Below are 231817 nucleotides of genomic sequence, written 5' to 3'. Positions count from 1 at the left end.
TGGGCCAATTTGACCACTTTCTCTCCTAGGGAAGTCCAGGTTACAAGGTTGAAATCCCTCTCATTGCCACCACCACCTTTAGGCCATGTCGGCCTTCTCCCCTGAGGTCCATTTCCAGGTCTCATGTGGTACTTTCTGGAGAGATGTGTGGGTAAATGACCTGGGGAGAAAACAAATGGTTTCCATGAGCAGTGCTCTGCTTCCTCGTTTTGGTCATGGCTGGGGGGGGGGGGGCAAACCTTCAGACAGCAGATGATCAATGCCCTATCAGAAAGGGTATTGTACCCTTAAACAGGTGGCCTCAAACCTTCAGACAGCAGATGATCAATGCCCTATCAGAAAGGGCATTGTACCCTTAAACAGGTGGACTCAAACCTTCAGACAGCAGATGATCAATGCTCTATCAGAAAGGGTATTGTACCCTCAAGGGCCACTGGGTCAGCCAGGTGTGAATTGTCACTAGGTCCTTAACAAGGGCCCTACTCATCAAATGAGATCCTAGAACCATGTGGTCAGTTAGGGAAATTTGAGGCCCTGTGAAGAACAGGGAAGGTACTTCCTTTTTTTTTTAAGTGCTGAAACCTGGGACCAAAGTGAAGTACTCACTATGACCCAAGCAGCCCAAGCAGGGTAATTAGCACCTTCTCTGTCCAGTTACTGCACTGTGGCAGGGTTGCCCTGCCAGAGGTGCTCCAGACAGCCAAGAGGGCAGGGGTGGCTCAGCCTGCAGTGGCAGCATCGCCCCCCCCCACCAAACCTGTTGCAGATGGAAGTCTGTATTCCCACAGAGTCTGAAAGCAGAAACCAGCAGGCGTGTGGGCTCATCAGGAACTAGCTCAGTCCCTGACAAGAGAGCAGTTAGTTCCTTGGATCCCACCCACCTGGTGTCAGGAGGGACTTTCCTCAAATCACTGTGTGGACACTACTGCTGCTGTTCTAAGGCAGACCTTGAAGTTTCGCCCTCCCCTCTAGTGATAACTGTGTTTGTGTATCTGTCGAGACTAGGTAGGAAGATTCCAGGTTCTTTGCACCCTTTATTCAGGAGTTAACTTATGTTCCACCTGCCCCCTCTCCAAAGTGCTAACACTGTTATTTTGGCCGTGTAAATTTGGAGAACTGCAAGTTACCCAGCTACTAAATGTAAAAACTTTGGGCACAATCTGTATCAAACTCCTTTTTGGTTGAAAAACTAAAAATCCCCAGGTGACAGCCTACACCCCACCCCGAGTCTACTTCAAGTGAGTTGAAATTACTGCCTTGCTGTGGCTGTTCAGAAGCACGGGGAACTTCAAAATTCCGTTTCTCCTCAGCACGGAAGACATTTCCACGAATGTGCATTTTGTGTGCTCCTCATGGGATCCAGGCCGGGGATCCACTGCCTTATTTCCATCTATTCTCCATCTGCATTTTCGCTGTTGCTCTGACCATATAGAACAATGGCTGAAGAGGTCTCAGGATTAGCCTAGATAGAGCTACCTGGGTGCCACCCGTCCCACGGGGCAAGTACGCTGGCCTGGCGGGGAATGAAGGCACAGATGTGGTCAAAGCGGAGTGCGGCTCACCCACCATTGAGCTAAGGCTTTATTTTTCCTGGAGATAGGAGAGCATTTAATGCAGACACATCTGTTAGAAAGGGTCGTTTATTAAGTGCTTCCTCCTCTGAGGTCTGCCTGGCTCTCATCACCCTATAGTAACATTCTGAGGTCACCTTGCCAGCAGCCCCCCCCCCCCAGAAGCCAAGGCGGGCATGGTGGTGGTGGTGGTGGGGGTTCACAGTCCTCCTGGCTCCCTCCCTAAATACAGCATCACACGTGTCCTAGGCCCCACAATCACTGTAGCGTGCTACGGGCTGAATGCCGGCCTAGGTGTGCGTGTGAGAGCCGGGCGTGGGCGCCCGCCGTCTGGCTTTCCCGGGAGAGCGGAGGCGGGGAAAACCTGGGTGCGCCCTCCCTTCGGCCTGGCCCTGCTCCCCCCATACCCGCCTCCCCCACTTCCTCACACCCAGCTCCCTGCAGCCCTTTTCCGTCTCCTACTCCGCGTCCCTCTCCCCCAGCTCTGGGCTTCTCTCCCGGCCCTGCTTCCTCCGGCCCCCTCTTCTCCCGCCGGTCCCTCCCACCCGGGGCCTCGCCTTCCCCGCCCTCACCTGCGCCGCGCTCGGGGCGGGGCCGCCGAGGATGACAAAGCAGCGGCCGGAGGCGCGGGACCCGCCCCCCGCGCTCGGCGGGTGCGTCGGCCGCCCCGACGCGGCTGTTATGGAAACCGGCCGGGCGCGCAGAAGGCGATGATGGGGCGGCCATGGCCCGGGCCGGCAGCTCCAGCGGGGACACGGCGGCCCGCGAGCGGGCGGCGGGCGCCGAGCGGCCCGAGCCGTGGGAGCTGTCCCTGGAGGAGGTGCTGAAGGCGTACGAGCAACCCATCAACGAGGAGCAGGCGTGGGCCGTGTGCTTCCAGGGCTGCCGCGGGCTGCGAGGGGCGCCGGGCGGCCGGCGGCGCATCCGGGACACGGCGGACATCCTTCTGCGCAGAGACGGCTCGGTCACCGCGCGGCCGGAGCCCGGCGCTGCGGGTGAGGCCGGCGGGGGGTGTGGCCGGGCGGTCGGGCGGCGTAGAGGGTGGGGGACGCTGAGGGGCTGGGCCCGCGTCGGTCCTGGGGATGAGGCTGCGACCTTTCCTTCTTTTCTCCTCTTCCTCTGCTGGGTACGAGCTCCCCCTTTCTCCACTCTCTCTCTGCTGGACCCGGCGCCCCTTTCTGACCCCTGTCTGCTGGACAGGAGGGTCTACTCCGCCTTCTCTCTCCACAGGACCGGAAGGCCCTTCTCTGCCCTGTCTCTTTTGTGTCTCTTTTATGGCTTGGGAGCCACCACCACCCCAACTCTGCAGGCGCTGGGACCTCCGTCCCTAGCCCCTCCTCTCTCTCTCTCTCTCTCTCTCTCTCTTCCTCTCTCTCTTCCTCTCTCCCTTTCTCCCTCTGCTGGACCTGGAAGTCCCCTGCTCCTCCTCCGCATGCTTCCCCTTCTCTACCTGCAAGACCCTCACACACACACACACACACACACACACACACACAATCTGAGATACACCCCCCCCTTTCCTGGACCCCTTCCCCCAACCTAGAACCCATCTCCTAACATCAGGGCCAGGTGCTTTGGTGGGGCTGCAGGCGATTGGGCATGTTTGCTCAGAGGAGGGGAACTTGGGCCTGATGGCTGAGTACCTTCAGTGCAGAAACTGAATTCACCTGGCCAAGGTCCTCCTGATCCAGGTGTGAAGCATCAGGCTGTCTTTCCCTCCCACGGATTTGTAGTGTGGAATCCTTGTGGCACTCGTGCCTTGGACAGGAAAAGAACAAATGTCCTCTTTGGGGTCTTTTTCGTGGGTAAGAGGGTGAGAGGAGAAGGGGCGGTGCCTTCCTGGAATCCCTGCTGAATTGCCACCCATTGCCTGGATTCAATGAGGAAGGAAAATGTGTAAAACTTGGGAGGCAACTTATTTAGTTTTTCTGCTCTTAATCATCAACCAGAACCAACAATTAAGCCTTTGAAAGGTATTTGAAGTCTATTCAGAATGGTGAGTTTAGGTGACTTTTTGCCTCTTTAAGAAAAAAGTTGTTTTCTTCCCTGGGGAACCAGAGTACTGGTATGGAGTATATGATGATATTACCCCAAAGCTGATACCCTGTGGGGAAGCACAAAGGCCGCTGTGTGTGCTGAAGGAGGTTGGACCCTCTCCAGCCCTGAGAGCTGTGGGTCTGCAGAGATCCTTGTGGGCAGGCAGCATAGATGACCGGGAGGACCCAGGTAAAACTAGAGGAAAAAGACAGCTGCTTTGGTAACAGGGAGAGGTCTGCTGAACCCCGCCCAGGAACTGTGGCTGGATTTCTTCTTCTCATCCCTGTGCCCTGCTTGCCTCTCCCTCTGCTGTGGGACACTGGTGAGCTGCTTTATTGTGCACAGAGAGCACTGATATATGTGACAGGTGAAAAGTGTAAGAGCTGACACGGCAGTATCCCCATCTTACCCTCAGGGAGCTGAGGCTCAGGCTCACCCAAAGCCACACAGAAAGTGACAGGGCTTGAGTTCACACTCAGCACACTGTCCTCGCAGGCTGGGCTGGGAGCCCTGTGCACTACCGCCTCCTCTTGCCTGCGGGGCCCTAAAGGTACCCATTCACAAAGATCATTTCTCCTGAAGCTGTTATTTTCCTTACTAAATCACCATCCCTGTTTCCCTCCCTACCTTTGGAGATAATAGCACCTAGGGTCTGGCTTTTGGCACCAGAGAGCAGGACAGGACCATAGGGGCCTGCCTGGTCTGACCCTCTGATTTTATTTATTTATTTTCTGCTAAGAGAGAGGGACAGATAGGGACAGACAGACAGGAAGGGAGAGAGATGAGAAGCATCAATTTTTTTTTTTTTTTTTTTTTGGAGACAGAGAGAGGGATAGGCAGGGACAGACACAGGAACGGAGAGAGATGAGAAGCATCAATCATCAGTTTTTCGTTGCGAGACCTTAGTTGTTCATTGATTGCTTTCTCATATGTGCCTTGACCACGGGCTTTCAGCAGACCGAGTAACCCCTTGTTCGAGCCAGCAACCTTGGGTCCAAGCTGATGAGCTTTTTGCTCAAACCAGATGAGCCCGCGCTCAAGCTGGCGACCTCAGGGTCTCGAACCTGGGTCCTCTGCATCCCAGTCCAATGCTCTATCTACTGTGCCACCGCCTGGTCAGGCTGACCTTCTGATTTTAAAGATGAGGAAACTGAAGCACGGAGTAGTAAGTAGTTTTCCACCAATCATAGCAACTGGTTAAAACAGAGATGCACCTTGCATCTAATTGTGAGAAATTTGCATTGTATTTTTTTTTTTTTTGTATTTTTCTGAAGCTGGAAACGGGGAGAGACAGTCAGACAGACTCCCGCATGCGCCCGACCGGGATCCACCCAGCACGCCCACCAGGGGGCGATGCTCTGCCCACCAGGGGGTGATGCTCTGCCCCTCCGGGGTGTTGCTCTGTTGTGACCAGAGCCACTCTAGCGCCTGGGGCAGAGGCCAAGGAGCCATCCCCAGCGCCCGGGCCATCTTTGCTCCAATGGACCCTTGGCTGCGGGAGGGGAAGAGAGAGACAGAGAGGAAGGAGAGGGGGAGGGGTGGAGAAGCAGATGGGCGCTTCTCCTGTGTGCCCTGGCCAGGAATCGAACCCGGGGCTTCTGCACGCCAGGCCGATGCTCTACCACTGAGCCAACCGGCCAGGGCTGCATTGTATTTTTTTTTTTAATTTATTCATTTTAGAGAGGGGAGGGAGAGAGAGAGAGAGAGAGAGAAGAGACAGAGAGAGAGAAGGGGGGAGGAGCTGGAAGCATCAACTCCCATATGTGCCTTGACCAGGCAAGCCCAGGGTTTCGAACCGGCGACCTCAGCATTTCCAGGTCGACGCTTTATCCACTGCACCACCACAGGTCAGGCAGCATTGTATTTTTTAAAATTTATTTATTTATTGTTTTGAGAAAGAGAGAGAAAAAAATATATATATCGATTTCTTCAATTTATTTATGCATTCATTGAGTGATTCGTGGATATGCCCTGACCGGAGATCAAACCCACAATGCTAACCAACTGAACTACCCAGCCAGGGCCCACATTGTATTTCTTATTGGTACTCTTCAAAGGATACCAAGAGGGCTGTCCTCGAGGGCAGTAGTCAGGGACCGTCCATCTCTTTAGCCCTCAGGGACATATCAGCCCCTTCTTCCAGGTCATTGCAGACTCAATAGCATTTCCTGCTGTTTGACACTCACAACTTGACTGGAAATCCAGGCTGGGGTTCAAAGCTCATGTGTAGCCACCCTATGTTGACCTTTACAGGGAGGTACCAGCTCGTGACATCAAGGAGCTCAATTTTATTTTCCAGTCGATATGATCTTTGGTTTCTGTTCATAAACATGTCTCATAAAGGTGGATGAGGTTAATGGCTTGCTGTCTTTTCAAGATTAAGGAAAATGGATTATCTGAACTTTCTTTTCTGTCCCTGTTGACCTTTCATGAATCAGCTGAAACTTTAGACAACAGTCTAGCAGAGGTGGCTCCCCCAGTGTTCTGTGAGGACTGTGGGATGATGAACGAACACACTGGAAGCTGCGTGTTTATTTCTTGCTGTAAATAGCAATCAGGAGAACATTCTCCGGATAAGTAAATGCTTCCAATAACTTTCAAGAAATCAACCACAGAACTCAACTGTCCTTGGGGGAATGAATATTAGCAACGTAGCATGCAAGTGGAGACCCTTCTCCCCTCCAGCTGCATGGGAAATGCTGACAAGGATAGCTTCTTAATCTGTAGTCTGAAGACTTCATAACTGCTTGGAAGCCCCCCCTTTTTTTTTCTTTTTTTCTTTTTTTTTTTTACAGAGGCAGAGTCAGAGATAGGGACAGATAGGAACGGAGAGAGATGAGAAGCATCAATCATCAGTTTTTCGTTGCAACACCTTAGTTTTTCATTGATTGCTTTCTCATATGTGCCTTGACCGCGGGCCTTCAGCAGACCGAGTAACCCCTTGCTCAAGCCAGCGCGACCTTGGGTCCAAGCTGGTGAGACTTGCTCAAACCAGATGAGCCGGTGTTCAAGCTGGAGACCTCGGGGTCTTGAACCTGGGTCCTCCGCATCCCAGCTCGACGCTCTATCCACTGCGCCACTGCCTGGTCAGGCCCCTTTTTTGAAAGTACTAAAATGGGAAGCATGTTAACATGTGAGATTATTTTAAAGAACCCATTATTGAGCCTCCTGATAGGAAGGACTTTCTTTTTATGTAAGGGGGGCAGGAAACTCATCAGGCGTCCTATGCAGGGCTGTGCAGAGCCCTTGTCTGCAGCTGTCAGTGATCGGGTGACCCTGGGATGCTTTCAGTGACATTTGTCCACCCGAGGCCGGGCTTGGTTGCCACCGTGATGCGTCTGCTGGCCAGACATACTCTTCTCCCAACGAGGCTGGGAGCTGGTGTGGGCATGGGTGAGCCACCCCTCCCCCTTTCTTTTCCCTCCCCCTCCCACTTCTCCATTCTGCTTCTGCTAAATTACACCCTGCCCTACTTTTCTGATATTTTTTGTCAGTTTTGATGCTAAAACTTTTCCTGAGCCCCACTCTTCAGATGCTTGAGTGTCTCACATCACCTGTCTGCCAGGTCACTCCTGTCCCTCCAGGTCCTTCCTCTCGGCCTGTGGATCTCAGGTGCTGGCCCTCAAGCACCACACAGTCTACAGGTAAAGCTGCAGACAGCTCCTTGTGTAGCCTGTGCTGTGTGGGTACAAGGCTTTCCAAACACAGGAACTCAGCGTCCTGCACTGGACTTGGTGTTCCTGTGTCATGAGCACCACGGGGCCAGAATTCTCTTTCTGTCTCTTTCCCTCCCGTCCAATGGCTAGAAGCAGAGCAGTGCTGAAGAGCAGGCTCAGTGTCACAGCAGTACCACCAGTCCTCCTCCATGAGCTCGGTGATGGTGGCATGTCCTGGGGGGAGGACTGATGAGGGAACATCAGTAGGGAACCTGCATCCACCCTGGGCTCAGGAAGCACGTGCGTACATGCACACAGACACACATGTATGGACACATGCACCCACAGACACGTGCACACACACAGACGCACACATACAGATACGTGCACACACATACACACAGGCAGGCACATGCACACAGACACAGATGCACACACAAAGACATGCACATAGACACATACAGTCAGATGCACACACAGATATATACACACACAGACATGTGTACAGACATGTGTACACACAGACACATTCAGGCACACACAGAGATGTAGACACATGGTGGACACTCACACACACAAGCCCTGAGCAGGACGGGCTGCTGTCCCCCTTGATGAAACAAAACATCCTCCATCCAGAGGACACCCAGCGCACCCCTTCAGAGAACATGGCACGGGGGCTGAGGTTGCTGCATGGGGAAGCAGGTGTGGTGAGGGCCTAGCGGCCGTGTTTGTGGGAGGATGCAGGCTCTGGGAAGGGCACCGGGTCTGGGCGTGACTAAGCTAGGTGTGTTTGCAGATAGCATTCCCAGTTCAGTCTCACCTCTGAGCAATGATGATCTCACAGGAAGGCAGTCCCTGACAAGCCTCCTTCTCTATTGGAGACATCTGTGAAACTGCCGGTGCACTGATGACCCAGGAGAGGTGAGCCTGTGTGGCCGCCTCAGCTGGCCCACCAGCCGACCCGCGTGTGCAGATTCTGCCCTGTGCTTTTTGGAGAGGCTTCCACTCCAAATGAGAGGTCCTCGGGGGTCCCTGTGCACCGTTGAGATTTGACTCGTGGGGGATACAGCTCCAGCCTATGCCATAGTCAAGCCCTGGTCCTCCTACCCCTCTCCCACCCCAACTACAAGTAGCCCCACAAAGGCAGCACTGTGGCACTGGTTGGACTGGTCCAGGGATGTGGGCACTTAAGCAAATATGCTGGTGAGTATCGGCCACAGGAATACTCGAGGGTTTCACTATGATCCTGTTAGACTCCTCAGAGGGAGTTTGGTCTCCAGGAAGGCTGTCTGGAAATGGTGTCCTGGTAATCAGACAAATCAGCTTGAGGTGAGCCCAGGCCGTGTGGAGGAAGTGCCCTCACTGTCTTCAGCTCCATCTGGCATCCCTGTCTGTTCAGCGTCAGCACATCTGTCCCCACCAAGGGTGTTGGCTGTGTAGCCTCTCCCCAGGGACTGGACAGAGAGAGATGCTGGCACATTTCAAAAAGCAGATGTGAGAGTAACACATCCTCTGGCTGCAGTAACAGTTCACACAGATTCACTCCTTATAACAACACAGATTCATTCTCTTCCAGTAAAAAGTCAGAAATCCAGGATAATCTCTTTGCCTTAAGGTCAGATGGTTAGCAATCTCGCTTCATGTTACCCCAGGTCTTCTTGCAGTGTAACAGGACATGTTCACAGGTCTGGGGGTTGGGACACAGACAGGCTGGGGGCCCATATCCTGCTGACCATGGAGGGGAAAAGCTGCAGGGGTGGCATGGATGCTGCCTGCATCAACAGCATGGGTTTTGGAATTACAGTTCCAATGCTTTCCAGGGCTGGTTTTCACACTGGTGGGCGTGTTAAACAAAGATAACAGATTGCTGGGCCCCACCCCAAGTGTCTGGTTCCAGCCAGGTCTGGAGTGGGCCTGAGAATATTCATTTCTTTTTTTAAAATGTTTTAATTGATGGGGGGGGGTCAGAAGGGAGAGAGAGAGAGGAGCATCAAGTCATTGTTCCATTTAGTTGTGTCCTCATTGATTGCTTCTCGTAAGGGTTGAACCTGCAGCCTCAGTGTGCTAGGACGATGCTTTATCCACTGGGCCACCTGGCCAGGGTTGAAAATATGTATTTCTGACAAGTTCCTACTGATGCCAATGCTACGGGTCCTAGGACCTGCTCTGGGACTGCGGGTCTACTGTGCATGGGTCCCCTGGGCTGCATCTTAAGAAGGGGTCCTCCCCGCTGTTGCTGGAACACCTCCAGTACCGGTACCAGGGTGACTCAAATGGTCATTGAGGAGACAAGTCATAGTTTGTAGGGCCAGGCTAGCTGAGGGTTGAATCTCAGCCAGGTGACCTCGGGCAAGTCCTCATCCTCTCTGGGCTGCAGTGTGAGGCAACAGCGAGGACTAAGGGAAACAGTCCCTGAAAAGCACTCAGGAAACTCAAGTGCGCTGTCATTCGCCAAGCGGAAGAGCAGTCAGTTGGCATGTCATGCATCACTTCCTGGGCTGCTGCCTGTCAGTTTTGACCATCGTGGGGTCTCCCTGGGATTGTCCCCGAGACACTCACTGGAAGGGCTTGTGTAGGAGCAGAGGCGCCAGAACTTCGAGAAGATGCAGAGACTGAGTGTGTATTGCTTGTCGTGTGGGGCAGCTCTGGCCAACGCACTTGGTCTCCGCTGGAGTTGGCTCAGTTCCTGGTGGTCCTGGGCTCTTGCTTGCAGGGAAGAAGCCCTGTGGGTGATGAGTGAGTTCATGGCGAAGCAGGTTGAGCTCACCCGCCTGAAGCACTGGTGGAAGTGAAGTGGGGGATGGCGGCCACACCACAAACTCATGGACGCCTTTGACCCAAAGAGCTCTCTGTTTGCTAAACAAACACAAGTTCCGTGATGGTTTCGAGCAGGCGTCTGCCCTCCCTGACTTCACCAGCTCATTTCTAGGGACTGGTGCTTTGTCTAGGGCGTTACTGAATGTAAGCTGTAAAGTTTGTTTCCTGATTCTGGAACAAGCATTTATTGATAGCTTAGTAGACACCAAACTGTCCATGTGTTTTTTATTTTATTTTATTTATTTTTTATTTTAGAGAGAAAGGGAGAGAGGGAGAGAGGAAGAAAGAAAACATCAATCTGTTGTTCCACTTATTTATGCATTCATTGGTTGATTCTTGTGTGTGCCCTGACCTGGGGATTGAACCCACAACCTTGGCATATTGGGAGACACTAACCGACTGAGCCACCCAGCCAGGGCCTCAGTGTGTTTTGTTTAATTTTTACAATAACCTGTATGGCAGGTGAAGCCCTGTATTAGAAGAAGAGGCTCAGAGGAAGTCAGTAAGTTGCTCTACAGACACACAGGTTGTCTGACTCAAGTTCTGTTTTCCCAGTAGACCACGAGCTCCAAGGGGGAGTGAGGAGGTGACACTGTGCTTTCACTCACTCTCACACAAATTAGATTCTTGATCCCACAGCGTCTCACATGCTGCAAATTCAGAAAAGATGATGGGAACACAGAGCCTTCTCATAGCAGAAGGGTCTGTACACACACCCTCCACTACTTCCTTTAAAAGCGGGCTCAGCCTGACCAGGCGGTTGCACAGTGGATAGAGCATCGGACTGGGATGCAGAGGACCCAGGTTCGAGACCCTGAGGTCGCCAGCTTGAGCGCGGGCTCATCTGGTTTGAGCAAAAGCCCACCAGCTTGAACCCAATGTCGCTGGCTCCAGCAAGGGGTTACTTGGTCTGCTGAAGGCCCGTGGTCAAGGCACATATGAGAAAGCAATCAGTGAACAACTAAGGTGTTGCAACGCGCAATGAAAAACGAATGATTGATGCTTCTCATCTCTCTCCATTCCTGTCTATCCCTCTCTCTGACTCACTCTCTGTCTCTGTAAAAAATAAAAATAAATCAATTAATTAAAAAAAAAAAAAAAAGGCAGGCTCAGCTGCCCTTACCAGTTGGCTGGTAAGAGAACAGAGCGAGGCCCATGCAGGGTGTAGAGACGTGGCCCCAAGGACAGCAGCCTACCGCACTTCTCAAAATTATACCCACTGGCCTCCTGACTTAGCCAGTAGCTTAGAAGGCATGTCCATATGCACGACATCTACCACCACTCATGGCCACATCCTTCCTAACAGAGAAGCTCTGCAAACCCATAACTGAGTGGTAGAGTGTTGGCTGAGGCATGTGGAAGTCCCAGGTTTGATTCCCAGTCAGGGCACACAGGAGAAGCACCCATCTGCTTCTCTACCCCACCCCCTCTCACCTCTCTCTCTCTCTCTCTCTCTCTCTCTCTCTCCCCCCACTCTCTCTCTCTCCTCCTCTTCCCCTCCTGCTCCCCTCTTCCCCTCCTCCCCAACTATGGCCTGATTAGAGTGAGTTGGCCCGGGCGCTGAGGATGGCTCCATGGTCTCCGCCTCAGGTGCTAAAAAAAAAAAATTATGGCTCCAGTTGCAAGGGAGCAAGAGTCCCAGATGGGCAGAGCATCGCCCCCTAGAGGGCTTGCACAGTGGATCCCAGTCAGGGCGCATGCGGGAGTCTGTCTCTTGTCTCCCCTCCTCTCTCTCACTAAATTAAAAAATAAAATTAAATAAAGCAGGCTCAGCTCATCTCATTATAAAGGACACTTTCTTCTTTTTAGTGGCTGTCTAGGCTCCCTTGTGTGGACATCTCCGTTATGGGTTTGCAGGGCTTCTCTGTTAGGAAGGATGTGGCCATGAGTGGTGGTAGATGTCGTGCATATGGACATGCCTTCTAAGCTACTGGCTAAGTCAGGAGGCCAGTGGGTATAATTTTGAAAAGTGTGGTAGGCTGCTGTCCTTGGGGCCACATCTCCACACCCTGCATGGGCCTCGCTCTGTTCTCTTGCTGTGTGGCCACATGGCTGCTCCAAACCTGGGTGTGGAAGGCAGTAGCCTCCTGGGCTTACGAGGCTGTTCTGCTGTTGTAGTCTTTTTTTTTTTTTTTTTTTTTTTTTTTTACAGAGACAGAAAGAGAGTCAGAGAGAGGGATAGACAGGGTCAGACAGACAGGAACGGAGAGATGAGAAGCATCAATTATTAGTTTTTCGTCGTGCATTGCGACACCTTAGTTGTTCATTGATTGCTCTCTCATATGTGCCTTGACCATGGGCCTTCAGCAGACCGAGTAACCCCTTGCTGGAGCCAGCGACCTTGGGTCCAAGCTGGTGAATTTTTGCTCAAACCAGATGAGCCCACGCTCAAGCTGGCGACCTTGGGGTCTCGACCCTGGGTCTTCCGCATCCCAGTCCGACGCTCTATCCACTGCGCCACTGCCTGGTCAGGCGGTCACTTGTCAGTCTTTAAGATTCTTGTGGGTCCAGCCTGGGGGATCCTGCTGTAGCCAGCCTCCCCCAGATGGGTAGGGTCTCCCCCACAGCTGTCCCCTGCCCTGACCCCAAGCCTAAGCAGTCCTGAGCAGGAGGCCTTTGTGGTCCCATCACTGTCATCATCACGCTGGCCGTACTCTCCACAGGGGTCCCCATACTTTTTACACAGGGGCCAGTTCACTGTCCCTCAGACCGTTGGAGGGCCGCCACATACAGTGCTCCTCTCACTGACCGCCAGTGAAAGAGGTGCCCCTTCCAGAAGTGTGGCAGGGGGCCGGATAAATGGCCTCAGGGGGCCGCCTTCAGCCTGTAGGCCCATAGTTTGGGGACGCCTGCTCCACACCCTTGCAGGGCCCCGTGCCCCAGGGAGTGTCTGCACTCCTTACCTCTTGTTCTTGGAGTTGCTTGGGTAGGTGTCAAGGTGTCGTCTCATCTGCAGGTGAGGAGATGAGGTCAGGGAGGCAGGACCCCAGAGTCACAACCACAGGTGGCACAGTGGGTAGGATTCTGTCCTGAACAATGTCCCTTCCTGTACTTTCCCCCCACCGCCGCCGCCAGGTAGATGGGGTCTGAAGCTGCCAGATAACCCTCCCCACACCACCCACCTGCCAGCCAGGTGGGAGGACTTCCTCCTCTTGAAGTTGCTCCAGGGAACTCGATGCTGCAGAGTCCCCACGGACTTCTCCAAATGAAACCTTTCAGCTCTTACTACTATGACAGAGGATCACTTCAAAGAAAAATTCTGTAGCTTCTTGACTTCTCCTCATTTATTTCATACAAAAGAAACTCGAGGAGGCTTACTTTGCTAGTAAAGCAAAGTACCTCTTGGCAAGGACGTGCTTCCCTGCAGGGACAGAGAAGCAGCGACTGGAGGGACACTGGGTGTCCTGGTCCCTGGTGCCAGCACCACCTCCGTGTGGCATCAGCCCCTCCGTTCAGCTGCCTCTATCTGCCTCTGTCTGGGTCTTTCTGCTCTCTTCTGAGATAATCTTTAAAATTGATTTCAGAGGGGTGGAGAGAGAGAGAGAAGCATTACTTTTCCCTCTTAGTTGTGCATTCACTGGTTGATTCTTGTATGTTCCTTGACCAGGCAAGCCTGGGCCTTCAAATTGGCAACCTCAGCATTCCAGGTCAACCCTCTATCCACTTCGCCACGACAGGGCAGGCCAGGGAGAGATCACTTTTTAAATAACCAGTGGTACTTTGCACGATGCTATGTGACCATCCACTCACTTATACCTGGGCATTCCACGTGGTTAAGAGGGTATATTTTGGGGTCTGGCAGTTCATGGTATGGGGGCCCCAGGCAAGCCATTTTTTGGCTCTATGGTGTTGGGTACATTTCTCAATCAGTCTGAGCCTAAGTTTCCTCATCTGTAAAGAGGGAATTATGGCACCAACCTCCCTGAGGTGGAGGTGCAGGTTGGAACCATAATAAATCATTTGTTAGTTGTGTAGCGAAGGGCTCTGTGCAGAGAGCTGGACACAGCCTCCATTGCCCCAAACCTCACCGAAGGGCAGCTTGCTCATGAAAACCCAAAGACTCCCCAAGTTTTTGGCAACTTGATAGTACCGGGGTCCCCAAACTTTTTACACAGGGGGCCAGTTCACTGTCCTTCATACCGTTGGAGGGCCGCCACATACAGTGGTCCTCTCACTGACCACCAATGAAAGAGGTGCCCCTTCTGGAAGTGTGGCGAGGGGCCGGATAAATGGCCTCAGGGGGCCGCATGTGGCCCCATGGGCCGTAGTTTGGGGCTGCCTGTTAATAGACAGTTAGATTCATGAGCACTTACTTTTGTTAATATATGGACTATTTCGCCTGACCAGGCAGTGGCGCAGTGGATAGAGCGTCAGCCTGTGATGCTGAGGAACCAGGTTCAAAACCCCGTGGTCACCAGCTTGAGCACAGGCTTACCAGCTTGAGTGCAGGGTCGCTGGCTTGAGCAAGGGGTCACTCACTCTGCTGGAGCACCCCCACCCTAGTCAAGGCACATATGAGAAAGGAATCAATGAACAACTAAGGAATTGCAACAAATAATTGATGCTTCTCATCTCTCTCCCTTCCTATCTGTCTGTCCCTCTCTCTCTCTCTCACTGCAAAAAAGAAAGAAAGAAAGGAAAGAAAGAAAGAAAAGAAAGAAAGGAAAGAAAGAAAGAAAGAAAAAGGAAAGAAAGGAAGAAAGAAGAAAGAAAGGAAGAAAGAAGAAAGAAAGGGAGGGAGGAAGGGAGGGAGGGAGGAAGGGAGGGAGGGAGGGAGGGAAGGAGGGAGGAAGGGAGGGAGGGAGGGAGGGAGGGAGGGAGGGAGGAAGGGAGGAAGGGAGGAAGGGAGGAAGGGAGGAAGGGAGGAAGGAAGGAAGGAAGGAAGGAAGGAAGGAAGGAAGGAAGGAAGGAAGGAAGGAAGATATATGGACTATTTCAACCAGGGACAAAAGCACTAAATTACTCCAGCCATAAAGCTTTCAGTTGACCAGAGGATGGGGTCAATTTGTTAGGAGCCCTGAAAGCTGGCTGTGCCCACTTCTTGATCATTGAGACAACTCGGGACACTGGCCTCTTCTAGGAAGCACCTTGGCTTTGCATCTTATTTCTTCCATGGCCTTCACCCAATCACAGCTACAGACTTACTGAACGCCCAGCCCGAGCGGGAGTGTGCCCTGCCTGCTCACTTTTTACCCCCCTGATGCTAGGGCTAGATGTTTTCCATTGTTCTAATGGATCAGTCCAACACAGAGTCCTTTATCTTGGCAATCTTCCCAGAGCTTGATGGCATTTTGAAAATAGTTGCACAGTTAGTAGGTTCACTTAGCAGGCAGTTCCATGGTTTGTTTTTTTAAATCCCGCCTCATTCCAGAAGGAATTGAAGGCTGCTGAAGCTCACCTCTAATGCAGTTCTACCTACCTGGCTCAAGGGAGGTTGTGGGAGCGTCGGTCTAGTCTTGTCAAGCCCAGCACCTTGGGAGGCCCTGCAGGGAGGCCCAGGAGCAGCTGGAGCTGTCTGGGGTCCCCCTGCACCACCATTACTAACGGCGACACCTTGGGGCACCCTGCAGGGAGGCCCAGGAGCAGCTGGAGCTGTCTGGGGTCCCCCTGCACCACCATTACTAATGGCGACACCTTGGGGTACCCTGCAGGGAGGCCCAGGAGCAGCTGGAGCTGTCTGGGGTCCCCCTGCACCACCGTTACTAACTGTGATACCTTGGGGTACCCTGCAGGGAGGCCCAGGAGCAGCTGGAGCTGTCTGGGGTCCCCCTGCACCACCATTACTAACGGTGACACCTTGGGACACACAAGTCCAACCCCCTGGGCCTCCATTTTCTCACCTGTGAAGTGGGTACAAGAAGCAACTACCTCCCAGGGTATATGTGGGTTACATGAGTGGCCACATGTCACCGTGCCACCTCAGTGCCATGTTTAGTAAGAGACATAATAAAATGCACAGAGCCCGGTTTAGCACCTGGGGTTCAGCTGGAGGCTCGGCTCTGAGAGGTGCTGACAGTCTGGGAGGATTCCCCACATCTGGAGGTGCTGGCTGATGCCGACTTGCCCAGCTCAGCTGCTGGAGTTCTCTGTGATTGGGAGCACCCAGCTCCACATTGTGAGTGGGCAGGGGCTGCCTTGCTGTTCTGACTCCATACCTGGGCGACCAGCCCACATCTAGGTCTTGTAGGCATCTGTCTGAATGACCAGTGGCTCTGCCCACTCTGAGCTTCCTGGTGTGGTGACAGAGGGTTTTGGGGGTGTGCTGTCTGTCCCTCAGGGGAAGGTGGCTGGGTGGTCCCATTCTTTAGGTCTGGTGTGTGAGGCATGTCTTGACTGCCTGCCTGCTCTCTCTCGTAGAGCCCACGACGATGGTGGTGTCACCGGCCAGCTCAGAAGCCCAGGTACTTTTGTTTTCATTATTTTTATTTATTTTAAGATTGTATTTATTGGTTTAGAGAGAAGAGAGAAAAAGGAGGGGGAGTGGGAAGCATCATTTCATAGTAGTTGCTTCTCATATGGGCCTTGATCGGGCAAGCCCAGGGTTTCGAACTGGAGACCTCAGCATTCCAGGTCAGTGCTTTATCCACTGTATCACCACAGGTCAGGTACTTTTAAAACAGTACGTTTACCTGATACATATTAAAACTTACATGTATCGTGTAATGTAAATTAGAAAACTTATAATAGTGTTTCTATGGGGCAGGACACGGTGACAATTCTCCTAGAGTTTAATTGAAGGAACTTAATTAAGAGATCATTCCCAGAGGGTGGGTGGGAGAGAGCCCACATGGGTGATGTGGACTCTAGCAAGCCTCAATGGCCCTAAAAGGGAGAAGGAAGCAATAATACCTGACTCCCCTCTCTTTGTACCCCTGAGGGAGTGAAGGCGATGTGGAATGTGGGGTTGGCCCCCCGAACAGAGAGTGTTGGGTGGGGTGTGGGTTAGGGTCGCACAGAGGAAAACCAGCCCAGTGAGCAACACCCAGGAACTTCCACCCCACCCAGAACTGAGACCTCTGCAGTAGGACTTCTCCCTGTAGACACTCACCTACACCTGGTAATTTGTCCTGAAGTTGATGTTTATCATTCCACTGCCTTTTAAAAAACTATTATGTAAATACACATTTATATATTAACAGCATTATATCAAGGAGTGTATGTACAGGCCAAAAGAAGCTGTATCATCTATTGTGAAGAATTTAAAAAACAATTATAAAACCATCCCCACCTGACTGGTGGTAGCTCAGTAGGTAGAGCATTGACCTGGGACACTGAGGTCCCTGGCTTGAAACCTTGAGGTTGTTGGCTTAAGCGTGGGCTCATCCTGCTTGAGCACAGGCTCAACAGCTTAAGTGTGGGATCTCCAGCTTGAGCGTGAGGTTTTTCACATGATCCCATGGTCACAGGCTTGAGCAAGGGGTCACTGGCTCAGTTGAAGCCCCCTAGTCAAGGCATGTATGAGAAGCAATCAGTGAACACCTAAAGTGACACAACTAAGAGTTGATGCTTCTCATCTCTCTCCCTTCTTGTCTGTCTGTCTCTCACACACACACACAAATATTCCAAACCTGCTGGCACTTCTTAGCAATGTCAGTGATCAGCCTTGTAAACAACCCATTGCTGGGACTGCTGTGAGTTTTATATTGTGCTCTGTGTAGTGTGGGCAAAAGTAGGCTCACAGTTGTGAGTGCAGAGTCCATGCTTGTATTGTTGTTTACTAATGATTGTATTGTTTCAAAATGGACAACTGTAAACCTAACTTTTGCCCAACCCAGTACAGTTTTCTGGAACAGGGTTGGGGGCAGGAATGGCTTTTTAAGACTCATCTTCACTGTGCATGGCTGCAGGTCCCTTTCACTGCTGCATAATATTCTGGGTATTATTCACCTACAGCCCAAGAACGTTCCCCTGCCTCTCAGGCGATGACCAAAAAGTGTCCCTGCTGTCCACACTGGCCACTGCCAAGTAGACCTGTTGTTATCAAATTGGAAGCTATTTACCAGGAACTTTGTAGGCTGAGGGTCTTATCTAGAATGTTGTGCCTGGAGGCCCATAAATTAACCTGTTAGCCCCACCCCAGGCAAGGGGCAGGGGAAATGCTGTCACACTGGCCTCCATTCTCACTGTGGCTCCCGTTGGAGCCAGGCTGCTCCTTCAGCTCCTTCTCTCTGTGGCTCCTTCTGTTACTGAGGTGGCCCTGGGCTGGCCCGCTGCCCACAGGCAGGGCTGGAGGTCCTGGGACTCTGGCTCCCTGCCCAGATTTCTCCTTATGGAAAAGCAAGTGCCTGCCTTCCAGGTGTGTTCGGCACAGAGGAGCTTTTAGGAGCAGATATCAGATAAGAGGCTTGCATGGAGTTAACCCTTTCACAGGCACTGTGCTAGCTGAGGCCAGTGGCCTGGACAGAGAGAGAGAGAGGGAGGCACAAGGGTTGGGATGTTGTGCTGCATTGGGGGCTTTCTTGTTTCACCCTCTGTCTGTCCTGCTCCATGTGTAAGAGGGGTCCATTGGATAGACCTGGGCAGAGCCATGAGAAAGACTTGGTGGCACTCTGTGTGAATGGTGGCTCCTGCCTACCCAGTTCTGAGGGGCATGAGGGAGCTCTGTAGCCCACTGCCCTAGAGGCTCCCCACACCTGTGGTTACCTGTCAGGTGTCAGCAGCCTTTACTCTTTGGCTCTGCCCTTTGACTCATGATTCCAGGTGTGACTCAAGCTGGATCTGGGACCTTGCCTGCCTAAAGCAGAGAAGAGACAAGTCCCAGGGATGGCTGGGGCTCTGTTCCCTCACCTGGAGCCTTACTTCCCACTGTTCCCCCTGAGCCCAGCTGACCACAGGCCCCCTCCAGGTTCATGGTGTTTTCTTTTTTAAAAAAACTTTTCTTGGGGTTTGTTTTAATTGATGTCAGAGAGACAGAGAGAGAGAGCATTCATCTGTTCTACTCCTAGTTGTGCGTCCACTGGTTGCTTCCTGGGGTGAACCCTCAACGTGGTCGTTGCTCTAACCAACTGAGCTAACCAGCTGGGCCTCGAGGTGTTTTCCTAGGCACATCTGCTGGACAGAGAGCCCTCTTCTTGCAACCTGTCCCCGGCCCCTTGCTGGCACTCATCCCCGGTCCTCCTTCAGCTCTGCTCTGGCTGGGTCACCTGTGCTCCAGGTGGTGGGAACACAGAAAAGGAGAGGCAAGGAGAGGCCAGAGGGCCCTGTGAGGCCAGGTGGTCGGGGAGTGGAAGGTACCCTGTGAGGACATGGCTCCACCTGCCACCAAGCAGCCTTCCACACAGGTCACGACAGACTCGAGTCTCGGGTCCAGCTCAGCCAGTTGCCAGCTGCAGTCCAGGGACCTGGCATCCGTGCCTCTGGGCCCTGCCTATGACCCGAGAGGTTACCTGGTGCATTGTTGCCAGGTTGGGTGGCAACGAGCTCAGTGTAGTGCCTAACAGAAGCAGAGCTGTTGACCTTTGTGTGTATCTTTTGTACTGTTGTTCTAAAGGGAAAACATGAAAGCCATTTAAAACAAAAACATTGCTATGCAAACTGGAAGCAGTGTCCTTATGATTATTATTGGAACTCGGTGCTGAGCTGCGTCTCTGGCCATTGTCCCCTGCATCCCATGTGGTGCTTCCCCGTCGAGCAGGGATGCAAGGGTGCAGACCACATTGGACACACGAACGTGCCCCACAGAATACTGTTTCCACAGATGTTAATGGTGGTTCGTGAAAATGGTGTTCCCTGCTGAGAAAAATTGAGAAATTCTGAGTTAAGCCATCTCTCTACTGCAAGACTCACAGATTTTCAATGTGCTAGTGCACTTAAAAAAGCAACTTATGGAGAATTTCAAGTCTGTATGAAGCAAACAGAAAAGGATTGTGGGCCCCCACTTGGGGCTCTGATAGTTACAAGACTTGTGAGAAGCTCCACCTTCGCCCCTCCCACACTCCAGGAGCAATTATTTCTTAGATTTTTATTTATTTATTTATTTATTTTTATTTTTACTTTTTTTTTACAGAGGCAGAGATAGACAGGGACAGACAGACAGGAACGGAGAGAAATGAGAAGCATCAATCATCAGTTTCTCGTTGCGCGTTGTGACTTCTTAGTTGTTCATTGATTGCTTTCTCACATGTGCCTTGACCGCGGGCCTTCAGCGGACCGAGTAACCCCCTGCTGGAGCTAGCGACCTTGGGTCCAAGCTGGTGAGCTCTTTGCTCAAGCCGGATGAGCCCGCGCTCAAGCTGGCGACCTCGGGGTCTCGAACCTGGGTCCTTCCGCATCCCAGTCCGATGCTCTATCCACTGCGCCACCACCTGGTCAGGCAGATTTTTATTTTTTAAGGCTAAATTTACACACACTGAAACTTACATGCAGTTTAAAGTACTTAAATGAGGAGGTCATTTTTTATGAGTTCAAGTGTCTAACTTGATCATGCATAATTAAGCAATTTATTCCAGCAGCATGTATTGAATAAGCTGGTGTTTTCTCCTCAGATTTACAGTATACTGTTATATCACATTAAAAGATAGCATTTAATCAGGGTGTCTCTGTCTTTAGTAATCAGATTTATCAGGGTATACTTCACACTTGAGTTTGACAGGTTCTGACACCTGTAACTACCATTTCACCACGAGGACACAGGCCTCTTCCATCACTTCAAGTTCCTGTCCCCGCCAGTCCCCACCTGGCCTGGGCTCAGAAACACTGACCTGCTTTCTGTGGATGCAGATGGATCTCTTTTTGTTTGTTTGTTTTTTAAGATTTTATTTTCATTTTAGAGAGGACAGAGAGAGAAAGGGGGGAGGAGCAGGAAGCATCAACTCCCATATGTGCCTTGACCAGGCAAGCCCAGGGTTTCAAACCGGCAACCTCAGCATTTCCACTGCACCCCCACAGGTTAGGCCTGCAGATGAGTCTTACCTTGCCTCAGTTTTATATAAAGGGAACTATGTAATGGGGAGACTTTAGGCTGGCCCCCACCCGCTGCACTTAGGTGTGAGATGAGGCAGTGGTTCACATGTTTGAACAGCTGCCTTGGTTTCCACTGCAAGGATGGGCGACATTTGTGTCATCCACCAGTGGGAGACGTTTGGACTTTTAGGTTTGGGTACTGTGGGCATTCTAGGACAAGTCCTTGTGACTGCACATTTTCCTTTCTCTTGGTTAGTTATCTGGAGGACAAGTTACAGTCACGTGGAAAATGCACGTTTGGCTGTAAGAACTGGCCAGTGTTTTCCACAGTGGCTGTGCTGTTTGGAGAGCACAGCATCGCCCTGTGCCTTGTTCTGCTGGCCCCATGGTGGTATACCCTGCAGACAGCTTCCTGTTTCTGCTGCACTGTTAGAAGCCTGTAATTCAGGCCTAGACCGCTGTCCCTCTCCCTGTGACCCCCCCACCGCCTGTCTTGTGGAGACCTGACTGTCCAGACCCCTGTCCTGCAGATGGTGCAATCACTGGGCTTCGCCATCTACCGTGCGTTGGACTGGGGGCTGGACGAGAGCGAGGAGCGGGAGCTTAGCCCGCAGCTGGAGCGGCTCATCGACCTGATGGCCAACAATGACTGCGATGATGGTGGCTGCGGGGCCGCAGACGAGGGCTACGGGGGCCCCGAGGAGGAGGAGGAGGCGGCGGCGGAGGGCGGTCCCCGCACCGTGCGCACCTTTGCGCAGGCCATGCGGCTGTGCGCAGCACGCCTGACCGACCCCCGGGGCGCGCAAGCCCACTACCAGGCCGTGTGCCGCGCGCTCTTTGTGGAGACGTTGGAGCTTCGGGCCTTCCTCGCCAGGGTCCGTGAGGCCAAGGAGGTGAGCAGAAGGAGGTGTGCAAGGAGGGATGGGGAGGATGGGGCTAGAGAGGCCAAGGACTGGGTGGGGTGCAGAGGGGCGTGGGGTGGGGGCCCTGTGTGGAGGTGGTAAGCAAGTAGAAGGGGTCGCAGGAGGAGGCAGGAGGGGCCAAGGTGGTGTCTTGGCCACAGGGTGGGGTGCTGCTGGGGAGGGGAAGTCAGCAGGGCATGGCCGAGTATGCCCCCTCAGTGTGTGGGTCCCTCTGTCTTCCTGTCAGTCCAACGCAAGTGGAAGTCCACTCTGCGTGGCACTGTCCTAAACACCGTGTAGGTTTTGGGGTGTTTTGTTGTTGTTGTTTTTTTCATTTTTCCGAAGCTGTAAATGGGGAGGCAGTCAGACAGACTCCCGCATGTGCCAGACTGGGATCCACCTGGCACGCCCACCAGGGGGCGATGCTCTGCCCATCTGGGGCGTCGCTCTGTTGCATCCAGAGCCACTCTAGCACCTGAGGCAGAGGCCACAGAGCCATCCCCAGCACCCGGGCCATCTTTGCTTCAATGGAGCCTCGGCTGTGGGAGGGGAAGAGAGAGACAGAGAGGAAGGAGAGGGGGAGGGGTGGAGAAGCAGATGGGCACTTCTCCTGTGTGCCCTGGCCGGGAATCGAACCCAGGACTCCTGCATGGCAGGCCGACACTCTACCACTGAGCCAACCGGCCAGGGCCAAAACTGTGTAGGTTTTAATGTAACCCTCACACCTTCTTACGCACTTTTGCCCAGGAGGGGGGTGAGGCTCGGAGAGGCTGAGTAAAAGGCTGTCAGCCTCTTGGCTCCACGACGGCACACGTGCTGCCTCTAAGTTAGCTATTAACCTCTCCTATGCCCACCTCCTGCCTCCAGCTAACCTGGACAGGTTCTGGTTCCTCCTGGAGGCAGGGTGCGAAACGCCCAGGACCCACAGAGGTGCTCGGTGTGCCTGGAGCTTGGAGTGGTGTGCAGTTAAGTGAGAGACACTCGCCTGTGAAGGTCTGACGTTGCTCTTCACACCCTTCATGATTATCACCCATTTTACAGAAGAGCAGTTGGTGGCTCTAAGAGGCTGTGTCCCTCACCCTGAGTCACAGAGCTAGTGCAAGGCAGAGCCAGAGCCTAAGCTGGCTCTCAAGTTGGCATTCTCCCCCAGGACTGTTCTTCCCTTCAGTGGTCTCAGGATTAGGAGCTGACAGACTGCTCCTCAACTCTCCTGGCCTCCCCCTTGGAGGAAACTGAGTTGTTTCCTTGCCATGGGGGTCTCGGCACACAGGATACCTGCCTCCCATTAGCATCTCACTGATGAGAAAATAGACCCTTTGGAGAAGTCGGGAAATTTATACTCCCCTCTTTCACGTAAGTGGCAGGTGTTTTTGAAATTAGCTGATGCTGGTCCCTGGTCCCACCCTGACCCATTACGGGTGCTGTGTTTCTGTAGTTTCCTCTAACCAGAAGCATCTGGCAGGCTTCCCTGAGCCTCTGGGCCTAAGCAGGCTCTCAGGATTGTTCTCACCGATGGAACCTGGGACCCAGTGTAGGACAAGTCAGAGTCATGGCCTGAGCTCCCCTGCCCTTGTCTGCAGCCCAGTCAATAGCGCAGGGGAGGGAGGGTGGTTCCCTGGCCCCTGCCAGTCTCTCAGGTCCTGCTCCTCCCCACGCCTCCTAGGCATCTTGGAGATGGCTTTCTAGCGCTCTAAAGTCATCATTCTGTTGCTAAGGTGAATTCTTGACTCAGACTACAGAAGCTCTTTCTTTAGCAACAGCAAAAAGCTGTAGATGTCAAGCAGTTGACCCACGAGAAGTTCGTGGTCACCCAGGGAGGTGATGGCGGAGGGAGGGTGAGCAGGGTCTCTCTGGAACATGGCTGGGCAGGCATTTTAGACAGACACAGCCTGCTCAGGGACAGGTGTACATACTCCAGGGGCAGTGGGAGACGCACCTTCATGCCCTTTGTTCGCAGGGACCACCAGGTCACACACAGTTCTATTTTTAGAATCACACATCTAGTGCTTCTCAGAGACTTGGCAGCATTTTCTAGAGCATCCCAAAGCAGTTTGGCAAGTGGCTTGGGGCTAAAGCCAGGGAAACCGGTTCTGTCTTAGCCTGGGGGAGGGGGGCTGTATGCTGAAAGGCAGATGCTTCTCCAGCGTAGGGAGTCGATGAGAACAGAGGCCCCAGATGCTGCCAAGATCCAGGGCAATGGAAGCAGCGAATCTAGCAGCTTCTTCCAAAATTCTCAGCATAGTAGTTATCTAACCCCTGATATCCTTTTTGGACCCTGACCATGATGGTGGCATTTTCCCCAGTTCATAAGATACATACCTGTGACTATTTTCCAGGAGTTTCTGAGTAGCTTACTTCCTCACCCATCCATTCATTTACCTATCTACCATTCATCTATCCGTTTATCCATCCACCCACCATCCATCCATTCATTCATTCAAACAACATTTAAGACCTAGCATTTGCCACTCCGTGCTACAAGACAGAAATACCAACATGAGAAAAAAACAAAAACAGAAAGTGTAATTCTGGCCTCATGGAGGCAGTGGTACAGCCAACAATGAAAAAAGCAGATAAATGTGGACCTCCAGGTGGGTTCAAGTGCAGAGAGGTGGCCATGGGTGTCCTAAGAGGTGTGAGCGTATGTAGCCCGGGTGAAGAGGCTAAGAGGCATTCCTGCCTAAGGGCTGTGAGCTGAGATCTGAGGGAAAGTGCTTCACAGACGTGGGAGAGCAGGCTCTGTGCATCGTGGGGGGCCCACACCTCGCTGGGGTGTGTGGACCAGGTGAGAGCAGGCTCTGTGCATCGTGGGGGCCCACACCTCGCTGGGGTGTGTGGACCAGGTGAGAGCAGGCTCTGTGCATCGTGGGGGCCCACACCTCACTGGGGTGTGTGGACCAGGTGAGAGCAGGCTCTTTGACATCATGGGGGCCCACACCTTGCTGGGGTGTGTGGACCAGGTGAGAGCAGGCTCTGTGCATCGTGGGGGCCCACACCTCGCTGGGGTATGTGGACCAGGTGAGAGCAGGCTCTGTGCATCGTGGGGGCCCACACCTCACTGGGGTGTGTGGACCAGGTGAGAGCAGGCTCTTTGCCATCATGGGGGCCCTTACCTCACTGGGGTATGTGGACCAGGTGAGAGCAGGCTCTGTGCATCGTGGGGGCCCACACCTCGCTGGGGTGTGTGGACCAGGTGAGAGCAGGCTCTGTGCATTGTGGGGGCCCACACCTTGCTGGGGTGTGTGGACCAGGTGAGAGCAGGCTCTTTGCCATCATGGGGGCCCACACCTCGCTGGGGTATGTGGACCAGGTGAGAGCAGGCTCTGTGCATCGTGGGGGCCCACACCTCGCTGGGGTGTGTGGACCAGGTGAGAGCAGGCTCTGTGCATTGTGGGGGCCCACACCTCGCTGGGGTGTGTGGACCAGGTGAGAGCAGGCTCTTTGACATCGAGGGGGCCCACACCTCGCTGGGGTGTGTGGACCAGGTGAGAGCAGGCTCTTTGACATCGAGGGGGCCCACACCTCGCTGGGGTGTGTGGACCAGGTGAGAGCAGGCTCTTTGACATCGTGGGGGCCCACACCTCGCTGGGGTGTGTGGACCAGGTGAGAGCAGGCTCTGTGCATCGTGGGGGCCCACACCTCGCTGGGGTGTGTGGACCAGGTGAGAGCAGGCTCTTTGACATCGTGGGGGCCCACACCTCGCTGGGGTGTGTGGACCAGGTGAGAGCAGGCTCTGTGCATCGAGGGGGCCCACACCTCGCTGGGGTGTGTGGACCAGGTGAGAGCAGGCTCTCTGGCTGCTGTGCTCGCGCCCTGCCCCTGCCCAGGAGAAGCTGCCAGAGGTGGCGATGGGGCACCACTTGTCCTGTGTGGTTCCATGGCCAATGGCTTACTTTCCCCACATATCTTTCTGAGCCCTAAAGCCTTGGCCCTTGTCTTGCTGGTGGAATAGTAGCCCATGTGGTAAGGCAGTGTCCCAGGTGGGTGGCCTGGCAGGTGCCACACCCGAGCTGCCACTCTGCCCCTGCCCCTGGGCTGACAGATGCTGCAGAAGCTTCGGGAGGACGAGCCACAGGCGGAGCAGCCGCTGGCGGAGCTGGACAACCTGAGGCACACGGACTGGGTAAGACGCAGCTCCCCGACCTGGGACTGAGGGCCTGGGCCTGGAGGGCCTGAGGGTCACTCTCACCTTCTCGGGGCCCAGGCCCGACTCTGGGTCCAGCTCATGCGGGAGCTGCGCCACGGGGTGAAGCTCAAGAAGGTGCAGGAGCAGGAGTTCAACCCACTGCCCACCGAGTTCCAGCTCACCCCCTTCGAGATGCTGATGCAGGACATTCGCGCCAGGAACTACAAGCTGCGCAAGGTCATGGTGAGCAGGGCGCCTGCCGCGGCCACCAGCCTGCCTGTGTGCTGACCGCTGGGCTGGGGGCCCGTGGGAGTGGCAGACGTGGCCTCGAGTCCCATGGCCGTATCAGGGACACAGCGTGACAAGGGCAAGGAGAGGGGATGTGTCAGGTTCTGGAGGACCAGGGCAGGAGCTGAGGTCGTGGGACTCTCCACCCTAATGTTCCTGTGGCCCTTGCTGGGTGGCAGCATTGCTCCGAGAACTTACTCTAATTTTATTACTTATTTATTAAGTGAGAGGAGGGGAGCTAGTGAGACAGACACCCACGTGCACCCTGATGAGGATCCATCTGGCAAACCCCATCTGGGGTCGATGCTCAAATCACCAAGCTATCCTCAGCACCTGAGGCTGACACTCGAACCAGTTGAGCTACTGGCTGCGAGAGGGCAAGAGAGAGAGAAGAAGGAGGGGGGAGAGAAGCAGATGGTCACTTTTCCTGTGTGTCCTGACTGGGGCTCAAACCGGGACGTCTGTACGTCAGGCCGACACTCTGTCCTCTGAGCCAGCCAGCCAGGGCCACTCTAGGAATTTTACATATGCAAGTTCACTTCATTGCTCTGACGACCCTGTGAGGTGGGTGCCACCAACCCCATTTCCACATGAAGAATCCGAGACGCAGGGAAGCTCACGGTGCCAGGCCTTGAAGGCCACACTGCAGCCTCTGAGGGGAGGAGGGTGTGAGGACCAGGTCCTGCTCGGGGCTGAATGAACTCCGCCCATAGCCCCGGTCTCAGCTGACAGCCCTTGAGGGGTCTCAGACTCGTCGCCTCCTCACCTTCCCCGCAGGTCGATGGTGACATCCCTCCCAGGGTGAAGAAGGATGCCCACGAACTCATCCTGGACTTCATCCGCTCCCGGCCTCCACTGAAGCAGGTGCCAACTCCTCCCCTCCTGGAGGGCAGCCTGTCCCAACAGAGAGGGATGGTCCCCACCTGCTCACTAGACACCCCTCTGCTCCCTGCTGCGCGGGCCTCTGGTGGGCCTGGTGGCCTCCTCACTCCCTTGTGCCCCTCCTGTCCTGCACTGCCACCCCTGCAGGTCTCCGAGAGAAGGCTCCGCCCCCTGCCCCAGAAGCAGAGAACCCTGCACGAGAAGATCCTGGAGGAGATCAAGCAGGAGCGGAGGCTGCGCCCTGTGGGGGCCGAGCGCTGGGGTGGCCGGGGTGAGCCAGGGACGCCCTCCTCCTCCCGCCCCCCAGCCCCTCCCGGTTCCTTCCTCACATTCCGTCCTGCCCCGCTCGGCCTCCCCAGGGTTCGGCTCTCTGCCCTGCATCCTCGACGCCTGCTCAGGGGACGTCAAGTCCACTTCCTGCATCAACCTGTCCATTACGGATGCTGGGAGCTGCACCCAGCGCCCACGGCCCCGGGTCCTGCTCAAGGCACCCACCTTGGCAGAGATGGAGGAGATGAACACGTCTGAGGTCAGACCCCACAGGCTCCTGAGACAGTGCCAGGGAGGAGCAGGCGGGATGGGGAAGTGAGAACGGGCTGAGGAACCAGGTGCAGCACTAAGCCTGTGGGGGGAGCCCTGCTCGGGGCCTCTGGGACCCTCTGCTGGTGCTGGTGTCCTGCCCCGAGAGCAAGCTGGGGGGGCTCAGAGGGTGATAGGGACAGTGGCCTTGAGCACCCCCATTCCCACAGCACAGAAAGGTCTTTCACATGGGGACCAGGGGCTGAGCAGCCCCCTGGTGGATGTGAAAAGCCAGTATGTCCCTGCATGGCTCCCCGTCCTGTCCTCACTGCTCTGAGTCAGGAAGACCCGAGTAGAGGCCGTGTCAGCAGGCTCCACCTGATACCAAACCTGTTCTTGCTAGTACTTTCCAGAGGCTGCAGGGCATCGTTTGGGGCCATTTGCCTCCCACTGTCCAGAGGACAGTCAGGCTGGCCAGTGGGTGGACGATGGCTCCTTGGTCTCCATTGACCAGGAGTACTCCGTGTCCTGTGCCTGGGTCCAGGGACAAGCAGGACATGCGGGTGGGCAGAGCAGTGAGTATAGGGCTGGGTCTGGTGTGTCCACAGGAGGAAGAGTCTCCGTGTGGGGAGGTGACGCTGAAGCGGGACCGCTCTTTCTCAGAGCACGACCTTGTCCAGCTCCGGAGTGAAGTGGCCTCTGGCCTGCAGCCAGCCACTCAGCCCCCAGGAGGCTTGGAGGCATCTCGGGCCCGTGCAAGCAGCGTGCACACCTGGCGACCAAGCACCCAGGAGCAGGGCAAGTGCCACCTCTCACACTCCCTCAACCCTGCCCTGTGGGCGCTGTGTCCTTGGCCTAGGTTCCATGTCTTCCTGAGCAGGTGCCACCTGTGGGTGCAGGGAGCTCATCCTGCATGAAGGCCATTTAACATTTAAGCCCAGCCTGACCGGGCGGTGGTGCAGTGGATAGAGCATCGGACTGGGATGCGGAAGACCCAGGTTTGAGACCCTGAGGTCGCCAGCTTGAGCGCGGGCTCATCTGGTTTGAGCAAAGCTCACCAGCTTGGACCCAAGGTCACTGGCTCGAGCAAGGGGTTACTTGGTCTGCTGAAGGCCCGCGGTCAAGGCACATATGAGAAAGCAATCAATGAACAACCAAAGTGCCACAATGAAAAACTGATGATTGATGCTTTTCATCTCTCTCCATTTCTGTCTGTCCCTATCTATCCCTCTCTCTGACTCTCGCTCTCTGTAAAAAAATAATTGTCATTAGTTATTGATAGAGTAATATTACATTTAAAGAAAAAAAAACAAAAAATATTTAAGCCCAGATTGCCCTCATTGCCTCGGGCAGGGTCACCACTTTTTATTTTTCTTTTAATTTTTATTTATTGATTTAAGGTAGAGGGTGGGGAGAGAGAAACATCGGTCTGCTCTTCCACCCATCTATGCATTCATTGGTTGGTTCTTGTATGTGCCCTGACCAGGGATCAAACCCACAACCTTGGCCTAATTAGGAGGTGGTGCAGTGGATAGAGTGTTAAACTGGGACACAGAGGATCCAGGTTCAAAACATCAAGGTCACCAGCTTGAGCGTGGGCTCATCTGGTTTGAGCAAGGCTCACCAGCTTCAGCCCAAGGTCGCTGGCTTGAGCAAGGGGTCACTTGGTCTGCTGTAGCCCCCCCAGTCAAGACACATATGAAAAAGTAATCAATGAACAACTAAGGAGCCACAACAAAGAATTGATGCTTCTTATCTCACTCCCTTCTGGTCTGTCTCTATCTGTTCCTCTCTCTGTCTCTGTCAAAAAAACAACAACCCACAACCTTGGCTTGTCAGGACAATGCTATAACCAACTGATCCACTCAGCCAGGGCCCACCCCATTTTTTTAACTTAAAAGCTTAATAGTCAATCTTTATTGTAAAACATTAAAAAAAAAAACTATTTTAAAACTCCTGTGACCCACCTGACCTGTGGTGACGCAGTGGATAAAGCATCGACCTGGAATGCTGAGGTCACCAGCTCGAAACCCCGGGCTTGCCCAGTCATGTATGAGAAGCAACTACTACAAGTTAATGCTTCTTGCTCCCCACCACCCCCATTTCTCTCCCCCACCCTCTCTCCTCTCTTAAAAAAAAAAAGTTCGTCTGACCAGGAGGTGGCGCAGTGGATGGAGTGTTAAACTGGGATGCGGAGGACCCAGGTTCGAGACCCCGAGGTCGCCAGCTTGAGCACAGGCTCATCTGGCTTGAGCAAAAAGCTCACCAGCTTGGACCCAAGGTCGCTGGCTCAAGCAAGGGGTTACTCAGTCTGCTGTAGTCCCACGGTCAAGGCCCATATGAGAAAGCAATCAATGAACAACTAAGGTGTCACAACAAAAAACTGATGACTCGTTCCTGTCTGTCTGTCCCTATCTATCCCTCTCTCTGACTCTGTCTCTGTAAAAAAAAAAAAAAAAAAAGTTCTACGATCCAATTATCTAATTACTACTAGTATATTGGTATACAGAAAGAAAACTAGCCTGACCAGGCGGTGGCACAGCAGATAGAGCTTTGGACTAGGATGCTGAGGACCCAGGTTCGAGACCCCGGGGTCACCAGCTTGAGTGTGGACTCATCTGGTTTGAGCAAAAGCTCACCAGCTTGGACCCAAGGTTGCTGGCTCGAGCAAGGGGTCACTCGGTCTGCTGAAGGCCTGCGGTTAAGGCACATATGAGAAAGCAGTCAATAAACAACTAAGGTGTCACAATGTGCAACGAAAAACTGATTGATGCTTCTCATCTCTCTCCGTTCCTGTCTGTCTGTCCCTGTCTATCCCTCTCTCTGACTCTCTCTCTGTCTCTGTAAAAAAAAAAAAAAAGAAAACTAGACAAGATGACAGATGGATGATGGATGGGTAGATGGGTAGATGGAAGGAGACTGACAGCTCCTTCTAGTTTTGTTCCTGTCAATGGAAACGTGTCCATGTTGAACTAGATGGGTGGTGCAGCACATGCCACTCTGGAACCTGTTCAGTTTCCCAAGAGCCTCCTTCTCCTCACCAGTCATCACCGAGGATAGACCCTGTAGTGGCCATGCAATTACACCACCATTGTAAGGGCTGTGCTCCACTAAATGCCACAGGACATGGCCAGGCCCCCTTCTCTGTCCTCAAGGTCTCCATGGCACGTGGCCACTTTCAGGATGGTCCCACTTGGTAGTTGTGGCTCACTTTGCAGTGTGAGGAGGTCCAGGCCAGGCCATCCCATACCTCCCAGTCCCCACAAATGGTCCTCAAGCCTCAGAGACTTTCATGGTGGAGACTGGTCTGCCCTCTGCCGCCTGGGTCTCTAGTGTGAAATGCCATGAGTGGGGCCACACAGCAAGAAGGCCCTACTTGGCCAGCGCTGCGGCTGCCATGGCTCCATCCTAGGACCCCCAGTGTTGGCTCACTCATGGTGCTCGGACCCCTTCAGGGACCCTCAGGTCGGCTGCACTCCATGGGCCTGTGATGGGGTGACACGCTCTCTACTTGACCTTCTGCTTGATTACTCCCACCTCCCCCAGGAAACCACCCCACTGTCTCTCATCCCCTAGGCAGCCCTCCCCCACCAGGATTTCTGCCAGTTTGTTTCTGCCAGTTTGTCCTCTGAACTCTTCCTCCAGGTCCCTTCCCTGTGAGCGTCCAGTCTCGGGCTGAGCCCAGCTCTTCCCTACACAATGATCTGGGCTCAGCAGGGGACAGGCCAGAGGCCTCTGCGACCTCAGACACCAATCACCTGTGGCTGGTGAGTGAGGGGGGCATTGCTGTTCAGGGTGGCTGGGTGGGTGCCTACCCAGTGCTCCCCTTCAGCCCTGCCCAGGACAAGGCCCAGTCCAGAGCCTTCAGATGGGGTCTGCCTTCGGTGGGTGTGGCTGTTCTGTGCGGAACGTGTCTTGGGAAATTGGGCTCTGCTGCCACCTTCTGGGCATTCTGGGCACTGTGACCCCTGGAAGACAAGAATCTTGCTAAGGAGACAGTCTGTATTTTGAGTTCTTTGTCTGCTCTATGTGGTTAGGACACTGGAGAAACCCTGTGGCTTGAAGGCTCTGTGATGTGACAGGAGATTTTTTTTGGGGGGAGAGGTGGTCTCAACTCAGCCAGTGCATTGCTGAGCCTCCCTGCAGCTCGGTTTCATCAGCTGTGAAATTCTGAGTTGGCATTGTAAGCAGCTAACACGTGCTGGTATTTTGAGGCTCCCCTTTAGACCTGAGCCTTGCTGTGGTATTTTATCTAAAGGGCACCTGGCTGGCACGTGGAGAGATGTCAGCGGTGTGCTCTTATCATGTCCTTGACATTTTCTCAAGAAGCTCAAAGGAGACCAGATGTTAAACTGCAAGGTAGTGTTACTGTTAATATTCCCCAGCAAAGGCAAAGCTGTCCCTGAGATCTGTGTTTGTTATCTTCTGCTGTGTGGAAAATTACCCCCAAACTCAGCAGCTTAAAACACAGAATATAGCCTGACCTGTGCTGGAGCAGTGGATAAAGTGTCAACCTGGAAATGCTGAGGTCGCCGGTTCGAAACCCTGGGTTTGCCTGGTCAAGGCACATATGGGAGTTGATGCTTCCAGCTCCTCCCCCTGTCTCTCTCTCCTCTCTAAAAAATGAATGAATGAATGAATGAATGAATGAATGAATGAATGAAACAGACTATAACCCGCAGTGTCTGGCGGTTAGGAATCCAGAAATGGCTCAGCTGGGGGTCTGGCTCAGGGTCTCTCAGGAGGTGGCAGCTGGAGTGTCAGCAGGGACTTCTGTCTTTGTCTGAAGGATCAACAGGGGCTGGAGAAGTCCCTCCCACCCCTCCCACAGTGGCCCCTCACACAACTGTGTCAGGAGGGCCCCCACAGGTCCTCACAGTACAGTGACTGACCCCAGCAACATGGTCTGAGAAAGCCAGGCAGAAGCTGCAGTGTCTTTATGATGCAGTTTCATATGTGACACACTGTCATTTCCACCATAATCTGTTCATAGAAATGAATGACTAAGTCCATTCCCAGGACCACTTCTTGGAGGGAGGGATGTTAAGGAACTGGGGATATATTTTAAAATGACAAATTCCAAAATGTTTTTTCAATTCAGATCTTGAGAGTTTTCCATTTTTTTATTTTTAGTGTGAGAAAGAGAGGAACAGACAGAGACAGGCAGGGAAGGAGAAAGACGCATCAACTCATAGTTGTGGCACCTTAGTTGTTCATTGATTGCTTTCTCATATATGCCTTGACCGTGGGCTCCAGCTGAGCCAGTGGCCCCTTGCTCAAGCCAGTGACCTTGGGCTTCAAATCCATAACCTTTGGGCTCAAGCCAGTGACCATGAGGTCATGTCCGTGATTCCATGCTCAAGCTGGTGAGTCTGTGCTCAAACCATATGAGCCTGAGCTCAAGCCAGTGACCTCAGGGTTTCAAACCTGGGTCCTCAGCATCCCAGGCTGACACTCTATTCACTGCGCTACTGCCTGATCAGGTTTAAGAGTGCTTTCTGAGAGGTCTGGCTGTCCAAGATCAGAGATCTCAGTGACCTTGCCTCCACCCCGAGCCACATGCTCATGGCTCCGTTTGAGGAGCAGGCTGCTGGTCTTTGCAGCCAACATGAGATCTCTTGGCCAAATTTGCTGTTAGTTTAACATCTGTAAGGTGCGTAGGGGTTGTTCAAATATAAACAGCACCACCAAGCTAATAGAATGAGAAATCAGAAGCTTCAGGTGAGATGGAGAACTGTACCCAATGCCAGGTGGTAGCCTGTGCTCAGCAACTCCACATAGGACAAGCCACTGAAAACCTGAAACAGGGACACCATCCATCTCCCATCTTTGTGGTACCTCGGAAAAACAGGTTTTGCGAGGTCAAGTTCTATACTAAGCTTTTGGGGACAGAACTTATACTCACCATCATGGCCCCAAGGGTTGGGTAATTATGACAAAGACACATGCTACCTGCAGGCAGCAGATGCAACGTCCCTTGGACAGTGAACACTGCAAGTGAAGTAGGCGCCAGAAGCTCCTAGCAAGGACATTGTAGGATGGGGACCATGTTTGGTTTTGATTGGCTATGGTGTGTTTGTAGGTGAAGAATGAGGAGAAGCAGATAGTTCAGATCAGGGAAGCACTGTGAAAATAGGGATGAGCTGAAGGGCAGCACGACCAGTGTGGCCCTCGAGGGGCTGGGGCAGGCTGGACAGCTGGGCAGGGCTGTCCCTGGAACCTTGCCTGGACCCCATCAGAGAATTCAGGGGAGCTTGTGCAGCTCCCAGGCATGGATGAGCTGAAGAACATCTTGTGAGTTGCTAGGCTTGGGTAGACTGAGGCCAGGAAGACGTCAGGTTCCTCAGAGAAGAGAACTTGTGGAGTTCTCTTTCACCCTGAAAGGCCTGAGTGAGCACCAGCCCCTGTACCCTGCCCCCTCCAGGAGTTCAGCCACCCCGTGGAGAGCCTCGCTCTGACTGTGGAGGAGGTGATGGACGTGCGCCGTGTCCTGGTGAAGGCTGAGATGGAGAAGTTCCTGCAGAACAAGGAGCTCTTCAGCAGCCTGAAGAAGGGGAAGGTGAGGTGACCTGGACCCTAGACAGTCCTCTCACCACACTGGAGCCGTGGCTGGGGGCCTGGTGAGGATGGGACTGGACCCAGTGAGTTTTGGACAAAATTGGGCTTTGACAAGTCCTTTTCTTACAGATTTGCTGCTGTTGCCGAACTAAGTTCCCACTGTTCTCCTGGCCACCCACCTGTCTCTTCTGCAAGAGGTGAGCCTCTGTAAGCACCTTGATTGTGAATTAACATGGGGAGCAGGTGGTAGGAAGCCTCTAGGTCAGCACTGTCCAGTAGAACTTCTGTGATTGTGGGGGTGTCCTATCCTATATTGTGGCTAATGTAACTAAGGAACAGTATTCATTTTAATATTAATAGTTAAGGGGCTCCTACTTTCAGCCAAGGTGGGGTAATAGACACCAGAACAGGCACCGTCTACCTGAAACAACCAAAATAGAAAAAAAAATAAATAAATAAACTGGTTTTCAAGACATTGGATAGGAGAGAAGATGGGATGAGCCCTAGGATGACCTGTACTGCCTGGGGCTTCTAGGTCATGAGTCAGAGCCCACTCAGGCCCTGAGCCAAGGAGGTCAAGCTGAGACCCTAGGGAGGGTTTCCAGAGAGGAGAGGCTGTCCAGAGGGTGAGCCCAAGACATGTTGAAGGGCCCCCTTGAGTATTGATCAGCACGTGGAAATTACTAAAGGCTTTGAAAGAATCCTTCTGAAGCAGGGACTGGCAGACTCCAGCCCGTGGGCCAAACATGGCCACTGCCTCCACTGTAAACAGCTTTACTGGGACAGAGCCACACCCATTTGTTTATTCATTATTCACCTAGCCACACCTGCATGACCCATTACAGAATGCTGACCCTCCTCTAAAGGTTTAAAGGAACAGTACCATGAGTGGTGTCTGCTCCCACCATCCATGTTGGGAATGGAATTCATGGGCCACTGAGTGGACACAGAGGAAAGTCTAAGGCTCACTCATGGGGAGTAAGTACCTAGACTGAGCATTGCTCCAGACCTAACAATCACAAAAGCAAGACCTGAGAGGACCAAACTATTCTCAAGCATCTTAACTGAGCTACTCCATGAGGGCTGTTTCTTATTTTAAATGTATATTTCTGTTAATATTTTTTAATCATTATTACATTGGGAGAATGAAGACTGTGTGGCTAGCAGGGGTTACTTCTTAGGACTGAGCTTTAGAGGAGAGGACTCCTTGGACTAAATTACATTTCTGATGTTCAGATTTTTATAAGGAAGTATTTATTTTTGAAATCAGATGTGGGGACTAAAAACTGTTAATCACTCCTTAAAACTGAGTCTTTCAGTTGAGGCCCCTCTGGTTCAGATGTTTTCTGTACGCACAAATGCAGAGGGTGTAAGAAAACTCCAGAACAGGTATTCTGAAAAGGAGCCAAGAGGGGCACAAGTATTTTGGGTATGGAACTAAGTAAAAAGAAAAGCAAGATTTGGGAGTCCAATGCAAGTAAAACACGTTAGTGACCGAGGTCCAGCCAAAGGCAAGGGCAGGCTGGCCGGTGTGCTGGTGCTGCCCTGCCAGGGAGCAGCTGTTTCTTCCTCGGCCTCTTCAGGGTTGACGCTTTTCCTTTTCCCTTCCAGAGCTGTCTGCACTTCCTGCAGCGTAAAGGTGAGGCTCACTTGGGGTCTGAGCAAGGTCCCCAGGTGTCTCGGGTCGTCTGCTGCCTGATGCGGCTTGTCCTGGGGGGCTCTGCAGTCTGCTGTCAGAAGCACCACCTTCACCTCTTATCTCCTCCTCCAGGCAGACTCCACTCCCACACTTTATGAGACTGTGCAGTTTTTAAAAACCCTTGTCTTTTTTTTTTTAACATTTTGGTTAGTAGGATGGTGCCAAAAAACCCTTCACTTCCTCTCAAAAGTCCTAGCTTCTGATCCTACAACTTCCTTGAGAGTTTTGCGAGGCTCTTTGTTCAGGTGTCTGCATACACACGTGTGCACTGAGCTAAGGAATAATGACATGTAGAAGTGTGTCCCCCCATTAAACCTCAGTCCAGAAACAACAATCTGCTGAGAGATTTTCATCACCACTAGTTTCAGACCCTGACTTATATCCTGCCACCAAGCTGTGGAAAAACGTCTACCTTATCCACATTAAATGTTTGTTGCATGCAGGGCACGATGCTAGACCCTGCGTAGTATAAGACGCAGTGCCATGTATGAGCAGCTGTGGCTGTGTGTGTGTGGGAGGAGGGACCTACCTTCAGATGCCAGGCATGGGAGGGTGATCCAGATAGCCGCAGGGTCAGGTGTGCCTGGACTGTGTCTGAGGAAGTCTTTGTCCACTCACCCCCTCCGTCTGCAGATGAAGATGCCTTCTAAGAAGTTTGCACACATCCCTGTCTACACGCTGGGCTTTGAGAGTCCTCAGAGGGTGGCAACTGCCAAAGTCACGGCGACACAGAGGAGAGACGTCTTCCAGTGCGTGCCTTTGCTCTTTGCTGTGTGGTCATGCCCTGCCGGTAACGCGGGAGCTGGGGTGGGCATGGGGTGTCCTGTTTGCTGGGATGCCCCCAGGAAACAAGAGGCAGATATGTGGGTGGGCTCTGGGGGCCGAGGAGCATGAGGTGGAAGCCACACTGGGTGGTGAGGGCCCAGGACTCAGGCCCTATCAAGGAAGAGCTTTTGCCAGGGTGCTCTGTTTGGCATGTCCATTCCAAAACCCCTGGTGCCTCGTGCAAAGGGGTGGGGGACGTGGACTTGGAGAAGTGCGGGGGGACCTCCCTGACGGCCCTGTCCTGCCCCAGGTCCCTGCAGGGGCCCCAGTGGCGGAGTGTGGAGGAGGAGTTCCCCCACATGTACACCCACGGCTGTGTCCTGAAGGACGTGTGTAGCGACTGCACCAGCTTCGTGGCTGACGTGGTGCACTCTAGCCGCAAGAGCGTGGATGCCCTCAACACCACCCCTCGCCGTGCCCGCCAGACACAGTCCCTCTACATCCCTAACACCTGGACTCTTGACTTCAAGTGACAGCCCTTGTCGCCCCAGGCTACCTAGCAGGGACTTTTCAAGGTGGACTAAGGTGGCCAGGCCACTGGGGAGAAGGACATTCCCTAACCTCGGGCACAGCTGCCAGCTGCCTCCTGAGTGTGCATGTACATATATACATATAGAGATACATTTATATAACATACACACAGCCTATATATTTATATACTTTTCCAGGCCTCAGAGTCCATTTGGGGCCAGGCTTATTTCCCTGACCCTCCCTGGGGAGGCTGTTTCCTCTCGAGACCCCTGGGGTGGGTAAAAAGGAGGGCCAGCTGGACGTAGGGCAGGGATGGTGGAGCTCTAGGGAACACCCCCAACCATGTTTGTTCCACCCCTTCTTGGGCAGATGTCCAGGCGGGGAAGGGCACCTTGGTCCCCAGGTGTACTGGACCACCCTGCTCGCCTCTGTGCTCCCGTAGCAGCGACATGGGCTGTGGAGGCACCGGGGGACCCTGTGTTAGCTGAGACTCTCCCAGGCTGGTGTCCCAGGGCCATCCCCACGAAAGGTCTGACACAAAGCTCACTCCCTGCCTGACGTCACGTCCCTGCAATGCTTCCGGTCTTGGTACTGGGAGAAGTCCTATAAATGTGTATTCACAGCCACTCTTGGCCTAATAAAGGTGGTCTCACAGCCTCCCGTCTGGGACATGAACTAAGGACTATCCAGCCATAGCAGTGGGTATGTTCTCCAAGGGCAGAAGCTGGGTTCTGACCAGCTACCTGTCCCCTGAGGCAGTCAGATGCCCATCATGAGATGAGGGCACTCAGGCCCACTCCCGTTCTCTACACCTAACTTCATAACCTGGCGCCTTTATCCTATGACCAGGGGGTTGTCTGTGGGACAGCAGCTCAACCTGCTGCCTATTACCAGCCAGGCTGGGGGACCCTTTGTCCTCATTCCCCAGATCCCTTGGGGCTTGCGGGATGGGGACTCCTCCACCCTGCTCCTCTGGACAATGGCTGGAGGAGGACCTGAGGGCCCTGCCTGCCCTCAAATGCCTGGGAGGCTTCTGTTGTCATCCCACCCCGTGGATGAGGAAGCCAACTCAGCCTTGAAGGAATGTGTCTAAAGATACATGCAGCTTTTCCCAGAACCTGAGGCCAGGCCTCCTGGACACCAGGCTCTGATTCCTGCCCCATGGACATGAGCTGGATGGAGCCCAAGGCCCATGGCTTATAACAGATGGGCTTATGGGAAAAGATCTTTCATCATCTAGGGTCCACGACATTCAGTTGCACAAAATTAGAGCAATCAGTAAAAGTAGCCGGCTCCCAGCCTCGTTTTCTGAGTGCTTCACGGACAGGGAGCAGTATTAGTCCTATTTCAAAACAAAAACGAGACAGAGAGGATAGGAACTGCTCCCAGACATGCAGCCAGCAATGAGACAGTCAACATTTGTGCAGCTCTAAAAGCAGATGTTCCTGGGAGGTAAGTACCATTGTCATTATTCTAATTCCACAAGTGAGGAAACACTCACAAGGAGGACACCTAGGTTCTGATCCACACAGGGAGCCTAGGAAATGGAAAACCACACAAAATCAGGAAAGCCCAGCCCAGTAACTCAATTGTTTAGTGTCATCCTAACATGCCAAGGTTGTGGGTTTGATCCCCAATCAGGGTACATAAAAGAATCAACCAATGAATGTGTAAATAATAACAAATCAATATTTTTCTCTTTCCCTCTTTAAAAATACAAGAAAAAACTTACTTAAAAAAATAACCCACAGCCCTGGCCGGTTGGCTCAGTGGTAGAGCGTCGGCCTGGCGTGCAGGAGTCCCGGGTTCGATTCCCGGCCAGCGCACACAGGAGAGGCACCCATCTGCTTCTCCACCCCTCCCCCTCTCCTTCCTCTCTGTCTCTCTCTTCCCCTCCCGCAGCCAAGGCTCCATTGGAGCAAAGTTGGCCTGGGCGCTGAGGATGGCTCTGTGGCCTCTGCCTCAGGTGCTATAATGGCTCTGGATGCAACGAAGCAACACCCCCTGGTGGACGTGCCAGGTGGATCCCGGTCGGGCACATGCGGGAGTCTGTCTGACTGCCTCCCCGTTTTCAACTTCAGAAAAATACAAAAAACAAACAAGTAAAAATAACCCATCCAGGACAGCTGGGCTTGGCTTGGCTGAGCTAAGCTGAGAGGGGGTGTTACTGGTGCTCTAGTCGGCTTGCTAGGCCTCCCTCCGGAAGACCACAGGGACTGAGGCTGCACAGTGCCCACTGAGCCAAGCCCTGCCTCCCCTCCCCTCACGTGGATCCTGACAAACGAAGGTCATCCTCTAAAACTGTACAACCAAACTTCTGGTGGTGCAGGGAGAGGCTCATGTTCAAGTTGCCTATTTGGAGAAGGTACTACTCAAGTTGGGTCAGATGTTGTCTCCCTCAGTGTCACCTTGCTGTCTTTTTTTTTTTTTTTTTTTTTGATTTTTTAATTGATTTTTAGAGAGAGGGGAGAGAGAGAGAAGGGGGAGGAGCAGGAAGCATCAACTCCCATATGTGCCTTGACCAGGCAAGCCCAGGGTTTCGAACCGGCGACCTCAGCATTTCCAGGTCGACGCTTTATCCCACTGCGCCACCACAGGTCAGGTCACCTTGCTGTCTTTATGAAGGGCAAAGCAGAAAGCGGCTCCAGTCTGAGACCCCCCAAGTTTTCACCCACAGGTGAGGTGATAGATTGGTCACACCATTTGACCAGGAGTGACAATCTATTCACCAACTAGCCTGGCCATGAACAATCAGAATAGACATCAAGGTGGTGTCCTGAAGGTCCTACTTCTGCTGAGCAAGTAGGCTCCCTTTAGTAGCTGGATTGCAGGCAGGTGGGTTTCCAGGGTACTCTAGAGGAGTGGTTGGAACAGATGGGACTGTGGGGAGCTTGAGGCAGCAGCCATGTGCCAACCTGCGTGAAGTATTTCAAGGTCTGAGTGACTGGTGACAGATCAGCCAGGTGCATACACGTGCACGCAAACACACACACACACACTGTCCTGCCTCCCCTTCTCCATCCTTGCCAGTGGCCTTCCTCATAGGAAAACTCTGGAACCATAGAAACGAATGCAAATCCAGATTCTACCCGGGCCAGCTATTCCCTGAGCCTCACTCTCTTTACTTATGAAAGGGGGAGCCCTACTTCGCAGTATAGAATGAGAATTTAGTAGGGTGCCTGGCCTTGCTCCATCTGCAGGCTCGTATCGCCCTTGCGCTTAAATGGCAATGCAGGGGTTCTCAATCCTGCTTGCACATTTTAATCCTTTGAACAGCTTTTTAAAATATCAATTCCCGCCTGACCTGTGGTGGCGCAGTGGATAAAGCGTCAACCTGGAACATTGAGGTTGCCGGTTCAAAACCCTAGGCTTACCCGGTCAAGGCACATATGAGAGTTGATGCTTCCTGCTCCTCCCCCCTTCTCTCTCTCTCTCTCTCTCTCTCTCTGTTCTCTAAAATGAATAAATTTAAAAAAATCAATTCCCGGCCCTGGCCGGTTGGCTCAGTGGTAGAGCGTCGGCCTGGCATGCGGGGGACCTGGGTTCAATTCCCGGCCAGGGCACATAGGAGAAGCGCCCATTTGCTTCTCCACCCCCTCCCCTCCTTCCTCTCTGTCTCTCTCTTCCCCTCCCGCAGCCGAGGCTCCATTGGAGCAAAGATGGCTCGGGCGCTGGGGATGGCTCCTTGGCCTCTGCCCCAGGCGCTAGAGTGGCTCTGGTCGCGGCAGAGCGACGCCCCGGAGGGGCAGAGCATTGCCCCCTGGTGGGCAGAGCGTCGCCCCTGGTGGGCGTGCTGGGTGGATGCCGGTCGGGCGCATGCGGGAGTCTGTCTGACTGTCTCTCCCCGTTACCAGCTTCAGAAAAATACAAAAAAAAAAAAAAAATCAATTCCCCACCTCGGAATTTCTGGGGCTGGGTCCATCATCTTTTTTTTTTTTCCAGAGACGGAGGGATAGATAGGGACAGACAAGAACAGAGAGAGATGAGAAGCATCAATCATTCGTTTTTCGTCATGACACCTTAGTTCATTGATTGCTTTTTCATATGTGCCTTGACCGTGCAGCTACAGCAGACCAAGTAATCCCTTACTGGAGCCAGCGACCTTGGGTCCAAGCTGGTGAGCTTCGCTAAAACCAGATGAGTTCAAGCTGGCGACCTCGGAGTCTCGAACCTGAGTCCTCCGCATCCCAGTCCGATGCTCTATCCACTGCGCCACCGCCCCGCCTGCATCTTTATTGTAACAACCTCCCAGTAGGTTATGACACGGTTAGGGTGGCGAGCCTCCACCTAGGACCACGGTTTCCAAAACCTAGAGGTCCAGGAAATCGCCTGGGGCGCATCAACCGCAAAAACATAAACAACCAGGACGTATTTGGTTTTTGTCTATCCCAGCATTGGGGTTGTCCATGAAGGCTGCCCAGGAACCCGAGCTAATCGGTTTGGAGATGCTTACTGCTAATGAGGGGACACTCCGCCTGCAGCCTTGAAGCCGGGCTGAGAAGTCCGGGCAGGGCGGGGCGCGGAGCGCGGGCCCTCCAGATCCTCCCAGTTGTCACCTGCGCAGACTCTTCCCCTAGCCTCACCTGCGTGTCTAGGTCCCAGGTGCAGGAGTTTGGGAGCCTGCGCACCCCCCTCCCCAGTTCCAGCCCGACAGCTGTCACAGGCACGCCTCCTGAAGATTCGGACGCCCGCCTTGGGGGCACGCAACTCGCGCGAGAACACATCTGGGCACGCCCACTCCTCCGATGCTGCCGGGCACGAAGCGGAAGTTCCGGAAGGCCGTAACGCGCAGACGCAACACGCCAGCCCCGCGCCAGCGCTCTTTAAGTGCGCAGGCGCACCAGCCGCTGTCTTTTCTGCTCGTCTTCTTTCAGTTCGCAGACGTCAGCGGCCGTTGGGTCCTATGTCGCGCCGGGCCCTCCGGAGGCTGAGGGGGGAACAGCGCGGACAGGAGCCCCTCGGGCCCGGCGCCCTGCAGTTTGACTTCCATGATGACGATGATGCGGAAGAAGAAGGACCAAAGCGGGGGCCAGGTGGCCGGCAGACCCGGGGCGCAGGGAAGGAAGGCGTACGAGTCAACAACCGGTTCGAGCTGGTGAGCGGGGCTGCCTAGGATGGGGACGACGGGGGGCGCGGTGTGCCGGGCGGAGGGCATGACGTCACGGGGCGGGGCGACCTGGGGTCCGACCTAGGCTGCATTGGGGGCGGGGCTAATGTGGTGGGCAGGGTCTAAGGTCTTGGGGGCGGGGCTCTGCCGGGTTGAGGCCGCTGCTAGAGGTGGAGCCATAATACCCAGGGATGGGGTTAAGCGTGGTCTGGGCTGCTGCCGAGTAGGCGGGCATGGCCTTACGCTCGGGGGCGGGGCCGCACACGGTGGGCGGGACTTCCCCGATTGTTATTTGCAAGCCAGGCACTTGCAGGCTATATACAAACATTCCCCTCAACTCCTCACAACCCGGGATGTGTCTTGCTTATCGCTGCGTCCCCCACAGCCAGGTGTCTGGCATGGAAAAGTAACACAGTAGGTGTGAATTGAAGGGATAAACTCCCACCAGTGTCTCCTTAGCGCTGGCCCCAGCCTGTACTCTTGCATAAGTGTGCCTTATCTTGTATTCGCTTTCCTGACCTCCTTGTGTAACACGTGCTTTACTCATCTGTGTCTGCTACCCAGTGTGTGCATATAGAGTCAGCACTGGCCTTGACGTTGAGGTTTAGCTTGGCATAGACCTTGTTAGGAACTTACATTCTTTAAAACAATCAGATTCCCAAAAGGGACTAAAAAAGTATTTTTTTTTAAAGGGAGGAGGGAGCATGACTTCATACAGGAATCCAGCACCCAACTTCACCAAGAGACTTTGGTGGCACCATTAGTTGAATACTTGGGAAAGTGTGGTTACCAATTCCTCGATGATCCCCATAATTTAAAAGAAATTTCCATAGGAGTCTTCATTCCAGCTTCCTCCCTTTGCTGCAAGATTGTTGCCAGCCAGACCCCACTTGTGCCCTGTGTCCTGATGCAGCCGTACAACTCTGAGAATCACGCTGTTATTGCTGCTGCTGTGATAGACCCCATTTTGGTAGAATTGTAGCATCTTCAAATCAGATGATATTTTAAAAAAATATTTATTTTATTGATTTTAGAGGAAGGAAGAGAATGAGAGAGAATCAGGAGCATCAGTCTGTTCCTGCATGTTCACTGCCTGGGGATCAAACTGGCAGCCTCTGTGCTTCGGGACAGCGCTCTACCCAACAGAACTATCTATCTGTCCAGGGATCAGGTCTTATTTTTTTTAAAAGTTTTTTTTATTTTAAGGTTTTTGTTTTGTTTTGTTTTTATGGAGACAGAGTCAGTCAGAGAGAGGGATAGATAGGGACAGACAGACAGGAATGGAGAGAGATGAGATGCATCAATCATTAGTTTTTTGTTGCGCATTGAGGCACCTTAGTTGTTCATTGATTGGTTTCTCATATGTGCCTTGACCGTGGGCCTTCAGCAGACCGAGTAACCTCTTGCTTGAGGCAGTGGCCTTGGGTCCAAGCTGGTGAGCTTTTGCTCAAACCAGATGAGCCCGTGCTCAAGCTGGCGATCCCTGGGTCTCGAACCTGGGTCCTCAACATCCCAGTCCAACGCTCTATCCACTGCACCACCGCCTGGTCAGGCGGTGTTATTTTTATAAACAAAGATCTATGGATTTTCTAGACAAACATGTGCAACACACTCCTGAGTTTTATTCTTTTTTTTTTTTTTTTTTTTTTTTTTTTGTATTTTTCTGAAGCTGGAAACGTGGAAATGGGGAGAGACAGTCAGACAGACTCCCGCATGCGCCCGGCACGCCCACCAGGGGGCAACGCTCTGCCCACCAGGGGGCGATGCTCTGCCCCTCCGGGGCGTCGCTGTGCCGTGACCAGAGCCACTCTAGCGCCTGGAGCAGAGGCCAAGGAGCCATCCCCAGCGCCTGGGCCATCTTTGCTCCAATGGAGCCTCCGCTGCGGGAGGGGAAGAGAGAGACAGAGAGGAAGGAGGGGGTAGGGGGTGGAGAAGCAAATGGGCGCTTCTCCTATGTGCCCTGGCCGGGAATCAAACCCGGGTCCCCCGCGCGCCAGGCCGACGCTCTACCGCTGAGCCAACCAGCCAGGGCCTTGAGTTTTATTCTTCTATGGTGGAAATCTCCACTGCTGAAGAATGCAGAACCAGAGAACATGAAATTTGTTCCTGCTTTCTTTTCTTTGCTGCTTTCCAGCTGAGATGTCAGGTCCAGTGGGAACACTGGCAGTGCTTTGGCCTTTCCTTCTCACCAGTTAAAAGTTGCAAGCACGTGGTCCCAATTTTATTTCAAAGTTATCTCAGGGTTGCAGGGTTAGAGTAAATTTTACCCCCTGTTTTTTTTGAGCTTTATATTTCTGAGATGTTCTAAATTGAACATACAATTTTATTTATTTATCTTTGGACTTGAGTATACCAGATGGGGTCCATCAGATCTGCTTACTATACCATGATGGCCCCTCTTATTTATTAATTTATTAGCCGAGGAGTCATAGCTTTCCCAGGAATTTGCAACCACCTCTGCTCCTCCCTTGCCCCTGTCCCCACCATCTCTCCTTGAGAGTGTGTTTGTATGTGCCTTGAGTGCATGTGATCATGTGTGTTTAGTATATAGTGTGTGTTTAATGTGTGATTGTGAGTGTGTGTGTTTAGGGTGTGTGTGTCCTGGGACTTTTTCCTGTTCAATATTGTGATCCTAAGGTTCATTTGTGTGACATGTGCAATGTAGTTCTTTTCACTGCTATGTGAGGGTCCATTCTGCATGATCTTTGTCATAGGTGGTGCTCAGAGCAAGGGATAAATTGTGGTGTTTGTGGATTCTGCAGCATGCCAGCTCTGACATGGAGACAGTACTCCATGGGCCTTGTATGCCCTGGCACTCTAGTGGCTCATCCACTGAAGAAATCATGAACCGGGACTTGCTCAGATGGTTGGCACTGTGGTCTGCAAGGCATAACACATTCATTTTTCTTCCTCCACAACCTCAGCATGGCCTTGAAGGTGCCCACACAATAACTCCTCTTTGCTGTCATTGTGACACGCCTCTCGTAACGACGGCAGAGCTTGTGACCAGGATGTACATATGACACTGTTCTCTCCCCTCCATTTCTGCAGATTAACATTGAGGACCTTGAGGAGGGACTTGTGTTGAATGGCGAGAGGTCCGACGGTCTGTTCACAGATGCTGTGGTGTCAGGGAGCAAAAGGAGGTCCCAGAGTGGAACTGCCGAGCCCAAGAAGGACAGAGAGGTGGCTGACAGGACAGCATCCCTGGAGCAGGTATGGGGCCCTGTGGTAACAAGGGGTGCCCAGCCACACACGCTCTGCTGAGCATTTCCTGAATTTCATCTGGTTGGTTATGCATTTGCCCCCAAACTTCCTGGGGAGTTCTGATCAGATGTGGTTGTCAAGGATGCCGTATCCAGGGTCCCCTAGACAAGGTTCACCAGCATGAAATCCATTTCTCTCTCACTACTTAGTCCCCCTGCTCAGCAGGGTGTGTGCTCCTTGTGAGTGTGTATCTGGAGCTCAGGCCGGGTGGACTGGGGCTTTGGGTGGACATGCCTTGAAGGAACGTGTAGGCCAGTTTAATTTTGTGTTCTACACAGCACACAGGAGGATCCCTCCAGAGACCTTCTGCTCATCTGTTCAATAACTGGTTTGGGGAACCTCCTGGGCTCAAGGGATAATTCTTTGCCCTCCGGGGGCCTTTGGTCAAGAGGGCAACGTGGATGAACTGCCAGCTACAGTTGGGGAGACTTGATGAGCATGGGGGGTTGGAACGGATCAAGCTCAGGGTAGTGGTGGGGCCTCCCAAGGAGTCTTCACCAGTGATGGGAGGAGAGGGCCAGATGAAGGCATGATAGGTTTAGAGGCAGAGGGACTTTGGTTTGGGCCTGGTCTCCAGGTGCCTGAGCAAGGCAGGGAACGTGGTTGACAAAGTGAATGGTGAAAGCAGAGGGATGGTGGGTGGGTGTCAGAACCCTGTGAGCATCACGGGGTCACCAGGAACCCTGTTGTGTGTCAGGAAGAGGTGTGAGAGGAAGGAGAAGGCTGGACTAGAGCCGGAGAGACTGATGGGAGCTGTTGTCCAAGAGAAGTAGGTGAGACCAGAGGACATTCAGGAAGTGGAAGGGAGGGGACACCACGCCTCTATCCTGTGTCTCTCTGCAGCATCTGCTTTGGTTCTCGGGGTTTAAGATCTCATTGTCTCTTTCCATTGATGAAGATGTGCTTCTTTTATTAGTCTAATATGAGTGGCAAACTCCGAAAGAAGAAAAAGAAACAGAAAAGTAAGAAAAACACTACGGGAGAAACCTCGGTATGTTCAGCTGATAACCTGCCCATTGTTTTCTGGGTGGTGTTTTGTTTGCTTGCTTGTTTGTTTGTTTGTAGTACACATATCCTCAAAATTTTATTGTTACATAATAAAACAAAATATGAAGCTTAGAACTGGATCCCTTGGCCTTTTCTCTTATCTGCTCCCTGTTGAAAGTGCTTGCACACGTAATGGCCAGCATCTCTTAGATCTGCAGTTGGGCTCCATGCATTCAAGCCTCAACACAGTCTTTGTAGTTGTAGCCTTTTTGCAGAAAATCGGCTTAGTCTGCCCACCATAGCCACTGCATCTTGTCATCACACCACTTTCCCTGCATATATTTGCAACCGGTCCTTGCCCTTCTTGTCCTGTGTCACTTTGTGGGGTTGGTGCCTGCCACACTTCTTACAGAAAGTCAGGAAGGTTTTAGGGATGTCACCATGTTCACGAGAGTGCTGTTGGCATGTAAAGGAAAGCAGTTTGTTTTTATTTGATATTTTAACTTCTTCCCAGAAGGAGTATAACTAATTCAAAGGTCAGAGAAATGAAAAGGGGAAATGACAAGATTTTGCTTCTGTGTTTGTTCACTTCATTCAATGAGGGTTGGAGCCCCACTCAGCCTCTGAAATGATGCCCGTGGGCAGCAAAGCCTCTCTGCCTGCGGCCCTGGAGCGCAGGCCTGTGTCTGATGCTGAGGTGCAGATGCTCCCAGACGCAGTGTGTTGTCACAGAGAATTTCCATATTGCTCCTGGGCCTCATTTTCCCTCTGTCCCAAAAAGAGGTTGTAGTTTTGTGGCTGTTCAGTCAGAATCTTCAGTCCCAGCCCAGTTACCTGTGGCGGTGAGTACACCTGTGAGACCAGAAAGTGGGCTTGTGACTCAGCCACTGAAGGGCCCTTCTGGTTCTGAGATCCTGTCTATTCTGAGCTTCCAGTTTTGAAGAGTCCTTTCTCAGTTGCATGCTTATTGTCTTTCGGGAAGTAAGCTGTGTAATACTTGTCCTTTGTAGAAATAATCATGTAGTTATTGTTATAACATTGAAATACAGTGAGGGTGGTAAGTAATATTTTGTTTGGGGGCCTTCAGGTAAATGGGCTGGAAGACATTGATCGCATCTTGGAGAGGATTGAGGACAACAGTGGCCCTCACCGCCCTGGCCCACCTCCCCTGAGCTCGAAGAAGCACGTCCTGTATGTGGAGCACAGGTGTGTCCTCCCTCCTGGCTGTCACTGCAGACTCCGTGGTGAGGAAGAATGTTATTAGAGGAAGAAACTTTACTGTCTTTATTTGAAAGTGACAAGAGCTCATTCATTACCAGACATTTAAGAAATAGGAACAGGGAGGTCCATTCCCAAGGACCTTTCACGTGTATGGGAACACTGTTGACGTGAGATGTCGTCCTGTGGTCAGTGTCCATCTCCTGTCCTTGTGGACGTGAATGAACCTTGTCCCCACTGCAGAAGCTGTTCCTCAGCCGGTGTGGACTCCCAGCCTAGTCCAGGTCGTTGGCTGCCTTGATTCGGCTTGAGAGGAGTGGCCAGCCTCAGGTCACCACCTCGGGTGCTTGGTTTTAGAGAAAGTAGTCCTACAAGTTGCCTTTGTTTTACACCAAAATAGCTATTTCTTCACTGGGTTATTTTTTTTTAAGTGTTATTTATTGATTTTACAGAGAAGGCGGGGAGTGAGAAGTATCACCTCGTAGTTGCTTCACTTGAGTTGTTCATTGGTCACTTCTCATATGTACCTTGACCAGGCAAGCCCAGGGTTTGAACCCATGACCTCAGCATCCCAGGTTGATGCTTTATCTAGTGCGCCACCACAAGCCAGGACTCACTGGGTTTTTATGTGACTTTCTAAAATTCCCAGAATCATTGTAAAAGAACTCAATTTCATTTTTCTTTTAAAATTTTCAACTCTCTAGACACCTGAATCCAGACACAGAACTGAAAAGATATTTTGGTGCTCGAGCTGTCCTGGGGGAACAAAGGTAAGATCTGCAAGCTGTGTTCTCAATTAAAGGCGGGGTGTTCTCAGAGCTGAAGTGCAGAAATAGGGTGCTTGGTGCTGAGGGGTCTGAGGGCAGGTCCAGGAGTCACTGGAGCTTGACCGTGGCTGTGGCTGCCGAGCTCACTGCCTTCTGCAGCACACGTCTGAGAACCCTTACGCCCCAAGCTTCTGGCCCTGACGTCTCAGGCAGGCTCAGTCAGCAGCACAGCTGACATGAAGTCTTGGTTCTGGGACAAGTTTGATCTTGGTTAGTGTAACAGGTGTTAGCGGTTGGTGCCCCGTGGTGGATGCAGCAAGTGGGAGGGTCTGTATCTGGGACTTTGTGTGGGGGGTGCGGGCATTCTTCCCGCCACACTCCCTCAGCCCAGTGACTGGCAGCCTTCGCAGCAGCAGAAGCTTTGTCCTTCATGTACATCTTTTTTCTGGTCATAGAACTAAATACATTTTATTTAAAAATTCAAGCAGTTTGCCTGACCAGGCGGTGGCGCAGTGGATAGAGCGTCGGACTGGGATGCAGAGGGCCCAGGTTCAAGACCCCAGAGGGCCCAGGTCTCCAGCCTGAGCACGGGCCATCTGGTTTGAGCAAAAAAGCTCATCAGCTTGGACCCAAGGTCGCTGGCTCCAGCAAGGGGTCACTCGGTCTGCTGAAGGCCCGCGGTCAAGGTGCATATGAGAAAGCAATCAATGAACAACTAAGGTGTCGCAATGCGCAACGAAAAACTAATGATTGATGTTTCTCATCTCTCTTCGTTCCTGTCTGTCTGTCCCTGACTATCTCTCTCTCTGACTTTCTTTCTCTGTCTCTGTAAAATAAAATATAAATTCAAGCAATTCAGCATTGTCTACTTTGACAGCTGTTTTGGGCAGGTTGCTGCGCCTCCCAGGATCACAGAGTTTTGCTGGACCCCACATACCCTGGCTGCCCACATCCACACCCTGGTGCACGGGACTGCACTTGCCCTAGAGGACGGGTGTTTGGCTGTGTCCTGGCTGTGGTCACCCTGCGTCCCCAGCATTTCTAGTGAAATTGCCCAGGGTTGGGTATTCCCAGCTGAGTGTTGCTCAGAAGAGTTGTGCAGCTATGCCCACCTGCCCCTGAGTGTTTCTTCTGATTCGACCAGGCACAGGAGGTTGTAAAGTCAGTCACAGTGTGTACAGAGGAAATCGTCTTGATGTTTTTTTGTTTGTTTGTTTTGTGACAGAGTCAGAGAGAGGGACAGATAAGGACAGACATACAGGAAGGGAAAGAGTTGAGAAGCATCAATTCTTAGCAGCCCCTTAGTTGTTCATTGATTGCTTTCTCATATGTGCCTTGATGCAGGGGTGGGGGAGGTACAGCAGAGTGAGTGACCTCTTGCTTAAACCAGCGACTGTGGGGTCATGTCTATGATCCCATACTCAAGCCGATGACCTCAGGGTTTTGAGCCTGGGTCCTCTGTATCCCAGTCTGAGGCTCTCTCCACTGTGCCACCACCTGGTCAGGCTCATCTTGATGTTTTGACTTTTCTTTGATTATGAATAAGGACTTTTTCCTGTTATTTGCCCACACTTTACTTGCATTTCTGATGGATTTTACTTTACATTTTGCTTTTATTTTTGGTATTATTTTGGATGCAAGGGTTTTGGACTTTCTCTTTTTGGAATATGAATGAAATACACTTTTAATTTAAAACGTTCCTCTCTGAGCCCTAGCTGGTTGGCTCAGTGGATAGAGCATTTGCCCAGCTTGTGGAAGTCTTGAGTTTGATTCCCAGTCAGGGCACACGGAAGAAGCGACCATCTGCTTCTCTTCCCCTTCCTCTTCCCCTTCACCCCCCTCTTCTCCTCTTGTAGCTAGAGGCTTGATTGGTCTGAGGGTTGGCCCTGGGCACTGAGGCTAGGTCGGTTGGGCTGAGTGTTGGCCTCAGGTGCTGAGGATAGCTCTGTTGATTTGCATCGGCCCCAGGTGGGAGTGCCAGGTAGATCCCAGTCAGGGCACACGCAGGAATCTGTCTCACTATCTCCCCTTCTCTCACTTAAAAAACAAAACAAACAAAAAACGTTCCTCTCTGTCACCTGGATGGCCCTGGCCTAGCAGTGCCCCTGCCCCACCCTCACGTCACCCATTTGCCTCTGCTTGTCTCTCCTTGCCACTTCTTGACAGTGCTGTCTGAACTTATATCCGTGTGAGTTCAAGTTAGTAATTAGCTAAGTAATTCTGTGAATTGTTTCTTATTGTGTTGTACTTACTTATTCACTTAAGAGTTTAAGTCATGCTCAAGGGTGTCCTTGAGGAGCCACGGTCCCTCCTAACCCTCCTGCCCTTCGTTCCTCACCTGCTCCCCACGTTTCTCATTGTCGTCTCCAGTGGTCACTCAGAATCTCAGCCACTGGGCACTGCTCTTGGGTTCTCCTGACGTCCCGCTGTGACAGCCTGGCTGGCTGGCCCGCCCTCCCCTCTGTCCTGTCTCCGTGGCCCCCTGCCCCACCTCCCAGCTCAGTCAGAGCTGCCTCAGTGCAGTCTATTCTGTATCGACAGTCCTTGTCGCTTCGCCAGGTCATGTCACAGTTTATCGTAGTTTCTTCAGCTTCTGACTGGGCTTCTCTTGTGCAGCGTCTGCTCCCTGCAGTTTCTGAGCTCACTGGGAGCAGAAACATGCTTGTTAATTCTACTCCCAACACAGGTCAAGTTTTTACTCATTTTTCTTAAGCAATATAGTTCAGATTATCGAAAAAGTTCAGAGAAGAAACTAGATACACATGTGCACATGCCCATCACTCAGCTTAAGAAACAAAACATCCTGCCTGACCTGTGGTGGCGCAGTGGATGAAGCGTCAACCTGGAAATACTGAGGTTGCCGGTTCAGAACCTTGGGCTTGCCTGGTCAAGGCACATATGGGAGTTGATGCTTCCAGCTCCTCCCCTTTCTCTAATGAATAAATAAAATCTTAAAAAAAAAAAAAAAAAAAAGAAACAAAACATCCTGATAGAGCAGAGACCATCCATGCGACCAGGACCTGAGGTCTGGCATCTGCAGAGAGACCCCCAGGTGTGCGCTGGGCGTCCGGCTGTGGAGGGGAGGCCGTCTGAGCCAAGGACAGAGCTGTGTCCACTCACCCTGCTCACTTGTCCGGCTTGCTTTCTCCCAGAAACCGTTGTTGGTGTGGATGGGAGTGTTCTACCTGATTTCTTCCTTTCAAACCTGCTGTTGCGTCTGGGAGTCCCAGGAGAGGGGAGGAGGCAGAGCCCGCCCTCTGCGTGGCCTCGTCCCGCTGTGTCCAACAGACACAGCTCATGTGCGTCCACAGTTCTGCGGGCTCATTCTCGTCTTTAGTTCTGGTTTCAACTCTTTCGTTTTTCCTTCCCTGCCACTTTACTGGGCTGCAAACTTCTTGTTTCTTTTATTTCTGTGGTCCTCCGGTCGTGTAGCTCACAGTTCCGAGTTTTGTCTGGCAGTGGTCGCGGGCAGTTACCCCCGTATCCCCACATTCTGTCCTTGTGCCTGTGGAGGCACAGCTGCTCGCCTGCACCCCGCGTTGAGGCTCCGCTCCCCCAGCCCAGCGGAGGGTGGGCAGCACGGGTGAAGCTGTGCCGTGTCCCTGTGTCCGTCCTTCACAGACCACGGCAGAGACAGCGCGTGTACCCCAAGTGTACGTGGCTGACCACCCCTAAGAGCACCTGGCCCCGGTACAGCAAGCCAGGTAAGGGGCTGCAGAGGAGCGGGGCTTGTGTGGTGGTCAGTGCTGGGCACGGTGGCTGTCCGAGCCCCTTGGGCAGGCTCAGTCCTGTTTGTGCAGAGCCATGTACAGATAGGAGTGTGACCGGGCACCGGCCTGGTGCTGCAGGGGGGCACCCAGTGTGGGGACACAGACACCCCCATGCCAACTGCACCGTAACTCTCCTCTTTTCCTGTGGGTACTGTGTCACAGGTAGCAACCAAGTTCATTTTTAAAATGTGATGTTTTATAGTTTGTTGCAAACTAGTAAGTATACTAGTAATTTAAAGGAACACAGCAACAGTGCAGAAAGGTGTGGGGTGTGGGTAAGTGTCCTGTCAGGGCTGTGTGGATGCGCAGCTGCGCGGCCTGGGGGAGCACCTGGGAGCCCCTGGTCTGCGGCAAGGCATGGGGGAGGGGCTCCCTGAGTGTGGGCAGAGACAGGTGCGCGTCAGCCGTGTGTCCCACAGCATGTGGCCTTGGTGCAGCTGTTGGTAGAGGGCGGGACAGCAGTGACTGAGAACCACTGACCTGTCTCGTGAAGCTGCTGAAGGGAGAGGGAGTTTCCAGGTTGATCAGCAGAAACGACCCCGACCTGCGAAGCTGGGCATGAGGAGCAGGGAGAAGCGGAGTCTGGCTAGGGTCAGGGTCCTGTCGCCTCCGTGCCTGCCGGGGGTGGTGTTCTGTCCACACCCCTGCGGGGGAAGGGCAGAGAGGGTGCAGGCAGTCAGCTCTGGCACCTGCGACAGCGCTAGGCCGGTGGGACCAGCGCTCCGGGGCGGCAGCTTGAGCTGAGTGTGCACAGAGGTTCACCACCAAGAGCACCAGGAGGAGCTGACGTGGCGTTCTCCCCAGGCCTGTCGATGCGGCTGCTGGAGTCCAAGAAAGGCCTGTCCTGCTTTGCGTTCGAGCACAGCGAGGAGTACCAGCAGACGCAGCACAAGTTCCTGGCCGCTGTGGAGTCCATGGAGCCCAACAACATTGTGGTGCGCAAGTCCCTCAGGAAGTGCCCGGGTCCCAGGGACCCTGCTCAAGGGCACAGCGCTTCTGAGGGCCTGCGGCTGTCTTCCAGGGTGGGGCCTGGGCCTGGGCCTGGGCGCGGGCGCGGGAGGGTTGAGGTGGAGACACCTGGGCACACAGAGTCCCGGGCTGCTACTCGTCAGGTCAGGGATTTGACTTCACAATGGGGTAGGACACTGTTGGAGCTGGTGGCATTGTCACTCCCCCAGTGATGGTGTCCCTAAGGCTTAGGTGTCTGAAAGGAAGAAGTGCCCAGGGTTCTGGAACCTTCCTGGGTGTGGTCCCTGCAGGGCCTTGCTTGCTGCCCTGGTCAGCGTGCCTCTTGCCTTGTAGGTTCTGCTGCAGACAAGCCCCTATCACGTGGACTCTCTGCTGCAGCTGAGCGATGCCTGCCGGTTCCAGGAGGACCAGGAGATGGCGCGGGATCTCATAGGTGAGAGCCGCCCTCCCCCGTGCGTCCCCTCTCGGGAGGGTCTCAGAGGGGGCAGCACAGATACCCTTTGATAATATGACTGGGATGCAGATGGGTTTGCCAGGATCTTGTTAAAATAACAACTTTATTGAGATATAATTCATATGTAAAATTTACCATTTTAAAGTGTCCTGTTTGTTGGGTTTTTTTTTTTCTTAGATTTTGTTGATTTTTTTTTAGAGAGAGTAGCGAGAGAAAAAGGGGGGAGAAGCGGAAAGTATCAACTCAGAGTAGTTGCTTCTTGCATGTGCCTTGACCTGGCAAGCCCAGGGTTTTGATCTGGGACCTCAGCACTTCAAGTCAGCACTTGATCCACCGTGCCACCACAGGTCAGGCTCATTGGTTTTTTGTTTTTGTTTTTTTGTATTTTTGTATTTTTCTGAAGTGAGAAGTGGGGAGGCAGAGAGACTCCTGCATGTGCCCGACCGGGATCCACCTGGCATGCCCACCAGGAGGCGATGCTCTGCCCATCTGGGGTATTGCTCCGTTGCAACCTGAGCCAGGCCATGGAGCCGTCCTCAGTGCCTGGGCCAACTTTATTCCAATGGAGCCTTGGCTGCAGGAGGGGAAGAGAGAGATAGAAAGGAGAGGGGAAAGGGTGGAGAAGCAGATGGGTGCTTCTCCTGTGGGCCCTGGCTGGGAATCAAACCCAGGACATCCACATGCCGAGCTGATGATCTGCCACTGAGCCAGCTGGCCAGGGCCAGGCTCACTGGTTTTTAATAAGTATCAGAGTTGTACAGCCTCATGTATCCTAGATCGTTTTCATTACTTATAAAAGAAACCTCAGCTCGGTCACCTCCCAGCCCCAGCCTTAGTCCCTGCGACCTGCACTCTGCTTCCTGTCTCTGCACTTGCCTATTCTGTACATTTCTCATCCGTGGAGACATGGGAGCGTGCCTGTCTGGCTTCTTCACTGGCCAGTGTCTCTAGGCTGAGAGGTGTTCCATTGTGTTGTGGACCCCCCATCCCTCAGCAGACACAAGGGGGTGTCCCACGTGTTGGCCCTAGTTAACGAGCTGCTGTGAGGGGCCTGGGCATGTGGGTTTTGTGAGGACGTGTGGTTGCGTTTCCCTGTCTGGACTCTGGGTGTGGCCAGCTCAGACCCCTGTGGGTAAAGTAAACACAGGGTGGCCTCTGTGACCCCCAGGGTTACGTTCATGCTCTGTCACTTCCCCAAATCCTAGTTACCTAACCTCCTTCCTTCCAGAGCTTTCCTTGTTGCAAGCCACAGAGGACGGGGTTGCAGTTGCCGCACGGTGGCTGTGACGCCCTCCCCTGGTGTTTGTGTGGCCCGCAGAGAGAGCCCTGTACAGCATGGAGTGTGCCTTCCACCCCCTGTTCAGCCTCACCAGCGGGACCTGCCGGCTGGACTACCGCAGACCCGAGAACAGGTGAGTGGCTGTCCCAAGGGGTTTTGCTCTTTGTCTTGGATGTTGAAGCTATCACAGGTGATGTTAGAACCAGTGAGGGGAGTGGGAGCAGGGGGCATGGGCTGTCTACAAGGGGTCCACCAGGTGGCTTAGACCTGGTATCACATTGTGTTCAAAGCTTCAGTGCAGAGGGACTGGGCCCAAGAATGGGCGGCCTGGCTGGTTGGGGTTAGATTTGTCCATGTTAGAAGTGAGCCTAGGAAGCCACTTCACTGTGATAGGATGCATAGTCATGTTCCCTTAGATCCATGATGGTGAACCTTTTAATAAAAACTGCCCTCCGCCTGACCTGTGGTGGCGCAGTGGATAAAGTGTCAACCTGGAAATGCTGAGGTTGCTGGTTCGAAACCCTGGGCTTGCCTGGTCAAGGCACATATGGGAGTTGATGCTTTCTGCTCCTCCCCCCTTCTCTCTCTCCCCTCTCTATAATGAATAAATAAAATCTTAAAAAAAATAATAATAACACTTTAAAAAAAAAAAAAACCGCCCTCCTTGGGACCAGGTTGACCAGCACAGCAAAAGTGGGCGGTTTTTATTAAAAGGTTCACCATCACGGCCTTAGATCTTTCGACAAAAGGATCTGTGCTCCACGAGATTAGAGTGCTCTGCCATGCTTTGTATGTGAGTCTGTGTGTGATTCTTAACTGAGTGGTTCAAATTTAGCCTGATCTGTTCTGCAGTGAGCGCTGTGTGCAGGTAACCCTCGTGTCTTGCAGAAACTTCTGCCACTCTAAACACCCTGCTCAGGCCCTGAATAGCCTCAGCAGCCTCCTTGCTGACCTTGGCCTGGCCTTCAAGGCCCTGGTTGGGTGGGCATGTCCTCTGTTCTGGGGGAGTTCCCCTCCCTCTCCTGTTGTCTCTGGCCGTCCCTGGTCATCCACAGTGTGGGGCATTTTCCCACCTTGAAGTCACATCCGGGTCCCAGGCTGACATCACCCGCTGTGCCGGCTGCACATGGGCCACATCTGAACGTTCTCCACTGGTTGTTTGTTAGCCTTGTCTCTTCAATTAAATTCTTAGTTCTTTGGTTCTTTGAGAAATATTATAAGTTACTAACATTTCCAGCATTAACTGGGCAGTGGATATTGATAAAAATAAGATCCCCTGGGATCATTCCAGTCATAAACTTGATGCATCAACAACAGAGCTGCTATAATGGTTGAAATGTGAGGATAAAGTAAGGCTGTGATGACAGTAGATTTTAACTCTCCTTAGATGATAAATGGTTAAAAAAAACTCTGAAGACAAAGGTTTGAACTGAGATATAAGCTTGGTTTTCTGTATATGGGAACACACGCGACTCCAACAACAAGCAGAGCATCACCTTCTCTGCAGACACAGAACATTCTTGAACATTCGTGGTGATTAGGTCACACAGGAAATGCTAACGAAGCCAGCAAGAGAGGATGGGCAGTGCTTGATGAGGCGCCTGGGCGATGTGGCCTTGCCACCTGCTGTCACTAAATTCACGAGGAACTGTCTTGGGTGTAGGAGCTTCTACCTGGCCCTGTACAAGCAGATGAGCTTCCTGGAGAAGCGGGGCTGCCCACGCACGGCGCTGGAGTACTGCAAACTCATCCTGAGGTAGGCGTCCCGGCCGCGCGTGCTTGCTCAGCTGCAGGCCCGCGGCACCCGAGGGCCCACTCTGGGTTTTGTCTCCCTCTGCCCTCCCCTGCTTGCCTGCTGCCTCCGGAAGCCTGGAGCCAGACGAGGACCCCCTGTGCATGCTGCTGCTGATCGACCACCTGGCCTTACGGGCACGCAACTACGAGTACTTGATCCGCCTGTTCCAGGAGTGGGAGGTAGGTGCGAGGGGGCCGGCGTGGGCACTGCCGCCCCTGTGCGTCCAGAGACGGCCGCGGGACACCACGGCGAGTCCTCTGTCTTACAAGACAGGAGCTCCGAGTAGCCATCTCAGTGATGAGATCGACTGTTGAGTCACAGTCCTTGGGCTCAGGTCACCTGACTTGACGAACGTCCACAGCACAGAGGACTCATGCTAGCAATTTGGACCTTTCAGGGAAGCCGTAAAGTGCTTCATTTAAGTAAGAATGGGAAAGCTCTCACTTTAGTAAGGAAAGGAAAAAACGGTGTACTGATGTTGTTAAGATCTACGTGTGAAATGTGAAGAAAGAAATTTGTGCTGTTTGTGCTGTGGTACCTCAAACTATCATTTCACTTGATTGTTGTTAATCTCTTACTCTGCCTTATTTATCAATTGAACGTGGTCACAGGTGCCCGTGTGCAGGAAGGAGCACAGCGTGTGTCAGGTTTGGTACTAGCCATGGTGTCAGCCACCCACTGAGTGTCTTGGAGAGTCCCTCACGGATAAGGGGGACCACTGTGTTTGTCGTTCTGCAAGGAGAAAACCCCTCAGATGTGAGGTTGTCCTTCGCACCCTGAGCACTGCAGAGATGCTACCTTGTGCTTGCTGTCTGAGCGTGGCCTCGGGCTTTACCCTCACAGGCTCACCGGAACCTGTCCCAGCTCCCAAACTTTGCCTTCTCTGTGCCGTTGGCGTATTTCCTGCTGAGTCAGCAGGCAGACCTCCCCGACCAGGAGCTCAGCTCTGCCAGGGAAAAGGCCTCTCTCCTGGTGCGACAGGCACTCATCATGTTCCCAGGAGGTGAGTGCCTGGTCAGACCGCCCAGCCCCTGTCAAAGCTGGGAAGGAGGAGCCAGAGCTGACTTTGGTCTCAGCGGCCTGGGGTTTAGGATATCTTTTTTTTTTTTGGTATTTTTCTGAAGTTAGAAACGGGGAGGCAGTCAGACAAACTCCCGCATGCGCCTGACCGGGATCCACCCGGCACGCCCACCAGGGGGCGACGCTCTGCCCATCTGGGGCCTCGCTCTGTTGCATCCAGAGCCACTCTAGCGCCTGAGGCAGAGGCCATGGAGCCATCCTCAGCGCCCGGGCCAACTTTGCTCCAATGGAGCCTCGGCTGCGGAGGGGAAGAGAGACAGAGAGGAAGGAGAGGGGGAGGGGTGGAGAAGCAGATGGGCACTTCTCCTGTGTGCCCTGGACAGGAATCGAACCCCCCAGGACTCCTGCACGCCAGGCCAGCGCTCTACCACTGAGCCAACTGGCCAGGGCCTAGGATATCTTTGATGTTGGAAGTTTGTTTGACAAAAACTTACCGTCTGAAGAAGGTGGCGTTTTCTAGGGATCAGGAAGTAAGTCCCTGCACGGCGGGATGGGGTGAGGGGACCAGTCAGCCAGCAGGGCTTAGCGTCTTGTCTTACCATCCTGCTTCTTACCAGTCTGAGGGACTGAGACATCGGATTGTCCCGGCGCCTCGTGGGTGTCCTTCCCGTGGGGGTTGGTGTGCAGACAGAGGCCTGTGCTCTTGTCCACTGGGTAGCAGTCAGCAACTTCCTGCACATCCTCACAGGGGTCTGTGACCTGGGGAAGGAGCTCAGTGTTGTCCACCCCTTGAGGCACATGCAGCTTCACAAGGAAGCAGCAGCCAAGGTTCCCACCTCGGGCTCATGTCCAAGGGCAGGGAGACAGACATGGTGTGTGATAGGGTGTTAGAGAGAAAATAAGGGCCCAGATGGGGACTGTGAGGCCTGGGGCCTGGCTAAGGCGAGGAAGAGGCCGAGATGCCAGGCTCCCAGCACTCCACATCCTCAGCCCCAGCCCTGCTTGGATGCCTTGGCCTGGATCACTCTACACACACGGGGCTGACCAATAGGTCATAGGGAACTGACCCTTCCCCATCTGGCTGTTGGAGTTGTGGCTCTTCATATGGAGGAGGGTGGTCTGTACTAGGTCCCCTGCCGGGTGGTGATTGCACACCGCGAGTGGATTAGAGGTGTGGGTCTGGAACCCCTGCACTGCAGAGCTGCCCATCAGTGCAGGCTGCTCGCTGACTCAGGAGGTCCTCGTCCTTCATCTGTGAAGCTGCCTCTGGGCAGTGCATGGGGCAGGAGCGTCACGCTGCCCGGAGCAGTCTCGCTGCGCCTGGATGGAGCTCGGGAGTGGCCTCAGCCCATCCCCGGGGAGCCCTTGGGAGACTGGACTCTGTGGAGGGTCTGCCAAGGTTGTGGGGTGTGGTCTTTACTGTGAGAATGTCCAACACCTGAGCATGAGGGGTGGTGGGTGAGTACCTGCAGATTCAGACGGGGCCACTGGGCATGCGCAGTGACACGGGGACTCTGCCTCCTGCAGCTCTGATGCCCTTGCTCGAGTACTGCAGCGTACGGCCGGACGCCGCCGTCGCCAGTCACCGCTTCTTTGGACCCAGTGCTGAGATCAGGTAAAGACTGAAGGACGCCCTGCGGGGTCACTGCCCACGTGTGCGAGGTGGGGGCGTTTGTCTCCCTGCCAGGTGCTGTCTGCATGTTTGTGGGGGCCTGGGTCCCATGTGGTGTGGAGGCCTGCAGCCCAAAGCACAAGGCTTCCTGATGCGGGGGACAGGGCATGGGGACCCCGTGTCCTCTTTGTATTTTATGTTCTGTTACACTCATACTTAGTGAAGACCACGTACAGTATACAGAAGCAGCACCCGTGTGCCAGACCCCTGGGCAGTGCCATGTCCCAGGGTGGTAGCCCCCACTCAGCCACCTCTGTTCACTTCAGGCTTTGGGCACACTGTGGACATAACCCATGGTGCCAGAAGGCACTGGAGGTCTGGACCTGGCAGGGAGTGTGCTTACAGGCCCTGCCTTCCCACAGCCAGCCCCCTGCCCTGAGCCAGCTGGTGAGCCTTTACCTCGGGCGGTCGCACTTCCTCTGGAAGGAGCCCGCCACCATGAGCTGGCTGGAAGAGAACGTCCGTGAGGTCCTGCGGGCAGTGGATGCTGGGGACCCCGCCGTGGAGGAGTGTGAGAGCCGGTGAGCCTGGGGCTGGGACTGCCGGACAGCACTTGGCCTCATGGGTCCATGCGAGAAGAACAAGGCCTGACCGCATGGGGATCTCAGTCACGGATGTGGTGGTGGGGTGGGCACTGTTCCACGCATTGTCCATTTTTCTCCCCGGGCCCCAGGCGGAAGGTGCTGTACCAGTGTGCGCCCAGAAATATCCACCGTCACGTGGTCCTCTCTGAGATCAAGGAAGCGGTTGCCGCGCTGCCCCCGGTAAGGAGCAGGGCTGCCCACGGAGCAGGTGTGAGCTGGGCTCCTCAGGGCCCGCAGCTGTAGCCTGCTGCTCTGAAGGGACATCCTGGGTGAAGACATCGGCCTTGCAAGTCGCCCAGAGCCTTCTGGGCAGTGAACAGTCTGGCTGTGGGGCCAGCTCCCACAGAAGGCCCCATTCAGACCAGGACCAACTGATGGGCTGTGGGGAGGGCCAGAGGGGCAGTCTCCCCTGCATCTCTACTCCCTGGCCCTTTCTGCAGGACGTGACCACGCAGTCTGTGATGGGCTTTGACCCTCTGCCTCCTTTGGACACCATCCACTCCTACGTCAGGCCAGAGAGGTACCTGTCCACCTGCCGCTTGCTCCTTTGCGTTTTGGTTCTGAGGTCAGGGCTTCAGGCCCTGGACTTGCTGCCCCTCCAGACACAGGCCCTCAGAGCAGAGTGATTTGGGGCCATGGTCAACTTTCACAGGCGTGGCTACCTTTCATCTGTCTGACAGGGTCATTGCTCGGTCAGGCTCTGTAGCAGGTGCTGCACATGCAGTGAAGAACAAAAATGAGGTCGTCTCTGCTGTGATGGCAAGTAACCTGCAGTGGGGGAGACTTGTCAGGTGTTGTCTGGAAACTGCCACCAGAAACTTCCAGGAGAGAGTGGTTGGCACACGGGGGTGTGCAGGCCTGGGCGCTGGGCCAGGAGAGCAGGCCAAGTCCACAGCTGCAGGGCGTGTGTGCGGCTGCTCTTCCTCCTGGCCTTGAAAGCCGAGCGCTGGCCTTCCTCTGCCCCCCCCCCGCAGGGCCCCAGAGTCGGAGCGTCACAACGGATCGTGCATTAGGGGACCTGAGCTTTCAGACCTCAGTAGACACAGTTTGTACAATGAAGTCCTTTTTTCCCCCACCGAATTATAAAAGTTGGATTGCATGTTCATAGGTTAACATAACAGCTCCTTCCCAGTTAAATTTTCTGTATACGATGAAATTATTGTTGGTGTCATGGGTTCAGAGGAAAACTGACATGCTGGACATGGGCAGCACTGCAGACTGTAGGACCCCACCCTCAGCCAAGCAGACCAGGAGTGTTCACTGCGAAGGTCTCCCCATCTTCTTTTTTTTTTTTTTTTTTTTTTTTTTTTTCTGAAGCTGGAAACAGGGAGAGACAGTCAGACAGACTCCCGCATGCGCCCGACCGGGATCCACCCGGCACGCCCACCAGGGGCGACGCTCTGCCCATCCTGGGCGTCGCCATGTTGCGACCCTCCTGGGTGTCGCCATGTTGCGACCAGAGCCACTCTAGTGCCTGGGGCAGAGGCCACAGAGCCATCCCCAGCGCCCGGGCCATCTTTGCTCCAATGGAGCCTTGGCTGCGGGAGGGGAAGAGAGAGACAGAGAGGAAGGCGCAGCGGAGGGGTGGAGAAGCAAATGGGCGCTTCTCCTATGTGCCCTGGCCGGAATCGAACCTGGGTCCTCCGCACGCTAGGCCGACGCTCTACCGCTGAGCCAACCGGCCAGGGCTCTCCCCATCTTCTTGAGCTGGGCTGCTATGTCACGAGGAGGCTCTTCACTGAGTGCTTCACCTGAAGTCTCCTGAGGTGACCAGTTTATACTTTAACTCTACGTACTGAAGAAATCACGGCTTTTCTCATAAGCAAGGCACCTGTCCACTGGCAGATGTTCAGCCTGGCTGTGGTGGGCCTTGCTTTCACTATGTTCAACAAGACGGGTTTTGAAGGGCCCGCCCCCCACTCTGGAGCAGTCTCCCCCATTGCCTCTGCTGCCAGCAGCGCGCCCCAGGCTGACCCGGAGTGGTGACTGCCTGTCCCAGGGGCTGCCTTCCTGTCCCTGCCTTGTTTCCAGACTGTTCCTTCTTTCAGGTTGAGTCCTGTCAGCCACGGAAACACCATCGCCCTCTTCTTCCGGTCCCTCCTGCCCAATTACACCGCGGAGGTATGTGAGCATGCCCTGGCCTCTCCCCGCGAACTGGGTCCAGGTGGTGTGTTCAGGTGTGACTGCCGAGAGCCAGCACTGTCAGCAGCAGAGGTTTCCACTCAGCCTAGCAAGCTGGGCACACCCGCCTGAGCCTGTAGCTGCCAACTGGACAAGATGCCCCTTAGTCAGTAAGGCTGCCGGACCCCACTCTGGTGGCCTGGTCTTGTTAGTTGTGTGTTTGGCTCCTGGGACTCCTCGCTTCAGTGCGTCCCCAGTGAGCTCAGAGGGTGTGCTCGTCCCTTGGCCCAGACAGCCCTGCTCAGACAGGTCTCCTTGCCATAGGGAGAGAGGGCAGATGACGGAGGGGCCGAGGGACTGGACCACATCCAGGGCTTGAACAGGCTGATGCTGGCCGTGCGGGACATGATGGCGACTTTCCACTTCCACGACCTGGAGGTTCCACGCGAGGACCACGCCGAGGGGGATGGGGAGTGGGACTGAGCACACACATACAATCATGTTCCTGATTTGTCTGGTCAGAACTGACCAGTTCCCCGAAGTAAAAATGCCATGTCCGCCTGCCTCCCCTGTCTCCTGTGAAGGTGAACGGCTGTCCCTATGCTGTGACAGGTGTGCTGTAGCAGGCTGTCCCTGTTCTTTCCCAGGCTGGGCCAGTGCCCAGGGCGAGGCAGGTGCGGCCGGGTGTGCTTCTGTCGGAGTCTGGGATGGGCTGGCCCAGGGTGGGAGGGCTGGGCACCCCAGGTGCAGTCTCCATTCCGACAAAGTGCCTGGACTCTTGGGAAACCCCAAGTTGGAGTGCCTGAGAGGTGGCAGCTCTGGGGAAGGGATGGGGCATTTGATCCTTGGGACAAGCTCATCACCTGGGGCAGGTGCTGGTCCACTTGATTGGCGGCTGAGAACTACACAGGGCTGCCTGTGACTCAGGAGCCTGTTTGGTTCTGAAAGGATCCAGGGCCCTGAGGTTGTGAGCTGGAGGTATTCTGTCTACAGGGCACCCTGTGGGCCCTGCCCTCCCCAAGTTCAAAGGAAACTAGACTGCCCTTGGACCAAGGACACTGACCTAGCTCTGGGCACCCTTCATGTGGTTCCACTGTGATGAGAGTCAAGGGGCCGACTGCAGACCCTGCATGGCGGTGTGTTTCCTGGCCCTTGGGGGACCTCTGTGAAGAAAGCAGGGCCAGGGGCCCTCTGGTCAGCCACTGACCCCCTCCCTTGCTGGCCTGGCCATGGCTGGACATAGGCACCCGTCCCTCCGTCGAGAAGCTTTTCCCTGTGGATCTCCCTCGCACAGTGACTGCTGTGTGCCGTGCCCTGTTCTCAGTGCTGGGGGACAACAGAGAGCAAGACTGAGGCGCTTCCTGCTCTCAGCTGCTGGGTGTGGGTCAGGCACTGACTCGGGGAGACCTGCTCTTGGAACACTGTGTCCATTGCCAGTCCTCGTGCCATTTCCCGGGGCACTGGAGATCTAGTGATCCAGCTGGCCTTTGGATTACCTGAGATTTCTTTAGACATTTCCCCATAACCAATCACAGAGCTGACTTTCTCCAGCGCAGCGATACCTGCTGTTCCTTCCCATGGAGTCTCCAATGGTTGGTCCAGTGAGAACCAGCTGAGGAGTCCTGAGGCTGTACCAGGCAGGAAAAGGGATATGGTCGCCTGCAAAAGGATGCCCTGTTCTCATGACCTTTGAAGTCTCAGGCTTGAGGGGGAGGGGACATGGGCCACCTCAAAGGCCTCATTTATAAAGCCTGAAATATAACATCCCTGAGATGCAACGGCAGAGCTAGAGGCAGAGCAGGGCACACCCAGCAGACTTGGTGCCCCAGGGCTGGAAGGTTGTCTTTGGGGACAGAGCTGCCGTGGGAGCCCTAAGACACGGCAGACAGAGTCAGCTGCTGGAACCACCTTCCCTACTGCGGTGCTGCCTCCTGTTCACACCCTGGGACCCTTTGGGGTTCTCCTTCAGGAGGATGGGAGAAGTGTGCAGTGGGCCCTGTCCTGTGCCTGCTGCCTGCAGAGCTAGGGAGAGGCCTGTCTCCATCCGTACGTGGAGATTGGGGGGCTTATCCAGGAACAGGCAAACAGGTCCACCAGTTTGGGAAGTGGTTTGGCCGAATACCAAAGCTGATGTGCCTCTCACCATGAAATCCCCCTTGTCACCCAGCGGGAACATGTGACTCTGTCCACCAACATGGGCAAGAGCGCCCAGCAGCACTGGGATGGATTGGGAGCTGCCCTGGTGCCCAAGGTGGCTGATCATTAATGGGTCCTCTGTGGGCATTTGTTCTGGGGGAAGCACAAACCTAGTTCTGAGTGCTGCCTGCCTGGCCGTTCAGGGGGGTGTGTGTGTGCGTTACCTGTGGTGTATTTCTTTTATTTTTTTTGTGTGTGTGTATTTTTCTGTAGTGAGACGCGGAGGAAGGGAGGGGTGAGGCAGGCAGACAGACTCCCACATCCCGCCTGCACCCGACAGGGATCCACCCAGCATGCCCACCAGGGGGTGATGCTCTGCCCATTTGGAGTGTTGCTTCATTGCAACTGGAGCCATTCTAGTGCCTCAGGCAGAGGCTACAGAGCCATCCTCAGCACCTGGGCCAACTTTGCTTCAGTGGAGCCTCAGCTGCGGGAGGGGAAGAGAGAGACAGAGAGGAAGGAGAGGGGGAGGGGTGGAGAAGCAGATGGGCGCTTCTCCTGTGTGCCCTGGCCAGGAATAGAACCCGGGACTTCTGCACGCCAGGCCAGCAATCTACTGCTGAGCCACTGGCCAGGGCCTATGATGTATGTCAAAGCAAAAAGCGTGAGCTCTATAGTTGTGCAGCTGTAAGGAGTGGCCAATATTCACAAATGAATATTAATGTGCACTCATTTGTATGGGCCTGTCAGGCCCTTGGGCAGCGGGGTGGACGGGAGAGGATGGACTTGAGCAGGAATATCACAGATACGCTCAAAACACAGACCTCCCGACTCCCAGTCCTGCCTCCACCACCGGCCACCTGCCTTCCTGGTCGCCTTGTTTTCCCCATCTGCCAACAGGAGGGACAAGTCCCTCTCTACCTCGGCCTCCAGAGGAGGGTTGTGGTCGCAGATGCCATCTTCAGTGAGAAAGTGCTGGGTTGGAATGAGACCACTGCTGTGCCCGTGGGCACTTTGGACCTATGCTGTGCAGCAGACCGTGTGTTGGAGACAGCTCTGTCTTAAAGTGGTTCTTGGCCTGAGACCTGTGGTGTCCTTCCCACCCACGGCAGCTCTGTTCCAGCCCCTCCAGGATGACAAAGCATCTCCTCCAGCCATGTGACCAGGCTGCCCTCTGGCAGCATTCAGCAAAGGGACTGGGGGTCCTTGGGAACAGATGCCCTCAGTGGACATCTAACATAGAGCGGGGGTTGGTGCTCGGGGTTAATGGTAAGTAGCCAAGGAGGCAGAGCAGCATCAGGCCAGCATTCAGAACTGGAGGCTTCCAGGAGGAGGTGGTGTTTGCCACAGGGGTGGGGGGAGAGGGAGTGGGTGAAAAGTCTCGGACAGGTCCAGAGGAGATACCCCACAGACACTTGGAGCAGAGGCCTGACGGGCGCTGGGTGTCTGAGCACAAGCAGGTTGGCCAGGCTGCAGTGGCTTTGAGCACGAAGGGGAGATATCCAGCTGTGCCCAGGAGTCTGGGGGCCTGGGAAGCTCAACGGCCCTGGGTGCCATGCACGCCACCTGGTGGCAGGCAGGGGTTCTGTGGGCGCTAGCTGATGAACTCCTGGGCACACGCCCATCATGTGGCCGCCCTCAGGAGGAGAGGCTGAGTGGATGACTTGAAGGATGTAGAGAAAGGCTCCATTCTTCCTGGACCTCAGCCCTCCCCTGGCCTGGGGGACAGAAGGCATAGAAATATGAAGACCTGAGCGACTGCACCTCCAGGGAAGAGATGGGGAGGTGGGCTGTGGAACTTGGGGTCCCACCAGGGGAATAACTGACCAGTGGAGAGGTTGGGGCATGCCCAGCCGACATCTGTCTAGCCAAGGAGCAGGTGAGCATAAGAGCGGCCCTGAGGGTGTACAGGCCGACTGGTAGCACTCACTACGAGCTGAGCCAAACCCCTGCAGAAGGTGGCCCCTCCTGCTTCCTCATGGGACTATACCCACTTGCAGAGGGTCCCCAGAGAAGGCTGCTGGGCATCCTCAGCTCCACCCCCCAGTCACTCCCCACCTCGGGATGGCCACCAACCAGACAGGCCCCCAGTGCCCGGAGGTGTCCATTCCCGGTGGGCTCTTTCTCAGCCTGGGACTGGTGAGCTTGATGGACAATGTGCTGGTGATGGCTGCTATGGCCAAGAACCACACTGCCCTCACCCATGTACTTCTTCATCTGCTGCCTGACTGTGTCTGACCTGCTGGTGCGTGTGAGCAACGTATTGGGGATGGCCGTCATGCTGCTGCTGGGGGTGGGTGCCCTGTCTGCCCCGGCGGCAATGGTGCAGCAGCTGCAGGACATCCTGGATGTGCTCACCTGTGGCTCCATGGTGTCCAGCCTCTGATTCCTGGCTGTCATCGCTGTGAACCGCTACATTTCTCTCTTTTATGCACTGCAGTACCACAGCATCGTGACACTGACCCGGGCGTGGTGGGCCATCGTGGCCTTCTGGGTGGCCAGTGTCATCTCCAGCACCCTTTCCACAGCATACTATGACCACACAGCTGTCTTGCTCTGTCTTGTCAGCTTCTTTGTGGCCATGCGGGCGCTCATGGTGGTGCTGTACATCCACATGCTCTTCCAGGCGTGCAGCACACCCACAGTGCCATCCAGCTGCACACAAGAGAGCGCCTGGTCCCCCAGGGCTTTGGCCTCAAGGCACTGCCACCCTCACCACCCTGCTGGGTGTTTTCTTCCTCTGCTGGGGCCCCTTCTTCCTGCTCCTCTTGCTCATTGTCCTTTGTCCTCAACACCCCACCTGCTGCTGTGTCTTCAAAAACGTCGATCTCTTCCTGGCCTTTGTCATCTGCAATTCCATGGTGGACCCCCTCATCTGCACCTTCGATGCCAGGGGCCTCAGGGAACGCTCCAGGAGGTGCTTCTGTGCTCCTGGTGAGGAAGGGTGCCTGGGTGCTCAAGGCAGGTGCTCACAGAGGGAGGTGGAGATGCCACATGGCCCAACTTCTGTGTGACCGGGGCATTCAGTTGCCAAAGAGGACAGGATAGATGATCTCTGAAGGAGTGGAAGGATGGACCCTCTGGAACCAGAGAGAAGTCAGCATGAATTTCCAGGAGGAGATGTGGGGAGTGCAGGAGACGGGGTCACACAGGCAGACACTGCCCACTCCCAGAGAGCTTCACCTGCACCCAGAGTCCCATCAGGATGTGAAGTCCTGGGGCTGGTGGGGTGCTGCTCCTGGTAAGGGCCTCAGGCAAAGGGGCTCTGTGAGGAGCAGGACCTGGACTCACAGGACTGGTTCAGGGGAAAATGCGGTCCTGTTCCAGTCAGAGGGATGTGTCTGCAGGAGCTGCTGTGGGTGTTGGGCTGATTTCTTCTAGGGTTCATGGTGCCAGGAGAGCTGGGCGCTCAGCCCATTTGTCTGCACCGTGTATACCCAGCAGACAGCGCTGACCAACACCTGCTGAAGCAGAAGCAAAGGCCATTGGCCTGAATCAGTGACCAGTACCCAGGATCTCAGGCTAGGAAGTGTCTGGTAATAAATGCTGTGCTTGAAGCTTGAGGATGGAGGAGCTGAAGATGGGTGGGGTGGGAATGACGAAGGGAGAGAAGTCAGTCTCAGAAACCCCAAAGAACGCAGAGTGCCTGAGGCCCTGTCTTGGGGGAGCGTATAGACCCCTAGTTGCACCTACTCCGATGCTGCATCTTTGCCTTCTCTGTGTGCAAACCCAGCCCAGGGCAGCTCGAGCGAGAAGCAGGAGCAGCAACTGTTCCACCCCCAGCCACTTCCATGGTGACGAGGCTGACACTGTCCCAGCTGCTCTCAGCTGCAGCAGAAGCTGGACCCTGTGACCCATGGCCAGGGCATAAGCAGGCCCTCTTCCACACCTGCTCTAGCCCCCCCTCAGGGTGCACGATACAGGGTGGGTCCAGAGCTGGGGTTTTTGCTCCCCCAGCACTACCAGCCCTGGTAGGTATTTCAGGCAAGGCCTCCCAGAGATGAAGCCATTCAGTGGCTGCAGGCAGTCTCCCTAGGAGTGGCATTGGGGGGGGCGGGACCATGCTGCCTTGTGCTCAGGGCCCTTGGTTCCTCCCTCTGCTGCAACCCTAAGCCTCTTGCCAAGGAGCCACCTGGTTTTCTCCACAGACACTGAGCATGTGGTCGACACTGGTCCTGGTACGAGTTCAGTGGAATCAGAAATTATGGTGTCAGTCAATCCCAAGGCAGTCCCAGTAACGTCTGCAACTCCCTTGCCAGCCACCCCAGCTCTGCCAGGCTAGGCCCCACCCACCCAGGCTGGCAGCTGCAGCCCTGACTGTTGGCCTTGGGGCTGGGAGCTGTTTCCTGGCAGGGTCAGCCTATGCTGAGAGACAGGACAGTGAGTCAGCCTGAGTCCAGCACCAGAGCCCTCTGGGGATAGAGGGGGAGCCAGCCTGGCCCGATGCCATTCTGCAGAGAGACTGGGCTGGTTATGGGTCCTGGCAGACAGGATGCTGTCAAGCTGCTTTTGCTCAGACAGGGAGGTGCAGCCGACTCCAGGGAAGAGCCAAATGCTCACCAAGGACCCCTTGAAATGTGACAGGAAGGGACCCCAGGTGGCCAGAAAGCCAACCACAGAAAGCCACATCACGGACACATTGTGGGGGAGGGGCTTCTCCTGAGAACAAAAGACCCACTTCTAGACTTGCCCAGCTGGGGAGCTTCTGGAGGGAAGGAAAGAAGCCACGGGACTCCTGGCCACTGCTGAGCACACACTCGGGGCACAGGCGCACTGCAGGCTGGTGCAGCCATCTGTAGATGGCCTTCGTGGATGATTGCTACTAAAACATCATAAGGACTTATTAAAAGGTGGCTTCACCATAAAGTCTGAACTCAAGAGAATATGAAGCCAGTGTTTGTTGTCTGTACGTGTAGAACAGTATCTGTATTCATGTGAAGGCCCCTCCTTTTCTCTTCTGACCAGTGGACCCCCTTCCCTAGTTTTCCCTGCAAAAAAACCCCACCTTACACACACATCAGCTCCCTGCGTACTCACCACCACCACTACCACCACCAACGCCTCGCCCTCACTTGGACGGAGTCCAGACACACAGAGGACAGCGAGGGTAAGGCAGGAACGACTGGTACTCCACCCACCACCCTGTCTGCCCCTCACCTGGCCTGTCCTTATGACAGTTCCTGACACCAATATTCACTGAGCAGTGGCTATGTGCCAGTCACTGTGCCAGGGCGGGGGGAGGGGGTACAAAACAAGGGCCCTGTGGAATCTGATGGCAGCCGGCTGCGGTGGAGGGTCGGTAACACCCCAATGCAGAGGAGGACGGTGGAGCTCAGAGCTGCCACAGTCGCCCCGCTGACCTCCTGCACCCACAGCCACGCTAAGGACTCCTCAGCCCTGTGCTTCCTTTCGGTGCCTGTTGAGCCTTTTTCCTGCCCACTGGATCCCCACGGGGTCCAGCAAAGCTCAGGGTGCCGTGTTGGCCCCTTCACGCCACAGACAGAGACGGGGTAGGTGTCCGTCTTCCCCTTTCTGGGTGGGAAGATGGGATCGGTCCCTAAACGGGGACGGGGAAGAAAGACTCCCTTTGCAAAGCCGACGGGTGGACCGGAGAGGGAGCCGGGGCGGGGTCCGAGGGCCAAAGGGGGCTCTATTGTCCTCCCTGAACACCGGCAGCCCCTCCCTTCGGGCGAGCCAGCCCCGGACCCCGGCGGCGGAGCGGCGACGCCCCGCGCTGATGCTGCTGCGGCAGCGGCCGTGCCGCATCGGGCGGCGGCGCCCTCATTGGCCGCGCGGTGACGCCAGGAGGGCGCGGCGCGCGGGGCCCGGCCTATAAGAGCCGGGGGCGGGGGCGGCAGGTGCAGCCAGCCCGGCCAGTCCGCGCGTCCCGCAGCCGCCCGCCGCCGCTCCGAGCATGAGGGAGATCGTGCACATCCAGGCCGGCCAGTGCGGCAACCAGATCGGGGCCAAGGTGAGGCCGCGCTGTCCACGCGCCAACCCCGCGCCCCGCGCCCCGCGCGCCTGCCCCGAGGGAGGTTCGCCCGGGCCGCGGTCTCCCCCGCAAACCGAGAACAAAGCGACGGGCCCGCCCTGCCGCCCCCGCCGCCTCTCCGCTGCTCCCACCGGCACCTGCGCCTCGCAGAGCGCAGCGCCTGCCGCGGACACGGCCCCTCCAAGCCCCGGCCGCCGCGGGTGCAGCGGGCTGGCTGGGCGTGGTCCTTGCCGGGGTCGCCACGCAACTGAGCGGGATGGGGGGGGGGGGTCGGTGTGGGTGAGGCTCGCTCCTCCAAGCCGCGAGGACTCCCTCTGCTCCCCCGAACCCCACAACGGGGGGGGGCCTCCAGGCGGCCAGGGCCGCCCGGTGCCCCCTACCGCGCTGCGCTCACCCTGGCTGCCTGGCTCCACCCGTCCCTTTGTTCGGGGAGGGTTGGACCCGGACTCGAGGTGACCTTGGTCCCGGACTGACCTCTCCCCCAGCGCAGCCGCACGTGGGCGAGCGCCCCGCGGGGTGGCACCGTTGAGCCTGGGGGCTGGACGCAGGAACAAAGCCCGGCTCCGGGCGTGGGAAACGCCTCGCCGCGCCCATTGTCCGCCCACCTCCCCGTTGCTGGTACTGAGGCGCGTCCCCGGAGGCGAGTGTCAGGTCCCCAAGTCCGGGAGGCTGTCCCTTGCCCAAGGTCACACAGCAAGTGCGAGACCGAGCCGCGCCGCCTCCGGCTCCGTCTTGCGGGCTCCCAGGGCGCGTGGCTGCGGCCCGCTGCCCGCCGGGCTCCTCCGGACCACGCGCGGGAGGAGGGTGGCTTTGTCAGGACCACGGCCAGGGACTCGGGGCGGGCTTGCTGTGGCGCCGGTCCCCGCAGGAGGCGGGGTTGGAAGATCGGTCTTCTGGGGAAAAGGGGCCGAGGAAAGGCTTCCTCTGGAGGCTGTTGCCATGGAAACGGCGGGAACAAAAAAAGCTAATTACAAAGGGGCTGCGCCGGCCACGTGGCTAACATGTAAATTGCAACTTGGGCTCAGGATGGAGGCCCTCGAATGGGGTCTCCGGAGAGGATAGCCCGAGAGTCCCCAATCACGGAGGAGACAGCTGAGCCTGCCCGAGGGGGGGAACTGGGGGAGGGGCGGCTCGGGGGACGGCGGCTTCAAATCAGTCCGGGCTCCGGGGACAGTCGTTGACAGCTGCCCTGACCGGGTGGGAGGGGCCGAGGTCTCATTAGTGTGGTCACAGGGGCCAGGCCTGCCCTGAACATCTGCTCCTCAGAGGGTCGGGGGTCGGGGGAGGGGCGAGGAGGGAGGGAAAGAGGACCTTGAGCCCCGCCTGGGCCTGGGGGGGGTCCACTATGTCCCCCCTTCACAGCCGGACAGCCTGTTTCCGGCGAGGGCAGGGCCGCGCCTGGCTGCTGCTGGCCACAGTGTCCTCCGCAGTTCCCTCCTGCTTCTGGGCGCTCTGACCCTTGCGTTTGCTCAGTACTTTCCAGTTGATTTTCTTAATTTATATGAGTTTTAAAAATTAATATCTGTTTCTTGTAAACACTTCAGACAAGAGAGAGGTGGACTTGGAGGGAAGGAACTGTTTTTTCCTTTTCCGACCGCTGCCCTTTGCGGTGAGCCTGGGTGCAGCCGAGCAGTTTCCTTCCCGCCGCCCTGCCTGCAAAGTGAGCGGAGACAAAAGCCGGAGAAAGTGCTCGGAGTCCCCGCGTGACGGGTTCTCCTGCCACCACCGGCGGCCGCTGACTGGGGTGGACGCGGGGGCTGCTTTCCTGCCTGCGAGTCCTGAGTGGGGAGAGGGGATGCGGGGCACTCGGGAGGGGACGCCTCTCCGGAGCGGCAGTTTGACAGCACTGATGGCTCGTGACAGTGGCCACCACCTTGTCGGGCTCTGTGTTGGGTGCTTCACTCGAATCGCCTCACCGGGCTGCGGTGAGACGGGGTGTTGCCCTTCCCCCAGTATCAGGAAACAGCGCTCTGGGAACAAGGCAGGAGTTTGGAGCTATGTTTGCGTGGACACATCAGGATGCCTGCAGAACCCGATCCCGCACAACGGGGCGAGGAGTCCAGACTCTCCTCCTTCCCCGTGGAGGCAGGGTGGTTCTGCAGCCTTTGTCAAGGCCTCTCCTCGCGGCTGCAGGGCGGGGTTGCGCAGGGGTGGGGCCTTGACGCCCAACCCGGGGGGGAGGTTTCCTGTTTCCTGGTACCCGCCCCTCCTCCAGCGCCTCCTTGATACAACCCGGTGGCGTTTGCGGGGGCGCGGGGGAGGCAGAGGGTCTTGGAGGGGCTTAAGGCCCCTAAATCGGCCAATCCTCCCTCCGGGAGCCGCTACACACCACTTGCCTTGGGCTCCTGTATCCGCCCTGCCGCCTCCAGGCCTCTGAGCGTCGCGCACAGGATCAGCACCACGGACAGCTTCACAGGCCCAGGGCAAAACGCCAGGCAAAACCGTGGGGTCCGAAATAGGAGACCTGTCCTGGACCCTGGGATCCGCGGCCATCTGGCAGTAAACTCCTCTGTAGTGATGATCATAGTTATTTCTTGTTTAATTTACAAAATTGTATTTTACTATTTATTATGTTACATAATCCATTTTACTAACAAGATCTATTTAATATTTTATGTTGCAAAAGCAGTTATTAATATACACCCCCCCTTCAAAAAAATAAAAACATTGCAGGTAAAGCTATGCCCATTTAACCACTTCACCCCCTCCAGGTCCCCCTCCAGGTCCCCCTCCAGTGGCACTATTTGTCATTGTTCTGTGTGTGGGCACCTAGATCTTTGTGAGAAAATATAGCATCTGTCGTGGGTTTTCCTTCTTGACTATCACTACTGAATGGGCGTTTCCCCTCAAGGATATGTTTGGAGATCCTCTATCAGCGATGATATTTTACTGTGCCACAGTATTCCAAAGCATGTGGATATTTTAAAACTATGTTTTATTTTGATTTAAGTTATCTGTGCATATGGCTTTACCCATTTGAATAGCACCTAAGACCTTTTAGCTCAACAAAAGCAGCATTTGCTGAATGCTATTTTTTTCTTTTCCTTTCCTTTCCTTACTTTCTTCCTTTCTTTCTTCTTCCTTTTTGCTGCTGAATGTATTTATGTGTGAGGCCTTGTGCTAACCACTTGATGTGGGTACCATTATTACATCTATATCACAGATGAGAAAGCTGAGGGCCCCCCCTTCTAATTACAAAATTAACATACACTTACTGCAGGAATGATAGAACTCATCAGTGTAGAAAATGCACAAAAGGAGCAAGAAGTCCAGCCCCCATGTCCTTGAGAAGTGAGCTACACTCTGATAAATAACAGTCCCTCTGATGAATTGCCAAGTTGCTTGTATACATTTTATAATAATGACACTGTTCCTACTTTTCAAGTTTTTAAGCAGCTTTACCTTTATTCTTTGTGTGTGTGTGAAGTTAATGTGTACACATGACAAAGAATTACAAAAGCACCAAAGAGCGTGCTATGAAAAGAGGTCTCTCCCCCAACCCAGGGCCACGTGCCAGGTACCGCTGTGTGTCTGTGCCTGTCAGAGGCTTCTGCATAGAGAGAAGCACATACAAACTGTTTTGTAGCTGATTTTTTTAACTTGGCAGTCTTTTCACCAGCACATGACTCCTATGCAGGGGCTCATTGTTTCTCAAGGACTTCATATGCATTCATCTTATGGAAGCCACCCCAACCCTAAGGAGCAAAGAAGGCACTGGGAAGTCACACAGCATGTGACCAATGACCTTTTGCCTACATGGGCCAACTGGAAGTGCCCCTGCATGGAGGACAGAGCTCTGTGCAGCCAGGGTTTATGTCCTTGTGCAGATACAGGGGCTAATAATTTCACATCATACTCAGGCTCCACCACACATGCATGTTCTCACACGTAACTCATTGTCCTCACAGCGACCTGTTTTCATCACCAGGCCCATTGAACAGATGAGGACACTGAAGCACAGAACCTCTTTGGGACCTTCTGAAGGTCACACTGCTGGGAAGGGCAGTCCAGCCCCTGAGTCGAGGTCCTGGGCTGCTCCTGTGCCTGCTGCAGTCAAGGAAGCACAGTGTGAGAAGCACTGTGGGTTCCTGCCCAAGGGGGGACATGACCTCTGGGAGTCAGGGCTGTGCAGCCATGCGTGGACAGGCTAGGCAACCCCAGGCAAGCCACTCCCCACTAGGGGCCCTATAGTTCTTGTGGCTGAAGCTGACGATGTTCCAGACACTGCTAGACCCCATCACTGGACATTCTCTGCCTTGGCACTGAGGGACACGAGTATTGACTGTGTCCTCTTTTCTGTGCCTCAGTTTCCTGAGCAGAAAAGGTAATAATAAGAACCACCCAGCTTAACCAGGCGGTGGCGCAGTGGATAGAGCATCGGACTGGGATGTGGAAGACTCAGGTTCGAAACCCCGAGGTCACCAGCTTGAGCATGGGATCACAGACTTGAAACCATGGTCGTTGGCTTAAACCCAAAGGTGACAGGCTTGAAGCCCAAGGTTGCTGGCTTGAGCAAGGGGTCACTCACTCTGCAGTGTCCCCCTGGTCAAGGCACACATGAGAAAGCAATCACTGAACAACTAAGGAGATGCAATGAAGAATTGATGCTTTTCACATGACCAGACGGTGGCACAGTGGATAGAGCATCGGACCGGAATGCGGAGGACCCAGGTTCGAGACCCTGAGGTCACCAGCTTGAGCGTGGGCTCATCTGGTTTGAGCAAAGCTCACCAGCTTGGACCCAAGGTCGCTGGCTTGAGCAAGGGGTTACTCGGTCTGCTGAAGGCCCGTGGTCAAGGCACATATGAGAAAGCAATCAATGAACAACTAAGGTGTCGCAACAAAAAACTGATGATTGATGCTTCTCATCTCTCTCCATTCCTGTCTGTCTGTCCCTATCTATCCCTCCCTCTGACTCTCCCTCTGTCTCTGTAAAAAAAATTTTTTTGATGCTTTTCATCTCTCTCCCTTCCTGTCTGTCCCTATCTGACTCTCTCCCTCTGTCAACCCCCCCCCCAAAAAAAAAACACCCAAAGAGGGTGTTGTTACTAATTAAGGTCAGCAAGTATGGAGTTGGGTCTGTGTCAGCTTAGCCTTGAACTGCCCCAAGGACTTTGGTAACCATGGACATATAGACAGTGGACAAGATATTTATTTCAATTTTCTGACAGATGACAGCTTGGGGCTCTTTGCAAAGTCTCTCCAAGAGGCTAATGTAGGCTTTGGGTCCAAGGCCCTAATTTTACACCTAGGGCTTCAGGGCTACGCCAGTGCCTGGGAAGGGTCATGGCCACCTGCTAACTCCTCTGTTTTGCCTGCAGTTCTGGGAGGTCATCAGCGATGAGCATGGTATAGACCCTAGTGGCAACTATGTGGGGGACTCGGACCTGCAGCTGGAGCGCATCAGCGTCTACTACAATGAAGCCTCCTGTGAGCCCCTCCCCTTCCCCCGGGGGCTGGGAGGGCACCTGGGCTGGGCCCTGGGACCTGCCCTCCTCTTGGCAGGCCAGCGGGTATAACCTGAGCCTCTCACCACAGTAAGATTCAAACATGTTCTTGTCCACAGACATGTTTGCAGTACAAGGGAACAGACAGGGCTGGGCGGGGTCCTGAAGGTCCCCTCAGAGTCCAGTGGGAGGGTACAGAGCAGGGTCCACCTGGGGGGCTCAGGCAGGAGCTATTTCGCATTTGGTGTAGAATGATGTCCCTGTTGAACTGGAGAAATACTAACCTGCCCACATGGATGTAGAATTTGGTCCTGGTTGTCCAGGGTGTCAGTGCCCATATCACACATGGTCCCGGCCTCTGTGACCAAATCTGAGCTCTTGGGGCCAGAGCACAGGGGTGAGAGGCTGAGGAAGAGTGTAGAGGGCAGGAAGATGCCCTGAGCCTCTGTGACATACGTGACCCCCCCCTCTTCCCTCAGCTCACAAGTATGTGCCTCGGGCCATCCTGGTGGACCTGGAGCCTGGAACCATGGACAGTGTCCGGTCTGGGGCCTTTGGGCACCTCTTCAGACCTGACAACTTCATCTTTGGTAAGTTCTCCCGGGCCCACACCAATGGCTGACCCCGTCACAGGCCAAACCAGGCCAACAGGAACAAAGGACACAGCAACTCCTCACCAGGACCCCCCGGGCAGAGCTGACTCCCATTCTGCAACTGGCAGTGGAGGCCCAGGGACAGAAACCACTGTGTATTTCAAGCAGAACTATGTGTAAATCAGAGAATTCAGCTTACAGGGTCAGTAGAGAGCTGGTGGGCCTCCAGAGCACATAAGTACAGTGTCAGTGTGATCCAGAGGTCAGGTGGTCCTTGTGCCCATGACTCTGGTGGCAGGGCTTCCCTCACTTCTTCCCTCCAGAGCTCAGCACCCCAACTGATGGGCATCAGTCCACACCCAGACTCCAAGCTGCAAGGGACTCTGGGATTGTAGTTGACACTTCCTACACAGCTGGCCAAGGGTGGGCAGGCGGGAAGGTGGACTGGTCAACTCCCTCAGGAGCCCCGAGCGAGGCAGAGCAGGGCCTACAACTCCAGGTTCTCAACTTCTGACCAGAACCCTTCACATGGTACTGAGCAGCAGGGACCCCAACATACAGCATGGCTGTATGCAGAGCCATAGGGAAAGCTGTGGACCCCCCATTTTATAGAGGGGAGGCAGGCACAGAGCTTTCACAGTTGCCCTCTGGGTTGGGATGTTTATGTGCTGGAGGTCTGACCTTGTCTGTGCCACCTTCTGACCCCTGCACAGGTCAGAGTGGGGCTGGCAACAACTGGGCCAAGGGTCACTACACGGAGGGCGCTGAGCTGGTGGACTCTGTCCTGGACGTGGTGCGGAAGGAGTGTGAGAACTGCGACTGCCTGCAGGGCTTCCAGCTGACCCACTCGCTGGGCGGGGGCACAGGGTCTGGAATGGGCACGCTGCTCATCAGCAAGGTGCGTGAGGAGTACCCCGACCGCATCATGAACACCTTCAGCGTGGTGCCCTCACCCAAGGTGTCCGACACGGTGGTGGAGCCCTACAACGCCACCCTGTCCATCCACCAGCTGGTGGAGAACACCGACGAGACCTACTGCATCGACAACGAGGCGCTGTACGACATCTGCTTCCGCACCCTCAAGCTGGCCACGCCCACCTACGGGGACCTCAACCACCTGGTCTCGGCCACCATGAGCGGGGTCACCACCTCCCTTCGCTTCCCGGGCCAGCTGAACGCAGACCTGCGCAAGCTGGCGGTGAACATGGTGCCCTTCCCGCGCCTGCACTTCTTCATGCCTGGCTTTGCTCCACTCACTGCCCGGGGCAGCCAGCAGTACCGGGCCCTGACGGTGCCCGAGCTCACCCAGCAGATGTTTGATGCCAAGAACATGATGGCCGCCTGCGACCCCCGCCACGGCCGCTACCTCACTGTGGCCACTGTCTTCCGTGGCCGCATGTCCATGAAGGAGGTGGATGAGCAGATGCTGGCCATTCAGAGCAAGAACAGCAGCTACTTCGTGGAGTGGATCCCCAACAACGTGAAGGTGGCCGTGTGCGACATTCCGCCCCGGGGCCTCAAGATGTCCTCCACCTTCATCGGCAACAGCACGGCCATCCAGGAGCTGTTCAAGCGCATCTCGGAACAGTTCACGGCCATGTTCCGGCGCAAGGCCTTCCTGCACTGGTACACGGGCGAGGGCATGGACGAGATGGAGTTCACTGAGGCCGAGAGCAACATGAACGACCTGGTCTCCGAGTACCAGCAGTACCAGGATGCCACGGCCGAGGAGGAGGGCGAGATGTATGAAGACGATGAGGAGGAGTCCGAGGCCCAGGGCCCCAAGTGAGGCAGCGGGGGGAGCAGGCTGCGGCCAGGGTCCTGAGGCAGCCATGACGCCGCCCCTTCCTCTCCCCACTGGCTCCCGCCACGTCGCCCCAGGGCTCCCAGGCGTCTGTCCCTCAGTATGTAGGGCACTCAGCTCTGTCACCCCGCCGTAGGTCGTCTCCAGTTTAGCATCTCTCATTTGTCTCTGCTTTGTCAGCTCTGGTCCCCTGAAGTTTTATGGCTTTTTTTTTTTTTTTTTTACTGGTTTGTGATCATATTTGGGAAGGGGGGATACTTAATAAATTTACTGCTGTCAGATACCCCTGCCTGGTGCCAGAGATTTCTTTTTATTCTGAAAAGCTGGGCCCAGAGGAGTAAGGAGGGGCGGATGGAGCCTGGATGGGGGCAGGGCAGGAGGCCATGGTCTCCCAGGCTGGTGGTTGAGACAGGCCTGTGCTTGGAGCCTGCAGGTGTCTGTAGGCACAGCCCTCAAGGGGCTCCTGGGAGTGGTGATGGAGAAAACAATGGGCCTTCTCCGGGTGCAGCATCACCTCAGGACCCCAGGCAAGTTCTCCTGTGACTCGGCAATAATCCCTAGTCTCCTGCCGGGTGACTCACCTTCCAGAGCTTTTCTCGGGCTTACCTGTGTGCCAGATGAGATAGAGGCAGGCAGCCCAAGACCCAGACAAGAGGTAGGAAGGGAGGACCTCAAGGACTCCTTGGAAAAATGTGTGTTGGAAGGTTGGGGCTTGGCGCTGGGAAGGGGCTGGCAGGGTCAGGAAGTTGTGCCCACAGCAAGCACCCAGGCACGGGCTGGCAAGGAGTGGTGGCTCCTCTGCCCCGTGGTGGTCCTTTCCTGTGTCTGCAGGGCGCCTGGGCTCTCCTCCACGGGCACCTGTAAGGTGTGGACTTGGCTGCCCACTACCTTCTACAGGGAAAGGAGTGAAAGCCCTCAAGGCGCTGAGGGTCCAGGGTCCACAAAGAGTGTGCACAGAGCTGGTGTGGGCCCAGGTCCCTCTTCACTCAGTCAGGGGTGTCATCAAACCTTGCTCCCCCTGGCAGAAAAGCAGCTCCTCTATGTCGGTATCTGTGCAGAAGAAGGGAGGCCAAGGGGGCTGCAGCCCGAGAGGGCCGAGTCTCAGGCTGGGGCCCTGAGCCACTGCTGTGTGCCAGGCGGCTCTCAGCATTTTGAACTGCTCAGCACCTCACACACGAGGCAGTCGAGTTATGAAGTGTGCGACTGAGGCCGCACGCGGGTGGGGATCTGAGCCCTGTGCCGGGTTCTCACCACCGTACGGAAAAGGGAGCTGGACAGCAGCCGGACTCCTACACCACCCCAGGGGGGCTTTGCAGGGCTGCTGGCCTCCACAAAGTTGAGGTGTCCACAGCTCAGATTCTCAAAGGCTCTGTGACCTGACGAGTCGAGACACCTGTCCAATGTTGGCAAAGGTCCTCCCAGTTCCTGACACCCACGGGAGCTCATTCTGGGCGCAGGTCTATGTCTTACTGAGCCCTCTTCTCATTTAAACTTTGTGTTAACATTTCACAGCCAAGAAATGGAGGCTCAGAGAGGTGCGGGCACTTGCCAGAGGCCCAGTGGCAGAGCCAGGTGTTTGCCCCAAAGCAATCTGTGTCCTTCTCCACTTGCTTAAAGTGGCCCAACCACCTGTGCCCACAAGAACTTCATCCTTTTTGTTGTCACTCCGATGACCCCAGCTTCCCCCAGCCACCACCCTGCCTTTGTGGAGCTGGCTCTGAGGCTAATAATCTCTCTACTTCTTCTCCCCCGAGACCCACTACCTGATTCCAGCAAGAATGCCCAGGGCGGACTGTGCTGTGGGGCCATGGGAAGCGAAGGACTTGGGAACCTGGCGCTTCTAGCCCCCAGGACACCTCTGCTGCTGCCCAGAGCCCCTCTCCACTGGGAGGGGCCTCTAATTCTTTCTTACAAGGAGTCATTTGCCCATCACCCTCGCCCCTGTGTTACAGACACTGGAGCAAAGACAAGCCAGCACTGCGCTCTGCATGTATTGTATATTCCTGACCCACGACCACCCAGAGCACTTTGCTGCTTCCCACTGCTGAGTTTCGAGTTTCTGAGAGGTTCATATGCAGCCACAGGAAACAAGAACACACATGAAAGTGGCTGCAGTGGCATGTGGCCCATGATAATAAGGGTCATCAATGTCAGCTCTTCTGTGGTTGTTGACCATTAGCGAGGGGCATTTGTTTGCAGGGACACCTGGACAACAGGGCAGGAGGAGCCAGATCAGTGCCTGTTCTGTCTCATAGAAACTCCTAGAAGGCCCCACACCATCCGGTGTGGATGATCCTACTGCTTGTGTTTCGGGTCAACCACCTCATGGGCTGTGTTGCCCAGCTCCACCTCTCCATTGCAGTCTGTGTGAAGGGCCAAGACGTTCATAACTGGGCACACTCATCTCCACGGTCTCTGCGCCTTCTGCTGGCCACGTGCAGAGGGTGCCTGTGGGCTAGGAGGTGACCTCGGGTCCACAGTTGGGAGGACCAGCGAAAACACCAGATGCCCAGGGGAACTGGGATTTCAGATAAACAATGAACAAGACTCCTCTCGGGGACATGTTAACACAGAGCAACTATTCCTGAGATGCTAACTACAATAATCCTAGCCTGGGGCCCCCAGCAACATCACAGCTGGACCTATCCTGGGGATCAGGAAGTCCAACTCTTTACTCCATCACAACCTTGACAGGCAGAAGCTAACAGATAAAGAAGCAGAGGCATCATAAAGCCCACGGGCACCCAGCTGCAAGTGGCAGGGTCACGCTCTGTGGCCCAGTCACTACCCCTCTCTCAGGAGCTTTCCCCAGCTGCAAGGAACAAGTCCCTGCTAGTATTTCAGGAGCTGGGGTTCCATGTAGATTCATTTGAAGGCAAAGACTATTGTTCTCACTGTTCTTTGAAAACCACTGGATGAGATTGTAACAAATTAGAGCACACATAACAGTTGCTGACACAGCTCAGCCCACAGAGACCACCAGGTACCGCTGTCACTGCAGAATAGAGTGGAGTGGAGGTTGTCCTCCCAAACAGAAGGCTAGACAGGTTAGAGAAATGTTGGAACGAGGCAAAATTGTAGTGAAGAACAATCACCATGGCTGGGTGCAAAAAATTTCAGCACAGACCAGGACTTTGAAGCTGCCCAGGATCCTGTTTCCTGGGGATCTAAGGAGTTAAAGTGGATGTGGGGGTTGGTGTGGAAATCCCCTACCTGAAGCTCATACCTTCTTAGGGTCAAGTGACCACGTGACTCAGATACTCCAGGCAGGAGCCAGACACCCTCTGCCACTGCTATGGCTGCAAACAATGTACCTCATGGGTGACGCGGTTGGTTGGAATGCCGTCCTGGTGCACAAGGGTTGCAGGTTTGGCTCCCAATCAGGACACATACAGGAACAGATTGATGTTTCTCTCTCTTTTCCCGCTCTCCCTTCCTCTCGCTTTCCCTTCCTGTCTCTCTAAAATCAATCAATAAAAATTTAACAGCAGGGTTTCTCAGCACTGTACCTGCTGTGTTGCTGTGGACTGGACGTTTGTGTTTCCCACCATTCATAAGTTGAAATTCTAGCCCCTAAAGTGCTGGCATTAGAAAGTGGGGTCTGTGGGTGGTGATTAGGTCATGAGAGTGAAGCCTCCATAAATGGGGTCAGTGCCTCATAAAAGAGACCTCAACTCTGGCTGAATGGCTCCGTTGGTTAGAGCATTGTCCAGAAGTGAAGAGGATGCCAGTTCGATCTCTGACCAGGGCACATATAGAAGCAGATCAATGTTCCTGTCTCTCTCTCACTCTCTTTCTTCCTCTCTCTCTCAAATCAACAAAATAAACATTAAAAGAGAGAGAGAGAGAGACCCCAGAGAGCTCCCTGCCCTTTCATCACATGAGGACACAGAGAAAAGATGGCCACCTGTAACGCAGAAGAGGGCCTCACCAGTCCCCAACCCTGTGGGCACCCTGATCTCATATTTCTAGCCTCCAAACTGTGAGCGATGCATTTCTGTTGTTTATAAGGCACCCAGTCTGCGGCACTTCGTGATAGCAGGACCAGAGTGGACTCAGAGAGCATCCTTCGTGCTAATTTACAAAACCCATTTTACAGGTTCACCACACACGGTCTGTGATTAAGTGCTCAGGTGAGATGCAGCCATTCACTGCTCCCGGCAGCATATTCAGAGTGCCATGATTTGAACTCACTCTCCAACCGAGCAAACTGAGGCACACACTGACAACAGCCCAGATGTTCATCGATGGTCAAGTGGACAAACCAACTGTGGTTCCTCCACACCAAGGAATAAACTTCTGACACCTGCTACAGCATGGATGAGTCTCAGAATAATTATGTTTTTTTGTTTGTTTGTTTGTTTTTTTCTGAAGCTGGAAACAGGGAGAGACAGTCAGACAGACTCCCGCATGCGCCCGACCGGGATCCACCCGGCACGCCCACCAGGGGCTACGCTCTGCCCACCAGGAGGCAATGCTCTGCCTCTCCGGGGTGTGGCTCTGCCGAGAACAGAGCCACTCTAGCGCATGGGGCAGAGGCGAAGGAGCCATCCCCAGCGCCCGGGCCATCTTTGCTCCAATGGAGCCTTGGCTGTGGGAGGGAAAGAGAGAGACAGAGAGGAAGGAGGGGGGGGGTGGAGAAGCAAATGGGCGCTTCTCCTATGTGCCCTGGCCGGGAATCGAACCAGGTCCCCTGCACGCCAGGCCAACGCTCTACCGCTGAGCCAACCGGCCAGGGCCAGAATAATTATGTTGACTGAAAGAAGCCAGTCAACATAAGAGGACATATGAAATAAGGGGACACACACCTCTACAAATTTCTAGAAAATGCAACATAGCACAGAAAGCAGACTAGTGGTTGCCTGGGGCTAGAGGTGGGACAGGGGTAGGGGATTTCAGAAGGTCAGGAGGAAAAGTTTGAGGATGCTGGCTAGGTCTACTATCTTGGCTATGGTTATGGTTTCTCAGGTGTATGCACACGTGGAAGCTTTCAGCTTGTACACTTAAACATGGGCAGTTTATTGTATGTTCACAACACCTCAATAAAGCTGTTAAGAAACAAAAGTAACTTTCAGTGGCTCTTATTTCACCACAAATCAACGCCATGTGTTCACAAATGACCGTAACCTCATCCCTCTCTGGTCCTCTCCTCTCACTTCCCTTTCTACTGAACTGCGGCCACGCCGGCCTGCTTTCTGTTCCGTGGGCACAGGGGGCTCTTTCGGTTCCCCAGGGCCCTTACACTTGCAGTTTCCCTTCTGGATCCTTTTCCAAGCTCTTCTGTGGTTCTTCCCTTTCTACCCTTGGGTCTTGGCTCCGGCATGGGCCCCTGACTTTGGTCACTACATTTTCACCCTGTTTATTCCCTTCTGAGTGCTCATCACATCTCTTACCACGTTGCACCTTTGCTCACTGAGGCCTTGTCTGTCCTCTCAGCACTGCATCATGGTGCCTTTGCCCTGAGTCAGCTCAACAATTGGTGCAGACATACATTTGTGCAGAGGGCCACCTGCCAGGTGGGACCTTCTTCCTTTCAGGGAACTCTTCCCTTCCCCAGTCCGTGTACCCAAGCACCTATTGTCCCCCCCCCCCCCTTTCTAGGCGGCCAGGCAGTGAAGAAAGCAAATAAAACTCAGCAGCCTTAGTTTGTGGTAGTGCTGCTGCTGCTGGGAGTGGGGGTGAGGGTGGAGAAAGACAAGTAGAGTAAAAATGTTTAAACCAGTGGGGAGGGTTACAGAGAAAAATGAAGCAGGAATGGGGAACAGTGGAAGACGCATTCAAACACTGACTTCTCCAACACCCACCACACACACACACACACACACACACACGCACCATCTTCCACTGAGCAGCCCCCTAACCTCACTGAGCCTCAGGTTCCTCCTCTGTAAAAGGGGGTAGATTGACTGTCTCCGCTCTGCCTGGCCATACCATCTTGAACAGGTGAGATTAAGTGTCACCCATTCCCGGAGCAGGACGTGGCAAGGCCCGGCGCGCAGACTCGGAGGCCCGGTGCCATGAGCCTCCGCGCCGCAGGCGGCAGCAGCGGGCGGCTGGCGAGATACAATGTAGCGAGCGCGGCGGGCGGGTTACAATGTAGCGAGGGCGGCGGCGGTCAGGTGAGCGGCGGAGGGGAAACCCAGGCTGTCGGTGGGGGTGGGGGTGCCAGGGGTGGAGGGAACCGAGGCTCCCGGCCCTCGGGTGCCCACTCGGCATGTCGCGCCCCGGAGCTCAGGCAGCCCCCTCTCCAGACGCGGTCACGGAGGACGCAGGGGTGAGGGAGCTGCCCCAGGCTCCCGCCTGCGCGGAGGAGGGCTCAGACCCGAAGGGTTGGGACGCCCACCTTCTGGTCCTCACGGAACCCGGGTGCAGGGGTGTTGGTGGCCTCAGCTGTTCCCTACGCTGCTTAGGCAGGGTTTAGCACTCCAGATGGGGAATGCCACCCCCCACCCAGTGACATTGTCACCGTTTCCGGCCGTCAACACTCGCTGTCTGTGGGATTCGTGAGGCCCTTGAGGACCCGCACGGCTGTGCCCCTCTCCGCGGATGCCGGGCCACTCTGAGCCTCAGTTTCGGCACCTATGAAATGGGTAGGGTGATGGAACAGACCAGCCCCTATGCGAGCTGGTTAGTGACGGTCCCCAAGTGTATGCCTGTTGCTGTTGGGGTGAAGGTGGGAGAGGTTTGGTTTGGGGGTGGCTGGGTCCCTGAGGCAAGCAGTTGTCACCCTGCCAGGCTTCATGCAAACAGTCCTTAAAGGGACACAAACCTGGCCCCAGCTCTCTGCAGTCCTGGCAGGCTTCCTTCCTGTCATGAGATAGGGGATAGGGTGTATGGTCTCCTTTGCCCTTTCCAGGAAGGATTCTAGGGACCTCCGGTGGCGGCTCGAGTGATTAACAGAGCCTCTTGGTAAAGCGGCAGAATGCGTTCCGTCAGGGTGAGGGCATCTGAGCTTCAGCCCAGTGTCTTAGCCCCAGGGAGCCCCTGGGCTTTATTCCTCTAGGTTCTCTTTCTTTTTTTTTCTTTTTTTTAACTCTTTAAGATTTTTATTGATTTTAGAGAGAGGAAGGTAGAGTGAGAAAGAGAGAGACAGAGACAGGAACACAGATCTGTTCCTGCATGTGCCCTGGCAAGCACACGGGCAACCTCTGCACTTTGGGGGGGGGGGGGCTCCTGCCAACCGGACCATCCCGCCAGGCCCCTCCAGGTTTCCTTTAATGGCTGAGTCGAGGAGTTCTCTACCCCCATGAGAGGGGCCGTCTCTGGAGGAGGGTAGAGGGTGGGGTAGCTGGTTTCTTTAGCCTGCCTGAATTCTGGGTGCCAGGCTCTCCGAGGAGTGAACCTGGTCAGGCGGCGGGGGTGACAGACATCCCCTGGGCCCTGTGTGAGAATGTCATCTGTCTTTCATCGGCAACTCTGAGGGAAATAAGATTCTCCAACTTGGCAGGAGGGAAACTGAGGCTGAGGAAGGTTAAGAAGCTCCATTCATTTGTCTGCCAGGCCTGGGGCTGGCACTGCCCATGAGGAGGTGAATGAAAGAGGCTTTTTCCAGGGGAGCTTGCAGCCAGAAGAGGGCTATTGGAAAGAGCTGAGGTGTTCCACCTGACTACACATTAAAATGCCGCAAGGTTTCCAGGGAGAGACCCCTGGCAGTTTGTCCAGAGGCAACTTTGGGCTATCCCCCATCCCAGGAGGTCGGCATTCTCCCTTATTCATGGATAATAAAATGGGGTCACATAGCACATCCCTGGGAGAGGCAGAGTTTAAATCAAGTCTGTTTGATTCTTAACACTGGTAGTAACAATTACTTACCTGTTTAATATTTATATAATAATAATATTCCACCCAGTATTTGTTGGATGCTTACTATGTGGGGCGCTGACCAAGGTGCTTAGAACTCTGTATTAACTAAATTAATCTTTTGTGTGTGTGTGTGTGTGTGTGTGTGTGTGTGTATGTGACAGAGACAGAGAGAGAGACAAACAGGGAAAGACAGACAGGAAGGGAGAGAGAGAGAGATGAGAAGCATCAGTTCTTCGTTGAGGCATCTTAGTCATTCACTGAGTACTTTCTCATATGTTCCTTGGTGGAGTGGGGAGGGGGGGCTACAGCAGACCGAGTGATCCCTTGATCAAGCCAGCAATCTTGGGCTTAAGCTGGTGAGCTGTACTCAAACCAGATGAGCCCACACTCAAGACTGTGTCTTTGGGGTTTCAAACCTGGGTCCTCTGCGTCCTAGTCTGACACTCTATCCACTGTGCCACCACCTGGTCAGGCTAACTAATTTAATCTTAACAATAATACTACACAGTGGATACTATTATTATCCCCATTTAAAATATAAGAAGTAGGAAGCAGAGAAAGGTTTAGACATTTGTCCAAGGTCACACAGTGAAGTGCTTGTAGAGCTGGGATTTGAATAGGGCCAATTTGTCTTATAACCACAAGGCTGCTGGGACGATCAGTTAGGATCTGTTTTGACTGCAAGACACAGAAATCTCTTTCCCAGTAACAGTAGTTTAAACAGAAGTTTATTTCTTTCTCATTTGAATGAAGCCTTGCCTGGGGGTGGGGGTATGGGTGAAGGGTGGTAGCAACACAGGGCTTCTATGTCACAACCCAAAGTGGCTGCTTCAGCTCCACCCATTAGATCTGCATCCCAGCCAGCAAGAGGCAGGAAGGGACAAAGGGCAGTCCCTCCTGTTAAGAGCAATTCCCAGGAATCTCAGGAGATCTTTCTGTTTACATCCCATTGGTCAGAATGTAGTCACATGACCACATCTAGCTGCAGGGAATCTTGGAAATCTTGTGATCAGTTGCAAACTAGGATTTGCAACTGATCACAAATCCTGCCAACTGTCAAAATCAAGCCAGACCTGGACAGTTGTTAAAACAGTAAAAACAGATTTTATTCACAACTATTGCAACAGGAGAAAGAAGCCTGTGTATGGAACTGAGCTCGACTCCAAATATGGTTTGGGCCAACTGGAATGTGGCCAAGGGGCAGGGTAGGGTCAGTGGGTGAGAAATTGCTGAGAGGAAACACCGAGGGTGTGGGGGATTCTGGCTGAACCGACCCTCAGGACCTTTGCTGAGGGCAGGGCAGGATGGTCAGATGTTGGGATAGGGGGGTGAGGAGTGAGGAACTCAGTCAGATGTGAGAATGACCAGATATCAGGGGGGGGACTATTGCTAAAGTGACTTAGCAGGATTTCTGCTAAAACTGGATTTTACGAGGAAGGGCACAGATGGGCCTAGGAGAAGGTTCAGGACCCTGGAGAAAGTCTGGTTGAACAAAGAATCTGTCGCCCCTCGGGAAGAAGGGTTAGGTAATACCAGCACAGCTGAGTCTCTCTGGCATTCTGGGTGCTCTCTAGGACTCCGTCCGTGGCCCCTGCCATCTGGGGGTCGCTGGGCATTAGGGCCCAAACGCCCTGTGTGAGCTGCCCAAAGCCGTCAGGTAACAAGAGAAGGGGCTAGCCCATGGCATCTATTCCTCCCCTGTTTTGACCTGGGGGGCAGATGGTCAATAGGTACTAGATTCTGCCAGACTGGAACTCCCAGCCCACGTCCCCACTGTCCCACTGTGGATGTGAAACAGGAAGAACAGGTCCTACAGGTGTTGTGGGAGTTCCTGACAGGTGCAGGACAGGAGTGGGGTGATCCTGGTAGGGCCATCCCCTCTGGGCTCAGTTCTCTTTCTTGTGTGGGGGGCACAAATAAGAGCCATGGGATTGTCTTATAATTGCACATTATTTCTGACTGGAAAGGGAGATAGAGAAAGCATAGCCCACACCCAGGCACTTACTACAAAGCCTTAAAAAATATCTCTCCAATTCCTATAGACTCATTTCACTTGGAGGCTAAGGAATGTGGCCCAGCTAGTTGGGTGTGGGGACATGGGATGTAAACTGTCCCCAACCAAAGCCCTTCCTCTCTTTTGGGAGCTGGGAGCCATCAGCCATCAGCCAGCGCTGTGTGTTCCAGCTCGCTGAGCTCCAGGGAGAGAAGCAGGGCCAGGCAGAGATCTAGGCACTTGCTGCTTATTTCCTGGGATCTCACGGTGTGAGGCCACACATGACTCAGGCCACACGGAATGTCAGTGGGAACTCAGGCCAGGGAGCTGCCCGCAGGATGTGGAGCTCTGTGGTGTGCTGGAAAGGGCCCTGTGCAAGGCCACACTGCAGATGGCAGAGAAGGCCTGGGTCCTGGCATCGACTCCAGAGGGTCCAGCACTGTGCTCTCTGGTGGTCATCACTGTTATTCTCATGGGCTTTAGTTTTGGGGTGCTCTGATGGGAAAGGGTACCTTGGTTTAAGGGCCAGGAACGAGGAACTGAGTCCTGGTAGGTGTATGTCATGGGAGCAGCGAGGGCTTCTGGGACCAAAGGACCCTGTGCTGGGAGATAGGAGCCCAAGTTCCAGATGGTCCATTGGTGTCACCTTCGGATAGGTCAAGTTGCCGGGGTCCAGCCCCGGGGGGGGGGGATCCAGGGGTCCCACAGGAGGAGACGGCATCGGCGAAATCGAGTGAGAGAGCCGAATTCTTTTCTCTCTCTTTATTCTCTGGTTAGCATTTACTGCCGGCATCTCTGCCAAATGCTAGTATAGCTCCCTTTTTATACACACACACAGAGTTACAATTACATGGTGTTAATCATTGCTTCTGTTTCACTAGGTTTACATGTTTCTGGATAACAGTTAATTTATATCTATAAATCACAAACCAGGTAGCAAATCATTCAAAATACAAAATAACTTGAATAGCGATAACAACATCGGTAAAAGCTTTTAAAGTATTAGTACTAATAGTTAACTAACTTTACTGCTGTTGTGAGTTAAGGGGCTGAGAGAGATTAGCAGATGAAATCATTAAGGACTAACAATGGACCACCACTTGCTTAGGTAAATGGCTTTGAGTTTATGCAGTGTCCTACTTTTTCTCACAAGATTCTAAAAGGCTTGCCTATAAAGAAATTGACATAACATTAAGAGTAGCTTTCTGGCCTGACCTGTGGTGGCGCAGTGGATAAAGCGTCGACCTGGAAATGCTGAGGTCGCTGGTTTGAAACCCTGGGCTTGCCTGGTCAAGGCACATATGGGAGTTGATGCTTCCAGCTCCTCCCCCTTTCTCTCTCTCTGTCTCTCCTCTCTGTCTCTCCCTCTCCTCTCTAAAAATGAATAAAATAAAAAAAATTAAGCCCTGGCCGGTTGGCTCAGCGGTAGAGCGTCGGCCTAGCGTGCGGAGGACCCGGGTTCGATTCCCGGCCAGGGCACATAGGAGAAGCGCCCATTTGCTTCTCCACCCCTCCGCCGCGCTTTCCTCTCTGTCTCTCTCTTCCCCTCCCGCAGCCAAGGCTCCATTGGAGCAAAGATGGCCCGGGCCCTGGGCATGGCTCTGTGGCCTCTGCCTCAGGCGCTAGAGTGGCTCTGGTCGCAATGTGGCAACGCCCAGGATGGGCAGAGCATCGCCCCCTGGGGGGCAGAGCACCGCCCCTGGTGGGCGTGCCGGGTGGATCCCGGTCGGGCGCATGCGGGAGTCTGTCTGACTGTCTCTCCCTGTTTCCAGCTTCAGAAAAATGAAAAAAAAAAAAAAATGAAAAAAAAAAAAAAATTAAAAAAAAAAAAGAGTAGCTTTCAAAAAAAAAAAGAGTAGCTTTCACCCAAAGATATACAGAGTGTACTTGCAAGATAGCCTAGTAGCAACATAAGACATTAACTGTTATTATTTCTATGGATTCCCCTACATTTTTCTCATTATCAAAGAATCTTGGAAAGCATATAAATCTCATGAGAACATCTCATTGAGAAAGCCTAGCAATTGCCTTCAGTCAAAAGACAATTCTCTTGGTAAAACATTCTTTTCTTGCTGACTGCGCTCTCATCCTAGGCCACACAGTGGGCCATTCTACTATACCTTACCTAAGATACTATTGTCTAGTCAAATATTACTTATTTATTATATTTAAACACTAGTTAAGTTCTGACTCTATTCTTCTCAGAGTGTACCACTATCTGCAGATCAAATAAGCAAGAAGAAAGGAATGTTTCTCTACTCTATCACATGAAAAGGCTAGGGAGGAAAAATGTTGAATTAAGTGAAGGCCGAAAGGTGCTCTGTGCACAGCCACTGCCTCCTACCCATTCACAAGTCACAATCTATTCTTTCTAACATGATTAAGAAGGAATTCTCCTACAGACTTAACCCTTTACAAGGGATATCATAGCCAGCCTCTTATGTCTATGAGCCCAGTTCAAGGGGCTTACAGGCTTTTCTGTGGAACTCACACCCTCTGTCTCATTTCCAAAGAAATCACTACGAATCTACAGGGAAAGCACGGTACTATTATCCCTGTGCCATAAATAATAGCACACACCCAGAAAAGGGGGGATATAAGGCCAGATTAATTCAAAAAGTCAAAGGGGGAAGTATCGTTGTGTCTCTCCTTTGGGTGACTTCATCAACCCGCAGCCATTGGTCTTCTCTGCTGTGACTTTGTCAATCAGCATTTTTTTTTTTTTTTCATTTTTCTGAAGCTGGAAACAGGGAGAGACAGTCAGACAGACTCCCGCATGCGCCCGACCGGGATCCACCCGGCACGCCCACCAGAGGCGACGCTCTGCCCACCAGGGGGCGATGCTCTGTCCATCCTGGGCGTCACCATGTTGTGACCAGAGCCACTCTAGCGCCTGAGGCAGAGGCCACAGACCCATCCCCAGCACCCGGGCCATCTTTGCTCCAATGGAGCCTTGGCTGCAGGAGGGGAAGAGAGAGACAGAGAGGAAAGCGCGGCGGAGGGGTGGAGAAGCAAATGGGCGCTTCTCCTGTGTGCCCTGGCCGGGAATCGAACCCGGGTCCTCCGCACGCTAGGCCGACGCTCTACCGCTGAGCCAACTGGCCAGGGCTATCAGCAGTTTTTGATCTTCTTCTGCTGTGACCTGGTCAGCCAGCAGTTGTGGGTCTTCTCCTGCTGTGACCTGGTCAGCCAGCAGTTGTGGGTCTTCTCCTGCTGTGACCTGGTCAGCCAGCAGTTGTGGGTCTTCTCCTGCTGTGACCTTGTCAGCCAGCAGTTGTGGGTCTTCTCCTGCTGTGACCTGGTCAGCCAGCAGTTGTTGATTGGCTCCCGACATCAAGTCCTCCTTCGATCGTGCCTGTCACGTCCACATGAATGGTGGGGTGTGTTGGACATCATCGCTCTTACTGAAGGGACAGCACTGGAGGGCCTGGGGGGGTGGGCTGAGCTGGTTTGGGGAAGGACTGAGGATGGAAGAGGGGATGGGCTGCGGTGAGCGGGGAGCTGGCTGCTCATCTCTGCCCCTGCCTTGTCCTGCCTCGCAGGTGGGATGCTATGGAATATGATGAGAAGTTGGCCCGGTTCCGGCAGGCCCATCTCAACCCCTTCAACAAGCAGCTTGGGCCAAGGCAGCATGAGCAGCGGGCTGGTGAGGAGGCCCCAGACATCGCTTCTGAAGGTGGGTGCCAGAGGGAGGTCTGTGTAAGCACTGGGACCCATCACACCTGCACCCTCCCCCTTTCTGGCTTCTGTGGTGGAGGGTGCTGGCTTTTCCCCTGAGCTGAGCACCATGCTGGCTGCCTCCTTTCCACATGTTCCTCTGCAAACAAGGCAGATGCCAGGGCAGAACGAGACTCCCCTCAGCAGCACCTGTGGGCTCCCGCATCCCCAGGGACCCTTCTGACTGCCCCCTTCCCCAGCCACCGAGCCTCCCCCCTGCAACAAGGCAGACTGACTTTTTTCTCTCTGTTGCCTCCACACCTGCACCCACCTGCTCCAGAGACCCTGCCAGAGCTGCTCCCAGGAGAACCCGAGTTCCACTGTGCGGAGTGTGTGATGGACCTGGGTTTGTCTGAGGACCACTTCTCCCGCCCTGTGGTAAGGTTCAGGGTCACGAGCTGACACTGGCAAGCCCCCAAGCCGTGAGGAATTAGCCAATTCCTCATGACCCCACCCTTAGGCAGAGGGGCCCTGTTCTCTCAGAGCTAGGGTTCCTCAACTCTGAGGCCCACGTGACACCTGACACGCATCACCAGAACCTGTTTGAGGGCTGGTGAGGATGGGCTGGACCCGGGGCTGCTCTTCTGTTGCAGGGTTGTGCCCCCTCCCTACGCTCCAGGTTCTTGTGAAGCAAATGTGACACTGGCTTCATCTGGGGCCGTAGGGAGCCCTGTAGACACTGCAGGGCGAGAGGGAGGCAGAGAGGGAAGCCCCTGCTCACCCCCTTCACCTACTCAGCTCTGCAGAGCCACTCTTTGTCGTGTATTTTGTTGCATGAAACGCTTGTTTAAAATAAAAAATAAAAGGGCTCTAACCATTTTTAAACAAAATGTTTAAAAATCTTTTGTTTAAACTGTCTCCAAGTTTTATTTAAGAGAAGCATAACATTCAAATATAACTTCAATAAAAAAAGATTCACCTCAAAGCCCCAAGTTCTAGTTTACTTTTTATTTAGTATGTGGCTTTAAGCTTTACCGGTACAGAGACACATTTCATTTATGTGTTTTGTGTCTTTCCGATAATGTTTTTGAGGCCCTCCTATCAGCCACACACTGAGCTCCAGGAGGAGGGTTTTAGCCTCCTCTTCTGGAGCCCAGCGCCCCGCAGGAGGGCAGCTCTGAGGGCAGTGACAGCCCCTCTCCTAGCTCTTCCAGCCGAGCTGCCTCCCTTCCCCCGGGGGCAGGCAGCATAGTCCTGAGTCCGAGGCTTTGCTGGGTCACTGTGAGTTGCTGGGGCCCAGTGTGAGTGGGTGCCCGGGCACTTCTTCTCCTTGGTGATGGGCCAGTGTCATTTCCCTAGCTTTCATCTCAGAGGAAGCGCTATGAAACTAGTATGGCCAGAAAAGTGATGGGATTTCTAAAAGAAGGAAGTTGTGTTTTGAAAAACGTCCTGAATTAGGTCTTCAGAGGCTTGTGGGTAGATGGGTCAGCTGGTGGGCAGGAAGTGTGGGCTGCTAACTTCCCTGGGCCTTGTACAAGCTCTTGACGCCTTCTGGGCAAACAGAACTGCGGAGGTCTGCTTTGGGCCTAACCGTCCACGAGGATGAGCCTGGCCCAAACAGGAGAGCCCCGGGGCAGGCGTCTCACTTGCGTGTCCCCTACTTCCAGGGCCTGTTCCTGGCCTCCGACATCCAGCAGCTGCGGCAGGCCATCGAGGAGTGCAAGCAGGTCATTCTGGAGCTGCCAGAGCACTCCGAGAGGCAGAAGGATGCTGTCGTGAGGCTCATCCACCTCCGGCTGAAGCTGCAGGAGCTCAAGGTGGGTGCTGGCCCAGCCCACCATGGAGATACCAAAACTGAGCTAGAGTGTGGGAGCCTAGAGGCCTGCGGTCACCTCGGTTCCCTCCCAGGGGCTGAGGCCGAGGCTACCCAGAGAGGCAGGGAGAGAGATGGGCTCTCACTCCATGTGCAGACTACTTCTATATCAGTCTGGTCTTAACCAGCCAGCCCTGGGTCATGTGCACACCCTGACCCAATAGGATGACTGGCCAGTCCTAGGTCACATGGTCACCGACTGTCACAAGTGGGTAAGATAAAGTCCCATCTTGAACCACATGACTCAGATGGGGGTGGGGGGTAGGGGTTCCCAAAGGTGACACAGTAGGGTAATGGATCCTGGTGGCCAAAACCCACATGTATCCACAATGTAGTCCTGAAGTCTGTGCACCTGGCGTGGCTGCCACCCTGTCCCTGCACTGGCCCATGAGTCCCTGGGAGTTCGGAAAGTGGAGTATTCATTAGGAAGTAAGTAAGGCTGTGGTAATAAAGACTTCAAAATACAGTGGCCTGAGGAATCAGATGTGTAGAAGTATGATAGGTGGTCCAGGGCCCATGTGGCAGCCAGTGGTGATGGGGACCCCAGGTCCTCCTTTTCTGTTGCTCTGACAGCCCCTGGGGGGAGTGTCCCTGCTCTCCATATGGGTCTGCACTCAGCCAGCAGGAAACAAGGGAGGAAGGGCTGAGGTCATGGTACTCCTACTCACATGCCCTTGGCCCTAGCAGGACAGCACCTAGGTGAGGGGCTGCTGGAAAGGGGGTGCAAGCCTGACTGGAGTGTTCCATTGCTAAAGAGAAAAGGGGTGACCTTGGGAGAAACTCAAAGCCTGTTACAAATGGTGCCTGGAAGAAGGGAGTCGAGGGGCTTGTGTGAAGGGAAAGGAGCTGCAGCTGGCTCACCTGTGCCCCCTCCCCGGCCTCTTTCCAGGACCCCAATGAAGATGAGCCCAACATTCGAGTCCTCCTGGAGCATCGCTTCTACAAGGAGAAGAGCAAGAGCGTCAAGCAGACTTGTGACAAATGCAACACCATCATCTGGGGGCTCATTCAGACCTGGTACACCTGTACAGGTGGGTCGAGACCTAGACTGGCTCCTCTGGGTGGGCAGGAAGTTGAGTCCCCAGGCCAGGCCAGAGACCCCACAGGTCTGCTGCTGCTGTATTTGGGTTGAGTTCAGGTGAATTCTTGACTGTGTGCTTGATGTTCACTGCACATGCACAAGGGATGAAAGCCCCACCCCCACCTTCACCGGATTCACACCCACGTCTGCGTTTTCAGTGTGGTGGCCACCAGCCACACATGGCTATTCAAAGTTAAATTTAAATGAATTAAAACAAATATTTAGTTTCTCAGTTTTACTATCCATATTACCAGTGCTCAGTGCTCAGTAGCCACGGGGGGCAGTGCAGAGAACATGTTTCCATCATTGCAGAAAACTCTTTTAGATAAGGAGTAAGTAGATGACACACTGAACAGTAGAGCACAGCAAGGAAAGAGAATAACATGTGTTCGGGAATGGGATGGGTGTGACTGTAGAGTAGAATAAAAAAGCAACCTGTGACATTCATGCAAAAACTTGGAGCTCAGAGAGCAAGCGAGGTATACCTGGGGAAGAGGGTTGCTGCAGGGAGGGATCTGTGCAAAGGCCCTGTGGTCAGGTGTGCAGCGTCTTCAGTGAGGAGCAGGGAGCAGCATGGTTGGAGCATTGTGCCTGAGAGGTGTGGTTGATGTGGGCTCAGAGGTTGCCAGGACCTCTCTGTGAGTGAGTTGGTGGCTTCGGGCAGGTGCTGTACGCACTTAGGTTGTAACAGGGTCACTCTGCTGGGCTGAGCATGGACTGAAGGAGTGATGCAAAGGCAGAGGGAATGGTGATGACAATTGACTGGGGGTGGGGTGCTTGAGGGTGAGAAGTGGCCACTAGCTGAAGAACCAGCTGAAGGACTGGAAACAGGTTGCAAGAGAGAAATTGGGATGATTTCGTGATTTTCAGTCTCAGCAGGTGGAATGATGGCATTGCCGAAGTCTGAAGTGGGAACATTGGGGTGGGTTTGATGAGGAAAAGCCAGAGTTCCTCCCAGACAGTGTGGGTTTACGGCCCCTTCAGCGGTCCAGGTGGGAATGGCAGGCGGGCCCCTCGGCTTTCGAATCTGGAGTTCAAGGGCAAAGCCTGCATGATCCTTCAGGGCAGGGATCCGGAGGGGTGACCAAGGGATCTGCAGGGAGGAACTCTTGGACTGGTCCGGAGATTGGAGTAGAACCCCTAGGGATCCTGGCAGCTGCAGGTCAGCCTAGGCTGCAGGATCCCCTGTACCACCAAGAAGCATATATCTGGTGCCCCCCACCCCCAGGGTGTTATTACCGCTGTCACAGCAAGTGCTTGAACCTCATCTCCAAGCCCTGTGTGCGCTCCAAAGTCAGCCACCAAGCCGAGTACGAGCTCAACATCTGCCCGGAGGCGGGACTCGACAGCCAGGATTACCGCTGTGCCGAGTGCCGGGCGCCCATCTCTCTGCGTGAGTGCCCAGGAAGGAGCAGGGAGGAGGGCGTCTGTCTGGGCAGGGTACCAGGCCAGCAGCTGTGTGAGAACACTGGGTAAATCAGGCCAGCATGGTTCCTGCAGACAGCTTCTGTCTCTCTTGGGGAAGTGACAAGGGATGGGTGTGGCACTTTCTCACTTCCCACAAGCAGACTGGGGTTCTAGCCCAGGTCACCTAGGAGTTCCATAGGGCTGGGCCTGCCCTCAGCCTTCCGCGTGCAGCCCTGTTGTCACCGAAAGCCCACCTAGAATGGGGACTAGGAAAGCCTCACAGTAATCAGCAGACACGTGCGGTGTGGCAGGCCTGAGAGATTTAGAAATATTAATTCATGGGGTCCTCACAGCAGTCTTGGTGGGCAGCCTTTTATCGTCCCATTTTACTGGTGAGAAAACTAAGGACGGTGAGACGCCGTGACCTGTGGAAACCTCGTGTAGAGGACAGGATGGGTGAGATCTGCAGGATGGAAGCCCGGGCCCAGCTGGCTCTTCCACCCGCGTGTGCCGCGACGGGACCAACACCATGTGGCGAAGGATTCTAAAAGTAGCCCGGCTTTGTAACAACCCGCCCCTCCGCAGGGGGCGTGCCCAGTGAGGCCCGGCAGTGCGACTACACGGGCCAGTACTACTGCAGCCATTGCCACTGGAACGACCTGGCCATCATCCCAGCGCGCGTGGTGCACAACTGGGACTTCGAACCCCGCAAGGTGAGGGCGGGATGACTGGGTAAGGGGGCGTGGCCATAGGAGGGAGGCTGGGTGGGCGTGGCCAGTGTACATCTGGGGGTGGGGGCAGGTGTTGTGCTAGAGGGGCCACTCCTTCTCGCTCCCTCAGGTGTCCCGGTGCAGCATGCGCTACCTGGCGCTGATGGTGTCGCGGCCAGTGCTCAGGCTCCGGGAGATCAACCCTCTGCTGTTCAACTACGTGGAGGAGCTGGTGGAGATCCGGGTGAGGCGGGGCTGGGGTGCGTGGACCTTGCTCTCCCCAGAGCGGGGTACATGCGTTGTGGGAGCAGAGGAGAGACCCAGCTGCTTAGTTTACTGGCCCCTCAGCTGTCCTCTGGATTAAAGACGCTAGAGCGACATCCAGTTTCAATATGATGGTAGACCCAGAAGCAATTTGAAAATTTTTAGTAGCCACATTAAAAAAGTAAAAAGACACAGGTAAAGTTATTTTGAATAATACATTTATTTAACCCAATATACCCAAAAGATTCTTTCAACATAAGCAATATACCTTATTGAAACATGACATTCCTTTTCTTTTTTTGTCCTCTTTGCATTCCCATGTGTATTCCACACTGACCACCTCAGTCAGCCCAGCCAGTCCTAGTGCTCAGGAGTTCGAGTGGCTGGTGGGCAGCAGTGAGTGTCTCCCATGAGGTGTCGGAAGGGACTGGGTTCCAGGTGAAGGGCAGGCAGCTGAGGCAGAGCCTGTTCTGTTGTTGCCAAGGACGCACAGGGCTCTGCATCCTTCTCAGACGCGGGGGTAGAAGGACAGGGTGACTGAGCCTGAGGGTTCTGCCTGGCCTGGAAGCTGTGCTTTGAACTTGAGCTTGGCTGGAGCACTCAAATCTGGGCCCTGCCTGGGGGGTATGAAGGTTCTGACTCCCTACTGGGCCAGTGCAGGGCCAGCCCCCATGGCCACACAGAAGTGCCATGGGGCAGCCCCTGCTTGGCCTAGGAGGCCAGCCTGCCTCTCTTGTCCACAGAAGCTGCGCCAGGACATCCTGCTCATGAAGCCATACTTCATCACTTGCAAGGAGGCCATGGAGGCGCGTCTACTGCTGCAGGTAAGGCCAGCTGCCCAGGGTCGGGGAGGGCAGATAGGAAACAGCCACAGATGAGGACATGCCATGCTCAGGTCCTTTCCAGATGGCTTGATAACTTTGTGTCATGCTTTTATCAGTGGGTTTTCCACCCTCTGTCCCAGGTGACAGTAGGTCTGTAATAAGCAAACAGGCATTGTACCCAAAAAGTGTTCTCTGATGACATCAGTGTGGGGGACATGCGAGAAGCAGGCACGGTCCCTGCAGTCTGTACACACACCTTTAGGGCGTGGACCAGGCGCAGGCCTGCCCAGGCTGGGCTGACCACAAAACACACTTTTCAAGGCTTTTGCCTATGTTTTTGTTCAACCAACACCCACTGAGCGCCTGCTATGAGCGTGCACTATGGTAGATTCTGGGGAGCAGTGAACAGAACAGGATCCCTGCCCTTCAGGTGGGGAGACAAGAAAAACAAGCTGTTCACAGGGTTGGTGAGGTTTGTGGACAAAATGATGCAGAGAAGGGGTGCAGTGTTGGGGTCAGGACTGAGAGGAAGTGCCCTGTGCCAGGCAGAGGAAGGTGGACCTGGCGCATTGGCAGCAGCAAGGTGGTCAGTGTGGCTGACGGGGCTGAAGCTTGTTTCTTCCACGAGCACCCAGGACCCGGATGGTGGGTGGGCAGGGCTGGGGCAGTGGGTGGGACCCTCCCTGGGGCTAGGAGTCATAGCTGCTGGACCTGTAGCTCCAGGACCGGCAGCATTTTGTGGAGAACGATGAGATGTACTCAGTCCAGGACCTGATGGATGCGCACACGGGCCGCCTGGGTTGCTCACTCACCGAGACCCACACACTCTTCGCCAAGCATATCAAGCTGGACTGTGAGGTGGGTGCCCTACTGGGAGCCAGGCATCTCTCCTTCCCCAGTGCCCATGGCAGGAGGGTGGTGTGTCCCGGCATTGGGGACCCTCTGGAGCAGCACTGACTTGCCCCAACCCCCAACCCCTAGCGGTGCCAGGCCAAGGGTTTCGTGTGTGAGCTCTGCAGAGAGGGTGACGTGCTGTTCCCCTTCGACAGCCACACGTCTGTGTGCAGCGACTGCTCCGCCGTCTTCCACAGGTTGGTGTGCCCGACCCCACCCTCAGGCCACAGGGAGATGGACAGGGAGGGAGACATTTGGGGCTTGATTCTTGCTGCCTGATGTTCAAAGCCCTTTGCCTTGATCCTGCAATATGGAGTTAGGCCCTGATATGTATGACTGAATTGCAACTTTCACTGGCACCAGCACCTGTGGGACTAGGGAGGGCACTAGGCATGAGCCCCACATCTGACTTGCTTCCCTGATCCCCAGGACTGAGGTTGGCCTCCCAGGGTTAACATAGGCCAGAGGTTTCTAAACCTAGTTTCTGGTACTTCTAGTGTGCAAGAGATTTTTTTCAAATTTCTCTAGGCTGAAATAAATACCTAACATTTTGTTTATGAAGTACTTAGGTTAGACAACTTAAGCATTTATGAACTAAAGACTTACTGAATGCGCCTGACCAGGTGGTGGCGCAGTGGATAGAGTGTTGGACTGGGATGCGGAAGGACCCAGGTTCGAAACCCCGAGGTCGCCAGCTTGAGCGCGGGCTCATCCGGCTTGAGCAAAGAGCTCACCAGCTTAGACCTAAGGTCGCTGGCTCCAGCAGGGGGTTACTCGGTCTGCTGAAGGCCCGCGGTCAAGGCACATGTGAGAAAGCAATCAATGAACAACTAAAAAGTCGCAACGCGCTATGAGAAACTGATGATTAATGCTTCTCACCTCTCTCCGTTCCTGTCTGTCTGTCCCTGTCTATCTCTGCCTCTGTAGAAATTAAAAAAAAAGACTTACTGAATGTTTGGAAAAATAATATTCACAAATTGGAAGAAAAATATTTTAATTCTTTAGTATGCACAGTTATTAATAATATGTGTTCACTGGCTGGGCCCTGTACAGACTTCTCACAGGGGCCTCAGATGGACCCCCATTTCTGCCCACACTGACTTTTCCTGCCATTCGCTGTTTGTCATAGCTGATGTCACAGCTTTGCAGAGCTGGGGTTGCTGTCACAGAGAGGATTAATGTTGAAACTGAACTCCTGTGAGCTAGTAGTTTGCATGGTGTGTGACAGGTGTCAAACACACTGCTATACCCCCTTCAGAAACTTAGCCCATGGGCCCTGTGTCTCCACAATGCCCTGGGGGAAGATTGCCCTACGGTGATAGGGCAGGTAGAGTCATCAAATCAGTAAGAGATCCAAGCAGAACTGTCTGATGGTAATGAGGTAACAGGTGCCCAAACACAGGCCTGGCAGGTACACCTGGGTATAGACCCTGCTTATGCCCTTTGGGAGAAACTGTGCCTCAGTTTCCCCTACTTTAGAGGTGGTGTTGGGACCTGAGTTAGGAAGCTTGCAAAGGCTCAGTGGGCCTGACCAGGCAGTGGTGCAGTGGATAGAGCATTGGACTGGGACGCAGAGGACCCAGGTTCGAAACCCTGAGGTCGCAGGCTTAACCGTGGGATTATAGGCATGACCCCATGGTCACTGGCTTGAGCAGGGGGTCACAGGCTCTGCTTTAGCCCCCCAGTCAAAGCACATATGAGAAAGTAGTCAATGAACAACTAAGGAGCTGCAACAAAGAACTGATGCTTCTCATCTCTCTCCCTTCCTGTCTGTCTGTTCCTATCTGTCCCTCCCTCTGTCTCTATTTCTGTCTCTGTCACCAAAAAACCCCACAACTCACTGGTAGCATTTTATATGCAGAGGCCCTGTCCCATCCCTGGGGTCTGACCTGCCTCTCTGTCCCCATCCCCAGGGATTGCTACTATGACAACTCCACCACTTGCCCCAAGTGTGCCCGGCTTACCTTGCGGAAGCAGTCTCTCTTCCAGGAGCCTGGTCCAGACATGGATGCCTAGAGCCACAGGCACTTCTACCAGGCCTGTCTGGAGCCCACCCTACTGGTCATTGCCAAAGTCAAGGTGTTTCCTGAGCTCTGCTGACCCCTCAGGTGCAGCCTCTGGACCTCAACCCTGTGCTGGGCCAGGGAGGTGGATGCCCTAGGACCATCATCCCCAGGAGCTTGCTGGGACTTGGGGCTGCACCTGGCTGTTTCCTGGGTGTGCTGCTCTGAGGGCCAGAATGTACCCTGCACCACTGCAGGGCTCCATGGGCAGGGGAGTGGAGGAGGGCTTCTCATCTTCCCCATGGCAAATAGCCCTCCACACCCTTGGGGCCAAGGCAGCTGGGTCTTGGCTACCCTGGAAACCCTGGAGGGCTTGAGGGGAGTGGCTGACAAGACCCGAGGATGCTGGCCGCACACCCTCAGCCTTAGCCTGAGATTTATCTGCAGCGGATGGTTTGGGATCCTACTTGGAGGTTCTCGTCACCCTAGCCCCTTGTATCTTTGGGGTTCTGGTTGTTCCTGGCTGGGGCTACTTACAGCTGTCTCCTGAGGGCCCTGGTTTTACCTCCATGGTTCTCTCTAGTAGATCAGAGGTTTCCTGGAGAGAACAGGGATTGATTGACAGGGCCAGACCAGGGGTTACTGGTTCTTTCTATACAACATGGAGGGAAGGGGGCCAGGGAGCTCTTCCCCCTGGTGGACCACCACAGCTTCTGACTTGGCCTAGCGTGGCCCACCCTGGTGCTCTGAGCTGGGTGGCTGGGGGCCTGCCTCCAGGTATGCCCTGGGAGAGGTTCTAGGTTAGGCAAGAGGGTTGGTTATAGTATGCTTGAGTGGCATTTCTGGAGACCAAATTTGCCCCAAAGGAGGCCTGTCCCACTAGAGTGCCTGCAAAGGACCCTGGACAGCTTAGGCACTACCAGGGAGGGCCTTTTTTGGGGGGGCCTGAGGTCAGGTGCTGGGAATATTTTCTTCAGGGAGCTCCAGGCAGGAAGCCTAGAGCTCATGAAGACCGGCCTGAGGTGTGTGAAGCCCCAGCTGACACAGGACCCTGGACAGAGGATGAGACCCACAGCTCTTCTGACCTCAACATTTGGAGGGCTGCCTCATGTGTCAGAGACCCTGCCATTGAATGGAGACCTGTGGGGATGGATGTCTTTTCTATTTGGACTGTGCTTGGCTGTCACATGCAGGTGGTGGGTGGGGGAAACGCAGCCGCCACGGCACCCATCACTGTGGACTGGGAAGCCCAGGAGGAGAGGCTGCAGCCAGCAGAAGGGGCTACTCAGCTTGCTGGCCAGTGTGAGGGGTGCTGAAGTGTCACATGGTGGCTTTAGGTGATCCTCTTGCTGCCTTCTCTGATCTGCCTCAGTGGGACAGTGAGAAGGACAGTGTTGAGGTGGGGTCAACAGAGGGTGCTTAGCTTGCTCCCTTTCTCTATGGTTGCAGAGAGGTTAAGGACAGGTGCCTTAGGTCTGCACCTTTCTCACAGTCGCGCGTTTCTGTTATGGGAACATGTGCTATTCCTGAGTTTACTGAGTTACAATCAGTGTCCAGAGAAAATGTTAGCATTGCTGGCATTTGTTGGACAGAGTTGGCTTTTTTTCCTTAGCTCCCTCAATTACCTCCTTCCCTTGCACTTCTTCCTCATCTACCCCTTCTGGATGACAAAGTCTCCAAACAGAATCCTGCGTGGTCTTTATGAGTCCATAGCATCGTTACAGGAGTTCAATGAGGAACTGTATGCATGGCCAGCACCTCACAGAGCAGCCGTGAGGGGCCCCAGCTGGAATGGCACTGTGGCCGTCTCATTAAATCTGTGTTCTCTACTCTGCTGTGTGGTGAATCGGGAACAAGGCAGTTTGTTGACAGGCAAGCCAATTGCAGGCTTCAGGACAAGCTCACAGCTTGCTCCATCCAATGGGGCTGAATTAATCTGGTTTGGGAAGAAGTGCTCTTGATGGCTGTGGAGTTCAGGCATGGAAGTCAGGCACAGGTCTGATGTTCTGATTCCTCAGCCTCCCTTTTTCTAGGAGATGGAGGAAAACACAGACTGTATCTCACGTGTTGTTTTGGTTCTGGGAGGTAGTGAGCACTGAGTCAGGCATGGAGAGAACGCTCAGTAAATAGAAGCCATGTCTTATTTCCAGAGTCCTCATGGTAGAACGATGGTCTCACTGACCAGCATAACAATGAGAAAGGCACAGGTCTGGCCCCTGTTACATCTTGCTAAACCACTACAAGGGGCCTCACTGAAAATCTAGGCCATTCCCATTACCCTTGGAATTCAGAAAACCGTAAATCCCCACTGCAAATTACACCGAAACCTCTGTACATGTACATTTTTCTAGAGATAGGATCTATAGACTTGATCACTATCTCAAAGGGGCTACGAACCAGAGAACCTCAGGAGTCTCTGCTAGATAATTATGCCTCATCTACATCCATCTGCACTCAAACAGGCTGCCAGCAACTCTGTTCCTGAAGGTTTGAGCTGTGCCTCAGCTACAAATAAGTAAAGCTGCAGTTTGGGTATTAGAAGAATGCAATCTTTCCCCCTTTCAGGTTATGAAGTAGTATTTTAACATTTTTATTTTGACAAACTTAGACTTACAGAAACATTGTAAAAACATTCCCATGAACCTGTCTCCTGGATGCCCTGAATGTTAATGATCTGCCGCATTTGTTTTATTCTTTTTCTACACACACACTTTTTTCTCTGAACCATTTGACAGTAGGTCGTAGAGATGATGCCGCTTTGCCTATCAATACTCATGTGTATTCCTCCCAAACAAGGACGTGATCCTACAATTACCTAAAGACATCGGGAAATTAGCATCGATACACCAACTACAAGCATTATTTGGATTTTGCTCTGCTGTCATGTCTGTAGCCTTCTCAAATCTTAAGGGTGCATGACGTCTATATTTTACAAAAGCACAGGCTCATTTTGAAGAATGTCCTTCAGTGTGGGTTTTCCGATTGGATTTGGGGTTTGCATGTTTGGTGGGAATTCTGAAGTCAATGCTGTGTCTTTAGGGCAGGATAATGTCCTGTTCCTGGAGGTGCTGACCTCCATCTGTCTGCTCCTGTGCCCTTTGACCTGTTCCTGGCAGTTTAATTTTTTTTGTGAGAGAGGGTTTTTGGTCTTTTCCCCTTCTTAGTCTTTTAAGCGTTCTTCACACATCAGGTATATTATTAGCCTATTATCTATGAGGTATGTTGGAAATATTTTATTCCATTTTGTGAATTGTCTCATTCTTTGTAGTACTTCCCCACCCATGGAAAATTGTTTTGTTTACATTTTTGTATAGCCAAATTGATTAATCTTTCTTTTTTTATTTCATCTGGATTTTGAGTCATAGAAAACTTTTCCTCACCCAGGTCAGAGAGACATCATTCATGTATTTGTAGTACTTGTATGGTTTCAATTTTTGCAGTTAGACCCTTGATCTGTTTATTTTTGTGTATGCTGTGAGGTCAGATCTAATTTTATCTGTTTTCAAAATGGTTATGTCCTGTACTATTTTCAAAAAAGTCTATCTGTATCTATTTCTGGACTTTTTAGTTTATTCCACAGTTCTAACTACTAAACCGCTTTAATTACCACCACTTTATACAGTGTGTTTTAATGTCTAGGAAGACTGGTTCCCTCTCTCTCTCTTTCTCTTTTTATTGATTGTAGAGAGGCAGAGAGAGAAAGGAAGGGAGAGAGAGGAAGAGAGAAAAGCATTCACTTACTGTCCCACTTAGTTGTGCATTCATTGGTTGCTTCCTGTATGTGCCCTGACTGGGGATCAAACCGGCAACCTTGGTGTTTCTGGACAACACTAACCAACTGAGCTAATTGGCTAGGGCCTTTTTTTAAAACTTAAGTTGGCCTGGCTGGTTGGCCCTGGTAGAGCGTTGGCCCAATGTGTGGATGTCCTGGGTTCAATTCCTGGTCAGGGCACACAGGAGAAGTGCCTATCTGCTTCTCCACCCCTCTCCCTCTCGCTTCTCTATGTCTGTCTGTCTGTCTGTCTGTCTCTTCCTGTCCTGCAGCCCTGGCTCAATTGGAGCGAGCTGACCCCAGGCACTGAGGATGGCTCCAGGGCCTCCACCTCAGGTGCTAAGAGCTCCGTTGTTGGTAATGGAGCAATGCCCCAGATGGGCAGAGCATCGCCCCCTGGTGGGCTTGCCAAGTGGATCCTAGTCAGGATGCCTGCAGGAGTCTGTCTCTCTGCCTCCCCTCCTCTCACTGAACTAAAAAATAAAAAACAATGTTTTCCTGAGTATTCTAGCATGCAATATTTTAAAAGCACATATTTAAATAAAGTTTTAATGACAAAAACTGGTAGTCTCAAGTGTCAAACTTAAAATATCAGAAATAGGGTTTCCAGAAATGTTAAAGGTCTGGAAGTTGAGAGGCTTGGCCTCATCCATTGAGGTCATCTTGTTGCTTCTGGCTTTACTTTGATTACCTTTTGGTCACAGACACTGGAAAACAACTTAAGATAGTTGATTTGAGTGCTGCTTTTTCTCATACAATTCCTTGTAGCAGTTTACTGCATCATTGATTGCTCTTGAAACTTTCAGTTTCCACTCATCATTGGGGCTGCTACTGGTAAGGACCTGTAAGCCAGCCTCAAAATGTGAGAAGGCTGCTGAGAGCTCTCCTGTGGTTAGCTGACGCAGAGCAGGCTGAGCGTCTTCACTCTCCTCTTCTGCTGGCTCCTGTTCCAGCTGCATCAGCTCCTCATTCGAGAGAGAATCCTCATGGGACCGTAGCAACTGGTCTACATCAGCTTCCACAAGCTCTTCAAAAGCCGCAGTCTTGGCAAGGGTCACGATGTCTTGTTGAAGGTATGCAATGTTATCTGTTTGGGAAATGTTCTGGAACTGAACACACTGGGGCCAAGTTTTCTTCCACACCCTGTTCAGAGTTGCTGGTCTGAGGGCTTCCCAAGCTACTGCGATGTTGTCTACAGCATCCATGATGTTCTAGTTTCTCCAAACTCCCTAACCATAGCTGTATCCTCCCCAGCTGCTGCTTCTAGAATGTGTTCAAATGTCCTTCTTAGGTAATGAGCTTTGAAGATAGAGGCTATACCTTGACCCATGGGCTGGATTGAGTCAGTTGTACTGTCTTGAAGATATTCCACTCTTACATTATTTGACAGGTCACTCAAATTTATGGGGTGGCATGGTGCAGTGTCTAGGATGAGCAATGCTTTGTTGGTTAGATTATTTTGGGCACAATATTTTTCAACGGCAGGGCAAAAAAAATATGTGAACCATTCATGAAAAATGCTCTTGGTTGCCCAGGCCTTTTTGAGCGCCAAATCACAGGCAAATTGGGCTTTGAGTACCCCTTCAGTGCTTTGGGATTTTCTGAGTGGTACACCGATAAAGGCTTTAACTTAAAGTCCCCAGCTGCGTTGCCACCAAGAAGCAGCATTAATCGATCTTTGGATGATTTAAACCCTGGCTCATCTTTTTCTTCCACAGAAATAAACGTTCCTTCAGGCATTCTTTTCCAATAAAGCCCTGTCTCATCTACATTAAATACTTGCTGGGAGGTGTACTCACCTTCTCTGAGGATGCTTTTTAGCACTTCACAGTTTACACCCTTGATGCCAGGAGCCGTAGTGTTCATCTTGAAGTGGAGCAAACTATGGCGCTCCTTGAATCGCACAAACCATCCTTTACTTGCACGAAACTTTTCTTTTTGAGAGCTTTCACCTTGTTCACACTGTAAGTCAACAAACAGACTCTTAGCCTTCTCCTGAATCACGGTGACACTAAGGGGCATGTTTCGTTGGCTCTGGTCTTCCAGCCACACACGCAGCAGTCGCTCCATGGTCTCCATGATTGCACTTCTATGGCGAGTCACCGAGAGGCTCTCAAGGGAGTCGCTATTTGTGAGCTTGCTTTGATTTTTTCTTTATTATCTCGGATTGTTGCCACTGTAGAGATGGCCAGGTGTAAGGCCTTTGTGATCTGGCTCAGCTTTTCACCCACTTCAAACCGTCTTAACACTTCCAGTTTTATGTCGAGGGTAATTGCTTTCCGTCCCCTTTTCGCACTCGGGATGACCGCTGCATTCAGGGCCCTTTTCCCAGGCATCTTTGCCTCCAAAATGTAATAAAGGCACAGACGTCTCTGGGGCAAGGAGGCCTGTGGTTGCTCTGCTCGCCTGCAGGGCTTGGGGAATAGGAAGCGCCGGTGGGTTTCCCCGAAGACGTGGAAGGGTCACCACAGTGTTGCCCAGCCCCGTGGCCCACCAACAGGCTGGTTCATCCTCGACTCTACTGCGGGCAGCGTGGGCCTTTGAGGTCCATTTCCTGCAGGCCCATCAAAACTGGCGTGGGTGTGTGTGATCCAGAGAAGAAAGGGAAACTCGTGAAGGGGAATAACGCTGCAAAGCACACACCGAATCAATTATTTTTTCCCCTGAAGGTTACCCGGGCAGCAGTTCGCCTGCTTAATAACTCCAAGAGCCCGCCGCAGCGACCAACCGGCGGGGAGGTGTAGTGTTTGTTTTTGTCAGCCGCTGCCCATGGAGGACCCCGGAAATGTGTGCCCTTATACGTGCCCGATTAAAAATAAGCCTAAACGAGCTCCTCTTAACGTTTAGCCCAACTCGTTCGCTGGTTTCTGTGCTCAGCCGTCTGAGTAGGGCAGGGCGTCACTCATGTTCCAATCCTCATAGTAAGGCGATGCAGTAGACATCTAAAGGGAGGCCCCGAGCCGGCGTCGGGACCTTGCTGCGCATGCGTACGGCTCCCCCAAGCCCGCGGTGGTGGCTGGGGGTGTGTGGTGCCAATGTGATCTGACTGCCCCAGCGGCGCGAGCTTGGCGGCCGGTAATATCTCACCGGCTGTTGGCGGCAGCCCGCAGGAAGGTGGCGGAGGCCGTGCTGTGGAGATTCTACGGTGGTCCAGGACGCAGCAGGACTGGCAGGCCTGGCAGGCCTGGCGTCAGAGGCCTTAGCACCGGTCCGCAGGTGAGCGGGGAGGTACGGCCCGCAGACTCCGGTAGGCGGGGCGGACGCCGCCGAGATGACGTCATCTTAGAGCGCAGGTCCGCGCAGGAGAGCGGGAGGTGGGGTGGGGGCGGGCGCACGGAGAGGCCGCAGGAGCAGCTTCAGGCCGGTCCCTGCGGCCGAGGCGGCAGCCCTTGGCCCGAACCCGTTGCCTCTGACCTTTCAGCCGTTGCTCTTCTTCGCGCGCCCCCCTCCACGCTTTTCCTTAGCGGTTCCCTCTGCGGGCTCCCTCGGGAACCTGAACCGGTGCCCCGTCCCCCGACACCTGCTCCGCTCCGACTGGGAGCCTGTTTATTCTTGGGCTTACCGGCTATTCCTTTTGCTTTATCTGCCTCGCAGAGGTGTTCTCCGCACCGATGTGATCATGGACGTGAAAGTTTCGTGAAGTGTTGCAAGTTTGTGTGTGTGTGTGTTTTGTTTGTTGGTTTGTTTTAGTGAGAGGAGGGGAGACAGACAGACTCCTGCATGCACCTGACCAGGATCCACCTGGCGAGCCCACCAGGGGACGATGCTTGGCCCATCTGGGGCGTTGCTCTATTGCAACTGGAGCCATTCTAGCGCCTGAGACGGAGGCCACGGAGCCATCCTCAGCGCTGGAGGCCAACTCGCTGGAACCACTACAGCCATGGCTGCAGGAGAAGAGAGAGAGACAAGTTGGGGGTGGAGAAGTAGATAGGCGCTTCTCCTGTGTGCCCTGATGGGGAATCGAACCACACGCCGGGCTGACGCTCTACCACTAAGCCAACCAGCCAGGGCCCCAATTTTTTAATTACGCCATTTGTTGAGTCCAACTAATAACAGCTCGTGCTGCTTTGGGCTTCGGTGCTGATCTTTACATGAGTCTTTAAGGCTCACACCTGTCCTGCAGGTCATAACCCTATCATACCAAAGAGGAAACAGAAGACCAAGGGTGGTCAGTGTAAGGACCAAGAGAAGATCAGAATTTCTAAAATAATAGGATATAGGCAGAGCACTGATAGAACAGGGAACTTAAGGGTTACAGGCAGGTCCTGCTCCTGTTCTGTTAGGAAGACCATGCCCAAGGTCATTCAAGAAGCAGAGACAGATAGGGACCCTGTGAGGCTGAGAACAAAGAAAGACAAATGTTTGCATTCCATTGGTTAAAGACCCTTATCAGAAGTTTATGTTTAGAATTCGCCAATGAGCTAGACCCAGCCCCTGTTGCTATGCTATGTGCAGCCCCCTTAGCAAATAGGTAACTGCCACATCTGCTTCTGTATTATGCTTGCTTACTTAGGGTATATAAGGAACTAGCTATAAGCGCCAGGCGTGATTCCCGTTTGTAGCTCCTTGTGAGCAAGGTGTCTCCGGACACCTGGGAATTCGCCCCTGCGCAGGTTAAACTGGCCAATAAAGAAACATCTATATTCCTGAAAGTCTCTGACGTCTGTTATTGTACCCAGTGCATGCTACAGTCAGCAACTGCTGTCACATTGCAGTTCAGGTCCGTCCTGCTCCAACATCTTTGCTTTTAAATACTTACGTGTTGTACACCTTCCCTGGATTCGACTCTATGAAATATTTACTTTTTTAATTTTTGTATTGATACATCCCAGTGGGCAGTGATCCATTGGTTTTTTCTCCCCTAATACACTAATGTGGAGTTTTGGGATTTTGATCCAAGAAAGGTATCTTTTTTTTTGAGAGAGAGGAAGGCAGAGAAAGAAGCAGCAACTTCTTGTTCCATTGAGTTGTACCATTGATTGCTTATATGCACCGTAAATGGGGTTGGAGCAGGTGTCCTTGTGATCCAGCTGGAGCCCTTGGGGTGGAGCAGGTGCTCTCAGGGTTGAGCCCTGACCCAGGCTCAAACTGGGGCCCTGGGGGTTGAGCTGGTGACCCTGGGTATGAATGCACAGTCTTGGCACTCTGAGGTGATACTATCCATTGTGCCACTGGCCAGGGCCAAGACAGGAATCTTGATTTCAGATGATTGTGAAAGAGAAAGTGGATTTTGTGGGCTTACTTTATTTCTGTCTTCAGGAGTGAACTTTTCCCTCTTCATTTTGGGGGTGGTGCATGTCAGTTTTAAGTTGTTTCTAGCAAGATCAGTGAAAGCAGAGCCTTCACTGTGGCCATGTGGTATCTCAGAGTTGCAGAGGGCTGTTGTGGTTGTGGCCAGCAGTGGAAGTCAGTACGGCATACAGCACAGGTGTGTTATAAGTCACTGAACTCTGTGGACCCCAGTGGTTTTAATTAGGAAGGGTGGAAGTTGGATATCTATGAGTATCTGTCATTCATCTGTTGAGAACCAGCTAGCCGGGGAATATCACGGTGAACATAGGCGGGGTGAGTGAAGATAGGGGCTCTGCCCTGTGGGTGCTCTCCTTGGAGGACTTGATGTGTAGGCTGAAGGGGCATGCGAAGGCTGGAGAGGCAGTAACAGTCTGCTCTGCAGTTAAAGAGGTACACTGGTAGTCAGCACTCATCAAGGGAAGCTCATGCCCTCCAGGCTCCTATTAAGTCATTTTTTTCATCCAGCAAGCTTCCTGTGCTGTTCCTCTCGGACAGCGAACAAGTGCATGGCGGGTTAGGTGGTTATATGAGGTGTGAAAGAAAGGGAATCAGGAGAAGAGAGGTAGAAAGTAAAGAAAGTGAAATTGTGGAGGATAAGGGCCATGTTATTTGAAGTGGGGTAAGTTGACTCCTGAAGGAAGGAGGGCTGGAGTGGGTGAGCAGGTTGAATAGCAGGTGCCTGGTGGGCTGCCCTGCACCTATGAGAATTGAGGCCCAGACCAGAAACACCTTATTCATCATTTCCCTGGACATGACCAGAAAGAAAAGGCGATGACACTCTGCCTGTTGTAACATGAACTCAGTGCACCCAACCTTGTGTAGCTTTGCATACACAAAGACCAGTCAGAAAAGTTCATTCAAATCAAAGTGAAGAGCACCGCGCCTCCAAGAGCTGCATCTGACCGAACGTGGTTCCCTAAGCAAATGAGAGAAGGGCTACATCTGAACTAAAATAAAGGAATTGGATGTTTTAACAAGTGTTGGAGGGAAGGGTAGTGCTTTGTATATCTAGGGCTGCAGGCCACCTGATGACCTCTTTGGAGCCACCAGCACTGCTATCGGTGGTGGTGCTGGAGAGGCACTGAGAGGTTTGGCCACCAGAATTGTTGTCATGCATCCAACTTGCTTTTTTCTTTAAAATTTTTTTAAAATTTATTTTAGTGCAAGAAGAAGGGAGAGAGAGAGACAGACAGGAGCATCAATCTGTTCCTGTATGTGCCCTGACTGGGGATTGAACTTGCAACCTCTGTGCTTTGGGATGATGCTCTTAACCAACTGAGCTATCTGGCCAGGGCTTATATTTGTTTTTTTAAAAAGCCTGGCCAGGCGGTGGCGCAGTGGATAGAGCATTGGACTGGGATGTGGAGGACCCAGGTTCAAGACCCAGAGGTTGCCAGCTTGAGCGCGGGCTCATCTGGTTTGAGCAAAAGGCTCACCAGCTTGGACCCAAGGCCGCTGGCTCGAGCAAGGGTTTACTTGGTCTGCTGAAGGCCCGCAGTCAAGGCACATATGAGAAAACAATCAATGAACAACTAAGGTGTCATAACGAAAAGCTGATGATTGATATATATGCTTCTCATCTCTCTTTGTTCCTGTCTGTCTATCCCTCTGACTGTCTCTGTTAAAAAAAAAATTAAATCAATAAAAAATTTTAAAAAGCATATATATTGATTGATTTTAGAGAGAGAGGAAAGCTAAAGAAACATCAATTTGTTCTACTTATTCATTAACTCACTGGTTGATTCTTATATGTACCCTGACCAGGAATTGAACCTGCAGCCTTGGCATATCAAAACAACACTAACCAACTGAGCTACCCAACCAAGGCTTTAATTTTTTTTTTTTTTTTTAGAGAGAGAGAGGGGGACAGACAGACAGGAAGGGAGAGAGATGAGAAGCATCAATTCTTTGTTGTATCACCTTAGTTGTTTATTGATTGCTTTCTCATATGTGCCTTGACTGGGGGGCTCCAGCTGAGCCAGTGACCTTTGGGCTCAAGCCAGCAACCATGGGGTAATTCATGTCTATGATCCCATGCTCAAGCCACCAACCCTGTGCCCAAGTAGGTGAGCCCACGCTCAAGCCAGATGAGCGTGTGCTCATACCGGCAACCTTGGAGTTTCGAACCTCGGGTCCTCTGCATCCTAGGCCGATGCTCTATCCATTGTGCCACTGCCTGGTCAAGCATTTTTCTTTTTCAATCAGAGTTTACTTTTAATATTATTTTGTATTGGTTGCAGGTGTACAGCGTAGCAGTTAGATAATCATATATCATATTTCCCTATGTATGAAACGCTCCCATGTATAAGGTGCACCTTAATTTTGGGGCCCGAAGTTTAAAAAAAAACGTATTACATAGAGTTATTGAACTCAAGTTTTATTCATCATAAAATTCATACAACTCGCCTGACCAGGCGGTGGCACAGTGGATATAGTGTCAGACTGGGATGTGGAGGACCCAGGTTCGACACCCCGAAGTTGCCAGCTTGAGCGCGGGCTCATCTGGTTTGAGCAAGGCTCACCAGCTTGAGGCTAACCCCAGTCAAGGCACATATGAGAATTTAATCAGTGAACAACAAAGAATTGATGTTTCTCATCTTTCTCCCTTCCTGTCTGTCTGTCCCTCTCTCTGACTCTGTCTCTGTCAAAAAAAAAAAAATTTATACAACTCTCATCACTATCAAAACTCCCATCCATTAGCTTGTCCTCTTCTATGTCTGATGACAAATCACTGTCTTCATATATTGCCTCATCCTCAGTTCCGTCTATGGCATTTGAAATGCCACAACCACTGTATAAGACACACCCAGTTTTTAGATCCCAAATTTTTCAAAAACGGGTGCATCTTATACATGGGGAAATATAGTACTCTAAGTAGTAGTCCTGAGATGTTTCCAGTACCACCTGACACCATGCATAGTTATGACAATATCATTCACTGTATTTTTTATGTTGTACTTTACATCCCGTGACTATTCTGTAACTACCAATTTGTAGTTATTCCCTTCACCATTTTTACCCAATCCCCTAACCCCCTCCGCTCTGACAACCATCAGTCTGTCTGTATCTATGAGTCTGTTTTTATTTTGTTTATATTGTTCTTTAGATTCCACATAAAAGAAATCAAATATAGAATTATGTATCTGGTAAAAACTGTCTTTCAGGAATGGAGCAGAAGTTAAAGTGTTCCCAGATTTTTAGAAAGAAGAGGGAGTCAGCAGATAGAGCACCGACTTGGAATGCTGAGAACCAGGTTCGAAACCCTGAGGTTGCTGTCTGGAGCCCTTGAGCCCAAGGTTGCTGGCTTGGCTGGATCCCCCCGCCCCCAGTCAAGGCACATATGAGAAGCTATCAATGAATAACTAAAGTGCTGCAACAAGTTGATGCTTCTCATCTCTCTTCTTGTCTGTTTGTCTCTCTTGCTAAAAAAACAGAAAGTAGAAGGAGTCTTCTTGTTTAGACCTGCCCTACAAGAAACAAAGGGCATTAGCCATGCGGAGGAGTAATGAACTGGTAAAGGGAACTGTAGGTGAATACAAAGACCAGGTTGTACTCTTGGTGTGTAATACCTTTTTTTCTTTTTTTTCATTTTTCCGAAGCTGGAAACGGGGATCCACCCAGCATGCCCACCAGGGGGCGATGCTCTGCCACCTCCGGGGCATTGCTCTGTTGCATCCAGAGCCATTCTAGTGCCTGAGGCAGAGGCCACAGAGCCATCCTCAGCGCCCTGGCAAACTTTGCTCCAATGGAGCCTTGGCTGCAGGAGAGGAAGAGAGAGACAGGGAGGAAGGAGAGGGGGAGGGGTGGAGAAGCAGATGAGCACTTCTCCTGTGTGCCCTGGACGGGAATCGAACCCGGGACTCCTGCACGCCAGGCTGACGCTCTACCGCTGAGCCAACTGGCCAGGGCCAACACCTTTTTTTCTATATGATATAAAAGAGAAGTGTGTTAAACAATTACAGGTGTGTGAATGGGTAGACGTGTAAAAGATGTCATCTAACAGTGATGTGCAGATGGGGGCGGGGACATGGAGCTGAGCAGGTGTGTGCACAGGACTGGAGGCACAGTGGAGAAGCTGGTTCAGAGTCACGTGGAGCTGCAGGGGCCCCTGAACACCCCGGACCGTCTTGTAGAAGGACAGAATGGAGGGCGCACACATCTGTTCCAGAACTTATTACGAGCTCTAGCAAACAGAATGGGCTCCTGTACACCTCAGTGGTAGACCAGCAGACAGAAGTCTGTGTGTCTTGCCAGTCGATTCTGTCCAGGCTGTGAAGACCCTGCAGTGGGAAAAGAACAGCCTCTTCAACAAATGGGTCCATGACAATTGGATGTCCACACTCAAAAGAATGAAATTTGACCCTTACAGTGTACATAAAAATTTACTCAAAATGGAGAGAAGACCGCCTGACCAGGAGGTGGCGCAGTGGATAGAGCGTCGGACTGGGATGTGGAAGGACCCAGGTTCGAGACCCCGAGGTCGCCAGCTTGAGTGCAGACTCATCTGGTTTGAGCAAAGCTCACCAGCTTGGACCCAAGGTCGCTGGCTCAAGCAAGGGGTTACTCGGTCTGCTGAAGGCCCGCGGTCAAGGCACATATGAGAAAGCAATCAATGAACAACTAAGGTGTTGCAACACGCAATGAAAAACTAATGATTGATGCTTCTCATCTCTCTCCGTTCCTGTCTGTCTGTTCCTGTCTATCCCTCTCTCTGATTCACTCACTGTCTCTGTAAAAAATAAATAAATAAATAAATAAAAATTAAAAAAAAAAAAAATGGAGAGAAGACCTAAATAAGAGTTAAAACTATAAAGTTCTTACAAGAAAACACAGGAGAAAATCTTTATGACCTTGGAATTGGTAATAGTTTCCTAAATATGATGCTAAAAGCACAAGCAACAAATGAAAAAATAAATTGGACTCCTTCAAAATAAAATTTTATACAGTATATCAAAGAGTAGTACTGTATAGCAAGTAGGACAGCTTACATTCTGGAAGAGAATGTTTGGAAACTGCATCTGATAAGGGTCTAAAATTCAGAATACATAACGAGCTTTCACAAGTGAACAACAGAAAGAACTGAATTTAAGAAGGGGCAAAGAATTTGAATTGACATTTTCCCAAAGATATACAAATGGCCAAAACACACCTGGGAAGATGCCAGAGTGCTGTTGGTCATTGGACAGTGTAAATCAACACCACAGCGAGAGTCCACTTCACACCCACCAGGATGGCTATGACAGACAGACAAAAGGAAGATTTGGAACCTGACTGGTTGTGCAGTGGATAGTGTCGACCCCAAATGCTGAGGTTGCTGGTTTGAAACCCCGAGGTTGCTGGCTCTGATTGTGGGCTTGCCAGCATGGGGTCATTGGCTTGAGCAGAGGAATTGTCCACATGATCCCAGAGCTTGCTAGCTTGAGCCCAAAGGGTGCTGGCATGAAAAACCCAAGGTCACTGGCTTGAGCAAGGGGGCATTGGTACAGCCCCAGTCAAGGCACGTATGAGAAGTTCAGTGAAAGCAGCTACAAGTTGATACTTCTCACCCTCTCTCTTTCTCTAAAAAAAAAAAAGAATGGCAAGGGTTTGAAGACACGGAACTTTGCACACTGCTGGTGGGATGTGAAGTAGTACAGGTGTGGAAATCAGTGTATCAGTTTTCCAGAAAGTAAAATGCAGTCATTGTATGGCACAGCAAGTTCACCCTTAGGTCTCTATGCAAGTGTTCACTGCAGCATTATTTATAACAGAACAGGTGGAGCAGCCCAGATGTCCACCAATATGTGAGTGGATAAACAGGCCTTATGCACATGATAGGATGTGGACTTGATGTTCAGTTTACCTTAATGAACAATGGTTGTGATGAAGCAGTTCCCTCTGCAGAGAAGAGCTCTCATCTCTGCTGTGCAGTGACAAACTGCGCTGGGGCACCAGTGACAGCTTTCTCTCCTATCCAGGTCAGGTGCTGCTGTTTCTGATGTTTGCAGTGAAGTAACCCTGATCATGGTTTGCCACCTGAGCCCTTTGTGCACAGAAGCACTTTGAGTGGTCCATTGAGAGGGTGAGTGGGCGTCCCTAGGGAGGGAGGCACTCACCCGGGCCCAGCTCTCTTTAGCACATGTGAGCCGTGGACAGTTTTCCAAACTAGACTTTGGGACTTGGGATCTGCCAACAATTCTGGTGCTTCTTCTAGAGCTACATATAGAATCTCAGAGATTTGCCCCTGCCCCACAGCACTAAGTTAGAGCCAGGTGTGGCCGAGGGGAGGAGGGTTTCCTGATACTTCCTGCTGGGACTGCACTGTGAGGCTGTTGTCCTGTCTTTGGCTCCGTCGGTCGGGGAACTAGTTGGCTAAGGGTCTCCCAAGTGCCTTCCCACAGATGGAGATCAGTGTCCACGTGGCCAGCAGCTGCCCATGGTCCAGCCCCAGTACGCTGACAGCTGCCAAGGTGGCAGGTTGGTGACACTGATCTGTCCTTGTTAAACGTTTACAGACGTGTGACACGTTTAGAGAAGAAGAGTATCAAGTAGCCCACGGCTGCACTGCAGCTTTGGAGGTGCCCTGTGGCTCTGGAGAACTAGCCAGTCTCAAGCTGGGCTCACCATGCGTTTTCTGTCCCTTTGGTCCTGTCACTTACCTGACAGCTGGTTGTAGGAGGGCAGTGGGGATCTTTCCTTGTCCTCCCTGATTCAGGCATCACTTTGAGTCAGGCCACAGAAACAGTAGCAAATCTGGTTTGAAAATGCATCCTGGCACAGTCGCTGTGCAGTGCATGGGGCCTTCCTGGCTGAAGAGCTGAGAGCTGGGTTCCCGCTGGGCAGAAGGTGGCACAGTGCCTGGTGGAGGGGGCAGCACGAGGCTGGCTGAGCACTGTGGAGCAGGCAGGCCGTGGGTCTGCCCTACAGAGGCTCTGACCCCCGACACGACCTGAGTGCAGAGGGCACTTGGCCCATGCCCAGCTGTCTGCTTTTCTGCCTCTTACTTCCCTGGAATTTGATTTTAGGACTTGAGAAGAAGACACGGGTTCTGCAGCCAAGTAAGCAGCCAGGGGTGGCCTGCCCCGAGGCTGGCCGTGCGGTAGTAGGCTGGTTCCTGGAGCATGCGGACCCCTGCTGAAAGCCAGGCTCTCTCCCCCATGCTGTGTCTGTGGTGGTGCTCAGGGCACTCTCTCTGCTCCACCTTTGGCCTCCAGACCTGAGTGCTCACCTGCAGGTGTTTGTGCAGCTGGGGGCCACATGGGGTCTGGGGACCGGCCACCTGACACCGTAGAGGTTTTATATCAAACGTGCCGCTTTCCAGAGCTTTGGACCTGGCCTTATGGCTCCTCTAGAACTTCCTCAAAATGGGTGGGACATAGGGGTTTCCATGTTGACTCTCCGGGTGATCCCCCTCTACCATGGCCAGTGGTGGGGCCCACTCTTGTAGAAAGAGCAGTGAACGGTCAGAACAGCAAGGCTGGTCTTCGATGCTTTGTGCTCCATGGGCAGCACATTGAGGGTGCGGGGCTCTTATGGGGCATGACAAGGGCCCATCTCTCTCCCTTGCAGGTATCTATTACACCCTGGGGCAGCGGGCTTGGCGATGCCCAGTGCTTACCCAGAGAGCAGCACCTGTCCATGTGTGAGCAGCTGTTTGATATCCTGTGCGCCATGCTGGTGGACAGGGTGGCTGAGCAGCTGATCACTACAGGAGCCCGGGATTTGAGGAAAGTCACCCAGAGCGCCTACGCCCAGGTAAAGGGCAGCAACCCCAGCCGGGGACCCTGCGTGGCTGAGGCCTGCCAGCCTTACCCACGGCCCCTTGCCTGCTTCCAGGTCGTGTGGTTTGGGATGGGTGAGAAGCTGGGCCAGGTGTCCTTCAACTTCCTTCACTGAGGTGAGGAGCTGGTGAAGCCATACGGCGAGGCCACTGCCTGGCTCATCGACAAGGAAGTAGGACACCTCGTCGACTGCCCATGTGCAGACACTGGACCTGCTCAGATGGTGCTGGGAGCAGGTAGCCAAGGTGCGTGTGGCTGGGTCCTAGGTGGGGCACACGTATCTTCCTGGGAGGTGTCCATTGTCCTCGGAGGGCTGAATGGACCTCTGCAGAGTGGCCTGATGGGCAGCTGTGGTTTGCAGGTGAGCAGGCAGCTGCTGGAGAAGGCCAACATGCAGAACCACTGGGCCTGTCCCTCTGTGGAGAAGTCCACCTACAAGGAGTATGTGGAAGGTACCAGCAGTGAAGAGAAGGACATGCTCCTCCCTGAGGGGTTGAAGGGCTGGAACCAGGCGTGGGAGGAGGGGGCAAAGAACTCGGTGTGTGTGGGAGCCCAGCGTGTTGACTGCTTTGAAAGCAGCTTCCAAAATCACCAGAAAACAAAATAAAATTCTGGTAACTGCATGCAAGCGTTTCAGCTAAGGGTACCCTGAACCTGCCTTGCGCCTTGTTTCCAGAGGATGGGGCCAGGTGACATGTCCTCCTGGGGGAACCCTGAGTGCAGCACCCTCACGGGCCCCAGTGAGGTGGGCAGTGGGTGTATCTGGTGGGGAAAAGGACTCGAGCACAAGTGTGGTGCCGGCTGCCCTCAGTGGCCCAAAGAGGAAGCTTTGGCTCAGTTGAGAAATGCTCAGTTTGGTAAGTGGACAGAATTAAGGGAACTATAAGCCAGTTATCGAGGGAAAATGTTGGGTTTTGAAGCAGTGTTTGGGTTGGTGGAAGTCCTGTCAGTGGTTATGGAGGAAACGCAACACCTCCCACAGATGAGCAGCTAGGAGCGGGCGGCAGGGCCTTGCCCCCCCCCCCAGGACCCATTCTCAGGGTGAGGGCCCTACCCCCAGTGTGAGTCTGGGTTTAATTTTCTTCTCCAGGAAGCCATGCTCTCTGCAGAGAAGAGGGGTCTGCACGGAGCCACAGTCAGCTCTGGGCTGTGTGCTGCTGCGGGGCAGCTGCCAGATGAGAGGCAGGCCCGTGGGTCTGAGCTCCATGGCTCTGGTGCCTCGTCTGGTTGTCCTGGAGTGTGAGGAGGGCCCAGTGCCCGTGGAGCCTGGGGTTCAGTGGTGATGACCCTGTGTGACCCCTGCCTGGAGTCAGAACCATGTTGGTAACGCCGGTGGTGGTGAACCATGGGGCGTCAGCTGCTGTCTGCAGGTGGATGGACAGACATCTCTGGGTGACCTGGGATGGCTCTTCCTCCACTGCTGCTCCGGCTTCCACTGCCTGCCTCACGCGCTTGCGGCTCAGCCTGGCCAAGATCAGGCTGGGACTCGGTCTTAAGTTTTCTAGATTGTGTGATATGTTTGCCTTAAAAGTAGAATTTCCAACTTGGGACAAGCACTTTTAGCTTTTGTTGTTATTTTGTTTGTTTGTTTGTTGTTGTTTTTTACAGGGACACAGTCAGAGAGAGGGATAGATAGGGACAGACAGACAGGAACGGAGAGAAAGAGAGAGATGGGAAGCATCAATTATCAGTTTTTTGTTGCGACACTTTAGTTGTTCATTGATTGCTTTCTCATATGTGCCTTGACTGTGAGCCTTCAGCAGACCGAGTAACTTCTTTTTTTTTTTTTTCCCAAAGCCAGAAACGGGGAGGCAGTCAGACAGACTCCCACATGCGCCTGACCGGGGTTCACCTGTCATGCCCACCAGGGGGCGATGCTCTACCCATCTAGGGCGTCACTCTGTTGCAACCAAAGCCATTCCAGTGCCTAAGGCAGAGGCCACAGAGCCATCCCCAGCGCCCGGGCCACCTTTGCTCCAATGGAGCCTTGGCTATGGGAGGGGAAGAGAGAGACAGAGAGGAAGGAGAGGGGGAGGGGTGGAGAAGCAGATGGGCACTTCTCCTGTGTGCCCTGGCCGGTAATCGAACCCGGGACTCCTGCACGCCAGGCCGTCGCTCTACCACTGAGCCAACCGGCCAGGGCCAGACCGAGTAACTTCTTTTTTTTTTTTTTTTTTTTTTAAATTTTATTTATTCATTTTTAGAGAGGAGAGAGAGAGGGAGAGAGAGAAACAGAGAGAGAGAAGGGAGGAGGAGCTGGAAGCATCAACTCCCATATGTGCCTTGACCAGGCAAGCCCAGGGTTTCGAACCGGCAACCTCAGCATTTCCAGGTTGACGCTTTATCCACTGCGCCACCACAGGTCAGGCCCGAGTAACTTCTTGCTCGAGCCAGCGACCTTGGGTCCAAGCTGGTGAGCTTTTTGCTCAAGCCAGATGAGCCTGCGCTCAAGCTGGCGACCTCGGGGTCTCGAACCTGGGTCCTCCGCATCCCAGTCCGATGCTCTATCTACTGCGCCACTGCCTGGTCAGGCAGCTTTTGTTGTTTGTAAAATATGCATTGTTGCATTTTTTTTTTTTTTACTTTATTCAATTTTTTAGAGAGGAGAGAAAGAGAGAGAGAGAGGAGAGACAGAGAGAGAGAATGGGGAGGAGCTGGAAGCATCAACTCCCATATGTGCCTTGACCAGGCAAGCCCAGGGTTTCGAACCGGCGCCCTCAGCATTTCCAGGTCGACGCTTTATCCACTGCGCCACCACAGGTCAGGCTTTTTTTTTTTTTTTTTTTTTTTTTAGAGAGGAGAGGGAGAGACAGAGAGAGAGAGAGAGAGGAGAGACAGAGAGAGAGAAGGGGGGGGGAGGAGCTGGAAGCATCAACTCCCATATGTGCCTTGACCAGGCAAGCCCAGGGTTTTGAACCGGGGACCTCAGCATTTCCAGGTCGACGCTTTATCCCACTGCGCCACCACAGGTCAGGCACATTGTTGCATTTTTTAAAGTTTCTACGGCTCATCCTGTACCCAGGCTCCATCAGCTGGCTGCTTGGGGTCCTGCAGTGTCCTGTCTCGGGGCTCTTTCTCTTGGAGGTGGAAGTGCTCCTTTCGACTGTAGGAAGGCCCCATGTGTGACACCCAGAGCCTGGGAGCACAGCCTCTTCCCAGGGTTCAGGGCAGAGCCATACCTGGTCACTCCCCATTCCATGACGTCGCTGCTGCACTCACATGAGCGCTGTCTCCTCAGCTCCTCCGTCCACCCTCCCTCAACCTGTCAGGGCTTCCCGGCTGCATCCACCCCACATGAGTTCTGGGTCAGTTCCTGGGCCCGTGGGTGGAGGACACCTGGCCGAGAACGTTGCATCAGGGAGGCTCAGTCTCAGAGGAACTCAGGGCTCGTCCCCGGGACCTGTTCTCTGGACCCTTGTTTCACGGGAGATTAAAATGGTTGGGATTTTGGCCTTATCCTTGGCCTTCTGCTCACAGACAGGGGTATGCCTACTGGCTGCTTCCCTGTGACTTGCCTGCTGGTCTCCTAGGAGCCTGTCCTGGGCTGGGAGGAGGCTCACAGGGGAGCACGTGTGCCTTGTGGGCTTCCGTGGGGGCAGGACCTCTCTGAGTGACTAGAGATCCAGGGCAGTGTTCTGACGCGTGGCCCAAATAAGCTGCCCAGAGAACAGCGCAGCAGAGCCCCAGTGGCTTTGGCCGGAGAAAACAGGAGCGCCCCGGTGTGCACCTCGAGCCCTGGGAATTGCTACAAAGGAAGAGACAATGGTCTAGGGTTAAGATGGCGATGCTTTAATCCCACTTCCTGTAACTAGCTCTGCAGCAGCAGGAAGGGTGGACATCGGGAGAAAGACCAGGTGGGTGGGCCGGTTGCCCTCAGAGAATCAATTTTAAGTGGCATTCTTGATGGTACCTGGTAGACGGTGCTCGTGTTGCTGTGGACAGCATGTGGAGGGAGCAGGTAGTGTGTCCGTGCCCCATGTGGGGCAGATGCCGCGTTTCTCGGGCCCACTTTTCTCGAGGACTTGCCTCTAGTTGTGCACGTGGGCCTGTGCACCCAGAGCTCCTGTGGAGAGCACACCCCTCCCCAGAGATGGCCCAGTGGGGGGCAGGGCAGGGCAGGTTTGCATGGAGAAAAAAAGCAAGCTCATACTTTTATTTTAAAACTGGTCTTGGACTTGCAGTCAGACCAGAAGCCTATTCCGTTCTTCAGCACATTAAGAGCAGCACTGGGAGCAGCTGAGCCTGGTCCCCTGAATGGGGGGGCACAGCCCCCACCCCCTCGGCCAGGACTCAGTCTGTAATGTTCACTGACAGGCTGAGGGGATGTCATGGATGAGGGTTGGGCAGAAGATACCGCCCCCTGCAGTCTGAAGCAGTCATGACATGTTTGCTGTTCCGAACTAAGGAGGGTGAGTCTGGCTGTCTTATAGGGACCAGGACCAGCAGGGTCAGGGCCTGGGTGCAGGCAGGGGACAGGCTTTAAATCAAGGTGTTGATTTTCAGGACTTACCCCCTCCCCATACTTGGCTGGAGCCCAGGGCGTTTGCAGAACGCCTGTCATCTGCTCAGGCCCTCCCTCACCTGGCACACACTTGGGAATCTTGTGACAGATGAGCACCAGTCCTGCAGACAAAAGGCCTGGCCACTCCTGTCTTATCCCTGGACATTGTCAGCCCTGATCCAGGGGCCAGGAAGGAACTGGACATAAGGCCACTGGGCTGTGCTTGTGCTGAGTGCCCTGAGACCCCGACCCGGATCCATGTTGGGTGGGCAGAGTGTCCACGGAGCCCCGCTTCGCACTGCCCCACCCCGGCCTGGGGTCTGGCTCCTAGTCCTCTTGGGGCCTCTCCACAGTGAGAAACGTGTCCACAATCACTGGCTGCCGCTCAGGGTCGCCAAGGGGCTGCTTCTCGCGGTTCTGCTCAGCCCTGGTCCTCGTCCAGGATGGGGATCGCAGACAGCTGGCCCGAGGCAGTGGGTGCAGGCCTGGTGGGAACACAGGATCAGCATCGTCTGGGGTCCTGGGTCCCTCCTGCAGCTCCTTGGCTGGGTCCAAGTGTGCCTCTCAACATGAGGTCCAGTTACACATTAGGGTCCCCTGGGCACTTAGGAAAAGTGAGTGCCAGACCACCAGCAGTGAGGACAGGTGGGTCAGGGTGTGGCCCAGTAGGTGAGCCCCACCCAGAGCAGGTGACCCATTATCTTGCTCCTCATGGTGCAGGCTCACAGGGCTGGAGTCTGAATCCTCCACCCTGGACCCCGCCTGCATGGGGTTTAAGCAGTGAGGTCCCTGGGCCCACACACCCCGCCCCCTACTGGCTGCCTTGCTGTTTTGAGGCCTTTGGGGTCTTAGTCCAAGGACAACGCTTTCTCAGGAACCAAAGCAGAAGCCAAGTCAAGCTGAGCTGAGGAACCAGGAGGGGAAATGGTACCCTCTGTGCTCAGCTTAACTTGTGGTTAAGTTCACATTTCACCTGACCAGACAGTGGCGCAGTGGGTGGAGTGTCGGCCTGGGATGCTGAGGACCCAGGTTCAAGCCCCAAGGTCTCTGGCTTTGGCAAGGGGTTCCTGGCTCGGGTGGAGCCCCCGGTCAAGGCACATGTGAGAAAGCAATCAATGAACAACTAAGGTGCTGCAGCTATGGGTTGACGCTCTCATCTCGTCTGTCTCTCGCTAAAAAAAAATTGTAAAATAAAAATTCACATTTCATAAATTGTACTTTCAAAGGGTCTGTGGCTTTAGCTTTTTGTTGGTGTTTGAAAACAGAGTGGAGACGGAGTAGATGTACAGAATGCAGAAATGTTAAATAAAATGGTGCCATGCTGGCAAATTCTTATTTAAACACACAATCGAGAAAAAAGGGGTTTTTTAGGTGAGAGGAGGGTAGGTAGTGTGGCAGACTCCCGCATGCCCCACTGACCGGGATCCATTGGCAACCCCATCTGGAGCCGATGCTTGAATACTGAGCTATTTTTAGTGCCTGAGGCTGATGCGCTACAACGAGCTATGCTTAGTGCCAGGGGCTGATGCTCAAACCAATCAGGCCACAGGCTGTGGGAGGGGGAGAGGTAGAGAAGGTGGGGAGGAAGTGGGGGAGAAGGAGATGACCACTTCTGTGTGCCTTGACCAGGGATCAAACCTGGGACATCCATACACTAGGCCAATGCTCTACCTACCAAGCCACTGGTCAGGGCCAAATTATTTTTTAAAATAGGGGTTTTGGGCCTTGGCTGGTTTGCTCAGTGGTAGAGCGTGTCCCAGCGTGTGGAAGTCCTGGGTTCAATTCCCAGCCAGGGCAATAGGGGAAGCGACTATCTGCTTCTCCACCCTTCCCCCTCTCCTTTCTCTCTGTCTCTCTCTTCCCCTCCCACAGCCAAGGCTCCACTGGAGCAAAGTTGGCCTGGGCAATGAGGACGGCTCCATGGCCTCTGCCTCAGGCACTAGAATGGCTCCAGTTGCAACAGAACAACGCCCCAGATGGGCAGAGCATCGCCCCCTGGTGGGCATGCCGGGTGGTTTGCAGCGGTGGGGTATCTCAGGCCCTAGGATGTCCCACTACTGCCCACCACATCCCAATTATCAGTCCCACCTGCTGGCGGTTCACTGGTCAGATTCTCATCATCGGAGTCAGCAAAGACCTCGGCCAGCTCCTGGTCGGACATGTCAGTCAGCTCGGTGAGGTCCAGAAGGTCAAAGTGCACCTCCAGGGAGGACACACTGCTGAGGGGCTCTGGGGGCAGGGGGCTTGTCATTGGCAGAGTCTCTCCATGAGCCCCTTCCCCCACCCCCAAGCCCAGTGTGGCCCCCATAAGGTGGGCCCCCAATTCAGCTTCCCACACGCAGGACCAAACACCTCCAGGGGTTCCCCATTTACAGGTGTTACAGCTGAGGCCCAGAGAGCCACAGTTTAAGAGTTCAGCACTTTCCACACCTGGGAGACTATTTGGACAGAGTGTGGCAGATGTGGCACCTGCTCCCCACTTCCTGGTGGCTCACAGGTCCCTATGGAGCATGCCAGGCAGGGACCTTACTTACGCCTCCTTTCTGTGACCTGCAGGAGCCCTGGTGCCGGTATTGGGATTCCCACCTCCTCGTCCTCCTCCTCAGCCACAGGTGAATGGCAGTTCTCCCCTGTCCCGGGGGCCAGGACATCCAGGGCAGCCTGTGGCACCTCAGCCTTCTTTATTTCTGCAAAAAACAGAACATGTGACCTGACAGGTCACACGAGGGCTTTTACCCCCCTCAGGACACAGGCGGGGAGGACTTGAGCTGTTGGCTCCTGGGCCCTCCTTTGAGGTGCTGGGCAGTGACCAGGGTGCACAGGGTGGCCCTGGACCAGGATCTCAAGCTAGGGTCATGGGGTTTCTCTGATGAGGCTCCTCCTCCCCCATGGGTGGTAGCCTCCAGGCCGTGGCCCTGAGGACTTGAATTTGAACGCAGGTCCCATGGGGACTGTCCTGCTGGTCCCATCACCTGTCTGTCTTCTGTGTACTGGTTCCTTTGAAAGAACCTACATTGTGTCTGAAGTCATCACACAACGTTCTCACAGTTACAGAACGGGGGGTGAGGGAGGGGGGTGGGGCAGGGCTGTGGGTAGCAGACCTCCCACCACCCACCATTCCTTGTAATTGGGAGAATGTTCCTCCAGGATTTTCAATGCAAATTTTGGAAAATGTAAGTTCTTGTTTTTTACATTTAATAATTCATTCGTTGAGACGAGAGCAGGAGACCCCTTGGGAATGCACTTGGTGGAGACGGGACCCTGGGAACACCATCTCCCACACAGCCAGCTCCTGCTGCGGAACGCCCCAGAGCCCCCTGGGATCTGCAGTCTGAACAGGTAACACCACCACTGAACTGGCCCCGGTGCCCCTCAGCACTGATCTGCAACACCTCTCCTCGGGTGAATGCGAAAGCCAGGTGTGGATGAGGCCCAGGAGCAGCTGCCCGCCAAGGGGGCCCAGCTGGGGCTCCAGTGCCAACAGCTGCCTGTGAGGTGTGGGCCTGCCCTCCCCAACAGTGTGGTCAGCAGCCTGTATGGATGAGTGGCAAGAGCTCATCCATCAGTTAAGCTGAGCAGGCTGATGGATAGTGACATCCAGCAGCCTAGATGCCACCATCGGGGATATGAGACATAAATTTATAGCCACAGAGCTGGCTGGTCTGCCCTAGCCCCCCTTACGTCGACACCACTCTCTCTGGAGTGTGGCTGAGGGAAGGTAGACCTGACTGGCGGCCTGTCAAGCTTTGCACCCTGCTGTCATCACGTGGGGCCTGGCTGGCCAGGCTGGACAGGGGCTGGGGGATCCGGTTTCCACCTCCACTGCATTTGGAGTGTGGCTCCTGAGCACCCTTGGAGGGTAGAGTTACACCTGACCCGTCCTGGCTTTCCCAGCCTGGCAAGGACACGTTCTGGCCAGAGGGCAAGAGAGATGTGATTCAGACCCTGCTCTGAGCTCGGGCAGCAGGCAAGGAAGCCCTTGAGGGACCTTGCTCTGTAGGACACTTTGTCTTCTCAAGGGGCGGGGGTGTCACAGGGGTGCAAGTGTGACAAGAGTGGACTTGTGTCCTACTGGCCTGTGACATAGCTCTGAGATACTTGCACACACATGGCCCCTGGTGGTGGTGAGTCTGTCTGGGCTGCAAGAGGTTGCAGATGGCTCTAAAGTAACGATGACAGTGAGTGGTCACGATGTTCTCATGTCTGCGCCAGGCACTGTCCCAGCACTCGGACGTTTTCTTTTCCATGGGTTTGAGAGCGAGGGAGGACCGGAGAGAGAGAAGCATTGACTTGTTCCACTTAGTTGTGCACATATGTGCCCTGACTGGGGATCGAACCCGTGACCTCAGCATGCGGGGATGACACTATCTTCCAAGGCACCCAGCCAGGGCCCAGCATTCAGTTTTTTAAACAATTATCACAACCAGCATGAGGGCGGACGTTCAGTGCTGTGCTTCAAAGGGTCTCAGCTCCCCCAGGCACAGAGCATGGGGACAGTGGAGTCAGTTCTCAGCCATCAGTCACTGAGCTCTGTTCCCAAGTCATGGCACAGGGCTGGGAACGGGCCAGAGGAAGGAGGAGAGCTGCCCTGGTCTGTGCCCACAGGGAAGCTGGTATATGTTCAGAAGTGGATTTCTGAAAGTGCAACAGAGGAGGGGTCTCTGCTCACAGCTGCCCGGTCGTTCTGTTGCTGGTTGGGGCCCCTCTTCTAGAGGAGAAAGTGTTCATTCATTCATTCATTCATTCATTCATTCATTCATTCTTCAACCCAACAAAGAGTTCTTGATTTGGGGCCATGCACGACATGAACAAAGTAGATGATTCCATTCTTTGAGGGTGGGCAGTGCTGGGGAGTAGGGGTACTGTTCTCCTGTTGGGGGAGGGGTGTGCAGGTGGGGGGAAGCTGTGCTATACCCGAGGGAAACAGGAAGAAGGCCAGGGGACATGGGCAGGGGTGCATCACACAGATGTCTGCTACTGTGAGTGAGCTGGGGGAGCCACTGGAGGGTGCAAGCTGAAACTTGCACTTTTATGGGATGCAGTCCAGGTGGGAAGGATAAAGTCCACAGGTACTGCCCACCGCCCTCCATAGTCTCTGAGATACAGCAAAGGAGCCAGCAGTACCTCCGCCAAGCAGAACATTCCTGTCCCATTTTGTGGAAAATGGGGCTAGGAACATTGATATGCCTTTTTATATGCCCTGGGAGCCAGGGGCCTCAGATGGTCCCTGGGACAGACCCACAGGCACCCAGCAGGCACAGTAGCCTGTTACGCTAACCATAAGAAACACATTTTACCAAATTCCAACATCCCTGGAACAGCAAACCATCTAGATTCTAGAGGTTGTTGAATCAACAGAATACAGTGCATGTCTGGTGCCCTGACCTGTGTCAAAGCTGTGAGGAAAGAAAAGTGAAGGTGTGGCTTCTGCCATCAAGGGCACTGATCTTCTGGCTACAACAATGTGGTGGAAAAGAAGACTAAGAGTCACAATGCCAGTGCCGATGCTAGGAACGGAGGAGCTCCCAGGCAGGGGTGAGATTGGCTTGGCATGTCTTTGGTGCAGCCATCGTGGAAGACAGTAAAACTATTAAACACAGAGTGATCACACCATCCAGCAATTCCACTCCTATGCTTAAACTCAGAAGAACTGAAAGCACATCCACACAAATACCTGCACACTCATATTCACAGCAGCATTTTTCACAACAGGCAAAAGTGGAATCAAACCCCAATGTCCATCAGTGGGTGATGGATAAACAGAACAGGGTCCATCCATCAGTGGAACACTACTACTCACCCATGAAAAGGAACGGAGTTCTCACACCTACTACAACTGGACGAACCTTGAAAACATTATGGTGAGTGCAAGAGACCAGACCAAAAGGCCTCATATTATGACACTATTTATGCAGATGTCCAGAATAGGTCAAGCCTTAGAGAGTAGAAAAGTAAATTAGAGAAACAGTAGGTTGGTGGTTGGGGTGTGTGGAATGTGGAATAGCTGCTAGTGAGTACAGAATTTCTTTGGGAGTCATGAAAATACAGTATTCTAAAATGAGATGCTATTGATAGTTGCACCACTTTGTGAATACAAGATGCCCCTCCACTTATGATGTGGTTATATCCTGATAAACTCATTGTGAGTTGAAAATATTGTAAGTCAAAGATGCATTTAGGTGTGCTCTCCCTCCCAGGAGCATGCCTGCGCCTTCCCTGCACCCCTCTCTTCCCCCAGGCATGTTCTCCTTGCCTCTCTTTCTCCTAAACTCTAAGGGGACCCCATGAGACGTGCAACTAGGGGAGCAGTGGGCAGCGGCAGCTCGTCCTGGGTTCACCCCCTGAACCTGCCTCTGAGGCCCCCTTTTCTCTAACTTCCCAGTGAGCCACATCAGCCCTGCCTGGGCTCTCCTGTTGCTTCTGTCCTTGGTCCTTCCTTGTTTCACTGTCCCAGTTTTAAGAAATGTCCTCTCAAAATCACCTGGAAAAAAATGCAGTGAATACACCATAGCTTAATCCAGCCCACTTCAAACATGCTCAGAAGAACACATTAGCTTACAGCTAGGAGACAGTATCGTATAGGTAGTCTAGGAAAAGACAAAAATTCAACATTCCTAAGTACAGTTTCTGCTGAATGCGTATCACTCTAATGCCATCGTAAAGTAAAAAAATTAAGTGGAATCATCCAAAGTTGGGGCTATCTGTATACTAACATTAAACTGTATACTTTAAAAGGGTGAGTTTTAGGACATGTGACATATCTCAAGTTTTAAAATTCTCAAAAGGAAGAAAAAATCTTCAATGGATTTTTGCAACAAAGGTTGGTTTTGGCTGGAGTTAAAGGGCAAAGCCAGGAGGACTTAGGATGTGCAACATTGCTGTGCTCCTACCATTCGCCAGGCACCAGGCTTAGAGGCTGGAATTGGGTGTGAGAAGTGTGAGCTCCAGGATTTGGGCTTGGTCCCAGCGCACAGTAGGTGCACCATAAATGTTTGTTTAATGAATGAACCCCAGACTCCATTGCCGTAGTTAGTCAGGGGCTGTCTAATCAATCAGTCTGATGCCAGGAGGACAGAGGAACAACTCTCCACAGGTCAGACCCATGGCTCTTCCTGGGGCACCAACAGAGTAGCCATCTCACCAGCAGGCACGTGATGGGGTAACTGGCAGCCTGACTCAGCCACAAGCTGGGTTGCCCATACCAGAGCAGAGGCCAGCTGGTGTTTCCAGTGCCCCAGGAGAACAATACCCTGGTTCTCAGTCCAGCACAGCTCCCTGTGGGGAGACTGAAGTTGGGGTGCCACAATCTGCCCCTCTCTCGGGGTTGATTGCAGATGTGATTAGATCTGATAGGGTTACCTTGTGCTATGCTGCTGACCTATTTTCCAGCACATTTGTGCTGAGAACTTGGCCCAAATTTCAAGTTCTCTGCTATGTGTTCAGGGCCTTGCTCCAGCATCGAGGAGACATGCTGCACACACATGAGCAAACAATGAATTAATGCAGTGAATGAATGAATGAATGTCATAAAAATAGCTGCAGAGAGGCAGAGATGGTCACAGAGGTGGGGCACCGGCACCCCACTGCCTCAGCCCCTTGTCCCCAGACTTAGTACCCCTCCTCCTGCCCTGGTCCAGGCTCAGCCGCTCTTTCCCCATGGTGCGGGGGTGGGGTGGGGCGTTGGCAGCACCTAGAACCCTAGTTTTCTAAAAGCAACAGTTTGGACCCTTCAATAAGTATATTTTCCACCATACCCCAACACTTCTCACCTCCATGTCTGTATCCTTTGATAATTAAGAAATTATTGTTAATTCGTTTAGGTCCATGATGGGCTTTTAATTATGCTCTATAAAAACCTTATCTTTTAGAGATACTTTCTGAAATAGTTGTGGATAAAAAGTCTAGATTTGCTACAAATTACTGCTGAAGGGAGGAGACTGGTAGGGGTCTGGTTCAGCAGGCAGGAGGTGGCAGTCGGAGTTCCCATTCTGTTTCCTCTTCTTTTGTGTATGCTCCACACTCTCAAAAATCAAGTTTACAAAATTCAGTGAACTGACAGAATGACAGAGCCAGCCATGTGACCTCCTGAGACCCATGGAGTGGACATCAGCAGCCCTGTGCAGGCAGGAAACAGCCATGGGGAAGCACAGTGTGGTCCTGGGTGTCACTTGGTCCCCATGGCTGCACAGAACAGGCACCTGGTGCACACACATCTGTGCACTGAATGACTTAGTCTGAGGCTTCCAGTTGGTGAATTCAGAAATTGAAAGGTCTCTAAGCTCTTCTGACATAGTCCTGCTGGGGGAGGAGGGCTGTCTTCCTAGCCTGGCTGCTCTCCTGTCTCACAGCCTAGCCCTTGCTCTCTAACCCTTCCCTTCACATCCCTACAACGCTGCCACTGGGAAGTGTGTATGTGTGTGTGTGTGTGTGTGTGGGGGGTTGTCCTGGGACTGTCAGCTGTGAGTAAAGGCTGGATCCCTCCCACAAATGACAAAACAAAGGAAACTGACACCCACTAGCCCCTGGATGTGTGTGGTGCTTGTAAGGAGGGTAACAGGGACCCCTGGGCAGCCCTCTGTAACGAACCTGCCCCACAAGGGACTGCAGACAGAAGCATGGACCCACTGCTCCCGCGGCTAGCAATTTGGTTCCAGATGAGGCTGCTGATGCCGCTGAGGACCTCCAGTGGGTCCCTGTGTGGTCAGGGAGTGGCTGCCTGGAATGGGACCTCCAGGAAACCAAGGATGCACTAGGGCCTGGTCAGGCGAGTTGAAGAGTCCCACGTTTACATTCTACTTCCTAGGCGGATGGATGGTACCCACAAACCCTTTCTAAAAGGGCTTGAGAAGGGGGTTTCTACAGTTTTCCTCCCCCCACCGTAGGACAGCGGGCCGGCTGCGAGGAGGGGTCACTACGCGCACACCTGCCCTTCCAGACGCGTGCTCCCCTGAGCCTCGCCCAGGCCGGCAAGCCGGGCAGGCATATCCCCCCCCCCGCCCCCGCAAGCTATGCCCCTACGAGACCCTTGTCAGCCCCGTGCCCAGCAGGGTTCCGGCTGCGCCCCGACCCCGCCCTAGCACCCGGGAGCCGCTGAAGGGGCGAACAAAGCAGACGCGCGGCCAAGAGGGCTGCGTCGCCCACCACACCTCGCCCACTCGGACCCCGAACTCTGCGCGGCCCATCCTCTCACCCCCAGATCCACGGCTCGGGGAGGGGGGCACGAAACTCTGGGCCGCCCATCCAGGAGCACACCAGGAAAGGCTGCCGAGAGCGCTGAGGACGAGGGGGCGGGTACTCGGTCCGTGCGCCCCCCGCCCGGCACGGCGGCCGTTCCCGGGAAGTGCCCTCAGCCCGTAGCGGCGGGACCAGGAGCGGCCGATGATCTTTGCGGCCCCGGCCGCTGCGTGGGCCCCGGTCAAGCAGTTGCGGCTCGCCGTGGGGAACGGGAAGCTGGGTGGCTGCTGGGGCTGGGGCCGCACTCACCTCCCGGGCCGGCGCTCTCCGGGGGCTCCATGCAGCCGGCGGCGTCACCCGGCGCAGGCGGCCCTGCAGCGGCGGCTGCGACTCGGCCCCGGCTCTCGGCTCCCTGCTCCCGGCGCAGCGCATCGGGCAGCAGCCTGGGGGCCGCGGCGGCGGGGAGGAGCCCGCGGGGCGGGGCGCGCAGCTGCTCCGGGGCCCCTGCCACCCCATCCTCTGTCAGCCCCGCAGCACAGGTGCGGCCCCGCCCGACCCGCGCGCGCCCCCTGTCGGACCCCGGCCTGCGGACCCTGTCCCCAGCGGACCTAGCCCCGACTGCGGACCCCCGGGACCTGGCCGCCGCCTCCATGCCCTGCGCGCACACTCATCCCGCAGCCGCGCTGAATTCCGTCCATTTTCTCACCCCCAGATATTTTTGGGGCGCTCGCTCTTCGCACAAGGAAAGGCAAAGGCGAAGCCAACCCCCTAAGGCCATTAAATGTAGAATTGCGGGTTGTAATAAACGTTACGAAGAAACAACGGGGGTGAAGGTGGGAGCAAGGCTGAAGGGTGGGGGAATGAGAGGTTGGAGCCGCCTGGGCGGGGGGTGGGTGGGTGTGGGGGCTGACGCTCCTGGGAGGGAAGGCAGGGTCTCGGTCCCGTCAGAGCGCCCAACGCGGTCTGCTGCAGTAGGACCACACACAGGCCCTTTGAGCACAATCTCATTAAGTCTCCTGGCGATCCTAAGAAGATAGTGCCCTCTCAGAGGCAGATAACCTGATGAAGACTGAACAACCAGGCGTTGAAAACCAGAAGGCTCAATTCCAAGCTCAAGGTCTGCACTTTTACAAAAACAAAACAAACCAAAGAAAAAGAAAAAGCATCAGAGAGAAAGTGCTTATTCCCAGCTGGGAGTGGAGAAGGTCGGTGGAAGAGGAGGTGGGTATGGACTTGTTTGCATGCAAGGCACCCACCCACTCAATGGCAGGTCGGCTCATCAGGGTCAGCTCACCAAAGCCTTCACTGCACAGCACAGCTGTCACACTGGGCCTGGGGCTTTAAGAGACTGACAGTTATTGAGCCAGGCTAATATTTCATATTTTTCTTTAGTTTACAAAACAAATGAAAACAAAAACTGCTGTTTAAAACTGTAAAATAATTTCATAACCCACTACCCTGGTAGGCAAACTGCGGCTCGCAAGCCACATGTGGCTCTTTGGCCCCTTAAGTGTGACTCTTCCACACGTGTGGGCGCTACCTCGATAAGGAATGTACCTACCTATATGGTTTAAGTTTAAAAAATTTGGCTCTCGCCTGACCTGTGGTGGCGCAGTGGATAAAGCATCGACCTGGAATGCTGAGGTTGCTGGTTCGAAACCCTAGGCTTGCCTGGTCAAGGCACATATGGGAGTTGATGCTTCCTGCTCCTCCCTTTCTCTCTCTCTCTCTCTCTCTCTCTCGCTCTCGCTCTTTCTCTATAAAATGAATAAATAAAAAAAAAATTGGCTCTCAAAAGAAATTTCAATCTTTGTGTACTGTTGATATTTGGCTCTGTTGACTAATGAGTTTGCCGACCACTGCACTAGGACAAACCTGTAAAGTTTGTAAGCCACTGGTCTCTGTGCCAGTGAATTTGGGCAAGCTACAGGGTGGATGGTGTGGGCAGCGGGTTGGGCACTGGTTCCTTAAAGTCAACTGGGATGGCAGATTGCATTTTCTCAAAATGGTCCAATCAATATTTCTCATTCCACATGTCTTACAGAACCTCCCATTCTGATCAAGACACTTGCCATCTTTTTTTTTTAATTATTTATTTGATTTTAGATTTTATTTATTCATTTTAGAGAGAGGGGGGAGAGAGAGAGAGAGAGAGAGAGAGAGAGAAGGGGGGAGCAGAAAGCATCAACTTCCATATGTGCCTTGACCAGGCAAGCCTGGGGTTTCAAACTGGCAACCTCAGTGTTCCAGGTCGATGCTTTACCCATTGTGCCACAGCAGGTCAGGCAAGACACTTCCCATCTTAAGGTGTGTGGCTGCTTTGGCCAACAGTGTGTTGCTGAAGGCATGCTCTTTGACTTCTGAGGCTGGGTCATAAGGAAGATTCAGCTCTCTCAGAAGGCTCCCCTGGAACCCGTCCACTGCTGTGTGAGGAAGCCCAAGCCACTCAAGAGGCAACCTACTGTTTCCATTGAGCCCCCAGCACCTGTTGGGTGGTTTGTGGAGCCCAGATGACCTGTTTCAATCTAGTCCTGGCCAAGTTGCAGATTCACTAGCAAAGCAGGTATGTTACTATATTAAGGTACAACATTTTTGGTGTAACTTGTTATTTAGTCACCATAACTGTTAACAGTAATTTTCTCATAATTATCCCTGTTTGAGAGATGAATAAATATACAGAGAGGGACTCTTGTCAAAGGCATCCAGTGTCCAGTGTTTATTTATTTTTTACCTTTTAAAAAATTATTGATTTTGGCCCTGGCTGGTTGGCTCAGTGGTAGAGCATTGGCCTGGTGTGCAGGAGTCCCGGGTTTGATTCCCAGCCAGGGCACACAGGAGAGGCGCCCATCTGCTTCTCCACCCCTCCCCCTCTCCTTCCTCTCTGTCTCTCTCTTCCCCTCCCGCAGCCAAGGCTCCATTGGAGCAAGGTTGGCCCGGGCGCTGAGGATGGCTCCATGGCCTCTGCCTCAGGCACTAGAATGGCCCTGGTTGCAGCAGAGCAGCGCCCCAGATGGGCAGAACATCACCCCCTGGTGGGCATGCCGGGTGGATCTTGGTCGGGCACATGAGGGAGTCTGTCTGACTGCCTCCCTGTTTCCAACTTCAGAAAAATACAAAAAAAAAAAAAATTATTGACTTTAGAGAGAGAGAGGAAAGAAAAGAAAAGAGAAATATCAATCTGTTTCTGCATGTGCCCTGCCTGGGGACTGAACCGGCAACCTCTGTACATCACGTTGATGTTTTAACAAACCAAGCTATCTGGGCAGGGCAATATTTAACTTTTTATTAAGAACATTTTCAAATCAAAGTAGAGAGAATAACATCACCCGGATTCAATAACTACCAGCTCACAGCTGATCTTTGTTTCTTTACTCTCAAATGCCTCCTTCCAATGCTGGATTATCTTGAAGCAAATCTTATACACATTATATCCTCTCAAAGGTAAATACTCCACTGCTTATTTCTAAGGGAGAATGCAGTCTTCTGAAGCACTCTGTTATCCAAACATCTAGGACTTCTCTCAGCTGATGCAGTGGCCTGAAGCAGTTTTCCTGTCCAACCAAGTAAGTGTGTGTTAGGAAGAGCGAACATTAGATGAGACAAGTAAGTGGTTTGTATTATTAACATCTGCACTGGTTTTTAGTAAATAAATAAATAAATAGAACACCTCAGATGCCCTTTATCTGGGTTTCTGAGTTGCACAGCATGATGCTGAATTAAAGTGTCTTAAGCCTCACATGTGAAGAAAAGGCTCTTTTCTACCAACCTGAAATCAAATTCAATATGAAAAGCATAGGTCGCTGTGGGCCTTGTTGGGAGCCCGGGGCTCCATAAACTATATTCATCTCTGTGATCCATGCTGAGGAACAAAGTAAAACTTTTGGTTTGGACAAATGAACACGCTGTCTGGTTATCCTCCTATTCTTGCCCTTTTTTGCTGAAAAGAATTATTGTTAATGCATTTATTTATTTATTTTTTCTTTTTTTTTTTTTTTCATTTTTCTGAAGCTTGGAAACAGGGAGAGACAGTCAGACAGACTCCCGCATGCGCCCGACCGGGATCCACCCGGCACGCCCACCAGGGGCGATGCTCTGCCCACCAGGGGGCGATGCTCTGCCCCTCCGGGGCGTCGCCATGTTGCGACCAGAGCCACTCTAGCGCCTGAGGCAGAGGCCACAGAGCCATCCCCAGCGCCCGGGCCATCTTTGCTCCAATGGAGCCCTGGCTGCGGGAGGGGAAGAGAGAGACAGAGAGGAAAGCGCGGCGGAGGGGTGGAGAAGCAAATGGGTGCTTCTCCTGTGTGCCCTGGCCGGGAATCGAACCCGGGTCCTCCGCACGCTAGGCCGACGCTCTACCGCTGAGCCAACCGGCCAGGGCCGTTAATGCATTTATTTAATTCAGGACTTTGAGCCAGACTTCTAGAAGAAGAACCAATCAGCATGAGGCAACTTGCATATTGGGTCTGCAAAGTAAGTGTTAAATAATAATTACCCCGTTGTGTTACCCAGCTGCACTGTCTTGCCTGCCAAACTCCCTCTAGGGGGCCTTGCCTTGTGGGAGGAGGCTCCTATCAGGCCAGCGGTGTCTGGCACAGAGGCCTTGACTGCCCAGGCACAATGGCAGGACCAGACCTCACAAAGGCTTCAGGGCCTGCTATAAATAAATCACAGCTCTGTGCAAGCTAGGTCAATACAGCCCTTTCTACTGGCTGCTCCAGCCCAAGAACAATCAGGGGTTGGCAGGGCAAACAGGAAGCCCTTCAGGCTCATCACTGTGGGTCTCAGAGCCCTGCCACTGGGTGTTTGTGTGAAGCCAGCTAGTGAGTACAGCACACTCCTCCCTGGGTGGGACAGAAACATCCAAGCCTTTCTGCATGACTCACACTCTGTCCCTAGTGCACCTCTCCAGGGGGAGAAGATTATGGACTCTTCATCCCCAAACAGATGTAAAAACTACTAGTTAGGAGGACGTTAAAGTTTAGGGTGTAGAAAAAAAGACCATAAATGGTGTGTAAAGATGGGCATGTACTGATAACCAATACTCAGCCTTCTAGGTGACACAGAAATACAAGCAAGTAATAGTGTAATAGTAGGGATCAGAAATTCACTTTGGAAATTTTAAGATGGTTAGGAAAAGAATCTGATAACTCTTTTTTTTTTTCTGCCTGCCTGGAATCCTAGGGCAGAGGTTCCTAGTTTTTCCTCACCATGAGAATGAGGCTACAGAGGAGTCCTCTTCAGGCAGAACAGTTTACTTTTGGGAAGGGGTCACTTGCTGATTTAAAAACTTTTTGTTTGCTTCTGATGGTTTGTGGAAACCTGGCTATCTTCCAGCCTTACCAGACCAGCATGGGAGGAATCTTCAAAGGTGGGCCGGGTGGGGTCAGGCTCGGAGCCAGAGTCTCAGCCCAAATTTGAATCTAAATTAGATCATTTCTCCCTTCCCCCTCCCTCCTTCATTGAAGGCATCTTGACTGAGCACTTGCTATATATTCAGTTCTAAGCACTGTAGGTAAGAAGTAGACGGAACAGTGGGGGAGGCCGGCAATATACATGCACATCCCGCAACAAAACGCGTTTCGGGAGTGTCGGGGAGATCAAAAGTGCGTTTGATGCTGCAGGCAAGACCTAGCTAACCTGCTCTACGCCGGACTGGGCGCAGTGCGCGTCGCTTGGAACGCGCTTCCGCCGTTGCCAGGGTCTGGTGCGGTGGCTGAGTCTCCAGTCTCGCGAGTATTCTCGATACTTTGCGCGGGACCGCCCAGCGGTTGCTAGGAAACGGCGCAGCCTCGGCCGGGCGGGCGCTTTCGTCCGTGGGTCGCGGCGGGGTCCGGACGGCTGCAGCCATGGTGAGGACATTGCGGGTGTGGCCGCCGCGCCGGCCCTGCGCGCAGAGACCCCCGGACGGGTGACTTGGAGCTCTGGGTTCCTAGAACGGAGAACATGGTGCTCCCGTGGGGATAGACTCGTGGGTAGGGAGAGCCCAGGGCTCCACGGGTCCTGGATCCGCAGGCACTTGTAGCCGAGAGATCTGGGCTCTCCAGGGTCCTGTGCTCACAGGGGTGGTCTTAGCACCTCCCCACTGGCCGCTCCCCGTCCCAGGGCCCAGGTCCGATGTGCCCAGAAGACAGCTTGAATGAACTGGGTGCCCTACCTGGAGTGGAAGGCTCAGTCCATCAGAGCCTTGGGGTCTCTGAGGGGCCTGGGGCACACCGGGTCCCCATGCAGGAGAGAGGGGTGCAGGGGACACCCTTGAACCTACAGCCTCCGGTGGAGAACCTAGTCCTAGGGCATGCCACGGTGGCTGGGGGTCCCTCTACACTAAAGGGTCCCGGGCAGAAGGTCCTGTGCCCATGGGTGCCCAGGGTAGACTGCGGTACAGGACTGCTCGTTCTGAGCAGTCAGTCCCCCCCCTCATCCCTTTACCGCTGTCTCTCTCCTGTAATAGGGCCCTCAGCTGTCCTCCCCGCACCCCTAATATGGGAGTTGTCAGTACTCAGCTTCCAGGCAGGTGCAACAGGGCCTTTTATCAGCTGGTGGGGAGGATCCTCTGGTCAGCCCCTGCAGTTGGCTGTGACTGTCTGGTCAGTCCCTGCAGTTGGCTGTGACTGTCTCAGAGGCTCTGTGGCAGGGACCTCTGAAAATGGGCCATTTTGGACTAGAGGGATTAGTACATTAGGAGTGAAGATTTCAGTGGATGGGTCTTTGAATATCAACTGGAAAAAGGCCACCAAAATATTTTTACCTATTACTAGCTTGTGGGGTTAGGGTGATTAATTCTATTTTTCTTTTTGCTTCTATTTTCTAAGATTTCCACATGATTTTTTTTTATAAATAAATTTTTATGAATTTTAATAGGGTGACTGATTTTTTTTTGTAATCATAAAAATGTTAGAGACATACCAACACGCAATGTTACAGAGAGCCCTGGCCAGATAGCTTGTTAGTTTGGTGAGTGCGTAGTCCCCATGCACAAAAGTTTCGGGTTCGATCCTCAGTGCACATACAGGAACAGATCTATGTTTCTCTCTCTCCCATCCTCCCTCCATAATCAATAAACAAAACATTTAAAAATGTTCCAGAAACATGCAGACACACACAAGTGTGGGCCACAGACAGTTGAGAGAAGTGAGGGCAGAGCATAAGGATTTGGAAATTTAGTGTGTGCTTCAGTGCTGCTGGGGAAGGGAGTGGGGAGGAAGTTTCATTTGTCAAAGTTGGGGAAAAGGGGCATGGCACAAGAGCAGCTCCCTGTGGTGAGCCACCTGCAGAGCACCACATGGCACTCTGCTGTAACTGCCTCTGACCAGGCTGTGAAGGAGTTTTGTATCTGGAGGAAGAGAGCCTTATATCACCCTCTGGTCATTGCTATGGAGGCATTTTCCGTAACACCCACTGAACGGCCAACATGGTAACACTTGACCAGGCGGTCTCTGCCATGTATCAAGGAGTAGATTTGGTTGAGTTCCTCTCCCTTTCTGAGTGAGAAAATGTTCTCTTCTGAAAAGGAAGATTTCTCCTTGCTCCTCTAAAGGTGTGAGCAGAGTGTGTGAGTATGGTTAAGGGTGCCATAGGGTCGAGGAATGTGCTGCTAATGGGGGCCATGAGGGGGCCATGAGTGTGACCAGGAGACGGAGGTTCTGGAACGGGCACTTCTCATCCAGTGACCCCAGAGGGAACCAGCCCAAAAGCAAAGCTATTACACAGTCTCCCTTCCTGATCCAAGCGTCTCTTCTTTAACCACAGGCACCCAAAAAGAAAGGCAAAGGCAAAGGCAAAGGTAAAGGCACTCCAGTTGTGGACGGGCTTGCTCCGGAGGACATGAGCAAGGAGCAGGTGAGCGGGGCTGGCCCTGTGCCTCGGCCTAGTTCTGGTGGGGAAGGTGGGTGGGGGCTGTCCTACCTTATTTCTGGCCGTTTGTCCACAGGGTCCAGTCCCACCAGTGCACCTTGTCCTGCCCTCTAGTCTGTGCTCATTGCTCTCAGCCTGGCCCCTGTGGTTCCGTCCGAATCATCGTCTCCCTCTCCCTCTCCATAATCCCCATCAGCTCAGAAGCTGTCAAGGACAGTGCATGTTGTCTTTCTTATTTTGTAAAGGTAGATATTGAAGAACTGTTTTATAGGGTGGTAGGAATTTGGAAGGAAATGTTTTATTTCGATATAAAATCTATTTTTAATTTTCCGCATTTCCTTTCAGTCTCACCCTGTTCTGCTCCTGGTGCGGTGGAGCTGTTGCCATAGTGCATGCTCATGGAGCATGCTTGTCTGTTTCACTTACCATTAAACACGAGGAGTTATTTTAGGCCACTTGTCGCTGCTGTGTTGAGGAAGGTAAGGGCTAGAGAGCAGGGCCTCTTGAAAACTGCAGCACATGGCGCATGATGGGAGCGAGCTGGTGCCTGCTCCTGCTCTGTGTCTCTGAGACTGCCCGTGGGCGTTTGCCATGGACCTGAGGGCTTTGCATCCACTGGTGTTACTGTCAGTAACACTTACTTTTTGGGCGATGGTTTTAAGATAAAAGACTAAATACTGAGTGGAGTAACCAGTCACTGAGTCAGGTGAGCTGAAATTGATTGGATGGTGCAGGAGGACCCTTGAAAGATGGTGATGAGCAGCTTTATTTTACAGCAGGTCTTTGAATGACATTTTGTTACAAGGCTGATGAGACAGGGAGGAACTTAACTCTCCTTTGTGTCAGTTACCCAGCAGTAGTAACATGTGGAATCTCTTAAAGGGGCAGAACCTACGGAGGATGTTAAGTGAGGACTTACCTGTATATGCAGGGAAACCATTAGCAGTTTAAGTAGAGGGTGGGGGTCCAGTTTGTGTTTTGGAGAGATCACTGGGCTGCACACTGCATTGTCTCAGCAGTTGAGCTGTTTCTTACCTCTGTTCCCTATGGAGACAGTGCTGACATGCAGTGGTCAGTCTGCAGAGGCATGGAGCCTCGGAAGCGCCAGGGTCTAGGTGGGCATGCGTTACAGGACAGCTGCAGTCAATTCTCTGGATGGTTACCCTGTGAGCTTCAGGCTCCAGGGCTGTTTTCTGCGTTGTTTTTGTTTGTTTGTTTGTTTTAGCATGCAAGAGAGACAGGCAAGGACAGACAGACAAGAAAGGAGAGAGATGAGAAGCATCAGTTCTTTGTTGTGACACCTTAGTTGTTCATTGATTGCTTTCTCATATGTGCCTTGACCGGGGGCTTCAGCAGAACGAGTGACCCCTTGCTCAAGCCAGTGACTTTGAACTCAAGCCAGTGACCTTGGGCGTCAAGCCCTCAACCTTTGTGTTCAAGCCATTGACCATGGAGTCATGTCTATGATCCCATGCTCAAGCTGGTGAGTCCTCCCTCAAGCCAGCGATCTTGGGTTTTGAATCTGGGTCTTCAGCATCTCAGGCTAACACTCTACACCGCCTGGTCAGGCTGTTTTCTGTTTTTTAAAAGAGAATCTAGAAATCTGCATGTTTATAAGAAATGTATATATTGGGTGATGGCAAAATCTACTCACTTGAGATAGTTATAGTAGATAGGAGCCTGGTTTAGACTATTGGAGTGACACAAAAGTTTAGTGACATGAAGATGTCATCTGCAGAGACCATAGTTAGATGCTGAGGTGTGCGTCTCCCTCACAGGGGGCCATCGAGCCCAGGTTCACACTGTGGCTCTCTGGGGAGTAGTGGTCAGCAGAGGAAAGTGGCACAGTCAGTGGCCTGAGGTGTGCTCAGAAGATCCTGGGAACCTGTTCTCTCTCTCTCTCTTTTTTTTTTTTTTTTAGCACGCGCGCGAGAGAGACAGGGAAGACAGACAAGAAGGGAGAGAGATGAAAAGCATCAACTCATAGTTGAGGCATTTTAGTTGTTCATTGATTGCTTTCTCATATGTGCCTTGACGGGGGGGGGGGGGGTCCAGCTGAGCCACTGACCTCTTGCTTAAGCCAGCGACCCTGTGCTTCAAGCCAGTGACCTTTGGGCTCAAGCCAGTAACCATGGGATTATGTCTATGTTTGCATGCTCAAGCCAGTGACCCCATGCTCAGGCTGGTGAGCCTGCGCTCAAGCTGGAGACCTTGGGGTTTCAAAACTGGGTCCTCTGTGTCCCAGGCCAGTGCTCTATCCACTGCGCCACTGCTTGGTCTGGCTGGGCCATATTATCTCATTTTCAGCCATATCGGTATTTAAAATCACCTTAGATCATTTTCTTTTTAATTTTTTTTGTTTTAATAATGGTGTGTTTAATATTTTTGAGGAGAAAGCTCTTGTCTTCTTTTGAGACATTTCCTCAGTATAAATTCTGAGAAATGGATGAAAATATAAAGTTGTTTTATGATTACTGGCCAAAATCAGTGATTTGTGCTGTGACTGAACATACCCTTGCCCTGAGGCCTCCTGCCCTGTGCTTTGACTCCTTATTTTCAGCTCGAGTGCATTTTTAGATGCACGTTCTCTCTCCTCTCTCTGCCCTTCTCCTCCCACATTCCCCTCAGGGTGCGGGCCCAACCGAGCTCCTCGCAAGCCCAGGCTGGCTCTGCTCTGCCTGCAGGTGGAGGAGCACATCGCCCGCATCCGGGAGGAGCTGGACCGCGAGCGAGAGGAGCGCAACTACTTCCAGCTGGAGCGCGACAAGATCCACACCTTCTGGGAGATCTCGCGGCGGCAGCTGGAGGAGAAGAAGGCCGAGCTGCGGAACAAGGACCGGGAGATGGAGGAGGCTGAGGAGAGGCACCAGGTGGAGATCAAGGTGAGCAAAGCCGGCCTGCCTGTCCCACTGGGGTCACTGCTGAGATGTTGGGCAAGGTGGGGCATTTATTCTTCTGGCTTAGGGGTCATAGCCCTTTGTTTGTGTCCTTTACACTGGGAACCTGAAGGTATGGTTTTATTTTATTTATTTATTTTGTATTTTTCTGAAGTTGGAAACGGGGAGGCAGTCAGACTCCTGCATGCGCCTGACCGGGATCCACCCGGCATGCCCACCAGGGGGCGATGCTCTGCCCCTCTGGGGCGTTGCTCTGTTGCAACCAGAGCCATTCTAGCACCTGAAGCAGAGGCTACAGAGCCATCCTCAGCGCCCGGGCCAACTTTGCTCCATTGGAGCCTTGGCTGCGGGAGGGGAAGAGAGAGACAGAGAGGAAGGAGAGGGGGAGGGGTGGAGAAGCAGATGGGCGCTTCTCCTGTGTGCCCTGGCCGGGAATCGAACCCGGGACTCCTGCATGCCAGGCTGACGCTCTACCACTGAGCCAACCGGCCAGGGCCAAGGTATGGTTTTAATAAACCATTATATGCGTGCATGTGAACATGTGTGTTTAGGAGTGTGTGTCATGCAGGTGAGCATGCATGTGCAGGTGAGCAGGTGGTATCTCTCCTGCCTGCAGGTCTACAAGCAGAAGGTGAAGCACCTGCTGTATGAGCACCAGAACCACCTGACGGAGATGAAGGCCGAGGGCACTGTGGCCATGAAGCTGGCGCAGAAGGAGCACCGCACCCAGGAGGGCTCGCTGCGCAAGGACGTGCGGGCGCTGAAGGTGGAGCTCAAGGAGCAGGAGCTGGCCAGCGAGGTGGTGGTGAAGAACCTGCGGCTGGTGCGTGCAGCAGCTGGGAGCCGGGATCGCCCGCCCTCCCGAGCAGTCAGCAGCAGCTGGGGGTTCACACTGTTGTTGAAAAACTGCACTTTGGCAATTATTAATAATTTAAAAATGTTTTTTAAAAAGCATGCAGCTAAGCAGACCCACTTTGGGGGCCAAGTGCAGAATTCTGTCTTTGACTTGAGCAACAAAATGACAGGAGGAAACTCCAGCTCAGGCTTCCCCCACCCATGCTGCCAACGCCAGACACCCAGCTGCTCTCCCAGGCTGTTTGTCAGGTGCATTTGGAAACACACCATTCAAGTGTCTAGTGCACGGCACACAGGCGGCCATGGCAGTTTGGTGAGCTGGGCTCATGCACACCTGGCTGACTTGGGAGACTTTTTGGTTCATTCTGAGGGAACTGCTGGGGCATTCCAGGTGGAGGTGGAAATTTGTTTGCTGAGTACCCATAAGGTGTCAGGCTCATATCTCTGGGGAGGACAAAACGCCTTTCCACGTGTGGCTGCTGGTCTACAAAGGAGACACTGCACGTAACAAAGAAAACAAAATAACATGTCAGATCCATCACTGGTCTGTAAGGAAGGGCAGAGTGGGGAAGGGGGCTTCTGGGAATGAGAGTGGGCTGCACTTTTCTACAGGGAGTTCTGGGAATGCCCACTGAGAAGGTGACATTTGGGCAAAGGTGGTAAGGGCTGAGCCAGGCTGGGGGGACCAGGGCAGGAGGAGAGAGAGGATGAGCCAGTTGAAGGCTGGAGGAGTAAGTTGGTCAGAGCTCATTGGTTTGGAAGTCCTGGGGAGGCATGGGGTTTGACCCTGGGTGAATCCAGTGGCCTGTGGAGGATTTGGGCAGAGGGAGGGTGTGTCTGGATGGTTTTCAAAGGTTCTTCCAGGGTGCAGGTTGAGATTTTGTCAACACATTGTCTCAAGTGCAGGCTCTCCCGCCTTGACTGGATCTGGAAGAAAATGCTGTAAAATTGTAGAGTTTGCAGTGGAGTCTGAGGGTGCTAAAGCTTTGGACTTTCCAGGATGGTCTGACAGGCGTACCACAGGCTGGTTTCCAATGAATTAGTGACGTGAGGCTGTCTGCTTTCCCATGGCCAGCATGGGGTTAGTTATGTGATCATAGTTCCTTTTTGTGTAAAAATACTGCTATAAAAAATAATTAACCCTGGCTGGATAGCTCGGTTGGTTAAGGTATTGTCCCGAAGCACTGAGGTTTCTTGTTCATCCCCCAGTCAGGGCACGCAAGAACAGACAAATGCTCCTGTCTCTCTCTCTCTTTCCCTTCCTCTCTCTCTCAAATCAATCAATTTTTTTAAATTGAGATTTCTATTCATGATTTTTATGTAATAAGCATCTATGGAATATTTCTTATTTTTTATTTTAAATTTTTTTAGTGAGAGAGACAGAGGGACGGATAGGAATGGACAGACAGGAAGGGAAAGAGGTGAGAAGCATCAATTCTTTGTTGTGGCACTTTAGTTGTTCATTGATTGCTTTCTTATATGTGCCTTGATGGGGGGGGGGGGGCTACAGTCAAGCCAGTGACCCCTTCCCCAAGATAGCGACCTTGAACTCAAGCCACTGACTATGGGGTCATGTCTATAATCCCATGCTCAAGCGAGTGAGCCCGTGCTCAAACCAGATGAGCCTGAGCTCAAGCCAGTGACCTCGGGGTTTCAAACCTGGATCTTCTGTGTCCCAGGCCAATGCTCTATCTACTGCGCCACCACCTGTTCAGAAAATGTTTTCCTGGAATATTTTTTAATTAAAAATATTTTTTTAATCGTTGATTTTAGAGAGAGAAGGGTAGGGGGAGAGAGAAACATTGGTTTGTTGTTCCATTTATTTATTCATTCATTGTCTGATCTTAACATGTGCCCTGATTGGGGATTAAACCCTCAACCTTGCTGTGTTGGGATAACACTCTGACTGGAAAAGCTTCCCAGCCAGGGCTGCAGTATGTTTGTTTGTTTTTTCCTGTATTTTTCTGAAGTGAGAGAAGTGGGGAGATAGAGAGACAGACTCCTGCATGTGCCTGACTGGGATCCACCTGGCATGCCCACCAGGGGGCGATGCTCTGCCCATCTGGGGCGTCGCTCTGTTGCAACTGGAGCCATTCTAGTGCCTGAGATGGAGGCCATGGAGCCATCTTCAAAGCCCAGGGCCAACTTTGCTCCAGTGGAGCCTTGGCTGTGGGAGGGGAAGAGAGAGCTAGAGAGAAAGCAGAGGGGGAGGGGTGGAGAAGCAGATGGGTGCTTCTCCTGTGTGCCTTGGCTGGGAATTGAACCCAGGACCTCCACACTCCAGGATGACGCTCTACCACTGAGCCAACCAGCCAGGGCAGGGCTGCAATAATTTTTAATGTTGCTCTAAGTGACAGAGTAAGTGAGCAGGCACCTGGAGCCCACAGATGGGTCTATAGATGTGGCATGGCTCTCCTGCAGGTTGGCCAGGCAGGGGGCCAGTTGTGGTCAGTGCTTGGAATGTCTGTTGACATCTTCTCAAGCTCAGAGCTGACTTTCGCTGAGTGAAGGGAGTTATGAAATGTGAAAGCTATTCGGAACATGGTCTGTGAGGGGCAGGCCCAGGAGCTGCTCTCTGTCACCCGGTAACGCCTGCTTCCACCTTTGCAGAAACACACTGAGGAGATCACCAGGATGCGGACCGACCTTGAGAGGCAAGTGCGAGGTCAGTGTCTCCCTGCCTGCCAGAGTCTTCCCATCAGAAAGTAACTTATCTCAGAGCTTATCACAGGGATGATTGACAGGTCCAAGCAGCCCAGGTATGCCAAGAGAGAATTAGGTTGTTTTCAAGGCTGATGGACCACTCAGAATCCCAGAATAAGTTCTTCCCATGTCAGTTGGGGTGGCTGTGGTTACCACCTGCTCACCTACTTGGCACAAGTTGGTGACTAGGTTAGGGGGGACTTGTTTCGTCTCGTGGGCAGCATTCTTTTTTTTTTTTTTTTTTTACAAGGACAGAGAGAAAGAGTCAGAAAGAGTCAGAGAGAGGGACAGACAGGAACAAAGAGAGATGAGAAGCATCAATCATCAGATTTTCATTTTGACACCTTAGTTGCTCATTGATTGCTTTCTCATATGTGCCTTGACCATGGGGCTATAGCAGACTGAGTAACCCCTTGCTGGAGCCAGGGACCTTGGGTTCAAGCTGGTGAGCTTTGCTCAGACCAGATGAGCTCATGGGCAGCATTCTTAGAACAGTCCTCCCCATGGCTCCTGGCCTGTGAGGTCTGTCCAGTTTAGAAACAAGCTCCATGCCGTAACTGGATGGTCACTTGGATCATGGCTAGTGACCATTGGGATCTGCTGACGCTCAGCTGTTGGGAGCTTCCTGCAGGGGTTGAGTGGCAGTGGCTGCCACAGGCAGAGGACAGCAGAGGCGGCATCAGGCCATGTGTCCTCTGAGCATCAGCAGGAGGCCCTCCACCACCCTGTCACCCAGAGGCAGGCGGCCTTGGTCCCGCCAGCTGTCCTGTGCGCAGCTGCTGTGTGTGCTGCTGCCTTTCAGAAATCGAGGCCAAGTATGAGAAGAAGATGAAGATGCTCAGGGACGAGCTCGACCTGCGGAGGAAGACGGAGATCCACGAGGTGGAGGAGAGGAAGAACGGGCAGATCAGCACGCTGATGGGGCAGCACGAGGAGGCCTTCACGGACATGAAGAACTACTACAACGACATCACCCTCAACAACCTGGCCCTCATCAACTCCCTCAAGGTGCGCACCCCCAGTACAAAGATGTTCCTGATGACGCCCCTCATTGTCCTGGACTGAAATCCACAGGTGACGTGACCTCTCTGTACCTGAAAACAGGCTGATGCCCTGAAGTAGGACCGGGGATTGATAGGTCAGTTGTGTGTTCTGCAGGGTATAGGCTCAGGCTGGACCCTGTTAGGAGCCTAGCATGGCAGCACAGGCAGGTGTCATTGTCACCCAGGAGCTGGTGGGGGTGGAATTACCACAATGGAGACTGCCCTTTGGGGCATCTGAACAAAGCATAATCTCATGGAAACTGTATTCCAAGAAAATTCAGAGTAAGGTAAAATTTTGCAAAATAGTGTGTGTCTGTACCTAAAACAGGTTGAGGCGGGCACGTGCCTATCCTGCTGCAGCAGGACCTGGCTCTGGGCAGGTGAGCTTGCGGCCTGGTCTGGTGCTGCCCGCCAAGTGCCGTGCACCGACCGCCTTGTGCCCACAGGAGCAGATGGAGGACATGCGGAAGAAGGAGGAGCACCTTGAGAAGGAGATGCTGGAGCTGTCCGCACAGAACCGGCGCCTGGCGGACCCGCTGCAGAAGGCCCGGGAGGAGATGAGCGAGATGCAGAAGAAGCTGGCTGACCACGAGAAGGACAAGCATATCCTGGTGGTGAGCATCCGCCTGCAGCTCCTCCACGGTTCCTCCAGGCTCGGCAGGGAAGGGACTGGTGCAGGGCTTGGCCCTCAGGCAGGAGGGTCTGATCTCTCCTCTGTGACTGGAGACCTGGGGGAAGGTAGGGTTGCTGCTTGTCCTGGGAGACAAGTGTGCCCACCAGCCTGCCCTGGGGCTGAGCCTCTTGTGTCTTTGAGCCAATTCTTTCTGGCAGCTGTTTTTGGACTTGCCCCCTTCCCAGGAGCCTGCATGGTGTGGATGCCCGAATCCTGAGTGCCTTCTGTCCCCCACCCCTCATTTCTCTCCAGTGCACAAAGGCACGTTTGAAAGTCACTGAGAAAGAGCTTGAGAGCCTGAGGTGGGAACACGAGGTGCTGGAGCAGCGGTTCCTCCAGGTGAGCATCCTGCAGCCGAGGGGGCCTGGAGGCCCTGCTGCCCGCTGCCCGTTCTGTGCAGCTCCTGCAGAAACCTGGGCTTCACACAGACAGAGCGGGTCCCTGGTAAAGAGCAGATTGTTCACCTGTCCCCTCGGGCTCTGTTCTGAAACACGTAGAGAGCCTAGCCCTTCAGTGAGCATCTTTTCCTCTACATACGTGTGTCTAGTACTAAACTGTTATGCAACATTGTAAAGAAGTTACAGAATCCTGAGTCTGTAAGTAAAAAGGAGAGGGTCCCCCTGCTGCTCAGTGTGGTCCTCACAAGTCCTAATGGCTTCCGAGTCTCCTTGCAGACTTGTCCTGGTGTCTAGTATGGGTGTGACTTCTGCCTTAAACGTGGCGCTTTCTACCTTGTGTGTCGAGCAGCCCCCAGATTGCCCCTACACTGCAGCATCTGATGGTGCCCCACGTGCCCTGGCGAGTGCTGGTATTCATGCAGCCAGTTCCTGGGTCTGGTCAGTTCCTGGCAGTGGAATTCCTGGGCTGGAAGGTTCGCCTCCAGATTTCCCGTAGTCTGCCCACGGGCTGTTCTTAGTGATAATCTCACCCAAAGTGCCCACGGGTCCACTTCCCTCCAGCAGCAGCTCTCAGGATTTCCAGACGTGGCTGATGTGATTGGTAGAGACGTCTCCTTTTCTGAGCTTTCCAGCCAGTTTGAAAGGCTCTCCTTGCAGTGTTCAGGGTCTGTCTGGGGCAGAGTATTTCCACCTTTGTGAGCTGTGATTAGTGTAGGGACACTGTGGGCGGGTTTCATCCCACCAACTGCAGGAATACCCAGGAGCCTGTCAGGTCTGCAGTGTCTTGTAGAAACCTCAGAGGGGCCTGCAGGCTAAGGACAGCCCAAGGGAAGGAGTCACCAGATGTTGGCATGGTGGCCCCTGGAGGCAGGGTTAAGGGGTGTTCACTTTTTACATTTCCACAGTCTTAGTTTCTTATAGTGCACAGTTAAAAGTAGCAGGCTTAGCCTGACCTGTGGTGGCGCAGTGGATAAAGCGTCAACCTGGAATGCTGAGGTCGCTGGTTCAAAACCCTGGGATTACCTGGTCAAGGCACATATGGGAGTTGATGCTTCCTGCTCCTCCCCTCTTCTCTCTCTCTCTCTCTCTCTCTCCTCCTTTTCTCCTCTCTAAAATGAATAAATAAAGTCTTTAAAAAAATAAAAATATATAAAATAAAAGTAGCAGGCTTAGATGGAAACACACTTTTGTTGATTGACAGGCAGTTGGCTCCAGGGCTGTGCTCCAGATCGGCTGTTTGTGGGGCACATGATAGCATGTGGGGTGCTAGGATCTGGGGCTGACAGAACGGGTACCCAACAAGCCCCCCACCTCCAAACACTGCTTGCTAGAGTTGGGTGCCCTGGATTTCATGTGGGACAATCTGGGACATGTGTCCCGAGCTCACTGCCCAAACCTAGGGCAAGGCTGCCCACCCTCTGTGTGGCCTGTCCAGTTAGGACCAGGTGGCCTCTTGCTTCTTGAGACACCTTCCTAGAGATGTTTCCTCCTGCCTTCTCTGGTGTGGACAACTGCGCACCTTTAATTCTGTTGCAGAGTGGGGTGCAGGCAGTGTAGACGACACAGGCTCCCCTGGCCGAGGGGGCCCTGTGTAGACGGCACAGCGAGAGTGTGCTTTGGCCATGGGCAGAAGCGGGAGGGCTCCTTGCCAGCGAGATGGTCTAGGCAACGTCCATTCAGGTGCAGCGTGAGCGGGACGAGCTCTACGGGAAGTTCACGGCGGCCATCCTGGAAGTGCAGCAGAAGACAGGCTTCAAGAACCTGGTCCTGGAGCGCAAGCTGCAGGCACTCAGCGCTGCCGTGGAGAAAAAAGAGCTGCAGCTCAACGAGGTGCTGGGCGCCTCCAACCTGGACCCCGCAGCCCTGACCCTGGTGTCCCGCAAGCTGGAGGTAGGCCCCAGACGAGCTCTGGGGGTAGGCCGTGGTGCCGTGCTCCTGCCCCCACAGGTGGCCTGGGCTCTGGTGGGGGTCCCTTGTTGCATGGGGAGACCCCAAGCATGTCCAGCCTCTGTCATCCCAGTGGAGACTCTCGGCCAGCCCTGGGGAGGGACTCCCCACACCCTCACAGGTCGTGCTCTCATCTCAGTCTCCCCTCCCTCTCCTTCCTCTCTGCACCTGCGAGTCCTGTGCCCACTGCCGGGATGGGTTGAGCTTGGCCGGTCTGGCCCTGGGTCCCAACCATCCTTCAACTTCTGGGCTGAGCTCCTTGGGCCTCTGGTGGCTGACCCAGACACAGGCCTGGGTGACAGCCGAGATTCCTGCGAAGCCGCTAAGTTAAGTCCCACCCGGGAAACCAAGATGTGCTGCTTTGGCCGTGGGTAGTTAGGCCAGGGGTGGGCCTCTGCAGTGGGCACTGTGGGGGCCGCTTCCCAGAGGGAATTCTATCTGGGCAGAGGCTGGAGCATTTGTTCACTCGAGTCCTGTTATTCATGGTGCTCCCCTGCTGGGACTGTCCTGGGTATGGGGACAGGAGCAGACCAGGCAGATGAGGCCTTGGTGCCCATAGGCCAGCAGGGTTAGCTTAGGCCTCAGGACAGTGATTGCTGCTGTCTTTGACCCAGCAGGTCCTCTCTCACCTGGAGGTGGGCCTTGTCCCTCTCCTCCCTGGACCTGATCTTGGGGTGGGTTTCAAAGACAGAACAGGTGATATAGGACGGGGAGTCTTGGTGTTGCCAGGGGAGTGTGGCTGGGGCTCAGACCCCACTGTCAGGCCCGAGGTGGCCATGGGGACCTGGGAGACAGACATGGGTGTACAGTTGTCCTCCGTGTCCCCATCCAGAGGCCTGTCCCAGAGATAGACCCCTTCAAGCTGGACGGGATCCTCACAGAGAAACAGACCCAGGTCAGCGTCTGTGTGCAGGTGTTTTATTCTGAGAAGTGACACAGGCAGCATTTTTTTTTTGTATTTTTCTGAAGCTGGAAATGGGGAGAGACAGTCAGACAGACTCCCGCATGCGCCCGACCGGGATCCACTCGGCACGCCCACCTGGGGGTGTTGCTCTGCCCATCCGGGGCGTCGCTCTGCCGTGACCAGAGCCACTCTAGCGCCTGGGGCAGAGGCTGTGGAGCCATCCCCAGCGCCCAGGCCATCTTTGCTCCAGTGGAGCCTTGGCTGTGGGAGGGGAAGAGAGAGACAGAGAGGAAGGGGGGGGGGTGGAGAAGCAAATGGGCACCTCTCCTGTGTGCCCTGGCTGGGAATCGGACCCAGGTCCCCCCAGGCAGCATTTTTAAGGTGACTCTCGACATGCAGTGCAGCTGAATGTGAGCTGTCTGGTCACACTGCCGCCAGCCTCAGAGGATGAACCTGTCGGTCACCACATCCGTATTTTAAAGTGCTGCAGGCTGTGTGCCCCTCACCCAGTCTGCACCTGAGGCCTGCAGCTGGGTGGGGTGGGGGAGATTCTGAAGCTGTCAGTGGCTCCCCCAGTTTGGCACCGACAGGAGACCTTGGAAGGTTCTGGGCAGGGTTGACTGGACTGTAAGCCCACAGGGACCTGGAGGAAAGGCCGAGTGAGGCAAGATGGACTTGACGCTGATGGAGGAGGGGTTGGGGAGGCAGAGGTGAGCCTGTGCCCACGTCCTGGCTCGGTGGGCCGCAGTGCCCTGGGACCTGAGTCATCTGGGACAGGCTGGTTGTCAAGGGCTGGGGCAGTGCAGGCACACAGGAGGGGCCTTGTCTGGGCCAGCAGTGCCGAAACTGAGCTGCCTATGAAGGTCTCTCACTGCAGCTGTGCCTGTGGGCCAGGGTGGGTGTGAGTCAGCTGTTGCCTTTCCTGGTTAGTTCCTCAGAACTCGCCAGGCGTGCCCCTCTAACTTCTCAGCACCTCCCTCCCCCTTTCTCTCTGGGGGAGCTTCCCACACAGCCTGCTCCCCGTGTGGCATACATGTTGATGGGGCCAGGCCACTGTTTCCTGGACATCTCTGGTCCCTGCGAGAGCCCCTGGACACCAGACCTCCAGCTGCCCCATCTGCCTCCATCCAAAGACACGTCTCATACTCACGTCTTCTTTCTCAGGACGTCCTGGAATCAAAGAACAGTGCCATCAAGGACCTACAGTACGAGCTGGCGCGGGTCTGCAAGGTATGAGGAGTCCCATCTTCTTCAGAGCTGCACCCCACCCAGGACACGAGATCCCTACCTGGGACCGAGAGCCCGAGGCTGGCTGCGTGTGGCCTGGGGCATGTCCCGCCCTGGTGTTCCTCACAGGGCCTGCCTATTGCCCCTTGGTAAAGGACAGTGGCTTGTCTTGTCCAGCAACTCTTCCTGTCTTCCTGTCTGACCCTCACTCTCCTATCATGATGTTGGCCTGGCCTCTTGGGCAATAGGAGGGGCCTCCTGTGCCCCCCCACACACACAAGGCCCACTGTCCTCCAGGCAGGGGACAGTTATAGGTCTAACCTGTTCTGATTCCTTGGTAAGTCTGATGAAGGCTACAGGCCCTTCTTATGCCAAAAACACACATTGGCACCACAGCCTCCTGTAGTTGTGAGGGGCAGAGACCCTTTAGCCTGGTGGTGTGTTTCTCACAAGACTGAGAGGCCTGGGACCTGTACCCAGTGGCCCTTGTGTTTCTCACAAGACTGAGAGGCCTGGGACCTGTACCCAGTGGCCCTGGCTCTGTGGTACTGCCCACAGCGCTCTCTGGGCTTTGCCTGGGGGCTGCAGACACATGTACCAAGAGCAGCTGCCCCACGAGAGACTCAGACATGCATATTTCTATAGGGTGGATGCCACCTGCTGGTTCTTGGCCTTCCCTTGGCCCTCCCGTTGCCCTGATCAGTTTCGCCTGCCCATCTGGACCCTTCCCTCAGTTCCCTGGCACCCTGATACTTGTACTCAGAGTTGGGGCCAGCTACTGGTCTGTGCAGCTCTTGGGAGGATTTCCATAAGTTGTATCTGACAGTCAGGAGGCCCGAACCCTGGTGAAGGGTAAGAGCCAGGCCAGTCTCTAATTCTCTCTGGAGCTCGGCCTCAGTTCACCCCCACTCAGCTCCAAGCCCTGACACCCTTCTTTTGATGGTGAGGATAATGTGCCCTGTGGAGCTTTTGTTCTGAGTCAAAAGAGGCTCGAAGCATCTCTCATGCATCACCTCCTCAAACCCTTACAGCCATCCAATGAAATTCAGCCTTTTAAAAACTTCCATTTTCTAGAGGAGGGAGCACAAACCATGACTGTGGGCCCTGGCAGCACCTTGCCCAGACCCGAGCTCTTCTGGGATGGGTGGGGGGTCACCGGCACTCTCCACACCCTCCTGCCCCCCAGGGAGCTGGGTGGCCTGAGGGTCAGCCTTGGTGTTGCCTTGGCCTAGGGGCAACCCCTGCCCCCTCCTGACACTACTTTGTCCCCGCAGGCCCACAACGACTTGCTGCACACCTACGAGGCAAAGCTCCTAGCCTTTGGGATCCCCCTGGACAACGTGGGCTTCAAGCCCCTGGAAACAGCTGTGGTGGGGCAGACCCTGGGCCAGGGCCCTGCGGGACTCGTGAGCACGCCAACGTAGTCCCTGCCTGGGACTCCTCCCCGCGTGACACCCCCTTTTATACACCATGGACAGCAGGTGTGTGTTTTTTGGATGTGTTGGGTCAGCAAATGAAGGCTTTTCACATTTGCTGTGAGTCCTATTGCACGACTGTGGCAGAACCAGCTCCACACGGTGCGTCTGCTCCCTCCCTGCTCCCTCCCTCCCCAGGGCCTGCTCCCCACCAGCTCAGGCTGATGAGTCTGCTCCCTCCCTCCCCAGTGCCTGCTCCCCACCGGCTCAGGCTGATGAGTCTGCTCCCTCCCTGCTCCCTCCCTCCCCAGGGCCTGCTCCCCACCAGCTCAGGCTGATGAGTCTGCTCCCTCCCTGCCTGCTGCCCCCCCACCCCGGCCCAGGCAGCACCAGCAGGCTCTGCCCAGTGATCACAGCAGCCTGTAGATGCCACACTGACTTTATTGATGCCCAAGTCACAGCAGCCACTGTGAAACGAGGCCAGAACCACCCACAGGAAGTGGGACCTGAGATCCCATGAGGAGCCTGGAGACCGCTTTGGAGGCTTGGGGTGGCTCCGGCCACGGTGATGGCAGAGGTGCTTTCAGAAAAGCTGGTGGTCAGCTCCCTCGGTATGTAGTGTAGGACCATGGGCTCAGCAGCAGGGGGACGTGGAACTTGTGGGTCTCGTTTGTGATGTTGAAAACAACCTGAGAACAGAAGGCACCAGGAGACAGCGCCCAGTGCTCCCGGGGAGACTGAAGCCCAGACTGGGCTAGGGGATGACTGCAGGGAGGGCAGGAGCCCCCGGCCAGCCAGAGCCTGGTGGTGAACTGGAAACCTGGTGAGAGCTGTGGATAGGCTGTGTCCTCCCGGGGGAAGTGCTCGATGTGAGGAACTCCAGGGCCTGTTGGGCTTCCCAAGAGGTCCACCCTGAACAGGGCCCAGTGAAGGGGAAGGCAGTAGAGTTAGGCCCAGCGAGCTGGACAGGGCTCTGTGCACCCGTGTCCTCAGGGATGAGTCAGTCACCTTTGACCCTGCCCTCCACAGCCTGACCCAGGGGCAGGGCAGGGACCTTTCTCCTGGAACCTAAGAGCAGGAACTCACTGCCCACCACCACCTGGGAGAGCGGGGAGGGGCACTGCCCACTGCAGGGCTTGTGGTCATGGTGAATCACAGGCCACCCTCCTGGCCAACCTGTGGCCCTCACCTCCACATATGGATAGAAGCTGTCCTGGCCCCTTTTCTTCCAGTAGCCCTCTGTGTCGAAGGTCAGCTTGTAGGTGCCCGCCTTCATCTGGCCTGGCAGCAGGAGCCCAGGGCAGCGGCCATCAGGGTTGGTGTAGCTGGGGTTGGGGGGAGGGATGAGGTGCACCCCTGCCTGGCTCTCTGGGTCTCCTCAACCCGCTGCTTTAGACGCCCTACAGCTTAATTCAGGACCGATTCTAGGGCCTGGGGTTCTGGAGTGGCGCAGTTCAGAGAAGCAGGAAGGGGGAAACCTCCCACAATCTACCAGGAGCAATAATCACTATATTTGGCTTATTTTTTTCAGATTTTATATATTCATAAGTATGCTTTTTTATAAATTTATAAAAACGGAAAATGGATTATGCTATTCATATTTTTTTATAACCTGGATTTTTCATTTAAAGTTCTGCACATGGCTTTCTGGGTCAGCTCCTGTTCCAGAAGCACTGAGCACCCCAGTGGGGTTTTGTTCAGACCTCCCGGGCCCCCAGCTGGGCTCGCACACGCGTCTGCACTGTGAACACAGTGTCACCCACTGGCAGGTTTGGGGGATTGGGAATGGGTCCATGTAACCCCCCTAGGGGACTCCATGTGTTCTTCCAAGATCACAGCTGACCCTCGGATAGGACCTGGACCCCCAGCCTTTGTGAGGGGCTGAACAGTGAGGGGACAAGCTCCACACCCTCAGGCCCTAAACCTTTGGGGCCCAGCTCCCCACGTCCACCTCCAGAGGAGTCTGCCTCTTTCCAAATGGAGCGTCTGTTCCTACTGACAGGGCCAACCAAGCAGCACACAGCAGCCTGGGCTGGGCCTCCCCCCACAGCTGAGCATGGGGTCTGAGCAGGGCTGTGAGGAGCAGGCACTGCAGGCATAGTGTGCACTGTCCCTTCTCTCTGAAAATGGGTCATGAGGGTGTAGTGAGAATAAAAGGACAAAATTAAAGTGCTCAGCATGCTGCCTGGTGACAGTGAAGTCTGTCAGATTCCTCCTCAGGCCTTAACCAGCTCAGTGCTTGGAGTGTAAGGCTGTCCAGCTGGGCAGTGGGTCTGATGGAAGGCTCCAGGAGCCAGCGGGGGCTGGGGAACAGGGTCTGCTCTGAGGGCTGCACTCCGTGGCTGTCTGTCTGGCATCCCTCACTTTGCTCCTGTCACAGGCTGGAACCCTGTGCAGAGGGGAAGTAGACTTGACTCAAGTCCTGCCCAGACCTCCTACCTTTTCCTCAGTTCAGTCCACTGTTGGCCGTGGTCCTCAAGCCTGGACAGACAGAGGCAGAGGCCTTGGGCGGGGAGCCCCGAGGCTGTGTCCAGCACGTGTGTGGTCAGTGGACTGCTGACTGGCTCCATGCCTCTTCCCTGAGCCATGAGAAATGGACAGGATGAGCCTGTGTCGACACCAGCTGCAAAGAGGCAGCACCCAGAGTAAACAGCCCCCGGGGGACAGAAAGTCCCAAACTGCCCTGGAGGAGTGGGAGGAGGGGAATTCCTGACCAGACCTCTGGGTTTGTGGTGAAGACACAGAGATACAGCTCATAAACCTCGCTGGCCTGTCCCCCATTCGCTCCCACTAGGGCACTGTCCCCTCCACCCAGCCACTGAGGGGCACTTCTGGCACACAGCTGGGCAGTGCGGGATGGATGGCCAGACCCAGCGTCCTTGTCCTCCCAGGACTGGGCTCTGTCCCCTGGCTCACAGGGTCTTAGTTCTAGGCAGAGGGGACAGGAGCCCAGTCCCTACCTGCAGGGGGCCCAGATGTCGCTGGAGCGTGCGCAGCCGCGGGGTGCCCCCCGAGTTTTTAGCCAAGCTCATGCCCAGCCGCTTCGGAACAGAGCAGGCTCCAGCTGCAGTAGGTTACCCCACCTCCTGCACGCCACCACCAGAGGGGTACCTCCCCGGGCCGGCCCCCGTCGGCCTCTGTCACCTCCCGGCACCTGAAAGTCACGCGTCTGACCAAACTTGGGGGAGGTGTACCTCCGTGCTACCAGTAGGGCCCCAGGCGCGATCCAGGCTCGCAAACCTGCGGAAGAACCAAGGCTCCTCCCTGGCCGGAAGTGGAGTCGAGGGGACCTGCGGGCATGGGCGGGGCTGGAGGCGGGGCAAGGGGTGGCGAGTGTCACTAGGAGATTTCCTGGGGCTGTGGGCCGGAGGTGGGGCGCACAAGCCGGACTTCCCACTGGGAGTCCCAGAACTAAGATTTTCTTTTTCCCTGGGACAGTCAGGATTTTGTTGGAAGCCTCTCAAAGGCCAGGTATGATGTCAGATTCTGACTGCTCTGCCAGGCCACGTGATGGTGCCTCAATTTCCCCATTTGTGAAAACGGGGCAGTGACAACTCCCAAGGTTGAGCTGGTTCCACGGAAGGAGAGGAAACTGAGCTGTCGCCCTTGTCACGCTACCCGCCCCCTCTGGTCCATCGCCCACTCTGTGATGCCCCTCTGGCCCCCTGGCTACCCCCTGCTCGCTGTGCCTGCCCCTGGCCCCTCTGACTCTCACATCCGCATACTGACAGGTGGGTGCTACAGAAATGAGGAAAGGTGCACAGCAGACCTATCGGTGTGAGGATCACTGTGTGAGGATCATATGCCATGCACATTGGACATTCTTACCTAATAAGTAAGTAAAAATAAAGGCGTTTTATATTTAAAATCTGGAAAGGTCGACACCACGATGTTGGTTGACTGGATGTGTTGCTCTGAATATGGGAACTTTTTTCTTGCCAAGGTGCATTTTCTAATTATTTGATAGTGAGCATGTCTTATTTGTAGGTTTAGAATCAGGCCTTTCCAAGGCAGGGATGGTGACCCAAGTAGCAAAGGTTGGGATGGATTGTTTATAATCTTTGGAGGTGCCTGACCAGGTGGTGGCGCAGTGGATAGAGCATCGGACTGGGATGCGGAGGACCCAGGTTCAAGACCCCAAGGTCTGGGCTCATCTGGTTTGAGCAAAGCTCACCAACTTGGACCCAAGGTCACTGGCTTGAGCAAGGGGTCACTCGGTCTGCTGAAGGCCCACGGTCAAGGCATATATGAGAAAGCAATCAATGAACAACTAAGGTGTTGCATCGAAAAACCGATGATTGATGCTTCTCATCTCTCTCCATTCCTGTCTGTCTGTCCCTATCTATCCCTCTCTCTGACTCTCTGTCTCTGTAAAAAAAAATAAATAAATAAAAAATCAACATATAATCTTTGGAGGTGATTAGGAAATATCTATTTGAGATGTAAACATGCACGACATTTGGCAGAGCTTATGTTTATAGAAAATCACCCCAAAGGGATGCTTACACCATTTGGCAGATGCCTGTGGGTACAAGAGTTCAGTAACAACCAGACTGGCCCCACTCACTGGGCACCAATACATGAGCTCTGTCACCACCAGTATGCTCTACTGCCCATTAAAAGGAATGAGGCCCATTTGTGTGTAAGATGAAGTCTCAACAAAGCACCAAACTGTAAAAAGGGAGGGAGACATCTATAGCTTCTGCACCTTATACTACGTGACAAAGACCCGCTCACTCAATGCACTCACATTTTTGCCTCTTAAGATCGAGGTGGGCATTGGGAAACATCAGTATGTGCATCTGGTGTCCAGAAAGAGCTTCCTAAAAGGACAGGAGGTAAGGGACCAGAGCAAAAGCCTAAATGTCCAGTAAGTCCAGTGGCTCTGTCACTACCACACTGACCTGCATGAAAGCCTTGGTGTGCTGCCCTCCTGACCTTCCATCATTAACCCCAGCTTCTGAGGAGTCTTGGGAGCTCTCATAAGAAGGCATCTCGTGGGCAAACAGCTGTAAAACCCAATGAGTAGTGTCTAGGACACAGAGGACAGGCTCTGGGACGGCATCTGTGGTCCAGCCCAGGTGCCCACCATTTAGTGTCCTGTTTCTCTTCCGCTCCCCATAAAACAAAGCTGCCCCCCCCCATGGCCTCAAGGATTTCAAAACACCTTCAGGAGAAGAAGGCTCAGAGGAGGACACTGACATCCTGTAAGGGCTTTTTTTGGAGTGTGTGCTTTCTCCCTAAACCCAGAAAACAGGAGATCTTTCTTTCACCCTGAATGCATTGCACAAACTGCACATTTAAATCTCTGTACTAGAACTGGGCCAAGATGTGCTGTACGAACTGTTTTTAGAAACATCTTTCATGTCCAACCAGAGGGGTTGGTGAACTTCAGCCCAACCCAGGATGTAGGAGACAATATAACTGACAGTGAAAGGAAGGTGTTTCAGATACTTTGTAAGGAAGGGGCAGCTGCAGTGGAGAAAGTCAGGCTGCATACCATTTGTAAACCAAAACGCTGTGTTCCTGTGTGAGATGAATACAAAGGTCTGACTTGCTGTATTGGTATTCCCTCTCAATTATGGAATTATGGGTGTATTTATTTTCTGTATTTCCAAAACTTATTTCTTTCACAACTTCATATTAGCAAAAAACAATACAGTTGTTACCATTAAGTATAAGAACCTGAAAAACAAGATCTTAAAGTGAAAATTTCAAAATGGTACAGGATTTTTCTCTGGGTCTAATGAAATTAACAATCTTACCTTTGTTTTTTCTCTTTAAGTGTGTGTATGGGGAGGAGACAGAGAGACAGACTCCCACATGTGCCCAACCAGGATCCACCCTGCAACCCCTGTCTGGGGCTGACGCTGGGACCAACCAAGCTCTCAGTGCCTGGGGCTGATGCTTGAACCAATCCAGCTACTGGCTGTAAGAGGGGAAGAGAGAAAGAAGGGGGAAAAGATGGGGAAGAGAAGCAGATGGCTGCTGACTGGGGATCAAACTCAGGATGTCTGCATGCTGGGCTAACACTCTATCCACGGAGCAAACTGGCCAGGGCCTACCTATTACTTTTAAACAAAGTATTTAAAAAAAATTTTTTTTAGAGAGAAACAGGAACAGACAGGAAGGGAGAGAGATGAGAAGCATCAACTCATAGTTATGGTACTGTAGTTCATTGATTGCTTTCTCATATGTGCCTTGACAGGGGTTGGGGGGGCTCTAGCTAAGCCAGTGACCCCTTGCTCAATCCAGAAATCTTTGGGCTCAAACCAGCGACCATGGGCTTCATGTCAGTGACCATGCTGTCATGTCTGTGATCCCAAACTCAAGCCGGTGACCCTGTGCTCAAGCCAGAGACTTCAATGTTTAGAACCTGGTTCCTCAGTGTCCCAGGTTGACACTCTATCCACTGTGCCACTGCTTGGTCAGGTAAACAAAAAAATTTTTAAAGCATTCTTCAGTGAGTTTTAATAAGTCTGATCTTTGAAGTCAGCATCTGTGGGTGACCTATCTCCACAAGAGCTCTTGGAGGCTGGGTTAGACACTGTCCAGGACAATGAGGAACAGGGCTGGACCAGGCAGGGCCTGTTAGTCAAGATAAATTTGCCAAGTTTCAGACAAGTTTATCTTTATGTCTGCTCAGCCCCCAGTGAGGCTTATCTGACCTCAGCTGTGGAGGGCAGTCAACTGTTTGCGTTCTTAGCTGACCATTCTGGTGAATGTCCCACTCACCTGCCCAGCTATGGTGCCTGAAGAAGCTAGCAGTGCCTTTACCAGGACGGCAGATCATCAGAGCAGAAACCAGGTGGGTCTGGCCGCAGCTGCATTGGCCACTGTGGTCACAGAGTAGAGTGTGTGATGGAGGCAGCCAGCCATGTTGTCCTGTTGCCTCACCTGCTGACGTCCTTTCTTCCAAGGACTATCGACCTGCCCCATTCAGAGTAATCACAGCATCAGGTGGAGGGGCTGGGAAGCCAAAAGGTGTAGCCGGAGTCACCATGGAGGCCCATCAGCTGTCATGGGGACAGGACAGTGACCTCAGCTGCATGATTTTTCAGGTGCCTGTCAGGGGACAAGAAAGTCAGAATCGAGATGTGGGGCTGCACTCTCTCCTTGGAGCCTCCTCTTCAAAATGAGGATTATGGCTGACAGCAGTTGACCCCTGGGTGGGAGGGGTGTGCAAACACCCAGCTCCCTACACAAGGTGATTTGAGACCGTGTGAGCTATGTGAGCAAGGCTGAAGCAGAAGTGCCTTTCGATGACTTAGCTTTGGGAGCTGCACAGCAGTTTCACAACACAGGTTGGCCCTGTGTGTGAAGCAGGGATTGTATAAGGTGACAGGAGGTGGAGTTTGGGGGACATCTTGGAGGCTGGTGGCCAAGCTAGGAATGTAGTTTGTTGCTGAAGGAGAGGAAGAGGGAACAGACCTGTCTCTCTACTCATCTTGAATTTCTCAGTCTTCTAGGAGAGTTCCTGGGTGAGTCCTGATGAGGGGTGGAGGTTACCATCACCTGGCAGTCTGTGGGTTCCCCTTCCTACTGTATTTCAGTCCCAGCTTCCCTGACAACATTATGCCAGGACTTTGCCCCAATCCCATGGCTCATGCTGGAAGCCACGGAATGTTGAAAGTTTATGGTGTTCTCTCAGGGGCAGGGGAGCACAGGGAAGAGAAACAACCAAAAGCACACACTTTCCTATAAAAAAAATAATGAAAAAGAGAAATATTAACATTTATTATTGAAATCCACATAGTTTATGTAAACACCCTTCACAAATCTGGCACAGGGAGAGTGACAGAAAGGGCATTATACAAGGTCCTGGGGTGTGGGTGTCCCCCTAGCAGGAACAGGGTGGGTTATGCTTATTCTCCCTCATGCAGGACAGTGGGGACGGGCCCTCATAACTGTGTTTGCCTTCTCTCTGTATTGATGTTCTAAGAAAAGCATGACTTCTGTGATCTTTCAGCACCCCCGCTTACCCAGAGACAGATGTTGACCCTATTCTAACCTTGAGTCTCGCTGGACTAGCACCCAGTGGGCCCATGGGAATTCTGTGCTCCTGGGTCATTGTGGACATTATCTGTGTGTGGAGCCAGGAATGACCAACATTGTGCACATCTGCTCTACTCATAGCATATCCACTGTCTTGTCAGACTTCACTTAAGGGCCCTGGCTGGGTTGCTCAGTGGTAGAACATTGGCCTGGTATGAGGTATTCCCAGTCAGGGCACATAGGAGAAGCGCCCATTTGCTTCTCCTCCCCTCCTCCAGTATCTCTTCTGCTCCTGCAGCCTAGGCTTGAATGGTTCGAACAAGTTGGCCCTGAATGCTAAAGATAGCTCCACGGCCTCATCTCAGGTGCTGAAATAGTTTGGCTGCTTAAGTAACAGAGCAGTGGCCCCAGATGGGCAGAGCATATCCCATAGGGTAGTGGTCCCCAACCTTTTTTGGGCCACAGACTGGTTTAATGTCAGAAAATATTTTCAGGGACCAGCCTTTAGGGTGGGATGGTTAAATGTATCACATGACTGAGACAAGCATCAAGAGTGAGTCTTAGATGGATGTAACAGAGGGAATCTGGTCATTTTTTAAAAATAAAACATAAAAAAAATATCATTCAGACTTAAATATAAATAAAATGGAAATAATGTAAGTTATTTATTTTTTCTCTGTGGACCGGTACCAAATAGCCCACGGACTGGTACCAGTCCACTGCCCAGGGGTTGGGGACCACTGCCGTAGGGGACTTGCTCAGGGGATCACAGTCAGAGCACATGTGGGAGTCTGTCTGCCTCCCTGTTTCTCAATAATAATAATACAGTAATTAAGAATTTTGAGATGTGCAGTGTTGTATTTTTTTAAAGATTTTATTTTATTGATTTTACAGAGGGGTAAGGAGCAAGAAGTATCAACTCATAGCTGCTTCACTTTAGTTGTTGAGTGCTTCTTTGTTGTAGGTGCTTTGACTGGGCAAGCCCAGGGTTTTAAACTGGCGACCTCAGTCTCCCAGGCCAACCTTCTACCCATTGTGACACCACAGGCTAGGCTGTCAGCAGTGTATTAAACCACACAGGGCCCAGGTACACTTCTGAAGCTCTGTCATGAGCTTCACAAACGTTGTATGCAGACGAGGCCCATCCTATTCAGGCAGATGCTCTCTGCAGAGTCAGTTCTCAGTAAGGGGTGGGTGAGGGTCTTGCTTCACAGGCTATTCTTAGGCCTGTGTTGAAGGAGGTTCTGAGGCTACTCAGGCTCAATGGGGAGATGGTGACCTGGACGGAGCTGTATCCCTGACCTCATGCCTTTTTCTCAGAGCAGCTGATTGTATGCAGAGAAAGCAGTGGTGTCTACTCAATCTCTGATTTTGGCTCCCAGGCCCCTACCCTCTGTCTAGCTTCCCTGTTCAGCACTAAAGACCTGGAAGAGCCTGACCAGGTGGTGGCGCAGTGGATAGAGCGTCGGACTGGGATGCGGAAGGACCCAGGTTCGAGACCCCGAGGTCGCCAGCTTGAGCGCGGGTTCATCTGGCTTGAGCAAAGAGCCCACCAGTTTGGACCCAAGGTCGCTAGCTCCAGCAGGGGGTTACTCGGTCTGCTGAATGCCCACGGTCAAGGCACATGTGAGAAAGCAATCAATGAACAACTAAGAAGTCGCAATGCGCAACGAGAAACTGATGATTGATGCTTCTCATCTCTCTCCTTTCCTGTCTGTCTGTCCCTGTCTATCTCTGCCTCTGTTAAAAATAAATAAATAAATAAAGTTAAAAAAAAAAAAAAAAAAAAGACCTGGAAGATGTGGGCACTCAGAGCTATTCATCAAGAGACTAGTGTTCTCAGCCAGCTCTGTGCAAGATTCTGCCTGTGCTGACTGAATTCTGAATGTCATCCAAAAAGACTGAGGTTACCATTCCCATTTTATAGATTAAAAAGCAGTCACAGAGAAGTTGAGAATCATTCCTTAGGCCACACAGCTGGTGAGGGCCGAGCTGAGACTCAAATCCACTATGGAATGATCTGGAGTCCATGTGGTGTGCACCATGAGATGCTCGCCCTGAAGGGACAGCGAGGAGAGAGCGAGGGAGAACAGGTTCCCAGCCAGAGCCAGGCACACAGACATGCACATGTACCTCCCTGGGTCTCACCAGGAGAAGCCAAGGGAGAAGGTGGTTAGCCTACTAGGAGAGAAGGCGCCACTTCCCGGGAGTCAAGGGAATCCCTTCCCTGGTGAGTCTCTCAAATCCCTCTCCCTGGGCAGTAAGCTAAGTATTGATAGATTGACTCCAGACTTCCACATTTCCAGGGGTTGAGTTTCTGTGCCTGACAGTGTGAGTTTCTGTGGCCCTCCTGGAACTCTCTGCTTTCAGTGCCAGGGGGAATGAGGTATGTGGGCTTCATAGTTTTATGGAGACAAGATTTATTAGAATAGGAACCCAAGAGATCAAGGAGGAGATTGGTGTTGACATCCCAAAAGCACTTAAGGAACTGTTTATCTAGCTCATCTCTTGTCATGAAAGTGAAGAATTTGTTTAACCAGTTACTTCTGTACTAATTACACTCTTGGGAGGGAAGAGATCAGTAGACTCATTCTGAAGTCCCCTGAGAGCTAGGGCATAACCTGTGTGGTGGCTATGGCTGTGGAGATGCAATTTAATGCTAATGATTCACTCACCCTCATTGCAAACATAGGGCTTCTCCCCTGAGTGTGAACTCCGGTGTGTGAGGAGATCTGACTTCTGTGTAAAGCCTCGTTCACACTCTTTGCAAACATAGGGCTTCTCCCCTGAGGAGTGTGTCCTGTGGTGTCTGAGGAGATGTGACCCATCATCAAAGCTTTTCTCACAGTCTCTATACTTGATAGCTACAATTCTTTTTTTTTTTTTACAGAGACAGTCAGAGAGAGGGATAGACAGGGACAGACAGACAGGAACAGAGAGATGAGAAGCATCAATCATTAGTTTTTTGTTGCACATTGTAACACCTTAGTTGTGCATTGATTGCTTTTTCATATGTGCCTTGACCGTGGGCCTTCAGCAGACTGAGTAACCCCTTGCTTGAGCCAGCAACCTTGGCTCCAAGCTGGTGAGCTTTTGCTCAAACCAGATGAGCCCACGCTCAAGCTGGCGACTTCGGGGTCTCTCGAACATGGGTCCTCTGCATCCCAGTATGACACTCTATCCACTGCGCCACCGCCTGGTCAGGTGATAGCTATAATTCTTTTTTATTTTTAATTTTTTTTTTTTTATTTTAGAGAGGAGAGGGGAAGAGAGAGAGAGAGAGAAAGAAGGGGAGGAGCAGGAAGCATCAACTCCCATATGTGCCTTGACCAGGCAAGCCAGGGTTTTGAACCGGCAACCTCAGTGTTTCCAGGTTGACGCTTTATCCACTGTGCCACCACAGGTTAGGCAATAGCTATAATTCTTGACATTTCTACTCCCATAGATAGTTTGCTTGTGTCCACTGAATTCACTTTCTGGCTTCTGCTGGGCAATTCCTGCATCATTCTCTCTTGCTCACTAGAATTCCCCATTTGTCTTTTGAGAGGTTTGAAAAACGCCCTTGAAATCCTCCTCTGCCTGGTCCTTTTAAGCAAATGTTTGGACTTTTTTTTTACCTCTTGACCTTCAGCTTTGTCATCCCAGTTGTGTGTATCAGTATGTTGTTGCTGCTGATTTGGATCCTCTGATTGGAGGTGTTTTCTTGTAGATGTTTTTGGGAGAATCTGAAAGGGGTGATTGCATCCCATGTGTTTGCTGAGGAATTTCTGACTGGAGAAGGCCAAAGAGCAGGAGGGACATGGGTGTATCTCTGGCTGTGGTTCTGCTGAAAGAGAAAATTTTGGTCAGGGCAGAGGTTGACAAGGCTGCCAGGGCTATATGTTTTGTCTGCTGTTAAGACCTGTACCATGAGTCATTCTTATGGGGTTGACAGTGTGAGCTCTGTCTCCCATAAAGTGTATCTTATTTTGTGTGTGTGTGTCAGAGACAGAGAGGGAGTCAGAGAGAGGGACAAATAGACAGGAAGGGAGAGGGATGAGAAGCATCAACTTATACCTGCAGTATTTTAGTTGTTCATTGATTGCTTTCTCATATATGCCTTGACCAGGGGAGTCTAGCTGAGCCAGTGACCCCTTAATCAAACCAGCAACCTTGGGCTTCAAGCCAGTGACCATGGGGTCACATCTATGATTCCATGCTCAAGCTAGTGACTCTGTCCTAAAGCTGGTGAACCCATCCTCAAGCCCACAGCCTTGCTGTTTGGGACCTGGGTCCTCATTGTCCCAGGTTGATGCTCTATCCATTGTGCTACCACCTGGTCAGGCTTCAATGGTTGATTCTTGTATGGGCCCTGACCAGACATCAAACCCACAACCATGGTGTATGGTGATGACTCTCTAATGAATTGAGCAACTTGGCCAGGGCTCCTTTCTGTCTATTTGTTTCAGAGTAGCCTTGTCCAGTCTAATGGTACAATGACCACCTTGCCTCCTTTCCTTCTATCCTTTCACCTTTACACATTTAACCATCCTTGCCCTTCCTTAATCATCAGAGTCTGGTCAGCACCAAACAGTCTTGGGAACAGAGCTTCAGGTCTGTGGACCACAGAAACCATTTGGGTCAAGTTAGAGATCACATCTGGACTTCAGCTGGGTTTCAGTGCTAGACCCATGAAAGCAGAAGGACCTTACTGACCACACCCTCATGAAACCAGACACACTGAAGAGATGGCTGACACAGGGCCTGATACAATGGTCCCTACCCTGGCCCACAACCCCAGCTGCCTTAATCACCATACTGACCGGCCTATACTAAGGAGAGCAAATATCCCGAGGAGGACTCAGCAGATGGTTGTCACTTTTGAAAGGCAACTCTGAGAAAACCGTTCTAAAGTCCACAAATAAAAAAAAAAGTAAAATAGCAAAGCAAAATTCATAGAAATGTTCTATTGCTTAGAGCTAAAACTAACTAAAGACCTAAAGGAGTGCTGGAGGAGGTATAGAGTAGAAACTACAAACTTTGTCTAGAAGCCTTCTGTGCTTTAGTACTCTAGGAATTGACCCAAAGGGGGACATTTTAGAGAGTTGGCACAAACCTCAGCTCTTGATCCCTTTCATAATCTTGGGAATGTCATTTGTGCTAATCTCGTTTGTAACAATAGGAAATAGGCAAAGTAGGAACCAAACCCCACTAAAGTGTATGCTTAAGAACTTCAAAATTAGATTTTCCAATAATTATACAGTGGTACCTTGAGATACAAATTTAATTCATTCTGTTACCAAGCTCGTAAGTCAGTCAACTCGTATATCAAACTGCCGATACTGGACCCGTGAGCCAATACGCCAACTAGCAGCAGCTTCCCGAATCATGACTTGTATCTCGGAATTACACTCGGATCTTGAACAAAAATACAGACTGAGTCGCAGCTTGTATCTTAAAAAATTCGTATGTTGGTCTGTTCGTATCTCAAGGTACCACTGTAATGTAAAAATTGTCTGAAGATACAGTGAAAACTCTCTGTGAATTAAAGTGGTCAACTTTTAGAGCAGACTGGCCAAATCAAGAATTGCTAAACCAGAAAAATGCAGGAGTGGGAGGCCTGCAATGTCTGGGGTTTTACACTTTAGGCTGTGACATTTATGTTCTTGACTGAGGGAACAAAGCCAGAGAGAAATGTTTGGAAAATAACAAACCACAGTTGTGGACCTTGCTGGTCAACAGTTCCTTGAAATGAACTGCAGCTCCAGCAAGAAGAATAAGCAATAGGATCATGACTGATAGGATTATGAGTGATAGGATCGTAAATGATGGGATTATGGGTGATGGGATTATGGGTGATGGGATTATCAGGGACAGACCATCTGGCTGCCTCTCTTCCCTAAGACATGAAAGTCACATAGGCCCTCCATAGGTTAGCAGTAGTGACTTGTGGCCCTCCACTGATGTGTGGGAAGTTGTGTGAAAGAGAATGAGTGCGGAATGAATGAGGCTGACATTGGGAGAGGGTTCTCTCTCCCACAGGGCCAAAGTGAGTGTTAGGTCCCTTCTAAACTTCCCCTACCCTTCCCCAATTCCTTTGTGTGGCATAATTGTCTAATGTGGGAGGCATAGGTTCACAGGGGAAAATCACTGCTTTAACCATGATGGTCAAGAATTTTAAGAAAGGGTTTCAGGAGATTATGGGGTTACTATGTTCTCGGGGAAATTAAGGGCCTTGTTTGAACTAGAATAGCTCGCTGTTGGGCAAATGAGTTTGTAAAATGTGTGTTTTTTGAGTTTGCTATTTTTATTGTTAAAAATAATGCTAGGCAGCCACGTGCTTACCCTCAGAGTAGGGCAGTTGATTGCAAATTGCAGTTTGGATTTTATTTCTGCTTGGGAGAGACCATTGTTTTGCTAATGTTTGCTGGAGAAGAGGCAGAGAAAGGAGCCATGTTTGCAAAAAGAGAGAAAAAAGAAAGGAAAAAGTGGCAGCAGGAACAGTGCCACCTCCATAGTGTTCAGACCGCCACTGTGCTCACTTATGCTCCCCCTTAAGCACCGGGAATCCCAGGTACCCCGACCAATTCCCTTATATTGACTTGATGGTGTAAAGCACTGTGGGTCAAAAAGAGGGTTAGCATCTCTTATGCCAGCTGGGTAGCTACGAAATAGTGAGTGCATTTTGACCATTCCTTATTTTCTCAGCAAATCAGTGGTTCATTGGGGGGTAGTGGTTTACAATCCTCTTATTGTAAATTATACTAAATTTTTACTAATGATGAGGCATATAAAATTGTATGGTCTACCAAATACGAAGACTTCCTTTTGTACCAAGGATCTCTTGTGGGAAAATAATTTTCTATGTTAGAAATGCATATGTTATTTCAAGAGTCTTTTGTTAATTCTCTTTTTTTTATTTGCAATTTCATAGCCCTGTGATGTTGAAATCTTGGTTTAAATATTAGGGGATATGTAATGATTATTAATGATATCTTTTTATATGGTGTATAAATGTTCAGCTTATTATCATTTCTGAAGTTAACGGGGTAAGGTCCAATCTGCTCATGAGCTATGGACTGTGGAAGCAGTGTGAGAAGGTGCCAAAGAACTGTAAAACATAGTATTGGCAAAGCCTTTTAAGAGGAAAAGTCAGGCTTCTTGCCCCATCTTTTCTTTAGAGAATGGATGGAGAAGAATGCAGAAGTTTTCTGGCTTACAAGGATGACTGAGTCATTTGGTTTAACTATAGTTCTCTGAAAGGATAAAGGTTATCTGAAGAACTTCCTTTCCCATTCAATAAGAGACAATATTTACATACCCCACACCAGGGGTAGTCAACCTTTTTTTACCTACCTTCCACTTTTGTATCTCTGTTAGTAGTAAAATTTTCTAACCACCCACCGGTTCCACAGTAATGGTGATTTATAAAGTAGCAAAGTAACTTTACTTTATAAAATTTATAAAGCAGAGTTATAGCAAGTTAAAGCATATAATAATAATTACTTACCAAGTACTTTATGTTGGATTTTCACTAAGTTTTGCAGAATAAATCTTTATAAAAGAACTTAACTATAGTTAAATCTATCTTTTTATTTATACTTTGGTTGCTCCGCTACTACCCACCATGAAAGCTGGAGCGCCCCCTAGTGGGCAGTAGGGACCAGGTTGACTACCACTGCCCTACACTAATTTTAACTCTCCATACCTTCCTGGAATGCTGAGAGTAACATATATCTCTAGACAAAGGGATGGGAGATAGACACTAAAAGATTTGTGAATTTCTTTGATATGTAAAGCAGCATCACTATTGTGTTACTTTGAAAGTTTTAATGTTTTTATAGATCCTCCAGACAAATGTTATAAGCTTGTTAATGATTGTGTCATGCTTCCCCCCAACCTGTATGTAATCAAGAGTCTATAACCAGCCTCAGAGTTATATTCAACACTGCACAATTTGGGTCACCTATACCCAGTGTTAGTCATATGCAACTGGCTTAATCAATAAAAGTCCTCAAAAATTCACTTGGACTTGGTGTCTCTACGTAAGCCCGCGGAAGTAAGACATGGTACTTTACATCAGCAGTGTTGTTCAGTGTTAAGTCACCAAAGCCAGAGTGACAGATACTACTACTGATTAGCTTAATGGTAGAATTCTCAACATAGTAGGTGGAAAGGAGAAAATAGATGACTAATTGTGGTATTAGGAAACATTTAAGTGTTGTGCCAGGTTTAAAAGGCTAAAGGATGTGAACAGAAATCTGTTTCTCTTGAGCTTTTTAGACATTATCTGTTAGGGTGCATAAAGTTACAGCATAAATAAGGTATGTTTTTTAGACTATAAAAAGGGTTTATGATTAGAGTATAAGATTTCTTTTATGAAATGTTGGTCATTTCAGTTGGTGCTTTTAATTTTTTTTTAATTTTTTAATTTTTTTTTTTTTTTGTATTTTTCTGAAGCTGGAAACAGGGAGAGACAGTCAGACAGACTCCCGCATGCGCCCGACCGGGATCCACCCAGCATGACCACCAGGGGGCGATGCTCTGCCCCTCCGGGGCGTCGCTCTGCCACGACCAGAGCCACTCTAGCGCCTGGGGCAGAGGCCAAGGAGCCATCCCCAGCGCCCGGGCTATCTTTGCTCCAATGGAGCCTTTGCTGCGGGAGGGAAAGAGAGAGACAGAGAGGAAGGAGGGGGGGTGGAGAAGCAAATGGGCGCTTCTCCTATGTGCCCTGGCTGGGAATCGAACCCGGGTCCCCCGCATGCCAGGCCAACACTCTACCGCTGAGCCAACCGGCCAGGGCCTCAGTTGGTGCTTTTAACTAGATCTTTAGAATTTGAGGCACAGATGTAATAGGACATAGTTTAAATCTCTTTTTTTTTCAAATGACCTATAGAATTAGAAAGCTCAGAATCCCCTTTTTCAGGGAAGCTTCAAGCCCTCACAGGACAGTTAGAATCTGTATTGCACATACACCGCCCCACTCAAAACAACTGAGACCACCTCAAGTGAATGTTTCTGGTTGCCTGGCCTAAGCAAGACCCTAACACCCAAGCAGGAGAGGAAATTTTGGACACTTTTCACCAGTTTCTGTTAGCCAGGATCAGGGAAGATACTAAGAAAAAGAACCATAAATTTGTCTAAGGTGTCAGAAGTTATTCGGGATCATCAGAAGACCCCTGCAGCTTTCTTAGACTACAGAAAGATTATAGAGCCTATGCACCTCCAGACCTAGAGGTGCAAGAAAATACTAAGGCATTCAACTTAGCATTTATATAGCATTTATATAGCATTCAGCTCCAGAAATTAGAAAGGAAATGTACTACAAAAATTAGAAACCTTCCTCAAGATAAGTTTTTTAAAAAGGTAGAAACAGCCTGGCCAGGCGGTGGCGCAGTGGATGGAGCATTGGACTGGGATGCAGAGGACCCAGGTTTGAGACCCCGAGGTTGCTGGCTTGAGCAAAAAGTTCACCAGCTTGGACCCAAGGTCACTGGCTGAAGCAAGGAGTCGCTCAGTCTACTGTAGCCCCACGGTCAAGGCACATATGAGAAAGCAATCAATGAACAACTAAGGGGTCGCAATGAAAAACTGATGATTGATGCTTCTCATCTCTCTCTATTCATGTCTGTCTGTCCCTATCTATCCCTCTCTCTGACTCTCTCTCTGTCTCTGTTTCTTTTTTCTTTTTTTTTTCATTTTTCTGAAGCTGGAAACAGGGAGAGACAGTCAGACAGACTCCCGCATGCACCCGACCGGGATCCACCCGGCACGCCCACCAGGGGCGATGCTCTGCCCACCAGGGGGCGATGCTCTGCCCATCCTGGGCGTCGCCATGTTGCGACCAGAGCCACTCTAGCGCCTGAGGCAGAGGCCAAGGAGCCATCCCCAGCGCCCGGGCCATCTTTGCTCCAATGGAGCCCTGGCTGCAGGAGGGGAAGAGAGAGACAGAGAGGAAGGCGCGGCGGAGGGGTGGAGAAGCAAATGGGCGCTTCTCCTGTGTGCCCTGGCCGGGAATCGAAACCGGGTCCTCCGCACGCTAGGCCGACGCTCTACCGCTGAGCCAACCGGCCAGGGCTCTGTTTCTTAAATAAATAAATAAATAAAAAGGTAGAAACATCAGCTGCTAAAAAAACTAAACATTGCCTGACCTGTGGTGGCGCAGTGGGATAAGGCATCGACCTGGAACACTGAGGTCGCCGGTTCGAAACCCTGGGCTTGCCTGGTCAAGGCACATATGGGAGTTGATGCTTCCTGCTCCTCCCCCTTCTCTCTCTCTCTCTCTCTTTCTCTCTAAAAATTAATAAAAAAGAAAAAACTAAGCATTTCAGAAGGGACATCGCTCCTCCCTTACTCACATAACTCTGTTTGGCCTCTAAGATGGCTGGTTATTCAAAGACGGGTAAGATTCCTAAAGGCAGAAACAACCTAAGACAGGCACAGTCGAAGAGGGGCCATCAGGAGAAATCTTAAGAACTAACAAAGGTGAGGCTCAAACCCTTACCCCAACAATGCAGGAGCCTGCTCCCCTGAAATAGTGGCCTTCATCCACTGTTCAGGGCACCAGAAGAGGGGGAACTCCCTGGAAACTGAAGAAAAACCAAGCAGCTGATGATACTACCAATAAGGTAGCCCTAAAACCAGTGGGGCCTTCAGAAATTTTAATAACTTTACTAGAACCCTTGTTGCCAAAGGTTCTTTTTTACAACCAATTAGAAAAAATTTTGCCAGCAGGAAAGGGACAACTAAGAATAAGAAGAAATAATTGGAAAAGCCAGACTTAGAATCTACTGCAGAAGGCATAATGTTCGAGTGTTTAGTCTGTGCCCAAATAAAGACTAAGCAAAGTAAAAATAATTATAAAGAGAAGCAGGGAGAGAGGAACTTTCCCAGGTGAACATTTAGAAATATATTTTACAAAAGTAACTGACACCTTTCTAGGAAAAGTAGAAGCTTTCTCTACTAGATATGAGACTGCAGGACTCCCAGATTTAGCTTGCCCATTAATATTCAATCTAAAATAGGCCTATGTCTATATATAAGGTCTCAATAGCTAGTAGGAAAGGCACTCAATATTAATTAGAAATTACATTGTACTTATAGGCCTCAGAGTTTGGGAAAAATAAACCAAACTCTGACAAAGTCCTGACCAAATTCATTCTAAAAACAGGTAAAAACTGGACTTACTCCCCCAGTTTTGCTAAAAGCTAAATATACCCCCTACTGGGAAAAATCCACCCCATATAGAATTGTATCAGGCAGGGTGACACCCGTTCTCGCTGAGCTCCCTTGGAGACCCCCTCAGAGATGGTGCAGATGGATCCCTCCCACCCCTGTAAGTTGACCTTGAGAAGGACAACATGCCCTGGTCCAGCCACAAACCGGAAGCTGGCTGGTCTACATATGACAAGCTGGAGAAACCTCACCGTGGGACTCCTTATAATTGCACTTTGGGAAGGGAGGGAAACTAAAATCTGGGAAAGGCCAGAGCAAGTCATCTTAAGGTTTGATGAGCGTGCCACGGTAGGTCATACAGAAGGAAGATGTAAGTCCCATTGCTGCAAGGGAAACTACAAGGTAAATGAAAAGTATATGTGTGCTTATAGCTACTCCTATAAAGTAACCTATATTAGCTAGTTAGAGGGAGGACACCTCCAAAAAGAAGTATATTTTTTAAAAAATTGTTTGTTGCCAGCTTGGTTGTTACTGAAGGTAAAGATTTTTAAAATTCAGAATTTTGATTAAAAAGGAATTGTATAGTTTCAATAATAAAGGGTGTAAAAGAGAGATACTTTTAAAAGAAGGGTAAAATTATTATAAAAGCTAGTTAAAGTTCATAAAAGCTAAGGGTTTATATGAGTTGCAGAAGGTTTGTACAGGTTGTAGGAAGTTAATCAGTTGCATTCATTTCTTCAGTAGACTATATTTCTGTTAATGATAACATTAAGTCTGTCTGTTGAATATGCACAAAAGGCATCACCTTTCTGTTACATGTTATAGGTCAGGGGTCCCCAAACTACGGCCTGCGGGCCACATGTGGCCCCCTGAGGCCATTTATCCAGCCCCCGCTGCACTTCCAGAAGGGGCACCTCTTTCATTGGTGGTCAGTGAGAGGAGCATAGTTCCCATTGAAATACTGGTCAGTTTGTTGATTTAAATTTACTTGTTCTTTATTTTAAATATTGTATTTGTTCCCGTTTTGTTTTTTTACTTTATTTTTATTTTTTTTTTTATTTTAATTTTATTTTTTACAGAGACAGAGAGAGAGTCAGAGTGAGGGATAGACAGGGACAGACAGACAGGAACGGAGAGATGAGAAGCATCAATCATTAGTTTTTTATTGCACATTGCAACACCTTAGTTGTTCATTGATTGCTCTCTCATATGTGCCTTGACCATGGGCCTTCAGCAGACTGAGTAACCCCTTGCTTGAGCCAGCGACCTTGGGTCCAAGCTGGTGAATTTTTGCTCAAACCAGATGAGCCTGCGCTCAAGCCAGCGACCTCGGGGTCTCGAACCTGGGTCCTTCCTCATCCCAGTCTGACGCTCTATCCACTGCGCCACTGCCTGGTCAGGCTTGTTTTTTTACTTTAAAATAAGATATGTGCAGGGTGCATAGGGATTTTTTCATAGTTTTTTTTTATAGTCTGGCCCTCCAACGGTCTGAAGGACAGTGAACTGGCCCCCTGTGTAAAAAGTTTGGGGACCCCTGTTATAGGTTAATGTTCCTACTAACAGGGTCTGCAGATCACTATTCCTAACCTTAACTTTAGGGCTTTGTCTACTCAACAGCCTCATGCACCTCATTAAAATGAGTCAACGATTTCACTCACAATGTACAACCAGTGGGGAATGTGATAGATAAGGTGCCAAGAAACTGTAAAACTTGGCATTAGCAACCCCATTTTAAAGAGGAAGTCGGGCCTCTTACCCTTTCTGTGAAGGGAGGAAAGAGAAGAGTGCAGGAGGAAGGGCTTGCACGGGCAGCTGGGTCAGCCAAGTCATAATTATCTACAGAGCAAGGAAGATGGAACTTATCCGAGAATCCCTTTGCTTCTCTTAAAAGCCTTTGTGAAAAAAAAAAAAAAAAAAAAAAAAAAAAAAAGCCTTTGTGGTGTAGCAATGTTTTTTTGATAGATCCTAAATGTAACAAGGGAGTAACATTCAGGGAGCTTGCTAATGAGATTAGTGACCTTTGTGCCATGCTCCCCTCCCCCAAGCCCAGCCTGTGTGTAATTTGGTTTAAAAAGGGGCTCAGAGCTGTGAGCGCTGCAGGACTTGGGTTTGTCCTGGCCCCCTGTAGTCGCCGGCCAGCGAACTCCTCAAAAAGTCACCTGGACTTGGTGTCTGTGGAACTCGCGGGTCACTTAACAATTCTTCATGCGCGCCCTCAGTGTCCTCCGCCTGAGGGGGGCTGGTGGCCTCCCGGCCGTGAACCAGGGAAGCGGGCGGACGGGCTCTGAGGCCTGGGGCGAAACAAGTCGTGACCCCGAAAGCGAAGTGCTTGAAGGAGCAGCCCCGACACTCCGCCACCTGCCGTCCCCGCACCCCGACTCCGCGCTCACCTGCAGCGCCCCGGCGCTCTCCCCGCAGCCCGCTCAGCACTGCCCGGGGGCTCCTGTCCACGTCCGTGTCCATGCTGCAGCCCACGTGCCTGGGCGTCTGGGGAGGGGACACGTGGGGCCGGCAGCGGGGACTCAGGCCGGGCCTGGGCGAGGGGCCACGGGGCCACGGAGAACCGGGGTTCTCAGGCTGTCGGCGGTCTAAGCACTGACGGGGTTCGGTGTTCCTCTGGGCTTTGAGGGCCTCTGGGTCCGCGGACTGGGGGTGCGTGGAGGTGGCTGGGTCAGGAGCCTCTCAGCGTGAGGGCATCTGGGGCCTCCTAGGCTTGAATCGGGAGGTCTGGGGCTGAGGGTTCCACACAGGCAAGGCCCCCGTTTTCCTGTCAGTCTCCCCCGCGCTGCCCACCCTGCCTGAGCGCCTCCTCGGAGCCGGTGTGCGCTTCCCGCCCTCAGGAGGTGTGAAGCCTCAGAGTGCGCGGTTCCTGCTTGTACAGCCCAGTCAGGCGCAGGCCGCCAATCAGTGCTGTGATCACAGGGCCCTGCCAGCCAATGGGCGGTCAGAAGCAGCTGAAAGGGCGGGGCATGGGATGTGCCTGCCTCTCAGTCATGGGCAGAATGCAGTCCTGGGCTAGGGGTGGCCGCCTGGGTCACCCTGTGGGAGGCCCCGCCCACCCCATGGGGATTGGCTGATCTAGGTCCTTCGAGTGCCTGTCAAGAAGCCTTCAGTGAGGACTTCCAATTGGCGGGTTTCCATAGCTTGTTTTCCAGCTGCATTGGTGAGGGACCCACCCCTAAAGTGTCCAATTTGCACCCAAAGCTCCATTCCAGCAGGAAAATTCACTTAGTTAAAATATACTGTATCACAGCCTTAGCTGGTTGGCTCCTGGCTGGTTGGCTCTGGGGTAGAGTGTTGGCCTGGTGTGTGGAAGTCCCAGGTTCGATTCCCAGCCAGGGCACATAGGAGAAGCATCCATCTGCTTCTCCACCCTTCCCCCCTCTCCTTTCTCTCTCTCTCTCTCTCTCTCTCTCTCTCTCCCCCTTCCACAGCCAAGGCTCCATTGGAGCAAAAAAGTTGTCCCAGGTGCTGAGGACGGCTCCATGGCCTGGCTCAGGTTGCAATGGAGCAATGCCCCGGATGGGATGAGCATCGCCCCCTGGTGGGCATGCCGGGTGGATCCCAGTCAGGTGCATGTGGGAGTCTGTCTCTGCCTCCCCGCTTCTCACTTCAGAGTATACAAAAGAAAAATAGTGTTATGAGGAAATACATCTCTAGGTAAGATTAAATTTGTTTATAAATACCTATCTTGAGAAGACAGGTATAATGGACAATTCACAATTCCTTACTCATGCCAATTCCTCAGAAATGGAGACCCAATACATGAAACTACTACAAACATTATTAAAAGGGTCTGGTATAACTATTAAGAGAAAAAATATTGTTATTAATTAAAAATATAAGAAAGCATTGTTACTGGTTTCAGCCACAAGGAAAGGCTGCTTTAAGTTTAAAAACCTGGAACCAAGTAATGAGAGCTTTATGGCATGATCATCAACAAGGAGACACTACAGTGTGTCCGCCAAGTCATGGTGCACTTTTGACCCGTCACAGGAAAGCAACAAACGACAATAGAAATGTGAAATCTGCACCAAATAAAATTCCTCTTTCTGTTTGGTCTCTTTGTAATTTCATTTCTTTGGTTTTGCACCTTTGCAGTCTGGTTCTAAATCCTCATGGCCTCCAGCTTGTCATGTGTCTAATATTGATATAGGTTGAGCAGAAACTGCTAAAGGGATAGAAGCTTGAAGAATTACATCAATTGATACAAACTCAATTAAAATTAGGACATATAATGAAATCACAAAGTCCTTAGAATTCTCCAGTCTTTGTAATAAAGAAAAAATACTAATTTTCTTTGATGTTTTGGCTATGATCCTCTGAGCTATCATTTTGTTTCTTTCTTATTCTTTGCCTGGAAATTTGGATGGGGGACTCCTAATGAATCCAAATACAAAATCTCTTAGTGGCCACCAAGTTTTATTTTCTTCTCAGGAGATTTTGATTAGTCTCATCCATCCTTAGTCTCCGTCAGAAAAATCCCTGACTAAAATCAGGCGGGCATCTTTTCTAGTCTATACTCTGAATCCCGGGTTTCTCTCTGATTTGTCTTGTCTGGTTTGTCTGAATCTAGTTTCTGTTTAGTTTTTGTTTGATGTTGTCTAAACTGTGATTTTTAAGACCTGAATTAAGTTCTTGCATGCAAAAATTGGAAATTCTGGCATATATATATATATATTTTTTAATTTTATTTTTTTACAGGGACAGAGAGAGAGTCAGAGAGAGGGATAGACAGGGACAGACAGGAACGGAGAGAGATGAGAAGCATCAATCATCAATTTTTTGTTGAAACACCTTAGTTCATTGATTGCTTTCTTATATGTGCCTTGACTGGGGGCCTTCAACAGACCGAGTAACCCCTTGCTCGAGCCAGCGACCTTGGGTCCAAGCTGGTGAGCTTTTTGCTCAAGCCAGATGAGCCTGCACTCAAGCTGGCGACCTTGGGGTCTCGAACCTGGGTCCTCGGCATCCCAGTCCGATGCTCTATCCACTGCGCTACCGCCTGGTCAGGCTGGCTCTTATATTGAAAAAATAGTTTTATCCATATATTTTTCATATTAGATATATTTTTAAATTAGAAATTGTAAGGAGCGCTAATTTAAATTTAAATTGAATAGAATATGGATTTTTAAAACTTGCTAATTTGGTTAATGCATTGTAAGGTGTATTCAAAGTTTGAAGTCAAATAGTAATTCAAGTATTAGAATTAATCAAAGTTATATATTATACTTATGTTTTTGTGCTAAAAATTGTCTTGTTTGTGTGTAAAAATATGTTCAAATCTGTAAAACAAAGGAATTAAGCAAAATTAAGCAGGGCCCTGATAAGTCATTTTAAGAATTTATCTCAAGATACTTCAGGCAGTTGGCTACTTGTCCAGCCATTTTCTGCAAGAGAGGCCCCAAGGAAAGCAGAAATTTGGCTCCTCTAATGCCCTAAAACAGGCCTAACAATACAAAAGACTTTTTTTTTTTTTTGTATTTTTCTGAAGCTGGAAATGGGGAGAGACAGTCAGACAGACTCCCGCATGTGCCTGACCGGGATCCACCTGGCACGCCCACCAGGGGCGACACTCTGCCGCGACCAGAGCCACTCTAGCGCCTGGGGCAGAGGCCAAGGAGCCATCCCCAGCACCCAGGCCATCTTTGCTCCAATGGAGCCTCGCTGCGAGAGGGGAAGAGAGACACAGAGAGGAAGGAGAGGGGGAGGGGTGGAGAAGCAAATGGGCGCTTCTCCTATGTGCCCTGGCCGGGAATCAAACCCGGGTCCCCCACACGCCAGGCCGACTCTCTACCGCTGAGCCAACCGACCAGGGCCTAAATCATTGAAACTTAATTATGAAAATTTTAGATTTATAAAAGCATATTGATGATACTTTTAAGAATCAGTTGAGCCTGACCTGTGGTGGCACAGTGGATAAAGCATCGACCTGGAATGCTGAGGTTGCTGGTTCAAAACCCCGGGCTTGCCTGGTCAAGGCACATATGGGAGTTGATGCTTCCTGCTCCTTCCCCCTTCTCTCTCTCCTCTCTCTCTAAAAATGAATTTAAAAAAATTTTTTTTAAAGAATCAGTTAAAATTGATTGATGAAAAAAATTTACTAACTGCTATTTCTGATGGGATTAGTAACTTGTATCCTCTAAAACAATTTAAGATTTTTGAAGAAACTGTAGGAGGCATTGTAGTAATCATTTATTTTATTATATATAGTTAGAAGAAGAGACAATTGACGTCAAAGCAAAATAGCCTTTATATAACATTCAGCTCTAGAAATTAGAAAGGAAATGTATTATAAGTTTTTAAATAGGTAGCAACATCAGCTGCTAAAACTAAGCATTTTGGAAGGGACGTTGCTCCTCCCTCACTCACGTAACTATAACTAACTAACTCTTTTTGGCCCCTAAGATGGCTGGTTAGCCAAAGACGGGTAAGATTCCTGAAGGCAGGAACAACCTAAGACAGGCACAGTTGAAGAGGGGCCATCAGGAGAAAGCTTAAGAACTAACAAAGGTGAGGCTCAAACCCTCACCCCGGAGAATACAAGGGACTACTCCTCTGAAGTAGTGGCCATCATCCACTGTCCAGGGCACCTAAAGAGAAGGACTCTGTAGAAATTCTAGAAAAACCAAGCAGTTGATGATACTACCAATAAAGTAGCCCTAAAACCAGTGGGGTTTTTAGGAAATGTTAGTAACTGTATTTGAACCCTTGTTGCCAAAGGTTGTTTTGAAACCGATTAGAAAAAGCTTTTGTCAGCAAGAAAGGGACAACTAAAAATAAAAAGAAATAATTAGAAAAGACAGGGCAAGCTATATAAAAAAAGAAAAAAGGGATATGTAGGAGACGACCCTGCATCAATTTAAACGGCAGTTAACTGCAGAGCAGGGGTTACTTGGAGACAAGAGATCTTGGAGTATATTAGCCATGAGGAGACATTGGCCAGGGTTATTTGAATGCGTATATGCAGTATTCTTGGAGGAATTCCTCCAAGAACCAGATGTCCTTTATGATTGATAAGCTCTGGGACTCTGACTCTTCTTGTGTCCTTGTTCATGAAAGAAACAATAGACATGCAGGGTTGAGGATGAAATGGATGGCAAAAAAGTCTTGTGTAACTTTCTAATTTTATCTGCTGAGCTATGGATTTTGGAACTCAGTAAATATGCAGTGGTGCAGTTTCTCGGGGCTGAATCTGCTTAAGAGTTTCAGCCCTCTGCCCAGTTATTTGAATCTGGTGTGTCTTTTGCCTCGCGAGCTTGAACCGTAAAGAAATTTGTAACAAAGTTGGACCTGAGGGGAGTGGAAGTGTGGATATAGGAGAGGAATGTGCCTACCTAGAGATTGCACCAGTGTCCTAGATATGAGGCAAGTGTCCAGCAGGTGTGAAGTGAGTGGCTACCTGTCTAGTCCTGTCCTGTCCTGAGTTGTGAGGGGAGCAGTGGAAATGATTTGAGGTGACAGGTAAGGGGAGAGTAGGTTGTGAGTAAGGTGACCAATCATCCTCCCTTAGGGAGGACAGTCCTTCTTTTGTAAGTTCCATTCTCAAAAAGTGTCCTCCTACATGTCTTCATTTTTGATATTGGAAGAATAATCTGTAAATGTCTGTATTTGATAGATGCAGAGTCAATCCATTGCGTGTGATGTGATGTATTTGTATCTAAATGAATACTTTTTTCTTATAATTATTACTAAAAATTAATAGGCATGTAAGCATAATTGAAATATAAAATATTATAAATGTTTTTATTATGCATTTATCATAGGATAATGTATTGTTGCAATGAATAAAATGTTTCTTTTATTTACAATATTGTTTAATTTATTTTTGTCCCCCTTTTCATTGTAAAAAAGTTGGTCAACTTTGTTATTTCTTTTTTTTTAATCTTTTATTTTATTTTTATTTATTCATTTTTAGAGAGGAGAGAGAGGGGGAGAGAGAGAGAGACAGAGAGGGAGAGAGAGGAGAGAGAGACAGAGAGAGAGAAGGGGGGAGGAGCTGGAAGCATCAACCCCCACACGTGCCTTGACTAGGCAAGCCCAGGGTTTCGAACCGGCGACCTCAGCATTTCCCGGTCGACGCTTTATCCACTGCGCCACCACAGGTCAGGCAAAGTTGGTCAACTTTGTTGTGAGGAATGGGTCAGGGGCCTGGATGAGTGGCTGGGGCTACAAGTCCGGCTGTGGGCAGTGAGGCCATGAGGTGAACACTTCCTGTGGGACCACTTATTCTGAGCACGTCCTCCAGACTGGACACTGGATTTGGTAGTGCAATGCCTTTGGTCCCTGTTTTTCTGAATATGGTGAGGTCTGCAGTCACATCCTTACGAGAGGGAGAGCCAGGCCTAAGCCTAGGTCCTTCAGCAACGTGTGTTCTCAGCTATAAAACTGAGAAAATGCACAGGTGACAAAACAAAGACCCTGAGAGGTGTTCTGTGTCCAAAAGAACCTAGCTTGTAAGTGATGACTGAGGCTCAGGTAAATTCTGGATGCCCAGAGCTTAGGGGGTCTCTCAGTCTGGACTGCGGCCATGGCACAAGGACAAGTGCACATTATTGGAAAGGGGCCACTTTGTGCTACACAATTAGAAATAGTGTTTATGCCCCTGACTGACAAGAGCAAAGAAAAGGCTTTTGGTGTTGTCACCACAGCAGACTAGATTATTATTTTATTTTTTAATTACCTCAAGTTTCCTCTAGTACTTTTTCCCCCCAAAAAAAGACAATGGCTTGCTATCACCAGAGAGCTCAGTAGGTTAGAGCTTCACATCCATACACTAATGTCATAGGTTTGACCCTGGGTCAGGGGACATACAGAAACAGATTGATGTTTCTGACTATCTGTCTGCCTGTCTCCCCATCCTTCCTCTCTCTAAAATTAATAATTAAAATTTACAGAAGAAAAAAATCTAAAAGGTAACAATGGCTTTTTTTTTTTCTGTTGTTGCATCTTAAATTGGAGGAATGAATTATTTTTTTCAAAGTCTCACCCAAAGAGGAAAAAACTGGTAAGGTTGTAAAGTATCATAGTTCCCCATGTATAAGATGCCTCCATGTATAAGACACACTTTAATTTTGGGCCCCAAAAATTGAGAAAAAGACAACAAACGCGAATAAGTGGAAAATGCAAGTAAAAAAACTACAACCATGGTATAAGATGCATCCAGTTTTTAGACCCCCAAAATTTCAAAATAGGATGAGTCTTATACATGGGGAAATATGGTATACATCCTCTGTAAACATTTCTTTCTTTTACTTTCTCTGGATTTAATTTACTATCCTGGTTCTTAGTATGGGCAGAAAGGCATTTTCAGGTTATTTTCCCCTTAAATGGATTCATTGCTACATTTTGAAATAGGTTTTCTTATATAGTTTTTATTTCCATTAATTTAAAAGTATTTTGTAACTTGAATTGTGATTTTTGAGGGGGTTTAGTTAGGGGAGTGAATTTCAACGTAAAAATGTAAGGGTTTTCTAGGTAGTTTCTATTACTGATTTCTAGATTAAGTGTAATGACAACAAGAAACATGCTTTATATCATTTTAAAGGTTTGAAGGTCGTTGAAATTTCCTTCAAAGAACATATAGGATGGTCTCTGGGAAATGTGTTGCAAGCGCGCTTCTCTGCTGCTACTGCATGTACACCTTGGGAATAACACCTCAGTGCAGTTCACCTGGAAAAATACAGTAGTTGGGTGTTGTACAGTATCTATCAATGTGGAATCCAATGCTATATAGAAATTACTTTTATAACTTGTAAATATAAGGAATATCTAGTTACTGTTTGTTACTGGTTTCAACGTTAACTGTAGTGAAAGCAAGAGACATACTTTATATCATTTCAGTTCTCTGAAGTTTGTTGAAACTTGCTTCATAGCACATACAATATGGTCTGTTACATGTGCTTCTCTGCTGCCACCTCGTGTGCATCTTGTGAATTACACCTCAGCTCAGGTTCACAGGAAAAATTTGGTAGAGAGCATCGTCTACAAAAGTTGATTCCAATTAGCCTTTTACATCTAGTTTCTGTGTATCCTTAGTGATTTGCTTTGTGGGAATCTATTGGTTCCTTTTTGTGTGTGTGTGACAGAGAGAGGGACAGATAGGGATAGAAATGAGAAGCCTCAATTCTTCATTGCGGCTCCTTAGTCTCCTCAGTTGTTCGTTAATTGCTTTCGCATATGTGCCTTGATGGGGGGTGGGGGGGAGCTCCAGCAGAGAGAGTGACCCTTTGCTTAAGCCAGCGACCATGGGAGCCATGCTTATGATCCCATGTTCAAGCCAATGACCCCTCATGCTCAAACTTGTGAGCCCGTGCTCACACTGGTGACCTTGGGATTTAGGACCTAAGTCCTCTGCTTCTCAGTGTGACACTATATCCACTGCGCCACTGTCTGGTCAGGAGGAACCCATTGGTTCTTTTTTGTTTGTTTGTTTTTGTTTTGTTTTTGGTATTTTTCTGAAGCTGGAAACGGGGAGAGACAGTCAGACAGACTCCCGCATGCGCCCGACCGGGATCCACCCGGCATGCCCACCAGGGGCGACACTCTGCCCACCAGGGGGCGATGCTCTGCCCCTTCGGGGCATCACTCTGCCGCTACCAGAGCCACTGTAGCGCCTGGGGCAGAGGCCAAGGAGCCATCCCCAGCGCCCGGGCCATCTTTGCTCCAATGGAGCCTTGGCTGCGGGAGGGGAAGAGAGAGACAGAGAGGAAGGAGGGGGGGGTGGAGAAGCAAATGGGCGCTTCTCCTATGTGCCCTGGCCGGGAATTGAACCCGGGTCTCCCGCATGCCAGGCCGATGCTCTACTGCTGAGCCAACAGGCCAGGGGCGGAACCCATTGGTTCTGAAAGAGATATGCTCAGTCTATGGAGAGAGGTGTTGCATTAAATCTGTTATGATTATACAATTGCTCGTTTTTCCTTGTAGCTCTGTTCTGTATAATTAGAATTTATGTTATTGAGCACAGACCAATTTGGAAGTCCGTAGTAAATCAAAGTCTCTGATATGAAGTGCTGTTCATTTCTATTAATGCATGTTGGCCTCAATTGTACTGTATGCTATTATATAATTTTGCACATAATACAGATAAGTGCAAAAGGCTTACGTCTGTTCATATGGAAACAACACAATAGTTCATAAATACTAATCCCACAAATAACTGTTTGACATACTAAAAAACGTAAACCTTTTTTGCACCACCTGTGTGCCCTTTCCCATTCTTTCATTTTCAATCTCTTTGTACCTTTATCAGAGGCGGATTTAATGGCAGGCACACCGGGCATGCACCCTGGGCCCTGACTTCTGAAGGGCCCTGCAAAGCCCCAACTTGACACTTTTTTTTAATGACAAAGGGCCCAATATTTTCTTCCGTACCCGGGACCTCAACTGACCTTAATCCATCTCTGACCTTTATGTTTTAGGTGACTCTGTGTCCTATATTAGTAATGAGTAGTTATTAAAATCTATAAAAAATGGAGTTTGGTCGACGGTATGATATAAGGCTCCAATGTTTTTTTCTATTTACTTTTCTCACAGTATTATATAATGCATATTGTTTTTTTTTTTTTTTTGTTTTTTTTTTTGAGAAAGAAGCTTTTTTTTTTTTTTTTAAATTTTTATTTATTTATTTATTCATTTTTTAGAGAGGAGAGAGAGGGAGAGAGAGAGAGAGAGAGAGAGAGAGAGAGAGAGAGAAGGGGGAGGAGCTGGAAGTATCAACTCCCATATGTGCCTTGACCAGGCAAGCCCAGGGTTTCGAACCGGCGACCTCAGCATTTCCAGGTCGACACTTTATCCACTGCGCCACCACAGGTCAGGCGCATATTGTTTTCATGCAACTAAAAACATATCTCAGACAAAATTTTCATATGGATGTGCAGGTATTACTGGGTATTTTTTTCTGTTTTGTCATTTGGTCTATTCATGTGTCATTACCTACACTGTTTTAATTATTGTACCTTCATAATGGAATGCATGTCTGTGTCTAAAAGTGCAAGCTTCTGTGTTTTATTTTGCTTTTTAGAACTGTCCTGTGCGTTGAGGGTGCTTATCATCCTCCGTTCTGTGCACTCACTGCCTGCCGTTATGACCTGCCCTCAGTCCAGGTTCATGACAATCCAAAGTGTCTGCATACATTGTGGTTGTCCCTGGGGCCACCATCCGACCTGGGTGAGAAATACATGTTCAAAGATCATTCTGGAACCTGAATGATCAGCCTGGGAATGTAGAAACCACACCCCATTAATGCAGTGAGTTAACCTTTGAGGATTGAGGAGTAATGTCATCCATCAATGAATACGTTGGGTCACAGTGCTTTCTATGTTGTTTTAATGTCTCAGTGTACTGTTATGGGGGAAATATTTGTTCACATTCTGGGGTCTACAGTCAGGACACGTTGACTGAGTCAGCTCTGGAATGACCATCTCTTCTGCTTGGTTGAATGTGGAACCTCCCCATCAACTTCCTCAATGGCCAGGTGAGATAGGGAGCAAGGAAAAGGTGTAGGGGCTCTGAGGAAGCTCAGTTTTTCCATGTAGCCTGCTATGAGCAGGTAGTTATTGTCCTCCAGTCCCCTCCATGTGGACCTGGTGAGTGCATGGGGTGAAACAAGAGAGAAAGACAAGGAAATCCAGTCTGTAGCAGAATAGGTGTTCTCCCAGCTGTTTTGTACACTTTGGGTGCGGTCCTTCTTAGTAGATAAGGGCTCTATTTCTGTTCACATGTCAGAATCTAAATGTGAAATGAGCAATGTGGTCCAGGGGATATTAGGTAAGTAGAGGGGATCGAGGCGAACGAGCGTGGGGAACAGCTACAGGCAGCTTGTGAGGACCCAAAAAGGGTACCCAGACTACTTCTGTGGTACACGCCTCATGTCCCAAATTAGATGAGCTATTCTCATGGGCCCACTTTTTGTGAGTCCCTTCTATAGATGCAAAGCACAGTATTGTGGTCCCAGTTTATTGAGCATGGCGAGGTCCAACCTCACAGGCTCCAGGCAGCCTAACCAAGTCCAAAGCCTAAGTGCATGTTCCAAGCTCCAGAAAGGAGAACTTTTCTAAGTGATAGAAGAGAGACCCTGAGGTTTGTTCCCTGGACCCACGTGTCTGATGTCGTGTCCTGGGGTAAGGGGTGAGGTTACACCTGGAGGCCGACTTTCTATCCTGATTTCCAGCAAGCATCAAGGAGAAGAGGGTACGTCTGGAGAAAGATACAAGTTTTTCATGGAGGCTTGAGGTCAGTGTGTGAGGGCAGAGCAGATGTTTTAGCTAAAGGAAGAGGAGAGAACAGGAAGTGAATATTTATTTCCTCTGCATACATCTCTTGGAGGGGGTCATGGGGAAATGGGCAAGGAGAGACTGGCCATTGAATTCTCCCTCCTTGCTCGGGCCAGGGTGTGAAGACACAGTGAGTCTTCAGTTCACTGGCCAGGAAAGACCGTGAGCAGAATTCCGCATCCCAGCTGCAGTAGCTTGTGTGGTGACAGGGGCCATCTGGGGCTGAATTTCCACCCCTGCTTTAGCCAGAATGATGGGCAGGAGAGGTTTCTGTAGGAAAGGGCCAGGAGAGGCCTGGAGGAGAATTGTTTCTCCAGACTCCAGCCCAGCATCTCATGGGCAGCTGGAGCCTCTGGAAACAGGTGAGGAGAGACCTGGATCCACTTCTTTCTTCCTGGCTCCAGCAGGTCTGTGCCAGGCAGAGGGCATCCTGAGGTCAAGGGTAAGGAGAGACCTGGATGTGGCTTATCAGCAGTCTGTGAGAGGTAGTGGGGTTTCTGGGGTGAGGGGTGCACTTTAGCCAGCATGAGTCTGCCCATGCCGCTGCTAGGCAGCCCTGCCCCAGCTGCTCAGCTCAGGTCAGGGCTCACTGGTCCTGAAGGCGTCCCCAGCTGGCCAGGTTCCAGAAGACTTCTCAGATCACAGCCTCTCCCAGCCTTTGCACTTCTCTCCCTCACTCTTCCCTCCCAGTGGTGTCAGGACCCACGATGCCCAGTGTGAACGTATCTCACATGGGCTGATGTGGTGGCAGAAGTCGTTCGGGGTGTCAGGACAGACAGGGCACAGGCTACCAAGGTTCTAGGGGAGGGACGTTGATGGGAGAGGGTGGTGATGTCCAGACAAGTAACCTCCAGAGAAACAAGTGACTAGGACGCTGCCAGGTGGGGGAGGGGAGGGGTGAGACAGTGGGGGAAGGAGCGCAGCTCTGGTGGGAGGTGAGAGAAGGGCTAGGCTGGGCCAGGTCAGGGGTGTAGTGTAGGTGGAGGTGGAAGCGGGCCCAACCGCATCACTTCGGGGCTGGAGAAACCTGGGGTGAGAAGGGAAGGGGCTGTGACCTGTGTTTGGAAGGAGGATGGGGCTGCTGTGAGGGGCGCTATGAAGAGGTGGGTAAGGGAGAGGAGGGGTGCGTGCCTATGGTAGAGTAAGGTGCAGGAAGAGAGGATTGAGGCTTTCAGAACGGAGAGCCTGGGTACGACGAGGTCATGGAGAGAGAGAGAGAGAGAGAGAGAGAGAGCGAGCGCCGGAGGAAGGGGAATGGCATGGAAGCCATGACTGTGGAGCTGCCCGGTGATGTGTCTGGACTTCCGTTTCCCCCGCAGAGAGGAAGAGACAGCAGGGTCCAGCAGCATCAGTCGCTGCCAATTCTAATTGCCAGGCCTTCAGCTTTAAAGAAAAATGTATATTGCCTGACTGGGCGGTGGGGCAGTGGATAGAACGTCAGACTGGGATGCAGAGGATCCAGGTTCGAGACCCCGAGGTTGCCAGCTTGAGTGCGGGCTCATCTGGTTTGAGCAGAGCTCACCAGCTTGGATCCAAGGTTGCTGGCTTGAGCAAGGGGTTACTCAGTCTGCTGAGGGCCATGGTCAAGGCATATATAAGAAAGCATTCAATGAACAACTAACGTGTCACAATGAAAAACTAATGATTGATGCTTCTCATCTCTCACCGTACCTGTCTGTCTGTCCCTATCTATCCCTCTCTCTGGCTCTCTCTCTGTAAATAAAAAAAGAAAAAGAAAAAGAAAAAAATGTTTTGTTTTGTTTTGTTTCTGCATTTTTGAAGCCGGAAACGGGGAGAGACAGTCAGACTCCTGCATGCGCCCGACCGGGATCCACCCGGCACGCCCACTAGGGGATGACGCTCTGTTGCAACCAGAGCCACTCTAGCGCCTGGGGCAGAGGCTGAGGAGCCATCCCCAGCGCCGGGGCCATCCTTGCTCCACTGGAGCCTCGGCTGCGGGAGGGGAAGAGAGAGACAGAGAGGAAGGAGAGGGGGAGGGGTGGAGAAGCAGATGGGTGCTTCTCCTGTGTGCCCTGGCCGGGAATCAAACCCGGGACTTCTGCACGCCAGGCCGACGCTTTACCACTGAGCCAACTAGCCAGGGCCTAGAAAAAAAACGTTTATTGATGAGAGAGAGAGAGAGAGATTTGTTGTTCCATTTATGAAAGCATTTACTGTTGTTCTGAGTTGGAGGACATAGAGCTGACATGACAGGACCCCCTAGTCTTGGATGGAACCCCTGCCCCCAATCACAGGGTCAGATCTGATGTGTCAGGGCTTCATACACCCTGGAGGAAGACCCCTGGCCACACCCAGAGGAGGCAGAGCCGATTTGACCAGACTCTCCATGCTGTGTGAGTGGATCCCCGCACACTTGGGTGCAGGCGACAGGGAACGCGCTTCTCTGCTGCCCCCTAGTGTGCACTGTGGGAACAGCACCTTTACTGAGCATCCGCTGTTGTTACATTGCAGGGGCACAGTGAATGTCCAAGGCGCTTCCCCTCACCCTCAGCTCCAGATGTCTATGTCTCCATAATGGTAGGAACTAAAGAGCTCACAGCTCTCTCAGGTGGGGCTCCACGGAGACAAAATCCAAAGCTTACGTGACCCCTCCTAGGTGAGGCCCCTCGCCAGTCAGAAAACCCAACACTGCTGTACCAACATTTCTGCGGTAACACCCCCTTCTTACATCACAGGGACCAGAGCCGATGTGATCGAACCCAGACCCTCTACTCTTTCAGTTGTGATCCTTCCACGCTGTCAAATGACGCAGAGCAGATGTGACAGTGATGCCCTAAGCTCTCAGGAAAAGACCTTTCCTTGCACTCACGTGGATCAAAAATGATGTGATGCCCTCCTTACTCTCTCAGGGAGGGACCTCTCCTCACACTCACAGGTTCCAGAGCTGATGTGACAGGACCCCCCATTCTCTCTGGTTGGTCTGTTTCCTATGCTCACGGGGAACAGAAATAATGTAACAGGACTCTCTGTGTCAAGTGAGACCCCTTCCACAATAAGTGGACCCAGAGCTTATGAGCAAAACCCCTAAATTTCACAAGGCAGAGCCTTCTTCCTGTGAGAGGGCCCCCTGTTACCTCACTGTCTTGTATGAATATGAATTCACCTTGAGCATGTATTATATGTTGAGTATCTCTTGTTCATCTGATTAAGTTTATTTGATTATTACCAATGCTGTTGGAACTTACAAGGTACGAGGAAAATGTGTTTGTCTCTTTTTTATCCCTCATACTGTCAATGAGCTGAACACGTGAAGATAAAGGATGAGAAACTAACTTCAGGAAAGTGCTGCAGCTGAGACGTGGACATCTGCCAGGTAGAATTACCATTATTTTGTTCACTGTCAGCTGTTTGGCTTCATTTTTTGTAGGGTTTGGGGGAATTCTGTAATGCTCCCTCATTTGCACTGGCATGAAAACACATATGAGAAACTAGGTGCTTGGACTCAGAGTCATGAGTTTTCTGTATTGAGTCCCGGCTGTGTTTACATTGTAAGGATCTGGTTCAGCTCCTGCATCTGTCTTGTGGAAACTTGAGTCCATTGTCCGGCTCCATGATGGAGTTTGGCTGTGGGATCTCTGTCGCAGATGTGGATTCAGTCTCAGGGGTTTGTGGTTGAATCTGTATTCAGCTGTGTGGAATCTGGGTTCCCTCTGTGTGTGTCTCCATGTTCTGGTTTCCAGGGTGGGGCCCACACATAGCTCTAGTCATAAGATGTAATGTGGGGCATCTGGTGTCCAAGTTCTTGTGTCAGTCTCTGGTGTCTGGCATTTGGGTTCCAGGGTCTGACTTGGGTCTGGAGAACAGTGTTTGGTTTGGGGCCTGGGGCCTGGGGCCCAGGGTCCTACTGTAGGTTTGGAGTCTGTGGTTTAGGTGAAGTAACATAGGGTCTATGTCTGGGGTCCCGAGTCATCTGTGGCCTCTGTCCAGTGTCTGTCAAGTAATGGTTGTTGTGTTTACAAAGACAGGTAGCTGGCTATTGGTGAAGAAAGAGAGGTAAGGAAATTGCACATTATATTATATAAATCTAAGAAAGCACGTTTTAGGAAGAAATTTCAGCATTTCATTTAGCTAAAGCTTAATCTGCATGAAAGCTCAAGTATTTCTAGGCTTGATGACCCATTTCAGGAATCCACTGTGTCCTCAGAAGTTCATTGTCCCCTGTGTTCCAGTCAGGCAGGAGTGAGTGAAGGAGGCCCAGGTCATCATGCACTGGAAGGTGTCCCAGTTCTTAGCTATGGACACAGATAACCCACATTGGCATATTGAGAGCTAGCTTACAAAATGAATAGAGTGGAGCCCTGGCTGGGTATCTCAGTAGGTTAAAGTGTCCTCCCAATATGTCAAGGTTGTGGGTTTGATCCCTGGTCAGGACATGTGTCAGAAGCTACCATTGAATGATTAAATAAGTGGAATAATATAACATTATTTCTATCTCTCGCCCTCTTGTCTGTCTCCCCCCATTCCCATTCCTCTTGCTCTCTAAAATCAATAAATAGCCTGACCTGTGGTGGTGCAGTAGAGAAAGCATTGAGCTGGCAATGCTGAGGTTACTGGTTAGAAACCCCAAGCTTTGCTGGCCAAGGCACATAGGAGAAGCAACTATCAGTCACTGCTTCCTGCTTCTCCCCACCTTTCTCTGTCTTCTCTCTCTAAAGTTAATAAATAAAAACTATTAAAAATAATTAATTTTAGCCCTGGACGGTTGGCTCAGTGGTAGAGTGTGGCCTGAAGTGCAGGAGTCCCGGGTTCAATTCCTGGCCAGGGAAGACAGGAGAAGCGCCCATCTGCTTCTCCACCCCTCCCCCTCTCCTTCCTCTCTGTCTCTCTCTTCCCCTCCCACAGCCAAGGCTCCACTGGAGCAAAAGTTTGCCCAGGTGCTGAGGATGGCTCTGTGGCCTCTGCCTCAGGCGCTAGAATGGCTCTGATTGAGGCAGAGCGATGCCCCAAGATGGGCAGAGCATCGCTCCCTGGTGGGCATGCTGGGTGGATCCCGGTCGGGCGCATGCGGGAGTCAGTCTGACTGCCTCCCCGTTTTCAACTTCGGAAACAAAACAAAACAAAAAAAATTAATTAATTTAAAAAAATGTATAGGTTGGAGAGTCCCATCTTTACAAGGACCACAGTAAGGCCATATGAGCTATTGATAAAGCTTGAGGATCTCAAACTTGATGCCAGGAAGGAGTTTAGGGAAAACAACCCAGCGGCCTGTGGGTCTGGCCCCTCTGTGCCATAGCTGCTCTGCTTCTGGAGAAGGCCAAGAGCAAGTCATAATAATGGTGGGGGTTGGTTATGGGCACTGAGTCCTTCTGCCCTTTTCCTCTGGATGCCTCCCCTTTTCAGGTGGCCCCTCAGTGTCTCTTCTTGGACTGTGGTCTCCAAGAAATGAAGAGGTTGTGAGAGTGCAAGGACTGGGAGGGTGTCCCCGGGCAAGCCTGGGCTTCTGGTTGCTCAGTCACATCAGTTTATTATTGGCCTGGATGTCAGCTGGGAACAGCAAGGACAGAGTGCAGGAGGGCCATCCTGAGCTCCAAGGTCTCACATGCCATGTGGTGGTGGCTGCAGACAGTTGGGGATGGATAAGAATGTCATATGAAGCATGGGTCTAAATAGGACAGAGTGAGAGAGATTGCTGGTCACACGGTTGGCAGGAGCTAACACGCACCACTTTCCTGAACCCTCACAGCCACCTGAGAGGGAGCGGTTCTCCCCAATTGACAGATGAGGAGACTGAGTTTTCATTTATTTGCCTGAAATCACACAGCTTGCAGGTGGTGGAGCCAGAAGTCAGCTCTAGTTCATTCTGAGCCTGTGGGAAGCTCCTGTCAGGTGAGGCCTCAGAGGAAGGACACGTGGGTAGAAGCAGACCAATGCTCTGGACTGAAGAACAGATTGTAAAGACAGGGAGGGGGTAGAAATGGGGAGGGCACTCTTAAAGGGATCTGTTGTTGGTTGAGCACCTGGGAAGGGCCAGGCCACTTCCTCCCTCTCCACTATCCTATCTCATTTCCTGCCCAAGTTCCACCTCAAACACCACCTTAGGTGAGAACATGGCAAGCTGGACCACCAGGTTATGTGCAGGTTTTCTTAAAAACATAAAAATTTTTTAAAAAGTACAATATTCAACACAAGACTGCAAGGAGTAATTAGATTGTTCAATTTGTCCAGGATACTATGAGTGTGCACTCTTCTAGCCCATCTTGGACCATCAGTTCTGGAATTTGAACTGTATTAGAATCAGTCTTTAAAATACCTGTGAAATGGAGATAACAGTTGTCCCTGTCTCATTTGGCAAACGGGAGCGATAGGTAAGGTGAGGCTTGTGAGGTCATAAAATAGGAATTATTACCAGGTCTGGATCATTTAATGCAGTGGGCAGTGCTGTTGCTTAATTTTTTTTTTCTTTTTAATTGAATCCAGAGAGGGGAAAGGGGAGAGAGGGAGACAGAGCATCAATCTGTCCCTGTATGTGCCCCAGCCTAGGACTGAACCAGCCACCTCTGCATCTCATCACGATGCTCCAACCAGCCGAGCCGTCCAGCCTGGGCTTTTGCTGCTCTGTTTTGCACATATTTGGATCAACATCACAGTTGACCTGTCTAGGAAAAAAAACCCCACAACTATGCTTTTGCTGCCATTTCATGGACATCTTGAGAATAACAGGTAAAACTCACCAGAAAGTTTTTTCCTCTGCTGTAATCTGGTGTACAATTTGAAATTAAAAGCTGAGTGTATGTGCCCAAAAAACTGTCAACCTACTTTTGCACCACCAACCTGTCTTTTCCCATCTCTCACTTTGCCTTTACACGCTTATATTTTAGGGACGGCTTGGGAAGGGGTGGACAACGTGGGGACGTGACCGGTCCTGCGAGGGGCCGGGCTGGGAAGGCGCTGGGCCGTGTGATGGGCTGTGAGGGGCGGGGACGCGGCGGGTTGAGTCGGGTGGCGTGGGCGGGCTCGGCGAGGGGCGAGGGGCGCAGTGAGGGCGGGGCAACGCGGGGGTGGGGGGGTGACGGCGAGGGGCGGGACAGCGCGGGGCGGGGACAGCGGGGCGAGGACAGCGAGCGATGGAGTGGAGATAGGGAGGGGGCGGGGCGGGACCGCGCGGGGCAGGGTGTATGACCCCGGGTGGTGACGGCGCGGGCGGGGAAGGCAAGAGCAGGACAGCTCCCTGTGGCTGGGTCAGTCCCAAGAAAGGAGCTCCAGCCTCGCCTTAGACAGGAGCTTCCTCCCCGGAGAGGGGATAACTCCCCGGAGAGGGTCTCCCTCCTTGGATTTGGTGACCTTCCGAGTGAGGGGGCCCTCCCTCTGTAGAGTGGCTCTCCTTCCATGGAGGGGCGCCCCCTCCCTGGAGATGTCTACTGAGGGGAGGGAGCCCCCGCCCCCCCGCAGGTCTCCCTTGTCAAGTTAAGCAACGTCCAGACCTGTAGAAATTTTATAAGTTTATTTTAGCCAAACTGTCGCCAATTGCTGGTAATCAAAGCCACAGCGGATTGAAAAATGATCTGGAAAAAGGCATTTTGCCCCGTATTTTGTACATCAGAAGCAAAGCAGAAGACAAGGGGGTTACATGAAATGGATTGATAATAGATTAGGGAGGCTGAGAACGCAAAGTAGGGTAATCTGTGGGACTGGATAAAAGTAAAAATGTATATACTGAAATTTCTTTTACCTGGGTGGGAATAGGATACGTAACAACTACTGTGATAATAACAACAAGGGAGTGGTTGGCTTCTGCTCTGGTGATACAGCTTGCTTTTAGGACTGCAGGAAAAAATTACCCTTACGTTTCAAAGGCGTGCTATTGTTAGATAGGATAGACAGGCACCAGGGTAGGAAAAAGGGAAGGGGAACAAAGGGGGTTTTATCTCATCCACTGAAGGAGGGGGTCAGCGGTCATGCAGTCTGCCAGGACAAAATCACCAGATGTATAAATGGCTTTGGTCAGAGTATTAGGGAAAGTGAACCTTGGAAGTTACAGTTAAAAAGTATATGGTCTGTAAGACCCCAACAGGTAGTGGTGCTCAGACTAGGTGAGTTGCCCACTTGTGTCTTGTGCCAAGTGCTCAGCTTTGCTAAATAAACTGCTTGCTTTGCTTGAACACTGCACCCTGTCTCTTTCCTGAATACTTTTTCACCCGAGAAGCCCCCTTGGACCTGAGTTTTCTCTGTGCCATTATCAGGTACAAAAGACAGCAGACAGGCTCAATTAAAGTAAACTTTTGACATTCGTTAGAGAAAAATACCTCCCTAGGACATGACTACTTACCATGAACTGCTTTTAGTTAGAAAGTTTTCATTTTAGATCATCTTGTGTGGTTATTGAGGTCTCTGAGTTTGTAAGGCCACCATGCAAGCCTCCTCAGAGCTTGTCACATTCAGCATGTAGCCCCTTTTTTGTCCACACCCTCCTCAGAGAGAGGCTGGCTTCCTAGAGAAGTGCTTCCCTGTCCCAGTAGAGCCCTAGCTCTATGTCAATCAGGTGTCCCTGATTCAACTTCCCTGTGCAGTGGGACACTCCTGCTTAGCAGCAGGGTTGGCTGCCTCTTTGAGACTACTCTTGAGGAGGCTATGAGGATTCTACTTATAGGTACTGAGGCCAATTGCCAACCGGAGGAAAGACATGACTAGTACACAAGTGAGTTGCAAGAATTATAAGCAGTGTATTACTCACAGGTCCTATGGCATGCCTGGATACAGCTTAATGGGGCCTCTTGGCTGTCCTTTGTTAAAGTGGCCAGCTTGGAGACAGTCCATCTTTAATGTTGGAGTCTGGGTGAATAACTGTAGCTGGGGACCCCTGGACTTTAGTACCCTTTCTGTCATATACCTTCTAACACAGGGGTAGTCAACCTTTTTATACCTACCACCCATTTTTGTATCTCTGTTAGTAGTAAAATTTTCTAATCGCCCACCGGTTCCACAGTAATGGTGATTTATAAAGTGGGGAAGTAACTTTACTTTATAAAATTTATAAAGCAGAGTTTTAGCAAGTGAAAGCATATAATAATAATTACTTACCAAATACTTTATGTCGGATTTTTGCTAAGTTTGGCAGAATAAATCTTTATAAAACTGTTGGAATCCATAGGAGTCTGAGAAGACCAGAGTAACAGGCTTTATTGAAAGGAAGAAAGGAACCCTGCTGGGCACTTCTTCTGGGGAGAACAGCACCGGTTACAGACTAGGGGCGAGTTATATAGTGTTTGGGAGAGCCTGAGGGGATACTGAGGCAAAAGTCCTGGTATGTTCCCTTTTATGGTTTGAGGATTTCAGCTTTCTGGAGTGCTCCTTCTTGGGACAGGTTGACCAGCTTCTTGGAATTCCTCTGTCTTAGGGGTGATAGTCCAGTAAGGGTGAGGTCTGACAGATAAGCGGAACATCAAGAGGGCATTTTGGAATTCACGTATCTATAAAAAACAACTTACTATAGTTAAATTTATCTTTTTATTTATACTTTGGTTGCTCTGCTACCACCCACCATGAAAGCTGGAATGCCCACTAGTGGGCGGTAGGGACCAGGTTGACTATCACTGTTCTAACAGGTGTTAATCTCCAGGATTATCACATCAATCCAGTTTTGGGGATTTCCTTGCGGGGAGCTCTTTTTTATGTGACTCTACATAATTGTCACATCAAGCCTCTTTTAGGGAGTTCCTTGCAGAGAGCTCTTTTTATCTATATATAATTTCACACACACGCTAACTGGTCCCTGAGCTAAGGGCATGGTTGCCGGGGTCCAGCCCCGGGGGGGGGGGACCCAGGGGTCCCACAGGAGGAGACAGCGTCGGCGAAAATGGAGTGAGAGAGCCGAATTCTTTTCTTTCTCTTTATTCTCCGGTTAGCATTTACTGCCAGGCATCTCTGCTCAATGCTAGTATAGCTCCCTTTTTATACACACACCGAGTTACAATCACATGGTGTTAATTATTGCTTTTGTTTCACTATGTTTGCATGTTTCCAGATAACAGTTAATTTACATCTATGAGTCACAAATCAGGTAGCAAATCATTCAAAATAACTTGAATAACAACATCAGTAAAAGCTTTTAAAGTATTAGTCTGTTGTGAGTTAAGGGGCAGAGAGAGATTTAGCAGACGACAAACAATGGACCACCGCTTGCTCAGGTAAATGGCCTTGAGTTTATGCAGTGTCCTACAAGATTCTGAAAGGCTTGCCTCTAAAGAAATTAACATAACATTAAGGATAGCTTTCACCCAAAGATATTCAGAGTGCACTTGCAAGATAGCCCAGCAGCAACACAAGACATTAACTGTTATTACTTTCTACATTTTATTTAAACACTAGTTAAGTTCTGACTCTATTCTTCTCAGAATATACCACTATTTGCAGATCAAATAAGCAGGAAGAAAGGAATGTTTCTCTACTTATCACATGAAAAGGCTAGGGAGGAAAAAATGTTAAGTGAAGGCCGAAGGGTGCTCTGTGCACAGCCACTGCCTCCTAAGTCACAATTTATTCTTTTTAACATGATTAAGAAGGAATTCTCCTACAAACTTAACCCTTTACGAGGGATATCATAGCCAGCCTCTTATGTCTATGAGCCCAGTTCAAGGGGCTTACAGGCTTTTCTGTGGAACTCACACCCTCTGTTTCATTTCCAAAGAAATCACTACGAATCTACAGGGAAAGCACGGTACTATTATCCCTGTGCCACAAATAATAGCACACACCCAGAAAAGGGGGGATATAAGGCCAGATTAATTCAAAAAGTCAAAGGGGGGAGTATTGTTGTGCCTATCCTTTGTGATGACTTTGTCACCCCACAGCCATTGGTCTTCACTGCAGTGACTTTGTCACCCCGCAGCCATTGGTCTTCTTCTGCTGTGACCTTGTCAGCCAGCAGTTGTGGGTCTTCTCCTGCTGTGACCTTGTCAGCCAGCAGTTGTGGGTCGGCTCCCGACACATGGTCTTGCTTATCATATCCCTATACACTAGATTAGCTCCCACCCAGAGTGTGTAGCCTTATTCACTTACCTTAGTTGCTTTTAATAGTATATACTAACATTTCTAGATATCTTCTATAGTTTCTATAATTCTATATATATTTAAGTACTGTAACATTTTATTACTGTAACATTCTACCCCTTGATTCTGGTGAACAATACATTTTCTGGCTTCTGGTGCCTGACCAGTAATGCTTCTTGTGTTCGTGTTGGCAGGAAGGTAAATATTGGTAGAGAAAGTGAGTTGGACACTGTATTTTATAAAACTCTGAATGCCTGCTCCAGGGAGAAGCCTTAAGGTTCCATTTAGTATAATCTGATAGAAGGCTCCAGTATTCATAGGCTTGATGGCACATTAGAGCAGTGTTTCCCAACCTTTTTGTGCCATGCCCCACCTTAACCTTTCTAAAATTTTTATGTCCCCCCTATGTAACATACATAATTTTTGTTGGAATCCATGGGAGTCCGAAAGACCAGAGTAACAGGCTTTATTGAAAGGAAGAAAGGAACCCTGCCGGGCACTCCTCCTGGGGGAGAAGAGCACCAGTTACAGACTAGGAGCGAGTTATGTAGTGCTTGGGAGAGCCTGAGGGGATACTGAGGCAAAAGTCCTGGTATGTCTGGAATGCTCCTCCTTGGGGGGCTTCGAGCATGTGGGTGTTGAACCAAAAGTCCTGGTATGTCCGGAGCCCCTCCTTGGGGTGGGTTGTCAACTTTTTGGAACTCCTTTGTCTCAGGGGCGATAGTCCAGTAAGGGTGAGGTCTGACAGATAAGCGGAACAGCAACAGGGCAGTTTGGAATTCACGTATCTATCAATTTTTAACATTAAGAAATTGATTTGTTCACTTAATAAACATAAATGATAGGTTCTAGGAAGAAATCACTATGAAATTGTTAACAAAACACAGTAAGTAAAATTTCAAAACATATAATGAAAAACAGAATTTAAATTCCAAATAATTTTAATACAGATTTTTCTATATTAATTTATTATTTTAATTTAGTGTGATCCTTGCACTTGATGCTTGCTGCACAGAGATTTTATATTAGGTTCCAATTTGGTTAGCTTTAGTCTCAAGTCTCCACATTGTGTTATATCCAGCCGATTTTTTTTTTTTTTTTTTTTTTTTTTTTTTTTAGTGAAAGGGACAGACAGACTGGAAGGGAAAGAGATGAGAAGCGTCAATTCTTTGTTGCAGCATCTTAGTTGTTCATTGATTGCTTTCTCATATGTGCCTTGACCGGGGGGCTACAGCTGAGCGAATGACCCCTTGCTCAAGCCAGTGACCTTGAACTCAAGCCAGTGACCTTGGGCTTCAAGCCAGCAACCTTGGGCTCAAGCCAGAGACCATGGGTCCATGTCTATGATCCCATGCTCAAGCCCGCACTTGAGCCAGATGAGCCCGAGGTCAAGCAGGTGACGTCTAGGTTTCGAACCTGGGTCCTCAGAATCCCAGGCCAACACTCGATCCACTGTACCACCACCTGGTCAGGCCCAGCCGATTTTTTTTTACCAGTAAATCATTTACAGCACTAAATCCACATTCAGCTAAAAATGAAGATGGAAATGGTAGCAATAGTTTTCTTGCACATTTGGTTGAATTTGGGTATTTGATTTCTGTTTCCTCACAAAGCCATGCCATCGCTCCTTTGATATTAAATAAAGCTTTAACTGACTCATCATTTTGCAATTCTGCGAGTTCTTCTTGATACTGCATATTTGATATACCAGACAAATCCACTAACATTGGCTGCATCATCCATGTTGGGAAATCAATTTGTTTTAAATCAGAAAATCTTTCTTTTAAATCAGCCGATAGAATATTCAAATGATTGACAATAACAAGTAAAGCGGTATCAGTTACTTCACATTTTTGGAGCCAATGAAACTGTTTAGTTTTTGTTGTTAATATGTTTCTGACATAACTCAATATTGGTAATGAAACTAAATACCTTTGCTTTTGCATCGACAAGAGTTTTATTTGTTCCTTGAAGTTGCTTATTTAATATATTTAGTTTTTCAAAGATATCGGCTAAATAACTCACAGATGCTTTAACATCTATTGTTAACAGATACTTCATTTCAGGTTTGTTGCTTAAAAAATCACTAAGAGTATCAAACAGTTCCATAAATCTTTTCAAACAGTTTCCTTTAGATAGCCATCTTACTTCAGTATGAAGTAAAAGTCTCACATGGTCTTCATTTTGTTCTTCACAAAATAGCTTGAAAAGACGCTCACATTTGGCACTAGCTTTAATAGCATTAACACACTTTATTACTGTATGTAATACTTCATTCAGAACAGGCGAGATGTTTTTTAGCTACCAAGTTTTCCCTATGAATAACACAATGCACAAGAATCATTTCTGGATTCGCATCTTTCATCAATTTTAAGCAGCCATTTTTCTTGCCCATCATATTGGGAGCACCATCTGCAGCACAAGATGTTATATTTTTTATTGGTATATCATTGACATCTAAGTAGTTTTTTAGCTTATTATATATATATCTTTGGAGGTAGTGGTGCTTTCTAATCTTTTACAGAACAACATTTCTTCAGCAAAATGTCCTTTATCAATATATCTTATGTAAGTTATCAATACTGCCTCACTGTCTCTCAAAGTTGATTCATCCATTTGCAAGGAGAATTTTCTTGTTTTCAGCTTTTCAATAAGTTGTTTTTCAATATCCTCACTCATTTTGTCTATTCTTCTGCTAACAGTATTGTCACTGAGTGGCATAGCTTTACATCTTTGTCATCTTTTTCAAAGAACCGTTTTAAGAAATGCTGATATGCATTGTTCACAGTGCCAGGACATGGAAACAACCAAAAAGTCCATCAATAGATGACTGGATAAAGAAGATGTGGCACATATACACTATGGAATACTACTCAGCCATAAGAAATGATATCGGAACATTTACAGCAAAATGGTGGGATCTTGATAACATGATACAAAGCGAAATAAGTAAATCAGAAAAAACCAGGAACTGTATTATTCCATACGTAGGTGGGACATAATAGTGAAACTAAGAGACATTGATAAGAGTGTGGTGGTTACAGGGGGGAGGGGGGAATGGGAGAGGGAAAGGGGGTGGGGAGGGGGCACAAAGAAAACAAGATAGAAGGTGACAGAGGACAATCTGACTTTGGGTGGTGGGTATGCAACATAATTGAACGACAAGATAACCTGGACTTGTTATCTTTGAATATATGTATCCTGATTTATTGATGTCACCCCATTAAAAAAATAAAATTATATAAAAAAAAGAAATGCTGATATTGACGGTTTTATTAAATTCTCTCCTATAGTGTGATTTTCCCCAGTTTTAGCGATGAATGAAGAAATTTGATAACTAGTCTCAAGAACACAATTATTAGTGGAAGTATGAGCAGTAAATAGAGACTTTAATGTTGTTCTTTTTTCAAAATTTTTCTTTAAAGTTTTAAAGTAACTCAAATCTGAATTAATATGAGCACTATGTTTCGCCTTCAAATGCGTCTCAAGACGACCTCGTTTCATTGATTCGTTGGTCAAGCATTGCTGGCATAAAAGACAAAAAGGAATCCGCTCATCGTGAACAGCGGGTATGAACCCAAATTTTAAATATTCCTTTGAATATTGACGAGTTTTTTTCTTGCTTGCACCACTCATTTTACTATGGGCTATAAGAAATAAAAATAAGATTAGATTAAAAACTAATATTAAAATATGTGTCAAAATATATTCAATGTGACATAGAGTAAACGTATACTAAAAATTCATATTTATTTAAATGTATATAACACATTTACTACACTACCACCGCAAATCAAAAAGGTATCTATATTTTTTCCACTTGACAAAAATTTCTGGAAAGTTATGCTTCTAAAATTAAAATTGTCGTGCATGCACTATAATAGCCCCAATAATATTTATAAAAATATTAGTGCTTTCTAGCCCCAATGCAAGAAGTACTTAATAAAGAGTTTAATATTGATAAAAATAAAATCAAATACTTACCAATTATATCTATACAATATATAATGTATATTTATTAAATCAACGAGCTTTTACAACAATTTTGACTGGACACTTATTTCAAATTAACACCAACTGAATGATGTGAAACACTACAGAAGTTGCAATGGGCCAATTAGTGAGAATAACTGCGTTGTTTAGGCGAGTTTTTAAAATGTCCGTGGTTCCCCGCGGCAGACGGCAACACTCTGCGGTGAACCCAGGACGAAGTTTACTTGACGAAGCCAATCACCCATTGATATTTTGGTCTCGTCAAATGAAATTATACTTAATAATTAATTTACTGGCAATTATTTAAGAATTGCATTTTTGTTAAATTTGGCACCGATATCTAGCATTGCATTTAAATGACCCCGGGGCCAAAGAGTTAAAGTCGTGTCAAGTCCATTTCAAATTGCCCCCCTTAACTATCAAATTGCCCCCTGTGGGGCGTGGGCCCCACGTTGGGAAACACCGCATTAGAGGAAACCATTGTGCTCTGAGATGTCCATCATCCCCTCAGCCCTCTGGTTCAGGTTTGGGAGGAGTTTCTCCACCGCAGTGCTGGTCATGTGCTTTTGGGATGTGAGAGGGAAATGGTTCCATTGCAGGAGCGGCATCATGGGAGTCAGAAATGGATGGGCAGGAAACACTTTGAGGTGCAGAATTAGATTGTTGATGTAAAAAAAAAAAAAAAAAAAAAAAAGTAGCCTTGTCTAGGTGAAAAATAGAAACATGGTCCGAAGATATATCTTGTTTTTTTACTTTGTTTTTCTTTCTTTTTGTTCTGCCTTTCTGTTGAGAGAAATGCACTAGGCATGTTGCAGGTCTATCACAGCTTTTTCCATTGGATTTTTGCATTTTTTACATTGGTGAGAGAGAGAGAGAGAGAGAGGCATGACATAATTTTTTCAATTGTTCCATTTAGGCCTGACCAGGCGGTGGCGCAGTAGATAGAGCGTTGGACTGGGATGTGGAAGACTCAGGTTCGAGACCCCGAGGTCACCAGCTTGAACTCAATTGTTCCATTTAGTTGTTTACTCATTGGTCACTTCTTTCAGGTGCTAAGACCTGTGACAAAACCCAGAACCTTGGAACACAGGGAGGACACTTCATGCACTGAGCCATCTGGTAAGGGTACCATAGGTTTTTAAAAATTATTATTATCTTTCAGTTGAATGAATTATTTTGAATTCTGCCCTGGCCGGTTGGCTCAGTGGTAGAGTGTCGGCCTGGCGTGCAGGAGTCCGTGGGTTTGATTCCCAGCCAGGGCACACAGGAGAAGCGCCCATCTGCTTCTCCACCCCTCCCCTCTCCTTTTTCTCTGCTCTCTCTCTTCCCCTCCCGCAGCCGAGGCTCCATTGGAGCAAAGATGGGCCCCCGCGCTGAGGATGGCTCTGTGGCCTCTGCCTCAGGAGCTAGGATGGCTCTGGATGTAATAGAGCGACACCCCAGAGGGGCAGAGCATTGCCCCCTGGTGGGCATGCCGGGTGGATCCCAGTCCGGCGCATGCGGGAGTCTGTCTGACTGCCTCCCCATTTCCAGCTTCGGAAAAATGCAAAAAAAATTATTTTGGAATTCCCATCGCAATGTATATTACAGGTTATTTAAAATTGTATTTTAGAAGTGTAAGTATAAGGACTTCCTGGCTTATCGATTACTAATGATTTCAAGGTTAACTGTCATGAGAAAAGGAACACAGGTTATGGAATTTCAAACTTTTGAAATTTATTGTCACATGCTTTATACTGCAGTGTGGTCCCTTTTAAATGTGTCCTCAGTGTGTGTCCTCTGTTGCTAGTCGTGTGCATCTTGAGAACAAGACGTTGATGGCAGTCAGGAGGAACAGGGTTGGGTACAGTGCATATGTCAATGGTTGTATGGTAGGAATCAAGGAGGACAAAAAAGTCCAGAACAACTTGATGAAGGAAGTAGGTTTATTTAGCTGGCGGAGCAGCATTACCCCAAAGGAGGCAACCAAACATGTACTCTCTGAAGTTAGATTTCTCATCTTATATACCTTTACAGAATACAGGTTTTTCATGCAAGGGGCCCGTGATCCCTTTGTCTAGAGGTATGAGTCACTCTCATGACTCCAGATGGGAGAGTGAGTTTAGGTAGAGTTCAGAGGATAAGTGTTGGAAAATTTTCAATTAAGGCATGTAAACATTGTTTCTTAAAAAGCTCTTTGAGAAAAAAAGGGAAGAGGTTTTCAGATAGTTCTCTCTTGCGTTGCTTTGTGTAGCAAGTGGCCCAGGCACCCTTTCAGAGAACTGTCAGGGAAGTAGTTAATCTAGAACTGGCTGACGGTCAGTTACCCCTGCAGGCTCCCTTCCCTTGCATTCTTCTTGTTCTTCTTTTCTCAGGGAAGAAGGGGCCTGACATCTCCTTCACAGGTGATCCACTTAACCCGCTGATGTTAAGTAGCTTTTTTTTTCTTTTTTACCAGGGACAGAGAGAGAGAGTCAGAGAGAGGGATAGATAGGGACAGGACAGACAGGGAACGGAGATAGATGAGAAGCAACAATCATCAGTTCTTCTCTGTGAGACCCTAAGTTCATGATTGCCCTCTCAGATGTGCCCTGACTGTGGGGCCTTCAAGCAGAACACGAGCAATCCCGTTGCTTATAAGCCGAGCGACTTTGGGTCTAAGGCTGGTGAGGCATCTTTTTTTCTAATTTTGCTCAAGCCAGATGAATCCCACGCTCAAGCTGGCGACCTCAGGGTCGTCCGCGCATCCCAGTCCATAGCTCATCATCTGCGCCAACCGCCTAGTCAGGCCAAGTTTTCTATCTCTAAGGCATGACTTCATTTTATGGCAATATATTGGCTTTTTGAAAGATAGTTTTCATTCCCAAATGAAGAGAGTTGAGGAACACCCATGGTTATCCCCTTCACCAGGTAGCTCCGAGTTAGAGCAATCATTCTGGTACAAACAAGGTGTAGGCTTGAGCCTCAGTCTGGGGTCAATCCAAGAATTAACAATGAATGCCATGAGAATATTGGTATTGTCACATTTGGAGTTTAGCAGTTCTAATAGGTGTGAGTGATGTATTGTTGTAGTCTGAATTTGTCATTTCTTAATGATACATCAGGCAGAGCTTATTTTTACAAGGTTAGGTGCTTGGTCTCATCAAAATAAGAAACATGAATTCTAAAAATTTATATGGAACCAAAAGAACATGAATAGCTTCAGCAATCTTGAAAAAGAAGAATAAAGTGGGAGGTATCACATTCCAGATATCAAGTTATACTACAAGGTTATTGTACTCAAAACAGCTTGGTACTGGCATAAGAACAGGCATATAGATCCATGGAACAGAACAGAGAACCCAGAAATAATCCTACAGCTTTATGGAAAACTGATATTTGACAAAGGAGGTAAGAGCATACAATGGAGAAAAGGAGCCTCTTAACAAATGGTGTTGGGAAAACTGGACAGGTACCTGCAAAAAAAATGAAACTAGACCACCAATTTACACCATACACAAAAATAAACTCAAAATGGATAGAGGACTTAAATGTAAGTTGTGAAACCATAAGCATCTTAGAAGAAAACAGGCAGTAAGCTCACTGACATCTATTGCAGCAATACATTTGCTGATTTATCTCCATAGGCAAATGAAATAAAAGACAGGATAAACAAATGGGACTATATCAAATTAAAAAGCTTTTGCACAGCTAAAGACAATATGAACAGAATAAAAAGACAAACCACACAATGGGAGAACATATTTGACAATACATCTGATAAGGGGTTAATAACCACAATTTATGAAGAACTTGTAAAACTCAACACCAGCAAGACAATCCAATAAAAAAAGGGCACAAGAAATGAATAAACATTTCTTTAAAGAGGACATACAGATGGCCAATAGACAGATGAAAAAATGTTCAACATCAGTAATCATTAGAGAAATACAAATTAAAACCACAATGACTGCCTGACCAGGCGGTGGCACAGTGGATAGAGCATCGGATTGGGATGCAGAGGACCCAGGTTTGAGACCCCGAGCTCACTAGCTTGAGCATGGGCTCATCTGGTTTGAACAAAAGCCCACCAGCCTGAACCCAAGGTCGCTGGCTCCAGCAAGGGGTTACTCGGTCTGCTGAAGGCCCAAGGTCAAAGCACATATGAGAAAGCAATCAATGAACAACTAAGGTGTTGCAACACGCAATGGAAAACTAATGATTGATGCTTCTCATCTCTCTCCATTTTTGTCTGTCTGTCCCTGTCTATCCCTCTCTCTGACTCACTCTCTGTCTCTGTAAAAAAGAGAAAGAAAAAAAAACCCACAATGAGCCTGACCAGGCGATGGCGCAGTGGATAGAGCATTGGACTGGGATGTAAAGAACCCAGGTTTGAAACCCTGAGGTTGCCAGCTTGAGTGCGGGCTCATCTGCTTTGAGCGAAAGCTCACCAGCTTGGACCCAAGGTCACTGGCTCCAGCGAGGGGTTACTAGGTCTGCTGAAGGCTCGTGGTCAAGGCACATATGAGAAAGCAATCAATGAACAACTAAGGTGTCACAATGAAAAACTGATGAATGATGCTTCTCATCTTTCTCCATTCCTGTCTGTCTGTCCCTATCTATTCCTCTCTCTGACTCTCTCTCTGTCTCTGTAAAAAAAAAAACAAACAAAAAACAGTAGAAATACTGTACGATGATCAGAGAGTATCAGCAAAAGGGAAACTTGGAAGTTACAGTTAAAAAGTATGTGATCTCTGCCTGACCTGTGGTGGCACAGTGGATAAAGCATACACCTGGAACGCTGAGGTCGCTGGTTCGAAACCCTGCACTTGTCTGGTCAAGGCACATATGGGAGTTGATGCTTCCTGCTCCTCCCTCCTCTATAAAAAATGAATAAATTAAAAAAAATTTAAGAAAAAGTATATGATCTCTAAGACCCCAACAGGTAGTGATGCTCAGATTAGCTGAGTTGCCTGCTTGTGCCTTGTGCAAAGTGCACAGCTTTGCTTAATAGACTGTTTGCTTTGCCTGAACACTACACCCTGTCTCTTGCCTAAATTCTTTCTCATCTGAGAAGCCCCCTGTAAAGCCAGTAGCCACGGCCACCATCACAGCCACCTGGCCCATGCAGGTGTGCATTGGATTCGGACAGTTGGTAAAGAAACAACAGAGCCAAAAACTGATGGGCCATCATCTTTAATCCTAGCTTGCACCTGGTGGGCAAGTAAAAACACACTGAGCTCCAAAACCCACTCACATTCAGTGCTCACAAAGCTACTGACTTATCCGAGTTCCCTAGAATCAAAGGTTTCTAGCTCATCAGATTTATTCACCTCTGTTCCCCATCTCCTTCCTTCTCCCTGCACAAACTCTGCACAAACTGGCTTCTCACTCAGCACTCCACCATCTTGGCTGCTTCTCCTGGCCTCCTCCACGTGGCCTTTCTCTGTTCTCCTCTCTGCTGTCTCCTCTAATGCTAATCTCAGGAACCAAGAGTGCAAGCTTCCCGTTCTGTTCCCATTTTATAGTGTAGAAATCAAAACCTTTAATCCAATATACAAAATGTAAGGTATTTTTCCCCACCGAGAAGGAAGGAACGGGGCTCGGAGCCGGAAAGTGTGGAATAACAAAGGCTTTGTTGAGTACAGCGCATCCTGCCCAGCAAGGTTCCCTGGCCCCGAAGAAAGAAATATGGAGGCCAAGGAAGTTGCAAGCATTAAACCGCGTGGGAGATATTTAAAGGGGTCCCTCTAGGGAAGTCGAGCTAACATGACATGGTGAAATCTCACTGGCTGGTAGATGGTTGCTTTTTTCCAAATGGTTCCTGTGAAGCCTCTTTTGGCTTGCTTGGTTGTGGGTGGTCCTAGCCAAAGTTCGTGGGTCTGGGTTCCCCACATGACCATCCTCCATTATCCACCGACCTTACACAAAATAGGGAAGTCTCTAATACAAAGTCACTTATCTGAGGCATGATGGGATTGTACTACCCCACATCAAAAAGGGTGGGAAAGGCTTAGTCCTAAAACCAAGCCCCAGGCTACAAGGATCCTGCTTGCCCACAGCCTGCCCCAAACACACATTAATATCACCTGGGCGACAGGCTTCCATGTGGGCAGCACCATCTTTAACAAAGTGAGCATAATATGATATATTTTAGCTGCCCAACACCCTCTTGGACCTGAGTTTTCTCTGGTGCCATTATCAGGTACATTACTGTAGATGCAAAAGACAAGAGACAGGTTCAATTAAAGTAAGCCTTTGACCTTTCCCATAGAGCCACCCCCAGCGCCTGGGCCAACTTTGCTCCAACGGAGCCCTGGCTGCGGGAGGTGAAGAGAGAGACAGAGAGGAAGGAGAGGGGGAGGGGTGGAGAAGCAGATGGGTGCTTCTCCTGTGTTCCCTGGCCGGGAATTAAATCTGGGACTCCTGCACACCAGGCTGATGCTCTACCACTGAGCCAACCGGCCAGGGCGAGTTGGTGTAAGTTTTAAAAGGACTGAGTATGTGTGGTTAAAAAGGAAGGGGGTTTGGAGAACATTCAGGAGGGAACTTCTCGGGCTGAGGGGCAGCTTCTTCCTGCTGTCATCCCTATCTATTTGATATTTTCCTCGTGAAGTTCTCCTTGGGATATTGTGGAATAGGAGTGTAGGAGCGTTTGATTGTAGGTAATTCTAGAGATTTCTCTCACGTGGGCCTGTAGGAACTTGGTAAAGAAGGGGGCAAGTATTTGGAGATTAGGAACGCAGAGATAGGAAGGGTTGTATAGTGGGGTGAAAGTTCTTCCATGGTAAAGTTAGAGATATTCTTTCCTGGCAGCCCTGGAGAGAGCAGTTAGCTTGAGTTAAAAGAAATGTTTCATGTCTGTTTGTAGGCTCTTCTTCAGCCAAGAAGACCCAGCGATCTTGTCCCCTTACTATGTGAAGCATAAAAAGATTGAGAAGCATTAAGAGGTGAATGCTATTGGCCCTGGCTGGTTGGCTCAGCGGTAGAGCATCGGCCTGGCATGCGGGGGACCCGGGTTCGATTCCCGGCCAGGGCACATAGGAGAAGCGCCCATTTGCTTCTCCACCCCCACCCCCTCCTTCCTCTCTGTCTCTCTCTTCCCCTCCTGCAGCCAAGGCTCCATTGGAGCAAAGATGGCTCCTTGGCCTCTGCCCAGGCGCTAGAGTGGCTTTGGTCACGGCAGAGCGATGCCCCAGAGGGGCAGAGCATCGCCCCCTGGTGGGCAGAGTGTCGCCCCTGGTGGGAGTGCCGGGTGGATCCCGGTCGGGCGCATGCGGGAGTCTGTCTGACTGTCTCTCCCCGTTTCCAGCTTCAGAAAAAAAAAAAAAAAAGAGGTGAATGTTATTTATTCTCCTAGTTCTTCAGGGACACGGGAGAGCTTTAGAGTTAGGAAGCCTGTAGGGGTTGAAAGATAGGATTTAGGAGGTTTGCTGATATAGGGTTTCAGATGTTTCTCTTTCACGAGGGCAGGTTTCAGGGTTGATGTCTAGGGTTAGGTAGATTTTTCCAATTTTCTGATTGGCAAAGTTCTGCATGCGGTTCTGTAAGAAATTAGTGAACAAACGTGAGAGGCAAGGTCCAAAAGTTAGAAAAATAAATAGGAGAGTGAGTGGACCAATGGAAGGCAATACTCAATACACCCAGTTTGTGTGAAACCAATGATTCCATGTTTACAAATTCACTGGGCTTCAGAGAAAGAGAGAGAGAGAGAGAGAGAGAGAGAGAGAGAGAAGGAATAAGACAGGGAAGTGACCATTACCCCTGCCCCTAGACCTATTTCTGTAGAGATTCCTAATAAGAAGAGGGATTACTTGTACAGCTCGTTTGGTCCTTAGATTGACGGGTAGAGTACTAGGAATTGAAAGAGGCTCATGGGGTGGAATTAGGTTGATATTTGGGGTGAGATAGATTAGGGTACATGTTTCTGTCCAATTAGTAGGGAGACACATATAGGTAGGTGTTGGTCCCATAAGAGTAGAAAGCCCCTGATTGGGTGAGGCAGGCTGAGAGGTGAATAGAGAATGGAAGGACAAGGGTTAGTTTTTTTTTCTCTGTTTCTAAGTTTCAGGTGATCAGGGTAGAGGAAAGAGTTGTCCCACTAAGTGGAGAGAGTAGAGGATTGTTAGCTAGGGTGACTGATTAAACATTTTTTAAAACCAGTTTTCTGACTGTTCAAATTCTTTTTTTTTCTCAGTAGAAATATACAACCTGCACAAACCTTCTACAACTTACATAAACCTTCAACTTTCATAAACTTTCTTATCCAGAAATAACTGGCCTTTATAACAACTTGCTTTTTCCTTTTTTTTTCAAAAAGTATTTTCATACCTATACCTTCTATTATCAAAACCATACAATTCCTTTCTAGTCAGAACTCTTGATTTAAAAATCTTTAACCTTTAGTGACAAGTAAGTTGACCTTCTTTTTATCCTAGTTTCCCTTATCCAAAAGCCTGATTAAAAGAGTCCTTAGTTTTTTCATATATTTGCCATATGTAGACCAACCAGCTAAAGGTTTGTGGTTGGAGTAAGGCATGCCATTTTTCATTTTAGCAGCAGTGGGAGTTGTCAGGATCATGGTGTGTGGACCTGTCCATGTGAAACTCAGTCCTTGGGTGATGTAATGCTGGAAGTGCCTCTTGGATAATCTTCTTTTTTTTTTTTTTTTTTTTTTTTTTCATTTTTCTGAAGCTGGAAACAGGGAGAGACAGTCAGACAGACTCCCGCATGCGCCCGACCGGGATCCACCCGGCACGCCCACCAGGGGCGATGCTCTGCCCACCAGGGGGCGATGCTCTGCCCATCCTAGGCATCGCCATGTTGCGACCAGAGCCACTCTAGCACCTGAGGCAGAGGCCACAGAGCCATCCCCAGTGCCCGGGCCATCTTTGCTCCAATGGAGCCTTGGCTGCGGGAGGGGAAGAGAGAGACAGAGAGGAAAGCGTGGCGGGGTGGAGAAGCAAATGGGCACTTCTCCTGTGTGCCCTGGCCGGGAATCAAACCCGGGTCCTCCGCACGCTAGGCCGACGCTCTACCGCTGAGCCAACTGGCCAGGGCCTCTTGGATAGTCTTTGAACAGTTTGCTGAGTAACCTATAAATCCTAAAACCTGCAAGTACTTAGGGAAAGGGTGGTTACATTTCTACACTTTGCAGTTAGAGTTTAAGTCCTAGTGACCACTGCTTCTAGCTGGAATTAGCAGCAGGTCTCAGCCTATAATAGGCATGGGGCATTGAGATAAGAGGAATAAAGGAGATACTATACATTAAATAAAGTAACAAAATCAAACTGTCAATACCCACAGTAGAGATCTTTGGGGGATAAATAAAACTTAAATATTCAAGTGAGGCATAGTAGATGGCCCTTGTGTTTACAAGAAATGAGATTAGCTTATCTGCTATTTGGAAGAAATACCTTAGGCACCTGAATGATGTCCTTGGGTCTTCAGTGGCAATTCCCAGCATGCTGGGAAAGGTCAGGTCACAGGTAGCTGGAGCAGGGCTAGAAGAGACTGAACCCTCCCTCCATGGAGCAAGGGGGCAGCTTAACTTCTCATGTCCCTCTTTCCACAGCAGAGGTGTGTCCCTGGATGGGTCCAGGAAGCCTGGCAGGCTTCAGTTCAATGACCTTTTTTTTCACTCTTAAAGTAGGGCCCTGATGGAATTCTATGAAGCCCTTTAGGGCACTGGAGCCTTTAAGAACGTATGCCAAAAGCTGGTATTTTCTGACTTCTTTTGGGCCTTATTTGCCTTTTCTGTTACTTCCTTGGTCATTATAGACCTTAAAAGCCATGCTCAGAAGATCTCACTGAGGGGTTTGCCTAAGAGAGAAAAATTGGGAATCCAATGTCTAAAGAAACCTATTAGACTGAGGAAAGAAAAGATTTGATTTGTGGTGGTAGGTGGTTAGAGACTGCAGAGTGTCTGAGTTAGGTCTAGGATGAGACCTCAAGTCGTGGGGGTTAAAGTGATGCCCAGATAGACTATGGACTAACTAAGAGTGAAGTTGAGTCTTAGCAGAGAAGACACAATGTCCCTTCACAGCGAGGAAGTTAAGGGTGGCGGTGTATCTCCTTGAGGCAGGCAGGAAGGGGCTGCAGAGGAGTAGGTTATCTACATATTGTAAGAGAGTACTAGGTTTAAGATTGCACACTGCTAAATCCTGAGTTTGTGCCTGCCCAAACAGGTGTGGCTGTTTTTGATCCCCCAGGGTAAAATAGTCCATGTAAATTGCTGGGCTGCATTAGTGTCTGAGTCATTTTAAATAAAGGTAAATGCAAGCAGAAAGTAAGAGTCAGGGTGTAGAGGAATGGTAAAGAAGTCATCCTTGCGGTCTAGGACCCTGAAGTGAGTGATGTTTGAGAAAATGTGTGACAGTAACTTGTAGAGATTAAGGACTAATGGATGGAGGGGAATTATCACCTTATTGATTAGGTGTAAGGCTTGTATTGAGGCAATAAGCCCCTGAAGGTTTTTGAACAGGAAGTATGAGGGTATTGTCCATGGGGATGAGTAAGCCTCGGTTTATGAGGTAGGTAATTACTGGTTTAAGGCCTTGGAAACAGACACAGTTACACATTAAAGTAAGATTTTTTACAAATTATGAATTAAGAAATTTAAATGAGCACACTTTACTTGTTTCAATTCAAATTACACTAGAGATATTTTCTGACAAAGAGACAAGACAGATTACATACTCACATAGCTTAATTTACAATTCTGATTTTTATGTTTTTCGAGATGGCAGGGAGTTGCCAGCATAGAGGGGAGGAAGAGAGAAAGCAGCCGGATGGACAATGTGAGCAGCTGGATGGAAAAGAATGAGGGTCAGAATCTGCAGGAGGAGGACAAGGAAGTTAAAGTGTGGGTGTGTCGCCACGTGGTCAGAGGAGTCAAAAGGATTTAGAGCTCTGAGGAGAGGGGAGAGGACAATGGGTATTGGAAGGCACAGTCAGTCTCTAAGGAGGGGGAAGGATGGGTCAAAGAAGAAAAAAAGACAGCCGAAGCCAGTGGAGTGGGGGTATGGGTCAAATAAGAAAAAGGGACAGAGCTGTCCATCTGTAAGGAGGGAGGAGGGGTTTAAGAACACTGTTGAGAAGGGAGGGGCCCCTGGACAGCAGGGGAGGAGAAAGAGAGAGTGTGGTATTGCAAGTGAATGAGATAACAGGTTTCTGCAAAGGGAGGGGGCTTTCTGGAGGGGAGAGACTCAAGTAGAAAAGATTTTCAGAGGGACCAGGGAGGGGTGCCCTCAGGGTCAGGCAGAAGAAGGAGAGAGTTGAGAGTCCACGGAGAAGAAAAGATTAGGAACAGAGGTTTTAGGTGAGGTTTCTTTGGCCAAAAACAGCCTATGTGTAGAACAGAAGATACAGAAATTAAGAACAGGAAAGAAGGGAGAAGAAAAGCCTTCACGTAAGGAATTTCTCATGCCCTCCCCATCTGGTGGCAGAAATTGTCAAGATCTCTTAGGATATTGTAATCGAATGTCCCATTTTCTTTTTCTTAAAAAATTTTTTATTTATTTATTCATTTTTTTAGAGAGGAGAGGGAGAGAGAGAGAGAGAGAGAGAGGAGAGACAGAGAGAGAGAAGGGGGGAGGAGCTGGAAGCATCAACTCCCATATGTGCCTTGACCAGGCAAGCCCAGGTTTCGAACCGCACCTCAGCACTTCTAGGTCGACGCTTTATCCCACTGCACCACCACAGGTCAGGCGAATGCCCCATTTTCAGGCCAATGGGAGTCATTGTCTAGTCTGTACTGAGGCCATGCTGTGTTACAGAAGAAGATTAATTTCTTCGGTTTGAGGTCTGAGAGACCAAGTTTGGTGAGGTTTTTTTATGAAACATCCTAGAGAGGTCTGGTCGGAAGGCTTAGACTCTGAAGAGCCCATAGTGGAGACAGGTGAGCAAGAGGGGGCGTCTCCTCCTTTTGTCACTGTCCCAAGAGGAGAGAATCTCCGTGTGGGGAAGTCATCCCTGATAGAGGTCGTCACCACCTGTCAGGGAGCTCCAAGGACAAGAAGTCCGACTAGGCACCCAGTCTTCTGTGCAGTCCACTGAGACTGAAAGTCAAACCCCTCAAAATGTGAGGCGTGTCAGAGAAAACCATCTGAACAGGAAGGGGCGTTTGTAGAGAGAAATTTAGAGGCCAACTGGGGAGGGGGAGGGAGAAAGTCCTTACCTTTCTCTGGTCCAGTAGGAGTTCAGGACAGGGTTAGACTGCTGGCCGATCGACCTACAATTACACGTCCAAACAGAATCAGGGAGTAATCCTGGGACGAGTTGCTGCTGCCCATTGCTTCTCTGGTTGTAAGTTTGGACAGCAAAGAGGGATCATCCAGGCAGTTAGTGCCCTGTCCCGGGTTTAGGCACCAGATGTAATAATAAAATGGCACTCGATTACCAGGTGTGCACTCTTTATTAGAGTTGAAAGATCTGCTGGGGCACTTCTCCAGGAGAAGTGCACCAGTACAAGCTAGGGGGACAAATTATATGGGGTCAAGAAGAATTTTGAGCATGTGGGTGTTGAATCAAAAGTCCTGGTATGTCCAGAGCCCCTCCTTGGGGTGGCTTGTCAGCCTTTTGGAATTCCTCTGTCTCAGGGGTGATAGTCCAGTAAGGGTGAGGTCTGAAAGATAAGTGGAACATCAAGAGGGAAGTTTGGAATACACATATCTATCACTACAGGCTATCAGTGTTTCAAATTAGCAAAACAGTAGATCTGTCTTACCTATGCAGTGGAGTTACAAATTAGTAAGTCACAAGTTTACTTTACCTACATCTAGTCCCATACCAGTACCAGTTCTAAAACTAAAAAAGAAAGCAAGTATTCAGAGGAAAGCTAGAACATAAAGCAAAAAGAGTTGCTTTGCTTACCTCCTTGATATCTCTGCTGAATTATCCAAATTGTCAAATTTGGGAACTGGAAGGCATCTACCATAGAACTGTCCAGACCCCACAGGAAGACCAGGAGCCCTGGAAAGTCCCAGGTGGCGTGCCTCTCCATGAGATTCAAGTGGGGCCAGGCAGCTTCTCAGAGAGACCAGCCAATTGGGGGTGTCTCTATCCAGTGACACAAAATACCGGATCCCAAATGAGCCCCCATATGTTATAAAGTACTGCACCCCAGATTCTGAAAGGCACTGTACCTCATTTCATCAAGTTCATGTAGAGACACCCAGTCCAGATGAATTTTGAAGAGTTTTATTAGAGGAGGAGATTTATTAAATATGCCAGCCGCATATGGCTGACACGGGGCATCAGGCCCAAATTGTGCAGTCCCAAAAATAGTTCAGGGACTGCTTATATACCCTTGATCACACATGGGCAGGGGAGAGCATGACATCATGGCATAGGATGACAACATTTGTTTAGGGGATTCACAGAAACATTAAGACTTTCAAGATGCCTGACCAGGTGGTGGCACAGTGGATACAGTGTCACACTGGGATGTGGAGGACCCAGGTTTGAGACCCCGAGGTCGCCAGTTTAAGCGCGGGCTCATCTGGTTTGAGCAAACCTCACCAGCTTGGCCAAGGTCACTAGCTCGAGCAAGGTGTTTCTCACTCTGCTGTAGCCCCACAGTCAAGGCACATATGAGAAAGCAATCAATGAACAACTAAGGAGTCACAATGAAAAACTGATGATTGAAATGCTGAGGTCCGGTTCAAAACCCTGGGATTGCCTGGTCAAGGCACATATGGGAGTTGGTACTTCCAGCTCCTCCCCCCTTCTCTTCTCTCTCTCTCTCCTCTCTGAAAATGAATAAATAAATACAAAAAAAAGTCCACAGAAAAACTGATGATTGATGCTTCTCCTCTCTCTCTGTTCTTGTCTGTCTGTTCCTATCTATCCCTCTCTCTGACTCTCTCTCTGTCTCTGTTAAAAAAAAAAAGACTTTCAAAGTAACACAATCAAAGATGTTAACAAATCTTTCAGGGTTTAATTTTCTTCACTAGCCTAGAGGTATTTTACCCTCAAGATTCTAGGAAGGGGGAAGAATTACAATCAATGCAAGGTGGTATGTAAATTCTGCCTCCTATTGAAAGAGCAAAATTGGCCTGGGTGCTGAGGATGGCTCTAGTTGCAATGGAGCAACACCCCAGATGAGCAGAGCATCGCCCCCTAGTGGCCTTGTCGGGTGGATCCCAGTCGGTCGCATGTGGGAGTCTGTCTGCCTCCCCATTTCTCACTTCAGAAACATACAAACAAAAACAAACAAAAAATGGAATATGTGTTACAGGGAAAAGCCTCAAGGTTCCATTTAGTCTTATCTGATAGAGGGCTCCAGTATTCATAGGCTGATGGCACATTAGAAGAATCCATTGTGTCCTGAGAAGTCCATTGTCCCCTCTGCCCTCTGGCTCAGGTTTGGGAGGAGTTTCCTTAAGGCACTGCCAGCCAGGTGAGAGGGGAAGGAAGAGGGAAAAGGTTACATTGTAGGAGAGGCACCATCAGAGTAAAAAATGGATGGGAAATACTGAGGTTCAGAATTCAGAGTGTTTATAGTCAAGAGAGGTTGTCCTTCTCGGCTGAAGAATAGAAACATGGTCCTAACAGAGATCTGGGCCTTGTGTTTGTCATTTTATCCTGCCTTCCTGCTAAGAGAAACACAGTGGCCACGTTGTGGATTCATCACTCCACTTTTCTTGTTCATTTCTTTTTTTTTATCATTCATTTTTAGAGAGGAGAGAGAGAGAGAAAGAGGGAGAGGGAGAGAGAGGAGAGAGAGACAGAGAAAGAGAGAAGGGGGGAGGAGCTGGAAGCATCAACTCCCATATGTGCCTTGTCCAGGCAAGCCTAGGGTTTTGAACCGGTGACCTCAGCATTCCAGGTCGATGCTTTATCCACTGTGCCACCACAGGTCAGGCCATCACTCCACTTTTCGTTTTCCAAGTTTATCCATTCATTTGAGACACAGAGAGAGAAGCATTGAGTGTATTGCTCCACTTAGTTGTTTCATTTAGTTATGTGCTCATTGGTTGCTCCTTTTAGGTGCCAACAATGGGGCTCACACCTGTCACATTGGCAATGGGAAAATGGTATCTGTACTTAGCTACATGGCCAGTGCCCCATAGCATTTTTTATACTGTAGTATTTTAATTATCATTCAATTGAAGTTATTTTATATTTCCAATTGTGATACATTTGGAGGGTTATTTAGAAAATGTCATTTATACCTTAAACCAGGGGTCAAGAACCTTTTTGGCTGACAAAGCCATGAATGCCACATATTTTAAAATGTAATTCTTTGAGAGCCATATAATAACCCATGTACATTACACAATATCCAATAAAACTTTGGTGTTGTCCTGGAGGACAGCTGTGATTGGCTCCAGCCACCTGCAAACATGAACATGAGCAGGAGGAAATGAATGGATCATAATACATGGGAATGTTGTATATTTTTAACCTTATTACTTTTTTTAAAATTAATTTATTTATTTATTCATTTTTTTAGAGAGGAGAGGGAGAGACAGAGAGAGAAGAGACAGAGAGAGAGAAGGGGGGAGGAGCTGGAAGCATCAACTCCCATATGTACCTTGACCGGGCAAGCCCAGGGTTTCGAACCGGCGAACTCAGCATCTCCAGGTCGACGCTTTATCCACTTCACCACCACAGGCCAGGCCGTTATTACTTTTTTAATTAAAGATTTGTCTGCGAGCCAGATGCAGCCATCAAAAAGAGCCACATCTGGCTCGTAGGTTCGCAACCCATGCCTTAAACTATAAGGAGCTTGTAGGTTCTTCTTGTTAATATTTTTTAGGTTTATGGCCATGACAGCAAGACACACACTTTGTATTCTTTCAAACCATGAAGCTTGTTGAAGGTTGCTTTCTGTTGCTTTGTGGCCTCTGTAAATATGTTTGAAGTGTGCCTCTCTGTCACCTTGTGCACATGCCAGTTTCAGAAGAGAACTTAAGTACAATCACCTTAGTGTTAGACAGCAAGACTGCAAGGAGCAACTTGTTGACCCCTTTACCTTATTTCTTTTGTTTAATAGGTTTTGGGGTTTTCCAACAAAAAGTAATCTGTAAGATGTGTCACTTGTTCTCAAATTAGCTGCATGTTATCCATGTCACCTTTGTGAATATAAGATTCTGGTCTGACTTGTGGTGGTGCAGTGGATAGAGCATTGCTTTGGAATGCTGAGGTTGCCAGTTTGAAACTCGAGGCTTGCTGGGTCAAAGCACATGTTAGAGGCAACTCCTCAGAGGTGATGCTTCCTGCTCCTTCCCCCTTTCTATCTCTTCTGTCTTTTCTCTAAAATCAATCAATAATTTTTTTTCAAAAAATCTTAGATTCTGTTATTCAGTTTTTTGAAGTGTTCTATACACCCAGTGTAACCTCATTGTCTTGTATTCTTGGGAATATCAGTTCCCCTTGAGCCTTTATTATACATTGAATATCCCTTGTTCATCTTATTATTTCACTTGATTATTAGTCCAGCTGCTAGAATTTTCAAAGTATAAGGACATATTTTTATTTCATTCCCCACAGTGTCAAAGAGTCAGGCATGTGACATGAATGGCTGGGAAATTAAATCCTGGAGAGTCCTGCAGCTGAGATCATGGACATGTATCAGCTAAGGGTAAGCTTTATTTCTGTTCCCTCTGTCAGTTACTTGGTTTATTTTTATAGGGTTTGGTAGAATGTGGTAGGGGTGCTAGTGATGTTTCTCTATTCTACATTTACATTGGTAGTGAAATATATTTTGAAGCTCGCTGCTTGGACTTAGGGAGTCATGAGATGTCCTTTATGGAGTCCTGGCTGTGTTTGCATTGTATCAGGTTCAGCTCCTGCATCTGTCATTTAGCAAGTGAGGTCTGTTGTTTGGCTCCATGTCTGAAGTTCAGTTATGGGGTCTTGTTTACAGACCAGGAGCCTGTCTCCAGGGTTTGTTGTTGAATCTGTATTCTGCTGTGCACCTGGGGTCCCATTGCATTTAACCTCATATCTGAGTTCCAGTGTGGGGCCCATGAGCAGCTCCAGTTCTAGGACATGATGTATGGACTCTGGTGTCCAAGGTGCCATGTCAGTTTCTGGCATGGGTGTGTCCTAGTCTTGGTTGGGTCTGTAGACCAGTGTTAGGTGTTTGGTTCCAAGTCCCCTTTTTGGTTTGGGGGTTGGTCCAGTGCTCATTTTAAGTCGTCTAGGGTCCACAGAGCCCTGATTCTGTCTAAGGACTCTGGTGTCTGTTCAGTAATGATTGTTGTGTTCATGTTGGCAGGAAGGTAGATATGGATGGGAAAGAGAGCAAAGCGAATGGGAGATTCTGTTCTATAAAACTCGGAATACCTGCTTCAGGAGAAAGTCTCAAGGTTCCATTTAGTCAAATCTAATAGAAGGCTCCAATATTAATAGGCTTGATGACACAGTAGAGAAATCCATTGTGTTCTGAGAGGTCCATCGTCCCCTCAGCCCTCTGGTTCACGTTTGGGAGGAGTTTCTCCAAGGCACTGCCGGTCATGTGTTTTGGGGAAGTGAGAGGGAAATGGTTCCATTTGTAGGAGAGGCACCATGGGAGGCAGTAATGGGTGGGAAACACTGTGAGGTGCAGAATTAGATTGTTGATAGTAAAAAAGGTAGTCTTTTCTAGGTGAAAAATAGGAACATGATCCAAAGAGATACCTGGATTTTTTACTTTGTTTTTCTTTCCTTATTTTCTGCCTGTCTGTTGAGGGAAATGCACTAGGCATAGTGCAGGTCTTTCTCAGCTTTTTCCATTTGATTTTTAAAATTTTTTACATTGATTTGAGAGAGGGAAGCATGAAATAATTTTTTTCAATTAGTTGTTCCATTTACTTGTGTACTCCTTGGTCACTCCTCTTAGGTGCTGAGACCTGTGACAAAACCCACAATCTTGGCACACAGGGAGGACACTCCATGCACTGAGCCATCTGGTCAGGGAACCATAGGTTTTTAAAAAATTATTATTATCTTTCAGTTGATGAAATTATTTTAGAATTCTAATTGCAATTTATGTTACAGGTTATTTAAAATTGTATTTTATAAGTGTAAGTATAAGGACTTCCTGTCTTATTTGTTACTAATGATTTCAAGGTTAACTGTCATGAGAGGAAGAAACATGGGTTATGTAATTTCAAACTTTTGAAGTTTGTTGTCACTTCCTTTATAGTGCAGTATGGTCCCTTTTCAATGTGTCTCTGCTGTTAGGTCATGTGCATCTTGAGAACAACACATCAGTGGTGGTCAGGAGGAACAGGGGTGGGTACAGTGCATTATATGTCAGTTGTTGGATGGCAGGAATCAAAGGAGGACAAAAACGCTCAGACAGCTTGATGAAGGAAGTAGCATTTATTTAGCTGGCAGAGCAGTGTGACTGCAAAAGAGGCAACCAAACATGTACTCCCCGAAGTTAGATTTCTTACATCTTATATACCTTTTACAGAATAGAGGTTTTAATGCAAGGGGCTCATGATCCCTTTGTCTAGACTTATATGTCACTCCCATGACTCCAGGATGGGAGGGTGAGTTTAGGTAGATTCAGAGGATGTGTTGAAATTTTTTCAATTAAGGTATGTAAACACTGTTCTTAAAAGCTTTTGAGAAATGAAAAGGGGAAGTGGTTTTCAGATAAGTTTTATCTTCTTTGCTTTGTGTAGCAAGTGGCCCCAGGCACTGTTTCAGAGAACTATAAGAAGTAGTTAATTTATAACTGCCTGACTCAGTTACCCTGTAGGCTCCCTTCTCTTGCATTCTTCTTGTTTTTTCCTTCTCAGGGAAGAAGGGGCATGTCCCTCCCTCCTTAGTTATATTTTCTATCTCTGTATTTTCTTTCTTTGTGGTACTATATTGGTTCTGAAAGATTATTTTCTATCCCTAAGTGAGAGAGTTGGATGAAACCTATGGTTATGCCCTCACCAGGTAGCTCAGTTAGTTAGAGCATCATTCTGATACACCAAGGTTGTAGGCTTGATCCTCAGTCAGGAGACATCCATGAATTAAACAGTGAATGCATGAGAACATTGGTGCTGTCATATTTGAAGTTTAGCAGTTCTAATAGGTGTGAGTGTTGTATTATTTTAGTCTTATTTTGTCATTTCCTAATGATACATCAGGTAGAGCTTATTTTTACAAGGTTAGGTGTTTGGTCTCATCAACATAAGAAACATGAAAACTGGGAGATTTTAGGATCTTCTTTGAGCCAAAATGACTCCAAATGTTTGGGATGAAGATCTCTATTCCTACAGACTGACAGTGTAGCAATTTATCTTTTATTATTTTTTAAAATTTATTTTAGGCCGTGGCTGGTTGGCTCAGTGGTAGAGAGTCAGCCTGGCGTGCAGGAGTCCTGGGTTCAATTCCCAGCCAGGGCACACAAAAGAAGCACCCATCTGCTTCCCCACATCTCCCCCTCTCCTTCCTGTCTCTCTCTTCCCTCCCACAGCCAAGGCTCCATTAGAGCAAAGTTGGCCCGGGCGCTGAGGATGGCTTTGTGGCCTCTGCCTCAGGCACTAGACTGGCTCTGGTTGCAACAGAGCAGTGCCCCACATGGGCGAAGCATCACCCCCTGGTGGGCATGCCAGGTGGATCCTGGTTGGGTGCGTGTGGGAGTCTGTCTGACTGCCTCCCTGTTTCCAACCTCAGAAAAATACAAAAAAAATATTTTAGACAGTGTAGAGAGGGAGAGAAGGAGAAGGTGGGAGTAGAAAGCATCAAGTTTCATATGTGCCTTGATCAGGCAAGTCCAGTCTTTTTTCATTTAATTTGTTTTATTTTATTTTATTTTATTTTTTGTCTTTTTTTTTTTTTTTTTTTACAGGGACAGAGAGAGAGTCAGATAGAGGGATAGACAGGGACAGACAGACAGGAATGGAGAGAGATGAGAAGCATCAATCATCCGTTTTTCATTGTGACTCCATAGTTGTTCATTGATTGCTTTCTCATTTGTGCCATGACCGCGGGCCTTCAGCAGAATGAGTAATCCCCTGCTCGAGCCAGTGACCTTGAGTCATGCTATTGAGCTTTTTTGCTCAAGCCAGATGAGCACATGCTCAAGCTGGCTATCCTGGGGTCTCGAACCTGGGTCCTTCTGCATCCCAGTCTGATGCTCTATCCACTGCGCCACCACCTGGTCAGGCTATTTTTTGTCTTTTTATGAAGCTGGAAATGGGGAGGCAGTCAGACAGACTCCCGCATGCACCCGACCAGGATCCACCTGGCATGCCCACCAGGGAGTGATGCTTTGCCCATCCAGGGCATCGCTGTTGCGACCAGAGCCAGTCTAGCGCCTGAGGCAGAGGCCATGGAGCCATCCCCAGAGCTCGGGCCATCTTTGCTAAAATGGAGCCTTGGCTTTGGGAGGGGAAGAGAGAGACAGAGAGGAAGGAGAGGGGGAGGGGTGGAGAAGCAGATGGGCACTTTTCCTGTGTGCCCTGGCTGGGAATCAAACCCGGGACTTCTGCACGCCAGGCCGACGCTCTACCACTGAGCCAACTGGCCACGGCCTAATTTGTTTTAGATAGTGCAGAGAGAGAAGCAATTTTTTCCTTTTTTTTTTTTGCAAGAGAGACAGAGAGAGGGACAGATAGGGAAAGACATGAAGGAGAAAGATGAGAAGCATCAATTCTTTGTTAGGGCACCTTAGTTGTTCATTGCTATCATATGTGCCTTGACCAGTAGGCTACAGCACAGTGAATGACCTCTTGCTCAAGCCAGCAAGCTTAGGCTCAAGCCAGTGATCCTGGGGTCATGTCTATGATTCACACTGAAGCCTCCAACCCCACACTCAATCAAGCTGGTGAGCCTGTGCTCAAGCTGGCGACCTTGGGTTTTTTAACCTGGGTCCTCTGAATTCCAGTTTAGGGCTCTATGCACTGCACCACTGCCTGATCAGGCACCATTCTCATTTTATAGATTAAAATACAGAAAAATGGAAGTTGAGAATCTTGCCTTAGATTGCACAGCTGGTGAGGGCAGAGCTGAGATTCAAAGCAACTACTGAATGATCCATGTGGTATGCACCATGAGATGCTCACCCTGTAGAGGCCAGTGAGAGGAGAGAATGAGAGAGACCAGGTGCCCAGACTGAGCCAGGTACAGACATGCACATGCACATGTTCTTCCCTGGTTTGCACCACTGAGACACAGAGGTCAGAGGAAATCATGACAGGAGCCAAGAGAAGCCCAGGGAGGAGGGTTGTGAGCCTACTAGGAGAAAAGGCTCCACTTCCTGGGAGTCAAGGAAATTCCTTTCCTGGTGAGTCTGTCTCAAATCTCTCCCTGGGCAGTAAGCTAAGTAGATTGACTCCGACTTCCACATTTCCAGGTGTTGAGTTTCTATGCATGACAGTATGAGTTCTCTGTGGCTCTCCTGGAACTCTGGTTCCAGTGAAAGGGGGAATGAGGTATGTGAGCTTCAAAGTTTTATGAAGATAAGATTTATTAGAACCAGAGGCCAAGATACCATGGAGGAGATTGGTGTTGGCATTCCCATAGCACTTAAGGAACTGTTTGTCTTGCTCATCTCTTGTTATGAAAGTGAAGAATTTGTTTAACCAGTTACTTCTGTATAAATTACACTCTTGCGAGGGAAGTGGTCAATAGACTCCTTCTGAAGTCTCTTCAGAGGTGGGATATGACCCATGTAACAGCTATGACTGTGGAGATGCAATTTTATGCTAATAACTCACTACACTCTTGCAAACATAAGGCTTCTCCCCTGAGTGTTTTCTCTGGTGTATGAGGAGTTGTGACCTTCCATGTAAAGCCTTGCTCACACACCCTGCAAACATAGGGCTTCTCCCCTGAGTGTGTCCTCTGGTGTCTGAGGAGATGTGACTTCCATGCAAAGCCTCTCTCACACTCCCTGCAAACATAGGGCTTCTCCCCTGAGTGTGTCCTCTGGTGTATGAGGAGATGTGACTTCTGTGCAAAGCCTCGTTCACACTCCCTGCAAACATAGGGCTTCTGCCCTGAGTGTGTCCTCTGGTGTATGAGGAGATCTGACTTCCATGCAAAGCCTCGTTCACACTCCCTGCAAACATAGGGCTTCTCCCCTGAATGTGTCCTCTGGTGTCTGAGGAGATGTGACTTACGTGCAAAGCCTCTCTCACACTCCCTGCAAACATAGGGCTTCTCCCCTGAGTGTGTCCTCTGGTGTATGAGGAGATCTGACTTCTGTGCAAAGCCTCGTTCACACTCCTTGCAAACATAGGGCTTCTGCCCTGAGTGTGTCCTCTGGTGTATGAGGAGATGTGACTTCTTTGCAAAGCCTCGTTCACATTCCCTGCAAACATAGGGTTTCTCCCCTGAATGTGTCCTCTGGTGTCTGAGGAGATGTGACTTACGTGCAAAGCCTCTCTCACACTCCCTGCAAACATAGGGCTTCTCCCCTGAGTGTGTCCTCTGGTGTATGAGGAGATGTGGCTTCTGTGCAAAGCCTCTCTCACACTCCCTGCAAACATAGGGCTTCTCCCCTGAGTGTGTCCTCTGGTGTTTGAGGAGATCTGACTTCTGTGCAAAGCCTTGTTCACACTCCTGCAAACATAGGGCTTCTGCCCTAAGTGTGTCCTCTGGTGTATGAGGAGACCTGACTTCCATGCAAAGCCTCGTTCACACTCCTTGCAAATATAGGGCTTCTCCCCTGAATGTATCCTCTGGTGTCTGAGGAGATGAGACTTACGTGCAAAGCCTCTCTCACACTCCCTGCAAACATAGGGCTTCTCCCCTGAGTGTGTCCTCTGGTGTATGAGGAGATCTGCCTTCCGCTCAAAGCCTCGCTCACACTCTCTGCAAACATAGGGCTTCTCTCCTGAGTGTGTCCTCTGGTGTCTGAGGAGATTTGACTTCTGTGTAAAGCCTCGCTCACACTCCCTGCAAACATAGGGCTTGTCTTCTGAGTGTGTCCTGTGGTGTCTGAGAATATGTGACTTATCTTCAAAGTCTTGCCCACACTCTCCATACTTGACAGCTACAATTCTTGACGTTCCTACTCCCATTGATACTTTGCCTGTGTCCACTGAATTTACTTCCTGGCCTGTGTTGGGCACTTCCTGCATCATTCTCTCTTGCTCACTAGAGCTTCCCATGTGTCCTTTACAAGGTTTGAAAAAGGTCTTTGAAATCTTCTTCTGCCTGGGCCTTTTAAGCAAAAGCCTGGACTTTTCTTTGACCTCTTGACCTTCAGCTTTGTCATCCCAGTTGTGTGTATCAGTATGTTGCTGCTGCTGACTTGGATCCTCTGGGCAGGGATCCTCTGATTGCAGCTGTTTTCTTGTAGATGTTCCTAGGAGAATCTGAGGGCAGTGACTGCGTCCCATGTGTTGGGTGAGGAATTTCTGACTGGAGAAGACCAGAGAGCAGGAAGGACACAGGTGTATCTCTGGCTTTGGTTCTGCTGAAAGAGTAAATTTTGGTCAGGGTAGAGGTTGATACGGCTGCATGAGTCATATGTTTTGTCTGATGTTAGGACGTCTCCCATGAGTCATTCTTATGGGTTTGACCGTATAATCTCTGTCTTCCACAAAGTGTTTCTTTTTCTTTTTTTTTTTTTTACAGAGACAGAAAGAGAGAGTCAGAGAGAGGAATAGACAGGGACAGACAGGAACGGAGAGAGATGAGAAGCATCAATCATTAGTTTTTCATTGCGCATTGCAACACCTTAGTTGTTCATTGATTGCTTTCTCATATGTGCCTTGACTGCGGGCCTTCAGTAGACTGAGTAACCCCTCGCTGGACCCAGCGACCTTGGGTTCACGCTGGTGGGCTTTTTGCTCAAACCAGATGAGCCTGCGTTCAAGCTGGTGACCTCGCGGTCTCGAACCTGGGTCTTCGGCATCCCAGTCCGACGCTCTATCCACTGTGCCACCGCCTGGTCAGGCCACAAAGTGCTTTTTTACAGTCTTTTTTCTTTTTTCATGTTTATGTACTATATCTTCTTTAGAAATTCAGAAAGCCCATATCAAGGGTCCTTTGTATGTATTACCAGATGAGGGACTGTCAAGTAGCATCAGGAGCTGTTTTACCCCTTGTATGGGTGAAACAATGCTGACCTTTCTTATATACACATGGCTTTTAACACAGTTGTTTAGAAAGACCACTGGCCCCAATTAGGAATTGCTTCCCTCATAGGTTTTCATAGATGATAAACTGAAAATATGTCCTTCCTCAAGAATCACACCAAATATTCATATTTGATTTAACTTGGGTCAACCCATTTTATATACAATGGGAAGTGCTGTTTTAAAATATTTCCCCAACCATGCATTTTAAAAATTGAATTATTTTAGAGAGGCAGAGAGGAGGAGGAGGAAGAAGAAGTAGAAGAAGAAGAAGAAGTAGAGAGAGAGAGAGAGAGAGAGATAAAGGCATTTATTCATTTTTCTACCTAGACATGCAGTCATTGGTCATTTCTCGTATGTGCCCTGAACCAAGCTCAACCTTGGTATTACAAAATGATGCTGTAACCGACTGAGCTAACCAGCCAGGGCCCCCAACCATACTTCTTACATGCCTGACTCCTATTCCTCTCTAGCTAATCCACCATCCTCTCTCACTTGGAGATGAAGTAATCTCTGAGAGGATTCCCCACTGAAGTGTATTTTACAAAAATTAACAAAGCAAATAAGAGAAAAAGCCACCCAGTAGCTGAGAACAGCAGCATTGTCCCACCTCACTCAGGAAGGTCCCCAGTGTCTCAGATTGGATCACAGCACTGCATTTCCAGGCTGCTGGGTGTCTATCCGACCTCTGCTCTTACCCTGTATGCTAGACAGGAGTGGCCCTCAGAAAACAGGCCCTGGACAGTTTCTCAGTGGACAGAATGTTAGCCTGGCAAGTGTAAATTCCAGGTTCAATCCTCAGTCAGGGCACAAATGAGAAGTGACTATCTGTTTCTCTTCCCCTCCCTCTCTCCCTTCTCTCTCTCTTCCCTTGCTAGATCCAGTGCCTCTATTGTTTTGAGCATCAGCCCAATAACTCAGTTGGTTCAAGTGTTGACCTCTGGCACTGAGGATAGCTCGGCTAGTCTGAGTGTGGACTTCATACTGGGGTTGCTGGGTGGATATTGGTTGGGGCACATGAAGGAATCTGTCTATCTCCACTCCTCTCACATAAAAAAATTAAATCAAAAGTAAAAAATATAAAGATTTTTCCTAAGAATCAAAGGCATATGAAACAAATTCTTCATTTTTGAAGCATCTGATTTGAAATCTTACTGACTTTAGAGTGTACCATGAAAATTTCTAAGGTGAGTTATTTCTTTTCTTTCTATTTTGAAGAACAGTTGTGCCCACCTCTAGCTGCTGCGAGCTCTCTCTTCCACTTGCTGCCACACTTGATGCCCAGCTTCTGGCCATACTCATCACCATGCCAGACTAGCAGCTCACAGTCTGGCCTGATGACCCGGCAGGTTCGGTAGAAAATCTGCCTGCGATACTGAAAGGCCACCAGATTCTGCTCTTCATCATCCCGGGCACAGTTCACATACCTGGGATTGAGGCAGATGAAAGAAAAGAAACCCACAGGTGATGAGTTCTTACTACCTCTCAGATCCATGTCCAGCTCTGCACCTGACACTCGGGCTCTGATGTCGCCCACTCCCACAGTGCTCCTGGAGAACCTTCTCTCCAATGTCTGAGTATATCAGAATGTCATATGACTTCCAATGTCCATGTCCTGCTTACGGTGCTCATCCTGCCTAATACCATTTTCCAAAGCCAATTGCAGATGTAACCTTTACCCTGATTGGCCATAAAACCCAGTGACCTCTACCTTCTCTAAACTAACTCAGGTTCTGTTTATATCACAGAACTTGCTACTTGATGTTGGACTCTGTGTCTAGATTAGTTCACATCATTCAATACTCAGATTAAGTCCATCTTTTCTTGAGAGGCCTTTCTCCATTCTCCTCACATTTTATTTAGGTAGCTGCAACCAGGTTCCCATAAAATCCTGGAGGTCTCCCCCACCCCCAGAAGTGAGAAGCAGGGAGATAGACAGACTCTTATATGTGCCTTACTGGGATCCACCCAGCATGCCCAGGTGGATGATGATCTGCCTATCTGGGACGTTGCTCTGCTGCAACCAAAGTCATTCTAGTGCCTGAGGTGGAGGCCATGGAGCCATCCTGAGAGCCGGGGCCAACTTTGATCCAGTGGAGCTTTGGATGGGGAGGGGAAGAGAGAGACAGAGATAAAGGAGAGGGGGAAGGGTGGAGTGGATGAGCACTTCTGTGTGCCCTGGCTGGGAATCAAACTCTGGACTTCCACAGGCCAGGCTGATGCTCTACCACTGAGCCAACCTGCTAGGACTTGGAGGTCTCTTTGTCTTAGCAAAATCTTAAAGAACAATAATAGCTTATTCACATTTGTAGCCCCTAACAAAAGATCCCCTCAGGCAAGTGTCCCGTGGTTATTGCTCTGCAGGCTTCAGAACTCAGTTCTAGTTAGAAGGGAGGCTGGGATATTTTGCTACCCTCACAGGTTTAGGCCAGTGGTCGGCAATCTTTTTACTCAACAGAGCCAAATATTAACACTACAATGATTGAAATTTCTTTTGAGAGCCAAATTTTTTAAACTTATACTATATAGGTAGGTATATTTCTTATTGAGGTAGTGCCTGCACATGGTATTTTGTGGAAGAGCTACATTCAAGGGGCAAAAGAGCTGCCTGTGGTTCACGAGCTGCAGTTTGCTGACCACTGGTTTAGGCTATCCTTGGTTTAAGTATGCTGGCACTGTGCACTTCTCAAAAAAAAGAAAAATTATAGTTAAATATTGGTAATATCAATTGTTTCACTGTGTCTGCAATTACTCCTCCATAAGAAGATGAGTTATATGACCTGCTTAAGTAATGAATACCTTCATCTAAACTGGAATATAGGAAGGGTTATATAATGTTCATTAGATCAATTAAAGTGTAATTCAGACCCTCAATGTTTTTTCTAATGCCTAAATTTTGTCTAGCATAGAGATTTATATTTTGAGGACATATGCTATATTTTTATCTCCCTTTTTTCTCTAAATACCTCTTGCTTTGAAAGAGCACCAAATGGAGAAAAATGAGGAACAGAGGATTGAGGGAGATTAAAGAAAGATGTATGGGCCTGAGAGGGATGACTGTTCTCATGACTCCCAGAAACTTCTTGGCCTTACCTCATCCAGTTGGCCCAGGATTCATCTTTCCCATTCACATACTCATGGCAGGTTCCCCCTTTGGTGATCTGCATTTCAGGAAGAAAAAATAAAGTTTTATTTTTCAGTTGAGGAAGTAATAGAGAAATTATTTTACCCTACTATCAACAAAACTCTTTCAGCTTGCATGCATTGCCACTTGTGACCACATGATACTTTTCTTACTCATCACATCTGAGTTGACCTGTCCACTCAGGGCTGGGAGGAGGCATTCCTTTGTGTCTGTACCACTTTGCTCCCACTTAACCTGAGATCCTCAACAGGAGCTCCATGTTCTGCAAAGTCGACTTAGTACCCAGAGCTAACCATATTGTCTCCATACTTGTCCTAGCATGTAGAATGGCAGGTCTCACCAAGCCATGGGAGGGATGTGGGAAGCCACAAGACAGGGGAAGAGGTAAATACTTCTCACCTGCCAGGAGTATCCGTTGTTGCCTGCCTCTTCATCTTCTGTGATCTGGCCCTTATAAGGGCCAAAGTGCAGACCACTGGCAGAGCAGATGCCTCATTCCACACTCCAAGCCCAGCCTCAGGAATGCCCGATGGTCTGATTCTCAACCCAGGGGGCAGAGTGAGGGCTGCATGGTTTGGATGCCCCTTATCCACTGCACTGTCTTTTACAAATGTAGGGGGCCCATGCACGTCACAACTGTCAATGAAGAAGTTCTGACACTTCTCACAATCTGGGGGTGAGAGCAACAGGGATTAGGGAAAGTGTAGTGCATGTTCCTGGACATATAGAGCTTCAGAGAGAGCCCAGGCACTCACATCATTGAGCCTCAAATTTGTAATGCAGATCCATAGGGAACGGAATACTCTAAGGCTTAATGACCAGATGAAATTATTGTATGAAGAGATAACATGCTTTTGAGGGTCACTTACAATAGTAGTCATCATCCTGGGGCTCGCTGACCTCTTGCTGCACATGGCCTTTTCTTTCTTGTAGGCTATACATCTTTACTTCAGTCTCCTTTCTCCTGAGTTCTAAGTTGGAGAAGAGTGAGTTTGGTGAAGTCTGTAGTGTTAGTCCCTATTTTGTCAGAAAACACACAGTCTCCTCCCATCAAATTATCACCTGTCCTTCTATATACTCTGGTATTTTCTTTGTCAACTATTGGCTCAGAGAGCCTCTACACTGACTACAGATGGCCAATTCAATCTTTGTTTATAGATCTTCCCATTATGAAGTATAACTTCCAACTTTATTAAGGGCACATTATATGTTAGGTATTGAGGAAAGGCCTGGTATACAACACCAACAGCATATGGTTGCTATTATCAGAGATGTATTTATTGGACAAGTTGTATGTGTCAGTTCTTTTACATTGAATTTAAGCCCTAGCCAGTGGTCAAAGGATAGAGCGTTGGCCCAGTGTATGTCCTGGGTGTGATTCCAGTCAGGGTACATGGGAGATGCACCATCTCCTTCTCCACCCCTCCCTCTCCCCTTCTCTCCTCTTCTTTTGCAGTGGCTCAATTGTTCGAGCATTGGCCCTGGGTGCTGAGGATGGCTTGTTAGCTAGAGCACATCACCTGAGGTGCTAAAAAAGCTCAGTACTCGAGAATTGGGGTTGCCGTAGATCCTGGTAAGAGTGCATATGGAGTCACCTCACTATCTCCCCCTCTCTTACTAAAAAATAAGAAATACATACACAAATAAATTAATACTTTTAAATATATGCATGTATCTTCACCTTACACATTAGCATTCAAGAGCTCAGAGAATTTGTAAGATTTGCCCAAAGCTCCAGTGCTAAACTCTTCTCAGTTTAGTAGAGCTTAAATCCAGGCCTATCCAAAGTTCACCCCACATACCTAGGCCATACTTATTAGCCTTTCTAGAGGACTCAGAAGAACTAATCTACAAATGATTTTCTCTTAACAATTTTCATCTAGAGTGTTGTCCAGAGGGTCTTGCTTCTCTGGATGGACTGTGATGCTGAGGACCCAGTTTGAAACCCTCGAGGCTGCCGGCCTCAGAGTGGGCTAATCCGGCTGAGTGCAGGCTCACCACCTTGAGCACAGGGTTGCCGGCTTGAGCGTGGGATCATAAGCATGACCCCATGGTTGCTGGCTCAAGTCCAAGGTCGCTGGCTGAGCAAGGGGTCATTCACTGTGGTGTTGCCTCCCAGTCAAGACACATAGAGAAAACAATCAATGAACAACTAAGGAGCTGCAATGAAGAATTGATGCTTCTCATCTCTCTCCCTTTCAGCCAGTCTGTCCCTGTCTGTCCTTCCCTCTCTCTCTATCTCTCACTAAAATAAAAAAGAAAAAGAAAAAAAATTGGCCATTCATGTCAAAAATACAATAAAGGTCACTTAACTGGACAGAAAGTCCATTTCTTTAACATAACACTTTATCCTTTCTGTCTTTTAAAAAAAGATTTGCCTGACCTGTGGTGGCACAGTGGATAAAGCAGTGACCTGGAACACTGAGGTCACCAATTTGTAACCACAGGCTTGCCTGGTCAAGACACATACAAGAAGCAACTACTACAAGTTTACGCTTCCTGCTCCTGTTTGCCTCCGCCTTCTCTCTTTCTCTCTCTCTCATTCCTCTCTCTAAAATCAATAAATTAAAATTTGTATTGATTTTAGAGAGAGAGGAGGGAAGAGAGTGAGACAAAAACATTGATTTGTTGTTCCACTCATTTATGCATTTAGTGGTTGATTATTTTTTCTTTTTTCTTTTCTTTTTGTTAGCTAGAGAGACAGACAGACAGGAAGAGAGAGGAATGAGAAGAATCAACCTATAGCTGCAGCATCTTAGTTTTTCATTGATTGCTTTCTCATATGTGCTTTGACCAGGGGACTCTAGCTGAGCCAGTGACCCCTTGCTCAAAGTAGCAACCTTGATCTTCAAGCCAGTGATCATGGGGTCACGTCTACGACCCCACACTCAAGCCACTGAATCCATCCTCAAGCCCGCAACCTTGGGTTTTGAAACCTGAGTCCTTATCATCACAGCTTGATGTTCTATCCTCTGTGCTACCACCTGGTCAGTCTCCAATGGTTGATTCTTATATGCACCCTGACTGGACATCAAACCCAAAATCTTGGTGTATGGGGACAACTCTCTAACAAATTAAGCAACTTGGCCAGGGCTCCTTTCTGTCTTCTTGTTACAGAGTGGCCGGCCTGACCTGTGGTGGCACAGTGGATAAAGCATCGACCTGGAAATGCTGAGGTCGCCAGTTCGAAACCCTGGGTTTGCCTTGTCAAGGCACATATGGGAGTTGATGCTTCCTGCTCCTCCCCCACCCCCGTCTCCCTCCCTCCCTCTCTCTCTCTCTCTCTCTCTCTCCCTCTCTCTCTCCTCTCTAAAATGAATAAATAAAATTAAAAAAAAAAGATGAGCAGAGTGGCCTTGTTCAGTCTAATGGTACAATGACCACCTTGCCTCCTTTCCTTCTTATCCCTTCACCTTTACACATTTAACCGTCCTTGCCCTTCCTTAATCATCAGAGTCTGGTCAGCACCAAACAGTCTTGGGAACAGAGCCTCAGGTCTGTGGACCACAGAAACCATTTGGGTCAAGTTAGAGATCACACCTGGACTTCAGCTGTGTTTCAGTGCTAGACCCATGAAAATGGAAGGACCTTACTGACCACACCCTCATAAAACCAGACACACTGAAGAGATGGCTGACACAGGGCCTGATACAATGGTCCCTACCCTGGCCCACAACCCCAGCTGCCTTAATCACCATAATTCTTTCCTGTCTGCAATGTGGCCGGGACCACCCAGGTAGCCCTGTCCGGGAGCACTGCTCACTGGCCAGACCTTCCTTCTCCTCTTGTGATACAAGTGTTCTGAATGAGTTATTTCTTTACTATACAGTTCCTGCTCATTAACACATCTATAGATATCTGTAATTATTTACACATGGAAGCAGTGTAGCAAATCACCCCCATACTGCACAATGCACTGTTTGCATCTCGCTCATTTGCTAAACGCAAGCTCTGTCCCTTGTTAGCTACAGAGGGGGGTGGGGTGGGGCTGACCCCAGGTCGGTTTCAAAAGGGAAGCTTGCCTGCGGCCCCTCACCTCGCTGCTTCCGAGTCCATTCTTCATGCGAGTCCTCAGTGTCCTCCGCCGGGGGTCTGGTGGCCTGCCGGCAAGC

The 231817-nt window shown here is 50.9% G+C and overlaps 8 protein-coding genes, 1 non-coding gene and 1 pseudogene across 21 annotated transcripts; 6 read left to right on the top strand and 4 right to left on the bottom strand.

Annotated features, from left to right (window-relative positions):
• The first annotated feature begins 2134 nt into the window (after positions 1–2134).
• SPIRE2 (spire type actin nucleation factor 2) lies at positions 2135–38036 on the top strand. The gene is made up of 15 exons (XM_066243320.1): positions 2135–2566; positions 16439–16482; positions 21514–21876; positions 25928–26008; positions 26090–26254; positions 27077–27163; positions 27329–27452; positions 27541–27710; positions 28309–28498; positions 31346–31467; positions 34125–34259; positions 34388–34455; positions 35870–35897; positions 36591–36706; positions 37033–38036. The coding sequence occupies exons 1-15, from the start codon at positions 2296–2298 to the stop codon at positions 37253–37255; spliced, it is 2187 nt and encodes a 728-aa protein (XP_066099417.1). The 5' UTR covers positions 2135–2295; the 3' UTR covers positions 37256–38036.
• On the bottom strand, positions 22501–22576 carry TRNAG-GCC (transfer RNA glycine (anticodon GCC)). The gene has a single exon. It is a non-coding gene; the product is annotated as a tRNA-Gly (tRNA).
• Positions 38037–42102: 4066 nt separating the features above from the next.
• TCF25 (transcription factor 25) lies at positions 42103–62828 on the top strand. The gene is made up of 18 exons (XM_066242586.1): positions 42103–42348; positions 45412–45576; positions 46544–46618; positions 47702–47820; positions 48537–48602; positions 52221–52303; positions 53174–53304; positions 53672–53771; positions 55111–55204; positions 56735–56827; positions 56940–57045; positions 57710–57869; positions 59414–59501; positions 59921–60079; positions 60232–60322; positions 60583–60662; positions 62191–62263; positions 62588–62828. The coding sequence occupies exons 1-18, from the start codon at positions 42157–42159 to the stop codon at positions 62744–62746; spliced, it is 2034 nt and encodes a 677-aa protein (XP_066098683.1). The 5' UTR covers positions 42103–42156; the 3' UTR covers positions 62747–62828.
• Positions 62829–66377: 3549 nt separating this feature from the next.
• Positions 66378–67337, top strand: MC1R (melanocortin 1 receptor). Its single transcript, XM_066243343.1, is given in 6 exon segments — positions 66378–66435; positions 66438–66585; positions 66587–67029; positions 67032–67094; positions 67097–67300; positions 67303–67337. Coding segments are annotated over 6 exon segments (951 nt in total).
• A 2919-nt stretch (positions 67338–70256) lies between these two features.
• TUBB3 (tubulin beta 3 class III) lies at positions 70257–78518 on the top strand. The gene is made up of 4 exons (XM_066243562.1): positions 70257–70370; positions 75713–75821; positions 76318–76428; positions 77145–78518. The coding sequence occupies exons 1-4, from the start codon at positions 70314–70316 to the stop codon at positions 78218–78220; spliced, it is 1353 nt and encodes a 450-aa protein (XP_066099659.1). The 5' UTR covers positions 70257–70313; the 3' UTR covers positions 78221–78518.
• A 5751-nt stretch (positions 78519–84269) lies between these two features.
• On the top strand, positions 84270–118191 carry DEF8 (differentially expressed in FDCP 8 homolog). 11 transcript variants are annotated; one of them, XR_010727049.1, is made up of 16 exons: positions 84270–84354; positions 91574–91707; positions 92029–92126; positions 93356–93505; positions 94451–94592; positions 95871–96035; positions 96635–96762; positions 96890–97003; positions 97767–97847; positions 98565–98705; positions 98829–98938; positions 107186–107732; positions 115766–115869; positions 117357–117542; positions 117624–117813; positions 117930–118191. XR_010727049.1 is itself a non-coding variant. In XM_066242590.1 (13 exons), the coding sequence occupies exons 1-12, from the start codon at positions 84853–84855 to the stop codon at positions 105585–105587; spliced, it is 1389 nt and encodes a 462-aa protein (XP_066098687.1). In that variant the 5' UTR covers positions 84397–84852; the 3' UTR covers positions 105588–105589; positions 107186–107292. The 11 variants fall into 11 exon arrangements, 5 of the variants coding, with proteins under 5 accessions (XP_066098690.1, XP_066098687.1, XP_066098686.1 ...); XR_010727050.1 differs by lacking the exon at positions 84270–84354 and adding an exon at positions 84397–84825; XR_010727046.1 differs by lacking the exon at positions 84270–84354 and adding an exon at positions 84397–84862 and having other exon boundaries at positions 92031–92126.
• Positions 118192–121090: 2899 nt separating this feature from the next.
• DBNDD1 (dysbindin domain containing 1) lies at positions 121091–132043 on the bottom strand. The gene is made up of 4 exons (XM_066242691.1): positions 131553–132043; positions 124604–124756; positions 124158–124298; positions 121091–122554 (listed from the first exon to the last, which is right to left on the bottom strand). The coding sequence occupies exons 1-4, from the start codon at positions 131893–131895 to the stop codon at positions 122397–122399; spliced, it is 795 nt and encodes a 264-aa protein (XP_066098788.1). The 5' UTR covers positions 131896–132043; the 3' UTR covers positions 121091–122396.
• Positions 132044–137029: 4986 nt separating this feature from the next.
• On the top strand, positions 137030–153485 carry GAS8 (growth arrest specific 8). Its single transcript, XM_066244200.1, has 11 exons — positions 137030–137092; positions 138990–139079; positions 141779–141976; positions 142608–142814; positions 145457–145511; positions 146352–146557; positions 147039–147206; positions 147518–147604; positions 149344–149553; positions 151679–151744; positions 153016–153485. The coding sequence occupies exons 1-11, from the start codon at positions 137090–137092 to the stop codon at positions 153163–153165; spliced, it is 1440 nt and encodes a 479-aa protein (XP_066100297.1). The 5' UTR covers positions 137030–137089; the 3' UTR covers positions 153166–153485.
• Positions 153486–153577: 92 nt separating this feature from the next.
• On the bottom strand, positions 153578–160003 carry LOC136313692 (5-hydroxyisourate hydrolase-like). Of its 3 annotated transcripts, none has more exons than XM_066244203.1 (4): positions 159892–160003; positions 155596–155735; positions 154346–154481; positions 153578–153845 (listed from the first exon to the last, which is right to left on the bottom strand). In XM_066244203.1, exons 2-4 carry the CDS (start codon positions 155724–155726, stop codon positions 153756–153758), a joined length of 357 nt encoding a protein of 118 aa, XP_066100300.1. In that variant the 5' UTR covers positions 155727–155735; positions 159892–160003; the 3' UTR covers positions 153578–153755. The 3 variants fall into 3 exon arrangements, with proteins under 3 accessions (XP_066100300.1, XP_066100299.1, XP_066100298.1); XM_066244202.1 differs by lacking the exon at positions 159892–160003 and adding an exon at positions 156268–156401; XM_066244201.1 differs by lacking the exon at positions 159892–160003 and adding an exon at positions 156117–156342.
• Positions 160004–174384: 14381 nt separating this feature from the next.
• Positions 174385–231775, bottom strand: LOC136313186 (histone-lysine N-methyltransferase PRDM9-like; annotated as a pseudogene).
• Between the last annotated feature and the right edge of the window lie 42 nt (positions 231776–231817).

The sequence above is a fragment of the Saccopteryx bilineata genome, chromosome 9 (genome assembly GCF_036850765.1).
Source record: "Saccopteryx bilineata isolate mSacBil1 chromosome 9, mSacBil1_pri_phased_curated, whole genome shotgun sequence".
NCBI lineage: Eukaryota > Metazoa > Chordata > Mammalia > Chiroptera > Emballonuridae > Saccopteryx > Saccopteryx bilineata.
Note: the sequence above shows the minus strand (reverse complement) of the source record. Positions and strands in the feature narration are given on the sequence as shown.

Bases quoted from the DNA above. Each gene is read 5' to 3' on its own strand.
- SPIRE2 (XM_066243320.1), top strand. From the start codon at position 2,296: ATGGCCCGGGCCGGCAGCTCCAGCGGGGACACGGCGGCCCGCGAGCGG. The intron at 2,567-16,438 runs GTGAGGCCGGCG...TCTCTCTCGTAG, and splicing joins GCCGGAGCCCGGCGCTGCGG to AGCCCACGACGATGGTGGTG. The intron at 27,711-28,308 runs GTCAGACCCCAC...GTGTGTCCACAG, and splicing joins AGGAGATGAACACGTCTGAG to GAGGAAGAGTCTCCGTGTGG.
- TCF25 (XM_066242586.1), top strand. From the start codon at position 42,157: ATGTCGCGCCGGGCCCTCCGGAGGCTGAGGGGGGAACAGCGCGGACAG. The intron at 45,577-46,543 runs GTATGGGGCCCT...TTCTTTTATTAG, and splicing joins GGACAGCATCCCTGGAGCAG to TCTAATATGAGTGGCAAACT. The intron at 62,264-62,587 runs GTATGTGAGCAT...TCCTTGCCATAG, and splicing joins TGCCCAATTACACCGCGGAG to GGAGAGAGGGCAGATGACGG.
- TUBB3 (XM_066243562.1), top strand. From the start codon at position 70,314: ATGAGGGAGATCGTGCACATCCAGGCCGGCCAGTGCGGCAACCAGATC. The intron at 70,371-75,712 runs GTGAGGCCGCGC...TTTTGCCTGCAG, and splicing joins GCAACCAGATCGGGGCCAAG to TTCTGGGAGGTCATCAGCGA. The intron at 76,429-77,144 runs GTAAGTTCTCCC...ACCCCTGCACAG, and splicing joins ACCTGACAACTTCATCTTTG to GTCAGAGTGGGGCTGGCAAC.
- DEF8 (XM_066242590.1), top strand. The intron at 96,036-96,634 runs GTGAGTGCCCAG...GCCCCTCCGCAG, and splicing joins CCGGGCGCCCATCTCTCTGC to GGGGCGTGCCCAGTGAGGCC. The intron at 98,706-98,828 runs GTGGGTGCCCTA...CCCAACCCCTAG, and splicing joins ATATCAAGCTGGACTGTGAG to CGGTGCCAGGCCAAGGGTTT.
- DBNDD1 (XM_066242691.1), bottom strand. From the start codon at position 131,895: ATGGAGGCGGCGGCCAGGTCCCGGGGGTCCGCAGTCGGGGCTAGGTCC. The intron at 124,757-131,552 runs GTGAGTGCGGCC...TGTTTTTTGCAG, and splicing joins GGAGAGCGCCGGCCCGGGAG to AAATAAAGAAGGCTGAGGTG. The intron at 122,555-124,157 runs GTGGGACTGATA...TGTTCCCACCAG, and splicing joins GACCAGTGAACCGCCAGCAG to GCCTGCACCCACTGCCTCGG.
- GAS8 (XM_066244200.1), top strand. The intron at 147,605-149,343 runs GTGAGCATCCTG...ACGTCCATTCAG, and splicing joins TGGAGCAGCGGTTCCTCCAG to GTGCAGCGTGAGCGGGACGA. The intron at 149,554-151,678 runs GTAGGCCCCAGA...CTTCTTTCTCAG, and splicing joins TGGTGTCCCGCAAGCTGGAG to GACGTCCTGGAATCAAAGAA.
- LOC136313692 (XM_066244201.1), bottom strand. From the start codon at position 156,188: ATGAGCTTGGCTAAAAACTCGGGGGGCACCCCGCGGCTGCGCACGCTC. The intron at 154,482-155,595 runs GTAGGAGGTCTG...CCCCAACCCCAG, and splicing joins TGGACTGAACTGAGGAAAAG to CTACACCAACCCTGATGGCC. The intron at 153,846-154,345 runs GTGAGGGCCACA...TTCTGTTCTCAG, and splicing joins GCTTCTATCCATATGTGGAG to GTTGTTTTCAACATCACAAA.